Source organism: Trachypithecus francoisi, unplaced genomic scaffold, assembly GCF_009764315.1.
Source record: "Trachypithecus francoisi isolate TF-2019V2 unplaced genomic scaffold, Tfra_2.0 Lachesis_group11, whole genome shotgun sequence".
Classification (NCBI taxonomy): domain Eukaryota; kingdom Metazoa; phylum Chordata; class Mammalia; order Primates; family Cercopithecidae; genus Trachypithecus; species Trachypithecus francoisi.
In genome coordinates, this window is record NW_022681456.1 from 16,139,923 (window position 1) to 16,428,280 (window position 288,358).

At 46.5% G+C, this 288,358-nt stretch overlaps 4 protein-coding genes and 1 non-coding gene across 16 annotated transcripts in view; 2 read left to right on the forward strand and 3 right to left on the reverse strand.

Moving 5' to 3' along the window:
- The window catches only part of FBXW8 (F-box and WD repeat domain containing 8), a 123,664-nt gene extending 120,397 nt beyond the window's left edge, over nt 1-3,267 (reverse strand). For 4 of the 6 annotated variants that reach the window (XR_004439556.1, XM_033220457.1, XM_033220458.1 and 1 more), the window contains exon 1: nt 2,851-3,266. Coding sequence is in view for 5 of the 6 variants with exons in the window: in XM_033220457.1 (XP_033076348.1) it covers nt 2,851-3,168 (318 nt within the window). In the remaining variant the exon portion in view is untranslated. Of the gene's footprint in view, nt 1-2,850 lie in introns of all 6 variants that reach the window. The other 2 variants (XM_033220455.1, XM_033220456.1) reach the window with 2 other exon arrangements.
- A 33,667-nt stretch (nt 3,268-36,934) lies between these two features.
- HRK (harakiri, BCL2 interacting protein) lies at nt 36,935-62,466 on the forward strand. Of its 3 annotated transcripts, none has more exons than XM_033220462.1 (3): nt 36,935-37,399; nt 39,173-39,278; nt 57,257-62,466. In XM_033220462.1, exon 1 carries the CDS (start codon nt 37,068-37,070, stop codon nt 37,341-37,343), a length of 276 nt encoding a protein of 91 aa, XP_033076353.1. In that variant the 5' UTR covers nt 36,935-37,067; the 3' UTR covers nt 37,344-37,399; nt 39,173-39,278; nt 57,257-62,466. The 3 variants fall into 3 exon arrangements, 2 of the variants coding, with proteins under 2 accessions (XP_033076353.1, XP_033076352.1); XR_004439558.1 differs by lacking the exon at nt 36,935-37,399 and adding an exon at nt 38,142-38,479 and having other exon boundaries at nt 39,173-39,282; XM_033220461.1 differs by lacking the exon at nt 39,173-39,278.
- A 7,194-nt stretch (nt 62,467-69,660) lies between these two features.
- RNFT2 (ring finger protein, transmembrane 2) lies at nt 69,661-179,398 on the reverse strand. The gene is made up of 11 exons (XM_033220463.1): nt 179,149-179,398; nt 176,967-177,146; nt 175,441-175,499; nt 165,990-166,456; nt 162,474-162,550; nt 150,668-150,768; nt 137,058-137,211; nt 86,954-87,103; nt 84,950-85,015; nt 84,692-84,793; nt 69,661-70,219 (listed from the first exon to the last, which is right to left on the reverse strand). Exons 2-11 carry the CDS (start codon nt 176,988-176,990, stop codon nt 70,085-70,087), a joined length of 1,335 nt encoding a protein of 444 aa, XP_033076354.1. The 5' UTR covers nt 176,991-177,146; nt 179,149-179,398; the 3' UTR covers nt 69,661-70,084.
- On the reverse strand, nt 133,825-133,929 carry LOC117091193. Its single transcript, XR_004440304.1, has one exon. It is a non-coding gene; the product is annotated as a U6 spliceosomal RNA (small nuclear RNA).
- A 25-nt stretch (nt 179,399-179,423) lies between the features above and the next one.
- CUNH12orf49 (chromosome unknown C12orf49 homolog) lies at nt 179,424-205,110 on the forward strand. 5 transcript variants are annotated; one of them, XM_033220465.1, is made up of 5 exons: nt 179,424-179,736; nt 194,105-194,261; nt 197,998-198,149; nt 198,568-198,681; nt 200,534-205,110. In XM_033220465.1, exons 1-5 carry the CDS (start codon nt 179,626-179,628, stop codon nt 200,615-200,617), a joined length of 618 nt encoding a protein of 205 aa, XP_033076356.1. In that variant the 5' UTR covers nt 179,424-179,625; the 3' UTR covers nt 200,618-205,110. The 5 variants fall into 5 exon arrangements, with proteins under 5 accessions (XP_033076356.1, XP_033076355.1, XP_033076357.1 ...); XM_033220464.1 differs by having other exon boundaries at nt 179,443-179,672; XM_033220466.1 differs by lacking the exon at nt 194,105-194,261 and having other exon boundaries at nt 179,443-179,736.
- The last annotated feature ends 83,248 nt before the right edge of the window (nt 205,111-288,358 follow it).

The window sequence follows — 288,358 nt, forward strand, 5'->3', positions numbered from 1 at the left end:
GGGCCCCTACTGTACTAGTACGGCAGGTGGAGGTAGAATAGTAAGGCAACAGATCCTGCCCCACAGGGATTCACAAGAGGCGGAAGTTAAGGGCTCATGGGTGAAAAGTTTCAGCAAAGAGGAAGTAAAATAGCATAGCAAACTCTGAGTACTAATGAAAATGGCACCAGCTTACATTTTTTGGGCCCTTACGGTACTCCAGGTTTGGTGCTAAGTTCCAGGCCTATTTCATGACCTCTTCACGAGATAGGTACTAAAAGGCATCTTTAAAATTAGAGGTGCCCCAAAGGTTGTATGCTACTCATAGAGAACCTAGTAGTACCTAATGTGGTGATTCTGAAGGGATCGGAAGAGACCAGGGAAGTGAATTCCAGGAAGACAGGGAAGGCCTTTTCCAACAACATGAAACAGATTCGGATGTGCCCTCCAGATCCGCCAGTATGTAGGTCCCGTCTATTTTTAGAATACAACAAACCCTTGAATAACACGGGTTTGAACTGCTTGGGTCCACTTGTATGCAGGTTTTTTCCATAAACTTTGCATCGAATGTGCCTGCCTCTCCTTGTACCTCTGCCACCAAGACAGCAAGACCAATCCCTCCATCGCAGCAGCAGCCTACCCAGCGTGAAGGCAATGAGAATGATGGCCTTTTGATGAGCCACTTCCACTTAATGAATAAACACATTTTCTCTTCTAATTTTATTAATGACACTTTCTCCTCTAGCTTACTTTATTGTAAGGCTACAGTATGTAACACACATAAAATACAAAATATGCATTATCTGACTGCTATCTCTAAGGCTTCTGGTCAACAGTAGGCTATTCGTAGTTCAGTTTTGGGAGAGTCAAAAGTTACACGCAGATTTTTTACTGCAAGGGGGTCAGTTTCCCTAACCCCCCAGTTGTTCAAAGGTCAACTGTGCTTGATTTACTTCTTTACTATTTTTGGCATCAATGCCTATACCTCTAAGGTGCTACAAATGGAAAGCCTTGAGAAGCAGGACCTTAAAGCAAAGGAGGCTATACAGTAGAGTATAATGTCTGAAACTTGCCTGTTCATGCCAGTCATCCGATTTCAGGACCCCTCCCCTGGTGAGGGAGTTGGCAGGTCTGGGGAGGGTCCAGAACCTTATTATAACAAAGCCTGAAGGGATTCTTAGGCCAACTCAAGTGCACGTGGTGAAACTTTGAATTGAAAAGACCTGGATCCAAATTCAATCCCCAGAATCTATCAGCTGGGGTAACGCTGGGCAAGTTACAGAGAATCTGAGTTTCTTCATTTGTAAAAGAAGAGTTAAAATCTGCCTCACAGGATTGTTACATTCGAATTAGGGCAGAGCACAGGACTAAACACTTGGTAAAAACTCAAATAGGAGCTATTAATGCTATTTGAGTAAACTACATATTACATGAAAGAGGCCGTTATTTCTTGAAACAGTTTGCCACTTAAAGAATTATTCTCGGCTGGGCACCGCGGCTCACATCTGTAATCCCAGCACTTTGGGAGGCCAAGGCAGGCGGATCACAAGGTCAAGTGATCGAGACCATCCTGGCTAACACAGTGAAACCCCGTCTCTACTAAAAATACAAAAAGAAATTAGCCGGGCGTGGTGGTGGGCGCCTGTAGTCCCAGCTACTGGGGAGGCTGAGGCAGGAGAACCTGGAAGACGGAGCTTGCAGTAAGCCAAGATCGCGCCACTGCACTCCAGCCTGGGCGACAGAGCGAGACTCAGTCTCAAAAAAAAAAAAAAAAAGAATTATTATTCTCAATTGGGAGGATCACTTGAGCCCAGGAGTTTGAGACCAGACTGGGCAATACAGGGAGACCTTGTCTCTACCAAAAAATTTAAAAAATTAGCTGAGTGTGGTGGTGCATGCGTGTAGTCCCAGCTAGGCGGGATGCTGAGGGAAGAGGATGGCTTGAGCCAGGCAGTTGGAGGCTGCAGTGGGCCGGGAGGGCAACACTACACTGTAGCCTGGGCAACAGGTCAAGACCCTGTCTCAAAAAAAAAAAAAAACAAAAAAAAAAAACAACAAAAAAAAGTGGGTTCCCAAATGGAAAGCTGTAGGGACTTCCTTTGGGCCTAATTTAAATCAAACCATTAGAACCTGGTACCTTGTCCTCTTAATCTGTGAGCCACGGATGCATTTCAGCTGTTCTTGATTTTCCCAACTTTTTGAAGGGGGTTATTTTTAACGGACAGAGGGTCCCCAGCTTCCTCCAGATTCTCCAAGGGATCCATGTCCCACAAAAAGATAAACTCTATCCTAATTAAAGTGCCCAAGAGATTCTTCCTCCTCTTCTTCCTTTTTTTCTGAGTTAATTTTTTTGAATACGTGCACGGTTACAAAAATTAAATAGTACAAACAGTATACAAAGAAAAGGTAAAATTCCTTCCTATCCATTACCCGGGTCCTCCTTTTCAAAGGCAACCTTTGTTCCAAGTTTAGGTAGCCTTCAAGAGCAGGTTTCTCAACCCCACACTTACTGACATTTTGGCTTGGATAATTTTCTGTGCGTGCTGTCCTGTTCACTGTAGGATGTTCACGAGCATCTCTGGCCTCTAACCACTAGATGCCCAGTAACATGCACACAAACACATCCCGATGAGGCACCCAAAAATGTCTGCAGACACTGCCACATATGGGGGAACAAAATCGCCCTGGTTGAGAAGCGCTGCTTCCAGAAAGATCCTATGCACGCACAAACATCGGTGTTGGTGCGTCTACTCATTTTCTCGGACAACTAATGGCACAGAGTTACTCTCCAAATCACTGCAGGGTTTGTCCTGGGGGCGGGGGCCGGCGCAGGCATCCGGGGGCGGGGTGGGGGAGGCGACGGCCACTCACCAGGTCGCGGATGAGCTGGTCCACCAGCTGCTCCCTGCCCCCGGCACCCTCGCGGGCCAGAGGGGAACGGGAGCGGCTCGCCACGTCCTGCCCCTCGGTCCGAGTCGCCCGCGCTGCCGGGGGTCTCCCCGCGCCCTCCAGGAGACCCTGGGCCAGCGCCGGGTCCCCCGAGGCCTGTTCGCCGCGCCCGGGGACCACCTCCAGCCGCCGAGCCCGCCTCTCGGCAGCCTCGGGCCGTCGCCGCTTCCTCGGCGCCTGGGCCTGCGCCAGCTCCTCCTGCCAGCGCCGACGGAACTCATCCAGGCTGCAGTCGTCCATATTCGCTGCTCCCGGCGCTCCACGTTCTCCTCGGTTCCACCGGGTGCCACGGGACAGTCCCTCCCAGGGAAGTGTCCGCCGCGGCCGGAAGCCGCCGTAGCCGCAGCTCTAGGGTTCCGGGTGGGCGGCTACGCCCCCGCCACGCCCCCCGCGCTGCCCCTGTGCGCAAGTGGTGGTCTGGCTTGTGGCGCCCAGGCGGAGGTCTACGCAGCTCCTCCTCAGCCGGTCAGCTCTCCTGCCTATCACTTTTGCTAAGCTCTGACTTTTGGCCCAGCATTGTTCCTTCATTCAACAAACATGCATTGAGCGACTACTATATGCCAGGCACCGAGAATTCAGCATTTAAATCTGCAAAACAAAACAAAAAACCCTGACGTCTGGGAGCATGCGTTTAAGTGGGAAGGGAGACTTTAAACAAAGAAATATGAACATTTGAATCAGTGATAGGTATTAGGAAGAAAACAAAATAAGGTAAGGTAAGGGGGTTAAGGATTGATAGTGAAAGTCTCTTTAAGATGTTATTTAAATTAAAAGAGAATCAATGGGTGGATAAAGAAACTGGTATATACATATGGTGGAATACTACTCAGCCATAAAAAGGAATGAATTCACAGCATTCGTAGCAACCTGGATGGGGTTGGATACTATTATTCTAAGTGAAGTAACTCAAGAATGGAAAACCAAACGTCGTATGTTCTCACTCATAAGTGGGAGCTAAGCTGTGAGGATGCAAAGGCATAAGAATGACACAGTGGACTTTGGAAACGGGGGAGAGGGGAGAGTGGGAAGGTGGGGAGGGATAAAAGACCATAACTTGGGTTCAGTGTCTACTGCTTGGGTGATGGGTGCACCAAAATCTCACAAATCACCACTAAAGAACTTACTCATGTAACCAAATACCACCTCTTACCAAAAAACCTATAGAAAAAAAAAAGTTAAAAAAAAAATCTGAAAGAGAAACCAGCCAAGGGAAGGTCAGATCTTAGGAGAGAGATTTCCAGAAGGAAATCCAAGGGCTTTAAGATGGGAAAGAAAGTGACATACGATGGCATTCCACTTAAAAATGTTTTCTTTGCACCTGAATTCCCTCAGCAGGGAAGTTTCCCCCCCACCTTGACCTGGTTAACTCCTACACATCTTTCATATCTCAACTCACATTTCACTTAATCTTCCAACCTCCACTCAAGAAACATCAGATATCCCTGTTATTCATTCTCACAGCATCCTGTACTTCTCATCATAATACATAACACAATTTGTAATTTTATTTTTATGTGTGTATATATATACATAAAAATATATGTCCCTTCCCTTCTAGAATGGCAACTCTTAGCTTTGAGGCTGGTGATTAATACATGCTCAATAAATGTTTTGTTTTGTTTTGTTTTTGAGATGGAGTCTCACTCTGTCGCCCAGGCTGGAGTGCAGTGGCACGATCTCAGCTCACTGCAAGCTCCGCCTCCCGAGTTCACGCCATTCTCCTGCCTCAGCCTCCCAAGTAGCTGGGACTACAGGCACCCGCCACCACGCCCAGCTGATTTTTTGTATTTTTAGTAGAGACGTGATTTCACTGTGTTAGCCAGGATGGTCTCGATCTCCTGACCTCGTGATCCGCCTGCCTCGGCCTCCCAAAGTGCTGGGATTACAGGCGTGAGTCGTGGTAAATGTTTACTGAATGAGTAACAACGCTTTAAGATGAGAACTATTCTTGTCCCCCACTTTACAAATGAGGAAACTGAGGCATAAAAATTTGGCAAACTTGTCCAAAATCACACAGCTGGTAATTTGCAGATCCAGGACTCTTTTTTTTTTAAAACTCTAGACATGACCTGTTAATCATTAAATTATACAGCCCACATGCCTAGGCCTAGGCCAGCTAAGAATCGCATGGCTGCCTCTAGTTACCATGATTTTTTTTTTCAATGTAGTAATAGTAATGGCATGACCTGGGCTCTACAGTCAAACAGACAGATTCAGGTGGGAATCCCGGCACCCCCATTTCTTCATATCTCATTTCTTCTAGCAATGCCACTTCTAGGAATTTACCCTAAGGGAAGAAAATTGAGCATGAGTCCAAAGAATACTTAGGTGAATATTTACTGAAACATTGTTTATAGAACTGAAAATCAGAAGCAATCTAATTGCCGACAATAGACAAGACATTGATTAAATAAACTGTGCTCCGTTAGAATGTAAGAAAGATCCTGGCTGGGTATGGTGGCTCACGTCTGTAATCCCAGCACTTTGGGAGGCCGAGGCTGGTGGATCACCTGAGATCAGGAGTTCAAGACCAACCTGGCCAACATGGTGAAACTCTGTACTAAAAATACAAAAATTAGCTGGGCGTGGTGGCACATACCTGTAAACTCAGCTACTCAGGAGGCTAAGGCAAGAGAATCGCTTGAACCCTGGAGGCGTAGGTTATAGTGAGCCAAGATCGTGCCACCGCACTCCAGCCTGGGTGACAGAGCAAGACTCCATCTCAAAAAAAAAAAAAAAAGGGAAAAGAAGGAAGGAAGGAAGGAAGAAAAGAAATGCCAGCTCCCTAAGAGTAGAGGGCTGATCTATTTTGTTATTTTGTTAACTACTGTGTTTTCACCACCCAAAACAGTGCCTGGAATATAGTAGCTGCTCAATAAATAATGAATGAATAAATGAACTACTGTGCAGCTATTAAATGTTACATTGGAGAAGAAAATTTTATCACATGAAAAGAATTTCACAATATAGCAAGTGAAAAAAGTCAGGCTATATAATCATATATACAGTATAACCTGTGTTGCATCTTTTTTTTTAAGTGTGTATGTGCATTCTAAAAGGAAGAATATACACCCAAACATGCATGGAAGAAATTTCTAGAGAAGGTAAGATTATGGGTGATTATCATGTTCTTTTTCTTTATCTCTATGTTCTAATTTTATTTTCCTTTTTTTTTCTCTCTTCCTTTCTTTTGAGACAGGATCTCGCTCTGTCACCCAGGCTGGAGTGCAGTAGTGCAACCTCAGCTTACTGCAACCTCCACCTTCCAGGCTCAATCAATCCTCCTGCCTCAGCCTCCCGAGTAGCTGGGACTACAGGCATGCACTAACATGCCCAACTAATTGTTGTTGTTTGTAGAGAGGGTTTTGCCATGTTGTCCAGGCTAGTCTCGAACTCCTGGGCTCAAACAATCTGCCTACCCCGGCCTCCTAAAATGCTCGGATTACAGGTGTGAACCAACATGCACAACCGTATAGTCTAATTATCTACAGTGAATGTTGTCCAAGCCTGGGTTCTCACAGTAAGCAAGTCTGAGCCCTGGGTTTGTAGGGAGCTAGCTTATTTAGAGAAGTGATTCTAGAGCAGAGGCCTGGGAGACTAAGAAGAGTGAGACAAGGAAGAAGGGACAGTTAATTGAAAGAGCATCTTTGAGCCGGGAGTGGTGGCTCATGCCTGTAATCCCGGCACTTTGGGAGGCTGAGGTGGGCAGATTGCTTGAGATCAGGAGTTTGAGACTAGTCTGACCAACATGGTGAAATCCTGTCTCTACTAAAAATACAAAAATTAGTGGGACATGGTGGCGGGCGCCTGTAATCCCAGCTAGTCGGGGGGCTGAGGTAGGAGAATTGCTTGAACCTGGGAGGTGGAGGCTGCAGTTAGCTGAGATCGCACCACTGCACTCCAGCCTGGGCAACAGTGTGAGACTGTCTCAAAAAAACAGCAACAAAAGAAAGAGCATCTTTGAGTTGTCCTACCATGGCAATTTAGGCTCATTCCACTAGCACCTTCTAAGGAGCCTTAGAACACAGCTCAGAATTGTCTTCCCAAGAGATAAGAACCAGAAGAGGGAAGCATTTGTCCAGTGACTCTCATCCCCTGCTAGAGAAAGGCTAAGCCAGGAGCTTTAACAACCTCCCACTTCTAGATTGTGTATAAGTGAATGGATTATCATGGATGTTCCATACCAAGGCAGCAGAGATGCTCTGGGGCAAAAAGCAGGAGGTGCTCTGCGCAGCTAACAGGAACGACCGTCAGGTTACACGTGTGCAAAGCCAGCTGCTACAGCAATGACTAAGGTAAAAGATGAGTCAAGTGATGCAAGATGGAACGTAAGCATCCCATGCAAATAAGCATTCTGTCCCTTTTTTTTTCTGTAAAGGTTTTATTATACACAGAAAGGGAAGAAGACTCAGTTTTTCTTGGCAGCCATTCACTTCCTGGAGGTCAAGACATTGCCCAGCTCCTCTCGCTTCTGATGGTGCAGATGTGTGTCCCCGCTCTCTTCTTAATGAACTTGAGAGTCCACTTTTTCTTGGAGACCTTGAACAGTTCCAAGGTGCATCACTTATATGGAACAAAGCCACACACCTCTCACTTATATGGAACAAAGCCACACACCTCTCACTTATATGGAACAAAGCCACACACACCTCTCACCTCATGTCCCTCACGAACTTTCTGTGCTGCGGTGGGGTGCCGTGCTTGCTCACATTCTTGGTCCTCACCTTGTGGCCCGCATTGAGACCCACAGACATGGGAGACCACAGAACCATGGCTGCTGCTCATCAATGGCTGCTGACAATAAGTATTATTTGTAATAAAAATTAAAATGAGGCCGGGCGCAGTGGCTCACGCCTATAATCCCAGCACTTTGGGAGGCCGAGGCGGGCGGATCACGAGGTCAGGAGATCGAGACCATCCTGGCTAACACGGTGAAACCCCGTCTCTACTAAAAATACAAAAAATTAGCCGGGCATAGTGGCGGGCGCCTGTAGTCGCAGCTACTCAGGAGGCTGAGGCGGGAGAATGGCGTGAACCCGGGAGGCGGAGCTTGCAGTGAGCCGAGATCGCGCCACTGCACTCCAGCGTGGGCAGCAAAGCAAGACTCCGTCTCAAAAAATAAAAATAAATAAAAATAAAAATGAGCTAATTTTTCCCCATTCTGCTAGCATTCCATTCATCCCATATACCTTCCATGTGAAATTCATGGGTCAAACTTGCTTTGAGTATCTACTTGCAAGTCAAAAGCTAAATATCACTTTTCTGGTATCTCTAGATGTTATGGACCATCTAACACTTAAAACAGAAAGCAAACTGGAATTTTTTTTTAAAAAATGGGGTCTCGCTCTGTCACCCAGGCTGGAGTGCAGTGGCATGATCATAGCTTACCGCAGCCTCGAACTCCTGGGCTCAAGTGATCCTCCTGCCTCAGCCTCCCAAGTAGCTGTAACTACAAGAGCATGCCACTATCTCAGACTAATTTTTAAGTTTTTAGTAGAGACGAAGTTGGTTATCTATTTGGTCTTGAACTCCTAGCCTCAAGCAATCCTCATGCCTCAGAGGATTACAGGCATAAGCCCCCAAGCCCAGCCTCAAACTGGAAAATTTTAAACACTAAATTATGCTGGTCAAGATCAATGTTTCCTGTTGCCCCTTTAAAAGAATTTTTACAGGGACAGTGCCGGCAGGCTAATGGGACCATTAGTCACCCAGAGAAAATGAAAGAGAGAGAGAGAGAAGCATGCTAAGAGGAAGGAAAATATTGTCTTTTTTTTAGTATTGCCCACCATTCACTGACTATATTTATGTTGATTTTATATCTTTCCAGTAGTAAACTCCTGGACCTCCATTTCCTCAAATGAAAAATAAAGACAGAAATATTTTTCTTTCAGAATAACTGTAAGGCTGATAAAATGCCTATAAAACTCTTAGCATCCATAAAACATAATGTAGGCATTCGATAAATGATGTCTATGATCCATATTAATACGGCAGATAGAGATTGCATCTAACCTGTGCTCTGTAAGTCTTCTATTCCACGGGACTCCACCTTTTACCACATTGAGGGTATACTTTGCAAGCTCAATCTGTTAAAGTTCTTTGTTTGCAAGGAACAGATACCAAGTCTTGCTACCTTAAGAAAAAAGGAATTAAACTCAGAGGATGGTTCACCAAGTTAAACGAAAAGAGGAATAACCAGACCCTTGGAATGCCAAGAACCAGATCAGATTCAGGGATTTCATCATGGGAACTGTGAACCATCCTGTAGGATGGGATTGCTGCCTGTCTTCCATATCCTAGGATTCGAATTCCCAGAGCAGAGGTTCTCAGAGTGTGGCCCCTGAACCAGCAATACCTGGGAGCTTGTTTGGAATGCAAATTCTCAGCCCAGACCACTAAATTGGAAAGGCTAGGGGTCCAACTCCAGCAATTTGTGTTTTTAACAATCTGTCCCTGTGATTCTGATGTATAACCCAGTTTGAGAACCACTCTCCTGGAGAACCATCTGATTGGCCTAAGGGAGTCATATTCCCAGCCCTTGGGAGAGCAGGGAGGGGTTTACAATGTCCTGGATTTCCAGGATTTCCATGCCACCATGCCTTGCTAATTTTTAAAATTTTTTTTGTAGAGACAGTGTCTTGCTATGTTGTCCAGGCTGGTCTTGGACTCCTGGCCTCAAGCAATCTTCTCACCTCAGCCTGCTGAGTTGCTGGGATTTCAGGCATAAGCCACCATGCCCAGCCTGCCTCCCTCTTAGAAGGATACTTATGATTACAAAGGGCCCACCTGGCAATCCAGGATAACCTCTTCATCTCAAGATCCTTAATTTAGTGACATTGGCAAAAAACTTTTTTTTTTTTTAATTGAGACAGTCTCCCTCTGGAGTACAGTGGCATGATCCCAGCTCACTGCAATCTCTGCCACCCGGGTTCAAGCAATTCTCATGCCTCACCCTCCGGAGTAGATGGGATTACAGGTGCCCACCACCATGCCCAGCTAATTTTTTGTATTTTTACTAGAGACAGGGTTTTGCCATGTTGGCCAGGCTGGTCTTGAACTCTTGACCTCAAGTGACCCGCCTGCCTCAGTCTCTCAAATTGCTGGGATTACAGACGTGAGCCACCACACCTGGCCAACATTTGCAAAAATCTTTTGCCATTTAAGGTAACATTCACAGGTTCCACGGATTAGTACTTGGATATTTTTGAGAGGCCATTATTCAGCCTACAGCAGATGGACTTCAGTAACCACAGACTGATATGCCTACAGATGACCCCAGGAAACAAAAGTGGCTCAAATGGGCCAGGTGTGGACTGTAACAAGCTGGAGAATGGATGCCCATGCACAGTGCAAAGCCAATTTTTTGTTTGTTTGTTTGTTTGAGATGGAGTTTCGCTCCTGTTGCCCAGGCTGGAGTACAAAGGCACGATCTCAGCTCACTGCAACCTCCACCTCCCGGGTTCAAGAGATTCTCCTGCTTCAACCTCCCTAGTAGCTGGAATTACAGGCATTTGCCACTACCCCCAGCTAATTTTTTGTATTGTTAGTAGAGACGGGGTTTCACCATGTTGGTCAGGCTGGTCTCGAACTCCTGACCTCAGGTGATCCACCCACCTCGGCCTCCCAAAGTGCTGGAATTACAGGTGTGAGCCACCAAGCCCAGCCACACAAAGCCAATATTACTCTCCTCTACTCAATTGTTGCATCTTAGCCCACATCTTCCAAAATTCAATGTCTTGATTCTTAATTATGAAAAATTATTATTGTTAGCAACTAATTTCATTTTTTAAACAAAGATGTTTATTTAAAAGTGTACATTGCATTCAGTGGCCTTCAAAGCAACCAGTAGCTGGGTACAGTGGCTCATACCTATAATCCCAATGCCTTGGGAGACTGAGGCAGGAGAATGGCTTGAGGCCAGGAGTTCAAGACCAGCCTGGGCAACATAGTGAGGCCCCCATCTTTATAAAATATTAAAAATTACAATTAACCAGGCATGGTGGTACATGCCTATAGTCCTAGCTACTCGGGAGATTGAGGCAAGAGGATCCCTAGAGCCCAGGAGTCTGAGGTTGCCGTGAGCTGTGATCATTCCATTGCACTCCAACAGAACAAGACCCTCTCTCTTAAAAAAAAAAAGAAAAAAAGAAAAAGCGGCCAGGCACGGTGGCTCATGCCTGTAATCCCAGAACTTTGGGAGGCTGAGGTGAGTGGATCACCTGAGGTCAGGAGTTCGAGACCAACCTGGCCAACTTGGTGAAACCCCATCTCTACTAAAACTACAAAAAATCAGCTAGGCATGGTGGTGCGTGCCTGTAATCCCAGCTACTCAGGAGGCTGAGGCAGGAGAATCGCTTAAACCCGGGAGGCGGAGGTTACAGTGAGCTGAGATTGCACCACTGCACTCCAGCCTGGGTGACAGAGCGAGACTCCATCTCAAAAAAAGAAAAAAAAGCAAACAAGCAAAGAGTAGTTTATTCTTGAACAAGCCATGAGTTGAGTCAAAACTCCCTTCAACTTACATTGCTACTTCCTCCCCTCTTGTAAGTAGAGACTGAAGAATCACACCTCATTTGGGATCACTAATGTGTGAACATCAGGAAATTAATATGAAAATGAAAATGAAGAAATGGTGATGATTTCTAAGTGCGTTGTTTAGAAACATGAACAAAACATCACAATGATGTGAGTGGCCATTCTGAATGTCAGCCTTACCTGGATGCATCCCTTGCTGTAGACATGATTGCTCTGTTGCTGTTTTATGCTTTCATATTAGCAAAATACAAAATTCTGCAAAAAACATTTTTTTAAACTGGGCTTGAAATAAAAGAAAAACGATCTGTAGCAAAAAAAAAAAAAAAAATTCCTTGTTCTTGAGAACTTTCCCATCAATAATTCCGTTTTTTAAAAATGCTGCACAGACGGGATTCAGCGTCAGCTGCCACTTACAGACTTAGTCATTCAAAAGAGGCTTGTCCCATATGGACCCAACTCCCTTCCCACCTCTCTTTCTCTCTCCTCAACCCCCTCTTGCTTTTATTAAAGCCCCTTCCCTTTTCATCTCTCCAGTCTGGTTCCAAAGTCTCTCCCTCTGAAAGTGTTACCCTCCCCCAGAGGAAAAAAAAACGGGTTCCATCATCCTTGGGTCTCCTCTCTCTCTCTCTCTCACCTCTCCCCTCGTTTTATTTGTCTTGAGAATTCAATTCCAGCCTGATGCTCATGAGAGACACTTTGCTCAGTTACTGCTGGCGCCGAAGGAGGAGACAATGGCGTGGGTCCCCAGGATAAGTGCCCAGACTCCAGCTCAGACCCTGGGACAGCAAGAGCCAGTCTCCTTGCCTGTCTACTTCAGAAGCAAGGCACCAGGACAAACTTGTGTAGCCATCCAAGTCTGGGCTCACATGAAGCAAAGATACTCTTGTCATTAGCATGACTTTAACTCTCATTCCTGTGAAACAAAGAACATCAAAAATTTTTATTGATTATTTATTTATTTATTTATTTAGAGACAGCGTCTCACTCTGTCACCCAGGCTGGAGTGCAGTGGCGTCATCTTGGCTTACTGCAACCTCCGCCTCCCAGGTTCAAGCAATTGTCCTGTCTCAGCCTCCTGAGTAGCTGGGACTACAGTTGCCCACCACCCTGCCTGGCTCATTTTTGTATTTTTAGTAGAGACGGGGTTTCACCATATTGGTCAGGCTGGTCTCCAACTCCTGACCTTAGGTGACCTACCCCCCTCGGCCTCCCAAAGTGCTAGGATTACAGGCATGAATCACCCCGCCCGGCCTCAAAATTATTTTCTTTATTCCAAGTCATCGCTCCTAATTTATTAAATTCCAAATTATTCCTCTTATCTTATTTCTTTGCAACCCAACTAAGTTTTTCCCATCTCAGCACACGATGCTGCTACATTGATGCTTCAGCCAAGAACTTGAGTTCTTACTCTCCCTCACCTCTCACATCAAGGCCTGAGAATTTTTTTTTTTTTTTTTTTTTTTTTTTTTAGATGGAGTCTTGCTCTGTCACCCAGGCTGGAGTGCAGTGGCAGAATCTCTGCTTTCTGCAACCTCCACCTTCTGGCTTAAAGCCACTCTTTTACCTCAGCCTCCTGAGTAGCTAGGATTACAGGCACCCACCACCAGGCCTGGCTAATTTTTGTATTTTAGTAGAGACTGGGTTTCACCATGTTGGCCAGACTGGTCTCGAACTCCTGGTCTCAGGTGATCTGCCCACCTTGGCCTCCCAAAGTGCTGGGATTACAGGCATGAGCCACCATGACTGGCTCAAGTCCTGATAATTCTACTTTGAAAATATATCTTGAGGCCAGGCAAGGTGGCTCACACTTATAATCCCAGCAATTTGGGAGGCTGAGGCAGGAAGATCGCACGGGCCTTAGGAGTTTGAGAACATCCTGGGCAACGTAGGGCAACCTTGTCTTTAAAAATAATAATTAAAAAAAATTAGCCGGGCATAGCGGTGGATGCCAGTAGCCCCAGCTACTAGGGAGGCTGAAGCCAGAGGACTGATGGAGCCCAGGAGGTCGAGGCTGCAGTGAGCTGAGATTGCACCACCGCACTCCAGCCTGGAAGACAGAGCAAGACTGTCAAAAAAAAAAAAAAAAAATTGTAAAAAGAAAAGAAAACAAAAGAAAGAAAAACTGTATCTTCAATCTGTTCACTTCTGTTCTCTCTATCTCCCTCACCATCATCCTAGTCCAAGGAGGGTCACCAGGTAAAATGCAAGACACAGTTAAAGTGGAATTTCAGATAGACAATGAATTATTTTAGTGTAAGTATACCCATGCAAAATTTAAATTTTAGATAAAGAGTAATTTTGTCCTATGCGATATTTGGGATATATTATACTAAAAATATTCTTGGCTTATCTGAAAGTCAAATTTAACTGGGCATCCTGTATTTCTCTTTGCTAAATCTGACAACCCTAAATCCAAGGCACCATCATGGAGCCTAGCCCGCTGCAGAATCTCCCCACTGCTCTCCCCTTCTCAACTGTTGCTTCTGCCAATGAATCACAGAGCTGCCAGAGAGCTTTTGGAAAAGTGAATCAGGTCAGGACATTTTCTGTTCAAAATACCTAAAGGTACCTCCACTGTTCTTGAAATAATAAACGAGATCATATTTACAACAGCTTTATTGAAATATAATACACTTACTGCACCATCCATCCATTTAAAGCATACAATTCAATGTATTTTAGAGTATGCACAGATATATGTCACCATTGCCACAATTTTATAATACTCTCATCACCCCCCAAAAGAAACCCTACTCACTTTAACCATCACCTCCAGTCCTCCCTCGGCAATCTTCATTATGCTTTCTGTCTCTGTAGATTTCTCTATTCCAGACATTTCATATAGATGGAATCATACAATATGTGACCTTTTGTGTCTAGTCTCTTTCATTTAGTATAATCTTTTCCAGGCTCATCCCATTCCAGCATGTATCAATACTTCATTCCTTTTCATTGCTGAATAATATTCTATTGTGTGGATAGACTAAAATTTGTTTTTCAATCCATCTGTTTAAAAATGATCCCTATTTTACAGACATTGATGGGCACTTGAGTTGCTTCCATCTTTTGGCTATTAAGAATAATGCTTCTGGCCGGGCGTGGTGGCTCAAGCCTGTAATCCCAGCACTTTGGGAGGCCCAGGCGGGCGGATCACGAGGTCAGGAGATCGAGACCATCCTTGCCAACACGGTGAAACCCCATCTCTACTAAAAAATACGAAAAAACTAGCCGGGCGAGGTGGCGGGCGCCTGTAGTCCCAGCTACTCGGGAGGCTGAGGCAGGAGAATTTGCATAATTCCGGGAGGCAGAGCTTGCAGTGAGCCGAGATCTGGCCACTGCACTCCAGCCTGGGCGACAGAGCGAGACTCCATCTCAAAAAAAAAAAAAAAAAAAAAGAATAATGCTTCTGACCAGGTGCTGTGGCTCACGCCTGTAATCCTAGCACTTCGGGTGGTTGGATTGCTTGAGCTCAGGAGTTCAAGACCAGCCTGGGCAACATGTCCAAATCCTATCTTTACAAAAAAAATACAAAAATTAGCCAGGTGTGGTGGTGCACACCTGTAGTCCCAGCTACTTGGGGGACTGAAGTGGGAGGCTAACTTGAGCTTGGGAGGTCGAGGCTGCAGTGAGCCATGTTTGTACCACTGCACTCCAGCCTGGGCAACAAAGTGAGACCCTGTCTTTTAAAAAAAAAAAAATTGTTAAACAAAAAAGAAATACGCATCTACGAAGATTCCTGTACAGGTTTTTGTGTAGGCATAGTTTCTTATTTCTCCTGGGTAAATCGTTAGGAGCAGAATTGCTGGGTTAAATACTTTAAAAATCATGTTTAATCACTTGAGGACCTGCCATGTATCACTTTACATCCCCACCAGCACTGTGTGAGGGTTCCAGTGTGTATTTTATATCTTCTCATTCAAACTTCTCTGTAGTCTGAAAAAAGCTAACTTCTTTTCCACCTTGGGGGCTTTTGAACCTACTTCCCTCTTCCTAAAACACTCTTCCTGCATCACTCTTCAGTGAGGTTCCCTCTTCATCCTTCAGCTCTCAGTTCAAACGTGACCCCCCTGACCATCGATCTAAGTAATGCATTCACACACAATTATCCCTATCACTGAAACAGAGCTGTACCTCAATAGATAAGTGGTTTTATTTATTATCTGTTTGTTTTGTCTGTCTCCCCCATCAGGATGTGGGCTCCCTGAGGCTGGGGGCCATGCCTATCTTGTTCATCAGGGCATCCTCATTCCCTTTCATACAGCCTGGTTCCTAGAGTGTCCTAGAGAGTAAATCTTGCTTGGTGGAATGAATGAATCAATGAATGAATGAATGATGGAGCTCAGAGAGAGCAGAAGGTGTTTCTGAGATTTGTGTCCACACACAGCAGATGCTCAATAAATATTTGTGCTGCTAAGCCTGGCGCAGTGGCTCACACCTGTAATCTCAGCACTTTGGGAGGCCGTGGCAGGAGGATCACTTGAGCCCAGGAGTTCAAGACCAGCTTGGGCAACATAGCAAGACCTCGTCTCTACAAAAAGAAAAAAATAGCCAGCCATGATAGCGCATGCCTGTATTCCCAGCCACTCGGAAGGCTGAGGTGGGAGAATTGTTTGAGCTCAGGAGATGAAGGGTTGCAGTGAGCCATGATCATGTCCCTGCATTCCAGCCTGGGTGACAGAGTGAGACCCTATCTCAAAAAAAGCAAAAAACAACAACAACAAAAAACACAAAAGTATTTGTGCTGCTGATGAGCCTGCAAGTAATAAAAGTAGAGATAACCATACACACATTCATACACGCACAGAGTAGGAGAGAGAAAGATAAATTCAGTCCTTTAAGAAAAAACTGAGAGGTGTCATTATAAGTCTCATCAATCTCAACACAATTGCCCGTGCAGGCGATGGAAAGAGTTGCCTGTTCCACTTTGCAATCTGCAGAAACGATGAGTCCTCTCTCCTTTCTGTTTTAATAGAAAAATCACCCTGAGCACTTTGGTACACTGAGCACTTTGGAACTCTAATTACAGGTGACACGCAAATGGAAAGAAAAATAGGAAATCAAACATTTGAGCCAATAAGTTGGGATTTATATGTGCACTTAATAGCAGCAAAGTACCCTAAGCCACTCAGAATGTTCTCAAAGCACTTTGCAGATGGACATCACTGGGGCCATCCTGAGGATGAAGTCAGGAATGTCTGGAATGCACTTGAGTTCTTTGAGGACCTGTCCATCTGCTTTGTAAATCTTAATGTCCACTTTCATGAGATTTCTCTAAGGCGGATGCCATGTAAAACCTTCTGAGGTCTCTACCCCACATCTATCTGTAGCCTGACCTCTCAACACTCTCCTTAGTCTCCAATCTAATCTAATCATCGCAACCTCTTTTAGCTTTCACTTTGTCATGCTCTCTTGTCCCTGGAACTCGCCTCCTTTCCCACTGGCACCTGCCCAACTCTTACCAGCTTTCATGTTAGAAGTCACCTCCTTCATGAAGCCCTCCCTACCTTCATTCTCCAGACCGGGTTAGGTTCTGTATCACCTAAGATCCATAGGTTGAAAAAAAAAGAAACTCAATTGAAAATGACTTTAGCTAAAAAAGAGAATTAATTTTGCTCTGGGAAGTCCAAGGGTAAAAGAGACACTCAGGCCGGGCGTGGTGGCTCATGCCTGTAATCCCAGCACTTTGGGAGGCCAAGGCAGGCCAATCACTTGAGGACAGGAATTCAAGATCACCATGGCCAACATGACGAAATCCCATCTCTACTAAAATTACAAAAATTAGCCGGGCATGGTGGAGCACACCAGTAGTCCCAGCTACTCGGGATGCTGAGGCAGAAGACTAGCTTGAACCCAGGAGGCAGAGGTTGCAGTGAGCTGATACGGCACCACTGCACTCCATCCTGGGTGACAGAGCAAGACTCTGTCTCAAAAAATAAAAAAAAAAACTAAAATTAAAAAAAAAGGAAACTCAGGCTCTGAAACCAGCCTTCAGGCTTCTCTTTCTGATTTGTCTCTCCCCTTCTCTCCCTCTTTTTCTCTGTTGGTCTCACTTTCTTTTATTGCACTTAGGGAAAAAGCATTGCTGTACACAGCTCCAAGCTTCTATTATTCCAGTTTAGTGGCACCAGAGAAAAGAAGATACTTCTCACTCCCAGCATCCATAGATAAATATCTCAGGGAAGGACTCCGATTGGTTCATCTTGGGTCACATGCTCACAGTGAGATTCAGGGAAGGTGATACTATGATTGGCTGGGACTGATCACATGTGTGCCCTGTATACACATAGTACCTGTATGTCCTATGATTGCTAGTCCCTTCAGAACCATATGCAATGATAGATGGTTATTTCTCTAGAGTAATGGGGATGATGTTACCAATAGATATCACGTCTGTATTCTCAGCACTCTGGGAGGTTGAGGCAGGCAGATCACCTGAGGTCAGGAGCTCGAGACCAGGCTGGCCAACATGGTGAAACCCCCAATATGGTTTTTACAAAAAATACCCCGTCTTTACAAAAAATACAAAAGTTAGCCGGGCGTGGTGGTGGGTACCTGTAATCCCAGCTACTAGGGAGGCTGAGGCAGGAGAATGGCTTGAACCCTGGAGGTGGAGGTTGCAGTGAGCCGAGACCACACCACTGCACTCCAGCCTGGGCAATAAGAGTGAAACTCCATCTCAGGAGGAAAAAAAAGCAATTTAGAGCTGGAGGAATGGGCCAGACACCCAGAGAGTTGAATCTGGAATCTTGATCTAAGCAGTTAGTGACCAGAAACATACCAAGTAGAGAGAAAGCTAGGTTCTCTTCCTGGAGCTCATCTATTCCTAAACAAATGATGAAGAATAAGTGGATCAAGTTCGAACTGAAAACCACCAGGAGCCAAGACAGATCTAAGGACAGGAATATCAGCTGGCACCACCTTGTTTGCTTCCTTCTCTCTTTGCTGCCAACTGGCAAATCCTCTCTAATACACGGACTCCCACTTGACAGGGAGCAAGTCTGATAGCTTTACTCCCTGAGCTGTCTCTGATCAGGCGCTCCCCTCTGGTCCATTCAGTGGCCTCACCTGTGTCGCCCTTTGACTTCCGTGTCAGTGGACAGAGGTGGAAGATCTAACATGGTTATTGTCACAGGTTGGGTTTCCCAGCAAGTGGAATCTGAGACGGAGATTAGCATGCAGACAGCTTTTTTAGGGACAGCTTTGGGATCACTACCTATGAAAAGGAAGAAAAGGAAGGAGGATTTGGCACAGGGAATCACAAGAATGTAGCTAGGTGATGTGGTTCCTGCAACAAGAAGTGCTGTACGTTACAGTTGTCTCCCATTGTAGCAAAAGAACCTGGCCTTTGTAACCCACCATTGGTTGGTCAACAGATGTGGACTGCCCCTGGAAGGAAATATGATCTTGGATGAGGCAGTTTCTTCAACTGAGGCAATTCCCATAGGGGGCTGAGAGCTGAGGGCAGTCTTCCTGTAACACTCATAGCACCTGGAGGAATATACCTTTCCTTCGTGAAGGACAGTGCATGTCAAACTTGGCTGCACATTGGAATCACCTGGGATCTGTAACAACACTGCTGTCTGGCTCCCTCTCCAGACATTCTGATTTTATTGGTTTGGGTATCAGGATATCCTGGATATCAGGATTATTTTTAAAGCTCCCAGATGATCCTAACCTGCAGCAAAAATTGAGAATCACTGCTGAAGTGGGTTCTGAGTAGCACATCACAGTGTACGCCGGAGTTATTCAATTGCATTTGATCAGTTATTCTTTTCTGGGCATTTTTCCACCCCACAGAGTCACTTATTGTTTTACTTCTTGAGAGGGGCTGTGGGAACATACCCCCTATAAGGCCCCAGATTTTATCTTTTTTTTTTTTTTTGAGACAGAGTCTTGCTCTGTTGCCCAGGCTGGAGTGCAGTAGCACCATCTCAGCTCACTGCAGCCTCCTCCTGGGTTGAAGTGATTCTTGTGCCTCAGCCTCCATAGTAGCTGGGATTACAGGAGTGAACCACCACGCCCGGCTAATTTTTGCATTTTTAGTAGAGACGGGATTTCACCATGTTGGCCAGACTGGTCTTGAACTCCTGACCTCAAGTGATCCTCCCGCTTTGGCCTCCCAAAGTGCTGGAATTATTGGTGGGAGCCACCACGCCCAGCCTATTTTGCTTATCTATTGAATATCAGTTAGAGTTCAGCTGTACAGGAGCGAATTCCTCGTAAGCAGAAAGGGAAGAGCAGTGGGTTAACTTGCTCACAAGCTTGTTGAGAGGTCTGAACAAATAAATCCTGGGCTGAGCGATCAGGATTAATCCCAAAGGCCACATCTCAGAAGGGTGCTGGCTTCTGCAGCAAGCGGGAAGCTAGCCACATGTCCATCCCCGAGCAAGTACTGAGGCCAGGAAGACGTAAGGGCCCAGTGTGGCTCAGCTACCCACCTCTGTGGCCAAGGAAGTGCAGAAGCTCCAAAGGCTGGCAGCCTCTATCAGAATTACAGGGTTGAAACGGGATACAGCTAAAGGGTACTCCCTAAAGGCAGGGAGTGAGTGCTGAGCAGGTGTCAATGATGTGTCTGCTACCCGCTCAGGACACCCTAATAACTAGGGAAGCCGGTGAATTCTGTGATCCCCTTATTTGTGTACTTTTAGTAAAGTGGGAAACAGTAAAACGATGACATATAAAGGTATGGGACTGACCTTCACTATTGAAAACCTTGTCATCAAATTCCTGAAATTGAGGGCCGGGTGCACTGGCTCATGCCTGTAATTCCAGCACTTTGGGAGGCCGAGGTGGGTGGATCACCTGAGGTCAGGAGTTCGAGATCAGCCTGACCAACATGGTGAAACCCTGTCTCTACTAAAAATACAAAAATTAACTGGACGTGGTGGCGGGCACCTGTAATCCCAGCTACTTGGGAGGCTGAGGCAGGAGAATCGCTAGAACCTGGGAGGCGGAGGTGGCAGTGAGCCAAGATCGTGCCATTGCACTGCAGCATGGGGGACAGAGCAAGGTTCTGTCTCAAAAAAAAAAAAAAAATCCTGAAATTGAAATATGTGGAAAATGCACTTAAACTTCTTTAATTATTAGTTTTGTTTTTGTTTTGCTTTTGTTTTCAGACGGGGTCTTGTTACAGTGCCCAAGTGGGTCCTGAACTCCTGGGCTCAAGTGATCTTCCTGCCTCAGCCTCATCAATAGCTGGGAAAATAGGCGTGTGCCGCTGCACCTGGCTTAAACTCTTAACCAGTGCATGTATATCTTTCCAAAGTCCCCTTTATAAATTACCCCTGTGCTATGTCTACCCTTCCACTCCCAGGGGCAAAAGCAAAACCACCATCGTAAATTTCATGTGTATCCTTCCAGCCTATTTTAAAGAAATATGTGTGTGTTCATGAATAATTGATAGTATTGTTTCCTGTGTGTTTCAGATTTACATAAACGGTATCAAACTGTACAAATAATTGCCTCATTTTACAAATGCCTTATTTTGCTCAACATTGTTTTTGAAATACATCTATCTATAAATCTAGCTCATCTCTTGTGATTTGTTACACTGTTCCATAGTATGAATATACCATATTTGTTTACCCAGTCTTCTTTTGGTGGCTATTTTTGTTGCTTCCAAATGTTGGTTATTTCAAACAATGCTGCAGTGAACATCTTTGAGCACCACTGGATGTCTAATACAGCAAAAACGTCGTTTCTTCTCTTCTTCCTTGCCAATAAAACCCTGATTGTGTTTGGACAGCCTTGTGCCCAGCCTCCTCAAGGAATAAATCATGATTTGTCTGAGGCAGTGATTGGCAACATTTTTCTATAAAGGGCAAGGATGGTAAATATTTTAGGCTTGCAGGCCATGTAGTCTCTGTCCTAACTCTGCTGTTGTAGTGTAAATGCAGACAGCAATGATATATAAACGAACAGATGTGTGTTCCAATAAAACTTTATTTACAAAAATAGATGGAGTCACTCAAGAGGATATACAGATAGCAAATATGCACTTGAAAAGACAGTCAACATCATTAGCTACTTATTAGGGAAAAGCAAACCAAAACCACAATGAGGCCAGGCTCGGTGGTTCACACCTGTAATCCCAGCATTTTGGGGGTCCAAGGTGTGTGGATCACCTGAGGTCAGGAGTTTGAGACCAGCCTGGCCAACAAGGTGAAACCCCATCTCTACTAAAAGTACAAAAAATTAGCCGGGCATGGTGGTGGGCCCCTGTAATCCCACTTACTTGGGAAGCTGAGGCAGGAGAATCTCTTGAACCTGGGAGGCGAAGGTTGCAGTGAGCCGAGATTGTGCCATTGCACCCCAGCCTGGACAACAGAGTGAGACTCTGTCTCAAAAAAACAAAACAAACAAAAAATCCACAATGAGATATCACTATATACCTATCAGAATGGCTAAAATAAAAAATAGTAACAACATCAAATGCTGGAGAGGATGTGGAGAAACAGGATCATACACATACATTGCTGGTGGGAATGCACAATGGTGTAGCTACTCTGGAAAACGGTTTGGCAGTTTCTTAGAAAACTAAACATGCAACTATCATATAACCCAACAATTGCATTCCTGGGCATTTATCCCAGAAAAAGAAAAACTTATGTTCACACAAAAACCTGTAGGCAAATGTTCACAGCAGTTTTATTTCTCATAGCCAAAAACTGTAAATGATTCAGACATTCTACAATGGGTGAATGGTTGAACAAACTATGATACATCCATACCATGGAAGCAGTATCTTTACTGTGGGAGTGGATACATGAATCTATGTAGGCAATAAAAGGGTATGGAACTGAACATACACACACACATGTATGTGAAAGTGGGAAATCTGCATAAGATCAGTGGAGCAATATCCTGGTTATGATATTATACTACAGTTTTGTAAAATATTACCACTGGGAAAACTGGGCAATGTGTAGAAGGAGTCTCTCCATATTACTTCTAAAATTGCACATAAATCTATAATTATAGTAGTCCCCCCTTTACCCACGGTTTCACTTTCCAAGATTTCAGTTATCCACCATCAACTGACTTCTGGAAATATTAAATGGAAAATTCCAGAAATAAAAAATTAATGGCCAGGAACAGTGGGTCACACCTGTAATCCTAGCACTTTGGGAGGCCAAAGCAGGTGAATCACTTGAGGTCAGGAGTTTGAGACCAGCCTGGCCAACATGGTGAAACTCCGTCTCTACTGAAAATACAAAAATTAGCCCAGCATGGTGGCGAGCACCTGAAATCCCAGCTACTTGGGAGGCTGAGGCAGGAGAATCACTTGAACTTGGGAGGTGGAGGTTGCAGTGAGCCGAGAACGCGCCACTGCACTCCAGTCTAGACGACAAGAACGAAACTTCATCTCAAAAAAAAAACAAATTATAAGTTTTAAATTGTGCAGTATTCTGAATAGTGATGAAATCTCTCGTCATCCTGCTCCGTTGCTCCATCCTACCTAGGTTGTGAGTCATCCCTCTTTCCAGCACATCCATGCCATAGACACTACCAGTCCATTAGTCACTTAGCCACCATCTTGGTTATCAGGTTGACTGTTGAGGTATTGCAGTGCTTGTGTTCAAGTAATCCTTATTTTCCTTAATAATGGCCCCAAAGCACAAAAGCGGTGATGCGGCATATTGCCTTAATTGTTCTATTTTATTATTGTCATTAATCTTTTACTGTGACCCATTTATAAATTAAACTTTATCATGGTGTAAACCAAAACGTATCTGAGACATGTCTCAATCCATTTAGAAGTGTATTTTGCCAAGGTTAAGGACATCCCAGGAAGCAATAAACACGGAATCACAGAAACAGTCTGTGGTCTGTGCCTTTCTCCAAAGATGACTTTGAAGGCTTTGATACTGAACGGGGAGAAGTGGGCTGGAAGGGAAAGAGGGAGGATAAGATCATCCACAGGTTATAAGACAAAAGGAGCAGGTGGGGGATAGTCCATTATGTGATGTCTTGTGCTTAGTAAATCGGCACTTTACATAGATGAGGTGAACATAGAGTACCGACTGGGAGGATATTGAACCTTTTATCTGTAGCTCTCTGCTTAGGAACTAACAGAAAGGCAGCTTCTTGCATGACTCCGCTTCCAGCTTTTTTTTTTTTTTCTTTTGGCATAGTGACTTGGGGTCCCAAGTTTTTATTTTCCTTTCACAATAGGCATGTATGTATAGGAAAAACATAGTATAGATATATATAGGGCTTGGTACTATCCTCAGTTTCTGCACCCACTGGGGTCTTGGCACATATCTCCCTTGGATTGGGGGGGACTATGTATCTCAATAAAAATTCCAATTAAAAACAAACAAACAGATGGAAGTATGAATTTGGCCATAGCCCACAGTTTGTCAATCTCTGATTTAAGGCTATGATGGTGAAGCAGAGACCTTCTGTTCTTCCCTTCCCTTTTAGTAACAGACCTCCTGTATATATTAGGTAGGCACATTGACGTCTCACCAAAAGACTACATTTCCCAGCAGTCCGTGCAGCTAGGCGTGGCCCCATGACTAAGTTCTGACATATGAAGTCTACATCAAAGTGTTAAATGATAATTCTGGGAAGGTAAAAGTGTGGCAGGCATTCAAGCAGCCAACTCAGATCAGGAGACAGTGTGGAATGCTGGAGGAAGAACAAGATCGAAGGACCCTGTTTCCCTGACATCTAAGTAGCTACACTACCTTCCTCACTCTTTGTATATATGAGAGGGAAAAACATCCTATCTCGTTTAAGCCACTGTGGTTTTGGGGTAGGAGGCAAGACTGAAGTCCCAGAGGCAGGGCTCGGACACTAGACCAAATTGAGGACTAGCCAACACAGGGATGGGGTGGAAGCCGCTTTCCATAAGAAACACCACCAGCGTGCCATGTCAGTTACCATTGCCATGGCAACACCCAGGCGTTACTGCCCTTTCCATGGCAATGACCCAAAGACTCAAAAGCTGCCACCCTTTTCTTAGACATTACTGCATAAACTGCCCCTTAGTCCACATGTAATTAAAAGCAGGTATAAATCTGATTGCAGAGCTGCCCTGATCTGCTGCTGTCAGCACACTGCCTATGGGGTGGCCCTGCTCTGCAGGAGCAGTCACGGAGCTGTAACCCTGCCAGGGCGGTAACAGTGCTGCTTCAATAAAGCTGTTTTCTTCTACCCTGCAACTAGCTTGCCCTTGAATTCCTTCCTGAGTGAAGCCAAGAACCCTTGCAGGCTAAGCCCCACTTTGGGACTTGCCTGGCCTGCATCAGTTTGAGTGGTTTGGGCTATTCATAGCCTAATTCTTCTTCTTTTGTTTTGCTTTCGAGGCACAGTTTCACTTGGTCGCCCAGGCTGGAGTGCAGTGGTGTGATCTTCTGGCTCAATGCAACCTATGCCTCCTGGGTTCAAGTGATTCTTGTGCCTCAGCCTCTAGAGTAGCTGGGATTACAGGCACACACCACCACATCTAGCTAATTTTTGTATAGTAGAGACAGGGTTTCACCATGTCAGCTAGGCTGGTCTTGAACTCCTGAGCTCAAGTGATCTGCCTGCCTCAACCTCCCAAAGTGCTGGGTTACAGGTGTGAGCCACTGTGCCCGGCCAGCCTAACTAATTCTAACTAGATTTTTTTTTTCTCCAGATTTCACAACCTCAATGCAAAAGTAGAGAAAAGGAAAATGAAAAGATTTCCTGGTGTAGGTCTCTTGTCCAGAGGAAAAATCCTTTCTTAGAAGCCTCTCAGCAGATTTTTCTTAATCTCATTGACTAGCAGTAGGTCACATGCTCACCTCCAGATCAATGGCTAATTTTTGCCATTACTTTTAATGGTAAAAGCCGCGATTACTTTTGCACCAGCCTAATACATATGGTATATTCACGTTCAAGGCTGCTGTAACAAATTACCAACAACTGGGTGGCTTAAAACAACAGAAACAGTGTATATCTGTGTCCAAATTCCCCTCTTCTTATAAGGACACTAGTCACTGCATAAGACCCATACTAATCCAGCATGACCTCATATTAACTTGATTACACCTGCAAAGACCCGATTTCCAAATAAGGTCACACTCACAGGTTGCAGGTGGAGAAGAACTTTTGGAGGAGACACTATTCGATCTAGTACACCTGCCAAGTACATTACCTTTTGCCAGCCATTGGTCTGGAAGTGAGCATGAGATTCACTGCTGGTCAATGAGATTAAGAAAAATCTGCTGGGAGGTTTCTAAGAAAGGTTTATCCCCTGAACAAGAGACCTACACAAGGAGATCTTTTCCTCTTCCTTCTCTCTCCTTTTGCATTGAGGATGCGATAGCTGGAGCTGTGGCAGCCATCTTGCTGCCATGAGGAAATAAGCCTGAAGACTAAAACCGACATATTAAGGGTGACGGAGTGGAAGCACAGGCACAGCCTGATCTATGATGAGATATTTGCACCACAAACCCAAACTTGAAAGGCCATGCCTTCCCCTGGAGCAGGGATCAGCACAGGTTTTCTGTAAAGGGCCAGATAGTAAATATTTTAGGCTTTGCAGGCCATATAATCTCTATTGAAACTATTCAACTCCACTGTTGTAGCAGAAAAGCATCCAAAAATAATATGTAAATGAAAAAGCATAACTGTGTTTCAACACAACCATTACAACTGGGTGCAGTGGCTCACGTCTGTAATCCCAACACTTTGGGAGGTTTACGTGGAAGGATCGCTTGAGCCCAGAAGTTTGAGACCAGCTTGGGTAACATAGAAAGAACCTATGTCTACAAAAAATAAAAATCAATTAGTCTGGTGTTGTGGTGCACGCCTCTGGTCCCAGCTACTCAGAAGGTCAAGGGGGGAGGATCGTTTGAACCCAGGAGGTTGAGGCTGCAGTGAACCGTGATTGCACCACTACACTCCAGCCTGAGTGACAGAACGAGACCCCATCAATCAATCAATAATCGATCTATCTATTACAAAAGCAGGCAGCAGACCAGATTGGCCCATAGGCTACAGTTTGCCAACCCCTGTTCTGGACTTATCAAGTAAACAATAAAAATTGTTATAATGTAAGGCTCTACCAGTTGCATTGTCTGTTACTTTCGCCAAATGCAACTAGCTAATATATCTGAGGCAGGGTTTCTCACACTCAGCACTTTTTTTTTTTTTTAATGGAGTTTCACTCTTGTTGCCCAGGCTGGAGTGCAATAGCGAGATCTCAGCCCATAGCAACTTCTGCCTCCCGGGTTCAAGTGATTCTCCCGCCTCAGCCTCCTGAGTAGCTGGGATTACAGGCATGCACCACCATGCCTGGTTAATTTTATATTTTTAGTAGAAACGGGTTTTCTCCATGTTAGTCAGGCTGGTATTGAACTCTTGACCTCAGGTGATCTACCTTCCTCGGCCTCCCAAAGTGTTGGGATTACAAACCTGAGTCACTGCACTTGACCTCACACTCGGCACTATTGACACTGTCAATGTAAATAACAAACAGAGAGAGGCTCTCTAGAAGAAAAGATGTTTTCTGGGAGCAATGCATTGCAATGAAAATATGCATGGCATAGTAAAGTATGTGTGCATGCAGAGAGGTAAAAGAAGACAAGTGTTCTTCAAGGAAAAAAACATGAGGAGGATTACATAATTGCTTAGAAATAATTATCCTTGGCTACAAAGATCAATAACAAGAGTGACGCCAGTCCAAAGTTGTACAGGCAGTTGCTGGGCAGATGTCTCTGCAGGATCTTTTTTGTGTAAGGTTGTGATGGTCTTACACAAAAGGCCTTGTGCAAGGCTGTGGTTTTTGCAGGCTTCTGTGATCATTTTTGTTATCAGGCATACAAGCACAAGAACCTTCTCTGCATGGCCTTTCCTGGCTCTGTCAAGGTTTTCTTTTTTTTAACTTTTATTTTAGGTTCAGGGGTACACGTGCAGTTTTGTTATACAGGTAAACTCGTGTCACGGGGGTTTGTTGTACAGACTATTCCATCACCCAGGTACTAAGCCTAGTACCTAATAGTTATTTTTTCGGATCATCTCCCTCCTCCCAACCTCCACCCTCAAGTAACCCTGTAAGGGTTTTCTTATCTTTCCCTTTCTTTTTTCTTTTCTCTTCTCTTCTCTTCTCTTTTCTTTCTTTCTTTCTTTCTTTCTTTCTTTTTCTCTTTCTTTTCTTTATTTTTCTCTCTCTCTTTCTCTCTCTTTCCTTCCTTCCTTCCTTCCTTCTTTTTTTTTTGACAGAATCTCACTTTGTCACCCAGGCTTGAGTGTCGTGGCATGACCTTGGCTCACTGCAACCTCCGCCTCCTGGATTCAAGCGATTCTCCTGTCTCAGCCTCCCCAGTAGCCGGGATTACAGGCGTGCACCACCATGTCCTGCTAATTTTTGTATTTTTAGTAGAGATGGGTTTCACTATGTTGGCAAGGCTGGTCTTGAACTCCTGATCTCAAGTGATCCACCCACTTTGGCCTCTCAAAGTGCTGGGATTACAGGCGTGAGCCATCGCACCTGGCCCTGTCAGGGTTTTCTTAACATTAGCAACTCCATTTTGATTTTGGGCCAGGTAATTTTTGGTTATCTGTGCCCTGTAAGATTTTAGCAGCATCCCTGGCTTCTACCCACTAGATGTCAACATCCCTCAGTTTTGACAATCAAAAATGTCTCTAGAGATTGCCAAATGTCTCCTGAGGAGCAAAGTTGTCCCCAGTCGAGAACCACTGATCTAGAGTAAATAGCTGGAAGTGGAATCACCAGGTCATAGGGCATGTGCGTTTTCAGTTTTTCCAGCTCTGCCAAAATGTTCTCCAGCATTTATCCTCATTTACACTCTCATTAGTATAATTTCAAGTCTAGTGACTCGCGTGTTTAAACTGAGCTCAGCTGCCTTCAATAAAGTGATTATTGCCTGAGCGAAGGACAGTATGACTGGATTTTCACAGCAGGGGTGCAGGTTTAATCAACCCTATCTCTTGTGACTCTGGTAATCAAGGAATTAGGTTTTATTTAAGTGAGGTTTACCCTTTACACTTAAAGTATTGATGAGACTATAATTATGGGCTGGTTAATTTTTTCTCCCCTGCTGTGGACATTCATCTGCTCTTTTCCATTCACTTACAACAACAAGATCCTTAAGGGAGAGGTATCAAATGAATTATGAGGAGGTCCCCGGAGAAGAGATTGCCCCATTTTTTTTTTCAGGTAGGGAGGGTTAAATAGGGTAAATGTGAGAAATTAGTGCTGTTCTGATCTGGGTCTATTGGATGGACGGAAACTTTCCTGGGAATAGCTATGATGTAATTGAATAAGGTACTCACTGAAATCTGAATCCTCTTGTTTTCCCAGTGGGCTTGGGTCAGGGTACCTGTTCTATTTCTTAAGTGGCTGCTTAATAATCCTGAGATATCAACAAAGACCATAACTAATATTTATAGAGTACCAACTACTTAGCTAAACACTTGACAGACATTCTTTCTTTCTAATCCTCCTCACAACACAATGAGGAAGGTACTAAGATTATTAGTCCCATTTTGCAGATGGGAAAGTGGAGGCTCAGAGAGGTGGAAAATATGCCCCAGGTACCCAACTATTGCATAGTGGGACTAGGGTTCAAACCCAGGTCTCTCTGGCCCCAAGTGTCAAACCACTCTGCTGTATCTCTGACTTCAATTCAAGAACTCTGTTGTTCACTAAGCAGGCTCCTGGCATTGAGTCAGTCCCTGGCTTTAATACATGGCTTCAGGAAACACAGCTGTTTGGAGGAAGCAACAGCTGTTCATTCATTTACCACTCCACCAAGCCACACAAATTAAAACACCATAAGGTAAGGCTCACTCAGTCTCAAACACCAGGATAGGTAATTATTGTTTTAATTAAAGAAAGGAAATACCCAACCCCTTCCTGTTCAATACACTTGAGTACTGATTTCTGTAGGAGTTAAGATAATAATTTGGGGAAAGAATCCACACACATGCACACACACACTTGATCATAACATTGTACATATATCACTGCACATGTTTGAAAGAGAGAAAGACAGGTCAGGCGTGGTGGCTCATGCCTGTAATCCCAGCACTTTGGGAGGCCGAGGCAGGTGGATCACTTGAGTTTGAGACCAGCCTGGGCAACATGGTGAAACCCCATCTCTACTAAAATAGCTGGATAGCTGGGCATGGTGGAGCACACCTGTAATGCTAGCTACTCGGGAGGCTTAGGCAGGAGGATCACTTGAGCCTGGGAGACAGAGTTTGCAGGGAGCTGAGATCATGCCACTGCACTTGAGCCTGGGCAACAGAGTGAGACTCCATCTCAAAAAAAAAAAAAAAAAGGAAGACAGAAAGACAAATCAGGATGCTTACTATTGTTCATTCATTCGTTGAGTCTTTATTTCTTTTTAAAAAAATTTTTTTGGAGACACAGTCTTACTCTATTCCAGGCTAGAGTGAAGTGGTGCAATCTCGGCTCACTGCAACCTCAGCCTCCCAGGTTTAAGCAATCCTTGTGCCTCTGCCTCAGCCTCCTGGGTAGCTGGTACTACAAGCGCATACCACCATGCTTGGCTACTTTTTTGTATTTTTAGTAGAGATAGGGTTTTGCCATGTTGCCCAGGCTGGTCTCCAACTCCTGAGCTCAGGCAATCTGCCCACCTCAGCCTCCCAAAATGCTAGGATTACAGGTGTAAGTCACTGAGTCTGGCCTGAGTCTTCATTTCAAAAAAAGTTTGAGTGCCTGCTGTGTGCCCAGTTTTAAGCCGGGAGACCACAGGAAACATTCACGGACTAGAAAGCCTTTCCCATTTCTTTACTTCATGAGAGAGAAATTGCATTTTTTGCAACTGGTAGAAAAGTTTTCCCTGTATGATCAACTGGATTTCCACAAACTGTTTTCCAAAATAATCTCCTAAAACTCTTCCTCCCCTAAAGATCTCCAACAGGACACCAATGAGGAAGAAGAGGAACAGGCAGGGGCCAGGCGTGGCGGCTGACGCCTGTAATCCCAGCACTTTGGGAGGCCGAGGTGGGTGGATCACAAGGTCAGGAGTTTGAGACCAGCCTGGCCAAGATGGTGAAACCCCGTGTCTACTAAAAATACAAAAATTGGCCGGGCGCGGTGGCTCAAGCCTTTAATCCCAGCACTTTGGAGGCCGAGACGGGCGGATCATGAGGTCAGGAGATCGAGACCATCCTGGCTAACACAGTGAAACCCCGTCTCTACTAAAAAATACAAAAAAAACTAGCCGGGCGAGGTGGCGGGCACCTGTAGTCCCAGCTACTCGGAGGCTTAGGCAGGAGGATCACTTGAGCCTGGGAGACAGAGTTTGCAGGGAGCTGAGATCATGCCACTGCACTTGAGCCTGGGCAACAGAGTGAGACTCCATCTCAAAAAAAAAAAAAAAAAAGGAAGACAGAAAGACAAATCAGGATGCTTACTATTGTTCATTCATTCGTTGAGTCTTTATTTCTTTTTAAAAAAATTTTTTTGGAGACACAGTCTTACTCTATTCCCAGGCTAGAGTGAAGTGGTGCAATCTCGGCTCACTGCAACCTCAGCCTCCCAGGTTTAAGCAATCCTTGTGCCTCTGCCTCAGCCTCCTGGGTAGCTGGTACTACAAGCGCATACCACCATGCTTGGCTACTTTTTTGTATTTTTAGTAGAGATAGGGTTTTGCCATGTTGCCCAGGCTGGTCTCCAACTCCTGAGCTCAGGCAATCTGCCCACCTCAGCCTCCCAAAATGCTAGGATTACAGGTGTAAGTCACTGAGTCTGGCCTGAGTCTTCATTTCAAAAAAAGTTTGAGTGCCTGCTGTGTGCCCAGTTTTAAGCCGGGAGACCACAGGAAACATTCACGGACTAGAAAGCCTTTCCCATTTCTTTACTTCATGAGAGAGAAATTGCATTTTTTGCAACTGGTAGAAAAGTTTTCCCTGTATGATCAACTGGATTTCCACAAACTGTTTTCCAAAATAATCTCCTAAAACTCTTCCTCCCCTAAAGATCTCCAACAGGACACCAATGAGGAAGAAGAGGAACAGGCAGGGGCCAGGCGTGGCGGCTGACGCCTGTAATCCCAGCACTTTGGGAGGCCGAGGTGGGTGGATCACAAGGTCAGGAGTTTGAGACCAGCCTGGCCAAGATGGTGAAACCCCGTGTCTACTAAAAATACAAAAATTGGCCGGGCGCGGTGGCTCAAGCCTTTAATCCCAGCACTTTGGGAGGCCGAGACGGGCGGATCATGAGGTCAGGAGATCGAGACCATCCTGGCTAACACAGTGAAACCCCGTCTCTACTAAAAAAATACAAAAAAAACTAGCCGGGCGAGGTGGCGGGCACCTGTAGTCCCAGCTACTCGGGAGGCTGAGGCAGGAGAATGGCGTAAACCCAGGAGGCGGAGCTTGCAGTGAGCCGAGATCCCGCCACTGCACTCCAGCCTGGGCGACAGAGCGAGACTCCGTCTCAAAAAAAAAAAAAAAAAACAAAAATTAGCCAGGCGTGATGGTGGGCACCTGTAATCCCAGATACTTGGGAGGCTGAGGCAGGAGAATCGCTTCACCCCAGGAGGTGGAGGTTGCAATGAGCTGAGATCACATCACTGCTCTCCAGCCTGGGAGACAGAGCAAGACTCTGTCTCAAAAAAAAAAAAAAAAAAAAAAAAAAAGGAACAGGCAACAGTTCTAGAACCCACCCTTCCCAAGAACACAGAAAAATGTCCACGCACGTGCCCCACAGTAAAAGCAGCCACAGTCGGGTGAAATATCTGCTTCTAGCTTCCCGTTTAGGACATTGTTCCTCTCTGTATTTGTTTGCTAGGGGTGCCATAGCAACATGCCACAGTCTCGGGGCCTTAAACAACAAAAATTTATTTTCTCACAGTTCTAGAGGCTGGAAGTTCAAGATCAGTGAGTTCACAGGGTTGGTTCCTTTTTTTTTTTTTTTTTTTTGAGACACGGCCTCGCTCTGTCACCCAGGTTGGAACACAGTGGTGGCATGATCTCGGCTCACTGCAGCCTTGGCTTCCTGGGCTCAAGCAATCCTTCCACCTCAGCCGCCTGAGTAGCTGGGACCACAGGTGCACACCACCATGCCAGCTATTTTTTTTTTTTTTTTAAAGATAGGGTTTCACCATGTTGCCCAGGCTAGTCTTGAACTCCTGTGCTCAAGCAATCTACTTGCCTGTGTCTCCCAAAGTGCTGGGATTACAGGTGTGAGCCACCAGGCCCGGCCAGGGTTAGTTCCTTCTGAGGGCTGTGAAGGAAACACCTGTTCTAGACTCTCTCCTTGGCTGGTAGATGCCTTCTTCCCCTGTCTTCACATAGTCTTCCTTCTGTGTGTCTGGGTCTGTGTCCTAATTTCCTCTTCTTATGAGGACACCAGTCATAATGGATTCAGCTCCATCCTAATGACCTCATTTTAACTTAATTATTTAAAGATGCTATCTCCAAACATAGCCACATTTTGAAGTTCCAGGGGTTATCAATTTGGGGTGGAGCGGCAGGGACAGAATTCACCCCACAACAGCCTCCCTCCCTCTTCCCAAGTCCCCAGTCACCATATGTCACCCTAATTCTAAAGGGCTCAAACTCTGGGGCATGGCAGGTGTGTGACTTTGGATAAGTTAGTTAACCCCTCTGCCTTGGTTTGCGCATGCATAACACTGGGCTAACAATAGTAGCTCTCTCATAGGGTTATTAGGGGAATTAAAGGAGTTATAGGTCTAGAGAACTTAGAACAGCACCTGGCACAGACCAAGCACTAGATAAGTGTCTATTAAATTAAACATTGAAATCAACGGCCGGGCGCGGTGGCTCAAGCCTGTAATCCCAGCACTTTGGGAGGCCGAGTCGGGTGGATCACGAGGTCAGGAGATCGAGACCATCCTGGCTAACACGGTGAAACCCCGTCTCTACTAAAAAATACAAAAAACTAGCCGGGCGAGGTGGTGGGCGCCTGTAGTCCCAGCTGCTCGGGAGGCTGAGGCAGGAGAATGGCGTGAACCCGGGAGGCGGAGCTTGCAGTGAGCCGAGATCCGGCCACAGCACTCCAGCCTGGGCGACAGAGCGAGACTCTGTCTCAAAAAAAAAAAAAAAAAGAAATCAACAACTCATTTTTACTAAACTGTTAGGAGAAGCTTGGCATGGTGGTGCACCCTCTAATTCTAGCCACTCGAGAGGCTGTGGTGGGAGGATTACTTGAGCCCAGGAGTTCAAGACCGGCCTAGGCAACATAGCAAGACCCAAAAAATCTCTAAAATTTTTAAAAAATTAGCCGGGTGTGGTGGTGTGTGTCTGTGGTCCCAGCTACTACTCCAGAGGCTGAGATGGGAGGATTCCTTGAGCCCAGGAGTTGGAGGCTGCAGTGAGTTATGATCTCATCACTGCACTCCAACCTGGGCCACAGAGAGAGACACCATCTTTAAAAAACTGTTTTTAGGCCGGGCACGGTGGCTCAAGCCTGTAATCCCAGCACTTTGGGAGGCCGAGACAGGCGGATCACAAGGTCAGGAGATCGAGACCATCCTTGCTAACACAGTGAAACCCCGTCTCTAAAAAAAATACAAAAAACTAGCCGGGCAAGGTTGCGGGTGCCTGTAGTCCCAGCTACTTGGGAGGCTGAGGCAGGAGAATGGCGGGAACCCAGGAGGCGGAGCTTGCAGTGAGCTGAGATCCGGCCACTGCACTCCAGCCTGGGCGACAGAGCGAGACTCCGTCTCAACAAAAAAAACAAAACAACAAAAAAAAATGTTTTTAAATAAAAATTAAGACAATTTAAAAAGTGCTAGGAGACTGTTACGTTACCCTCCCAAAGAATTCGCTTTCTCTGGGCAATGCTTAATATCAGAAATGGAATCACCAATTCACAATAGGGGAACCATATATATTTGAGGGTGAGGATCCCCAACATTCTTCAAAGTACTATTTGACAACTACATGATCCACTCTGAAATATTAACAGTAGTCAACATTTATTAAATGCTAATGATGGGGCTGGGCATGGTGGCTCACGCCTGTAATCCCAGCACTTTGGGAAGCCAAAGTGGAAGGATCACTGAAGGTTGGGAGTTTGAGACCAGCCTGGCCAACATGGTGCAACCCCATTTCCACTAACAATACAAAAATAAGCTGGGCATAGTGGAGGGTGCCTGTAGTCTCAGTTACTAGGGAGGCCAAGGCGGAGGATGGGTTGAACCCTGAGACGGAGGTTGCAGTGAGCCATGATCATGCCACTGCACTCCAGCCTAGCGACAGAGCAACATTCTGTCTCAAAAACAAAAACAAAACAAAAAAAAACCAATGATGGGCCAGGCACTGTGCTAAGTAAGGGCTTTCCTGGTATTTAGGCTGTGAGGTGGGTACTATTATTATTCCCACTTTATAATTGAGAGAATGGAGGCTCCAAAAAGCCACGTCTCAAGGCCATGCTCCCCAGTTAGTAAGTGGTCCAATAGTTTGTGCAAATTAAGGACTGCCAGACTTAGAGTGTCAGGGAGAGAGAGGTTTTTCCTTCTCTCCCACTTTTTCACCATCCCCTTCTCTTCCCCCTCTGCTGAACGTTGCATCCCCACGGCCAAGACTGCACCCCCTCTTCTACAGACAACATCCAAGCTGCTGGGACCCGACCCAGCGCCACCTTGCGAGCCCAGCATTTCGAGGGGCAGGCTTCCAAACAGGGTAATAATCGTCCCATTAAAATTAATGTCCATGAAGTGAGCCGTTAAAAGCGTGCAGATTAAAAAGGGGGGGAGGGAATTGTTCAATTTAAATCCAAAGGGCTTTTTAAATAGACACTGTGTCTTCATTCTTGGAACGCTACACCCGGGCAATGGATCAGGTCCCCTTTGCAAAGACTAAGGGGGATTAAGGAGGTGAGTCCCAGGAGAATGGGAAGTGGTTCTGGCCAGAAGCAAAGGGAACTAAGGTCTATCCAGGGCCCACTGCGTGCCAGGTGCTTGGCACACACTTCTCTCATTTAATCTCTGCCCCAATCCTGGGATGGAGGTATTATTATTCCCAGATTACAGGGGGCAGTATAAAACCGTGGTTAAGAGCTTAGAGCCTGCGGCATACTGCCCTAATTCAGATGCCGGTTTCATTCTTAGCTACTCTGTGAGCTAGGGCAAGAGGCCTTATCTACCTGTGCCTCAGCTTCCTCATCTTTGAAATATTATAGTAATTGCATGTAGAATAGTTGGGAGATTTACCTTTAGGCAGCAGAGGCAAGAGCGCCCAAAGCCTACAGGTGCCAGACATAGAAGGTGCGCAGTAAGTCTTGGCCATTATGAAGCCTAGGATAATTGGAGCTGGGTGAGGGAAAAGGCCACCAGAATCACATAGCGTTGTGAGCTCTGACCCCTGACTTTGTTGTCATTTCACCACGCTGCAGGCCAAAAGGGACATTTCTCCTCCTGATCAATTCAGACCAAAACTAAGTTCACAGACTTGAAGAATCTTGGTTATACTCTGAGGTGGGAAGGAAAGAATGGAAGCTTCCTCAGCAGGTTCCAGACTCCCAACTTGGAGTCACTTCTGGACTCACCCCGATCGTCTGAATCCTAAAGCTGCCTGAATCCCAGTCGATTTAAGATCGCAGGTTTCATTCTCCCCCCCACAGAATCCTGAGAGCCGCCCAGCCCATCTGAACCTTCACTGGCTATGACAACTCCAGACGCTCCAGTCTGGAGGTGCACAGGAGTGGCTGTCGGGTTGGAAAAGGAGGAATTAAAGTCCCCCGCGCCCCTCCTCTCGCCGACCCCTTAGGGTATTCGCTGCGCATTAAATTGGGATCATCGCAGAAAACTGTAACCCCATCAGGAAAATAATATTCACAAAGAAAGCAGACAAGAAGTTTCCCTTTAGAAAGCCCCTTGTGACGGTCTTTTGGGTGTGGGTGCTAGGAAGCGAGAATGCCTCCATCCACGCCCCTAGCGAGCTCAGGACCGACCCATTCAGCCCCCTATCACGCCTACGTCAGGATTTCTAGCCAGGCGCTGGGGCCGCGTTAGGGTCAGCCTAAATGCCTACAGGTGCCAAGTCAGACCTGAAACGAGGCAAGTTAGGTGTAATCTGGCTCTTCCGTAAGATTTTGAATCCACCCACCTCCCCCAAACAAAACAACAGCCTCGGAATATTTTTGAATAATGCAGCCGAATTCAGTATCAGCTTCATCCAAAACGGCAAACAAGCCTTCTTCCCTCGCCAAATCGGAACTCGAGCTGAAATCAGGAAAAGGGGAAGGAGAACAACCTTCCCTCGCGCTCCTCGCCTCCGCGGGGGTCCCCTGAGAACCCCAAAGCCCGGGACCTCCGCTGTGGGGCGCCTTCTCGCGTCGCCCCGCGCCGCGCTCCGGGTCTCCCAAACCTCGCGTCCCCTCGCTGCCGGCGCCGCTAGGGTTAAAAGTTACCTCTCGGTTTCTTCTGCCTGCAGCCCCCCCCACCCCCGGGGGCCGGATGATGTAACCCCCCTCCCCGCCCCCCTCCACCATGTGACACTTTAATTAATAATAGCGCCGTCAGCACAACAAACGCACAACACAAGGAGAAACTTGGTGTCCAGGGGAGGCCCCCGGCGGCTGGAGCGCGGCGGCAGCGGGCGCAGAGGCCGGAGGGAGAGGACGCGAGGGGCGGCCCGAGCGCGGGGCGGGAGCGAGGCCAGCGGTCATGTGCCCGTGCCCCCTGCACCGCGGCCGCGGCCCCCCGGCCGTGTGCGCCTGCAGCGCGGGTCGCTTGGGGCTGCGCTCGTCCGCAGCGCAGCTCACCGCCGCCCGGCTCAAGGCGCTCGGCGACGAGCTGCACCAGCGCACCATGTGGCGGCGCCGCGCGCGGAGCCGGAGGGCGCCGGCGCCCGGCGCGCTCCCCACCTACTGGCCCTGGCTGTGCGCGGCCGCGCAGGTGGCGGCGCTGGCGGCCTGGCTGCTCGGCAGGCGGAACTTGTAGGAACGCGGGGCTTCTTGGTGGGGCCGGAGCCGAGACCCAGCCGGAGCAAGCAACAGGTACGCGAGCGAGCGACCGAGAGCCAGGGCGCGGCAGCTGGGCACTGCCCCGGGAGCGGGAGAGTGGCAAGTTTGGCTTTTTTCTCTTCCCTTCTCCTTCTTCCTCCATTCTCTTCTCTTGCAAGCATCTCCGGCCCCCCTCTCCTACCCAGTCCCCAGTCTTTCCTTCCAAGTGTCAGGTCCACCATTTCTGCCCCTATGTCTCCGAGTCCTTAAGCGCATCTTGCTACTCACTTATAGCTCGGTGGCTTGAGGAGGACTTCAACCTCCATAATCCCCACCAGCCCCACAAATATACACACAATGCAAATAAAAAGTATGCCTGCAATGAGAATATAGTTGTAAGCCACTCCAAATACTTAAAGTCTATCGCAGTGCCAGGAAAGGTCCTCGGTCCCCTTCCAAGCCTCTTGCTGTTCTTGAGTCGCCACCGTCTCCATCACCTTTGCTCCCAACCTCTTCTCCCTAAGTGTCACTTCTCCAATCTCTGATCCCCATTCTCTGGCACCCCAAGCGCATCTCGAGACTTCCTCCCCTTCCAGGTTTCTGGCTGGCCCAATCTTTCTTCCCAAGCTCCGCGCATTTGCAGTTTTCTTCTGCCCTGCCAACGTCGCTCCTTCTCCAGTGAGGTGTCCTGTTTAAGGAGTTTGGCTTCCTTCTCTCCAGACGGTTGTAGCCGCGATGGGAAGGAGACGCCTTCGGAGTGGGCTGGAATAGAAGGCTTTCAGGCAAACTCCAATGGGAAGCCTTAAGGAAGGAACATTTATTGAGCTCCTTCGGGGTGCTGGGCACAGTTTAGGGGGGTAATGCTTTGAGAACTTAGGACGGGAAGTGGGTATTGAGCGCCTAGTGTGGTTGGTGTCAGTGGGAGGAAGGTACTAGGTTCTTGGGGTGGGGATATTATTGTGACTTAGCTGTGCGCCTGGCACTGTGCTAGGCGCTTTGAGGAAGCGCACAGTGTAAGCGTCGTCTTACTACTATGGATCCTGGAGTAGCGAGGAGCGCTGCAGAGAATGAGGGAGAGAGAATCAGGCTGAGCCCACCATAGATGAGTCTAGGCCCGGAAGGTGAATATCAAAGGTAACATAGCCAGCCGCCCTTGGGTCCCCGCCGCCGAGCCCCGCCGCGCGCCGCAGACACCCTGGGAAGTTGGAGCGGCGCCTGAAGGCGAGGCCCGAGCGTCTGCGCCCGCGGGGAAAGGCGGCAGCCGGAGCGTGGGGGGTGGCAGCGCCCAGGGAGCTGCGGGGGTGCGCGGGGTGTGAGCCGGGACCGCAGGCGACAGATGTCGCGTGGGCCCGCGCAGCCCGGGCGCTGGCAAAGAGAAGTGCGCACTTCGGGGCGCTCTCCGCTCGGTTCCCGGGCGCCGGGGGTCCCATCCACTTCTCCCCGCCTTCTCCCTCTCCTGTTGGAGAGGCTGGGGGCTCCCGCGACTGAAAGGGGTCAGGCTGAGGCTGCCCAGTCCCTGGGACGGGAAAAACATTTTAGATGTATCGCGGGGAACAGAAAAAGGAAGTTGAGCGACAGACGCGAAGTCCAAAGCGTGGAATTTGGGAAGAGGCAGGAAAAAAAGTGGGTTAAGAGGGAGAGAAAAAACAGGCGACGAGATGGGGAGGGACAAGAAGTTTGGGGAGGATAGAGAAAAAGAGAAACTGCCTGGAAAACAAGTTGCAAGACAATTGAAAAGTGAATGAGAAGGAAATAGAGGAAGGGAGTAAAATCAAATAGCACTGTGGAGAGGGCTGGGACACGTCTTTCTCTGGTTCTGTCGTCCAGGAGACTGGATAAGCGCTCCCCTCCTGGGACCAGGCGTGCGGGATGTCGGGTGCACCCTCCCGGGAGGCGGAGGACTCCGGGCAGGAGCCTGTGTTCCCGTTTACCGGTGTGTGAGTGTCAGGAGTGGGAACGCTCCCGGGGCCTGGAAGGGAAGGCTGCGGGAGGGGCGGGCAGAGTGCGCCGCTCTGCGCCGGAGCGCAGGGGAGGAGTTGGGTAACTGGGGCCTGCGCTGCAGGGGAGGGCGGCGGCCAGGAGTTTCGCTATTTTGCGTCGGTGTTGGGAGGGCGGCAGCAGGTTGTTGTCTCTGTGGAGTTTATTTCCGCCCCCCGCTCCCGGCTTCTACCCCACAGTTACTCCCGTGCTGCTCCCTGACTCTGAGACACCCTCTTCCCACACCTCTGGGTTCTCCTACCTGCCTTGTCCCGCCCGGGCGTCCCCTCCAGGGTTCTGCAGCCTCTGGCGCCCTGACCTCAGGATGCCCCGCCCGGCTTCCCTCCAGCGCCGCCCCTCATACCCTCGGGACACCCGGAGAATTGCTCACCACCTGCCTTCCTGCGCTCCCAGGGCGGGTTCCCCCGTGCTCCCTGCACTGGCCCGGATAAAGTTCTCTCTCTGCAGCCTACATCTGACCTCAGAATACCAGCAGCTCCGGCCTTTATTTGTGCTTTTGGTTTAATTTGGGGAAAACCGTTTTTTCCCAGCTCTGGTAAGTTAAGTAGAAGGGAAAGAAAATTCACTGGAGGAAAATAGTTTGTTGTGTTCTATGCTGGATATGGGGTGCTCTCCACTTTCCCTACCCTAATAGAGAAAGGGGAATGTTCACAGCTGTACCTTAGGTGTTTGAGGGAGGCCTGTGCCAGCCATATAGGGTAGGAACTACCACTTTCAATTCCCGTAGGTTTTAAGGGTGTGCTCAGCTATATGCAGAATCAATATTTTCTACATAAAGGCCAGGCAGGGTGGCTCACCCCTGTAATCCCAGCACTTTGGCAGGCCGAGGCAGGCGGATCACCTGAGGTCAGGAGTTTGAGACCAGCATGGTGAATGTGGTGAAACCCCAACTCTACTAAAAATACAAAAATTGGCTGGGCATGGTTGTGCACACCTGTAATCCCAGCTACTCAGGAGGCTGAGGCAGGAGAATCGCTTGAACCCAGGAGGCGGAGGTTGCAGTCAGCCAAGAAGTCAGCCAAGAAGAGCCGAGATCACACCACTGCACTCTAGCCTGGGCGACAGAGCGAGACTCCATCTCAATAATAATTTAAAACACGTGTGTGTGTGTGTGTGTGTGTGTGTGTGTATCCAGTATGCTTGTTCTGAGTCTCTATTGCGAGCCAGCAATACTTTTCTCAGAAGTCATCCTTTAAAAAAAATAACAAACAGAAACAAAAACCCAAGACTCAGTTTTCCCATATGTAAAATGGGGACAATAATGGTACTTAATGTGTAGGCACATTATTGAGAGGGTTAAATGAATTCAAACATGGAAAGTTCTAGAACAGTGGATATACATGTGAGCTATCATGATTATTATAGTGCATTTACTATCATTCTTTCCCAAGGTAGTCAACATTGTACCATTATTATTGCTGGCCATTTCACACCACTCCTACCTGCCCTCCTGGGAAATCAGTGCCAGAAGGGTCAGGAGAGAATAATGGTTGAGAGACTCTTAAGTGCCCAGCCACTTGCTGACAGCATGACCTTGAGAAAGAACCATTACCTCTGCACCTTTATCTGTAAACTGGAGCTGTATCCTTCCAGGGTTATTGGGAGAATTATAAGAGAATATTCATTGAAAGTGTCCAGTGCAGGCTGGGCCAGTGGTTCCATCCTGTAATTCCAGCACTTTGGGAGGCTGAGGTGGGCGGATCGCTTGAGTCCAGGAGTTGAAGACCAGCCTGGGCAACATGGTGAAACCTTGTCTGTACAAAAAAAAAAAAATAATAATAATAATATAATAATAATAATAATAGCATGGTGGTGTGCACCTGTAGTCTCAGCTACTTGGGAGGCTGAGGTGGGAGGATCACTTGAGTCCCAAAGGCAGAGGTTGCAGCAAGCTGAGATCACACCACTGCACTCCAGCCTAGGTGACAGAGTGAGACTGTGTCTCAAAAAAAAAAAAAAATCAGTGCAGTGGCTGTCTGTTAACTTCAGTCAACAGAGAATGTCATGAAATGGTCAGTGCCATTCCTTTTATTTCAAAGGGGAAGCCGAGGCAGAGAGCATCCACCTAAGTGATCCCCAGTGGAATTGGAGCTTCTGTCTTTGAAGTCACACAGCGCCCCCCACCCCATGACTTGCAGGGGAAGAGGAGATGGGGCAGTAAGCAGACGGGGTTGGGGCACAGTGAATTCCTGCACAAGTGCAATTCCCTTTCTTCCAGAGCCCCAGGGGAGGCTCCTCTGAGGCTGGGGAGGCCGGGAGGAGGATGGGTGTGATTTAACCAGTCAATACTCAAAGATACAGGAGAGAGGGAACAAAAGACGCTTTATGGTGAGCGCTGGCTGGCGGAGGCGTGGGAGGGAGGGAGGGAGAAGCCTGCCTGAGGAGGGGGCAGGGAGGGAGAGAGAATGGAGCCGAGGAATCTGCCTGGGAGTCGAGGCCAGGGCTGGGTAGAATCCTGCCTTGGGAGCAGGGGAAGGGGAGAGAGGGGGACTCTGCAGGCCCATAAGGCGACGTGGTCAGTGGCAAGGAAGATAATGGGCCAGCGGGAGCCTGCTTTAATGAATTAATGACGGACTGGCCCGCCAACCAGACTTGCTAACTGGTTCTTGGCAGGTACTTTGGGGATTAAGTGGTTAAACCCGGAGGAGCATCCCGCAGGCCTCCCTCCCAGCCCGCAGCACCCCTGCCAGAATTACTTTTAGAGCTTGAAAGCTTGGCCTTCTGCTTGGCGAGGGAGCCCGAGGAGGACAGCTGTTGGGGAGGAACCCCCCGGGAAGGGGCCAGATGTGCAGAACCAGGCAGCCTTCCTGCCACATGGTCCCTGTCTGGAGTCATCCGCTCGCCTAGTGAGAGGCCAGAGTACAAGTGACTGAGCTGTGGATGGAAAAGAGCCACACCTGGGAATAATTAAATATACCCCCAGATGTGGGCTGGCTGGATTTGGCAATCATAACTCTAGAGTTTTTGAAAAGTCAGCCTTTTAGACAAGCAGATAACGAGAGGTGGGGAGGGGCCTTCTGTTTCTTTGGTGGTCCTCACTAGTGTCCCTGTGGTAGGATTTCACAGGACAGAAAGCTAACCCACAGTGTCCCTAGTCCCTGGCAACTTGCTTGTCACATAGTAGGTGTACAATAACTATGTGCTTTGTTAAATGAATCAGAAACTATGCAACATCAGCCGGGTATGCTGGCTTACATCTGTAATCCCAGCACTTTGAGAGGCTGAGGCGGGTGGATCACTTGAGGTCAGCAGTTCGAGACCTGCCTGGCCAATGTAGTGAAACCCTGTCTCCACTAAAAATACAAAAATTAGCCAGGCATGATGGTGTGTGCCTGTATTTAGCTACTCGGGAGGCTGAGGCAGGAAAATTGCATGAACCCAGGAGGCGGAGGATGCAGTGAGCCATGATCGTGCCACTGTACTCCAGCCTGGGCAACAGAATGAGTGAGACTCGGTCACAAAAAAAAAAATTAAAAAAAGAAACTATGCAACATAGTCACTATTGTTTCCCAAATTCAGGTTCTTCCACTTACACAACTGCTAATTATTGAGTATCTTCTGTGTATAGGGTACTGTGGCTACAGGAAGGACCAAGGCGTAGAGTTCCCTGCTTTCATGGAGCCCACATTTTAGTGGGAAGAGACAGACAATAAGTAAATATTGTTCTTGTTACTACTTCTGTGTAACAAATTACTCCAAAACTACTAAGTTTTGCTTCAAACAACTAGAGCCATCCCTCTGTCTCTGGGGGGAAGTGGTTCCAGGATCCCATCTTGGATCCCAAAATCCGAGGATGCCGAGTCCTTGATATAAAATGGTGTAGTGTTTGCATGTAACCCACACACTGTGTGCTTTAAATCATCTCCAGATTACTTGTAATACCCAATACAATGTAAATGCTATGTAAATAATTATACCGTATTGTTTTTATGTGTTTTTTAAAATTCTTATTTTTTAATTTTATTTTTTTCCAATAGTTTTGATCTGAGGCTGGTTGATTCCTTGGATGTGGAACTCACCTATATGGGAGGCTGACATATTTGACCATGCTCACACATTCTGTGGGTGAGGAATTTGGTCAGGGCATAGTGGGGGTGACTTGTCTCTGCTCCAGGATGGCTGAGGACTGGAGTCATGGGTGGGGAAGCAACCTTATTTACATGTCTGGCTGTTAATACTGGGAGTCAGCTGGGGCTGTTAATGGGAGCAGCTATACTCAGCCTCTTCGTGTGGCTTGGGCTTCCCCACAGCATGGCAGCTGGATTCTGACACAGTGACTGGGAGCTCCAAAAGCAAGCATCCTGGGGAACTAGGTGGAAGCTGCTTTGCTTTTTCTGACCCAGCTTCCAAAGTCACTTTGGTTATAAGTCAGAAGCTGATGCAGATTCAAGGTGGGGCGGAATTAGACTCCACCTCATGGGGGGTGGTGAGGTTCTGGAATAGCATGGGGAATGGGAGATACTAGAGTGGCCACCTTTGGATTATGCAGTCTAACACAGAGATAATTTCAGAAAGTGCTCAGGGCCCCGAAGGTAATATACAAAGGTAACACAATAGAGAGTGCCCCAGGGACTCCTCACCTGTGGTGATGAGGGAGGGAAGGCCACTTTGAAGAGGAACCAGGGGAATAGCAGATTTGAATGACACAAAGGAGCCAGCCATATGAAGACATTCAAGAAAGGTGTTTTGGGAAGACAGAGAGTAAGTCCAGTGGCCTGGAGGTGAGACTGCATAGTACATTTCAGGAAAGAAAAACAAGCAGTGTAGCTTGGTGCCAGGGCTGGATGCCCAGGGGCAGGGATGCAGAAATGAACGAGTCCCAACCGCAGCCCTCAGGTGACCCCAGACTCTTGCAGAGACAGGAGACTGAGGCTCTGCCCCTGCCCTCGCCTCTTAGTAGAAGTAAACCAGTTCACCTCCTGCCAAGGTCTGAGAGGTCGTGATCCCTGAACCAACTCACTCACACCCACCCCCTCAGTGCCAGGGAAACACTGTGGGCATCGATTGGGTCTCCATCACCCTTAGAACTCTCACCATCCAACTCAGCACTGGCTCCCCTGTTCCTTTCCTGCCCTAAACTGGTGCCCCTGCTGTTGGGTGGGGGATTTCTGATTTAGCCCGCATCAGTAAGATGCACCCTTTTATGACTCTGGTTGTCCAGGCAAGGAGAAAGCTCCTTCCTCTTCCTGTGGGGAGGCAACTGGCTTATCCAAGATGGCTGCTTCCCGCAGAGCTTTCCCACACTGAACCTTTGCTCCATGGGCCAGAGACTTGGGCAGGGTGGAATTTAATTGCTCTGGGAAACTTGATATAATATTCCTTTTTTAAAAAGTAGCTGGATGTGGTGGCTCATGCCTGTAATGCCAGCACTTGGGGATGCTGAGGTGGGAAGATTGCTTGAGCCCAGGAACTTGAGACTAGCCTGGGCAACATAGTGAGATCCCCATATCTACATAAAATAAGAAATTAGTGAGGTATGGTAGTCCACACCTGTGTTACCAACTACTCGGGAGGCTGAGATGGGAGGATTGCTGAACCCAGGAGGTTGAGGCTGTAGTGAGCTGCAGTCGTACCACTGCATTCAGGCTGGGCAACAGAATGAGACCCTGTCTCAGAAAAATAAATAACGTTTTCTTGATGACAAAAAATATTACAAGTTCATTGGCAACTATTTGGAAAATGCTGAATAAAAGAAAATTGTAGCCAGGCATGGTGGCATGCGCCTGTAGTCCCAGCTACTGGGGAGGCTGAGGTGGATGATTGCTTGAGCCCAGGAGTTTGTCGCTGCAGTGAACTGTGATTGTGCCACTGCACTCCATCCTGGGTGACACAATGAGTCCCTGTCTCAAAAAAAGAAGAAAGAAAGAAGAAGGAAGGAAGGAAGAAGGAAGGAAGGAAGGAAGAAGGAAGGAAGGAAGGAAGGAAGGAAGGAAGGAAGAAAGAAAGAAAGAAAGAAAATTAGAGTCTTGCCTCTGGAGATAGGAGGTTCAGCTTTGAGCAGAAGGTCTGAGTAGCAGTAAAGACCAGACAGCTTCTAAGCCTTTCTACCTTTCCATTGCATTAGATTTGACCCTTTCGTAATGTGATTTTCTTTCTTTCTTTCCTTCTTCTCTTTCCTTCCTTCCTCTCTTCCTTTCTTTCTCTTTTTTTATTTCCCTCCCTCCCTCCCTCCCTCCCTCCCTCCCTCCCTCCTTCCTTCCTTCCTTCCTTCCTTCCTTCCTTCCTCCCTCCCTCCCTCCTGTCTCTCTCTTCCTCTCTGTCTCTCTCTTTTTTTCTCTCTCTCTGTTGTTTTGAGATAGGGTCTTACTCTGTCACCCAGGCTGGAGTACAGTGGCAGGATCACAGCTCACTGCAGCCTCAGCCTCCTGGGCTCAAGTGACTCTCCCATCCTAGCCTTCCAAGTAGCTGAGACTACAGGTGCATGCCAGCACACCTGGCTAATTTTTGTATTTTTTGTAGAGACAGCGTTTTGCTATGTTGCCCAGGCTGGTCTTGAACATCTGAGCTCAAGACCTCCTGCCTTGGCTTCCCAAAGTGTTGGGATTATAGGTGTGCACTACCATGCCTGGCTGGATGGGTACTTTAACACATGGAATCACTCTAAATATATTATCTGTAACCTGACCTTTTCCATATATCACAGGCATTTGTTCAACCTTTTAGTATTTTTCCATGAGACATTTCTTTCTTTCTTTTTTTTTTTTTTGAGATGGAGTCCCACACCGTTGCCTAGGCTGGAGTGCAGTGGTGCGATTCTGGCTCACTGCAACCTCTACCTCCTGGGTTCAAGAGATTCTCCTGCCTCAGCCTCCCAAGTAGCTGGGATTACAGGTGCCTGCCACCACACTTGGCCTAATTTTTGTATTTTTAGTAGAGGCGGGGTTTCACTACATTGGGCATCCTGGTCTCGAACTCCTGACCTTGTGATCTGCCCACCTTGGCCTCCCAAAGTGCTGGGATTACAGGCGTGAGCCACTACACTTAGAAGTTGGTTAGTATTGCTTTATTTGGTTAGTCCATCATTTACATTCCCCATCCATCATGGTGAAGGAACAGTGAAGGATCACTTGAGCCCAGGAGTTCAAAGCTACAGTTAGCTACAATTACACACACCACTGTACTCCAACCTGGGCAGACAGCAGAGTGAGACCTTCATCTCAAAGAAAAAAAGAAAAAAAACTAATTAAAAAATTGTTTTAATGCTCACAGGTGAGAGGATTGCTTGAAGCCAGGAGTTTGATACTAGCCTGGGCAACAAAGTGAGCCCCAATCTAAAAAAAGAAAAAGGAAAAATTAGCTAAGCGTGGTGGTGTGCCCCTGTAGTCCTGCTACTCGGGAGGCTGAGATGGGAGGATCGCTTGAGCCTAGGGAGGTTGAGGCTGCAGTGAGCTGTGATCATGCCACCACACTCCAACCTGGGCAACACAGTAAGACCCTGTCTCAAAAAAAATAAAAAGTAATTTTTTTTTTTTTTTTGGCCAGGCACGGTGGCTCACACCTGTAATCCCAGCACTTTGGGAGGCTGAGGTGGGTGGACAATTTGAGGTCAGGAGTTTGAGACTAGCCTGACCAACATGGTGAAACCCCATCTCTACTAAAAATAGAAACAAATTAGCCTGGTGTAGTGGCACATGCCTGTAGTTCCAGCTACTGGGGAGGCTGAGGCAAGAGAATCACTTGAGTCTGGGAGGTGGAGGTTGCAGTGAGCTGAGATTGTGCCACTGCACTTCAGCCTGGGTGACAGAGAGAAACTCCGTCTAAAAAAAAAAAAAAAGTTTTTAATGCTCTCAAATGGAACTTTGATATCAAAACATATGTAGCATTCTTTTGGCTGGGCGTGGTGGCTCACTCCTGTAATCCCAGCACTTTAGGGGACCAAGGTGGGTAGAGATTCTGAGGTCAGGAGTTTAAGACCAGCCTGGCCAACATGATGAAAGCCCGCCTCTACAAAACAAAACAAAACAAAACAAAACCAAAAATTAGCTGGGTGTGGTGGCACATGCCTGTAATCCCAGCTACTTGGGAGGCTGAGGCATGAGAATCGCTTGAACCTAGGAGGCAGAGATTGCAGTGAGCCGAGATCACGCCATTGCACTCCAGCCTGAGTGACAGAGCGAGACTCTGTCTCAAATACAAACAAACAAAAAACATAGTGAGCATTCTTGTATTATAAAGGCCGTCTAGAGCATAAAATCATGTGGTCAAGATCTGCAAACACTGCCGTTGGCTCCTATGTCTCATTCATGTCATTGGCCTTTCTTTATTTGAGACAGGGTCTCTCTGTTGCCCAGGCTGGGGTACAGTGGTGCAATCAGGGCTCAGTGCACTCTCTACCTGGGCTCAAGTGATCCTCCCACCTTTGCCTCTCCAGTAGCTGAGACTACTGGTGTATGTCACTAATTTTTTATTTTATTTTTTTAGAGATGGGGTCTCGCTATGTTGCCCAGTCTGGTCTGGAACTCCTGGGCTCAAGCAGTATTTCTTTCTGCCTTGGCCTTCCAAAGTGCTGAGATTCCGGCCGGGCGCGGTGGCTCAAGCCTGTAATCCCAGCACTTTGGGAGGCCGAGACGGGCGGATCACGAGGTTAGGAGATCGAGACCATCCTGGCTAACACGGTAAAACCCCATCTCTACTAAAAAAAAAAAAAATACAAAAAACTAGCCGGGCGTGGTGGTGGGCGCCTGTAGTCCCAGCTACTCGGGAGGCTGAGGCCGGAGAATGGCGTAAACCCGGGAGGCAGAGCTTGCAGTGAGCTGAGATCCGGCCACTGCACTCCAGCCTGGGCAACCGAGCGAGACTCCGCCTCAAAAAAAAAACAAACAAACAAACAAACAAAAAAAAACAAAGTGCTGAGATTCCAAGTGTGAGCCACTGGGCCCAGCCCATGTCACTGGCCTTTATATGTCAAGTGTCTGTCGGCTCTTGAGCTGGCTGTGACTGGCCTCAGATGAATCTCTGTTGCCTTGCTGTGGACTTTTCTTCACGGACCACACCTTTAGCCAGTGTGGGAGTGTGGATGGCGCCTAGCATGCCTGTCCCCACTTCAGGGAAAGGTTCCCAGTCTCAACAATGTCACTAATCTGGAAAGCTTCTCTGTCTGCCTGGCTGTACCTGTCATCCTGGGGGCAGGAATCATGTTCATCTAATAATCTTGGAGCTAGCACATGGTACTTAATAAACCCTGTAAAATGCTAACATACTGATGCTGGAGGAACTAAGACAAAGTGGCTTGCATGGGTGGAGAGGGAGGTCTTCTAGGAGTGGGGATGTGTCAGAGTTACTGGAATGGATTCAAGAAGATGTATCATTTTCCAATTTTGTTTTTTTTTAGACAGAGTCTCACTCTGTTGCCCAGGCTGGAGCACAGTGGCACGATCTTGGCTCATTGCAACCCCTGCTCCCAGGTTCAAACGATTCTTCTGCCTCAGCCTCCCTAGTAGGTGGGATTACATGGTGCCCACCACCACGCCCAGCTAATTTTTGTATTTTTAGTAGAGAAGGGGTTTCACCATGTTGGCCAGGTTGGTGCTCGAACTCCTGACCTCAAGGGATCCAGATATGCCTGCCTTGGCCTCCTATAGTGCTGGGATTACAGGTGTGAGCCACCACGCCTGGCCAAGGTACCATTTTTCAAAGATGGCTCAGACTTCGAATATTTGAGACTGTTGGCAGAGCAAACAGCCTAAGGCTTGATTCAGAAAATTTAACCCCGGTAACTTTATCTTCCTCACCAATACTTTATGCTGAGGCAGGGAAGCTTCATGGAAAGGGACATGAATTTTGGAGTCAGGCCGACTTTCAGATAACGTTCTCCATCTCCCATTTGCCAGTTGTGTGACCTTAGGCCGATCCCATTGCCTTCTGAGCCTTGGTTTCCTCATCTGTAAACTGGGAAGAATAATAGCATCTGCACTGGAGGAGCACTAGATATCAAGCGACTGGCACAGATTCAGCCCCCTCTATGTGTGAGTGGCTGGGAGAACCAATGCTGTTTTATCTCCGTAATGAGCTCCTAGCATGAAGGAAGCATGCCATAATCGACTCCAGCGCAGTACAAGGCATGTCACTGGTGTTCCGAAAATGGTGAATGACAGCCTATGATATATGTTGTTCGTATTTGGTGTAAAATGGAGTCCATAGTCTGGGTGCGGTGGCTCACACCTGTAATCCCAGGACTTTGGGGGACCGAGGTGGGTAGAGTACTTGAGGTCAGGAGTTCAAGACCAGCCTGGCCAACATGGCGAAATCCCACCTCTATTTAAAAACAAACAAACAACAACAACAAAAAAATTAGCCAGGCATTGTGGCACACACCTGTAGTCCCAGCTACTCGGGAGGCTGAGGTGGGAGGATTGCTTGAGCCCAGGAGGTCAAGTCTGCAGTGAGCTATGATTGTGCCACTGCACTCCAGCCTGGGCAACAGAGCAAGACCCTGTCTTTGGGAAAAAAAAAGAAGAAGTTTAGTCCATGGGCCCATCTTTGTGGTATGGGTGGGAGGTCTCAGAACTTTCTGAGCCTTTTGCTTAAGGCAGTTGCTATTTGCTTTAATCCTGCCTTCCCCAGTCTGGGACTCACCAAGGGCCTACTTCGGCCACTCTGACAGGGCTGGGAGAACCACTAGACCAGGGCTTTCCAGCCCAGGCAACACTGGCCTTCAGGTCCCAGAAAGATGCAAACCGCCATGCTTATTTTGCCCATTACTGTATCCCAGCACCCGGGCATGGCGGCATTCACTAACTGGTGAATGAATGAATGCATGAATGAATGAATGTAGGAGAGCCCTCAGGAAATTTGTGAACACCCGGTAATTAAGCTAATAACACTGGCTGATTTCATCCTCCTCTTCTACTTCCTCCTACTTGGGACAGAAAACATAGTTTGGATCCAGTTCTCAGAAGATCTGTGAGCCAAAAGGGTCTGTGTTCTGGAAACATAGCCAGAGCCAGACAGGACATTAGAGACATATAACCCATCTCCCTCATTGTACAGTGGAGAACCTGGGGCCCAGAGATAGCTACTGAGGGTTAAGATGAGGCGAACTTAAATGCCAGGTGATAGTAGGAGTGTCTGAGTATCTCAGGGAGGGGTGAAAATGGGTGGTCTCCTAGCTGAATTTGGCTTGCAGTTGAGTTCTGTTTGACCTGCGTGGGTTTTCCCCCAACACTTAAAAGTCAGGCATTTTAGGCAGGCATGGTGGCATGTGCCTGTAGTGCCCATTGCTCAGGAAGCTGGGGCAGAAGGATCACTTGAGCCCAGCAGTTCGAGACCAGCCTGGGCAACAAAGTGAGACCCCATCAAAAAAAAAAAAAATCAGGCATTTTCAGGTAGGAGCCTGTATTTCCAATTTTTCTTGAAAAATTAAAAGATCTAACAATGTATTCTAACACATGTATTCCCATGTGGCAGAAACAGGCTGGAGATGAGTGTCAGAAACCCCTTTAGAAAGGACAAACACACTCCAGTGTCCCCAGACCCTCCTGGGTACCTTTACTGGGTCCAGTGCATTTCAGTTCGTGACCCCTGATTTCAGGGAGCCCCCATGCTCTTCCCTTGATGCATATACACCCACACACGCATCCTATTTTAAATACATGAGCTCATACTGTTCATGCTGTTTTGTAACCTGCTTTTTCCTCACTAAAAATAGGTGGTTGAGATCTTCCCATGTCAACACACAAAGGTTTTCCTCATCCTTTTTAATGGCTGCATGATGTTCTGTTGCTTGGATGAACCAGAATTTCCTTATATGGTCACTTCCTTGGGAACATTTGCATTGCTTCCTGTTTTCTGGTAGGGTAAACAAGGTTGTTAGGAACTTTTTTTGTTGTTTTAGAAACAGGGTCTTTCTGTGTCACCCAGGCTGACATGCAGTGGCATGATCATAGCCCACTGTAACTTCAAACTCCTGAGCTTATGTGATCTTCCTACCTCAGCTTCCTGAGTAGCTAGGACTATAGACGTGCACCACCACACTTGGCTAATTAAAATTTTTTTGTGGCCAGGTGCAGTGGCTCATGCCTGTAATCCCAGCACTTTGGGAGGCCAAGGCGGGTGGATCACCTGAGGTCAGGAGTTCGAGACCAGCTTGGCCAACCTGGTGAAATTCCATCTCTACTAAAAATACAAAAAAATTAGCCGGGCGTGGTGGTGCATGCCTGTAATCCCAGCTACTGGGGAGGCTGAGGCAGGAGAATAGCTTGAACCAGGGTGGCGGAGGTTGCAGTGAGCCAAGATTGCGCCGTTGCACTCCAGCCTGGGCAATAATTGTGAAATTCTATCTCAAAAAAGAAAAAAATTTGTGTGTGTGCAGATGGAGTCTCATTATGTGGCTCAGGCTGGTCTGGAACTCCTGGGCTCAAGTGATCCTCCCATTTTGGCCTCCCAAAGTGCTGGGATTACAGGTGTGAGCCACCATGCATGGCAGGGGACATTCATATTTGGACACCTTTGCAAAGAAAAAGTGAAATTCCTGAAGGTGAAATTGTTAGGTCAAAGAATGTGCATAGTATAACATGTGGGCCATGGGCCATGGGCAACGTTGTCTTGTAGGCCACAGTTTGCTTTAAGAAGAATCTGTATTTTTTGTTTGTTTGTTTGTTTGTTTTGGTGTTGATTCTGTGCTGAGCTGAGCTACTTCCCAACTCTCACTGCTTACCCTTCTGAAAGTCAAGTGAACTGGACTTCCAAGGCCCACCTGCCATAACTTCCTAGCGGGTAGGAGTTCAGGTCTCTCTTCATAGACTTTAGATCATCAGTATCTAGTAGCTGATGGCATTGATAACTGTTCACTGATAGAAGAAGGCTCGGCCAAGGAGAGCAAATATTTCTTCCAGAGGCTGCCACATGACCTCTTCCTTCCTCACACATCACAACCTAGCCATCTTTTCAGCTTCCTTTCCACAGCCTCCTGTGCGCCCAGCTTCCTACTTGGCCGACATGAACTCTACAGATGGAGATTTAAGGGATAACATGGACCGGAGCAATCTTCTTTGCAAGAGGATTCTGCATGGAGAGCTTCTCCTCCAAGTTTTTTTTTTTTTTTGAGACAGGGTCTTGCTATATTGCCCAGGCTGGTCTCGAACTCCTGGGCTCAAGCAATCCTCCTGCCTCAGCCACCTGAGTAGCAGAGATTAGGGGCACATGCCACCATGCCCAGCCCTTCCTTCAAGTCTTAGGGACTAGGACTATTGGTACCATTGAAACTCCTTGCTCAGAATCAACCAAAGATGGAGGATCCGAGAAACTGCTTTTTTTTTTTTTTTTTTTTTTTTGAGATGGAGTCTTGCTCTGTCTCCAAGGCTGGAGTGCAGTGGTGCCACCTCAGTTCACTGCATCCCTCTGCCTCCTGGGTTTAAGAGAGTCTCCTGTCTCAGCCTCCTGACTAGCTGGGATTACAGGTGTGTGCTACTGCACCTGGCTAATTTTTGTATTTTTAGTAGAGATGGGGTTTCATCATGTTGGCCAGGCTGGTCTCAAACTCCTGACCTCAAGTGATCCACCTGTCTCGGCCACCCAAAGTGCTGGGATTACAGTCGTGAGCCACTATACCCAGCCTGTCATCTTTATTCGTTTGTCACTTATTTACCCTCACTCAATAGATAATGAATTGGACACCTACTATATGCTGGGCATTGTGCTGGGCTCTGGGAACATAATGGTAGGAAAAGAATAAAAAAGAGACATGGCGTCCTACAAATGCACAGAAAATACTCTGGGAGGCTACACAACCAGCTGGTGATACCGGCTACCTCTGGGTAAGGGAGTGGGGCTTAAGGGTTGGGTTTAAGGGGCTTTCATTTTATTTTTATATTATTCTACTGTTTGAATTTGTAACTTATTTGTGCAAAAGGGCAAAAAAGGTATTTTTAAAATTTTATTGAGACAGGGTCTGGCTCTGTTGCCCAGGATGGAGTGCAGTGGCATGATCTTAGCTCACTGCAATCGCCACTTCCTGGGTTCAAGAGATTCTCATGCCTCAGCCTCCTGAGTAGCTGGGATTACAGGTGTGCACCACCACACCTGGCTATTTTTTGTATGTTTAGTAGAGATGAGGTTTTGCCATGTTGCCCAGGCTAGTCTCAAACTTCTGGCCTCCTTGGCCTCCCAAAGTGCTGGAATTATAGGCAAGAGCCACCATGCCTGGCCAAGGTATTTTTTTTAAATTAAAAATTGGGGCCTCTTAGGAGGGAATCCAAGAGTCCTAATTCTTTGCTGACATCAGAGAAAGGGAATAAGCCTCTTGCCCTCTCTAATGCTGCAGTGGGGTTCACTGTTCTCAGCTTTCACCTTCCGTGCCCAAAGCGGCACATCACCGCAGCCCAGGGAGGCAGGACCTTGCGGGTTCAAGTTCTCCCTCTCTGCCCGCCTCCCCCCTCCATGTGGTGGATGAAAAATGGAAACAGGGACATTTCTTCAAAGGTATTTCATGAATCACTTCAGCCGCGAGTTTTGACTGTGAATTAGCATCTGAGAAAATTCTTTACGAGCCAAGTTTAAGGTAACACATCCCAAGGGTGGGGCATTGGCTCGCAGGGGTTGATGGACTTGATGTTTTAAAAATAGTTTTAAATAGCACAATTACTACTTGCTGCTCAGAAAAAAGAAAAAAAGAAACCCTATATATGTATATAAAATATAGCCCATGGCAGCCTCAAACTCCTGGGCTTATGCAATCCTCTCTCAGCCTCCTGAGGTGCTGGGATTACAGGCGTGAGCCATAGCACCTGGCCTCAATTCCTACAACTTTCTGATACAGTTCCCTGCTCATCATGCTTCCCTGTTTGCGCCATGCTTTTTACTGTCCTTGGTCTTGCCTAGCCCCTTTCCCCATCTAAGCCATGCTTCCTTTTTCCAAATATGGAAAAAATATGTGTGTGTGTGTGTGTGTGTGTGTGTGTGTGTGTGTGTTCAAGTCCCCAATCAAATCCTAGGTCCACTCTGAAGCTTCCCTAGTGATTGTAACCCCATCCTGACTTCTAGGCTGTTGGTTCACCTCCAGATATTGGTCATTTACAGTACTGTCCTCCGGCATGGCATATCTTTCCGGTAAGCCTAGAGGCAAATTTCAAGCAGGCACCTGGCCTTATCTGGTGCAGATAACCATGCTTAGCACGAAGTCCACACACTCAATAGCATAGTAGGTACTTAATAAGTGTTCCTAGCTCTCCTTCTGTCCCACCTGTGCTTAAAGCAGCATAATTATTTTAGGCTAATACTGCAGGTTTACACTGACTTGCATTCTGTAGATTTATGAGTAGACACCAATGGAGATGTTTAGGGATTACAAAAGCTGGTTTCATTAAATTGAGTGTATTTATCAATTGAGTTGATTGAGGACTCTAATTCCATATTCTATGAAAATGTATGGTGGCTGCATAACAAAGCAGAGCTCCTACTGTGTTTGTGCCCTCATGAGATAGAAGGGGAATTGGCCTGGCGTGGTGGCTCACACCTGTAATCCTAGCACTTTGGGAGGCCAAGGCGGGAGGATTACTTGAGGCCAGCCTGGGCAACATAGCAAGACCCTGTCTCTACAAGAAAAAATAAAAATAATAAATTAGCCAGATGTGGTGGTGCATGCCTGTAGTCCCAGCTAGAGGCTGAGGTGGGAGGATCGCTTGAGCTCAGAAGGTCGAGGGTGCAGTGAGCTATGATGGCACTACTGCCCTCCTGCCTGGGTGGCAGAGCGAGACCCAGTTTCTTTAAAAAAAAAAAAAAGCAAAAGGTTTGAAGTCACTGATTTGGATCCTTGTGACTGTCAGCTGACGTAGACTGTGGGGTCCATGTGTTTATGACTCATCTCTTTCATGCAGTCAGATGTATCCACTAGGGCCCAAGTAAGAGCAGATAGTGTTTCCAAACTCAGTAATCAGAGGAGAATTTAGGAAAGGTTCAATGGCAAAGGCGTGGACAGGGTTTGGGAAACCAGCGAGAGTGCATGCAGTACCCCAGGTTTGGCCACAGAGGGGAGCTGTTCCCACCCTGGCCTGAAGGTTCCAGGGAAAGGAATGGGACCTGGAGTCCCCAGGAGGATGTCACTGTACCATGAGTCCAGGCAGCGGCTGTGGCCAACCTCTGACCAGCGGGCGGGGAACTGGGGAACAAACATCTGCTTTTATTTTCCCATGAGTGCCTCCTTTCCTGTTGGTCAAACCCAGAAGGGAGCCAGAAGTTAAGGGTACCAGCTGGTACATACAAGTCAACATCTCAGACTTTCTCAAACCCAGAAGTCATAAAGTGATCTCCCTCCTCCTATACCACTCCTGCACTACTTGGTGTGTATTACCCACATGCTCGTTCTTATGCCACCTGCTTCAGAGTAACGTGTGGCACGTTCTTATCTCCCCTGCTAACTTATAGCCCTCAAATCTATCCTTTTAAGTCCGGGCACAGTGGCTCATGCCTGTAATCACAGCATTTTGGGAGGCCAAGGTGGGTGGATCACTTGAAGTCAGGAGTTCAAGACCAGTCTGGCCAACATGGCAAAACTCAGTCTCTACTGAAAATACAAAAATTAGATGGGTATGGTGGTGTGCACCTATAGTCCCAGCTATTTGGGAGGCTGAAGCAGGACAGTTGCTTGAACCCAGGAGGCAGAGGTTGCAGTGAGCTGAGATCGCACCACTGCACTCCAGCCTGGGCAACAGAACGAGACCTTGTCTCAAAAACAAACAAACAAATAAACAACCCTACCTGTTTAAGGTGTACAAGTCAATGATGAGGAGTATATATAGAATTTTGCAGCCATCTTCACAGTCAACTTTGGAATATTTTCGTTTCCCTGAAAGAAACCCTGTGCCCATGAGCACCACTCCCCAATTCCTCCCACCCGCCCTGGCCCTAGGCAACCACTGTTCTCCTTTCTGTCACAGAAGATCTGCCTGTTGTGGACATTTCATATAAATGGAATCACACAATATGTGTCCCTTTGTGTCTGGCTTCTTTGACTTAGCATGATGTCTTCAAGGTTCATCCATCTTCAAGTCTCAACACTTCATTCCTTTTTGATGGCTGACTAATAGTCCATTGTATGGAGAGACCACATTTTGTTTATTCATCAGTTGATCGACATTTTGAGTTGTTTCCACATTGTGCTATTATGGATAATTCTGCTGTGAGCATTTGTGCACACATTTTGCGCATTCTGTTGTGGATGCTCTTGGGTATGGGCTGTTTTTTCTGCCCTGCCTAGGATGCCTCATTTTCTTATCCTGGTTCGTTTCCTGGCACTCTTCAATAGTCAACAGGGGCCTGCCACTCTCTCTGAGGAGTCTCCTTTGTCTCCCTTATGAGCTGCCTCCCCTGGGCTCCCACAGACCACGTTTCCCCAGATTGCATATGCTCTTTACATGTGACTGTCATTATCCATTTCTTCCCATCTCCCTGTTGGCTCTGAGCCCCTCAAGGGCAAGAATTATGTCATTGAATCTGTAGCCCCTAGGATGGCACTTGGCATATTTGGGAAGAAATGAATGGATGAATGAACGGAGAGACAAACAGAAGAGAACAGAGACTATCCCACAACGCTCTCCTGAATCTGGATCTATGAAATGAATCGAGGAAGGTCCTGTTCTGAATTTGGAGAAGCAAAAAGTTCGTGTGTCTCTAGATTCTTCTTTTTTAAAAAATATCTGAAGATGACTACGTAAATATCTAGGTCTAAAAGCAGAGAGGGGAGTGTGTGTGCGCTCACAAATGTCTATTTGGGGATGGCTGCCACATAGACAGAGACTCTGGTAAGGGGAAGAGTGCCAAGGCTAGCTTTTGAGGCATCCTTCCTCCAAAACCAGAGCTTTGCATCCAGTAGCTCTCCCCTCCCCCTCCCGACATCCGGGGCTGAGTGTGCAGAGGCCCACTGCACTGACGTCACCCCAGCAGCTGCACTGATCAAAATACCAATCTTTATTTCTGCAGGTTGGTGAAAACCCTGTGTCCTTGGAGAAAGCTGGTTCCCGTTTTCCAGAGGGGGAGCCCAGAGCTTGAAAGGCCACGGCTGGCACTTCGAGAAGGAAGTGGAGAGTAAAGACAGCGCCTGGAGCGATCGTAGAAACACAGAATGGGACTGGGGAAGCCCTTTGGAAATCCAGCTGCAGAAACAGACACCCCAATGCTATTTACATACAGCTCTCTATATATATATAAAATATGAATATTACGTATCAGTGCATGCCTTGTCGAGGACGTGGTTGCCTTCCTTTTCTGCACCTTGCGATGTGAACTTTGATATTCTGTAATGTCTGGGGCGCCAGAAGAGAGATGCCTGCTGTGTACTTAGAAACTGTTTGCAAAGACTGGTGGGAATTAGCCCTAGCATCGGCCAACTGCCTGGGGATAGATGCTGGTGGAATAAGAGGTAACAGTGCAAAAGGCATGATAGGAAAGAAAAAAAGAGGTGAGGACTTGGGACCAATTGTGTAGGGGCAGTCTGGGGTGCCTCCATTTCTTGACTCGTCCTAGCCTCTCCCCCTGTACTTACTTAGGTCGATCGCTAGATCCCACTGTCACGTTGAGAGAAATGGGATTTTTGTGTCTCTGGTGCTTCACTTAAAATTTTGCTGGTGCTAAGTGCGTTCCCGCTGGTGCTGCTGTGGTATTCTTTTGACAAGACTTGTTGGAAGGCCAGGGGACAAGAGAGATTTCTATTTTGCTGTTTCAGATTCTTTTTTTTTTTTTAAGGGACAAGTTGCAAAAGTGCCACTTGAGAGTCTCTTCTCTTTCTCTACGTGGGGACAAATATCCAGAGGTGGTTTGGAGCAAACCTTGGGGTCTAGGAGGGAGGATGGCATTGAGAGGCTTGCTGGTGATGAGGCAGAAAGCTGACCTCATGCATGACTTGGTTGCTATCTCCTCCACCCCCACAGAAGTGTCCTCGGAGTTCAGCCCACAGCCTCCTCCACTCCCCAAGGGGATTTCAGGGTTTAGGTTTTATGGATTAAAGAGGCAAGAAACGGCTACATTCTGGTCAAAGATGATTTATAACCAGGGGACGTTGGGGGAGGGAGTGGGCCATTTAAATGAAAGGCACCAGCATCTCACTGATTGACAGAGGTCTGATTTTTTCCCCCCAAGGATAAGCTACTATTTTCAGAAGTTTCTAGAAGGGCTAAAAAAAGATGTGTGCTGGACGGAGACTTGGCTGCAAAGACTCTTCAGGGAGCAGTGATTATTTTTTGCTTTCATTTTCGAAAAATCCAACATAAGCACGTATTCTTCCTCTGTGCAGGATACCACACACTGCCATTTTCAAAGCCGAGGTGGCGAGGTATCAGGCTGCAGATTCGGACAGTCATTCTCCAAGGCTCGATTTGCAAGTCACCACCTGGTACCTATAGACAGAGGGTCCAGCAGGCTGGTTAGCAGACACCGCTCCAGTTCTAAGAAGCCAGCAGTGGGATCCATGTTTGTTAAGGTGGATGCGGCTGAAATGGGAATTATCCCCCCATAGGCTTTGCTGTAAATGACCAGGTCCTTTAGAATGTACAACCTCTCAGTGCTGCTGCAAGCTGGGAGCTGGATTTCTTTCTGTCTTCTTTTTAAAATCCATTCCTTGTGTTTTCCTAAATAGCCCTTTAAAGAGAAATGTAACCCCAGGGCTGCTGAATGTGAGGGAAGTCTCCCCCACCCCGCAGCTTTGAATTCAGCAAGGCAAAAAAAAAAAAACAACGCTTATTTTGGGGGAACCTGCTTCTCCTCATTACTCATGCCCTCCCCCTAGTTGATGTTTGCAGGGGACCCTCGCTTAGCTGGGGGTTGCAGAGAGCAGCCGGCGATATTCCCACCAAGCCACGAACTTGGAGAAGGCAAATTCATCAGAATGATGTGAAATACAGTCTCTGCTTCTATTTAATCACTTTCTTAGTCACAGACTAGGGTCTTTCCAGCTCACCCCGTTTTCTGGGGAGAGGCTTCCATTACTACACAGTTGTACCCAATCACAGTTCTCTGCTTCTTTAAGGCTGTACCTTCAAGGTCGTAGTGGGGGCATGCTGACCACATAGACACAGGAGAAGATGAAAGGTGAGAGGATCCCTTTTTCAACCCCGACTTGCCTGCCGGCTTTTGATGTTTCCCCTGGAGGATCCAAACTCCAAACGCTGGGGTTGGCATCTTGGGTGATTTTGATTTCAATGAAGCCACTTTGCTGAGAGAACTGGGGCACCCATGACCTCCTGGTAGAGCTTCCCAGCCAAGTCCCTTGTAGATATTCTCCTGTTTTATTAGAGACCATGTATTTATCAAATCCTGGCCTTTTCTTGCACATCATTCATTGTAGTGCACTTCTCGACTGCCTCGATTTTTGACAAGGGGTTGTTTTTAATGCTTGTTTTTATATGAGATTTGACTTCCTGATGGACATTTGTATTCGGAAATTGAAGCATGATATATATGTATATATTGTCTCCATCATCTCTCCTGTTGTATTGGTTGGATTGCATGAGATAGTGGGGTGGTTCTTGTTTTTTAAAAAATATTTCCACAGTGTGCAAAGTGCTGGCAACATCCCTCCCTCTTCTCCACCCCCCCACTTTTCTCTGGCTGCCAAGGAGTCATTGATTTTGATTAGCTTCACTGCAGAGCGTCTGTGAAGAGAGAGAGAGAAAGGGAGGGAGGCTTTGAAATGAATTTTAAAAAAGACCTCATATCGGGTTTCAGCAGACAGCAGTGTGTGTGTGTGTGTGTGTGTGTGTGTGACCGTACAAGCAGAGGGAGGCCTCTGAGATCATCGTTTAGGTAACTTGCTGCATAATGAGATGAAGAGACTTTGCCTCTTCATTTCTGATGGTGCTGCTTGCTCTCAGAGAGTGGGGAGCCAGGAACCTCAGGGACTGGAGCCCCCGGGACTTCAACACTCCGAATGAGATCCAGTCCTTTCTGGAAGCTTCTCACCCCTACGTGATACCCCACAAACAAATACAATCTCTTCAAATTTGGGGGTCCGTTTCCTATTGTCTTTGTTATTGGTGTAGCTTGAGTAGGAAGTTTCTCTGGGGAGCCCATTAGCCCCACTGGCTGCTGTCCTTGGTCCTAGGCCGTGCGCATCTCCTAGAGCCCAGTTCCTGTTTTTTGTTTGTTTTGTTTTGTTTGTGGTTTTATTTTGGCCGTGCACATCTCTTAGAGCCTAGTTCCTGTTTTTTGTTTGTTTGTTTGTTTTTATGTTTTTAGCCGCCTTCATTTGGGTACTGGGGACTTCTTTTCCACTTCTTCTTTATTTTGAGACAGAGTCTCGCTCTGTCGCCCAGGCTGGAGTGCAGTGGTGCGAGCTCGGCTCACTGCAACCTCCACCTCCCAGGTTCAAGCGATTCTCCTGCCTCAGCCTCGCGAGCAGCTGGGATTACAGGCACACGCCACCATGCTCAGCTAATTTTTGTATTTTTAATAGAGACGGGGTTTTACCATGTTGGCCAGACTGGTTTTGAACTCCTGGCCTCAAGTGATCCACCCGCCTTGGCCTCCCAAAGTGCTGGGATTACAGGTGTGAGGCACCGTGCTCAGCCTCCACTTCTTATTTTGATTCTTTTCTGTTTTGATGATGAGAGGAAAGGGTGATTTAAACAATACCGTCACAGAAAAATGAAACTGTGACTGGTTTTCACAATGTATGTAGCTGATCTCATGTTCTCCTATTATTATGTTTCTGACAGTGATAAAATACCACTCTCCTTCCGTGGGGCATTAGGGGAGTCCTCACCCACCCACCTCCTACACAAGTATCTTTTAGGGACACCGGTTCACCATTGTGGACTTTTTGAGTGTCCACCTGATATTACAAGTTGCATTGACCAGAACACAGATTTTGTTCTTCTGTGTCAATACCCGTTTCTTTTCTGAAGATCAGAAGTTGGTTAAGGGTTTGGGGGACCGGCTAGACACTCTTCTTATCCCATGGAGCTGACTGGAAGTTCCATGAGGGGAGGAAATTGATGTCCAAGTGTCATTTTAAAGCTTAAGCTGAAAGTTTATTTTTAAAATTTTCATTCATTCATTTAGCATATATTTATTGAGCATCTACAATGTGCCAGGTTGTAGAATTCCATCTCAGAAGAGACTTGACTTATGGATGGTGGAGGGGACAGTCCTGCTCGGAAGCAGATGATGTGAAATGTCCCTTTCCAGTCTGGTTCACGACATTTAACAGATTTTTCAAGTCACCACTGTGACCCCAAGCCTTGCTGGCAGATTGTTATATAGTATTGACTGAGAGCCCCGCTATCTGGTAAAGGCAGTTAAAAAGCCTGCAATCTCGACTCATTTCCAGCATGAACAGACTGGTCCTTGCTGCTTTACACAATAGTCAAAGCTACCTTTTATGGCGTGCTCGCCACTCCCAAGCCCTGGGCGAAGTGCTTTACCATCTTCCCCTCCGCGATGCCTCATGCCCACTTTAGCAGATAGTACTGTTACCATTCCCATTTTACAGTGGAGGAAGCTGAGGCTCAGAGAGGTTGAGCAACTTAGCTGAAGTCCACACCACCAGCGAAGTGCCTGAGCCATGATTTAGACTGGAGTCCATGGGACCCCCACGCTCACGAGCTGACTGCTCTGCTCCACTAGTTCCCTTCATGAGGTCACCCACAGCACTGCTAGTTCCAGGGCGAGTGCCAGCACATGGCCCCGCTGGGAGCCGGGGGCCTGACTTAGGTCCACTGGAAAAAGTGTCACCTTTCGGGACACTCAAGGACAGGCTGGTTGGATTCGTTGTGGATTTTATATACTCATGCCCTCCCCCTGTGTTCCTGGTTTCTATAAGGTCCCAGGGAAGGTGCATGGAATTTGAAAATAGGGCCTGTATGACTTATTTCCTAGGACACAGGAAGCTTTTCTTACCTCCTTCCTACCCTCTTCTCCAACCTGAACTCCCAAGTTCCTTCTCCCGAAGGTCTTTTGCACTATAAGCGCCAAGGAAGCTGTGCGCGTGGCAGGGACGGCTGGGAGGGTATCTGGAGAACCTTAGTGAGGCCTCTGGCCTAGCCAGAGAGGCAATAAGCTTGGGGATGTTCCGTTCTGGGTTCTGACGTTGTTGGTTCTGACGTCGTTGTGCTCTTTTGTAAGAGGAATTTCATACCTTGGAGACGCTTTGTACATATTTGTAATGACTTTATTAAAAAATTGGTTGTGCACTTCTAGCCAAAGACATTTGTGTTTTCATTTCCTTTTGGAAGGCTGGCCCTCATAGACTCTGGGAGTACCCAGCCGCATAACAGGGACAGGATCCCTGCCCCTGGCTCCTGCATGCCCCAGCGCTCCCTCTAGCAGAAGGCCAGCCACTTCCTTCCCTCCTCTAATTCCTAAGATCCACCACCCCACCGACCCCCGAAGGGAAGGACTGGCCTCAAGAATGCCCTTGGGTTGGGCAACAGGTTTGGGAAACTTGCCCAACAGTTCAAGGTCAGTGCACACAACCATAATTTATGCATTGTATCCTGTGGACAAGCCAATGAGCCTGCAGATTAATGTCTCCAACTGTGGACAACTCAGGTTCTAGTCTCATCCTAAGAATGGGAGGGTGAGTACAGATACCATTTTTTTGGAGACAGAGTTTTGCTCTTATTGCCCAGGCTGGAGTGCAGTGGCGTGATACTGGTTCACCGTAACCTCTGCTTCCTGGGTTCAAGCTATTCTCCTGCCTCGGCCTCCCGAATAGCGGGGATTACGGGCATGTGTCACTATGCCCAGCTAATTTTTGTATTTTTAGTAGAGATGGGGTTTCACCATGTTGCCCAGACTGGTCTCAAACTCCTGACCTCAGGTGATCCACCTGCCTCGACCTCCCAAAGTGCTGGGATTGCAGGCATGAGCCACCGTGCCTGGCCCAGGTTGTTTTTTTAGATACCACACCTTCTCTTTTCCTTTGAACACCCACCCCTGCCCCGCTTTCAGTCTATGTGACTTAGAGGGGCTGACTCTTTCCTCTCACTACCTCAAGAGTTCAACAGCTGACCCAGGCCTGGCCAGTGCGCCACATCTCACCAGCTAAAGTAATTGGTTTGGGACAAACAAATGAGAGTCAGCCTTAGGACTTTTGGTGGAGCTTTCGGGATGCAGGGGTTGTTAAGCTGCTAGAACATAAGCACAGAACTGCTGCGGGCTGTCTTACCACCACATGGGTCTAGCTGCCTGAAAATCAAACTGTTTCAAAGGAAACCAGAATTGAGGGATGGCCGAGACACAATTCTTTTTTTTTTTTTCCAGAGATAGGGTCTCAGGCTGGAATGCAGTGGCGCAATCTCGGCTCACTGCAACCTCCACCTCCCAGGTTTAAGTGATTCCCATGCTTCAGCCTCCTGAGTAGCTGGGATTACAGGTATGGGCCACCATGCCTGGATAGTTTTTTTTTTTTTTTTTTTTTTTAGTAGAGAGGGGCTCAGGCTGGTCTCCAACTCCTGAGCTCAAGTGATCCGCCTGCCTCAGCCTCCCAAAGTGCTGGGATTACAGGCATGAACCACTGTGCCTGACTGAGAGACACAATTCTGTATCAACACTGGGAGTCTCTGAATCCAACTGTATCTGAAGCCCATACAGTTATGTAAACCAAATAAAGTCTTTCTTTTACTTAAGCCGTATTTGAATTGGTTTTCTTTTCTTGTCTTTTTTTTTTTTCTTTTTTGAGATAGGGTCTAGCTCTGTCGCCCAGGCTGGAGTGCAGTGGCACGATCATGGCTCACTGCAGCCTCCATCTCCTGGGCTCAGGCGATCCTCCCACCTCAGAGTAGCTGGGACCACAGGAGCCTATCACCACGCCTGGCCAATTTTTTAAGTTTTTGTAGAGATGGGGGTCTCACAATGTTGCCCAGGCTGGTCTCAAACTCCTGGCTCAAGCGATCCTCCCACTTTGGCCTTCCAAAATGCTGCGATTACAGGCGTGAGCCACCACGCCCAGCCTTGATGGCAACCCAAAAATTTGGCCTGATGATGTTTTCATGCCTGGTGTCATAATGTTGTCCTAAGAGGCATGTACCGTCACCTTGTGCTATTTTTTTTTTTTTTGAGACGGAATCTCGCTCTGTCACCCAGGCTGGAGTGCAGTGGCGCGATCTCAGCTCACTGCAAAGGCCCGCCTCCCGGGTTTACGCCATTCTCCTGCCTCAGCCTCCCAAGTAGCTGGGACTACAGGCTCCCGCCACCACGCCCGGCTCAGTTTTTGTATTTTTAGCGGAGACGGGGTTTCACCGTGTTAGCCAGGATGGTCTCGATCTCCTGACCTCGTGATCCACCTGCCTTGGCCTCCCAAAGTGCTGGGATTACAGGCGTGAGCCACCGTGCCTGGCCCTCTTGTGCTATTAATCTACATTTAAATATCGATCATAATCTGGAGCCCTGGAGAACCCTTCTTGAACCAGCCTATACATTTTTGGCCTACACAACCTCTAGCTAGCCCCTGTAGCGAGCACTGTAAGTGCCCCACGGAGGCCCTTTCTGATCCCTTTTGCCAGGTTCCTATCCTGCAGTTTCACGTGCTTTGCTGGTCTCTGGGGCCTTCAGAGGCTTACCCTTGGACACTGGGGCCTCCTTAGGGGAGAGTCTGAAGTGCAGGAAGTCCCCCCATTAGCCCAGAGCCAAGAATGAGCTGATGTGTATTTTGTGGGACGGGACAAACTCTGAGATGAAACTTAGGCTCCCAAGCTCCCTGGGGGATCCAGCTAAGCCTGGGACTTTGCCAGAGCCTGGCTTCCTTCCCTTCCCTGTTCTGTTTCACTCATGATTCCCTTACTGGTTTCTCATAGGAGCACTTCTGTAATAAATCACATGCACCTGAACACGATCTGCTTTAGGGGAAACCAACATAAGACAACCACCCACTCCGCGAAGGGCTTCTTCTCCTTTGATCTAAAACGGTTGCACTTTGCTTCAAGAGGTGAAAGGAAAATCAAGACTACAAACACGCTGCACCAACAGATGGTATTTTTTGGCCGAAGGGTACTGCGGGAGATGTCAAAAACACCAAAGGCAGCTGTTTGTCCTGTAGCAAAAGTCCTAAAAGATTCCAGGACCCACTTTATTTACCTCTCCTTCTTCTAATCCCGAGTCTCAGCAGCCCAGATGTCTTCCTAACACTCTGAACATCACTCTTCCCTTTCGAAGCTGAGGCACCTATCATACCTCGTCCAAAGCTTGTCTTTCTTATTCCCTCACGTTTATTATTCTCAAGATATTTACATGAAGAGGACCATTTCTAAGGACTTCGTGAAACTTGAGTCAGTGAATCATAAAATATTAAGGGCAGAATACTGTGAACCTGACACTCGATTAATGCTACTTACAACAAATGAGTTGCAGAACCAAGATACATAAAAGAGAGTGGCATTGTTCTTTCCCAACGGGGACTCCTGGCTGCTTTCGCACTGGTATTGGGGAATTCATGCAGCCTGTGTTGGAAACACTCCTCATCAGACACTGTTTTCCCTAGGACGTGAGTTAAATCCCCCCACCCAGAAGAAAACCTCAGATGGGCCGTTCCCCCAGAGGGTAGGGCACGCACTAATAAAATCCTAAACTAAACCATCCCACCTGCCCCTGTGTGTCCCCCACGTTACATTCTTTACAGTATTAACAGGCATGGCTCATTCTTTGCGGTGTTAGAGAATTTTATTTTATTGTTTTGGTGGCATGGGCATAATTGGAGAAACCACTGGGGTATTCACTAGTAACCTACATTGTTAGTTTCCTTGGTTCCAGCAGGTAATACACTGGGTTCCGTCACCCTGGAGATGGCTATAGGGAGGCCGAGTGGCTTCCCAAAGTAATAAAGAGTTTGGAATCAGAATCCCAGGTCTGACTCCCAGAAGACTGTGCTATCCGTTTCCTTACATACCTGCACTTCTGTCAATCTTCTCCAGCTCCAATTTCTTGTGCCCCTTTGACGTCATCCGCAGGCAGGATGATCTTTCCGATAAAAACCAGTTGCAGAAGTTCCTGTTGCTTCCGTTTGGTTCTTCCTCAGGGTAGGGAGAACAGAGCAGCTGCATTCACGTGGCCCCATTTCCCTCTGCTTCCCCTTCCCACTTGATTATTCAGGCAAGTGGGATTGTAACATCGTGGCCATTGCCATAGTAACAGAGCTTGAAAGATGCTACACTGCCCTGGAACAGACGTCTTGCTGGGTACCAGGAGAAAGCCAGGGATGCCAAGCCAAGGGGAAAGTCCTGGCTTCGTGGCACACAGGGGTGAATGTTCTGAATCTATGGCAGGGGTGGGGGCAGGGGACATGTTAATACTGGCTGACAGCGAGGTGGCTGCAAAGCTCCTCCATTCCTCCTGGGGCTTGCATGCTAATCTGCCCACTGGCCACACAGATTGCTTTCTCTGCAATGCCATTGGTGCCAGCCTGTTGTGCTGAGGTTCACAATAAGAGAACAGAGTTGGGAGAGGAATAGGGCAGGCAAGATTCCAGTGGCTTCTGCATGGTCACCTGTGCCATCTCATCCCAGATTTCAGAGCAGGGAGCATTTCAGAGGTGGAGAAGTGGCTCTGTCATAGAGATCACAGAAGCACAGATGGCTACGGTGCTCCAGGCCGCCACCCTGGTTGGTGGCGATATCCATAACATGGGTTGTCCTGTTTGCTACCAGAGGGGATGGCAATGTCCACAGGAGCCGCTGACAGGCCTGAGACTTAAGTGAGGGAGATGACAGAATAGAAAGAGGAGAAAGACATAAAGACAGGAGACCAAGGGGTAACCACATCGGGGCCAAAACTGACCTTTCTTTCTTTCTTCTTTTTTTTTGTTTTTTAAGACAGAGTCTTGGTCACTCTGTCACCCAGGTTGGAGTGCAGTGGTGCAATCTCGGCTCACTGCAACCTCTGCCTCCCGGGTTCAAGTGATTCTCCTGCCTCAGCCTCCAGAGTAGTTGGGATTACAGGCACCCACCACCACACCCAGCTAATTTTTATATTTTTAGTAGACCGGTCTCGAACTCCTGATCTCAAGTGATCCACCCACCCTGGCCTCCTAAAGTGCTGAGATTACAGGCAGGAGCCCCCATTCCTGGCGAAAATGGCAATTAATTTAAGGGCTATGTTTTTCTGTGGACCCAGCCACAAGTAGATTTCAGGATCTAGCATGCATTGTTCTTAACATAGTTCATATCTAACAGGCTATGTGCCTGAGCCACTCATTCTTAACCAGGATGAGCATTAAAATCACCTTGTGTGCATTTATTTATTTATTTATGAGATGGAGTCTCACTCTGTTGTCCAGGCTGGGGTGCAGCTGCTCACTGCAACTTTTGTCTCCCGGGTCCAAGCAATTATCCCTGCCTCAGCCTCCTGAGTAGCTGGGATTACAGGCACCCGCCACCATGCCCAGCTGATTTTTGTATTTTTTAGTAGAGAGGGGGTTTTGCCATGTTGGCCAGGCTAGTCTTGAACTCCTGACCTCAGGCGATCTGCTTGGTTCAGCCTCCCAAAGTGTTGGCACTACAGGCATGGGCCACTGCATCCGGCCTCTCGTTTGCTTTTAGAAAACCATGTCTGCGGCCGGGCGCGGTGGCTCAAGCCTGTAATCCCAGCACTTTGGGAGGCCGAGACGGGTGGATCACGAAGTCAGGAGATCTAGACCACCCTGGCTAACACGGTGAAACCTCGTCTCTACTAAAAATACAAAAAACTAGCCGGGCGAGGTGGCGGGCGCCTGTAGTCCCAGCTACTCAGGAGGCTGAGGCAGGAGAATGGCCTAAACCCAGGAGGCGGAGCTTGCAGTGAGCTGAGATCCGGCCACTGCACTCCAGCCTGCCCCACGCCTGGAATGTCTGAGGGGCAGATCAGTCTGGCGGTTAAGAGTGCAGGCTCTGCTGGGGATAGTGGAGTGTGCCTGTAGTTGCAGCTACTTGGGAGGCTGAGGAGGGAGGATCACTTGAGTCCAGGAGTTTGAATCCAGCCTGGACAACCTGGATTTTTATTAGAGACCTCATCTCTAATTAAAAAAAAAATTTTTTTTTTAAAAATGTGGGTTCTAAAGCTGTCCCAGGCGTCTGTTGGAAACTCAGCCCGCCCGTGCTGGCTGGGTGACCCTGGGAAAGTTACCGCACCAAGCTCTGTGCCCAAGTTTCCTCATCTATAAAACAGGGGACCCCACAGTACCTCCCCCATCACAGGGCTGTTGTGAGGGTGACAGCACGGAATCCAAGCAGGATGGATGCTGTGCCTGCCGAGGACGAAGTATTTGGGATATTAAGTTATTACAGGTATATGGTGGGACCTAACAGCTATATTTTGAAAATACTTTGGGCCGGGTGTGGTGGCTCACGCCTGTCATCCCAGTACTCTGGGAAGCTGAGGCAGGTGGATCACTTGAGGTCAGGAGTTTGAGGCCAGCCTGGACAACGTGGTGAAACCCCATCTCTACAAAAAATTAAAAAAAAATTAGCTGGGCATAGTGGCACACACCTGTTGTCCCAGCTACTTGGGAGGCTGAGGCAGGAGAATCACTTGAACATGGGAGGTGGAGGTTGCAGTGAGCCAAGATCGTGCCACTGCACTCCAGCCTGGGCGACAGAGCGAGACTCCGTCTCACAGCAACAACAACAAAAAAAAAAAAAAAGAAAAAGAAAAAGAAAATACTTTACAGGACTCACAGGGATTCTAATCTGCAGGCCTGGGCTATCTGGGAGGCAGTGATTTCTAGGCTCCTCCCCAGCCTGTAGCATCAAGTACAAGGTACTAGGTACTAAGTTAAAATAACCAGCAGGTGGGCTGGGCACAGTGGCTCATACCTGTAATAGCACTCAGAACTTTGCGAGGGCAGGGCAGGAGGATTGCTTGAGCCCAGGAGTTTGAGACCACCCTGGATAACATAATGAGTCCTCACCTCTCCTAAAAATAGTAATAATAATAATAAAAATTAGCCAGCCTGGTGGTGCATGCTGGTAGTCCCAGCTACTTGGGAGGCTGAGGTGGGGGGATGGCTTGGGCCCAGGAGTTCAAGGTTGCAGTGCGCTGTGATTGTGCCAGCTGCACTCCAGCCTGGGTGAAGACCCAGACCTTGTCTCAAAAAAAAAAAAAAAGGAATGAGGCTGGGCGTCGTGGCTCACGCCTGTAATCCCAACACTTTGTGAGCCAAGGCGAGCTGATCATTTGAGGTCAGGAGTTGGAGACCAGTCTGGCCAACATGGCAAAATCCTGTCTCTACTAAAAAATACAAAAATTAGCCAAGCATGTTGGTGGGTAATCCCAGCTACTTGGGAGACTGAGGCAGGAGAATCACTTGAACCCAGGAGGTGGAGGTTGCAGTGAGCCAAGATTGTGCCACTGCACTCCAGCCTGGGTGACAGAGTGAGACCCTGTCAAAAAAAAAAAAAAGAAGGAAGGAAGGAAGGAGGGAGGGAGGGAGGGAGGGAAGGGGGGAAGAGAGGGAGGGAAGGAGGGAGGGAGGGAGGGAGGGAGGAAGGGAAAGAAAGAAAATAACCAACAAGTGGGAACTTCATGTATTGCCAGGTCCTTGACTTGGAGCGGAGAAGGAAGACGCATCTAGAAGGGCATCAAGTCTGAGTTAGGAAGACGTCCCCTTTTGCAGGAGAAGGAGGCACGCACTACACCACAGAAAGAGAGAGGAAGGTGAAGGTCAGAAGGACAAGACGGGGGGGGGGGGGGGGGGGGGGGGTGGGTTTGGGGTCAGAGGTGGTGGAGGGCAAGAGGCAGGATGTAAGTGCTTGAGGCCTGTTTTTCAGGAAGCCCCCGCAGGGCTGGGTCCGGGCATGCTGACCCTCGGCGTCCTTCCGGGTGTCCTCAGTGTTCGGTTGTTCGGTCCTAGTACACCTGGAAGTGTGCGGACGTGGCGCCGTCCTTCCAGCAGCGCAGGGTGTCCACGGCGACAGAGCGGCAGAGCGGGCAGGTGCGCTCGCGGTCCAGCCACAGGCAGAGGCACTCCTCACAGAACACGTGCTGCGGGGACAGCAATCAGCAGGCACCAGGACTCTTTACTGCGCGTCCGCCTCCGTCCCGGGAGCAGGAGACGCGGCAGCGGATTAGACAGACAACCCCTGCCTTGGGGGCGCCTGCACTCGTGTTGGGGAGACAATGCGACTCTAAAATACCGAGTTATCAATAGGAAGCACCAAGATGAAACAGCAGGGGAGGGGCCGGGTGTGGTGGCTCCCGACTGTAATCCCAGCACTTTGGGAGGCCGAGGCAGGCGGATCACCTGAGGCAGGAGTTTGAGACCACCCTGGCCAACATGGTGAAACCCTGTCTCTCCTAAAAGATACAAAAATTAGCCGGGCATGGTGGTGGGCGCATGTAGCCCCAGCTACTCGGGAGGCTGAGGCAGGAGAATCGTTTGAACCCGGAGGCAGAGGTTGCACTGAGCTGAGTTTGTGCCACTGTACTCCAGCCTAGGTGACAGAGCAAGACTCCGTCTAAAAAAAAAAAAAAAACCCCAAAAAAACAAAGCAGGAGGGAGAAGGAACAGAGAGGGCTTGGGTGGGTTGTGACATTAAGGAAAACTTCATGGAGATACTGACATTTGGGTAAAACTTGCAGGTGAGTGAGGAGTGAGCCCTGATGAGATCGCAGGGAAAAGTGCTCCTGGCAGCAGGACAGCATATGCAGAGGCCCTGAGGCTGGACTGTGTTTGATGCGTGGGAGGAAAAGGAAGGAGAGGGTAGCTAGGCTGGGGTTGGTGGGGGGGTGGATGGGAGAGGGAGATGAGGTCACAGAAGTGATGGAGGGTGAGGGATGCAGATGGTATAGGTCCTTGTGGGCCACTGTGAGGTCTTTGGCTCTTACTCTGAGAGAAGGGGCCATGGCAGGGCTTGGAGCGGAGGAGTGACCTGATATGATTTGCAGTTTAAAGTGATCCGTCTGCCTTCTGGGTTGAGAATAGAACACAAGAGTCAAGAGGAAAGGCAGGTGACTAGTGCTGCAATAAACAGATACATGCACGCATATGTTCACTGCAGCACTCTTCACAACAGCAAAGACATGGAATCAACACAAATGCTCATCAGTGATAGACTGGATAGAGAAAATGTGGTTCATAAACACCATGGAATACTATGCAGCCATGAAAAGGAATGAGATCATGTCCTTTACAGGGACATGGATGGAGCTGGAAGCCATTATTCTCAGCAAACTAACACAGGAGCAGAAAACCAAACACTGCATGTTCTCACTTATAAGTCAGAGCTGGACAATGAGAACACATGGACACAGGGAGGGGAACAACACACACTGGGGCCTGTTGGGGGGCTGGGAGAGGGAGAGGATCAGGATAAATAGCTAATGCATGTGGGGCTTTATACCTAGGTGATGGGTCGATAGGTGCAGCAAACCACCATGGCACATGTTTACCTATGTAACAAACCTGCACATCCTGCACATGCATCCTGGAACTTTAAATTAAATTTTAAAAAAAAGAGAGAGAGAGGGCCAGGTGCGGTGGCTCATGCCTGTAATCCCAGCAGTTTGGGAGGCTGAGGCGGGTGGATCACCTGAGGTCAGGAGTTTGAGATCAGCCTGACCAACATGGAGAAACCCCGTCTCTACTAAAAATACAAAATTAGCTGGGTGTTGTGGTGCATGCCTGTAATCCCAGCTACTCGGGAAGCTGAGGCAGGAGAATCACTTGAACCCAGGAGGCAGAGGTTGCAGTGAGCTGAGATCGTGCCATTGCACTCCAGCCTGGGCAATAAGAGTGAAACTCTTTCAAAAAAAAAAAAAAAAAAACAGAGAGAGAGAGAGAGAAAGGCAGGGAGACTGGAAAGTCCAATGGGTTCCACCATTCTCTGGCTGTATAACTTGGACAAGTAATGCAACTGCTCTGTGCCTCAGTTTCCCCATCTGTAAAATGGGGATGGAACTCCCTCACTGGAAGATTAATTAACATGTTAAAAGTACTTAGATGTGACAACCAAATGTAGCACGAGTCTTGATTGGTCCCAGGTGGGGCAAAAAAATCCCAGCTATAAAGGGCGCTTTGAAGGCAACTGGAGAAATCTGAATATGTACCATATATTAAATAATATTTTATGTTATTTAAAAATTTCCTGGGTGGCTAGGCATGGTGGCTTACATCTGTAATCCTAGCACTTTGGGAAGCTGAGGCGGGGAGATCACCTGAGGTAAGGAGTTTGAGACCAGCCTGGCCAACATGGTGAAATCCCGTCTCTACTAAAAATACAAAAATTAGCCAGGCATGGTGGCACACGCCTGTAGTCCCAGCTACTTGGAAGGCTGAGGCAGGAGAATCGCTTGAACCCAGGAGGAACAGGTTGCAGTGAGCCGAGATCACGCCACTGCACTACAGCCTGGGCGACAGAGTGAGCTAGACTCCGTCTCAAAAAAAAAAAAAAAAAAAAAAAGTATGTCCTTGTTCCTGGGAGATGCACACTGAAGTATTTAGGGATGAAGAATCTAAATGTCTACCACTTACTCTTAACTGGTTTAGGGAAAAAAAAATTGATGTCAAAAAAAGGGCAAATGTAAAAACTTAATGATCAGTAAATCTGGGTGAAAAATAGAAGAGTTTCATGCAACTTTTCTGGTATGTCCTTGTTCCTGGGAGATGCACACTGAAGTATTTAGGGATGAAGAATCTAAATGTCTACCACTTACTCTTAACTGGTTTAGGGAAAAAAAAAATTGATGTCAAAAAAAGGGCAAATGTAAAAACTTAATGATCAGTAAATCTGGGTGAAAAATAGAAGAGTTTCATGCAACTTTTCTGCAGGTTTGAAATTTTTCAAAATGAAACGTTTGAGGAAAATGATAATATAAAAATCTAAACAAGGCCGGGCGCGGTGGCTCAAGCCTGTAATCCCAGCACTTTGGGAGGCCGAGACGGGCGGATCACGAGGTCAGGAGATCGAGACCATCCTGGCTAACATGGTGAAACCCCGTCTCTACTAAAAAAAAAAAATACGAAAAACTAGCCGGGCGAGGTGGCGGGCGCCTGTAGTCCCAGCTACTTGGGAGGCTGAGGCAGGAGAATGGCGTGAACCCGGGAGGCGGAGCTTGCAGTGAGCCGAGATTGCGCCACTGCACTCCAGCCTGGGCGACAGAGCGAGACTCCGCCTCAAAAAAAAAAAAAAAAAAAAATCTAAACAAAAAGTTTTTTTTAAAAGCAAAACCATAAAAAAGAAGCTGGGCATAGTGGCTCATGCCTATAACCCCAGCACTTTGGGAGGCCAAGGCAGGAGGATGACTCGAGGCCAGAGACCAGCCTGGGCAACATGGTGAGGCTTCCTCCACCCCCATGCCCCATGTCTCTACAAAAAGAACAAATTAGCTGGGCATAGTGGCATGTGCCATCCCAGCTACTCGGGAGGCTGAAGTGGTGGGAGGATCACTTGAGCCCAGGAGGTTGAGGCTGTAGTGAGCTATGATCATGTCACTGCACTCCAGCCTGGGAGACAGAGTGAGACCTTGTCTAAAAAAATAAAAAATAATATAAAAAAAGAAGGCACTTGGAATAATGGCTGGTAAACAGTAAGTGCTCTATAAGTGTTAGCTATTATTATAGTAATAATGATTATCTTATGTGTTTATGGTTTATTATCTGTCTCTCCATGCCAGTCTGTAAGCTTCTTGTAAACCCATTCATTCCGAGCATGGTGTACAGTGGGTGCCTAATTGTAGACAGTGCTCTGAAGGAGATTTCCATGGTATTATGGAGATGTGTGACAGAGGGACCAGTTTGATCCAAGGGGTAGTCAAGGAAGGCTTCCTGGAGGTGGGGACACTTGAGTTGAAGCCTGAAGAACATTTAGCAGTTAACTGGGCAGAAGAGAGGGGATGGAGATAGAACATTCCAGGCTGAAGGAAGCCTCCTGTGCAAAGCTCCTGAGATAGGAAGCTGAGGCACTTGAAGACAGCTGATGTGGCTGTAGTTGGGGGTGCAGGAGAGAGAGGGAGTGGGGAAAGAAGAGAAGTCCACACAGAGCCGTGAAGACTGTTGTGAATTCTCATCATGGTCTGGAGGGCAGGAACCAGGGGTCAGCAAGCCCCGCAGCTTATACAGATTCCCACTATGGCACCCAATACCCTCTATGATGGCCCTTCTCCCATCCAGCCCCATCCTTGTACCCTGGAGTAACTGATGTCATTGACATGCCACATGACCTTCAACCCAAGGCTTATTCACAGCCTTCCAACAAACTTTAGTATCACCCTGGGATGCCCTTTCTCCATCTTGACCAGATGTGTGCATGCCCAGTTCTTTTGGAAGATTCACCAAGCAATCACATCTCCCCTGTTTTACGACGTTGCCCCAATTCCATCCTGTTACTGTCTCCTGCAAATGTAAGTACCGATTGCGTCTTCTCTCCTATGCTGTTCTTCCTGGTGAAAACCCCTCTCAAAGCATTGCATGACACTTCTGGAATTATTTGCAAATTCATCTGATTGTTCACTAGATTAAGAGCTTTCTCTCTCTCTCTCTCTCTCTCTCTATATATATATATATACACACACGCATATATACATATATACACACACACATATATATATATATATATTTTTTTTTTGAGACAGGGTCTTGCTCTGTTGTCTAGGCTTGAGTGTAGTGGTGCGATCACAGCTCACAGCAGCCTTGATCTCCTGGGCTTGAGTGACCCTCCTGCTTCCACCTCCCAAGTAGCTACGACTATAGGCATGTGCCACCATGCCTGGCTAATTTTTAATTTTTTTTTTGTGGAAACAGAGTCTCACTCTGTTGCCCAGGCTGGTCTCAAACTCCTGGCTTCATGTGATCCTCCCACCTTGGCCTCTCAAAGTGCTGGGATCATAGGTGTGAGCCACTGTGCCCAGCCACTGGATTGAGAGCTTTCTGAGGGCAGAACCTGGTTTTATGCTGAGTACGGTTCTTGCTCAGATGCTCAGTAAATACCTGTTGACGAACCGAATGGGATTTAACTATGCCACCCTGGACAAAAGAGGTACTTACACATGAGAATGCAACACAACCCCTGTTCACATAAACTTGAGTTAGGTGAATGGGAAATAGTCATGAAATTTAGCAGTTTTTTCACTCATTCATTCAACACATTCATTGAGGCTCTCACACTTCTAATTTAATAGTTCTCAGATGTTCTGGTACCAAGACCCCTTTATATTTTTAAAAAACACTGAAAACCTCAAAGAACTTCTGTCTATGTGGTTTAAATTTGTCTGTATTTACCAATCTAGAAATATTAGAAATACTTCGAAATAGAAATGGAGACATATTTAAAACATAATGGCCAGGCATGGTGGCTCATGCCTGTAATCCCAGCACTTTGGGAGGCCAAAGCGGGCGGATCACAAGGTCAGGAGTTCAAGAACACCCTGGCCAACATGGCGAAAGTCCATCTCCTATAAAAATACACAAATTAGCTGGGCATGGTGGCATGTGCCAGTAATCTCAGCTACTCGGGAGGCTGAGGCAGGAGAATTGCTTGAACCGTGACCCGGGAGGTGGAGGTTGCAGTGAGCTGAGATCATGCCACTGCACTCCAGCCTGGGCTACAGCGTGAGACTCCATCTCAAAACCAAAACCAAAACAAAACAAAAAAACCCCATAATACACAAGCACATATTCATGAGCCACCAGAGTGATGACCTCCTCACAGGCGATACAGTCTCTGGAAAACTCCACTGTACACTTATGAAAGAACTAGAGCAAAAAGGCCAATAATGTCTTAGTATTATTATATAAATGGTTTTGACCTCACAGACTCCCTGAAAGGAACCCCCAGGGGTACCCTGGCCACACTTTGGGAACCACTGTTCTAACTGCTTAGTCAACATCTGCCCTGCCCTCTAGGTGGTAAACATCATGAGGGCAGCCATGTTGTTATCGTACTCCTACTGTCCAGCCCTGAGCTGGCATAGAGTAGGGGCTCTGTCAATGGAGAGGACAAATGAATGGGAATGCAGAGGACAAATGGCCAAACAGGAAAGTCTAGTGATACTAGGGTGATGAAGGCCCGGTCCCTGCCCTCCGGGAGCTCACAATCCCTTCCTCAGAGAAATGGGAGGACAGAATCTGGTGTCAAATGAAAAGGTTCAAAAAACCAGGTCTACCCAGGGCCCAGCTGAGGAGTTCATGGCTATGAATTGCCTCCAGCATGTGGAGAAAGGGATGAACGTCTACAGAAGAAGAGGGAGGAAGAAGGAGCCTTTCTCAGCTGGGAAGGATAGGATCCGGTGGATTGATGGGCAGTGGGGAAGGCAGGTGGCCCTGGATTGTTTTTTTGTTTGTTTCTTGGGTTTTCTTTGTTTGTTTGTTTGTTTTTGAGACAGGGTCACACTCTGTCACCTGGGCTGGAGTGCAGTGGTGTGATTATGGCTCACTGCAGCCTCGACCTTCCGGGGCTCTAGCGATCCTCCCACCTCAGCCTCCTGAGTAGCTGGGACTACAAGCATGCACCACTGCACCCAGCTAATTTTTGTATTTTTTGTAGAGTTGGGGTCTTGCTATGTTGGCCAGGCTGGTCTCAAACTCCTGGGCTCAAGCGATCCACTCACCTCAGCCTCCCAAAATGCTGGGATTACAGGTGCAAGCCACTGTGCCCAGCTGGCCTTGGATTGTTAACCGCCCCCTGGTTGTGCCTCCCAGAGCACAGAGTTGGGGTTAAACCAAACACCTCATCCTCACGCCAAATTCTATCCACACGCTCCAGGTCTTGCCCAAAGATCCAGAGCAGGCAGGTGGGGGCTTGGGACAAGAGCCTGCAATCATAGGAGCCAGTCCCAATGTGAAAGAAGAGGCTTTGAGTGGGAGAGGCACATTTCTTGACCTAGCACTTTGTGTTCACCGTGAGCTGAGAAAGAAGGAAGCAGCCAGGACTGGGTCCAGGGGGATGGATGCAGGTGAGGAAGAGAACAGGCAGTCATGAGCCACTACCCCTTATAAAGCATAAACACGCCAGGCACGGTGGCTCATGCCTGTAATTCCAAAACTTTGGGAAGCCAAGGTGGGTAGATCACTTGAGGCCAGGAGTTCATGACTAGCCTGGCTACCATGGCAAAACTCTGTCTCTACTAAAAATGCAAAAATTAGCTGGGCATGGTGGTGGGTGCCTGTAATCCCAGCTATTCGGGAGGCTGAGGCAGGAGAATCGCTTGAACCTGGGAGGCAGAGGTTGCAGTGAGCCAAGACCATGCCGCTGCACTCCAGGCTGGGTGACACAGAGAGACTCAGTTTCAAACAAACAAACAAACAAATAAAGTAGGAACACGATACCAGGCCCTGCCAATGTTCTTTTTGTGCATAATTGCACCCCAGTCTCATAACAGCAAACAGACAGGTCAGTGAGACTCAGAGATGAGCACCTTGGGTGCACAGCTAAGTTGCAAACAGTTGCTAAGTGGCAGGGTGGGAATCCAGCTTCGGGCATGTGAGAGGCAGATTTCCATTACGGCCCCCAGTATCCCCTTCTCCTGGTGTTCATAGCCTCGTGCATCCCCTTCCCTTAAGTAAGAGTGGTGCCTAGTGACCTGCTTCCAACCAGCAGGATACAGTGAAGGTGATGGGATGTCCCTTCTGGGATTAGGTTACAAAAGACTGTGACTTCCAGAACTCAGGGTATCTACTGGCCACAAGAGCCAGTGAGAAACTGAGGCCTCCAGTCCCACAGCCCATGAGGAACTGAATCCTACCAGCAACCACACGGTGGAGTTTGGATGCAGCTCCTTCCTGAGTTGAGCCAGGAGATGACCACAGCCCTGGCAATACCTTGACTGCAGCCTGGGAGAGGCGCTTGGCAGAGGACACAGCTAAGTTGTACCTGGATCCCTTTTTTTTTTTTTTTTTTTGAGACAGTCTTGCTCTGTTGCCCAGGCTAGAGTACAGTGGCATGATCTTGACTCACTGCAACCTCTGCCTCCTGGGTTCAAGGGACTCTCCTGAGTAGCTGGGACTACAGGTGTGCACCATCATGCCTAGCTAACTTTTGTATTTTTAGTAGAGATGGGGCTTCACCATGTTGGCCAGGCTGGTCTCGAACTCCTGACCTCAGGTGATCCACCTGCCTCGGCCTCCCAAAGTGCTGGGATTACAGGTGTGAGCCACCACACCCAGCCTTTTAATTTTTTTGAGACATGGTCTCCCTCTGTCACCCAGGCTATGGTACAGTGACGCAATCTTGGCTCACTGCAGCCTCTGCCTCTTGGGCTCAGGCAATCCTCTCACCTCAGCCTCCTGAGTAGCGGGGACCACAGTCGTGTACCACCACACTCGGCTAATTTTTGTATTTTTTGTAGAGATGGGGTCTCGCTATGTTGTTCAGGCTGGTCCTGAACTTCTGGTCTCAAGCAATCTGCTTATCTTGGCCTCCCAAAGTGCTGGGATTTCAGGCATGAGCTACCATGCCCAGCTTGTGCCTGGATTTTTGACCCGCAAAAACTGTGAGATAATAAACATTTGTTGCTTTAAGCCACTGAGTTTTGGGGTAACTTGTTACACAGCAATCGATAACTGATACAAAAAGCATCTGACTTTGTAGTGAAAACTCTTACTCATTATAGAGAATCTGGGAAAGGATGTTTGAAGCATTTAATTATGAAAAAATGACATAACTGAAAATGTGGCTACTACCAGAAAGGACACACACACACACACACACACAGACACAGACACAGACACATACCCCTAACCTCAGATCCTCTTCAATCACACAAACCAGGCCAACTACGTCCAGATTTAGAATTACATACTAATACTGAATATTGGTATAACACACTATGATTTTCAAAACCCATACACAGCCCTATACATCATCTCATATGACTCTTAAAAAATCCTACAAGTTGCCCAGCAGCTTGTCCATCTTGGGTGACAGATGACATGGAGGGTCAGGGTCACAATGAAATGCACTGCTCAGGGTTACAGAGTTAGTGCCTAGGATATTGCTGGTGCTCAATAAGCCCTCAAAGCATAGATGACTGGATGGAGGAGTCAGAGGCAGGTGTCAAGAACTCTGATCCCAGCTCGGCCATTCATTCATTCCGAGGAGGCAATGTGCACAGGCCTGGGTGGACACAGCAGGGACTATTCCCAGGAATTTCTGGAAAAAGTGCTCTGATCTTTTAATACAGCCCTGGGGACATCTCAAAGCCTGAGGCCACGCCTTGTGGAATGGGCACGGCCAATGGCATCAGAGGCTCTGGATTTGAATCCTGGTGTGACTGAAGAACAACAGGACCTCAGGCAAGTCCATCCCTTTGTTTTTCTAAGCCTGAGTCTTTGTCTCTATTAAATAGGGTTATTATTTCCCTCCCAAAGTGTCTGTGAGGATGGGGACAGATAAGGCCTATAAAGTATCAAGTATGAAGAACTTGTAAGCACGAAATCAACAGGAGTCACCATTCTCTTGCCCTCTTTCCTTCATATCATAAAACATGCAAAAAAAACCAAACTCACAGTGACCAAGAATTGGAGGACAGTTCATTCTCTAAATGCACTCTCACTCTTCGATTCGGCAAAGGATTCTTTTAAATAAACCAAGCTTCTCACTTGGTGTTCAAACTGCCCCTTTCCCTAGCTCCCAGTAGCCTGTCAGAGGGCACACCATAAATACTTGCAGAGTGCCTAACTGGGCAAGTGCGCTCTCTGAGCAGAGAGTTCTTACCTCAGGACATGCTCAGTGTCTGCCTGACTAGCTTCGATTAACAATCTGCTTCCTGAGCCCTAGCTCAGGGGGTGGTGGAAGGAGTGGGAGTGACATATTGAGCTTCATTTGATGAATCTTTAAAGGGGCGACAAGGTGTGGCTTTAGTCTAGTGGGCCCCTCCCTTCCTTCCTTCCTCCCTCCCTTCCTCCCTTCCTTCCTTCCTTCTACATATCCATTCACCCTCCCACCCACCTATATACCCACCCATCTGTCCATTCATTTGCTCACCCACACTGTCACTCACCCACTTATACCTCTATCTACCCACCTTTAACTCACCCGCCCACTCCTCCACTTGGACATCATTCCATTCATCTGTCCATTTGTCCATCCATCCTATTTACCCACTCATCTGTCCATCCATCTGCCCATCCATACAGTCACTCACCCACTTATACCTCTATCCACCTACCTTTCACTCACCCACCATCTTCTCTACTTGGCCACCATCCAATCCATCCATCCATCCATCCATCCATCCATCCATCCATCCATCCAATTTACTCACCCTTCTGTCCATCCATTTGCCCATCCATCCAGTCATTCACCCACTTATACCTCTATCCACCTACCTTTCACTCACCCACCAGCTTCTCTACCTGGCCACCATCCAATTCTATCCATCCACCCATTCATCCATGCATGCATGCATGTATCCATCCATCCATCCACCCATCCATCCATCCACCCACCCACCCATCCAATTTACTTACCCATCGGTCCATCCATTTGCCCATCCACACAGTCACTCACCTACTGATATCTCTATCCACATACCTTTGCATTCACCCACCCATTCCTCCACCTGGCCACCATCCTATCCATTCATCTATCCACCCATCCCATCCGTCTACCCATCCATCCCTCCACCCATCTTATCCATCCATCTCCATAGTATTCATCTACACATTCCATCCAACCATCCCATCCATCCATCCATCCATCCTATCTGTGCATCTGTGCATCCATGTATCCATCCATTCATCCACACATCCATCCATCCATCCATGCGTCCATTCATGCATCCATGCATCCAGTCCATCCATCCATCCATCCATCCATCCATCCATCCATCCATCCTATTTACCCACACATCTGTCCATCTATTTGTCCACCCACACAGTCATTCACCTATTTATATCTCTATCTACCCACCTTTGCACTCACCCACCCATTCCTCCACCTGGCTGTCATCCTATCTATCCATCTATCCACCCATCCCATCTTCCACCCATCCATCCATCCACCCCTCTCATCCATCCATCCATCCATCTCCATCCTACTTATCTACACATTCCATCCAACCATCCCATCCATCCATCCATCCACCCATCCATCCATCCCATCTGTTCATCCACGCATCCATGTATCCATCCATCCATCCATCCATCCATCCATCCATCCATCCCTCCATCCTATTTACCCATACATCTGTCCATCCATTTGCCCATCCACACAGTCATTCACCTATTTATATCTCTATCTACCCACCTTTGTACTCACTGACCCATTCCTCCACCTGGCCACCATCCTATCCATCCATCTATCTACCCATCCCATCCATCCATCCATCCTCCATCCATCCATCCATCCATCTACCCATCCATCCATCCATCCATCCATCCATCCACCCACCCACCCATCCATCCATCCATCCATCCACCCACCCACCCATTCATCCTATTAATCTAAACATTCCATCCAACCATCCCATCCATCCGTCCATCCATCCATCCATCCATCCATCTACCCATCCATCCAATATTTACTGAGACAATACTGTGGCTCTGCTGCTAAACAAGACAGACATGGCATCTGCTCTCATGTTGATTGTGATTTGGCAGAAGGGAGACAGACCTTGCCCATCTAACTACCCAATGAACTATCTAGTTAACAATTGGAATAAGTGCTAAGAAGGAAAAACACAGGCATCTATGAGACCATATAGCTGGGGACGCGACTAGTCTGGGGGAAGCAGAGTCAGGAAAGGCTTTATGGAGGAAGCAACATTGAAGCTGAGTCATTCATTCGTTCATTCAATGCTTTTAGGAATCAGCATGGCCATTTACCTGTGTGAATCATCTCTGCCTTTCCAGGCCTAGCTCACAGCAGCAAAGCAAGACTAAAATGTGTGCCTGGCCTGGTCATATGTACAGTCTTCAACCAGCATTGGGTGTGGCTGTTACTCCTAGATCTGGGACAATGGGTGTCTTCTCTGACCCCTTCAAGAATTTCTAATCCAGCTGTGGGAAGACATAGTGGTATCAGGAGAAGAATGGAGGAGAGACAAACAGACTGAGGCTTAGAGAGCTTGTCAGACTTTCACCTTGACATCATGTTCAAATCGTCCCTGCTACCAAGAAGGAACTACAGATGGCTCTGAAGCATGTGAAAAGATGCACAACCACGCTCATAATTAGGGAAATGCAAATTAAAACTGCACTGAGATACCGTTTGTCACCTGTCAGATTGGCAAAGCTCAAAAGAGGCTTGGTAACGCTGTGTGTTGGTAAGGGAGGGAGCAAGAGGCTGTGTCATACTGTACACTAGGAGCATAAGTGGATACACTCTTTACAGAGGGCAGTTTAGCAATAACTGTCAAAACTGTGTACCCTCTGACCCAGTAATTCTGCTGCTAGGAATTTATCCTACCAAGAGCTCATGTGTGTGTGAAATGGGATGTATGCCCAAAAGGGCTAATATTTATTGAACCCTAACTATGCGCCAGAAGCAGTTCTAAATGCTTCCCTTGAATTAACCTTTAATTAACACGATGGGCCCAGGTTGGTGCAATTGATCTCCCCATTCTGGATCACGCATGACAGTCTTATTTGTAACAACAAAAGATTATCAGCTACTAACTGCCTATCAATAGAAGAATGGTTAAACAAACTGTGCTCTATCCATAAAACGGCACGTTATGCAGCTATAAAATAGGATAAGGAGCAATCTCTAAGACAGAATTTTAAGTTAAAAAGGAAGGTGCAGAAAACAATAGGTAGAATGTACTATAACTTATGTTTTTTAAAAAAAGATATGTTTGTGTGTATAAATACATACACACATATACATACATATGGTGATGGGCCTCCTTTTTATATCTTTCAAAGATTTTTTAAAAATAAACTTTTTATTTTGGAATAATTTAAGGTTTCCAGAAAAGTTGCAAAGATAGAACAGAAAATCCCAGTACACCCCTCACTGGGTTTCAGTTTCCCCTAATGTTATCATCTTGCATTACCGTGGTACATTTGTCAAAGCTAAGAAACCCACGTTGATATGTTACTATCAACTCAACTCCAGACTCTATTTGGATTTCATCAAACCCATTTTCTACTAATGTCCCTTCTCTGTTCTGGGATCCAACCCAGGTCCCAGAATGTGTTTAGTCATCATGTCTCTTTAGTCTTCCTTTTGAATGTTGATTCATGCAAATATATTATCCATTTAAAAAGAAATACAATTGAACATGAAAAACAACCTTCCCTTTCCAAATCTCCAAACAGCAATAACAACAACAACAAAAATGCTTGCTGATGTTAAAAAGGAACCCACCTTCTACTGCCGACCCCTAAGCCTTTCCATGCCTTTTGGTCTCCAGGCTATGCCTCCTCCAAAAACCCTTCCCAACCTGGAGCTCATCACTGTCTGCCCTGGTCCCCCGAGACACTGCATGAATCTCTCTTACACAGCGCTTATCACTGCCTGCCTCGCTTCACAGTTATTTATGTAAGTGTCTGTCTCCCAGCGGAGACTGTGAGCTTCCAGAGGAGGGGACGGGATCTGCGTGCCCGCTGCCTCTCCTTTCTGGTGTCAGATAGGATGCTTTGACCCCAATACACATTTGCTGAATTGACACCTAGTCCCTGATGTCAGAAGGAGGAGGAGGGACGCATTTAGGGAGTTAAAAGGAACTGGCCAGCACTTACGACTGTGGGCTGGTGACCCGCGCCTAATGAAAACAAATGGTAATAATAATTACACGGATAACAAGCATAATTCTATCAACTTCTATGGTTAAATAATTGAAATTTAGCTCTTTCCATGGATGATCTACTTTAATCATAATAATAGCTCTATGAAGTAGCTGTTATTTATTATGTCCTTTTTTTCTTTGAGATGTAGTCTTGCTCTGTTGTCCAGGCTGGAGTGCAGTGGCATGACCTCAGCTCACTGCAACCTCCACCTCCCAGGATCAAGCAATTCTCCTGCCTCAGCCTCCAGAGTAGCTGGGACTACAGGTGTGTGCCACCATGCCTGGCTAATTTTTGTTTGTTTTTTTTTTAGTAGAGACAGGGTTTCACCATGTTGGCCTGGCTGGTCTCGAACTCCTGACCTCAGGTGATCTGCCTGCCTTGGCCTTCCAAAATGCTGGGATTACAGGCGTGAGCCACTGCCCCTGGCTACTATTATATCCATTTTAGACATGAGAAACACCAAGGCTCAGAGAGAGAGTGACTGACCCACGGGGGGTCAAGAATGCTGCTGAAATTCACATGCAGGATATTGCGATGTTACACTATACTGAATTTGGCATGTCTACATTTTGCTAAGGAAACCAAGACTCAGAGAGGTGAAATAATGTGCCCAAGTCCACCCAGCTACTAAGAGGCAGAGATGAGATTGGAACCCAGGTCTGGCTGACTCTGGTCTTAACCGGATTACCCCCTAGAGACCCATGCCAGAGACCCAAGGACTGCCCATGGGGAAGGGTCCTGCTCTCCTCAGCCTCAGTCTCCAATGGTCCCGCCTGAGCTCTGCTCACCTGGCACAGGAGAATCAGAGGCTCTCGGAACTCGGCCTGACAGATGGCACAGATGTCACCGGCTTCTGTGCACTGCTGCCCAGTGGCTCGGACTCCATAGTTCTGTTTGAGGGAGGGGAGAGGCAAATACAGCTATGGACGCTCCTGGGAGCCATGCCCTCAGGAGCATTGTGATATCTGTGGGCTGAGGAAGGAGCCACTGCTGTTCCAGCTCCTAATTCCCCGTACCTCAGTGGGGACCACCTGAAGCCAACTCACCTGAGAGGTGCAGAGAAGCTTCAGGGCTTTCCTAACTCCGCCCACGCGTCCACAGATGTCGAAGGACTGAAAGGAGAGCAGGGTGGTGGCTGAAAAGTACCCAAGGATCTCTCGTGACCCCTGCATCATCACTTCACCCCATCCCCTCACCCTCCATCCATTTTTGATTCAGAACATTTTTAGGGCTCCTCTTCCCATTTGCACTTCTTCCTTCCCAACAGTGTTGCATGGCTTTTGTCTTGCTGCCTAAGATCAACAGTTTCCCCTACTACCCAGGCCAGAATAGCAAATATATGGCACATATAGTGCCTATTTCCCCTCCCAAGCCCAGGGCAGGCATTGCTAATCGATCACAGCACTCTTACTCTGAGCACAGCCCACCCTGATAACCCTTCTGATACTGCGTGGATTGCCTGGCCAGTCCTGCTGGAAGGAAGGAGAGAGAAGAACTCATGCATCCTCCCAGGATTCTCTAAAGCTAGAAATGGAGAGCCAAAGAGAAAAAGAAGGATGTATGGATTTTTAGGGGGTAAAAAATCCTCTGATTTGTACTAATGATGAAAAGAAAAGCACTGCATACTAATTTGAGGAGTTGAGGGTGTGCAATTTAGCATGGATACTATTTTTGAGGTAAGAGAGAGAGAAAACATTCAGTAGAAGTGTGGTTGGGAGCTTTTGGCTTTAGAGGCTGCCTGCCTGGCTTCAATGCTTGTTCTGTTGTCTTTACCTGAGTGATCTTGGGCAAGTAAGATCGATTTCTAACCTCCCTGAACCTCAGTTCCTGTAAAATGGGAATAATGGGGGCCAGGTGGGGTGGCTCATGCCTGTAATCCCAGCACTTTGGGAGGCTGAGGCGTGTGGATCACTTGAGGTCAGGATTTTGAGACCAGCCTGGCCAACATGGTGAAACCCCATCTCTACTAAAAATACAAAAATTAGCCAGGTATAGTGGTGAATGCCTATAATCACAGCTACCAGAGAGGCTGAGGCATGAGAATCGCTTGAACCCAGGAGGCGGAGGTTGCAATGAGCTGAGATTTTGCCACTGCACTCCAGCCTGGGCAACAGAGCGAGACTCGGTCTAAAAAAAAAAAAAAGGGAGTAATAATAGTATGTACCTTGAAGGGTTTGTGAAGATGACTATTGGAAAGAATATCATATGGTGAGCTTCATAGGTGAGAAATTAGGGTGGATTAAACCAGAAAAAATACTGATACATGTTACAATGTGGATGAACCTCAAAAATACAATGTTAAATGAAAATGCCAGACACAAAAGGGCACCTATTACATGATTCTGTTTATATGAAACATTCATAATAAGTATATTGACAGAGACAGAAAAAGAAGATTTGTGGTTGCCAGGGTCTGTGGGAAGGGGAGGTTGGAAGAATGGGGAGTGACTGCTTAATGGGTACAAGGTTTCTTTTCAGGGTGATGAAAATGTCTTGGAACTAGACAGAGGTGGTGGTGGTTGCGTGACATTGTGAATCCGCTCAATGTCATTTAATTGTACACTTTAAAATAGTTACTGGAGGCTGGGCGAGGTGGCTCACGCCTGTAATCCCAGCACTTTGGGAGGCCGAGGTAGGCAGATCACTTGAGGTCAGGAGTTCAAAACCAGCCTAGCCAACATGGTGAAACCCCGTCTCTACTAAATATACAAAAAATTAGCTGGGCGTAGTGGTGGACACCTGTAGTTCCAGTTATTTGGGAGGCTGAGGCAAGAGAATCACTTGAACCCAGGAGCAGAGATTGCAGTGAGCCAAGACTGCGCCACTGAACTCCAGCCTGGGCAACAGAGTGAGACTCTATCTCAAAAGTTAATAAATAAAATAAAAATAAAACAGTTCATGGTTAATTTCATGTCGTGTGGATTTTCCCTCAATTAAAATAAATAAAGAAATAAATCAGCATGGGTGCTCTAGGCTCCCCCGGAGTCCCCTGAGGCCTTACTGAATGGGGCCCTCCTTAGGCTGGCCCTCCAGCCTTGGGGCCACCTCACCTTGCAGAGGCTGTAGAGAACGATCAGGACCCCTCCCAGGAAGTAGCTGTTGGAGGAGTCGTCACCCATGATGTATTTGTACCACAGCTGGATGGGGACAAGGGATCGGAACAGCTGGCTCAGCTCCTCGATGACCAGATAGAACTTTCCCTGCAACCACACAGAGAACATCAATTATTATTAGCAGTAAAGACCCAAAGGACCCGGCTGGGGGCCCCCTGCCCCGGGTAGTGATGACATCCCAGGTCACAGGCAGGCCATTAATCAGCTCTGGAAAGCACTCAGGCCAGCTCCTAATGGGGCTGCGATATGGCCAGGGAGACGCAGCCCCTGCCCGCTGCCCTCACCCGCCACCCAGCAGCCCAGAAGATCAAAGTGCCCAGGATTGAGGATCGAGTTTCAGGGTAGGAGAAACTCTACACCTTCGGGCAGAGGGCTGGAGAGTGGGTCACCCTCTGGGTCTCGCTGCAGCTTGGAGGGCTCAAAGCCCAAGGTGGGGGCACAGTCCCTGCCCTCCGCATCCAGGCCATTCTCATCTTTAGAGGGCTAACTTGAGCATCACAGCGACTGCTGTCAGGGGCCCGGGCAGGATGGGCACAGAATGCAGGTAAGGCCAGGCCATAAGGCCCAAAGCAGGGAGATACATGTCCTTCTTAGCTCCACCACCTGCTCTCTTCCAAGGAGGCAGGATGAGTATCTAGTTGTGTTGAGAAAAAACAGTGGCCGGGCGCGGCGGCTCACGCCTGCAATCCCAGCACTGTGGGAGGCTGAGGCAGGTGGATCACTTAAGGTCAGGAGTTCGAGACCAGCCTGGCCAACATGGCGAAACCCCAACTCTACTAAAAATACAAAAATTAGTAGCTGGGCGTGGTGGCGCACCTGTAATCCCAGCTACTCAGGAGGCTGAGGCAGGAGAATCACTTGAAGTAGGAGGCGGAGGTTGCAGTGAGCCAAGATCACACCACTGTATTTCAGCCTGGGCAACAGAGTGAGACTCCATCTCAAAAAAAAAAAAAGAGAACACGACTTGGGTACTCACACTGGGCTGGGATTGAACCTGACCTTGCTGGATGTTCATGACCCTTAGTTTCCCCATCTACAGAGTGGGAATCAGAACTCCCACCTTACGGGGTTGCTTTGAGGATTAAAGGAGATGAACAGGATAAGCACCTAGCATTATTCCTGGAGAAAAAATCCTATTTATCTTCCTTCCCTTGACCTTGGACAAGTCCCTCAAGCTTTCTGTGGCCTGTGTTGTGAAATGGAGATGAAAATAAGCCCACTCTGTAATGTCGAATAAAGTTGAATACCTACCTCCTTCATGACCCAGCAACTCCACTCTGAGCTATTTACCCGAGAGAAATGAAACATATGTCCACATGTATGCCAATGCCCTTAGTGGCTTCATTCATAAAATCCCCAAACTGGAAGCAGCCCACACGCCCATCATGGAAGAATAGATAAACAAACGATGGTGTATTTATACAACAGGATATTGTCCAGCAAATAAGAATCCATGAATGCCTAACGTTTGCGATGACATGGGTGAATGTCACAAACATTATGTTGAATCAAAGAAGACAGTCATGGAAGAGTATTTATTGCATAATTCTGGTTTATACTAAGTCCTAGAATAGGTAACACTAATCTGAGATAATAGAAATCAGATCCCTGGTTGTCTGGGGTAAGGGGTGGGGAGAACTGACTGCAAAGAGGTGTCAGGAAATTTTGGAAAGGGATAGAACGATATATATATATATATTTTTGAGACAAGGTCTTGCTATGTTGTCCAGGCTGGAGTGCAGTTATGCAACTATGGCTCACTGCAGCCTCAACCTCCCAGGTTCAAGTGATTCTTCCACCTCAGACTCCCAAGTAAATGGGACCACGGTACATGCCACCACATCTGGCTAATTTTTTTGTATTTTTAGTAAAGACAGGATTTCACAATGTTGCCCAGGCTGGTCTCAAACTCCTGAGCTCAAGCAATCTGCCCCTCGTCAGCCTCCCAAAGTGTTGGAATTATTGGTATGAGCTGCTGCACCTGGCCTAGAAATATGAAATATTTTATATCTTGATTGGGATGGGGGACACATGGGTGTGCACATTTGCCAAAACTAATTGAAATATACACTCCTAATATACGCAATTTATTGCATTTAAATCCTGCTTCTATAAAGCTGATTAAATCAAACAAACAACCCTGCCCCAAGCATTCATATCTGTAAAAATATGAATAATCTTTACACCAACAATTCTATGTCTGGCAGTTTACCCTAACAAAATAATCAGAGATATGTGCAAAGATGTGCCTATAAGAATGGTCACTATAGCATTCTTTGTAATACTAAAGAAAAAAAAGAGTAACAAACATGATGTACAAAAAAGAGGGTCTGATTATGTTAGAGATCTATAATGGAAAGCCATACAGCCATTAAAAATGTATCCTGAAGAAATAGCAACTTTATGGTGAAGAAAGCAAACATACATCATATTAATCAGGTGATAAAGGCTAACATCCCCAGTGAGAAGTCATTTTGACATCCTGAACCCTCTGACATCATGTCCTGAAAAGACACAGTATCACTTCTGTGGTATTGTCGCCAAAACTCATCAACAAATTCTAATCTAATCATGAGAAAACAAGAGACAAATCCAAGTTGAAGGATATTCTCTCTCTCTCCTTTTTTTTTTTTTTTGGTTTTGTAGAGAGACGAGGTCATGCTGTGTTGTCCAGGCTGGTCTCAAACTCCTGGGCTCAAGGGATCCTCCCACCTCAGGCTCCCAAAGTGCTGGGATTATAGGCATGAGCCATTGCACCTGGCCCCAAGTTGAAGGGGCCCAATACTCTTGAAAAATGTCAAGATCACGAGAGACAAAGAGAAGACCAAGGAATGTGAGGTTGGAGAGAATTAAGGAGACATGACAAGTAATGTAACATGGGATCTTGGATTCAATCCTATTCTCTCTCGCTCTCTCTTTTTTGTTTTTTTAGACAGAGTCTTGCTCTTTCACCCAGGAAGGCTGGAGTGCAGTGGCACAATCTTAGCTCACTGCAACCTCCGCCTCTCGGGTCAAGCAATTCTTCTGCCTCAGGCTCCCAAGTAGCTGGGATTACAGGCGCACACCACCACGCCTGGCTAATTTTTGTATTTTTAGTAGAGACGGGGTTTCATCATGTTGGCCAGGCTGGTCTTGAACTCCTGACCCCAGGTGATCCACCTACTTTGGCCTCCCAAAGTGCTAAGATTACAGGCATGAGCCACCGCGCCCAGCCCTGATTCAATCCTATACTGTAAAAAATGTCAATAGGCCAGGTGCAATGGCTGACGCCTGTAATCCCAGCACGGTGGGAGGATCCCTTGAGCCCAGGAGTTCAAGACCAGCCTGGGCAATATAGAACGACCTTGTGTCTACAAAAAATCAAAAGATTATCTGGGAGTGGTGGTGAGTTCCTGTGGTCCCAGCTACTTGAGAGGCTGAGGAAGGAGGATGACTTGAGCCCAGAAGTTCGAGGCTACGGTGAGCTATAATTGTGCCACTGCACTCCAGCCTGGGTGACAGAGTAAGACCCTGTCTCAAAAACAAAAAACAACAATAAAAATTGAAAAACAAAATAATGTCAATGGGGCAACTGGCAAAATGTGAATAAGGTCGTTAGTTTAGTTAATAGTAACAGTATTGATGATCATTTCCTGCCCTTGCTAATCGGACTCTGGTATATCAGATATCAACATTAGGGGAAGAGGAGTGAAGGGTATATGGGAACTCTCAGTATTACTTTTGCAACTTTTCTTTAAGTCTAAAATTATCTCAAAATTAAAAGTTAAAAAAGAAATCATCCTGATGAAAGATATCATTTGACCCAAGCAAATGCTCATATTATTGTTCCAAATGGAAATAATAGAGAATGCAAAAAAAAAATACTTATTCTCTTTGTGTTTTTCTGCTCTCTCCAGATTTTTTATACTGAGCATGTGATATGTTTAAATTAGAGGGGAAATGAGTCTGGATGTGGTGGCTCACAGCTGTAATCCCAGCACTTTGGAAGGCTGAGGTGGACAGATCTCTTGAGGCCAGGAGTTCAACACCAGCCTGGCCAACATGGTGAAATGCTGTCTCTACCAAAAATACAAAAAATAGCCGGGTTTGGTGGCATGTGCCTATAATCCCAGCTACGTGGGTGGCTGAGGCATGAGAATCACTTGAACCCAGGAGGTAGAGGTTGAAGTGAGCCAAGATCATATCATATGCCTGGCATGTGGACAGAGACTTTATAGCCACCTTTTATATTCCATCTTGATGGGCTGCGCACAGGTCACTCAGAAGAGGATTCCTTGGAGCACATATACCCACATCTACCAAGGACCAAGAAAGGGCGTTCAGTCATCACTAACCACCTGCCTGATTTTTGTGACTAGTTGGCCACCTCCAGTTGTGAGGTTATTGTTTCTCAAAGGGCCCTCCTTTCCCCTCCTGACTCCCATCAGTCCCTGAGTCCCAGAAACATCCCCTGGAGGGAAATGCTGGTTTCCCCCTGGAACCTTTGGGAAGATGGGAGTGATTGGAGAACAGAGATGTAGGGGGTGGCCACCATGGTTGTTTTACATGGACAAGGGCATGATGGATGCTGGACAAATGGACAGCAACTCAATGGATGGCCAGGGCTAATCAAGCCAGTCCATATCCTGCTGCAGACCCCAGGATCTGCAGAATACCCATGATTTGAACTCTGATTTCCTGAACCACCCACCCTCAGCTGCCCCATGCCTTCCTCACGTCTCCCAAATCGCTCTCACCCAGGGTCTTTCAACTCTTGCATGTTCCATCTTACCCGGGACCAAATTGTCCAACCTCTCTCAACTGCCAGTCTTGACCTGCTGTTTTTTTTTTTTTTTTTCCACTTAAAACATTGTGTTTTTTAGAGATGGGGTCTATGTATGTTGCCCAGGCTGGTCTCCATCTCTTGGGCTCAAGTGATCCTCCTGCCACCTTGGCTTCCTGAGTCCCCTGTAGGGACTACAGATGTGAGCCACCATGCCTGGCTTTAACCTACTTTTGTCACTGTTCCCTATATTCAGTGTATCCCTATATAACTCTTCTTTCCTTCCTTCCTTACCTTTCTTTCTTCTACCCATCTGTGTTTCCTTTCTTGCTTCCCTCCCTTCCTGCCTCTTATCCATTGATGCTGTCTTCCTTCCCTTTCCTCTGCCCCTCCCTCCCTTGTCTGCTCCCTCTCTTCTTCCCTCCCTTCCTTGCTTTCATTTCTGGACACCTACTATGTACCAGACAGTGCCAGGCTCTGGTGAAACTAAGATAACTAAGACCTCATCCCTGTCATCAGGAAGCTTGCTACCCAATGAGGAAGACCATCACTAAGCAAACTACTATAATACAGTGTGGTAGAACTCTGCTAAAGGTAAATGGGAGGGAGCCCCAGAATTGAGGCATGGGATGTGGAGTGGGAAACTGATCAAGAAAGTCTAAGAGAAGTTATCTTTCCAGCCACCCAAAGTGTGATCCATGAACCAGCACCATCGGCATCGACTGGGAGCTGGTTAGAAATGTAGGCTCTTAGGCCTCACCCCAGACCTCCTGAAATAGAATGTACAATTTAATAAGGTCCCCAGGTGACCCGAGTGCACATCCAAGTTTGAGAAGCACTGCTTTAATGGATGTCTAAGAGCCAAACTGGTGAAGACATGAGGGCAGGCAAGGGAGGAAGGGTGTTCCAGAGCCAAGAGGTGAAGGAAAAGATGGTTAATGGTCTGGGTGCCATCTTGGTAGGCAGCCTCCTGCTTGGTCTGCCTGGTCTCATGACAGGTAAGGACACGGCTACCCCATGAAAGGTCCCTGTGTCTCTGGGAGCCCCTGCCTGCTGGCGTCTGGCTGACTCTGGTCCCCTCTCTGTCCTTCCTTGTAGGCCAGTCTCAACAACCAGTCTGGCTTGGTGGTAAAGAGCACAGCCCCAGGAGCCAAAGAGGCTGGGATCAGACCCAGGATTGTCACCTGCCACCTTATGTTTAGTTTTGGTCACTGTCTTTGGATCTTCCAATTCTCAGGCCCCTTAGCTGCAGGCTGGTTTCTGGGCCAAATCCCAAACTTCCCACTTGCTACTGGGCGGCTCTGGAACAAGTGTTGGCAAACTTTTTCTACAAAGAACCAGGTAGTGAATACTTAGGCTTTGCAGGCCATAAGGTCTCTGGCGCTACTACTCACCTCTGTCACTGTAGTAGGAAAATAGCCTCGGACAACAGGTAAGTGAATGGGTGTGGCTGTGTTCCAATAAAACTTTATTTATAAAAACAAGTAGCAGGACGTATTTGGCCTGTAGCCTGTAGTTTTCTGACCTGTGGTCTGTTCTATCAGAATCTAGATAAGTCATGACGGGGATTCTAACACATCCCCAGGATTTCCCAGAAGGCTCTGATACCAGCTTCTTTGTCTATCTTTCAGTTGCTTAATGACACTAAGCTCTTCCTTTGCAGATGGAATAGTGGTCCCTCTACTTTTGCTGAGCTAACATCTATTCATCTTTTGGGTATCAGCTAACTGTCACCGCCTACGAAAAGCCTTCCCTGACTCCTCTTTAACTGAATTAGGTGCTCCTGTTGTGTACACCCTTGAAGACTCCCCTAAATAACTCCTTTTTTTTTTTTCAGATGGTGTCTCACCCTGTTGTCCAGGCTGGAGTGCAGTGGCATGATCTCGGCTCACTGCAGCCTCTGCCTCCTGGGTTCAAATGATTTTCCTGCCTCAGTCTCCTGAGTAGGTGGGATTACAGGTACCCACTGCCAGACCCAGTTAATTTTTTGTATTTTAGTAGAGACGGGGTTTCACCCTGTTGCCCAGGCTGGTCTTGAACTCCTGACATCGGGTGCTCCACCTGCCTCAGCCTCCCAAAGTGCTGGTTACAGGTGTGAGTCACCATACCCAGACCCTAAATTACTCCTTCAAAGCATTTTTCACAATATTAAAAAAATTATTTTACTGTCCATCCCTCCCACCGGACTGTGAGCCCCTTATGGGAGAAAATAATTTGGTTCTGGGTGTATTCCCAGCATCCAGCAGGTGCTCATGTAACAGAGGAGACCTCTTGAAGCTGAAGATTCCATCCTCATTACTCAAGTCAACTTCCTAGAGTTTGCTGATGGAGGAGAGTTGAAATGCTGAAGAGAGAATATCTCTTTATAAGCAAGCACTGATGTCACAGCAAATAAAATTAAGAGAATGACAGCTTATGTGGTATCCCGTTAAAGGTAGCAATTAGCTGCCATGGGGGTGGGCCACTTTGAAAAGGAGATCAAACCACCAAGGAAAACTGGGCATATCCCAGCAAAACCATCTCTCTCTAATTAAGCAGTTTTATAATTCCAGGTTTCTGAAGCATGTTATTTCTGACGACCACCAAATGGGATGTGTGGTTTCTCTGGGGCGTTAGAGAACAAGGAATCAGATTATGAGCTGTCTCGCCTCCCTGCTACCATGAAGTGGAAATGGTAGCAATTGTTGCAGGACGTGCTTGGGCACGGATGGTTCTTTGCTTGGATTCAGATAAAGGGGGCGGGAGTGTCAAGTTGGGAAGGCAGACACTATTCCGACTTCCTCACTGCCAAGATGAGGGGTGGGACAAGAAGAGAAATGCGAAACATCGAAACAACAGAGGGCTGGCTCCAGAAGCGGGTGGGAAATGAAGGAGAGTAGGATGCTGAGAAGCAGAAGAAATGAACAGAGAGGAGAATTTTTTAGAAGAACGCACCGACGTGGGAAAGATGATTTGAAGACTTATGGGAGTGGGGAGGAAGGGAGGAGAGACGTAATCAGGTATCTGTCAGCAGCTTCAATTATGAAAAATGCACAGACAGAGGTGAAACCTTTTTTTTTTCTGTATCAAGATGAATAATGACTATTTATACAGCTTTGCCTGTTTACAAATCTCTTTCATACAAATTTTTTCATCTGTGGAGGCAGGACAGCCTAGTGGTTTAAAGGCATAGGATTTGGGATTCTAAGGTCAGATCTACCACCTACTAAATTGGTTGATTTGGCACAATAATTTAACTTCTACGACCCTCGGTTTCTTCATCTGTAAATGGGGTTGAATACACACACACATTCATACATATATACACACATACATATAGATATGCATGCAGTGGTATGCTGGCAAACTAGGTCTCTGGGGGAAAGAAAAGGCCCTAATTTGTGTTGGCCAGTTTCTGTGGTGTAAGTGTTCTCACAAGGCCAACTTCAAGCTACCAATGATTTAACAACTGTTTGCAAATTTCCTGAAAATTTAACCATTGGCTCTCACATGTCAGTAAAACCTGTATTCAACACACTGAGGTGATCTTATGATTAAATAAGCCAATAAATCTAAAACACAGTTACATGAAAAGGGCCCAGTACATGATACAGCTATTACTAGCCCTCATGATAATCCAGAAATGTGGCTATTATGTTATTGCTGCTCTATTTTAGAGATGAGAAAACGCAGGTTCAAAATAACTAAGGTGAACTAGAATTAAGGCAGAAGGGATATCTGGGACTTCCAAGCCTAGGCCTTAAGAGATCAGGAAGCTTTCACTTCTTTCCTTTTGCTTGTTCTCCCTCCTCCAGCCGCCATGTTTGTGGGAAGCCCAAGCTCTAAGGAGAGACCCAGTGAAGAGGACACATGGAAGAGGAGCAGCTCTGCGACTAACTGGAGGAGCAACATGGAAACCAGCCAATGGTGAGAACTGAGGCTCCAGATATAGGACCTTAAGAAGGCCACTCCTGCCATTGCAGCTGATGCATCAGACCTGGGAGTGAAGATGCCATGTTGGATAGTCCAGCCCCAGCAGATATCATAGGGAGGAGGGACAAGCTGTACCCAGTGTGTCCTGACTGAACTCCTGACCCGCAAAATTGTGAGAATTACATGGTTCTTTCAACAACAACAACAAAAACTAAGGTACCCATCTAAGGCTACTCAGCTGGTGCTATAGACTGAACTGTGCCCACCTCAAGTTCCTTTGTTGAAGCCCTAATCCCTAATGCCATGGTGTTTAAAGATAAGGCCTCTGAAAGGTAATTAGGTCATGAGAGTAGAGCTCTCATGATGGGATTAATTCCTTTATAGGAAGAGACATGAGAGATCTCTCTGCCACTTGAGGACACAGTGAGAAGATAGCCTTCTGCAAGTCAGGAAGAGGGTCTTCACCATTAACACAATTATAAGTGTCATGTAGCAACTTCAGAGCTTTCACCTTATTCTTCCCCACTCTCTCTATCCTACTGTCTGGAACTTGGATGTGATGGCTGGTGCTCTTGCCACCATCTTAGACCATGAGGCGGAATCCTACACCCTAGGGTTGGTGAAACAGTGGGCTGGAAGGTGTCATATTCCCAGGGTTGAACTGCTTATCTTTGGCCTTTACATGAGAAAGAGATACATTTTTTAAGTTTTATTATTTTGGATTCTTTGCTGTTACTATTTGATTCCAATCTTAACTAATAGAAAGGGTGTGGGACTCAGCAGGTAATCAAGAAGTATTTGCTGAATGAGCAAGGGATAAATGAGGGGGCAAACTAATGGCCTTGTGCTTCGAAACACCTGGGTTTCCCACAGGCATGGCTCATAGAGAGCTCTGATGATGAAGATACTAGGAATGGGAGTCTATACATAACAAATATTCTAGAAAAGGATGAGGTGGCCAGGAATGGTGGCTCACGCCTGTAATCCCAGCACTTTGGGAGGCCGAGGCGGGCAGATCACAAGGTCAGGAGATCGAGACCATCCTGGCTAACACGGTGAAACCCCGTCTACTAAAAATACAAAAAAATTAGCCGGGTGTGGTGGCGGGCGCCTGTAGTCCCAGCTACTCGGGAGGTTGAGGCAGGAGGATGACCTGAGCCCAGGGAAGTCAAGGCTGCAGTGAGCATGATCGTGCTTCTAAACTCCCGCCTGGGTGACACAGTAAGACTATCTTTAAAAACAAACATCTCCCTCAAAAACAAAAGAAACAGGGAATTTCAAAGTCTTAGAAAAACAAAAGGTAAAACATCTCATTAAAATTTTTATGTTGATTACATGTTGAAATAATATTTTGGACACATTAGGCTAAATAAAATAGAGTATTAAAATTAAAGTCACCTGTTCCTTTCTAGTTATTTAATGTGACTACTAGAACATTTAAAATCATCTGTGTGACTCCCCTTATATTTCTGTTGGACAGCTCTGTTGATACTTTGAGTGATCACATATGTTTGTAAAAATCCACTGAGCTTTATAATTAGGGGTCTCCACAGTATATAAGTCATGCGTCAATACAAAAGAAAAAGGAAAAAAGGCAAGAAAAGGGCGAGCCAGGATGGAAAGAAGCGCAGCAGGTAGGGGGCGGGGCCAGCGGGGGCGGGGCCGGCGGCCGCGCGTTCCCTGGCAACGGGTGCTGCCGGTGACGTCACCACCCGCCGGCAGCCATTAATCTCCCTCCCGGCGGCGCGGGCTGGCCCGGCCGCCTGCCTCCTCCTCCCCCGGGCCCGGATGAGATCACCGCGTCGGGCGGCCGGCTGTCCCCGCGCTCCCAACAAATCGACTCCTCGGCGAGCGCCGGCATCTCATGATCTCATGGCCCCGCGGGACGGCGCCGGCCGATGAGGTCACAGCCCCGCGCCCCGGGCCGCCCCGCTCTGCGTGCCGCCGGCTCCGGGTCGGGCCTCCGGGAGTCCCGCGCTGGTACCAGGCCCCCCAGCATGAAGCTCTTAGCTCACAAAGGAGGTCGCAGTTTGCGAAGGGCAAAGCTGCCTTTTCCATCCTTTTGACGCATCTTTGCGCGTCCACTCCCCGCTGTCTTATTTGAACATTTCACCCCGAAGACCCCGTGTCCAGCAGGGAGTGACCTCATCAGCTCCCCTAAACTTGAAGTCAGGGGCCAGGCGACGCGACTTGCCTGCAGGCTTTCACAGCCGCTGGGTGAAGGAAGTCCTGGAGCTGTGTCTTACAGACGAAGAAAGGGGATCAGAGGGATAAAGGAATCTGCCCAAGGTTACCCACCTAGGGAAGGGTAGCGCAGGAACCCGGACCTCCATGATGTAAATGAGCCCTTTGACTGCCTTTTTCTTCCCCTTACCTGTACCCCAAACCTCTGCACCTTTGCCCCAGTGCATCTTTGCTCTGGTGGAAATAGTGGTAACGGTCCTACTTGCGGCGTGCCCCCGTTATGCTGGGCACTGTTCCACATGACAGACCACTGGAGAGGAATTACACGGACCATGTTACACATGAGAACACAAGGCTAGGAGAGGTCAAGTTACTTGCTGCAGAACTGGGACTTGTACCCAGGTCACTTGACTCTACAGCAGAGCCTTTCAATTACTTGATACCACCTTCCCCAGAAAAAGAGGAAGGCTTCCTGTTGACAGTGATACACCCTCCTTTCTCTCTCCTGTCTCCAACAGGGTCGCCATCAAACCCAGTTGAAGAGGATCCAGTGAGCTTGTTAGAGGCTTCACAGCTCACTTGCCAGCAGCAGATTTCTCCCATCACTTAGAGACTACTCACTCACACCACTCCTTTGCAGATCTCCAGCAGCATATACAGCCAGGAACGACAGGAGGAAGGGACATGACATTTACTGAATGGCAGTGCTGAACCAGGCACTGAGCCAGGGCCTGTTACTAAGGGCAAAGCTGGGATATCACCAGCCCTGGTTTGCAGATGAAAAAGCGGAATTTATTTATTTTTTTTTTTTGAGACAGGGCCTTGCTCTGTCACCCAGGCTGGAGTGCAGTGGTGTGATCACAGCTCACTGCAACCTTGACTTCCTGGGCTCAAGCAATCCTCCCCCCTCAGCCTCCCGAGTAGCTGGGACCACAGTGTGCCACCATGCCCCAGATAATTTTTAAAGGACTTTTTTGTAGAGATGAGGTCTCCCTGTGTTGCCTAGGCTGGTAAATTTTTTTGTTAAACCAAAGTCAGATGTCAAGGAAGTACAAGTTTCAGCTCAAATGTCCATCCCACAGGGAAAGCCCTTTCCCATTTCCTAAACGAATTCTCCATGAATTGTTTTTATTTTTTTCTAGTGCTTGTTGAAACTTGAAGTTCTATATTTGTGTGTTGATGTAGTTTAATGGTGATTTCCCCAATGAAATGAGAGCAGGGACTCTGTTTTGGTCTGTTTCTTTCATTTATCATCTTATCCCCACACTTGCAGTGCCTGTCATAATATGACACTGAAATATTTTTTGAGTAAATGCAAAGAATTGGTGGCTTAGGATGGTGAGCAGTGCTGATGTTCAAAACTCAGGTTTGTTTGAGTGTAAAGTGTGGGCTTACTCCATACTTTCTAGGAAGTTCAAGCCCTTTGCTACATATACTTTACTTACAGTAAAGTCCCTGTGGTGCTTTTCAGAGCCTATTAATTCTTAAGTGTACTACAGTAGTGACAAGTTTGGCATTCTGATTTCCCTATCAGTAGTGTCCTCTGTTGGTAGCTGAGAGGAGAGGGAAATCAGAGGAACTTAGTAGGAAATTAGGCGTGGAAGGGACAAGGTTATACATGCTTATGCTCTGACCTTTAATAATAGCAAGGAATAAGACATAAAACTACAAAAATCAGGCTGGTGCAGTGGCTCATGCCTGTAACCCCAGAACTTTGGGAGGTTGAGGCATGAGGATTGCTAGAGGCCAGGAGTTCAAGACTAGCCTGAAAGACATCATGAGACCTCCTGTCTCTATTTAAAAAACAAAAACAGTCCAGGTGCGGTGGCTCACACCTGTAATCCCAGTACTTTGGGAGGCTGAGGCAGGCAAATCACTTGAGGTCAGGAGTTCGAGACCAGCCAGGCCAACATGGTGAAACCCCGTCTCTACTAAAACTACAAAAATTAGCTGGGCATGGTGGCACATGCCTGTAGTTGTAGCTGTTTGGGAAGTTGATGCATGAGAATTGCTTGAACCCAGAAGGTGGAGGTTGCAGTGAGCTGAGATTGCACCACTGTATTCTAGCCTGGGCGACAGAGCGAGATTCTGTCTCAAAAAACAAAACAAAACAAAAACAAAAAAACTACAAAGGCCAGACACAAGGAAAACAAACAAATGGTAGTCACGAAACTGTTTTCTTATGGGCAAAGGGAGGGAGGAAGATGGATGGAACCCAGGAGGTATACACAAGGGGTTTCTAAGAAACTAGTAGTTCTCTACTTTTTAAGCTGGGTGCACGAGTATTTGTTATTTTTTGTTTTTATACCTCATACATGTTATTTTTTTAAGGCCACAAGCTGAAATTTGCTTACCCACTTTAAAAATAGACTATAACAACCCAATGAGGGGGGAAATGGTTACTTCCACTTTGCAGATGAGAGAAACTGAGGCTCCGTTTCAGAGAAGTTCACCATTTTGCCTAAGCTTACAGAGCTCAGATGTAGCAGAGGTGGGATTTGAATCCAGTCTCTGATGTCTGTACGGATGCTCTTACCCACAACATCTGCCACTAGATAACTGGACACTCATTATTAAAAACTAGAGCTGATGAAAATGTGTCATTTTCTTGCTCTCACCCCCAATTTCCTATAAAGATCCTCTCTCTGCAATTCTGGCGAGGAGGGGGAGGAGGAGGAGGAGGAGGCCGCGATCGCCTCTGGTGCTATGGCCCCAGGGGCCAGCTGGCAGAGTCCTTGGGGCCAGGCTGAGGCCCCATAGGAGTTGCTAGGCTGTGAGTAAAAATCTTCCTGTTAACAGCAGCAGTGGGGCACCCAATTTCATTAGCCATGGTTCCCTTGATCTAAGAGCGTTGGCCCCATGAACAGGAAGGGCCCAGCCCATGTGCCCCAGCAACTGCATCAGCAGCTTCCCTACACACAGGGCCCTGCTCCCCAGTACCCAGGAGAGGCATCATTATAAGATGTTGATGATAATGCCCATAATGGCCTGGGACCCTGTTAGCTGCAAAAAGGCGGTCTCTTCCCTCTGTCCTGGTCCCAGGTGGATGGATGAGCTTATCTGTCCCTGTGTCAGCTACAGTCTTTAGCACAAATGCTCTGGGCTAAACTGCCCAAGCCTGGCTGTTTCCCAAAACACTAGGGAATGGAGGGAGGGGTGCAAGGGTAGGAGGGAGACAGAAAGAGATGGGTGGAGGGTATCTCCTTTCCTGGTAGTCTAGAGCCCATGACTTCAAACTTGACAGACAAGGTCCTCAAGTGTGGATCTGTCCTGCTGGGAGGGTGACTTTGCCCAAGTCATATCACTTCTCTGGGCCTCAGTTTCCTCATTAGCAAAGTAGGGGATGTGGGAGGCTGCATAATGCCCCCCCCCACCAAAGATGTCCATATCCCACTCCCCAGAACCTATGAATTTGTTACCTTACAGGGTGAAAGGAATTTTGTGTACATGCAGATGTGATGAAATTAAGGCTCCTGATATGGGGAGATTATTCTAGGTGACCTGGACAGGCCTAATGTCATCACAAGGATCCTTATCAGAAGAAGGCAAGAGGGTCAGGGTAAAGGAAGACAATGAGGCAACAGACACAGAGGTTGGAGAGATGCACTTTGAAGATGGAGAAGGGGACCAGAGGCAAGGAGGGCAGGGAGCTTCTAGAAGCTAGAGAAGACAAGAAAATGGATTGTCCCCCAGAGCCTCCTAAAGCACTGGCACCTTGACTTTAGCCCAGTGACATGGATTTTGGATATTTGACCTCCAGCGATGTAAGATAATATGGTTGTGTTGTTTTAAGCCACAAGGTTTGTGGTTATTTGTACCCACAGGAAACTAACACAGAGAAGAAATAGTTAGACTGTCATCAGGGTAGCGTCAGGATGGTGTGGCTGGAGCATCTCTGGTGGGCTGGCTTCCATGGCAAGATGGGAGGAGGCCAGAGCACACCCAGGCCTGGGAGTGGCCTCTGAGCTATGGTCCCTACCACCTCTTTGACTATATCTACTACTACGGGGACTGGCTACATCATTTATGATACCCCGTGTAAAATTAAAATGCAGGACCCCTTGTTAACATACTAAGAATCTTGGTTGGGCGCAGTGGCTCACACCTGTAATCCCAGCACTTTGGGAGGTGGATGCAGGCGGATCACCTGAGGTCAGGAGTTCATGACCAGCCTGTCTAACATGGTGAAACCCCGTTTCTACTAAAAATACAAAAAATTAGCTGGGTATGGTGGTACGCAGGTGAAACCCTGCCTCTACTAAAAATACAAAACTTAGCTGGGCGCGGTGGTGCATGCCTGTAATCCCAGCTGCTCGGGAGGCTGAAGCATGAGAATCACTTGAACACAGGAGGTGGAGGTTGCAGTGAGCCGAGGTTGCACTACTGCACACTCCAGCAGCCTGGGTAACAGTCCATAATCTCATACGGCAACAGTGGAGCATTAAGCCAAGTGTTTGGGCCTTCTGCACAGGGTGCTTGCCCATGAAGTTGCCCTGCCCCTTCTTCTGCTCCAGCCACACTGGCTCATTGCTCCTTAACCTTGCCAAGCATGTTTCCACCTCAGGGCCTTTACATATGCTGTTTCCTCAGCCTGGAATCCTCTTCCTCACGTATCCGCATGGCACACTCCCTTGCTTCCTTCAAGGCTTTGCATGAATGTTACCTTCTCCCTGGCCCCCCCCACTGTCTAAAAGAGCAGCGCCCTCCCCGCCCTGCCCTGCAACCATGACACTCCCTGTTTTGTCTCCATCTGACATATTGCCTATTGATCTCAGCATCTTGTTTATCTAAGTCCCTTGAAAGTGCATACTCTGCTTCTTTGCTGCTGTATTCCCAGGACCTAGTCCTAGGCCTGGCACAGAATAGGTGGTCAAAAAATACTGGTTCAATGGATGAAGAAATGGATGAATGGAAAGTGCCCAGGACAGTGGCTGTCTTGTAGTATGTGCATGGTGACTGGCTTCTGCCATGTTGCCATGACAATGACTGTCATCATCTACTCCTGGGGAGTGACAGGGGGAGGGCTGAGGTCATGTTTTCCAAGGCCCCCTTTCCTCTGCTTACCTTGTTGTTTCACTGAATAATAAATCGAGGCTAGTACTTATAAGCTGCAGTGATCAAAAGGCTTCATTCATATTAAAGGTATGGTCCTGTTCAATCTTCACATCATGAATACTATCCCCATGATATAGGGGTGAACACTGAGGCTTAGAGAAGGCTACTGACTCATCCAAGGTCCATGACTTATGAGTGAAAGAGCTGAGAATAGAACCTGCTTAACTCCAAGTCTAGTAGACCCTTGCAACTGAATTCACACTGTCTGCTTCAGGGAAAATATACTGAAGGGAGAAATATTTGCAACACTTTCATGAATTAATGACCTTCGGCATACGTGTTTTGAGCACCGGCTATGTGCCATGCACTGTGCTGGGAATAAAATGAAATATACAGGAGACTTGATCTCTGTTCTCACCAAGTTTTAAGTCCTAATGGGAGTGATAAACCAGCAATCACAACATCACATGATGCATTCAAAACAGAAGTGGCCTCGGGGCTGTGGGAGCACACAGGTGAGTCACCCAACCACAAGTTCAGACTTCCAAGTGGATGTGATATCTAAACACCTGAGGGTGATGGGGTGATGAGAGGTCAGCCAGATGGGGCTGGGGAGACAGTGTTCCTAGTACAGGGAACAGCCACTGCAAAGGCCTGGAGGAGGTGAGAGAACAACAGCATGATTCGGCCCTAAGAGGAGTTCAAAACACCGGGCAAGCGATGGCTGAGGTGTCGGGCTGGGAAGAGAGGCGGCCAGGCAGACATTCAAAAGGACTCCCTTGGCCGGGCACAGGGGCTCACACCTCTAATCCCAGCACTTTGGGAGGCAAAGGTGGGTGGATTGCTTGAGCCCAGGAGTTCAAGACCAACCTGGGTAACATGGCAAAACCCTGTCTCTACAAAAAATACAAAAAAATTAGCCAGGCATAGTGGCATGCGCCTGTAGTCCCAGTTACCGGGGAGGCTGAGGCAGGAAGATGGCTTGAGGCTGGGAGGTCATGGTTGCAATGAATCCTGATCATGCCACAGCACTCCAGCCTGGGTGACAGAGTGAGACCCTATTTCAAAAGAAAAAACAAAAACAAAAACAAAAGACCAAACAAAACAAAAAACAAAAGAACTCCTTTGCCTCTGACTGGCGTGGGATTATGGACAAGGGACTGAAACTCTTGGAATGATGGTTTCCTCCTCCTAAAATAGGAATAGCCCTAGCCGGACATAGTGGCTCACACCTGTAATCCCAGCACTTTGGGAGGCCAAGGCAGGTGGATCACTTGAGGTCATGATTTAGAGACCAGCCTGACCAACATGGTGAAACCCTGTCTCTACTAAAAATATAAAAATTAGCCAGGTGTGGTGGTGCATGCTGTAATCCCAGCTACTCAGAAGGCTGAGGCAGGAGAATCGCTTAAACCCAGGAGGCGGAGGTTGCAGCAAGCCAAGATCGCGCCACTGAACTCCAGCCTGGGTGACAAAGTGAGACCCTGTCTCACGGGGAAAGAAAAAAAAAAGAAAGACAGACGGGAACAGACTTAGACACAGAAGGCTGGCTGCAGGGATCTACCTGCCACCTCCCAACCTCACCTAGTGTAGTGGCAAGTCTGCTTTCAGTAATGCCACGCCCGGGGACCTGTGGTAATCTGGTCAAGCCCATGAGGGAACAGAGAGCTGCCCCTCCTCTCCTCCCTCCGCCATCCCCGCCCTCTGCATGCATCTCTGCGCTGTCACTCAGTGTGTATTTATGTCGGGCTGCTATGGCTGTTACTCAGTGTGTATTTATGTTGGGCTGCTATGTGCTAGGCACCCTGGATAAGGCCGCAGCCGGGAATAAGTCTGTGTTCCAGGTGCCATCTCCCTCTGTCTTGTTCTTGTTCTTTTGTGTGTCTCTGCCCCACCTCTCCATCAGCCACTTGAAGTCAGGGTCAGGTCTTACCCCAACAGCTAAGACTGAGCAGGCACTGAAAACTCTGTTCTAAACCTCATGACCTCATTTGCTCCTCACCGGGCTCCTCCTGGAGCCAGGTAGTATCATCAGTCATGTACACAGAAGAGGCATCAGAGTTTGACCCGGTGAAGTCACTCACCCGAGGGTATACAGCTAGTGGCAAAGGCAGGATTCAAACCAGGCAGCCCCAGGACCCAGTCCAGGGCTGGCACCTATCAGTAACTAGTAAGAATAACATTTCCTTCCTTCTTTTCCTTCCTTCCATTCAGGGTTCTGATCTTAGCACTTCTGGGCACCGAGGAGAAGAGCCAGAGGCTGGCAAAGCCTTGGTGGGCTGCCAAGCCCCCAGCAACAGGGCCTGGATTTCCACATGAGGGTCATGAGGGAGGATGCGCACGCGCACACACACGCGCGCACACACACACACACACAAACAAAAAAAACAGGCCAGGCACGTTGGCTCACGCCTGTAATCTCAGCACTTTGGGAGGCCAAGGCGGGCAGATTATTTGAGGTTAGGAGTTTAAGACCAGTTGGCCAACATGGCGAAAACTTGTCTCTACTAAAAATACAAAAATTAGCCAGGTCTGGTGGCAGGCGCCTGTAATCCCAGCTGCTCAGGAGACTGAGACACAAGGATTGCTTGAACCTGGGAAACAGAGGTTGCAGTGAGCCGAGATGGCCCTGCTGCACTCCATCCTGGGCAACAGAACGAGACTCTGTCTCCAAAAAAGGGGGAAAAACACACCCATTGAGCATTTAGATGTGCCAGGGATTGCTAAAAGCACCTCTACCTGCATTGCTTCAATTTAGTTTTTAAATCACCTCCTGTCTCCACCCCATCCCCAGAGGTAAATAGGAGTATTTCTTTCTTTCTTTTTTTTTTTTTTTTTTAAATGGGGGTCTTTCTGTGTTGCCCAGCCTGGACTTGAACTCTTGGGCTCAAGCCATCCTCCCACCTCTGCCTTCCTAGTAGCTGGAAAGACAATCTTCCGAGTAGCGTGAGCTATTATGCCTGGCGGATAACTTCCTTTTTTACAGATGAGGAAACTGAGGCATGGAGAAGGGAGGTGACTGGCTGGAAGTGATACTGATGGAAATGGTGGAACCACAATTCCAGCTCAGATCCACCTGACTCCAGAGCCCAAGCTCTTTCCAATCCACTCGGAACCTTTCTGGACAAGCTAAAAGTTGAGACATGTTATCAGTGGGCTCCCTCAGGTCAAATCTCAGCTCTGCTACCTTTTCTTCTCTCCAGGGAAGGAGACACATCGGGGGAAATATGGAAGCAAGGTAGTCCTCACCTACCCCAATGGAAGCAAAAAGCAGGAAACCAACACAGCAGCCTCCCTCTTCCCCGCCCAGGAGCAGGGAGCCAAAGTGGACACCTCCAAGGCCCCCTCAGGGAGTCTGGCTGCCTTGCTTAATCATTTAGCTGAAGAAGAGCAAAATGATCCGCACTTAGCTTGCTAATTAATTCCCCCAGCACCCCAGAGCAGGGGTTGCCACCACATACCCATGATGTAGTTTGGAAAGGTGGGTCAGGGTGGGTCTGGGAGCCAAGAACGTGAGCCTCTCTGCTTTGCCCTGTGTGCAAATTCATACCAACCACTGCCGTTCACTTATCACTTTATTAGAGAGTCACTCACTCACCTACGCTGAGCCACTGGGCAGATTCTTAAATGCCCCCATGGAGCTGAGAGTCTGGTTGGGTCGGGATGCTCAGGAGTTATCTGGAAAAACGCACACCCCAAACTGTTTTTCACTTCTGCACTGTGGCTGCGGCTGTCCCCTCTTCCTGCTGTACCCTTGTGGCTTTGCAGTGTCTGGGTAACTCCCAGCCCTGCTTTAAAACTCAGCTCTGATGTCACCTTCTGTAGGAAGACTCTGCTGGGGGCTGGTTTAGGTGTTCCTTCTCTGTTTTCCCAGAGGGCCCTGGAGTGACCGCTTCCTTGCCCGCAACACCCTCACCCGACTGTGAGCTTTGAGCGTGAAACTCCTGGTCTGCAGAACCCCATGCCTAGTGTTAGGGCTCGGCACTCTGTGGTGTCCAATAAATATCTGCAGAATGAATACATGAGAAGATAAATCATGTGACCCAGAAGTGGTCACTTTGGGGACTTGGTTTCCCCAAATCAGCAGAATAAGAACGTCTTTCTGGGCTGAGCGCAGTGGCTCATGCCTGGAATCCCAGCACTCTGGGAGGCCGAGGTGGGTGGATCACCTGAGGTCAGGAGTTCATGACCAGCCTGGCCAACATGGTGAAACCTCGTCTTTACTAAAAAATACAAAAAATTAGCTGAGTGTGGTGGTGGGTGTCTGTAATCCCAGTGACTCAGGAGGCTGAGGCAGGAGAATCTCTTGAACCCGGGAGGTAGAGGTTGCAGTGAGCTGAGATGGTGCCATTGCGCTCCAACCTGGGCAACAAGAGCAAGACTCCATCTCAAAAAAAAAAAAAAAAAAAAGAAGAAGAAGAAAAAGGTCTTTCTGGGTCTACCGGTCTGTGAAAAAGAGAACAAGGGTGAAGCCCAGCCTTTGAGGAACCAGAGAGGCCTCCGGGATGTCCAAATTGGGCACTGACCATCTTGGCATGGCTCCCAGCGAAGCCATGAGCAGACCAAAGCCTCTCCCAAAGGGGCTGGATGCATATCAAAATGCTCTTTACCTGTGAGAACTGGAGCTGACTCTGGCCCATACCAGCAAAAAAGAGGGGACTTTGGAAAGATTATGGATCTTCTCGGACTTCAAAGAAGCGCGGGACCCCCCAGGCCACATGAAGGAGTTGCCGAAACCTCAGAACGAAGTGGAAGGACCTCTCCTCTCATCAGCACTTCTCAACTCCCGTCAGCACCTGAACCACCGGGAATCTAGTTCAAACGCAACCACTGATGGAGGAGGACTGGGATGCAGCCACGACTCTGCTCCCAGGTGATGAATGAATGAGTGAATGAACAAACTCAGCTCTAACTGTGCCTAGCCTCTGTGTTCCTCAGTTCCTGGGGGAGGGCACTGGATGACTCTGGCAAGGGCTAGGTGCCTGCTCAGGATTACCAGCGATAGGCAGGGGAGAGGGGCACCAAAAAAGCCATGGCTCTGGCCCTGTGCATCCAGTTATAACCAGAGAAGGGTGGGCCTTGGGATGGGGCGGCCATCCTAAAAGGGGTTGATGGTAGCTGGGGCGGAGCCAGGCCAGCTCGCCAGACAGTGACCATCTGAACTGGTGAAAGGTATCATCTTTCAACCTGGAGATCGATTTCCAAAGGCCCAGTGCTGGGGGTGGGAGTAGGGGAGCCAGGGGGAGGACAGGAGGGAGCAAGAATTTCAATAGCAGCTGTGTTCCTAATTTCCCCAGGAGGAGGCCTGGCCGCCCCTCCTCCGCGCTGAGTGTTTGCCATTAAAAACAAACAGTATCATTTGGTTCAATAGAAAATGAATTAAGGGAAATTAAACTGCGGGGGCCATGTGGCAAGCCTCGTCTTCCATTGTCTGAGGTTGTTTCTCATCTTCTCTAGTGGGGGAACAACAGCTTGCGGGGTGTGGAGCCAGGCGGGACTAGATAAATAAATAAATAACCCAAAACCTCCGCACCATCTTCATCCAGTAGAGGGTGGGGTGTGGGAAATCCCAGGCGCCCGCTGGGGCCCTGTGCCTGCTGAGTCCCTTGGTGGCAGAATGTAGCCTTTGGGAGTCTCCCAGGGAACAGAGTGAAGGGAAAAACAAAACAAAACACAAGGACAGCAACAAAAAATGAAGGCTGGATGCAGTGGCTCACACCTGTAATTCCAGCACATGGGGAGGCCAAGGCAGGAGGATCACTTGAGGCCAGGAGTTCAACACCAGCCTGGGCAATGTGGCAAGACCCCATTGCTATAAAAAATTTAAAAATTAGGCCAGATGTGATGGCTCACGAACACTTTGGGAGGCCAAGGCAGGTGGATCACCTGAGGTCAGGAGTTCGAGACCAGCCTGGCCAACGTGGTGAAACCCCATCTCTATGACAAATACAAAAATGAGCTGGGCATGCTGGCAGGCGTCTGTAATCCCAGCTATTTGGGAGGCTAAGGCAGGAGAATCACTTGAATCTGGGAGGTGGAGGTTGTAGCGAGATCGTGTCATTGCACTCCAGCCTGGGTGACAAGAGCAAAACTGTCTCAAAAAAAAAAAAAAAAAAAATTAAAAAATTAGCTGAGTGTGGTGTGCACCTGTAGTCCCAGCTAATTTTTGTATTTTGGTAGAGATGGACTTTCACCATGTTGGCCAGGCTGGTCTCGAACTCCTGCCTCAAGTGATTTGCCTGCCTCAGCCTCCCAAAGTGCCAGAATTACAGGCATGAGCCTCAGCGCCCAGCCAAGATGGATGCTTTGTTAACTTGATAAAACATCAGTGCCAGCTCCAAAGCTGGCCTCTTGTTTAATGGGGGACTGTATGTTTAGTTTTATGTCTCGATTCAGCTAGCCAGGCTGTAGTATTTAGTTATGCAATTAAACGCTGATCTGGGTTGCTGCGAGGGCATTTTGTAGATGTGATTAGCATCTACAATCAGTTGACTTAAGCAATGAAGATTTTCCTTGATATCCTGGGTGAACCTCATCCAATCAGCTGAAGGCTATAAGGACAAAACTGAGGTTTCCCCGAGGAAGAATAAATTCTGCCTCAAGACTGCAGCATCAGAGCTGGGCACTGTGGCACACGCCTATAATCCCAGCATTTTGGGAAGCCAAGACAGGTAGATCACTTGAGGTCAGGAGATCGAGACCAGCCTGGTCAACATGGCAAAACCCTGTCTCTACTAAAAATACAAAAATTAGCTGGTGTGGTGGCTCACGCTTGTGGTCCCAGCTACTCGGAGGGCTGAGGCACGAGACTTGCTTGAACCTGGGAGGCGAAGGTGTAGTGAGCCGAGATTGCGTCATTGCACTCCAGCCTGGACGACAGGGAGAGACCCTGTGTCAAAAAAAAAAAAAAAAAAGAAAAAGAAAAAGAAAAGAGACTGCAGCATCAGTTCCTCCCAAGAGCTTTCAGCGTGCTAGCCTGTTCTGCAGATTTCAGACTTTCCAGCCCCTGCAGTCCTCCAAGGCAATTCCTTAAAATAAATCTCTCTATGTACATATATTCTACTGGTTCTGTTTCTCTGGCGAACCTTGTCTGTTATAGGGATCCTAGAGGCACTCCCATCAAGATCAGGAAGAAGACAGAACTGCCCACTATTACCTCTGTTAGGCAAAGAAAAATCAAACATCAAGAAGTAACCCACCAAGCAGTGGGCGACAGAGGAAGTGATGGAGCCAGGTTCTGTATCCATGTTTAAATCTAAAACTTCTTAAAAAAAAAAAAAAAAAGACAATTTCTTAACCCTTTCTTGATAATGTGCCTCTAGTACACCTTGAAGATAAGGGATTTCAAAGTAATGCTAAAAAGTTAAAGGAAAACAAGAAAAAACAACTTGTATTCAGCATTGGAAGAAGTGTAATAGCCTCTTTTTTTTTTTTTTTTTTGACAGGGTTTCACTTCATCACCCAGGATGGAGTGCAGTGGTGTAATCGTGACTCACTGCAGCCTCTACTTCCCAGGCTCAAGCAATCCTCCCACTTTGGCTTCCTGAATAGCTGGAACTACAGGCGTGTGCTGCCATGCCTGGCTAATTTTTGTATGTTTTCTAGAGACAATGTTTTGCCATGTTGCCCAGGCTGGTCTCGAACTCCTGGGGGTCATCTGCCCACCTTGGCCTCTCCAAATGCTGAGATTACAGGCGTGAGCCACCGCACCCAGCCTGCCTTGAGAAAGAACTATCTGGGGATTCTGGATAAAGCTAAAGCTACTCAATCCTAAAATTCAACAATTTCATTTCTAGATGGCTGTGCTAGAGAAACTTTTGTGCATATGTAGTGAGATGATCATTACTGTACTATACATAATGGTAAAAAAAAAAAAAGAAACAATCTAATTGTTCATGAGTTAGGGGAATGGATGAATAAACCAAGGAGTATTATATATTGCTGAAAAATGAATAAACTGAGAACTAGAGCTACACATATCAATAAAGATCTGTGGTTATCAAACTTCAGTGTGCATTCAAATTATCTGGAGGATTTGGAAAGGTACAGATTGCTGGCCCCACCCCACCTCACAGTTTCTGAATCAGTGGGTCTGGGTTGGGGTCTGAGGCTTTACATTTCTAACAAGCTGCCAGGTGCTCATCTGCTGGTCCAGGGACCGCACTTTGAGAAGCAAGAATGCACACAAACTTCAAAAACACAATACTGTGTAACAGCACAAGTTGCAAAAGGATGTATGTAGAATATAAGCTATGTTAATTTGATATGCACCGAAACCAACATCATAGTTTGTTTATGGACATAAACATGGGTAGTAAAAGTAAGGAACTAGTGGTAACCTCCAGGGAAGGCGAGAGAAGGAATATACATTTCAGAGGATGTGGCAGAGATACTGCCATGGGTTCCCCAAGTCCCACTTTATCTTCCCCCAGGCTTTTAGCAAGACAACTGTTTCCCAGATTCTCTGCTGTTAGGTGAGGCCTTCTGACTGGGTCCTAGCCAAGGGAAGAATGTGGGTGGAAGTGATCTGTGCCGCCACCTTGGGCCAAAAACCTTTCATGTAATTCTCCAGTTTCCTTTCCCTCATTGGCCCCCTGATGTTGAGGTTCCAGTGCAGACTGAGGTCTCATCTCCCCGCTACTCAAGGCTCTCCAGATGACTTTTATGTACATCTCAAGTTGAGAAACTGTCCTAGGAGAACATCCTGAGGGATGGTGATTTCACTCCATGGAAGAAGCCACAGTCCCTAAATGACTGCCTGGAGCAGAGCACCTTGGCCAACCTCCACTGGACTCTGATGAGCTGAAAAGAATGTTGGGTGACACCTTTGAGACTTTGGTGGTGTTGACAGCAGCACCTGGGATACCCTAATTAATACAGACAGGAAACAATTCAGTAGATGTAAGCGGGGGCAGTGGAGTGGCTTTTATTTCTCTAAAAGGAAAGAGGAAGATCTGAAGCAAGCATGGAAAAGGTTCACATCTTTTGAATCTCAATGGTAGGTGTGGAGATCTCTATATTATTTTCTGTAGAGTTGAAATATTTTATAATTTAAAATATTCAAAAATAACCTAAATATGAAAAATATCAGATGTATACAGGCAACTAATGACAACTGGAATGAGAGGAGGGAGAGTGTAAAACATCACCCCCATGGCAGGTGGTGTCGGCTGCACCCGGAGGACTTTATAACCTCCACTGCTGGTATAAGCATAACAAAACCAGGTGTTTCCTCTGCTGTTGTGAATGTCGCTCATGAGATGGACCAGCTTCCTTCTCTGACAAATACAAGTGGCATAAACACCTGTGTATTAGTTTTTGATTTTTTTTTTTTTGAGACAGAGTCTTGCTTTGTTGCCCAGGCTGGGGTGCAGTGGCATGATCTCGGCTTACCGCAACCTCTGCCTCCCAGGTTCAAGAGATTCTCCCACCTCAGCCTCCTGAATAGCTGGGTCTACATGCATGTGCTACCGTGCTAGGCTATTTTTTTTTTTTTTTAGTAGAGACAGAGTTTTGCCGTGCCACCCGGGCTGGGTTCAAATTCCTGGATTCAAGTGATTCTCCTGGCTTGGCCTCCCAAAGTGCTAGGATTACAGGCATGAGCCACTGCGCCGGCCCACCTGTTCATTAGTTTCTTGTGGCTCCTGTAGGAAACTGCCACACGCTGAGTGGCTTGAAACAACGGAAACTTATTCTCTCCCAGATCTGGAGGCCAGAAGTCCAAAATTAGTTTCCCTGGGCCCAAATCAAAGTGTTGGCTGGGAGACTGGCGAAAAGAAAGTCATTCTTTGCCTCTCCCGGTTCCTGGTGGCATTGTTTGTCTTGTGGCCACATAATTCCCAATGTCTGCCCCCATCTTTACACTAACTTCAGGGTTAGCAGACTTTTTTTTAAAGGACCAGACAGTAAATATTTTAGGATCTGTGGGCCACAGAGTCTCTGTCATTACTTCTCAACTCTGCCACAGTACAGTGAAAGTCACAGACAATGCATACATAAATGGACATGGCTGGTTTCCAACAGAACTTTATGTACAAAAACAAGCAGTGGGCCCACCTGTAGTTTGCCGACTCCTGAACTAGAGTCTGCAAGATGCTGTGCTCCTCAATAAAACGGTCCCATGCTTAATAAGTTGGGAATGTGTCAGAGAAAACAAAGTGAAATGAATTTCTTTACTGTGGGACTTCTCAGAGCCTTTACTATGTGAGTGTGTGAGTAGGGGATAATGTACACAGCATTTCCCAAAGTTATGTAACTATAGAACACCTTTTTATAAAATGCTTATTAGGCCGGGTGCGGTGGCTCACGCCTTTAAGCCACCACTTTGGGAAGCCAAGGTAGGTGGATCACTCGAGGTGCCTTGGATCACTCGAGGTCAGGAGTTCGAAACCAGCTTGGCCAACATGGAGAAACTCCATCTCTGCTACAAATACAAAAATTAACCAGGCATGGTGGCAGGTGCCTGTAATCCCAGCTGCTCAGGAGGCTGAGGCAGGAGAAACGCTTGAACCTGGGAGGCGGAGGTTGTAGTGAGCCAAGATCACACCATTGCACTCCAGCCTGGGCGACAGAGTAAGACTCTGTCTCAAAAAAAAAGAAAAAAACCAGAAAACAAACAAACCAACCAATAAAATGCCTATTAACATCTCCATAAGGGCCCAGAAACATAGTTTGAAAAATAGTATTTTATTCGATCCTGACTTTGGCTAGATTCTAACTTTCTTACTCACTTTAAATTATAAACAGATGGCTGCTAATGCTCTCTTATCTTCCTCAGAATGACAATAATTAACTAACCAGCCAGCACTTGACTTGTATTATTTCATTTAATTCTCACAACAGTGTTATGAGTTAGTCCTGCTATTCCCATTTTAAAGACAGAGACATTGGGGCTCAATGAGGTTAATCAAGGTCTCAGAGGCAGAAGGAGCTAGAATTTGAATCTAGGTTTAATTTTAGGGTATAGTATATGCTCTTTCGACGATTCCACAGGGCTGCAGAGAAAGATAATTAGTTGCTTCTCTTGCTACATGCTCTAGAATCTTCCTGGCAACAGAAAGGGAGATACATTTTGTAAAAGCATAAAGCCCACTAAATAACATTGCTAATGATTAGTATCTCACTGGCTTTCTCTTCTGTTCCAGTAAAACCTGATGATGAGAAAAGGGACATCTTCAATAACAGCTGCAGGCAGACAGGGCACCCCCTGGCTTTCCTGCTCACTGCTGTGTGGCATTCCCTTGCTGGCCCTCAGTTTCCTCATCTGTGGAATGGGAACAGTAACAGCACCTACCTTCTTAGAGCGTTGCTGAGAAGACCAAATGAAATCATGCAAATAAAGCACTTCGCACAGTGGATAACTACACAAACAAGAAGAGAAACCTAGACGTATCAGCTGTTATTCTTATTGTCACCCTGTCAGGCTGAGTTGAGTCCTACTTTGTCACCTTCCAGCACAGTGACCCTTCACAAACTGGTTAGCCTCCCTGAGCCTCTGTTTTATCTGTCAAATGGTATTTCATTTTATTTTATTTTTTGAGATGGAGTCTTGCTCTGTCGCCCGGGCTGGAATGCAGTGGCACAATCTCAGCTCACTGCAACCTCCACCTCCCGGGCTCAAGCAATTCTCTTGCCTCAGCCCCCTGAGTAGCTGGGATTACAGGCATGCACTACGGTGCCAGCTAATTTTTTGCATTTTTAAACCTTTTTTTTTTTTTTTTGAGACAGAGTCTTGCTGTGTCACCCAAGCTGGAGGGCAGTGGCACTATCTCGGCTCACTGCAACCTCCCACCTCCCGGGTTCAAGTGATTCTCCTGCCTCAGCCGCCTGACTAGCTGGGACTACAGGCACCCACCACCATGCCCGGCTGATTTTTGTATTTATAGTAGAGACAAGGTTTCATCATGCTGGCCAGGCTGGACTTGAACCCATGACCTCAGGTGATCTGCCCGCCTCAGCCTTCCAAAGTGCTGGGATTACAGGCGTGAGCCACTGTGCCCGGTCAATTTTTTGTATTTTTAGTAGAGACAGAGCTTCACCATGTTGGTCAGGCTGGTCTCGAACTCCTGACCTCAAATGATCTGCCTGCCCTGGCCTCCCAATGTGCTGGGATTACAGGCGTGAGCCATCATGCCCGGCCGAGACTAGGTGATTTGTAAAGAAAAGAGGTTTATTTTGGCTCATGGTTCTGCAGACTGTAGGGGAAGCATGGCATCTGCATTTGCTCAGCCTCTGGTGAAGCTTCAGGAAGCTTTTACTCATGGCAGAAGGTAAAGGAGGAGCAGGCATGTCACATGTTGAGAGAGCAAGCAAAAGAGATGCCAGGCTCTTTTAAACAGTCAGATTGTGCATGAACTAATAGAGCAAGAACTCACTTACTACCTTGGGGAGGGTACCCTGCCATTCACATGAGATTCATCCCCGTGACCCAAACACCTCCTACTAGGCGCCACCTCCAACATTGGGGAATCACATTTTAACATGAGATTTGGAGGGGACAAACATCCAAACAGTATCACCACACTACCCCTAATTATCCAGGCCACCATTTTCATCACTGGACTGTAAGTTCCAAGGGACAGGTACATATTTTTAGTAGAGACGAGGTGACCTCAGGTGATCTGCCCACATCGGCCTCCCATGGTGAAACCCCGTCTCTACCAAAAAAGGGCATTACAGGCATGAGCCATCGTGCCCAGCTAAGGAATCCCTTTAAAAAATCCTTGCTCTTAAAAACACACAGCTGGCCGGGCGCGGTGGCTCAAGCCTGTAATCCCAGCACTTTGGGAGGCCGAGACGGGCGGATCACGAGGTCAGGAGATCGAGACCATCCTGGCTAATACGGCGAAACCCCGTCTCTACTAAAAAATACAAAAAACTAGCCGGGCGACGAGGTGGGCGCCTGTAGTCCCAGCTACTCGGGAGGCTGAGACAGGAGAATGGCGTGAACCCGGGAGGCGGAGCTTGCAGTGAGCTGAGAGCCGGCCACTGCACTCCAGCCTGGGCGGCAGAGCAAGACTCCGTCTCAAAAAAAAAAAAAAAAAAAAAAAAACACAGCTAACTTGTAAATATTGCATACTAGGAGATGTGCAATTGCATTTTCACAACAACCCTCTGAGGTAATGTGGTGGGCACCCAGCAAAATTCCCATCTTAACGCCCAGGACTATGAAGGTAATGAAACATCATATCTAGATCATATTATAGGCTACACGATAAAAGGGATTTTGGAGATATAATTGAGGTTACTAATCAGTTACCCGTTAATTGGTTAGCAGGCTGTCCCAGTGAGTCTAATTTAATCACCTAAGCCCTTTAAAAGCAGAGTTTTCTTGGGCTGGGGAAAAGGAAGTCAGAGAAATGTCAAACACAAGAACTGTACTCTGCTTTTGGCTTGAAGATGGTGGCAACTGTGTACAAGGCTTAGAGCGTGGCTTCTAGGAGCCGAGAGTGACCTGGTTGGCAGCCGGCAAGGATGGGGGACCTCAAGTCCTACAACCACACAGAACTGATTCTGCCAACAACCTTAATAAGCCTGGAAGTTGACTTGTCTCCAGAAACTCCAGATAAGAGCCCAGCCTGGCCAACACCTTGGTTTCGGCCTTGTGAGACCCTTTGTAGAAAACTCAATCAAGCCGACCTGGGCTGCTGACCTACAGAACTGTAAACTAATAAATGAGTGTTTTCTAAGCTGCTGAGTCAGTGGTCATTTGTTAGGCAGTAAATGAAAACTAATACACGTAGGTACTATTATGATTGGACTGGGCACAGTGGCTCATGTCTGTAATCCGTACTCAGAGGCTGAGGCATGTAGATTGCTTGAGCTTGGGAGTTCGAGCCCAGCCTGGGCAACATGGTGAAACCCCATCTCTACCAAAAAAAGAAATATATGAAAAATTAGCTGTGCATGGTGGCACACATCTGTGGTCCCAGATTCAGGAGGCTGAGGCGGGAGAATCACTTCAGCCTGGGAGGCTGAGGTTGCAGTGAGCTGAGATCACGCCACTGCACTCCAACCTGGGTGACAGAGACTCTGTCTCAAAAAAAAAAAAAAAAAACCTAATGTAGATAGGTACTATTATGATCCCATTTTACAGATGAGAAAATGAATGCAAGAGATGCAAACTACCTTACTAAGGTCCCAAAGCTGGTAAATGGCAAAGGTTTCTCAAACAGATTTGAACACAGGCAATTTGGCTCCAGGGTCCATGCATTTAACCAGTGCTGTGTTTTCTCTATGTATTTATCCAGAACAATCTCTAAGACAGATGGATAATAAAAGCAAGGTGGGAGCTGTATATAGAATGTTATCTTACTATTTGAATATATAAAGGTGAGTAAAAAAAAACATACACATGTATTTGCTGCTGCTGCTTCTTCTTTTTTTTTTTTTGAGACAGAGTCTCATTCTGTTTCCCAGGCCTCTCTCTCCTTGGCTTGTAAGTAGTCATTTTCTCTGTGTCCTCACATGATCTTTCCTCTGTGCCTGCTGGTGTCCCAATCTCCTCTTCTTACAAGGACACCAGTCCTATTGGACCAGGGCCCATCGTAGTGAGGTAGGAGGCGGGACTTGACTCCAGAGGTGGGGCTCAGATACGGGGCCAAATTGAGAGCTAGCTAGAACAGGGACAGGGTGGAAGCAGCTTGCCATAGCCATGCCCACCAGTATGCCACGTTAGTTTACCATTGCCATGGCAACACCCAGGAGTTACCACCGTTTTCCATGACCATCACCCAATGACCCAGAAGTGACTAGCCCTTCCCTGGAAATTTCTGCATAAACTGCTCCTTAATCTACATGTAATTAAAAGTAGGTACAAATATGGCTGCAAAACTGTCCTGAGGTGCTGCTCTCTGCCTATGGGGCAGCCCTGCTCTGCAGGAGCAGTCACGGTGCTGCAACACTGCCTGAGCTGTAACGCCTCTTCAATAAAGCTACCTTCTTCTACCCTACCACTGGCTCACCCTTGAATTCTTTCTTGTGCAAAGCCAAGAACCCTCACAGTCTAAGCCCCTCTTTGGGGCTTGCCTGCCCTGCATTACTAGTGACCTCATTCTAACTTAATGACTTCTTTTTTTTTTTTTGGAGACAGACAGGCTGGAGTGCTGTGGCATCATCTTAGCTGCAACCTCCACCACCGAGGTTCAAGTGATTCTCCTGCCTCAGCCTCCCAAGTACTGGGATTACAGGCACATGCCACCAAGCCTGGCTAATTTTTACATTTTTAGTAGAGACAGGGTTTCACCATGTTGGCCAGGGCTGGTCTCGAACTTCCGACCTCAAGTGATCCACCTGCCTCGGCCTCCCAAAGTGCTGGGATTACAGGAGTGACCCACAGAGCCTGGCTGTCTTTATAAACCCTATTTCCAAATACAGCCAAATTCTGAGGTCCTGGGGTTTGGACTCTGACACATGCATTTCGGGGGGCACAGTTCAGTCCATAACATTTGGGGAGCTGACCCAGGGCCACAAGGCACACATTTAACCCAGAGTTTCTCAACTTCAGCACTACTGACATTTAGGGCTGGATCATTCTGGGTTGTAGTAGGGGACTGTCCTGTGCACTGTAGAATATTCAGCAGCACCCCTGGTCTCTGTCTACTAAATACTAATAGCACACCCCCTCCAATGGTGGCAACCAAAAATGACTCCAGAAATTACCACATCCCCCTAGTTGGAAATCACTGCTTAAACTTCTTCCAGCCCCCATGTGTGGGTGGTTGGAACAAGTGTGGCTGGCTCTTCTAGAAGTTCTTATTCCAGGATGGGGCACTGTGTCTTTACACACAGAATGTTATGCAGCCAAAACCACAGCTGAGGTCTAGAATATTCAGAACTGCCCCAGCATAGACAGATGTCTGCTTGGGAGAAGGGAAGGAGGGGAGAGGGGAAGGTGTGACTTCCAGGAGTGAAGATGCCTCTATCAATGGGAAACCACTTTGAGAGCAAAAATGTTGGGTTCAGGGCCCGGAAAACGTAGGGATTTTAATGGCACCGAAAGCCCCATGAATCATCTTGGCTCTCATGTCAGAGAAAACCACCTTTTTTATTTTTGTCCACCTTCCCTCCCCTTCCCCTGTGCTTAGAGAAAAACCAATAGCATTGAGAGCTCATGGAATCTCACCCTACTGGAACCTCTTGTCCAGGGATTTGGCTGAGCCTACTGAGCTAGAACTTAGTTAAGATGATTTAGGATATGGAAGGGCTTCCTTCTCCCTATCCTTATGGAAAAGATGGCAAGTTGGTAAAATGCTGTGTTATTCAGAGAAATCAATTCAGCTAAGCCTTTCTTTGTTTCTGATATAACCAGTCCTAGTAACCACCCAGCAACGAGGTACCTGACCTTGCACCTTATGATAACCTTAAAGAGACAGAAATGACCACTAGAGAGGCTGGGCATGGTGGCTCACACCTTTAATCCCAGCACTTTGGGAGGCTGAGGCGGGTGGATCACTTGAGGTCAGGAGTTCAAGACCAGCCTGGCCAACACAGTGAAAACCCTACTCTATTAAAAATACAAAAATTAGTTGGGTGTGGTGGCAGGTGCCTGTAATATCAGCTACTTAGGAGGCTGCGGCAGGAGAATCACTCGAACCTGGGAGGCAGAGGTTTCAGTGAGCCGGAATTGCGCCACTGCACTCCAGCCTGGGAGAGAAAGTGAGACTCTGTCTCAAAAAGAAAAAGAAATGACCACTGGAGAGATGAAGAAGCTGGGAGCTTCAAAAGAGTGGTCAAGGTTACCTGGGGAATAAGTCAGGAAGTCAGGATTTGAACTGTTTTGTTAACTCCAGCTGTGTTCTTTCTACTCTGCAGTGCTGTCTCCCTGCACAGGGGACTTGTAGAGAGTTCTTAGGGAAGGGCCTGCTTTTGTGTTTCTCCATCTGCTACCTGTACTTTTGGGAAGCTGAATTAAACTCTGTCCTAAGAACATTCTAGAACAATGCTTTCTGCATGGATGGAAATATTCTACCTCTGCATTATCCACCCTAGTAGCCATGAACCATTTCTGCATTTGAGCCCTTGAAATGTGGTTGGTGCGACTGAGGAACTCAATTTTAAACGTAATTAATTTAAAGTTAGAGAGCCACATGTGGCCTGTAACTACTATATTAGACAACATAGCTCTGGGATCGTGGGCTAAGGAGAATTCATTTTCTTTTTTCTTTCTTCTTCTTTTTTTTTTTGGAGACGGAGTCTCACTCTGTCGCCCAGGCTGGAGTGCAGTGGCGCAACCTCGGCTCACTGTGACCTCTGCCTCCCGGGTTCAAGCGATTTTCCTGCCTCAGCCTCTGGAGTAGCTGCGATTACAGGCACATGCCACCATGCCTGGCTAATTTTTGTATTTTTTTGGTAGAGATGGGGTTTCGCCACGTTGGCCAGGCTGGTGTCAAACTCCTGACCTCAGGTGATCCGCCTGCCTCGGCCTCCCAAAATGCTGGGATTACAGGCGTGAGCCACCATGCCTGGCCTTCATTTTCATAAAATGTGAACACGTCAAATGTTTAATAATTAGTATTAGTATTATAGAAGTAGGAGTATATGATATGTTTCTATGTATGTTTCTGGGACAGAGGATTTACCTTCTTACCTAGATTTGGGCTAGGTTAGTATAAAACCAAGTTTCATTCACAGAGAATCAAGTAAGTGGACAAAGGTTATGATGATGTCTTAGTCATTTTTATATTCTTGGGATCTAGCATTGCCCCTGTAAGCAAATAGGCCCTGAATAACGTCAGTGGAATTGGTGAGACAGGGGCAGTGGCTGAGGAGAACGCTATGTGGTGGGAAATAAGCAGGCATGGTTTTGTTTTTTTTAGCTACTATATTAGACAGCATAGCTCTGGGATCTTGGGCTAAGGGGAATTCATTTTCTTTTTTTTTTTGTTTTTTGAGACAAAGTCTTGCTCTGTCACCCAGGCTGGAGTACGGTGGCACAATCTCGACTGACTGTAGACTCCGCCTCCGCCCCCCAGGTTCAAGCGATCCTCCCACCTCAGCCTCCCAAGTAGCTGGGATTGCAGGTGTGCACCACCACACCCAAGTAATATTTGTATTTTTAGTAGAGACAGGATTTTGCCATGTTGGCTAGGCTAGTCTCGAACTCCTGACCTCAAGGATCTGCCTGCCTCGGCCTCCCAAAGTGCTGGGATTACAAGTATGAACCACTATGCCCCACCCTGGTCTGGTTTTAAACTGTCTAATAGATCATTATTATGAGGCTTTTTTTTTTTTTTTTTAGGCTTTTTTTTTTTTTTTTTTGAGACAGGATCTCATTCTGTTGCTCAGGCTGGAGTGCAGTGGCACAGTCACGGCTCACTGCAGCCTCAAACTGCTTGGTTCAAGCAGTCTTCCCACCTCAGCCTCCTGAGTAGCTGGGACTACAGGTGCATGATACCATGCTTGGATAAGTTTTTAGTTTTTTGTAGAGACAGGGTCTCACTATGTTGCCAGGCTGGTCTTGAACTCCTAGGCTCAAGTGATCCTCCCACCTCAGGCTGCCAAAGTGCTGGGATTACAGGCGTGAGCCACAGCGCCCAGCAAAGCTCTGAATTCAGCCCACAGTGGTATACTCCCTGAGAGTCAAGAGCAAGCTAGGGGTCTTTGCTCGCATGAGTTCACATTCTAGTGGGGAAAGGACAGAAAATAAATAAAGACAAACAATCTGATTATTTCAGATACTGGTACACACTAGGAAAGATATAAAATGATGGTGGAATACCATCTCTCAGCAGGGCGGTTAGGAAGGACTTTCCAAGGCCGGGCGTGGTGCCTCAAGCCTGTAATCCCAGCACTTTGGGAGGCCGAGACGGGCGGATCACGAGGTCAGGAGATCGAGACCATCCTGGCTAACCCGGTGAAACCCCGTCTCTACTAAAAAATACAAAAAATTAGCCGGGCGAGGTGGCGGGCGCCTGTAGTCCCAGCGACTCGGGAGGCTGAGGCAGGAGAATGGCGTAAACCCGGGAGGCGGAGCTTGCAGTGAGCTGAGATCTGGCCACTGCACTCCAGCCTGGGCGACAGAGCGAGACTCCGTCTCAAAAAAAAAAAAAAAAAAGAAAAAAAAGAAGGACTTTCCAGAGGTGGTATCATCAGAGTCAAGATCCAAGTGATGGGAAGGAGACAGCCATGGGAACATCCAGGAAAAAACTGCTTCCAGCAGAGGGAACAGCAAGAGCAAAAGCCTGAGAAGGAAGGTGCTGGGTGCTTTGGAGGCACCAAGGAGTCACCAGCATGGCTGGTCCTGAGTGAGCAAGAGACAGAGTCCTGGGTGATGATGTCAGAGAGGTGGAGTAGGAGCCAGGCCAGGCAAGTGCAACACATATGAGTTATATAGAAGTTTTCTGGACCAGGCACAGTGACTCATGCCTGTAATCCCAGCACTCTGGGAGGCTGAGGTGGGAGGAGCACTTGAGCCCAGGTGTTCGAGACCAGCCCAGGGCAAGATAGTGAGACCCTGTCTCTACAAAAAATTTAAAATTAGCTGGGCATGGTGGCATGTGGGGCGCTGAGGTGGGAGGGTCACTGGAGTCCAGGAGGTCAAAGCTGCAGTAAGCTGAGATCATGCCACTGCACTCCAGCCTGGACAACAGCAACGAGACCCTGCCTCAAAAAAAAAAAAAAAAAAAAAGCCGGGCGCGGTGGCTCAAGCCTGTAATCCCAGCACTTTGGGAGGCCGAGACGGGCGGATCACGAGGTCAGGAGATCGAGACCATCCTGGCTAACACGGTGAAACCCCGTCTCTACTAAAAATACAAAAAACTAGCCGGGCAAGGTGGCGGGCGCCTGTAGTCCCAGCTACGCCGGAGGCTGAGGCAGGAGAATGGCGTGAACCGGGAGGCGGAGCTTGCAGTGAGCTGAGATCCGGCCACTGCACTCTAGCCAGGGCAACAGAGCAAGACTCCGTCTCAAAAAAAAAAAAAAAAAAAAACCTATCTGGATGTGTAGCAACAAGCGGCAGCTCAAGACACCCGGCCAGCGTGATGGTTTTGGGGCTGAGGTTGAAGACCAGTCGATGCCATCTTTAACCCGTCTTGGCTGGCTGGGAAGGCCCAGGTGTGAGGATTCCTGACAGACCCTCCAGCGTTGCAAGGCACGTGGGAATTGGCATTGGCATTGGCAGCAGGATGATTAAGAAAAGGCAGAAAATGGAGAGATTCCCAAAGTCCCCAGACAAGGTGGCTCACCCAGCCTTACACGTCAGGGCCATCAATCGACCCAAATACCAAAAGCACTTTCAATATAATAATTATAATATTAAAACCAACCCACCCTCTCAGTGGATGGTGTAGAGGCCCGGGAAAGAGCATCTGTGCCGTGAGCCATTGGGGTCTCTGACAAATGTGTCTTTCCCCCCGCATCCCCACCCCAGCTGCAGATGAAGACCCATCCTTTTCTTCTCCCCAGACAAGGATTGATGAGGATTCGGGAGAGCACTCAGACAGGCAAGGGAAGGCTGTGAACCTTTTCCAAGCCTGCAATTTATCTTGGGGAAGACCATTCACATCACTTTGTACAGGCTAGATTACGCGCTGACCTGGCACATTAATCTCGCCGAATAAAATAATCATCATCAGAAAAAGGGAGCTGGACAGTTGCCAGGGAGGCATTAATAACTGTCACCCACAACTCGGAGGTGCAAGAAAGGGGTGCTGGGTCCATCCCCGCCTCCTCGGCCCCAGCAGTGTCCGTTTCAAGGAGAAGGAAGTAAGGAAGTGAGGTAGCTCTGGCCTGGACTTGGGGGACTTTTATATGAATGGTTTAGGAGGACTTTTCTCCAAAATTAATTCTCAGAAATTTTCTAGGCTGGGTGCGGTGGCTCACGCCCGTAATCCCAGCATTTTGGGAGGCCGAGATGGGCGGATCACCTGAGGTCAGGAGTTCAAGACCAGCCTGGCCAACATGGAGAAACCCCATCTCTACTAAAAATACAAAAATTAGCCGCACGTGGTGGTGCACGGCTGTAATCCCAGCTACTCAGGAGGCTGAGTCAGGAGAATTGCTTGAACCCAGGAGGTGGAGGTTGCTGTGAGTCGAAATTGTGCCACTGAACTCCAGCTTGAGTGACAGAGACTCTGTCTCAAAAAACAAAAAAGAAAATTTTCCAAATGAATTCAGGGAACATACATGGGAAGGACTGAGGTCTGATAATTCAGGGTAGCAGTTCCGGAGCAGGAGGACTGCCTGAGTTCAAATCTCCACGTAGCCACTTGTGAGCTATGTGGCTTTGGGCTACTTCCTTAGCCTCTCGGTGTTTTCATTTTCTTCCACTGGGCACGTGAAATGGTACAGGCACTGTGGGAAAGTTTGACAGTTCCTCAAAGAGTTCAACAGAGGATTACAGCACAACCCACAATTCCACGCCTAGGTATTTAACGCAAGAACTGTGTTCAAACAGATACTCGTCTACAAAAGCGCATAGCAGCACTATTCACAACAGCCAAAAAGCGAAAACACCCTAGATGTCCATTGACAGAGGAACGGCTAAACAAATAGTAGTCTATCCACACAATAAGAAAGAATGAAAGCAGGGCACGGTGGCTCACGTCTATAATCCCAGCACTGTGGGAGGCCGAGGTGGGCGGATCACCTGAGGTCAGGAGTTTGAGACCAGGCTGGCCAACATGGCAAAACCCCATCTCTCTAAAATACAAACATTAGCCAGGCCTGGTGGCACATGCCTGTAATCCCAGCTACTCCGGGGGGCTGAGGCAGGAGAATTGCTTGAACCCAGGAGGCAGGGTTGCAGTAAGCCAAGATCATGACAGTTCACTAAAGCCTGGGCAACACAGTGAGACTCTGTCTCAAAAAAGAAAAAGAAGAAATGAAGTGCTGATACATGCTACAACATGGATGAACCTCGAAAACATAGCATGGCATGAGAGAAGCCAGACACAAAAGGCCACACAGTGTATTATTCCACTTATACAAAATGTCCAGCATAGGCAAATCCATACAGATGAAAAGCAGATTGGCGGTTGCCAGGAGCTTGCGGGAAGCAGGAAAGGAATGTGACTGCTTAGCGGAGACAAAGTTTCCTTCTGGGGTGGTGAGAATGTCTTGGAACTAGACAGAGGTGGTGGTTGTACAACACTGTGAATGTACTAAACGCCACTGAATGGCGTACTCTAAAATGATTAATGGTTTATTTTTATTATTTTATTTTATTTTTTTGAGACAGGGTCTCCCTCTGTTGCCTAGACTGGAGTGCAGTGCTGTGATCAGGACTCACTGCAGCAGAATTAACCTTATAGGCTTAAGTGATGGTCCCACTTCAGCCTCCCGAGTAGCTGGGACTACAGGTGAGTGCCACCATGCTCGGCTAAATCTTTGTATTTTGGTAGAGACAGGGTTTTGCCATGTTGCCCACGCTGGTGTTGAACTCCTGGGCTCAACAGATCTGCCCAACTTGGCCTCCCAAAGTGCTGGGGCTACAGGCATGAGCCACTGCACCCAGTCTGATGGTTAATTTTGTTATGTGAATTGTATCTCAATAAGAAAACAAAAAATCAAGACAATAGAATTTCCCTCATGAGGCTGACGTCAGATGGGAATGAATTAGAGCCCTGCCTGCCCACGGGAAAGGCTGGCCCCACACTGGCTGTTCCCGCTGCTATCCGCGTTGTTACTGCAAGGCTTGTGCTCCTTTGCAAGTTATTTAACTCGGTTTCCTCTCTGTGAAAAGAGATATCAAAAGCATCTACCCTCCTGGGACTGTTAAGATCAACTGAGACAATGTCTTTAGGAGGATATAAACTCCAGGAACATAGGGGTTTCTATTTACGGGTTCACTGATGTATCCTCAGAGTTTAGAACAGAGTGGGGCATGTAGCTGGCATTCAGTAAATATTTCTTGAACAAATGGCATTGCTTAACACACTGCCTCATAATAAATGCTCGGCAATATTTAGCCATGTTTATTATTATAAGTGTGGCTGCCAGATTTCTTTCAAAGGCCCTACATGGTCTTTTCTAGCACAGGGAAGTGAGTACTACTTTGCTTATAGGTTTTTGTGTCTTCGTGAAAGAAGTGTTTTGACACCTACCAAATGTAAGAGGTTTGAACTGAGCTGAAAATGAAATCCAAGCTCTTGCTGTTGCTGTAAGAGGAGGTAGTGAGTTATTACAACAGATTAGACTATCTATCCATCCACCCTACTCACATTTATCCACCCATCCATCCATCCATCCATCATCCATCCACTCTCCTCCCATTCATCCATCCACCATCCATCCACCCATCACTCTCCTATCATTTACCCATCCACCCATCTATCCATCCACTCACTCTCCTCTCATTTACCCATCCACCCATCCACTCTCCTTCCATTTACCATCCACTCTCCTCCCATTTACCCATCCACCCATCCATTCATCCATCCACTCTCCTCTCATCCATCCATCCACCCATCCATCCACTCTCTTCCCATCCATCCATCCACCATCCATCCACCTATCACTCTCCTACCATTTACCCATCCACCCATCTGTCTATCTACTCACTCTCCTCCCATTTACCCATCCACCCATCCACTCTCCTTCCATTTACCCATCCATCCACTCTCCTCCCATTTACCCATCCATCCACCCATCCATCCACCATCCATCCATCCATCCATCCACTCTCCTCCCATCCATCCATCCACCATCCATCCACCTATCACTCTCCTACCATTTACCCATCCACCCATCTGTCCATCTACTCACTCTCCTCCCGTTTACCCATCCACTCTCCTTCCATTTACCCATCCATCCACCCACTCTCCTCCCATTTACTCATTTATCCATCCATCTACTCTCCTCCCATTTACCCATTCACCCATCTACTCTCCTCCCATTTATCCATCCATCCATCCATACATCACTCTCCTCACATTTACCCATCCACCCACCCGTTCATCCATCCACTCTCCTCCCATCCATCCATCCATCTATCCATCCAGCCACCAAACTTTCCAGATGGTCATCTAATTCATCTATCTACCTACCTATATATCCATTCACCTGTCCATCTACCCACTCAAACACACATGTATACATACTTACATACATACAATGAACGCTTCCGAATACACAGCAGATACTGGTGATCCATCAACAAACAAACTGGATGCATTCATTTCCTGCTGTCACAGAGGTTAAAATTAAGCAGAGAAGGCAGACATTTAAATGAACAATTACAGTCAGAGTGGTGGGTGCTAGAATAGGGGAAGTATAGGTCGCTGTAGGAGTCCTCGTGGGAGCACCATCCCTAGCCTGAAGAGGCAGGGAAGGTTTCTAAGAGGCAGTGATCTGCAGAGAGAACAGGAGTTATCAAGACATGAGAAGGAGGGAAGGCTCTTTGAGGCAGATGAATCAGTAGGTGCAGGTGAGAGTCAGGGGAAAAAGCAGCCCACTCTAGAAGACTGTAGGTTAGTTTCTCAATGTCTCAGTGCCTCAGTTTTCTCTTCTGGAAAATGGGATAAGAACAGCATCTACCACATAGGGATGCTGCAGAATGGGGTGAGTTAATGAGCATAAAGAAGCAACAGAGGCCGGGCGCAGTGGCTCATGCCTGTGATCCCAGAACTTTGGGAGGCCAAGGCAGGCAGATCACCTGAGGTCAGGAGTTCGAGACCAGCCTGGCCAACATAGAGAAACACCGTCTCTACTAAAAATACAAAATTAGCCAGGTGTGGTGGCACATGCCTGTAATCCCAGCTTCTCTGGAGGCTGAGACAGGAGAATCGCTTGAACTTGGGAGGCGGAGGTTGTGGTGAGCCGAGATTGTGCCATTGCACTCCAGCCTGGGCAAGAAGAGTGAAACTCCATCTCAAAAAAAAAAAAAAAAAAAGAGAGAAGCAAAAGAGGTAGGGTCTGTTTGGAGCACAAAAAACAGTAAGGGAGTGAAAGAGGGAGAGGGATGAGTAAGTATGCCAGACAGGGGGTGGGACCCGTGATGGTCCACAAAGCCTCACCTGCTTCCTCTCTAGGTGATAACTCTTCATACACACATTATATCTTTTTTCTTTTTTGTTTTGTTTGTTTGTTTGTTGTTGTTTTTAAAGAGACAACATCTCCCTCTATTGCCCAGGCTGAGTGTAGTGACGTGATCATGGCTCATTGCAACCTTAACTCTTGGGCTCAAGTGATCCTCCCACTTCAGCTTCTCAAGTGGCTGGGATTACAGGCGCATGCCACCATGCCCATCTAATTGATTTTTATTTTTATTTTTGTTATAAAGATGGCATCTTGCTGTGTTGCCGAGGCTACTCTCAAACTCCTGACCTCAAGCAACTCTCTCACTTTGGCCTCCCAAAGCGGGGATTACAGGTGTGAGCCACTGTGCCCTGCCAAGTCTTTTTACCTTTGCAATATCTAAAGAACGCTACTGTTAACATCTCAATCTTCTGCAGGAGGAAAATGCTCACATTAAGTGACTTGCTCAAGGTACTATGGCTGTAAAATTGCAGGTTAGGAATGGCCCAGGCAGGCCCTCCAGCACCTGGCCGATCTGGCAGATGGTGTCCTGGTTCTCAGAAGTACCCATGGGCTTATGAGTTGGAAGACTTGGGTTTTCATTTTGATTCTATAACTGAGCAACCGGGTGTTTTTTGGACAAATTATCTCACCTCTCTTTCAGCCTCAGTGTAGTAAAGGAAATAATGGCCACTCAAGGATACCTGGAAGCTGTGAATGTGACATTATTTAGAAAATAATCACGTCTTTGCAGATGTGATTAAGGATATAGGCACGGGGAGGTTACCCTGCCTTATCCAGCTGGGCCCAAAATACCGTTACATGTATCCTTATAAGAGAGAGGCAGAGACAGGCATCATTCACAGAAGAGGAGAAGACCATGTGGCCATGGGGGCAGAGACTGGAGTGACACAGCCACAAGCCAAGGACACCAGGAGCCACCAGAAGCCTGAAGAGGCAAGGATCAGATTCTCCCCTTGAGCCTCTGGAGGGAATGCAGCCCTGCTGACACCTTGATTTTGGCTCAGTGACACTGATTTTGGATTTCTGGCTTCCAGAACTGTGAGAGAACAACGCTATCCCTTATTTGAAGCCACCAATGTTCTGGTATTTTATTACTGCAACCACAGGAAACTAATAGTTTTTCATCCAGAAAGAGGTGACAGTGTGTTGTATCTCATAGGCATATTGAGAGCCTTGGAAGAGCTGGACTATGAGAAAGAATCTAGACAGAACTCAGAAGGCACCAGGTGATGAGTCAGCCTCAAATGCCTTCCTTATCTTGTCCCAAACCCACTCCTTTGAGGTAGAGCACTAGGGTGGTGAGGTAGAGCTGGAGTCTTGAAGTTGTAAAGACCTGCACTATCATCCTGACCCCACCACCGAGCAGCTGTGTGACTATAAGAACTACCTGATCTGGGCTGGGCGTGGTGGTGGCTCATGGCTGTAACCCCAGCACTTTGGGAGGCTGAGGTGAGTGGATCACCTGAGGTCAGGAGTTCAAGACCAGCCTGGCCAACATGGTGAAACTAAAAATACAAAAATTACCCGGGTGTGGTGGCACGTGTCTATAATCCCAGCTACTTGGGAGGCTGAGGCAGGAGAATCCCTTGAACCTGGGAAGCAGAGGTTGCAGTGAGCAGAGGTTGCGCCATTGCACTCCAGCCTGGGGGACAAGAGTGAAACTCTGTCTCAACAACAACAACAAAAAGAACTACCTGATCTCGTAACCCTCATTTCCTCATCCATTGATAAGAATAACTAGCACCTACGTCAGAAGAATACTGAGAGGCTGGCTCTGTCGCCCAGGCTGGAGTGCAGTGGCAAAATCTCAGCTCACTGCACCCTCTGCCTCCTGGGCTCAAGCGATCCTCTCACCTCAGCCTCCTGAGTAGCTGGGACCACAGTCATGTACACCACACTCGGCCAATTTTTTTGTATTTTTTGTAGAGACGGGGTTTCACCGTGCTGCCCAGGTTTGTCTTGAACTTGTGAGCTCAAGCAATCCACCCATCTTGGCTTCCCAAAGTGCTGGGATTACGGGTGTGAGCCCCAATGCCTGGCTTTCCTGTTTTATTTTCATCTGCTGAAAATAAACCAGAAGGCACAGGGCAGGATGGAGCTAACTTCAGTTTCTCTGCCAGTTCACTTACTCACCATTTACAGAGCTCTGCCCAGTGCCCAATGCTGGGCTGGGTCTTACAGATACACTGGTGGGCCAAACAGACTTTTCAAATAGGGAGGAGGCAGGAACGAATGTAATAATCACGCAAGTACTTTGGGAGGCTGAAGCAGGAAAATCACTTGAGCCCAGGAGTTCAAGACTAGCCTGGGCAACAAAGTGAGACTCCATCCCCAAGAAGAACAAAAAAATTGGCCAGGTGTGGTGGTGCACTGAGCAGTCCCAGCTACTCAGGAGGCTGAGCTGGGAGGATCGCTTGAGCCCGGGAGGTTGAGGCTGTAGTGAACTGTGATTGCGCCTCTGCACTCCAGCCTGGGAAACAGAGCAAGACCTTGTCTCAAACGAAACAAAACAAAACAAACAACCCCCCCACCACACACACACACAAGTAGGTAATCAGAAATGCTATGAAAGAACTGTACTTAGGGGGATATAGAAGAGACTTTTGAACTGAAGCCTCAAGGATCCATTGGAGAAGGAGCATCTCTGGGGGTCTGAAGGGCATGCGAAAGAGGCCGAGACAGGAGGGAGGAGGGCAGAGGGAAGAAACAGGGGGGGAGCCAAGGAGTGGCAGGGCGTGATGCTGGTGGCGGGGGCACAGGCAGGCTGGGTAGGCTTTGTAGCCGCGCCTGTGGAGCTTGGTCTTTGTCCTGAGCACAAGGGCAGTCCCTGGAGGGTTTAAGTTGGGCGGAGGTGAGGGCAAGTGATAGGAGAGGATAATCAGATTAATTTTCTTTTAGAATCCTGCTCTGCTGGCAGGGAAAAGAATGAAGTGGAGGGGGTTGGAGTGGACACACAGAGGGAGACTACTTTGGTCTCATGGTGGTGAGCACGAGGGTGGTGATGGTGGAGACACAGAAGGAGGATGGGTTCCCACGTCATTGAGGAGGCAAAATGAACAGATCTTGGTTGCTGACTGGAAGAAGCAAGGAAGAAAGAGGAAGAGTCAGAGGTCCTTTCCAGGTTATTGATGTAAACAATGTGGGGTGGAGGGAAGTGCTATACTCTGAGATCTAGAACAATAAGAAGAGGCCCAGGCTTTGGGGAAGATCCTGAGTTCCTTCTTGAAAATGGGTCTACTTTGACTCATTGCTTTACCTGGCTCAACCCAGGCCCCATCTGAAAGGCAGCTATGTTTTTTCATACCAGCTGACACTGCCTCCCCCTTGGCAACAGCTGATTGGACAAGGGGTAGGCACATGACCATGTGCACCCATTCATTGGCCAGCTGCTGACCTATGAAATAGCTGGCACACAAAATGACCTGGGCCAATCAGACCTTCTCCCAGGAGTTGAACTGGGGAATTGTAAGAGGACAGGACACGTGCGGTGGATGCTGCAGACCACAGATCGTGAGCTGCAGTGACAGCCAGGGAGAACGTAGGAAGCCTTGGTGTAGCTTTGCACTCTCAGCTCTGAGTCTACTTATAGAAGTGAATCTGTACAATATCCCACTCTTTGCAGTAACTGGACAGCACCTCTGTTCTGACCACAGCAAGGAGACTAAAAGCTCAGACTCGGGGGCCTGACCGCCTGGTGGTCTGACTTTACTCTTCAACTTCTAGCTGTGTGGCCTTGGGCAAGTCACTGAACCTCTCTCTGCTGTAGTTTCTTTCTCTTTCTTTTCTTTTCTTTTCTCCCTCCCCTCCTTTCCCATCCCCTCCCCCCCCCTCCCCTCTCCTCTCCTTTCTTTTCCTTCTTTTTTGAGTTTCGCTCTGTCACCCAGGCTGGAGTGCAGGGGTGCAATGTCATCTCACTGCAAGCTCCGCCTCCCTGATTCAAGCGATTCTCCTGCCTCAGCCTCCCAAGTAGCTGGGACTACAGGTGCCCGCCACCACGCCCGGCTAATTTTTTTGTATTTTTTTAGTAGAGACGGGGTTTCACCGTGTGTTAGCCAGATGGACTCGATCTCCTGACCTCGTGATCCGCCCGCCTCGGCCTCCCAAAGTGCTGGGATTACAGGTGTGAGCCACCATGCCCCGCCTGTAGTTTCTACATCTGTGAAAATGGGATGGCAGTAATAACAGGATCCTGTTCACAGGGATGTGGTCATGACTCAGTGAGTTTGTACATGTAAAGTACTTGGGACAGTGGCCAGTACGCAGTTAAGCGGCCTCTAAGAGTTTGCTATTACAGTTGTTATTCCTGGTCCTAATTAGACCAGGCAGAAAAATGATCCATTGGTGACAATCTTCTCCAGTGTCACTTAGCACATGCCACTCTGTGGGCTCTGCCTGTACTGTCCCTCTGTCTGACTTGGCTGGCTGTGGAGAGCCAACACGTTCCCAGCAGCTGACAGGTGCTAAGGAAAGGTGGAAGACATTGCCACTTCTCAACACTGGCTTCAGTCCAGACTCCTCCCCATCCTGGGTTCCTGGGGTCAGAGCTTGGCTGTAGCTGGGCGCAGGGAGGGGTGTTACTACTCAAGTGAGGATGATGTGCCTTGTGCCTGCAGGTGGCTGCAACCTATGCCCCTTGCAGGAGCTGGTCCACCTGGATGAGGCAGCTGATGGCTGCAGCCTATTCCTGGTCAATGTATGTGGTACCCAGGAAGCTGGCAGTGTAGCTCTCAGACCTTCACTGGCTAGACCTGTCATTATCTAACAAGGGAGTGAGGCTGGAGCAGATGTTTCAAGGAGGGGGCCAACCAGAAGCTTCCCCCTGGGGTTCCCAGCCCAAGAACACGAAGCCAGTGTAGGGGCACACAAAGCCTATGGAAACAATCCTGGCTAGGATTCTCAGAGGTCAGACAGCTGGGAGAGACCCTTGGGTTTGACATAAGGCAGACCTGAGTTCAAATCCTGGTTCTGACAAGTGTCTATCGGGGGATTTCTGGGCCTCAATGTCTTTGTCTGTAAAATGGGAATAAGTGTGTCTATCTTGAAGGGTAGGGTGGTAGTAGCAGTAGTAGGAGGAAAGAGGGGCATAGCAGTGATTTAAAAGCATCATCCTGGCAGCCAACATGTATCGAACACTTATGATGAGCCAGGCCAGCCCTGAATATTCATAAACTCCATTGACGCCATGAGGGAAGTGTCATGGTAGAGTGAGTAGGGTCCTGGCATACTAAAATCAGGTAACTGAAGAGTTTCATACCTGTGCTATTTACAAAGGTGTGGGCAGGGTTTGTGGACACCAACAAGAGGTGGTCTAGTCCAGAAAGGTACGGGGAGGGCACAGTCACCAGACCTGGATAGAAAGCTGTCTGGAGGAGCTGCCTGCGATAGGAACTGTGTGTTCAGACTTATTTTCGACACGTGAGAAAGCGGGTGGTAGGAATAACAGTGCCCGCTTCCCAGGGATGTTGTAGAGATTCCGTGGGTTACTGAGTGTGAAGTACGAGGAATAGCACTGACCCATGGTAACCCGGGAGGGAGGAAACCAGGTGTGGCAGGGAGCGGAATGCTGCGCCCATCCAAAAATGTCCACATCTTTTAGAAAATTATTTTATTTTTATTTACATTTTTTAATTTTAATTTTTTTTTTTTTTTTTAGAGACAGAATCTCACTCTGTTGCCCAGGCTGGAGTGCAGTGGCATGATCATGGTTCACTGCAGTCTGGAACTCCTGGCCTCAAGCGATCCTCCCACCTTGGGCTCCCAAATAGCTGGGACCGCAGGCATGTGTCACCACACTCAGCTAATTTTTTAAATTTTTAGTAGAGACAGGGTCTCACCAGCAGGCTGGTCTTGCCCAGGCTGGTCTCAAGTGATCTTCCTGCCTCAGCCTCCCAAAGTGCTGGGATTATAGGTGTAAGCCATTGAGCCACCACACTCGGCCCAATTTGTGTGTCATCCTTGCATAGGGGCCATGCTAATCTCTGTGTCATTCCAATTTTAGCATATGTGCTGCTGAAGTGGGCATGATGTCCACATCTTGTTTTTTTTTTTTTTTTTCTTTGGAGATGGAGTCTCACTCTGTTGCTCAGGCTAGAGTGCAGTGGTGTGATCTCGGCTCACTGCAACCTTTGCCTCCTGGGTTTAAGCAATTCTCCTGCCTCAGCCTCCTGAATAACTAGGACTACAGGTGCATGCTGCCACACTCAGCTAATTTTTTTGTATTTTTAGTAGAGACTGGGTTTCGCCATGTTGCCCAGGCTGGTTTTGAACCCTTGAGCTCAGGCAATCCGCTCACCTCTTCCTCCCAAAGTGCTAGGATTACAGGCGTGAGTCAACGCGCCCAGCTGATGACCACACTTTAATCCCTGGAACCTGTGAATGTTACCTTATGTGGCAAAAGAGACTTTGCTGATGTGATTAAGGATGGGAGATGAGCCTAGATTATTCGGGTGAGCCAGTATCATCATAGCGTCCTTCTAAGAGGAAGGCAGGAGGGCGAGAATCAGGAGATGCAACAATGAAGGCAGAGGTGTGGCAGGGAGGGAGAGAGGAGAGAGGAGAGAGGAGAGAACGCTCAACCTGACATCACTGATTTGGAAGATGGAGGAAGAACATAGCTCTACCAACACCTTCATTTTTGCCCCAGTAAAACCCATTTTGGACTCCTAACCTCCAGAACGATAATAAATTAATGTTGCTTTAAACCACTAAGTTTGTAGCAATTTGTCACAGCAGCCACAGGAGACTAACATGCTGGGGGAATAAATACCTCTGCCTCTCTCTCCATTGGCTGAACCCAACTGGAAGCTGATGGGCACAGGAACCCATAGTTCATACAGGTCAGCCCCCTGGGCAGACAGCAGGGTGAGAAAGATGGAGAGTGTAGCTGAAACGATCAGAGGAAGTCATTTAGCTGAAAAACTATTACCCCATTTTACAGATGAGGGCACTGAGGCTAAGTCATTCATCCAAGATTGCACAGCTAATCAGTGCAGAGCTGGCAGTCATGAAGATTAGACAACACAGGGATTGTGAATCACTCATTGAGCAATTACCATGTGCAGAGTGTGGAGCAAAGCACTCTGTATTTCCCACAACCAATAGTTCTTACAAAGGGAGTACTTTGGAGGAAGGTGCTATTGTTATTCTCAGTTGACAGAAGAGGAAACTAGGTTTTTGTCACCTGCCCAAAGTCACACAGCTGGAGGTGCATGGCTGGGATCTGAACACAGATGTGTCTGATGCCAGAGTCCATGGGCATAGCCATCAGGCCCTGCTGTTTTCCAGTGTCAAGTGCGTGGTGCCGACATGGAACCCCGCACGAGCTCAATGGGCAAAAGGTCCTGGTCATCATGGTCTTGGGGAGGGTAAACGGGAGGCATCTGAGGACTTTCCTAGGCCTGTTGTTTCCCCTCTGGCTTTTCTTCTCCACATCTCTTCTTTTTTTTTTTTTTTTTTTGTCTTTATGCCATTTGCATTTCCTGGCACTGCCTTTTGGGTACCAGAGTTGTGGCTTCATCTAAGAAAACCTCAGCAGCCTAGGATTTTGGCTCAACTAGATAAATCAGGGCTCCCCAATCCTGGGGCTGAAGACTAGTACTAGACTGTGGCCTGTTAGGAAACAGGCGCACAGCAGGAGGTGAGCAGTGGGTGATCAAGCATTACCACCTGAGCTCCACCTCCCATCAGATCAGCTGCGGCAGTCGATTCTCCTGGGAGTGCAAACCCTATCGTGAACTGCACATGCGAGGGGTGATCTAGGTTGCACGCTCCTTATGAGAATCCAGGGCCTGATGAACTGAGGTGGAACAGTTTCATCCTGAAACCATCCCCACCCTGATCCGTGGAAAAACTGTCTTCCGTGAAACCGGTTCCTGGTGCCAAAAAGGTTGGGGACCACCGTGTTAAATCACACAGTGGAGGAAGGGAGTGGACATGAAAGGTGGGAGGACCAAAACGGGCCCAAAGATTGGGGTCATGGGTTGGGTTAGTTGCCACTCAAGATCGATGGTCGGCCGGGCGCGGTGGCTCAAGCCTGTAATCCCAGCACTTTGGGAGGCCGAGACGGGCGGATCACGAGGTCAGGAGATCGAGACCATCCTGGCTAACACGGTGAAACCCCGTCTCTACTAAAAAATACAAAAAACTAGCCGGGCGAGGTAGCGGGCGCCTGTAGTCCCAGCTACTCGGGAGGCTGAGGCAGGAGAATGGCGTAAACCCGGGAGGCGGAGCTTCCAGTGAGCTGAGCTCCGGCCACTGCACTCCAGCCCGGGCGACAGAGCGAGACTCCGTCTCAAAAAAAAAAAACAAACAAAAACAAAACAAAACAAAACAAAACAAAACAAAACAAAAAAAAAAAAAAAAGATCGATGGTCACTTCCAAGCTGCTCTGCTGCCAAGCAACGCCTGGGACATGTCTCAGCTTTCTGAACTTGAAAGATGGCTGTTTTTACATAATGGAAAGCAGGAGACTTTAAACATTCTTTAGTCCATCTGCTTCAGTCCACATTCCCTTTGGGTCACCTTACAGAGCCACTGGCAATCGCTATGTTCTATAGGTGATACCTTGTCTGAGCCCTGCTCAGTCCTCTGAACTCCAATGTCTATTCCCCAAGGCCTCTTCATTCCAACACCTGCCTGGAGGCCTTTCTCTATGATACACTGCAAAGCATCATTATCCTCACTACCCACTCCAGGGTCTGTGGCAGACATCACTAATCAATCATGGAGCTCTTTCCTTCCAAGCCTCAGTCCCCTCTATAAAATTAGCTCCTGGAAGCCACAAAGAGTCAAAACCTATTAGGGCTCTCCTTCCCTGGGAAAAGCAGGACCCAGAGCATGCTAACATGCTTTTTTTTTTCTCTCTCAGGTGAAATGTGGATGAAAAATTGCATCAAGGGTAGCTGTGAACAACCTAACTTAGGAAATGCACTTGGAAAGTAGAGGTATGACAAGGTGGTGATGACAAAGAACCATGCTCAGCTTCATGGAATTAGAAGAGGTGGGTGACAGGAGCTACGAGCTCAGGCTCTGTTTATTTTATATGCTGACATCAGTCCACCCTCATCCATTCTTTCCTCCTCAGAAGGCACCATGATTCCTCTGTGTGATCCATGTGACTGGGGTTACCTGATGGTCACAGCCAGTGCCTACCTTGGACTTGACGGCCAGGATGATCTTGGGCAGGGCCACGATGAGGCACTTGAGGGCGATGGTGATGTACTTTAGAACAAAGTCTGCGATCCCCACGATCCATAGCAGGTCAAAGAAGTCCAGTGTCTCCAGGTTGGGCTTCAGGAATATGAGGCTGGGGGAAGGATTCAGAGGGTCAGAAGGTTCCCTTAGGGCCAGGCCTCAGCAGCTCCTTCTACTCACTCGGGAGCCTTCTAAGTATCACCCGTAGAAAAAGCACTGAACTGGGAGTCAGACGTCTGTGTCCTTTTCCTAAAGTATCACTTATAGAAAGAGCACTGAACTGGGAGTCAGATGTCTGTGTTCTTTTCCTGAATCTGCTACTCACCTGCTGTGTGACCTCACGTGGATCTTTTAACCTCTCTGAGTCTTAGTTCCCCTGAGAGTTAAATGACCATATTGGCCTGGAGTTTCATTAAGGTCCCTGTTTTAGTCCTTTTTTGTGTGTTGCTATAACAGAATACCTTAGGCTGGGTAATTTGTAGAGGAAAGAGGTGGTTTTGTTTGTTTGTTTGTTTGTTTTTGAGATGGAGTCTTGCTCTGTCTCCCAGGCTGGATGGAGTGCAGTGGTGTGATCTTGGCTCACTGCAACCTCCATCTCCCGGGTTCAAGTGATTCTCCTGCCTCAGCCTCCCAAGTAGCTGGGACTACAGGCATCTGCCAACTCAGCTGGCTAATTTTTTATATTTTTAGTAGAGACGGGTTTTCGCCGTGTTGGCCAGGCTGGTCTCAAACTCCTGACTTCAAGTGATCCGCCCACCTCAGCCTTCCAAAGTGCTGGGATACAGGCATGAGCCACTGCTCTCAGCCAGAGGAAAGAGTTTTATTTAGCCCAGGGTTCTACAGGCTGGGAAGTTCAAGGGCACGACACTAGCTTCTGGTGAGGGTTATTTTTCTGGTGCATCATAACATGAAGGAGAAGGCCAAAGGGGAAGCAGACAAACCCCAGGGGCGTCCTGGCTTTATAAGAACCCACCCTCACAGGAACTAATCCATTCCCATGAGACTAACCCAGTTTCACCAGAGCAAGAACTCACTCACTATCATGAAAATGGCACCAAACCACTCATGGAGGATCCATACCCGTGACCCAAACACCTTCCGCTAGGCCCCATCTCCCAACACCATTGGGGATCAAATTTCAACATGAGTTTTGGTGGGGACAAACCCAACCGTAACAGTGCCCCCTAGTTTTGTGGGTCCACAACAGGCTTTATAAGAGGAGGCAAAAGGAAGGAAGGAAGGAAGGAGGGAAGAAAAGAAAGGAGGAGGAAGAGAGGGAGGGAAGGCAGGGAGAGGAAATTAGGAAGGCAGGCCAATACTATGAAGGAGGGAGGGAAACTGATGTGTCAGGAACTGTGCTAAGCTCTTTGCTCACTGATCCTCACAACTGTCCTGTGCAGTGAGTGTTGCTTATCTCCAGTTTCTAAATAAGGCACTGAGGCTTGGAGAGGTGAAGTCAGCTGATACTTTTATCTACCCCATTTTGCAGATGAGGAAACTGAGGCACAGAAAGGTAAAGTGATATGTGGAAGGTCCTGAAAATATTAAGGGACAGAGGTGGCCTGGAACCCAGACATCCTGGATGCAGTTAAAGTTCTCCATCCATACTCTACAGCTGAGTAGTGTAAACCTGTCCATGACCAGATAAGAGAAACCTCATGTGCAGTTTCTGTACTTAATGCGGAGACAGACAACAAGCAGTTCTCAAACTGGCACTGGTGAACAGACCACACTTTGAGTGGCACTGCTCTCCAACACTCCCCAAGAGGGGAATGTTCTTTGTAATAGTGGCTAAAATATCCTGGCTTTAGATGTCATGCAGCCCTGCTCTGTGTATTTTACATGTCTTAACTCATGTTGTCTTCCCAAAGACTCTATGAAGTAGGTACTGTGAATATCCCATTTTGAGGCTGGGCGCGGTGGCTCACGACTGTAATCCCAGCAGTTTGGGAGGCAGAGGCAGGCGGATCACTTGTCAGGAGTTTGAGACTGGCCAACATGGTGAAACCTTGTCTCTAGTAAAAAAATAAAAATTAGCTGAGCATGGTGGTGCATGCCTGTAGTCTCAGCAACTCAGAAGGCTGAGGCAGAGGTTGCAGTGAGCCGAGATCATGCCACTGCACTCCAGCGTGGGTGATAGAGACTCCTTCTCAAAAAAAAACAAAAAACAAACACACACACACACACACACACACACACACATATATATATATATATCCCATTTTGAACTGAGGACACCGGGGCACTAAGAGGTGGAGTCACCTTCCTGCAGCATCTCGGGTTGAATATGGAGCTTAGATTGGAACCAATACTCAACCCACGCTGGTCCCTCTCCTTTCTTCCCACCGGATTACAGGCTCTGGGAAAGGGCCAGACTAAATCCCATCAGCCCCCTCCAAAGCAGGGAGAAGTGCACTCAGCACAGAATGGATGCTTTCTATATGCTTTGGAAATACTCAGCTGGGCTGGCGGAAAAGGGTGCAAAATGAGGCCCCTATTCTAGCATCCTAAGAATGGGTTGGTCTGGGTTATTTTGAGTAGCGCAAAACTACGGACAAGTCACTCACAACACCTTCAGTGACCCTCCCACATCCCTGCCCTGTCTCCATGGGATTCCTCGCCTGCAAGTTGGAGTAGTCATCCAGGTCATAATACAGGGAGAGGTTTGTGGCCCTGAGCTCCTGTCTTTAGCTCCGCTCTTGCCCTTCCCAGGATATCCCAGGCTGGTTGGTGGATTTCCACTCTGCCAAATCTCCAGTGCTTCCATGATCATGATCAAATGAAGATCTGCCTCATCCTTTCCATTTTATCTTAAAGATCTGCCTTATCCTTTCCATTTTATCTTGGACACCAGTTGGTGTTCAATCTATCTATCTGGGTTTTATTCCATCATCTTAGTGAGTTTTTTTGTTTTTGCTTTTTTGGGGGGGGTGGGTGCAAAAGTGTTTTTCTATGGATTCATCATCAAGTCTACTCATTTCTTTTTTTTTTTTTTTGAGGCGGAGTCTCGCTCTGTCGCCCAGACTGGAGTGCAGTGGCGCAATCTCGGCTCACTGCAAGCTCCGCCTCCCGGGTTCACGCCATTCTCCTGCCTCAGCCTCCCAAGTAGCTGGGACTACAGGCGCCCGCCACCTCGCCCGGCTAGTTTTTTGTATTTTTAGTAGAGACGGGGTTTCACCATGTTAGCCAGGATGGTCTCGATCTCCTGACCTCGTGATCCGCCCGTCTCGGCCTCCCAAAGTGCTGGGATTACAGGCTTGAGCCACCGCGCCCGGCTAGTCTACTCATTTCTAAAGTACCCTACAAACTTTAATGGACGGATATATTTTATTGTCAGTTTTGCTCCTCCTTAGGCACCTCCACCAATAATTATGGTGATTTTTTTTTTGAGCTGGAGTCTCGCTCTGTCACCCAGGCTGGAGTGCAGTGTCACAACCTGGCCTCACTGCAACCTCTGTCTCCTGGCTTCAAGCGATTCTTCTGCCTCAGCCTCCCAAGTAGCTGGGATTACAGATGCCTACCACCACACCAGGCTAATTTTTATATTTTTAATAGAGACAGGATTTGGCCGTGTTGGCCAGGCTGGTCTCAGACTCCTGACCTCAAGTGACCCACCCACTTTGGCCTCCCAAAGTGTTGAGATTACAGGCGTGAACCACTGTGCCCAGCCTAATTATGATAATTAATCATAAAATAATCATATTAATTATATGCCCAATTTTTATTGTTTACCCAGCACTTTCATGAGTCTTATGACATGTGGCCTTTCCTAACTAGCCTGCAGGCAGATAAGGGAAGAATGTGAACTTGGTTCCAATTTTGCAAATGAGGAAACTAGGGAAGGCTCAGAGAGGTGACATGACTTGCCCAAGGGCACAAAGCTGGGAAGAGGTACAATTAAGACTTTGATATTGGTCATCAGACATCAAATCCTGAGACTATTCAAGCTCACTGGTAAGGGGCGCCTCCAAGGCTAAGACTCCTTAGCAAGGGCTTCATGAAGTCTCAGTTTCTTCACCTGTGAAATGGGTCCCCAAGAGGCCAAAATAAGACAATGGTTGTTGGCATCACACACAAGCACACTCTAGACTGGTAGACTGGTGACTTCAGTAAGGACAAGGACTCAGCTATGTTGCTCTTCTCTTTTTTTTTTTTGGAGACGGAGTTTCGCTCTTGTTGCCCAGGCTGGAGTGCAATGGTGCAATCTTGGCTCACTGCAACCTCCACCTCCCCGGTTCAAGCGATTTTCCTGCCTCAGCCTCCCAAGTAGCTGGGATTACACGTGTGGGACACCACACCTGGCTAATTTTGTATTTTTAGTAGGGATGGGGTTTTACCATTTTGGCCAGGCTGGTTCGAACTCCTGACCTCAGGTGATCCGCCCACCTCAGCCTCCCAAAGTTCTGGGATTACAGGCGTGAGCCACCGCGCCCAGCCTGTTGCTCCTCTCTTAAGCTTCTCTCTCTCTCTCTTCCTGTGCGCCAGTTTGACTCAGTCTGCTTTGATGGGGGCACAGAGGTCTGAGCCTGGGAATATGATCATACCCAGAAAATGGCATGAGCTGGAAATTCATCCAAGGTTCTGGGAAACTCCACCTCCTCCACCCTCCACCAGGACCTTGACATTCTAGACCAAGCACTGAATGCAGGGTATGAGATCTGTGTTGACGCCTCGGAACTGCTCCTCAAATTGTTTTTATGGGTGGCCTCAGAAAGTGGTGAAACCACACAATCCTCAAAGTTCAATTTCTAAACAGATGGATGTGATCTGAAAGCCTGATTTGAGTTTCAACCCTGTCCTAGAGGTCCTCTGGCCAACCCTACCCCCAACCATCCACAAAAGAATCTTCCCTCAATTCTGACAGCTCTGATAGCTTCCACAAACAGCAGTCACGTTCTGATAACATTCACTTATGCAGTGATCTCCAAATACTTTTTAAAAAATGAAGCCAAATGTATTCCGATTACAGGATTATTTTTCTTTCCTAATTAATTCTTTGGTGTTAAAATAACCATTCTTTTATGAAATGATGTCAGTGGTAGATGATCTTTTTTCCTAATTGTGGTAAAACACATGGAACATTAAATGTACCGTCTTAACCATTTTTACATGCACAGTTCAATGATGCTAAGTACATTCACACTGTTGCATAATCATCACCACCATCTAACCACAGACCTCTTTTCATCTTGCAAAACTGAGACTCTGTACCCATTAGCAGTAACTCCACATTCCCTTCTCCCCACAGTCCCTGGCAACCATCATTCTCCTTTCTGTCTATAAATTTGACTACTTTAGGTACTTCATGTAAGTGCAATCATACACCTAATGTCCTTTTGTATCTGGCTTATTTCAATTCACAAAATGTCCTCAAGGCTCATCCATGTTGCAGCATATGTCAGAATTTCCTTTCTATTTCAGGCTGAATAATATTCCACTGTATGCACATACCACAGGGTGTTTATCTATTCATCTGTCAATAGACACTGGGTCACTGGCTTGCTTCCACCTTTTGGCTATTACATGATGATCATTTTTAAAATATGTTTTTAGTTGCAAAAAGCAAGCTGATATCTACATGGTAACCCCCTGGACTTTGATGTGGGTCGCTTTACTGGTTTGTGAAATCTCTAAGTCTGGGACTTACACAATTTTGTGTCTGATGTAGAGATGTGATTTCCAGCACCCTTACAGCCTCTACAGATTCTTCCAAGTAGTTGCATTTAGGGCATCTGCTGAGCCTGTGACTCTATTCTGAGAGGTGCTCACCACTGCCATCCTCAGGGAAAGCATCCACATCCCCACTGGACTCTGCGACCCAGCCCCCATGGCCCATGAAAAGCCAATCAGAGGTGCGCTCTCTTTAATTTTAAAGGAGAAACAGAGACTGCCAGTGAACGGCTAAGTCATGCCAAGAACTGAACATCAAATTCCAGGAAGTCCCTGGTCCCTGCCCTTTCTCGGGCCTTGTTGTTTGGTTTTCCTAGGATTGTTTGAGTCCCTGCATGGAGCAATGCCTGGAAGAATTCCCTGTTTGTTTAAGCTGGTAACCCAAAGGGCCCTTAGTTGATGTTTTCTTAATACAGTCTTAGGCACATACACAGGAAGTGTCAATAGATGCTACTTGCAGCTGGTCATGGTGGCTCATGCTTGTAATCTCAACACTTTGAGAGGCCAAGGCAGGCAGATCACCTGAGGTCAGGAGTTGGAGACCAGCCTGACCAACATGGTGAAACCCTGTCTCTATTAAAATTATAAAAAATCGGCCGGGTGCGGTGGCTCACACCTGTAATCCTAGCACTTTGGGAGGCCAAGGCGGGTGGATCACAAGGTCAAGAGATCGAGACCATCCTGGCCAACTTGGTAGAAACCCTGTCTCTACTAAAAATACAAAAATTAGCTGGGTGTGGTGGCATGTGTCTGTAGTCCTAGCTACCTGGGAGGCTGAGGCAGGAGAATCGCTTGAACCCAGAAGGGAGAAGTTGCAGTGAGCCAAGATCGTGCCACTGCACTCCAGCCTGGCGACAGAGCAAGATTCTGTCTCAAGAAAAAAAAAAAAAAATCAGTCAAGTGTAGTGACGTTTGCCTGTAATCCCAGCTACTCAGGAGGCTGAGGCAGGAAAATCACTTGAATCCAGGAGATGGAAGTTACAGTGAGCTAAGATTGTGCCACTGCACTCCAGCCTGGGCGACAGAGCAAGACTCCGTCTCAAAATAAATAAAGAAATGCTCCTTGCATTTATTGACATTTCTTGTGCATTAAAGTGATATGCTGGTAAATGAAAGAGTTGTACAATGGCATGTTCTGCATGCTACAATTTCCGCAACAAATAGGTATAAATATGTAGAGAAAAATGTTAGCAGAGTTGCTGTTAGGTGACAGAATTGGAGGTGGTTTTGGTCCTCTTGAAATGGGTTTTCCAATTTTCACAATTAAAAATAAATTACTTTTGAAATTAGAAATATAAGTAACTTTAAAAATTGTGACCAGGTGTGGTGGCCTGTGCCAGTATTCCCGACACTTTGGGAGGCTGAGGTGGGAGGATTGCTTGAGCCCAGGAGTTCAAGGCTGCAGTGAGCCATGATGGCACCACTACATTCCAGCTAGGGCAACAGAGAAAGACTGTGTCTCCAAAAAAAAAACAAACAAACAAACAAACAAAAAAAACTGAGCTATTCATTTATTTGACAAATATTGATAGGGCAGCAACTATGGACAGCAATGTATAGGCACCAGGGGAAACAAACTCACTAAAAAAAATTGGAGGCTGACAAGCAGCCCTGAAGGAACTCAGGAGAGAAACTGTTGACCATTCGAGATGTCCATGGGAGTGAGTGAGATTCTGCCTGCTTCATTTACGCTGGCAGATTTGTGGAGGAAGCGTCTCATTTCAAAAGAATTTTCAGCCGGGCCTGGTGGCTCACACCTGTAATCCCAGCACTTTGGGAGGCCGAGGCGGGTGGATCACAAGGTCAGGAGATCAAGATCATCCTGGCTAACACGGTGAAACTCCGTCTCTACTAAAAGTAGAAAAATCAGCAGGGTGTGGTGGCGGGCGCCTGTAGTCCCAGCTACTTGGGAGGCTGAGGCAGAAGAATGGCGTGAACCTGGAGGCGGAGCTTGCAATGAGCCAAGATCGCACCACTGTACTCCAGCCTGGGTGACAGAGCCAGACTCCGTCTCAAAAAAAAAAAAAAAAAAAAAAAAAAGAATTTCCAGGTGCATAGCTATCAGGGTGACAGGGATATTTTAAGGAAGCTGATGAAAAGTCGGGGCTAAGTAATCCATTCAATTTCCTGTGCTCTGCCTCTCCACTTGCCCCACCACATTGCATAGAACCCTGAGTCAATGTCACAGAAGAGGGTGCCCACTTCATGGGACATGTATTTGGGGTGTAGGAGCAAGGAGCCCTGTTACCTTGTCTCTGCACAGCTCAACCCAGATGGGGTAGACATTTTTATCACTTAACATTATTTAAAAAGCACTGCTATTACTATGTAAAAAAAAGTGTCCTTTAAAAAAATTTTTTAAATACAGATAATTCTAAAGAAAAAAAAAAAATTGCTCACACACGTACTTTTTTTTTTTTTTTTAAACGATAGGCTCTCACTCTGTCACCCAGGTTGGAGTGCAGTGGTGTGATTATTGCTCACTGTAGCCTTGACCTCCTGGGCTCATGGGATCCTCCCACCCTCGTCTCCAGGGTAACTGGGATTATAGGTGCACGCCACCATGCCTGGCTAATATTTGCATTTGTTGTAGAGATGGGGTTTCACCATGTTGCCCCGGCTGGTCTCAAACTCCTGGGTTCAAGGGATCTGCCCATCTCGGCCTCCCAAAGTGCTGGGATTACAGGCGTGAGCCAACGCACCTGGCCTATCCACATATTTAACATCTAGAGGACCACTGTTAATATTTTAGGTCAGGAGTCAGCAAGCTTTTCCTTTAAAAACAGACAGTAAATAGTTTCGGCTTTGTAAGCTATATGGTCTCTGCCATAACTGTCCAACTCTGTCGGAACACAGATGAACTCAAACGATACGTAAATGGATGGGTGCAGCTGTGTTTCAGCAACATGTTACTAATCAAAACGGGTGAACGGCTGTAGTCTGCCAACCTCTGTTTTAATGAGTATCTTTAAGGACTTAAAAAAAGTACAGGCATAAATGAATCAATTAATGAATGAATGAAAAAAGAAAAAGCTGGTCACAAAGGCTCACACCTGTGAACCATTTGGAAGGCTGAGATGGGTGGATCACTTGAGGTAAGGAGTTCAAGACCAGCCTGGGCAACATGGAGAAACCCCATCTCTACTAAAAGTAAACAAAATTAGCTGAGCATGGTATCGTGCGCCTTAAGTCCCAGCTACTTGGGAGTCTGAGGTGGGAAGATTGCTTGAGGCTGGGAGGTCGAGGTTTCAGTAAGTGTGATCCACCCACTGCACTCCAGCCTGGGTGACAGAGCAAGACCTTGTCTCAAAAAAAAAAAAAAAAAAAAAGGAAAAAACAAAGAAAAAGGACATACATACATTAAAATCACCTTTAAAAGCTCTTACATTCATCAGATGGGGGAAAAAATAAAATACAGTCATACATCGTTAAGTGACTGGGACATTTTTCTGAGAAACACATCCTTAGGTGATTTGGTCCTTGTGTGAACACCATAGAGTTGACTTACACAAAACTAGATAGCATAGCCTACTTATAGCCTGTTACTCTTAGGTTACAAACCTATGTAACATGTTACTGTACTGAATACTATAGGGAATTATAACACAATGGTATTTGTATATCTAAACAGAAAGGGCACAGTAAAAATACCATATAAAGGATGAAAAAAGGTACACCCATATAGGACATTTATTATCACTGGAGCTTGCGGGACTGGGAGTTGCTCTGGGTGAGTCAATGAGAGAGTAGTGAATGAATGTGAAGGCCTAAAGACATGACTATACACTGCTGTAGAATTTACAGACACTGTACATGTAGGCTACACTACATTCATTTTATTTTATTTTATTTTGAGATAGAGTCTCATTCTATCACCCAGACTGGATGCAGTGGCGTGATCTTGGCTTACCGTAGCCTCCACCTTCTGGGTTCAAATGATTCTCCTGCCTCAGCCTCCCAAGTAGCTGGGATTACAGGCTCCTGCCACCACACCTGGCTAATTTTGGTATTTTTTTAAGTAGAGACGGGGTTTCACCATGTTGGCCAGGCTGGTCTCAAACTCCTGACCTCAAGTGATCTACCCGCCTTGGCCTCCCGAAGTGCTGGGATTACAGGCGTGAGCCACCATGCCCGGCCGTTACATTTATTTTAGAATGTTTATTTCTTCAATCATAAATTGACCTTAGCTTACTGTAACATTTTTACTTTGTACACTGTTTTTATTTTTTGACTATTTTATAATAACATTTAGCTTAAAACAGATTGTACAGCTGTACAGAAATATTTTCTTTCTTTATATCCTTATTCTATAAGGTTTTCCCAATTTTTAAAATTTTTTGTTAAAACTTAAGACACAAACATACACCTTAGCCTCACCCTAAATGGGGTCGGAATCATCAATATCACTGTCTTCCACCTCCACATCTTGTCCCACTGGAAGATCTTCAGGGGCAGTAACACCCATGGCACTGTCATTTCCTATAACGGCAATGTCTTCTTCTGAAAGGCACTGCCTAAGGCTGCCTTACAGTTAACTCTGAGACACAGTCTTGCTCTGTCTGGAGTGCAGTGGCACAATCACGGCTCACTGTAACCTCTGCCTCCCGGGTCCAAGCAATTCTCTGGCTCAGCTTCCTGAGTAGCTGGGATTACAGGCGCCCACCGCCACGCCCGGCTAAGTTTTGTATTTTTAGTACAGACGGGGGTTTCACCATCTTGGCCAGGCTGGTCTTGAACTCCTGACCTCATGATCTGCCCACCTTGGCCTCTCAAAGTGCTGAGATTGCAGGCGTGAGCCACAGTGCCCAGCCAACTTTCACTTTTTTTTTTTTTTTTTTTGAGACGGAGTCTCGCTCTGTCGCCCGGACTGGAGTGCAGTGGCCGGATCTCAGCTCACTGCAAGCTCCGCCTCCCGGGTTTACGCCATTCTCCTGCCTCAGCCTCCCGAGTAGCTGGGACTACAGGCGCCCGCCACCTCGCCCGGCTAGTTTTTTTGGTATTTTTTTTTAGTAGAGACGGGGTTTCACCGTGTTCGCCAGGATGGTCTCGATCTCCTGACCTCGTGATCCGCCCGTCTCGGCCTCCCAAAGTGCTGGGATTACAGGCTTGAGCCACCGCGCCCGGCCACTTTCACTTTTTATAAGTAGAAAAAGTACACTCTGGGCCGGGCGCGGTGGCTCAAGCCTGTAATCCCAGCACTTTGGGAGGCCGAGATGGGCGGATCACGAGGTCAGGAGATCGAGACCATCCTGACTAACACGGTGAAACCCAGTCTCTACTAAAAAAAATACAAAAAACTAGCTGGGCGAGGTGGCGGGTGCCTGTAGTCCCAGCTACTCGGGAGGCTGAGGCAGGAGAATGGCGTAAACCCGGGAGGCAGAGCTTGCAGTGAGCTGAGATCCGGCCACTGCACTCCAGCCCGGGAGACAGAGCGAGACTCCGTCTCAAAAAAAAAAAAAAAAAAAAGTACACTCTGAAATGACAATGGGCTGGGCACTGTGGCTCACGCCTGCAATCTCAGCACTATTGGGAGGTTGAGGCAGGTAGATCACCTGAGATCAGGAGCTTGAGACCAGCCTGGCCAACATGGCGAAACCCTGTCTCTACTAAAAATACAAAAATTAACCAGGCATGGTGGTGAGTGCCTGTAATCCCAGCTATTTGGGAGGCTGAGGCAGGAGAATCACTTGAACCTGGGAGACGGAGGTTGCAATGAGCCGAGATCGTGCCACTGCACTCCAGCCTGGGCGACAAGAGCAAAACTCGGTTTCAAAAAAAAAAAAAAAAGAGAAAAAGAAAAGAAAATGACAATGAAAAGTATAGTAAACATATAAACCAGTAATATAGTCTTTTATTATCATTATCAAGCATTAAGTACTGTACATAAATTGTATGCACTCCTCTTTTATATGACTGGCAGGACAATAGGTTTACCCCAGCATCAACACAAATACGTAAGGCACTGTGCTACAGCATTATGATGGCTGCAGTATCACTAAGCAATAGAATTTTCCAGCTCCATTATAACCTTATGGGACCACTGCTGTCTATATGGTCCATCGTTGATGGAAACATCATAACGTGACACATGACTGTAATATAAAAGGCCAAACTGGGCCAGGCACGGTGGCTCAGGCCTGTAATCCCAGCACTTTGGGAAGCCAAGGTCGACAGATCACCTCAGGTCAGGAGTTCGAGACCAGCCTGGCCAACATGGTGAAACCCCATCACTAAGAAAAATACAAAAATTAGCTGGGTGTGGTGGCGGACACCTGTAATCCTGGCTACTCAAGAGGCTGAGACAGGAGAATCACTTGAAGCTGGGAGGCAGAGGTTGCAGTGAGCCAGGATTGCGCCACTGCACCCCAGCCTGGGCAACAAAGAGTGAAACTCCATCTCAAAAAAAAAAAAAAAAAGGCCAAACTGTGCAAAGTAGGTTTCTGATCTCCAGTGCCCACCAAGAGGCAATTATTATTTCCAGTTTCTTGGTTGTCCTTCCAGAAATATTCCAGACCTGCACTATTCATACAGTGTTCACTAACCATTTTGAATACTTGAAATCTGGTTGATTGGAACTGACATAAGCTGTATGTGTAAGATACCAGATTACAAAGACTTAATGTGAAAAAAGAATGTAGGCCGGGCGCGGTGGCTCAAGCCCGTAATCCCAGCACTTTGGGAGGCCGAGACGGGCGGATCACGAGGTCAGGAGATCGAGACCATCCTGGCTAATACGGTGAAACCCCGTCTCTACTAAAAAAAATACAAAAAATTAGCCGGGCGAGGTGGCGGGCGCCTGTAGTCCCAGCTACTCGGGAGGCTGAGACAGGAGAATGGCGGGAACCCGGGAGGCGGAGCTTGCAGTGAGCTGAGAGCCGGCCACTGCACTCCAGCCTGGGCGGCAGAGCAAGACTCCGTCTCAAAAAAAAAAAAAAAAAAAAAAAGAATGTAAAACCAGGCGCAGTGGCTCATGCCTGTAATCCCAGCACTTTGGGAGGCCAAGGCGGGCGGATCACGAGGTCAGGAGTTTGAGACCAGCTTGACCAATATGGTGAAACCCTGTCTCTACTAAAAATACAACAATTCACTGGGCGTGGTGGCACGTGCCTGTGATCCCAGCTACTCAGGAGGCTGACGCAGGAGAACTGCTTGAACCCGAGATTGCAGTGAGCTAAGATCGTGCCACTGCACTCCAGCCTAGGCAACAGAGTGAGACTGTCTCAAAAAAAAAAAAAAAAAAAAAACGTAAAATATCTCATTTATAATTTTTATATCGATTGCATGTTGAAATGACAGTCTTTTGGGGCCAGGTGCGGTGGCCCACGCCTGTAATGATCCCAGCACTTTGGGAGGCCGAGGCAGGTGGATTGCCTGAGCTCAGAGGTCCGAGACCAGCCTGGGCAACAAAGGGAAATTCTGTCTCTACAAAAACTATAAAAATTAGCCAGGTGTGGTGGCATGCACCTGTAGTACCAGTTATTTGGGAGGCTGAGGTGGGAGGATCACCTGAGCCCAGGGAGGTCGAGGCTCCAGTGAGCTGTGATCACACTACTGCCAGTCTGGGTGATGCAGTGAGATCCTGTCTCAAAATGAACAAACAAACAAACAAAACCCAAATATTTTTGATATACTGGGTTAAATAAATTATTATAATTGATTCCACCTGTTTCTGTTTAGTTTTCAGTAACTAGAAGATGTTAATTTACCTATATGGCTTCTCTTGAATTTCTACTATTGAGTGCTGGTATAGATATGCATGAGGAGTAATAGCAGGGTGGAATTTGGAATTTATAACATGACACAGAGCTTGTGCCTCATTCTCAAGTGAAAGGGTACATGCCCCAAGCCCAGCCAAGTGCCCCACTCTCCCACCGTGGGGGTTGGATTCCCATGCTCACCTGTTGTACAGCTGCTGGGAGCTGAATGTATAAAGCACATAGAGGGTGTTCCCCGCCAGAAAGGCCAAGATCCACAAGATGACCAGTACCGACCTCTTCTCCTGAAGACAAAGCAAGAGATCTGTGATATCAAAGGTGGATGTGGCAGAACCTTCCAGAATGTACCCTGATGACTGGCAGCTTTTCACTTTGTCAACGCTTTGAAGGAAGTGGTGCTGAAGGTGAAGGGAAGGGCATTGGAACCTTTCCATTCCACTGAGACCCAAGTGGTGGTCACGGAGAAGGTGGCAGAATGGTGGACATCTGCTTGAAAAACTATCTAGAAAGGCAAGAGAGCAACGTGGTTCGCAGCAGACTCGAGCTGGATGGCACACATTCAAATCTCTGGTCAAATCCTGTGTGGGAGCTGTCCAACTCCAGGCAAGTTATTTAAACTCTTTCAGTTTCCCTTTCCTCATCTGTAAAATGGGTATATCTTAGTATCTACCTTATAGAGTTGTAAGAATCAAAGTACATAAAATGCTGTTAAGAACTAAAGCACAGAGAGGTTAAGAAACCTCAAGGGTATGTGTCTTCATTTGAAAATGGAGTTGTTGTTAAAGATTAAATCAAATTTTTAATTTTATTTATTTTTTCTGTTGCCTAGGCTGGAGTACAGTAGGGTGATCATAGCTCACTGTAACCTTGAACTCCTGGGCTCAAGTGATCCTCCTGCCTCAGCCTCCTGAGTAGCTAGCACCACAGGCAGGTGTCACTATACCTGGTTAATTGAAAAAAAAATTTTTTTTTGTAGAGACAGAATCTTGCTATTTGGCTCAGGCTAGTCCTGAACTCCTCGCCTCAAGTGATCCTCCTGCCTTGGGCTCCCAAAACACTGGAATTACAGGCAAAAGTCACATTTTTAAATGCAAACATTCAGTCTGGTACAGATTCATATTTGAAGCTTGCTAAGCAATAGGACTGATTATTAAGAGTTTATAACCCAGCAGAAGATTCGGATCTAGAAGTTGAAAATTTCTGCTTTCACTTTTTCTAGGACAGACCTCTAGCCCACTGCCCTGGACTGACCGTTCCATGGAGCATCACAGCGTAGAATTAAATTCAAGCTTATACACCTAATTCTCAAAGCCCTTCACAATCCAGCCCCATTTCTCCTTCTTCAGCCTCTTTCCTGTCTAGTCCCCAGGAAGACAAATTGGAAATCCTCAGTTTGCTGTTTCCCAGCAGTTTCACAGCCTTAGAGCAATCCTAGGAAATATCTAAAGGAGATGCAAAGAGGGGCATGTTCCTGCCTATGTACCCTGGGACACACAGGCAGACCCCTCTGCTGTTGATTCTCAACAGCTCATGTCTTTTCTTGGACTGGAGTGGCTACATTGCTGGAATAAGATGAGGTCATAACTTTCCCAGTGCAACCTTCCCTGTGGTTTTGGTAAATGCTCATACACACTGTCTCCAGACACAGCTCAGTGCCCCACGCGCTGTTATGATGCACATTTCCAGAGAGTGGACGAAACAAATGCATCTCCATCCACCCATTATTCCAGGAGCGGTCAAGGTTAATGACGCTAGAAACCACCTCCAACCAACCAACTGCTCTTATCAATGTGATTAATCCACCCGGTAGCTCTTTTTACTCCAATAAATAGATTCCAGTTTAATTCTCTATGAATCCAAACCAAAGGTGGAATAGGAAGAGGGAATTAGCAATGTTCTGGGAAGATAGAATCTGAAGGACAAAGGAGGTAGTTTCCTCCTAATAAGCTGAGATGCCTACGCTTACTAAGGGCCATGTAGACCTGCTCTTATGGAAGATATGCACACACAGGCAAAGTGTCACCTGTGTCTTCATGAGGATCAAGGACCCCTGGAGGCCCGTCCATGGATACAGAGATCCTCTTAGCTCCTAAAATTTAAGTAAAGGTGCCATTTGGATGTTACTGAATTTGAGAGAAACCTAGCCCCCAAAGCTATTTTTGCTTGTTTGTTTTTGAGACGGAGTTTCACTCTTGTTGCCCAGGCTGGAGTGCAATGGTGCAATCTCAGCTCATTGCAATCTCTGCCTCCTGGGTTCAAGTGGTTTTCCTGCCTCAGCCTCCCAAGTGGCTGAGATTACAGGCGCCCGCCACCATGCCCAGCTAATTTTTGTATTTTTAGTAGAGACGGGGTTTCACCATGTTGGCCAGGTTGGTCTCGAACTCCTGAACTCAGGTGATCTACCTGCCTCAGCCTCCCAAAGTGCTGGGATTATAGGCGTAAGCCACTGTACCTGGCCCCTCCTACTGTTTTAACAGTAGCAGAAAGGAGTTTGCATAAAGAAGATGAGACTAAGGGTCAGGAAGGACCTCTGACTCTGTCCCCAACTCTGAACCTCAATGTGCTCACGTGCAAATGGAGACCGGGTTGTCCTCCATCCTGCATGGAGGCCCAAGTGTTTTTGAGAAAGCAGATGATGTTACAGAAGGGTCAGTGAAGCTGGTGATTATTATGGGATCACCTGTGCAGGAGAAAGCACAGACTTAAAAAAAAAAAAAATTAGTTCCATAGGTTTTTGGTGAACAGGTGGTATTACATGAATAAGTTCTTCAGTGGTGATCTGCGAGATTTTCACACACCCATCACCTGGGCAGTATATGCTGAACCCAATTTGCAGTCTTTTATCCCTCACCCCCTTCCCACCCTTTCCCCCAGAGTCCCCAAAGTCCACTGTATCATTCTTATGCCTTTGCATCCTCACAGCTTAGCTACCACTTATCAGTGAGAACATACAAGGTTTATTTTTTTCATTCCTGAGTTACTTTACTTAGAATAATAATCTCCAATCTCATCCAGGTTGCTGCGAATTCCATTAATTCATTCCTTTTTATGGCTGAGTAGTATTCCTTCATATACATATACCACAGTTTCTTTACTTACACATTGATTGATGGGCATTTGGGCTGGTTCTACATTTATGAAATTGTGAACTGTGCTGCTATAAACATGCGTGAGCAAGTATTTTTTTCGTATAATGACTTCTTTTCCTCTGGGTAGATGCCCAGTAGTAGGATTGCTGGATCAAATGGTACTTCTACTTTCAGTTCTTTAAGGAATCTCCACACTGTTTTCCATAGTGGTTGTATTAGTTTATGTCCCCACCAGCACTGTAAAAGTGTTCCTGCATCCATACCGACATTTATTATTTTTTGATTTTTTTGATGATGGTCATTCTTGCAGGAGTGAGGTGGTATCGCATTGTGTTTTGATTTGCATTTCCCTGATCATTAGTGATGTTGAGTATTTTTTCATAAGTTTGTTGGCCATTTATATATCTTCTTTTGAGAATTGCCTATTCACATCCTTAGGCCCCTTTTTGATGAGATTTTTTTTTTTTCTGAAAGCACAGACTTTTGAAAACTAGCTCAATTAAATGTTTCCTATATGCCAGGCACCATGCTAAACAGCACCTTCTTTTTTTTTTTTTTAAACAGAGAAGATCTTGCTCTGTTGCCCAGGCTGGAGTGCAGTAGTGCAATCATAGCTCACTGCAGCCTCAAACTCCTGGGATCAAGCAATCCTCCTGCTTCAGCCTCCTGAGGAGCTAGGAGGAGAGGCACATGCCACCACACCTGGCTAACTTTTAAAAAAAATTTTGCAAGCCGGGTGCAATGGCTCACGCCTGTAATCCCAGCACTTTGGGAGGCTGAGGTGGGTGGATCACCTGAGGTCAGGTGTTCAAGACCAGCCTGGCCAACGTGGCAAAACCCCATCTCTACTAAAAATACAAAAATGAGCCGGGCGTGGTGGCATGCGCCTGTAATCTCACCTACTCAGGAAGCTGAGGCAGGAGAATCGCTTGGTAATCTTGGTGGTACACACCTGTAATCTCACTACTTGGGAGGCGGAGGTTGCAGCGAGTGGAGATTGCACCACTGCACTCCAGCCTGGGTGACAGACTGAGACTTCATCTCAAAAAAAAAAAAAAAAATTGTAGAGAAGAGGGGGGTCTTGCTATGTTGCCCAGGCTGGTCTCAAACTCCTGGGTTCAAGGGATCCTCCTGCCTCAGCCTCCTGAGTTGCTGGGATTAGAGGCATAGGCCACCATGCCCAGTACTTGTGCTTAACACCTTGTATGTACTCCTTCTTTTCCTTCCTTCTTTCCCTCCCTCCCTCCTTCTTTCCTTCCTTTCTTTTCTCTCTTTTCTTTCTTTTTTTTTTCTGATGGAGTTTCATTCTTATTGCCCAGGCTGGTGTGCAATGACGTGATCTTGGCTCACTTCAACTTCCACCTCCTGGGTTCAAGCAATTCTCCTGCCTCAGCTTCCCAAGTACCTGGGATTACAGGTGTGAGCCACCACACCTGGCTAATTTTGTATTTTTTTTAGTAGAGATGGGATTTCACCACATTGTTCAGGCTGGTCTTGAACTCCTGACCTCAAGTGACCCACCCACCTTGGCCTCCCAAAGTGCTGGGATTACAGGCATGAGCCACCGCGCCTGGCTCTTTTCTTTTTTTCTTCTTTTTTGAGACAGAGTCTCACTCTGTCACCCAGGTTGGAGTGTGGTGGTGTGATCTTGGCTCACTGCAACCTCTACCTCCCAGATTCAAATGATTCTCATGCCTCAGCCTCCTGAGTAGTTGGGATTACAGGTGAGTAGTTGGGATTACAGGCATGAGCCACCACAACCTGCCTAGATGCACTATTTAATCCTTTCAATGGGTTTGTGAACTGGTGCCAACAGGCTCTTTTCCAGAGGCGGCACCTGAGGCTGAGATCACCAAAGTAACCTAATTGAGGGTCTGCAGGTGGGTGGAGAAGAAGGGATTTGAATCTGGAATGAGCATGGGCTCAACTATCCGGGTGCAAATCATGATGCCACCACTTGCACTGGCTGTGTGACCTCAGGTAAGGAACTTAGTGTCTCTGAGCCACTCTTTCCTCGGTGGGAAAATGACAGAATGATTTTGCTTCCCTCGCTGGTTGCTGGGATGAACCTGCTGAGATAAGCAATGGGCTCAGCACTGTGCCAGGCACACGGTGTTCAGCAGACACAGAGGACATGCAGGAGGATGGTGGTGAAGCTCTGTGTCCACCCAGCAGCATAAGAGGTATGGCCATAAGTATGAAGGTGGAAGGAAAGTAACCTAATGGGGCCAGGTGTGGTGGCTCACGCCTGTAATCCCAGCACTTCTGGAGACCGAGGCGTGCAGATTACCTGAGGTCAGGAGTTTGAGACCAGCCTGGCCAACATGGCGAAACCCCATCTCTACTAAAAATACAAAATTAGCTGGGCATGGTGGTGTGTGTCTGTAGTCCCAGCTACTGGGAAGACTGAGGCAGGGGAATTGCTTGAACCTGGGAGGCAGAGGTTGCAGTGCGCGGAGATCATGCCACTGCACTCCAGCCTGGGCAACAGAGCAAGACTCCGTCTCAAAAAGAAACAAACAAAAAATGAAAGTGAGCTAATGAGCTGAATGTCTGTGGTGTAAAGGGACTGGGCCAGGGGTATGTGAAGGAGATGCTGCTGTTGGAGGGGAGAAGGAAGGAACACTCAGGGATCTACCCAGGGGTGACAGGCAGAAGCATGGTCTCCCTAGGAGGCTGAGGTCGGAGGATCGCTTGAGCCTGGGAGTTGGAAGCTGCAATAAGCTATGGTCATGCCACTGCACTCCAGCCTGGGTTGACAGGGCAAGACTCTGTCTCTAAAAATTATAAAAAATAAAAGAAGAGGTTTTGGTGAGATCATGGCGGATGGGAGGCAGGACTAGATTGCAGCTCTAGATGCAGCAGCCGTGGCAGCTCGCATTGTGAATTTTAGCACCAGATTGACTGCAAGGACAAACCAGCAATCCTGAGAGGACCCACAGACTCTCTGAAGGAAGCGGACCGCTCCTGCAGTACCCAGGAGAGCCCGGCAAAACTGTGAGTGCCCCAACTGCGGAAATGGGAAAGGGAGACCCTCCTCTCCCAAACACTCACCCTCACCAGGGAAGCTGAAGGTCTGTTTGCAGGAGAAGTCTCCGACTTTATCTGGCGCTGAGTCAGTTTGGAGAGCTGAGCAAAATACAGGGGTAAAGGAAGCAACAGCAAGGCCCTGGGAGCTCGCTGGGTCCCCGAGCAGTCCTTTCCTGCCTGGCACCACGGAGATCCAATGGGTAGGAGCAGGGGCTAAAACTCCACAGGGAGAAGCAAATCTCTAGCTGAACTCTGTAATAATTTGAACAGGGTAAGAAGCCTCCTGGCCAGAACTCAGGGGAGGGTGCAAATCCAGCGTGCAGACTCCACAGCAGGGGGAAGAACTCAAGCCTCTTCCTTGGCAGCCGGGAAGTGGATAGCCTGGGGCGGGTTTTCAAGCCTCTCTCGCTCTCCACCTGGAAACGGTCTGGGGGCTGTTGCGGTGAGCACGGTGGGAGTGAGACCGGCCCTCCATTTTGCATGGGAGCTGGGTGAGGCCTGTGACTGCCAGCTTTCCCCCACTTCCCTGACAACCTGCATGACTCAGCAGAAGCAGCCATAATCCTCCTTGGTGCACAACTCCAGTGAGCTGGGTATGTCACCTACTTCCCCCATAGCAAGACCCGCCCAAGGAAGAGTCTGAGGTCAGACACGTCTAGCCTCACCCTCACCAGGTCCTTTCCTATGTAGGTCTTCCCTGGTAGCGGAAGACAATGGGCAAATAAACTTGGGAGTTCTAGGGCCCTGCTGGTTCCTCTCTACATTACCGCAGCTGATGACCTCTGGAAAGCGCCACCTCCTGGCAGGAGGCCAACCAGCACAAAAATAGCACATTAAACCACCAAAGCTAAGAACCCTCATGGAGTCCATTGTACCCTCCACCACCTCCACGGGAACAGGCACTGGTATCCACGGCTGAGAGGCCCATAGACAGTTCACATCACAGGACTCTGTGCAGACAACCCCCGGTACCAGCCTGGAGCCAGGTAGACTCACTGGGTGGCTAGACCCAGAAGACAGACAACAATCACTGCAGTTTGGCTCACAGGAAGCCACATCCATAGGAAAAGGGGGAGAATACAACAAGGGAACACCCCGTGGGACAAAAGAATCTGAACAACAGCCTTCAGCCCTAGACCTTCCGTCTGACAGAGCCTACCCAAATGAGAAGGAACCAGAAAACCAACCCTGGTAATATGACAAAACAAGGCTCTTCACACCCCCCAAAAATCATGCTAGTTCACCAGCAATGGATCTAAACCAAGAAGAAATCCCTGATTTACCTGAAAAAGAATTCAGGAGGTTAGTTATTAAGCTAATCAGGGAGGGACCAGAGAAAGGCAAAGCCCAATGCAATGAAATCCAAAATATGATATAAGAAGTGAAGGGAGAAATACTCAAGGAAATAGATAGCTTAAAGAAAAAACAATAAAAAATTCAGGAAACTTTGGATACACTTTTAGAAATGTGAAATGCTCTGGAAACTCTTAGCAATAGACTTGAACAAGTAGAATTCGAAGACAAAGTCTTTGAATTAACCCAATCTAACAAAGACAAAGAAAAAAGAATAAGAAAATATGAACAAAGCCTCCAAGAAGTCTGGGATTCTGTTAAATGACCAAACTTAAGAATAATCAGTGTTCCTGAAGAAGAAAAGAATTCTGAAAACTTGGAAAACATATTTGGGGGAATAAAACATTTTGGGGGAATAATCAAGGAAAACTTCCCAGGCCTTGCTAGAGACCTAGACATCCAAATACAAGAAGCACAAAGAACACCTCGGAAATTCATTGCAAAAAGGTCTTTGCCTAGGCACACTGTCATCAGGTTATTCAAAGTTAAAATGAAGGAAAGAGTCTTAACAGCTGTGAGACAGAAGCACCAGCTAACCTATAAAGGAAAACCTATCAGATTAACAGCAGATTTCTCAGCAGAAACCCTACAAGCCAGAAGGGATTGGGGCCCTATCTTCAGCCTCCTCAAACAAAACAAAACAAAACAGAACCTCTTTAAAGCATAAATCACACAGGACCATAAAACAAAAATACAAGTTAAAAAGCGAAAACAAAAAATGAAAAAAACCAAAGTACACAGGCAACAAAGAGCATGATGAATGCAATGGTACCTCACATTTCAATACTAACATTGAATGTAAGTGGCCTAAATGCTCCACTTAAAAGACACAGAACCACAGAATAGATACGAACTCACCAAACAATCATCTGCTGCCTTCAGGAGACTCATCTAACACATAAGGACTCACATAAACTTAAAGGGGTGGAAAGAGACATTTCATGCAAATGGACACCAAAAGCAAGCAGGGGTAGCTATTCTTATATCAGACAAAACAAACTTTAAAGCAACAGTGGTTAAAAGAGACAAAGAGGGACATTATATAATGGTAAAAGACCTTGTCCAACAGGAAAATATCATATTTCTAAATATATATGCACCTAACACTGGAGCTCCCAAATTTAGAAAACAATTGCTAATAGACCTAAGAAATGAGATAGACAGCAACACAATAATAGTGGGGGACTTCAGGACTCTACTGGCAGCACTAGACAGATCATCAAGACAGAAAGTCAACAAAGAAACAATGGATTTAAACTATACCTTGGAACAAATGGATTTAAGATATATACAGAACATTTCATCTGACAACTGCAGAACACACATTCTATTCAACAGCGCATGGAACTTTCTCCAAGATAGACTACATGATAGGTCACAAAATGAGCCTCAATAAATTTAAGAAAATTGAAATTATATCAAGTACTCTCTCAGACCACAGCGGAATAAAACTGGAAATCAACTCCAAAAGGAACCTTCAAAACCATGCAAATACACGGAAATTAAATAACCTGCTCCTGAATGATAATTGGGTCAAAAACGAAATCAAGATGGAGATTTAAAAATTCTTCAAACTGAATGACAATAATGACACAACCTATCAAAACCTCTGGGATAGAGCAAAGGCAGTGCTAAGAGGAAAGTTCATAGCCCTAAATGCCTACATCGAAAAGACTGAAAGAGCACAAACTGACACTCTAAGGTCACACCTCAAGGAACTAGAGAAACAAGAAGAAACCAGACCCAAACCCAGCAGAATAAAGGAAATAACCAAGATCAGAGCAGAACTAAATGAAATTGAAACAAACAAAAAATTCAAAAGATAAATGAAACAAAAAGCTGGTTCTTTGAAAAGATAAATCAAACTGATAGACCATTGACAAGATTAACCAAGAAAAGAAGAGAGAAAATCCAATAACCTCACTAAGGAATGAAACAGAAGATATTTCAACTGACACCACTGAAATATAAAAGGTCAATCAAGGCTACTATGTACACCTTTATGCACATAAACTAGAAAACCTAGAAGAGACGGATAAATTCCTGGAAAAATACAACCCTTCTAGCTTAAATCAGGAAGAATTAGATACCCTAAACAGACCAATAACAAGCAGTGAGATTGAAATGGTATTTAAAAAATTACCAACAAAAAAATGTCCAGGACCAGACAGATTCACAGCAGAATTCTACTAGACATTCAAAGAAGAATTAGTACCAATCTTTTTAACATTATTCCACAAGATAGAGAAAGAAGGAACCCTCCCTAACTCATTCTATGAGGCCAGCATCACCCTAATACCAAAACCAGGAAAGGACATAACCAAAAAAGAAAACTACAGATGGATATCCTTGATGAACATAGATGCTCAAATCCTTAACAAAATACTTCCTAACTGAATCCAACAAATTACCAAAAAGATAATCCACCATGATCAAATGGGTTTCATACCAGGGATGCAGGGATGGTTTAATATGCGCAAGTCAATAAATGTGATACACCACATAAACAGAATTTAAAACAAAAATCACCTGATCATTTCAATAGATGCAGAAAAAGCATTCGACAAAATCTAGCATCGCTTTACGATTAAAACTCTCAGCAAAATTGGCATACAAGAGACATACCTTAGTGTAATAAAAGCCATCTGTGATGAATCAGACAATATAAAACAAAATTTCCAGGTACGAGATTAATGTACACAGATCAGTAGCTCTTTTACATACACCAACAGCAACCAAGTGGAGAATCAAATCAAGAACTCAACCCCTTATACAATAGCTGCAAAAAACAACACAAAACTTAGGAATATTCCTAGCCAAGGGGTCAAAAAACATCTACAAGGACAACTACAAAACATTGCTGAAAGAAATCATAGATGACACGAACAAATGGAAACATCCCATGCTCATGAATTGGTAGAGTCAATATTGTGAAAATGACCATACTGCCAAAAGCAACCTACAAATTCAATGCACTCCTCATCAAAATACCACCATCATGCTTCACCGAATTAGAAAAAAACAATTCTAAAATGCATGTGGAACCAAAAAAGAGCCCACATAACTGAAGCAAGACTAAGCAAAAAGAACAAATCTGGAGGCATCACATTCCCTAATTTCAAACTATACTATAAGGCCGTAGTCACCAAAACAGCATGGTACTGGTACAAAAATAGGGACATAGATGAATGGAACAGAATAGAGAATCCGGAAATAAACCCAAATAGAGCTAACTGAACATAACAGAAACATAAAGTGGGGAAAAGACACCCTTTTCGACAAATGGTGCTGGGATCATTGGCTAGCCACATGAGGAGAATGAAACTGGATCCTCATCTCTCACCTTATACAAAAATCAACTCAAGATGGATTAAGGATTTAAATCTAGGACCTGAAACTATAAAAATTCTAGAAGATAACACTGGAAAAACCCTTCTAGACATTGGCTTAGGCAAGGATTTCATGACCAAGAACCCAAAAGGAAATGCAATAAAGACAAAGATAAATAGCTGGGACCTAATTAAACTAAAGAGCTTTTGCACGGCAAAAGGAACAGTCAGCAGAGTAAACAGACGACCCACAGAGTGGGAGAAAAATCTTCACAATCTGTACATCTGACAAGGGACTATTATCCAGAATCTACAATGAACTCAGACAAATCGGTAAGAAAAAAACAGACAATCCCATCAAAAAGTGGGCCAAGGACATGAACAGACAATTCTCAAAAGACGATACACAAATGGCCAACAAAAATGTGAAAAAATGCTCAACATCACTCATGATCAGGGAAATGCAAATCAAAACCACAATGTGATACCACCTCACTCCTGCAAGAATGGCCGTAATCAAGAAATCAAAAAACAATAAATGCTAGTGTAAATGCAGTGGACAGGGAACACTTGTACACTGCCGGTGGAAATGTAAACTAGTACAACCACTATGGAAAACAGTGTGGAGATTCTTTAAAGAACTAAAAGTAGAGCTACCATTTGATCCAGCAATCCTGCTGTTAGGCATCTACCCAGAGGAAAAGAAATCATTATTCAAAAAAGATACTTGCACACGCATGTTTATAGCAGCACAATTCACAATAGCAAAATCTTGGAACCAACCCAAATGCCCATCAATCAACAAGTACATAAATTGTGGTGTGTGTGTGTGTGTGTGTGTATACCATCATATATGTGTGTGTATGTATATATACACACACATATATACGTATACACACACACATATATACACATATGTGATGGAATACTACACAGCCATAAAAAGGAATGAATTAACAGCATTTGCAGTGACCTGGATGAGACTGGAAACTATTATTCCAAGTGAAGTAACTCAGGAATGGAAAATCAAACATCTTATGTTCTCACTGATATGTGGGAGCTAAGCTATGAGGATGCAAAGGCATAAGAATGATAAAATGGACTTTGGAGACTTAGCGGGAAGATTGCGCCTGGCTTGTGGCTATTTGTTGCAGCAGCCACGGGAGACTAGGTTGGCAAGTGACTCACCTTCAGAGAGACCTGTTCTCGGAGCGTGGAGTTGGCATAGGCGAAGGTGCTAGCCATCCCAATGCACACAGCGATGCCTGTGGGACAGAGAAGGGCCTGACGTCACCCACTTAGACTCATCAGGCCTGGCCCGGGTGCTGAGCAACATGAGGGAGAAGACACATCCCTGGGCCCCTTGGAGTTGACAGAAGAGAGAGTAAAATTAAAAAAAAAAAAATCCCACTTCTGGGAGATTTGGGCTGCCATCTAAATCTCTGGGAATTCTGAGTCATTCTGACTTAGGGACAGGATTTAGGCCCCTGTGGGGATACTTTATAGCACTGGCTAAGGGGATGGGCTGTGCAGTCTGGTAAGGGCCGGGTTCAATTCCCAGCTCTGCCACTTCCTCTCTGTGTGAGCTTGGGCAAGTCACTGCACCTCTCTGAGCCCCAGTTTCCTCATCTGTAAAATAGACACAGCAATAACATTACTTACACCTCATGGAGGGATAAAGCTTCTAGATCATAATCCCTAGCAGTTAGTAAATGATGCCTCTTATTATTTCTACTTTCAAAAAGAATCTGATAGAATCAGATAGAATTTGTGATAAAAGCATACATTGAAAAAACTCACAGCTGGACGCAGTGGCTCACGCCTGTAATCCCAGCACTTTGGGAGGCCGAGGTAGGCAGATCACTTGAGGCCAGGAGTTTGAGATCAGCCTGGCCAACATGGTGAAATCACATCTCTACTAAAAATACAAAAATTAGCTGGACTTGCCGGGCACGCCTGTAGTCACAGCTACTCAGGAGGCTGAGGCACAAGAATTGCTTGAACCCAGGATGAGGAGGCTGCAGTGAGTCGAGATCACACCACTGTACTCCAGCCTGGGCAACAGAGCAAGACTCTGTCTTAAAAAAAAAAAAAAAAAAATGAAAGAAAGAAAGAACTCACAGCACCATAAGGAATTCAAGTTTAATGTTCAATGAGAAAAAAAAAAAAATCCCAGCTAACAGACAAACATGACCCAGGCAGATGGCATAACGGAATTGAATTTTCTTCCACCAGTCATGTAATTGCCACTGTTTGCCAAGCTACAATCTTGGAATTCTCTTGGAATAATGATTTTTGAGTCTGCTTTTTGTTATTTGCAGACAGGATTCCTCTTTCACCTGATGCTTGCCCTATCTATCTATCTATCTATCTGACACTGTCACACTCTGTTGTCCAGGCTGGAGTGCAGTGGTGTGATCGCAGCTCACTGCAGGCTCCACCTCCCGGTTTCAAGTGATTCTTGTGCCTCAGCCTCCCGAGTAGCTGGGATTACAGGTGCCTGCCACCACGCCCAGCTAATTTTTGTATTTTTAGTAGAGATGGGGTTTCACCATGTTGGCCAGGCTGGGCTCAAACTCCTGACCTCAAGCGATCTGCCCACTTCAGCCTCCCAATGTGCTGGGATTACAGGCGTGAGCCACTGTGCCCGGCCTCACTTACTTTTTTAATAGGTATGTGCACTCCAGCTATTTTTCCAGACCTACTTTGTAGAAGCTGTATTTCTTCACTATAAGCACATAAAACAAGAATGAGTAGCCCCATAATCCTTTTTGGTGCTCTTCTCTGTGATTAAAAAACAACAACCAAAAAAAAAACCTGCCAAGTGAAAAAGAAAATGACCATACTCACAAAACAAAACTTAGCTGTGATGCCCGAATTCAGGGTAATGGGAACATGCCAGCTTTCACCTCTAGGAATAGAAAGGGTGGGGCTGATAGGACAGCACCCCAGCAAGGAAGGTGGAGGAATCCCAGAGAGAAGAAAACAAGAAATAAAGAATGGTCTCATCTCCTCTCGAGGCTTTCTCTCTCTCTTTTTCTTTTTTTTTTTTTTTTTAGTAGAGATAGGGTCTTCCTATGTTTCCCAGGCTGGTCTTGAACTCCTGGCCTCAAGCAATCCTCCCGCCTTGGCCTCGCAAAATGTTGGGATTATAGGTATGAGCCACCGCACCTGACTGATATTTTCTCATGGAAAACAGTAGGCCACAAGATAATTCTTACCATCACTCCTACTGCAGTACTAAAACAACAGCCTGCCAGGGCACAGCAACACCATGATCTAATAAGTAAGCCAGGTGTGGTGGTTCACGCCCGTAATCCCAGCACTTTGGGAGGCCAAGGCAGGTGGATCGCTTGAGGTTAGGGCTGAGAATCGCTTGAACTCAGAGGGCGGAGGTTTGCAGTGAGCCAAGATCACGCCACTGTACTCCAGCCTGGTGACAGAGTGAGACTCCATCTCAAAAACAAAAACAAACAAACAAAAAACAGTAAGTAACATTAATAATAACAATAATGGTATACTAGGCCCGGGCACAGCGGCTCACGCCTATAATCCCAGCACTTTGGGAGGCTGAGGTGGACAGAACACCTGAGGTCAGGAGTTCGAGACTTGGCCAACATGGTGAAACCCTGTCTCTACTAAGAAATACAAAAATTAGCTGGGCGTGGTGGCTGTTGCCTGTAATCCCAGCCACTTGGGAGGCTGAGACAGGAGAATTGCTTGAACCTGGGAGGCAGAGGTTGCAGTGAGTAGAGGTTGCACCATTGCACTCCAGCCTAGGCAACAAGAGCAAAATTCCATGTCAAAACAAACAAACAAAAAACAGTATACTAGAGGCCAATTACTGACTGTTGACTATGTGTTAGATAGGAGGCTGAGCACTTTATGAATCATTATATTATTTCCTAATAATAACAGTAGGTAGTATTTATTCATCATTTGCTGTGTGCCAGCCTCTATGTTAAATATTTCAAAGTGTGTGAATAATAAATATAGAAGGCTGGGGCAGTGGCTCGTACCTGTAATCCCAGCACTTTGGGAGGCTGATATAGTGAGACTTTGACTCTACAAAAAATTTTACATTTAGCCAGGCATGGTAGCACATGCCTGTAGTCCCAGCTACTCAGGAGGCTGAGGTGGGAGGATCTCTTGAACTTGGGAGGCAAAAGTTGCAGTGAGCGAAGGCTGCAGTGAGCTGAGACCTGCACCACTGCACTCTAGCCTATATATATAATAATGTGTTTTATACACATTAACTCAAATTTAACATCACTGCAATCCCACGAAGAATATAAAATCATACCCCCACTTTACAGATGATGAAACTGAGGCACAGAGAGGTTAAATAATGCACCTAGCATCACACAGCTAGAAGAGGACAGAGCTAGGGTGCAGACTCCAGCAGTTTGAGTTATTACACAGGACTCCTTCACACCAGCCAACCAGCGAGGAAGTTTCTATCATAACTCCCACTAGACAGATGAGGAAACTGAGGCTCAGAGAAGCCAAGTGACTTGCCCAAAGTCACACAGCTAGTCAGCCAGGATTTGAACCCAGGTCTGACTCAGAATCCTACACTCTGAAGCCCATGTTGGTCTCTACTGTCTCTCCCTGGGCTTCAGAGGAGGAGCCCCCAGCCCACAGGCTGCAGGCAGCCTGCCTGTTGAAGCCCATGGCTAGGACACCCATGCCCCCAGAACTCACCGAGCTTATGCTGGAAGCACAGTTTGGCCAGGAGGATCAGGATGAAGGGGAGTCCTTTCTGGAGCCAGCAGATCACAGCCTTCAGCTCGGACAGGGCAGGGGCGGGCGTCCCAGGCTGCTCGTCACCTCCCTCCTCCGAGTGCCCCCGGTGCTCCCCACCCACGTGCTGCAGCAGGGAGCCCCCACGGTGGCCGCCGTGGTGGAAGTGGTGGTGGGGCTGGCGGTGGTGGTAGGCACCCCCCTCGCCCCGGCCCCCTCCTTCCTCCCTGGACGCGGGCATCTGGATGAACACGTCCCCACCGCCAGCGGAAGAGCCCAGCACCAGGCTGGAGGGGAATGAGCTGGTGGGGAGGCTTCCTGATAAGCCTGAGAAGAGTGCTGGTGGGGAGGCCGCCTCTGCCTTCAGACTCTCAAAGACGCCGCCTTCATCCACACTCGCCTCAGAGCTGAGCGCCTGGCTGCGGTTTCTGGGTGACAAGGGGAGAAAAACCCCAGGAAGTCAGGCAGATGGAAAAGACCTTACTCCAGAGAAGGATGGGAACCAATAATATCAATTATGTTATGGGTTGAGCTGTGTCCCTCCTCAAATTCACATAAAGTCCTTCCTCCCAGGACCTCAGAATGTGACCCTGTTTAAAGATAGGGTCTATACGAGGCAATGAAGTTAAAACGAAGTCATTGGAGTGGGTCCCAATCCAGTGTGACTGCTGTCCCTATAAGAAGAGGTTAGGGCTGATGCAGTGGCTCATGCCTGTAATCCCTGCACTTTGGTAGTCAGAGGTGGGAAGATCACTTGAGCCCAGTTGTTCAAAACCAGCCTGGGCAACATAGGGAGACCCCATCTTTACAAGAAATAGAGATAAATTAGCCAGGCATGGTGGTGCACACCTGTAGTCCCAGCTACTCAGGAGGCTGAGGTGGGAGGATCACTTGAGCCCAGGAGGTTGAGGCTGCAGTGAGTCAAGATCTCACCACTGCACTCCAGCCTGGGTGACAGAGAGACTGTCTCAAAAGGGAAAAAAAAAAGAGGAAGAGATTAGGACACAGACAGGTACAGACAGTAGACCATGTAAAGACCCAGGGAGAAGACGGCCGTACACAAGCCAAGGAGAGAGGCCTCAGAAGGAACCAACCCTGCTGATACCCTGATCTCAGCCTTCCAGCCTCCAGAATTTGTTAAAAGAAATTTCTGTTGTTTAAGCCCCTCCCCCCAGGGTACGGTACTTTGTTACGGCAGTCCTAGGAACTAATACAAATAATATTAATAACAATAGGTCATAACCTTTATTGAAACCTACTATGTGTCAGATAGTCTTCTGAGTGTTTTGCATTGATTAACTTACTAAATCCTCCCATCAACCCTGGAATTAGGTCCTACTGATATTCCCGCTTTACAGATAAAGAAATGGAGGCTCAGAGAGAGAAAGTAACTTGTCCAGAGTCACAGAGCTGGTAAGGGATGGAGTAGGGGAGATTCGAACCCAGGCCGACTCTCTCTAGAGCCCATTTTAGTAACCAGCACATTTCATTGAAAAGGGAGCACAGAATTCTATGATTCTAGAATTACCTCGGGATCCCAAGGACCCCTGGCTCTGCAGTCTTCAAGTTCAATGTCCTCCAGTTCCCCAGAGGGGCCAGCCTTGGTCACAGATGACATTGGGTGGGCAGCAGAGAGTAATGCGAAGAAGACTTAGCTGGGAGACCCACATTCAGACGCCAGCTCCACCTGTTCTAGGGGCCTTACACCTCTGCACTCAACTTTCTTACCTGAACAATGGGCCTTTATTCCTGAATAGAATTCCTGGGGGTGGGGGTGTTAAATTTAAAATGCGTTTTGCAATAATAGGTTCTCAATACGTGGCAACTGTTATCTCTAGTTCCTATGGAAGACCTGCAAGGCCAAATTGCTTTCTCTAGCTCCAAGCAAGGGCCTCTTGGGTTGGAATCAGGCAAAGGATTCTGTGGCTCCTGCAGAGCCACTGCTGGCGGAGCAGAGAGCCCGGAGTTAGGCCTGCAGGAATGGAGAGCCCAGAATTGGATGCTGTTTCCCATGAACATCAAGTTCTGGATACCATCTTTCTATTCTTAGGTTCATCCTCTTTTCTTTCTTTTTTCCTTTTGAGACAGAGTCTTGCTCTGCCACCCAGGCTGGAGTGCAGTGGTGCGATCTTGGCTCACTGCAACCTCTGCCTCCCAGGTTCAAGCGATTCTCCTGCCTTAGCTGCCCAAGTAGCTAGGACTACAGGCACCCACCATCATGCCTGGGTAATTTTTGTATTTTTAGTAGAGATAGGGTTTTACCATGTTGGCCAGGCTGGTATTGAACTCCTGACCTCAGGTGATCTGCCCGCCTCGGTCTCCCAAAGTGCTGGGATTACAGGCAGGAGCCACCGTGCCCAGTCGAGGGTTCATCCTCTTTTTTTTTTTTTTTTGAGATGGAGTCTCGCTCTGTCGCCCGGGCTGGAGTGCAGTGGCCGGATCTCAGCTCACTGAAAGCTCCGCCTCCCGGGTTTACGCCATTCTCCTGCCTCAGCCTCCCAAGTAGCTGGGACTACAGGCGCCAGCCACCTCGCCCGGCTAGCTTTTTTTGTATTTTTAGTAGAGACAGGGTTTCACCGTGTTAGCCAGGATGGTCTTGAACTCCTGACCTCGTGATCCGCCGTCTCGGCCTCCCAAAGTGCTGGGATTACAGGCTTGAGCCACCGCGCCCGGCCGGGTTCATCCTCTTTTTAAGTGGAATCACTGCGTTGCAAACTCAGTCCACACCATAGATGCAAGCAGAGCTGATGTGCTCGACGTGCATGTGTTGGGGAGTGGGGAGGACAAAGAGCCACTCCCTCCTTCTCTCACCCTGCAGGCACCTCCATAGACCACTAAGAGACTCCAGATATACCATGAGCTTACTGAAAATGGGCTAGACTTCATTCATTCTCTGGACCCCACAACCCAGGGCACACAGTAGGTGCTTAATAAACGTATGTCAGATGTCACTTAGTCCAAAATGGCAGCAGGAGGGAGGCTCTGGTGGAAATTTTCCACTGTTTTCACACTTGATCTCATATCATCTATTATACGAGACCATTATACACAGACAGAGACAGGAGTCTCACTCTGTTGCCCAGGCTGGAGTAGTGCGATCATAGTTCACTACAGCCTCAAACTGCTGGGCTCAAGTGATCCTCCCACCTCAGCCTCCTGAGTAGCTGGGATTATAGGCGTGTGCCATTGCAATTGGCTCCAGGAAATATGTTTTAAAATATATAAAAGACCAGCCATGGTGGCTCACGCCTATAATCCCAGCACTTTGAGAGGCCAAGGTGGGCAGATCCCTTGAGCCCAGGAGTTCAAGACCAGCCTGGGCAACATAGCAAGAACCTGTCCCTACAAAAAATTAAAAAATTAGCCAGGCATGGTGGCATGCACCCATAGTCCCAGCTAGTGGGGAGGCTGAGGTGGGAGGACGGCTTGAGCCCAGGAGGTAGAGGTTGCAGTGAGTTAAGATCACGCCACTGCACCCCAGCCTGGGTGACAGAGCGAGATGCTTTCTCAATAAATAAGTAAGTAAATAAATAATAATAGAACACGTACAGTCCGGCATCCATATTTAAGGATTCAACCAACCTTGGGTGTGGACCAAAACCCACAGATACAAAGGGCTGACTGTCCTAGCCATTTTATACAAGGCACTTGAGCAGCTGCATATTCTCGTATCCATGGGGTCTTGGAACCAACCCCCCCATGAATATGGAGGGCTGACTGTATTTGATTATTTCACAATCCCACTAAAAACCCTCCCAGGGCTTCCCATTCTGTGTTCCTTCCCATGGTCTCAGAGGAACCCTCTAGATGTATAAATATCATTCCCAAATATCATGTTCTTTACTGACAAAGAAACTGAGGCTCAGAGAGATGAAGTCGCCAGGCACCCTGGATTATTTGGCCCCAAACTCCAATCTTGTCATGTGCCCCTTTCTCGCTGTTCAAAGGCTTTCTAATACAGGCTGTCACCTACACCGGGATGTCTCCCTGACCCACACCCCATCCCAACTAGGTAACGCATGCTCATCTGTCAGATTTCAGCTAAAATCTCCCTTCCTGGATTGAGGCTTCCCTCCCCCCCAAGACAGTGACAGTCCCCTGCTCCTTGTCCTCACTGCACCCTCACGTCACCTACACAGGATTGATCACAGCTGTCATTTTATCCCTCATCTTTCCCTCGAGACTTGTGGCTCTCAACCCTGGCCATGTATTATAATCACTTGAGGGAACTTTTGAAAAAGACAGGTGCCCCAACCCCACTGGAGACCAACTGAATCAAAATCTTTGTGGGTGGCTCCCAGCATCTGAAGTTACTCAGAGTCCCCTCAGGGATTCTTGTTTTTTTTTTTGAGCAGGGTCTCCCTCTGTCACCCAGGCTGGAGTGCAGTGGCGCGATCTCCGCTCACTGCAACCTCTGCCTCCTGGGCTCAAGTGATTCTCATGCCTCAGCCTCCCGAGTAGCTGGGATCACAGGTGTGTGCCACCATGCTCGACTAATTTTTGTATTTTTTTGTAGAGACGAGTTTTCACCATTTCGGCCAGGCTGGTCTCAAACTCCTATGCTCAAGTGATCCACCCGCCTTGGCCTCCCAAAGTGCTGGGATTACAAGCATGAGCCACCATTCTCCACCGCCTCCCGTTACAGTGATTCTAATGTGAGATCAGTGCTGTGAACCATAGCTTTGGACAGAGCTCCACTGCACAGGGTCAAAGACCATAACCTTGCTCCCCACTGCATCTTTACCAGCCTGCACAATGCACCTGGCACTCGGAACATGATCAATAAAAAGCGTTTGAAGGAATGCATGAACAGGCATACTAAAGGCTCTGAGACGGCCTGAAAGTGAAAAGATGGACTTTGCTTAAGCCCAGTGTTCCCCAAACTTATTTGAATTCTTTTTACCCATGAAAAGCCATTTAACATCTTGTAGAACACCTGTGACACACAGCAGGGGGACACGGTAGTTTCCCTGGTTGCACAATCTGGGCCTACAGGTATGTTACTAAAAACCTGGTGAGGACAGGTGCGGTGGCTCATGCCTATAAACCCAGCACTTTGGGAGGCCAAAGTGGGCAGATCACTTGAGGTCAGGAGTTTGAAGCAGGCTGGGTGTGGTGGCTCACACCTGTAATCCCAGCACTTCGGGAGGCTGAGGTGGGTGAATCACTTGAGGCCAGGAGTTTGAGACCAGCCCGGCCAATATGGCAAAAACCCCTCTCTACTAAAAATACAAAAATTAGCTGGGCATGGGGTGTGCACCTATAATCCCAGTTACTCAGGAGGCTACAGCAGGAGAATCGCTTGAACCTGGGAGGCAGAGGTTGCAGTGAGCTGAGATTGTGCCACTGCACTCCAGCCTGGGCAACACAGTGAGACTCTATCTCAAAAAAAGAAAAAAAAAAATCTGGTGCAATGGAGGGAACTCATGATTGGATTCCCTCCTCCACCAAGCCCCATCCCTGCTGGCTCCAAAAGCCCAGGAAATATGCGCTCCTCCTCCATGGGGCTCTGGATAGTAATAATGATAATATTAATAATGACAACAACAGCAAACACCATGGCTATGATCCTCAAGGGGACTTGAGCTTTTTCTGCACTTCAAAGAGCTCAGCTCAGAAAGCAAGAGTCCTGGCAGGTATCCACGCTGGCTCATGAGGAGGCCACTCTCTCTCCGTGGCCACCCAAGGGGCCCTAGAAAGCCATCCCGTCCCCCTTGAGCTTGCCAGCACTCTGAGTTCACTGGGCTCAGGGGCCTCCAGTACAACCAGGGAAGACTCAACCCACCACGGGGCTTTTTCTAGCTGGCCTCCCTTCCCTGGGCCTCTCCCCTGCATCCAGCTGAGATTTCAGCCTAACTGGAAAAGAGTATTCCTTAGGGGGACAGAGGCTGCGCTTCCAACTTAACCACTTAAGCGCCAGAGCTTGAGGCAACCCAGGAGGGGAAGTGGTTCTGCTCAGACAGTAGGCAGCCAAAATGTGCTATCTCAAAGCACAGGTGCTGGGGGACACATGGATGGGGGCCCAGATCTCAGCCCTGCTACTTCCTGGCTGTGTGACTTTAGGTAATTTCCTTCCCCTCTCTGAGCCTCAGCTTCTGCATCTGTAAAATGGATGCTCTCACTGGGGTAATGTTGCGGTTGGCACAGCATAAGCACTCAATACACGGTTTGAGTTTCTTGCTGTGGTCTCTGCCCCCAAGAGATCTCACGGTTCACTTGAGAGCAGATGGCAATGTTGTCTTTAGAGGCGGAAAAGGTTCCAACACGTGGGCTTATTACAAGCCGGATGCTGTTTCTGCATCTTCACACTCACTCCTTCATCCATAACCAACTCTTTTTTTTTTTTTTTTTGAGATGGAATCTCGCTCTGTCACCCAGGCTGGAGTGCAGTGGCGTGATCTCTGCTCACTGCAGCCTCCACCTCCAGGGTTCAAGTGGTTCTCCTTCCTCAGCCTCCTGAGTAGCTGGGACTACAGGCATCTGCCACCATACCTGGTTAATTTTTGTATTTTTAGTAGGGATGGGGTTTTACCACATTGGCCACGCTGGTCTCGAACTCCTGATCTCAGGTGATCCGCCTGCCTCAACCTCCCAAAGTGCTGGGATTACAGGCATGAGCCACTGCTCCCGGCCCATAAACAACTCTTGAGTTCTGTCACCTGCCATTTTTGGATGGAGAAGCTAGACCTAGGGGTGAAGTCACGTACCAAAGTCACCACAGGTGAGAAGTGGCTGAGCTGGGGTTTGGCTGAGCCCTGTGTTCTTCCCTGCAGAAAAGGTAGGTACCATACAAAACTCAGTCCCAGCGCTGGGATGTGAGGAAGGGAAGGCTTGGCTGCCTGCCTCTTGGATGTATGTGCTAGCATGGGGCTTTTGAGGCTGGAGGCTGTCTCAACCTGAGAACAGGCTCCCAGGTGTGTTCGCTCTTGGGTTTCAATAGATATAAATTCTAGGCTGGGTGCAGTGGCTCATGCCTGTAATCCCAGCCCTTTGGGAAGTGGAGGTGGGTGGATTGCCCAAGCTCAGGAGTTTGAGACCAGCCTGGCCAACATGGTGAAACGCTATCTCTACTAAAATACAAAAAAATTAGCCAAACATGGTGGCGCGCACCTGTAGTCCTAACTACTCGGGAGGCAGAGGCATGAGAGTAGCTTGAATACGGGAGGTGGAGGTTGCAATGAGCTGAGATCATGCTACTGCATTCCAGCCTGGGTGACAGAGCGAGACTTCATCTCAAAAAAAAAAAAAAAAAAAAATTCTAGCTCATGAGCATTTTAACTGTTTTGTTTTGTTTTGTTTTTTGTTTTTTTTTTTTAGGTTCTATCTGGTCCTATCTATTAATCACAAGGCCAAACGAATGGCCAAAGTTATGTACATGTCCTTGCAATCCAGAGCCCATAACCCCAACCACTGCTTCATTTAACTTTTTTTTTTTTTTGAGACAGGGTTTCATGTTGCCCATGCTGGAATGCAGTGGTGCAATCATAGCTCACTGCAACCTCCGCCACCTAGGCTCAAGCAATCCTCCCACCTCTGCCTCCTGAGTAACTAGGGCCACAGATGCATGGCACCATATTGGGTTAGTTTTTATTTTTTGTAGAGATGGGGTCTCCCTATTTTGCGCAGGCTGGTCTCAAACTTCTGGGCTCAAGTGATCCTCCCACCTTGGCTTCCCAAAGTGCTGAGATTATAGACATGCACCACCATGCCTGGCTAGTTTAAAATTTTTTTTTGTAGAGACAGGATCTCCCCACGTCACCTAGGCTGGTCTCTAACTCCTGGACTCAGGATATCCTCCCACCTTGGTCTCCCAAAGTGTTGAGACTACAGGCGTGAGTCACTGCATGGCCCTTCCTTCATCTAAGTTTTACAAACGCATCCTGTCCTAAATCATCCAGGGCCAGATACCAAACTAAAGAGCACCTTGAGGCTGGGCATGGTGGCTTGTGCTTATAATCCCAGAGAGCGGAAACTTGGGCGGCCAAGGTGGGCAGGTCGCTTGAGACCAGCGTGGGAAACATAACAAAACCCTGTCTCTACAAATACAAAAATTAGCCGGGCATGGTGGTGCATGCCTTCAGTCCCAGCTACTCGGAAGGCTGAGGTAGGAGGATCACTTGAGCCTGAGAGGTCGAGGCTGCAGTGAGCTGAGATCATGCCACTGCACTGTAGCCTGGGCAACAGAGGAAGATCCTATCTCAAAAAAAAAAAAAAAAAAAAAAAAGAGAGACCACCTTGATACCCCAGAGCCCACCAACATGATTCAAACTAGCCAGTCCTAAACTATTTCCCCTGACTTGTCTTTCTTTCTCCCAGAAAACACAGTAAAGGCTGTGACCTATGCTTTTTCCTTGGTCCTTTCTGCCCCCTGACTGATGCTGGTGCTTCCCCAGGTGGCCCTGCATGCAGCAGTATGCCCCTCCTCTTGAGAAATGGAAGAAATAAAAATCTCATCTTTCAATGTCATTAGCCTCTCCGTGTTGTTTCTCAGAGCTATGATCTCAATGTTTGTGTCCTCTGCAGATTCCTTTGTGGAAAGCTAACCCACGCCAGCCATAGTGGTTCACACCTATAATCCCAGGGCTTTGAGAGGTCAAGGTAGGAAGATCGTTTGAGCCCAGGAGTTTGAGGCCAGTCTGGACAACTTAGTGAGACCCCATCTCTACCAAAAGAAATTTAAAAATTAGCTAGGTATGGTGGCACATGCCTGTAGTCCCAGCTACTCAGGAGGCTGAGGCAGGAGGATTGCTTGAGCCTAGGATTTGGAGGCTATAATGAGCCATGATCACCACTGCATTCCAGCAGTGCAGTAACAGATAACAGAGCAAGACCCTCTCTCAAAAAAGATACCTAACCTGCAATGTGATCATACTAGAAGGTGGGCCTTTGCAAATGATTAGGTGATGAGATGGGCTCTTCATGAATGGGATTAGTGCCCTTAAAAAGGAGACCCAGACGGATCCCCTTCCCTTCACCACATTAGGACATAGCAAGAGAATGGCCACCAGTGAACCAGAAAGTGGGCCTTTCGCAGACACTGAACATGCTGGAGCTTTCACCTTGGACTTCCTAGCCTCCAGCACTGTGAGAGAGAAACATTTGTTGTTGAAACCACCCATTCTATGACATTTTTGTGATAGCAGCCTGTATGGACAAAGACATCTCCATAAATTAAAATCCACAGGTACATTCATTGATACAATGAGTCAAGTGGCTCACCTGTCACACAAGGCTTTGAAATTTAGCATAAAAGAAAGAGCAAGCTATTATGCATTGAATGTTTAGTATGAGGCCATCTCTGCAACTCTAACAACTAACACTGAGTGGGAGGCATTGTTCAATCCAGTTTCGGGTTGCCCCTCACCACCCGAAGCCCAGAGCCCTCAGATGGAACAGAACCAGGGATGCCTACCTTTCAGGTGGAATGTTATCCGTGTTGCTGCTGTGGCGTCTCTGCATCTTCCTTGACACCTAAAACCCAACACATGGGTGAGCCAGAGTCTCCCGACACTCCCACTGCCTGTCAGATTGCCAAGGTAATTGTAAACTGCAAACCCACACTAGTCATATCTTAGACCCCTAGTGCTCTCTGGCATTTTCCAATGTGTACTTCAATCTTTCATGCCATTCCATCCTCAATGTGACATTCTATCCCATGAGGAAAGCTATCACCGCATTTCACAGAGGAGGACGATGAGACTCGGAGGAGGAGGAAGTCCTCATGTGAGGGGATAATGCAGTGAACTGTGCAGCCAAGAGGTGCCGGATGAAGTGAAGTGGGTAGCGGACTGGCAGGAGACACGGATTCTGGGTGGATGCTGCCGCTAACATGCGATCCTAGCCAAATCAGTAACCTCTCTGTGTGACCCTAGACACATCAGTAACCTCTCTGTGCGACCCTAGCCAAATCAGTAACCTCTCTGTGCGACCATAGACACATCAGTAACCTCTCTGTGCGACCCTAGACACATCAGTAACCTCTCTGTGACCCTAGACACATCAGTAACCTCTCTGTGTGACCCTAGACACATCAGTAACCTCTCTGTGACCCTAGACACATCAGTAACCTCTCTGTGTGACCCTAGACACATCAGTAACCTCTCTGTGACCCTAGACACATCAGTAACCTCTCTGTGTGACCCTAGACACATCAGTAACCTCTCTGTGACCCTAGACACATCAGTAACCTCTCTGTGACCCTAGACACATCAGTAACCTCTATGTGACCATAGACACATCAGTAACCTCTCTGTGCGACCCTAGACACATCAGTAACCTGTGTGACCTTAGACACATCGGTAACCTCTCTGTGACCCTAGACACATTGGTAACCTCTCTGTGACCCTAGACACATCAGTAACCTCTATGTGACCCTAGACACATCAGTAACCTCTCTGTGCGACCCTAGACACATCAGTAACCTGTGTGACCCTAGACATATCGGTAACCTCTCTGTGCGACCCTAGACACATCGGTAACCTCTCTGTGCGACCCTAGACACATCAGTAACATGTGTGACCCTAGACACATCAGTAACCTCTCTGTGCAACCCTAGACACATCGGTAACCTCTCTGTGCGACCCTAGACACATCGGTAACCTCTCTTTGCGACCCTAGACACATCGGTAACCTCTCTGTGTGACCCTAGACACATCGGTAACCTCTCTGTGCGACCCTAGACACATCGGTAACCTCTCTGTGACCCTAGACACATCGGTAACCTCTCTGTGCGACCCTAGACACATCGGTAACCTCTCTGTGCGACCCTAGACACATCAGTAACCTGTGTGACCCTAGACACATCAGTAACCTCTCTGTGGCTTCAGATTCCCCATGTGTTACATGGGAGGGGTGGAGTGGTCAAACCAAAGCTTCCTTCCAGCTCTCACATTTAATCAAGAAGTAGTAAAGATGCAAATTCTCTTGGAGACATATCACCTGATTCACTGTGAAGAGCCACATGGACTTCAGAACTCCATGTTGACGACACTGGAGGTAGGCATTTGGGACTCCTGAGGGGGACGTGACCACTGGATCCCAGAGAGGACAGGCCGCCTCCCCCTCCTCTTCGTCTCCAGAGGGATGCAGAGTCAGGGGAGCTTGTCAGAGACTCCAAACCTGGATGGAACAGAACACTTGGATGAATAGTCCCTGTGATACCTTGAATCTGCTAAGAAGCCTTAGGACATTGTTGGTAGCTATAAGCAGATAATTCCATCTGCTCAGTGTCTCTGGGTAGCCTCTCAGTGATCCCTCTTTGAAACTCCTTCTTTTTTTTCTTTTTTTTAAGACGGTGTCTTGCTCTGTCACCCAGGCTGGAATGCAGTGGTGCGATCTTGGCTCACTGCAAACTCTGCCTCCCAGGTTCAAGTGCTTCTCCTGCCTCAGCCTACAGAGTGGCTAAAATTACAGGTTTACAGGCATGTGACACCATGCCTGCCTAATTTTTGTATTTTCAGTAGAGATGGGGTTTCACCACATTGACCAGGCTGGTCTCAAACTTCTGACCTCAAGGGATCCGCCTGCCTTGGCCTCCCAAAGTGCTGGGATTACAGGCATGAGCTACCTTGCCCAGCCCTCTTTGAAACTCTTCATGTATTTCATCCTATTGCCAAACTAAGAGTCCTGATTGGGGAAGCCAGAAAATATGTTTTAAACCCTCCAATGGCTGTCCAGTGCAATCAGAATCAAACCCAAGCTCTGTCCACAGCCTACAGGTTCTTCCTGATGTAGCATCATCTGTTTCCAACTGCGTTTCCTCCCATTCTCCCTTTTCCCACTCCTGTCCACCCACAGTGGCTCTTCTGTTCCTCTAATGTGTCAGCATGTCCCTGCCTCAGGGCCTTTGCACTTGCTGTGCCCTCCTCTTGGAATACTTTCTCCTCTAAATGTGGCAGGGCTTGGTCCTGCAAGGCAAATGTCACCTCTTTCCAGAGGCCTTCTCTTCTCATTCTCCCGACCCCCCATAATGTTGACCTGTTTTATATTCTTCATAGCACTTATTTGTTCATGTTTACTTATTTATTTATGATTTGTCCCCCCAGTAGAATATAAATGCCATTCATGAAAGCAGGGATCCTGTCTACTTGGTTCACCCCTCTGCCTCAGCATCTAGGACACTGTCTGGCACAGAGTAGCACTCAACAAATACTTACTCAATGAATAAAACATCTGTGGGTCTCCCCAATCCCCTTTTCTAGATCCCTTGCTCCCTGTCCCACCTTTCACCCTAGCAAGGCAACAAGGGCCACCTACTTCCCATGAATAGGTTTAGCCTCTGTGAATATCTTCTTGTCTCTGCAGGCAGAGCCAATACTGTAGATATAGGGTGTCTCTATCAGTCAGATGGTGTCTGACTATCAGTTCAGGGCACTATTATTGGCTGTTGAATGACTTCCTAATCCTGACCAGGCTTCTTGAGGGGGCAGCAATGGTGTCACTAGGGCCACTGATTAGAAACGACTCGCCAGTAAAGCCCCCTTTCTCTTTTGAAAAATTAGGTAACAAACCGGTCGGCAGCAGCATCTTTGTATATAAAGAAAAGGTCATTATATAAATATTTTTCAAGAATTTACAATCTCAACTTAATCTCCCTCTCGCCCCTCCCCCCATTATCCCACATTGCAAATCCTTGGGGGAAAATAAAATTCAGTATTCCAAAGTTTTCATCCACACATTTAACACCGCCTCCTAAATCGAATGCTCGAGCCTCTACTTTCGGATGCTTGTATTGGAAGAGGCTTCGGATTCTCTGTTGGAAGCAGGCCGTACATAATTCTGGAATACATTTTGCACGCGGGATGCATCTGAATGAATGAAAGGCCTTTTAACCCTCTGCTCCGTATGTCCCTTTGAAGGACTGCACCTAGACTTTTCGATGCTTGCGATGGTTCAAGTTGAGCCCCCGGGGCCCGTTACAGGACTGCATCGAAATGCACTCAGCGGAGCATCGCCTGCATCACTTGGACTGGAAGCCGGCAGGTGCACTTCGGGCACAACGTCGCGAGCGCTTTTCATCCCTGCAACCAACACACAGCGCAAAACGCTCTGGGACTGCAAGGGCAGGAGACTACACAGACCATGCTGGGAGAAAAGAAAAAAAAATGCGTTCTCTTTTTACCTGCCCAGACAATTCAGCAATCACAGCCGCCTCATTCAGGTCCAGCCAAGCCAATCACCCGCGCAGCCCGGGCAGCACGTGACTTCCGACGCTTCCGGCCTCCTATTCGGTGGTTTCTCGCCATGGCCGGGTCCGGCGCTAGGACCCGTGCACGGCTACGCTCGTTGCACTCACGCGATTGCCAGCCCCCTTTTCCGACACTTAACCAATAGGAAGCCGCCGCTCCGTAGGGACCAATGATGAGGAGATCTTGCGCGACTAGCCCATGTCGCTGCGGAGCGGAGGCGGGGGCGTAGGGCGGGGTCACGTGGGGCTGCGCGAAGAGCTGCTGGGAGTCGACTGGGCCGCGGGCCGCGGGGCCGGCGCCCTCCTGGAGGGATGGGGCTGCCGGGCGCGTAGGGGTAGGGGCCATGCCGCCCGGGCCCCGGGCCTGCCGCGTTCCGCGCCCCGGCCGCCGCGCCCCAAGTCCGCGCCGGGATGGTGAACCTGGCGGCCATGGTGTGGCGCCGGCTTCTGCGGAAGAGGTGGGTGCTCGCCCTGGTCTTCGGGCTGTCGCTCGTCTACTTCCTCAGCAGCACCTTCAAGCAGGTCAGTGGCCGCCCTTCCCCTCCTCCCCTTCCCTTCTTCCTTCCTTCCTCCCCTTTCCTTTACTTTCTCCTTCCTTCCTTCTCTTCTACCTGCCTCCCTTCCTTCGTTACCTTCCTCCTTTTTTCCTTCCTCCCTGTCTTCCCACCCCTTAACTTACCCCTTCCCTTCATTTCTTTCCCCTTCCTGTCCTTCCTTCTTCCTTCCCTTCTTCCTGCCTCCCCTCCTTTCTTACCTTCCTCCTTCCTTCCTTCCCTTCTTCCTGCCTCCCCTCCTTACCTTCCTCTTTCCCTTCCTGCCTCCCTTCCTTCCTTACCTTTCTCCTACTTCCTCCCCTTTTCCTTCCTTCCCCTTCCCTTTCTTCCTCCCCCTTCCCTTTCTTCCTTCCTCCCCTTCTTCCTCCCCCTTCCCTTCCGTCTTTCTTCCTTCCCTTCCTCCTTCCGTCCTCCTCCTTTCTGTCCCTCTCTCCCTTCTTCCTTTCCTCTCTCCTTTCTTCCTTGATATCCTCTTTCCTCACCTCGTTCTTCCTTCTCTTCCTTCCCTTTCTTCCCTGATTCCCTCCTTTCTCCCCTTCTAACGTTCCTTTCCTTTTTCCTCCCTTTTCTCCTTCCTTCCTTCCTCTCCTTCCTCCTTCTATCCTCCTTTCTTTTGCCCCTCTTTCTCCCTTCCTTCCTTCTTCCTCTTTCCTCACTTCGTTCTTCCTCCTTCCTTCCCTTTCTCCATTCCTTCCTCCTTCCTTCCCTTCCTCCTCCTTTTCCTTACTCCTCGCGTTTGTCGACCTCCCGGCTTCTGCAGCGGCGCCGCCGGGGCGTCCGAGGGTGGGGAGAGGTGCGCATTCCTGTCCCGGTCTCAGCACGGATGAGGGACCTGCCCACCGCGTTGGTCCCTGAAGCGGGAAGGGGTTGCTAGGCCAGGACAGAGCTGGGACTAGAACCCCGAGTTGAGGACCCTTCAGCGGTGGTGACTGCTTCTATGAACACCTCCATGCTTTTCACCTACCCGGTCCAGAGCTAAGAGAGGGCGTACATATGCTCGCTTCATCCTCGCGGCAGGCCTGGGAGAGGTGGGGTTCCCAGTATTACAGTGGGGGAAACCAAGACACAGGTGGCAAGGGTCGGCCAGCGCTGGCATGGGTGCCCTTCGTTTAATTTGGGGGTTCTGTGTCCTCCTGGGTGACTCAAAAGGACCCCCAGTTCCTTTTATGCTTTTTGTACATACATAACTTGATTGGTGGAATTCCACCCCTCCAACACACTGCACCCTTTCATTTTTCTTCCACGGGAGAAACAGCAAGGAGCTCGGGTGGGGAAGTCTTACCTAAAGCATTAATAAGTTTGTCTAGAAGTCCAGGTTGAGTGCTTAGTTGTGTAGAAGGGGTGGTTACGCTCCAGAGTGCACCCAGGATAACCCTGGGTTATGCTGTTGTCCTGACATGGTTATAAAAAGCTCTTCTTTTTACTCTCAAAGCTCAAGTGTGTAAATAAAATATATAAAAGAATAGAACATTAATAAAACTATGTGATCACTCTACGTTTAGTGGATTGAAGAATAGGGAATTGTACCTGACCTCCCAGTTTACCTTAGGCAAACAGAGAGACTGAGTGTTGTAAGTCTCTTTTATTGGCCGGGATGTCTGGACGATCATGTGAATTACCAGACTTCTGTGACTTGTGTTTTCTGCCACCTCAGACACCTCCTCACGGTGGCATGTTGTCCCTTGTCTGTCTTGTGGACCCCTGAGTGGTGGTGTGCGCCAGGACTCTGTCCTCTGCCTTCCTCTCTATCTGACTCAGGAGATCTCTGGGCCATTGTTTAAATACTCAGGTGATCTCTGGAGGTATGCTGTTGATGCCCGTTGTTGATAACAGCCTAGATCTGTCTAGAAATCCCCAAATTCTTATATCCGATTGCCTAGTTGATATCTTTTTTTTTCAAAGTGGTAAAATACGACATAAAATTTCCCATCTTTTTTTTTTTTTTTTTTCTTAAGACCGACTTTCGCTCTTGTTGCCCAGGCAACCTCCGACTGCCAGGTTCAAACAATTCTCCTGTTTCAGCCTTCCTGAGTAGCTGGGATTACAGGCATGCGCCACCACGTCTGGCTCATTTTGTATTTTTAGTAGAAATGGGATTTCTCTGTGTTGGTCATGGCTAGTCTTAAACTCCTGACCTCAGATGATCCACCCACCTCGGCCTCCCAAAGTGTTGGGATTACAGGTGTGAGCCACTGCGCCCAGCCAGAATTTCCCATCTTAACCTTTTTTAATACGGAGTCTCACTCTGTCACCCAGGCTGGACCGTAGTGGCATGATTTCAGCTCACTGCAATCTCCACCTCTCGAGTTCAAGCAATTCTCCTGCCTTAGCCTCCCGAGTAGCTGGGATTACAGGCGCCCGCCACACCCGGGTAATTTTTAGATTTTTAGTAGAGACGGTTTCGCTATGTTGGCCAGGCTGGTCTTGAACTCCGGACCTCAAGTGATCCACCTACCTCGGCCTCCCAAAGTGCCGGGATTACAGGCGTCAGCCACCATGCCCGGCCCCATCTTAACCATTTTTAAAGTGTGCAGTTCAGTGGTATTAAATACATCCTTAACGTTGTGCGACCATCACCACCATCCACTTCCGTAACTCTTCTAGAAACTGAAACTTTATATTCATTAAACAATTCGTTTCTCCCTTTCCCCAGCCTCTGGAAACTACCCTTCTACTTTCTAGTTGACGTTGAGTGTGTTCGTATTTGAACCAAACAGAACTCGTGATTCTCTGCCAGCACTTGTTCCTCCCCGAGTCTTCCGAGTCTCGCTCAGTGGCATTACTGTTTACCAGGTATTCAAGTCACTTCATTTGTTTTTTTCTCCTCTCACTCCCTATATCCACAATATTGGCTTTGTCTCCAGAGTGTATCCTGAATCTGCTCATTTCTTCGAAGTGTCACTGCTGTCACCCTAGGCCAAGCCACTGGCATCTCTCGTCTGGACCATTGCAGTAGCCCAGCAGCAAGTCTCTGCTTCCATTCTTGTCTTCTTCTCTTCCCAGCAGTAGGGGTAATAATCTTTAAAATTAAAAAAAAGGGATCATGGCACTTTCCCCAGGTAAAATTCTCAGAGAAAACTCTGGATTCTCTTCCAGGATCTCTGCATGGTTGAATCTTTTTTGTCATTTCAGGTCAGACTGTTACTATTTCAGACCATACCTGATAACACGGTGTAAATTACTTCAATTCCTTACTCATAAACCTGCTTTATTTTCTTTGTGGTAGGCGTCACAAACCGAACATTTCTTGTTCATTTACTTGTTTATCTGTCTTGCCTCACTTTCTCTTTTAGACTATGATATTCTTGACAACAGAGACCTTGTCTGTCTTGTTCATAGACTCTCCAGCCCTTAGGATACTGCCAGCCACTTCATGGGAATCCAAATATTGATTGAACAAACAAGTGAGCCTTTTTAACTGGGATGAATGTTTCTTTTCAGTCTGGCATACTTCTGCTAACCTTTCACCTCTTGGCTCAGGTGCTGTCCACTCTGTCACCTTCCCTACAACCACCTTTTCACTACCCTGACACATCCTCTTCATTTTAAAATTATAGTCATGCGTCACTCAAGATTTTGAAAAATGCATCTTTAGGTGATTGTGCTACACCCCTAGGCTATGTGGCATAGCCTATTGCCCCTAGGCGCTAAGTCTGTACAGCATGTGACTATACTGAATACTGTAGGCGATTGCAACGCAATGGGAGGTATTTGTGGATTTAAATATATCTAGCCGTAGAAAAGGTACAGTTAAAAATACTGTATACAAGATACAAAATGGGCTGGGTGCGGTGGCTCTTGCCTGTAATCCTATTAGTTTGGGAGTCTGAGGCAGGCAGATCACTTGAGGTCAGGAGTTCGAGACCAGCCTGGCCAACATGGCAAAACCCCATCTCTACTAAAAATATAAAAATTAGCCAGGTGTGGTGGCGCACACCTGTAATCCCAGCTATGTGGGAGGCTGAGGCAGGAGAGTCGCTTGAACCTGGGAGGTGGAGGTTGCAGTGAGCCGAGACCACACCACTGCACTCCAGCCTGGGCAACAGAGTGAGACTGTTTCAAAAAATCTAAGAGTAAAAATGGTACACCCGTAAAGAACACTTCCCGTGAGTGGAGCTTGCAGGACTGGAAGTTGTTCTGGATGAGTCAGTGAGTGAGTGGTGAGTGAACGTGAAGGCCCAGCAGGTTACTGTGTGCTACTGTCAGCTGTCCACACAGGCCACTCCACATTGATTTGAAGATTTTTCTTTAATAATAAGTTAACATTTGCTTACTGTAATGTTTTTACTTTATAAACTTTAATTTTTTAAAACTTTTTGGCTGTTGTATTAACACTTAGCTGAAAACACACACATTGTACAGCTGTACAAAAATATTTTTCTTATTTATATCCTTATTCTATATGCTTTTTCCCCTATTTTTCTGTTTTGTTTTATTACTTTTTAAACTTGTTTGTTAAAAACTAAGATGAAGCCAGGCGCAGTGGCTCATGCCTGTAATTGCCAGCACTTTGGGAGGCCGAGGCTGACAGATCATGAGGTCAGGAGATTGAGACCATCTTGGCTAACATGGTGAAATCCCATCTCTACTAAAAATACAAAAAAAATTAACCAGGCGTGGCAGGGGCCTGTAGTCCCAGCTACTCAGGAGGCTGAGGCAGGAGAATCGCTTGAACCCGGGAGGCGGAGGTTGCAGTGAGCCGAGATTGCGCCAGTGCACTCCAGAGTGAGCAACAGAGAGAGACTCTGTCTCAGAAAAAAACTAAGACAAGCACACACGTTAGCCTGGGCCTTCACAGGGTCGGGATCACCAATATCCCTGTCTCCTCCTCCACATCCTGCCGCCTTTTGTGTCCTTCAGTAACACCTAAAACACTTTCTTCAGATAAGTTTACAGATTTGTTCCCCATCATTATTACTGTGCTGTATTTTTCCCTGACTAGTGGTTGAAGATGAACATCTTACTGGTTTTGGTAATTTGACTGTTCTGCATCTTAAGTGGCCTTATCATGTCCTCTGACCATTTTATTACTGGATGTCTCTGTCACTTTGTAGGAATTCCTTGTGCTTAGGGCTATTATTTCTTTGTAACGGCTCGGGCTGGGACTCTGATTCAGGACCACCTGATTTTAAAGCCCACATTCTCAATTTGTGACCATCACGATAGAGATGAAGTGGGTTACATGCAACCTTGGTTTTGCTTGCATGGTTTTTATTGTTTTCTTGTTTTGTTTTGTTTGTTTTTTGAGACGGAGTCTCACTCTGTCACCCAGGCTGGAGTGCAGTGATGCACTACAACTTCCTCCTCCCAGGTTCAAGCAATTCTCCTGCCTCAGCCTCCCAAGTAGCGGGTATTGCAGGCACCCACCACCACACCTGGCTAATTTTGTATTTTTAGTAGAGATGGAGTTTTGCCACGTTGGCCAGGCTGGTCTTGAACTCCTGACCTCAGATGATCTGCCCGCCTCGGCCTCCCAAAGTGCTGGAATTACAGGCGTGAGCCACTGCGTACAGCCTTTTGTATTTTTAGTAGAGGTGGGGTTTCACTAGGTTGCTCAGGCTGGTATTGAACTCTTGAGTTTAAGCAATCCACCTGCCTCGGCCTCCCAGAGTGCTGGGATTACAGGTGTGAGCCACTGCCCGGCCGGTATGTTTAAAAATGGTATTAAAAATGTATGAGATTTTATATAAATCCTTTATTCTGGCTTCTCTTGAAATACCAGGATACTTATCAGCACTGGGTCTGTGTCTGGTCCAGCAGCAGTTGGGGAACTAACTGAGCCAAGCTGCAGTCCTTTAGATCTTGGGATCTGCTCTCCACTGGCACTCAGTGACTCATTATGTCCCGCCCTGATCTGCGGTAGTAGTTACCAGGGTTGTTCATAAGGAGTTGGTCATCCTCCTCTGGTCACATGGTGGGATTGGCTCCCACCCTCTTTGAAGGAGGGTGGCTGTGTGGCCTGCGTTAGCTTATACCATGTGAATTGTCACTTGCAGGCAGAAGCCGTGGTGACTATGGAGGCCATGTGCTGAGAGGGGGCCTCGTTCAGCCTGAGAGACTAGGATGAGCAGAACCCCTCGGCTTACCCATGTTAGACTTGTAGCATGAGCAAGAAACAATCTTCTGTGAAGCCACTGAGGCTTAGGATTTTTTAAAATTTGGTTTTGTTTATTTGTTTGTTTTTGATACAGGGTCTTGCTCTATCATCCAGGCTGGGGTGCAGTGGCACCATCATAGCTCTTTGCAACCTTGAACTCCTAGGCTCAAGGGATCCTCCCACTTCAACCTCCCGAGTAGCTGGAACTACAGGCATGCGCAATCACACCCAACTAATTAATTAATTAATTTTTTTGGTAGATATGGGCCCTCATTATTTTTTTCCAGGCTGGTGTCAAACTCCTGGGTTGAAGCAATGGACTGGCCTAGCCTCCCAGAGTGCTGGAATCACAGGCATGAGCTACTGCACCTAGCCTTTAGTTTTTTGTAATAACCTAACCCACTGGGTTCCAAAATGTGGTCTGTGGACCCCAGAGGGTCCCTGAGACTCTTTCAGGGGATCTGCAAGGCCAGAATTATTTTCAGAATAACAACAAAATATTGTTTGCTTTTTTCACCTTGTTGACACTTTGGTTTCTGCACTGATGGTGCAGAAGTCATGGAGGGGTCGAACTGGTACCTTAGCAAGGATCAAAGCAGCGGCAGCAGACTCTACTACTAGTTGTCGTATTCTTCACGGCCATACTTGTAGTTTTAAGAAAAGTACTAATTTTACTTAAGAATGAAGCAGTCAAACTTATTACTTTTGCTAAATTTTGATCCCCAAGTACATATCTTTTCTGTATAATGAAATGGGAAATATGCGTTAACAGTACGTTCTGCCTACAGAAATATGATGGGTGTCTTGAGGAGGAGCTTTGGCAATTGAGCTGCAAGCTTGAGTAGCCACTTTTTTCATGGAACACTATTTTTTCTTGAAAGAACAACTGATAACACTAGTTATTCAGATTTGGATATTTGGTAGACATTTTCTTGAAAAGGAAGTGAGCTTGTTACTTTACAGAAAACATCTGACATTATTTACCAATGATAATATTTAAGCTTTCAAGTGAAAATTAGAATTTTGGAAGATGTGTATCTGCTACCCTTAGCTTGTAACTTTCTAACACCTAAAGATTAAATCCCTGGTGATATTAACAAATGTGATTTTTTTAGTATTGTATAATGAAAATGTGTCAATTAGAAGATCTGCATAAGATCTGTTCAATGTGCAAGACAGACTCATGGATTTGAACAGTTCATGAAAAATTCATTGATACGGTTTCAGATGCCACATTTTGCTGAAGGAACTGGGTGTTTTGGTAAGTTTTATTGAGATATAATTCACATATCATACAGTTCACCCATTTAAAGTATATAATGCTGGTTTGTAGTATATTCACAGGCTGGACACGATGGCTCATGCATGTAATCACAGCACTTTGGGAGGCTGAGACAGGTGGATCACCTGAGGTCAGGAGTTTGAGACCAGCCTAGCCAACATGGTGAAACCCTGTCTCTACTAAAAATACAAAAATTAGCGGGGTGTGGTGGCGCATGCCTGTAATCCCAGCTACTCGGGGAGCCTGAGTGAGGAGAATCACTTGAACCCGGGAGGCGGAAGTTGCACTGAGCCAGGATCCACCACTGCACTCCAGCCTGAGTGACAGAGCAAGACTCTGTCTCAAAAAAAAAAAAAAAAAAAATTAAAAAAAAAAGTAGTATATTCACAAACCAGTAGTTTTAAAACATTTTCATCATCATCTTCCCCCTACCCCTCAGTCCTAAGCATTCAGTAATCTACTTTGTTTCTATACTTTTGCCTATTTTAGATATTTCATATAATTGGCATTCTATAATATGTGGTCTTTTTTGACTGGCGTTTGCATTTAGCATAATGTTTTCAAAGTTCATCCATGTCCTAGCATGTATTAGCACTTCATTTTTATGTCCGAATAATATTCCATCGCGTGCATCTGTCACATTTTCTTTATTCATTCTTTGTTGAGAGACATTTGGGTTGTTTCCACCTTTTAGTTATTATGAATAATGCTGTTACAGACCTTCATTTACATGTTTTCGTGTGGACATGTTTTCATTTCTCTTGGTATATTCCTAGGAGTGGCATTACTGGGTCAGATGGTAAATCTGTGTTGAACTTTTTGAGGAACTGCACAACTGTTCTCCAAACTGGCTGCACTGTGTGCAGTGAACTTTTAGTAACCTGCAGTTGTCAAATTCTGGTGTAGTATTTAGTGTCAAGTATGGTACAGTATTATCCATAATTTTCTGCGAAAGTTATTAAAGTAGTCCTCCCTTTTTCCAACTACACATCTGTGTGAAATAGTTTTTCTTCGTGTGCTCCAACGCAGACGATATATTGTGACAGATTGAATATAGAGGTCGCTTCGGAGATTCAGCTGTCTTCCCTTAAGGGAGACATTAAAAAGTTTGCAGAAATATAAAACATTTTAAGGATTTACGTTTTAATTTTCAATATGGTAAGCATCAATAGCCATAACTCACATAAACCCACGTATTGAGGTCCTCAGTAATTTTTAAGATTAGAAAGGGTTCCAGGACCAAAGACTTTGAGCCCCGCTGTCGTGGGTGCTCCGGCAGAGGCGCCTGCGTGCATCTGACTTGGCCGCCCCTGCTCAGCTGGCCTCAGTTTGAGGGGTCTTCCACTCCCTAGCTGTGGGCCTTGAGGGAGTTGGGGTTCTTCCTCTGTAAAATGGAGATGGTGAGATGGAATGTACGGGTCCAGGGTGTGTAGCATTGATTGAGAAGAGGCTATGAATGCTGTGAAGCTCCTCGTGCCCCTTAGCTCCACTGCAGTGAGACTGGAAACTCGTGGAGCAGATGCGACAGCTTTTGCCTGGAGAATAGTTGGTTATCCTCTCTGCTGCTTTGAATTCCTCTTTTCTTTGGTTTTCATGTTAATTAATGCTTAGGGGGATAACTTAAATTGTAGAGTTGGGAGGCAGGAGAAATCAGTGATGATGTTGGGGATGCCATTGAGGGAAGGGTTGGGAATGGTGAATGGTACCAGGTTTCTTGGGTGCATTTATTTAACAGATAACACCAACTGTGTGCCAGGCACTGTTCTGGTGGTTGGCGGAGACAGAGTGGGCAAAGCAGATGACGTCTCTCCCCTCCAAGAGCCTATATTGCGCTAGCGGGTAAGGAGGAGAGATAGTAAATAAGCAAAGTGATTTCAGATAATGATGTATGTCACGAAGGAAACGAAACAAGATGACATGATCTAGTGGCAGGGCGGGCCTAACTGTGAGGCATTTGACCTGAGATTAAACAAGTTCCGATCTTGGGAGTTGGAAGGGTCCTTAGGGTTCCTCTTGTGTAACCAGATGTTCTCATACGTGTTCAAATGAGACTTTCTGAAAGTCTCAGGGCTGTTTGCATAACTCCTTGAAAATACATGAACATGTTCAGCCTTAAAGGAGCTAAGTGTAAACTGGTGCCAAGTTAGATACTGTCTAAAGTGAAGTATATATCATATAGTATGAGAGTTGCTAATTTGGTGGGGATTTTTTTGTTTTTCACTGATTACTAAGATTATATATATTTCAGAGCGTTTGTCTCATGTTGCACAGGGTAGAGGAGGGGAACAGTTACCCGTAATCTCACTAACCAAAGGCATCCACTGTTCGTATTTGGGCATGTTTTCTTCCTGCCATTTTTCATATTTTTTGTTTGTATAGTTGAGGCATACCGTTTCTTCACTTAACATATAAGTATTTCCCTATCTTTAAAAGCTGTTTGGAAATATGATTTTTATAACTAAAAATTTCCATTATCAGGCTGCATTTAGCCATTTCCCAAATAGTAGACATTTGGAGTACCCTCTGGCCTTTCTCCACCTCCCCTCTTTTTTTGAGGTTCATAAGCAAGTCTCTCCTAATGACAAGAGTGCCTTATGTTTCTGTGCTTTACTGCTTACGTGGGACATTTATCTCACTTGACCTGTGATAACTCCTGAAAAGTACACAGCACAGTTAGGAATATACCCCTTCTGAAGTCAGACACAAAGCAACACATTTGTAATCACAGTGTGTTTCTATAGCTCTTTACAATTAGGAAGAAAGCCCTTGGGTACTTTTGGCTCCTGCTCTTCTCTTTGTAGCTAGTACACCCCACGTGGACATGTGTCACAGCATCTGCAGTACTTGATTTGGCACTGATGTATGGACGTACCCCTTTCTCAGCAGCCCTGAGGCTCTTCGAATACAGAACCAGACTGCCGTTCGTCTCTGCATCCTTAGCATTCTGTAAGAACTAGATACCTTTCAATGAATTTTGAATAAAAAAAAACAAATATGAGGAAAAGCTTAAAATTGAGACAGCCTAATAGGACAGGTGAAACAGTTCAGGAAAGGTAGAAAGCCCCTATCCTGTGAAGGAGTGCCCTCAGCACCCTTTGCAAGACTGGGCCTTCAAAAAAGCAAACACTGCTAAGTCATTTCTGCCACATGCCTTCACTATCCTTTTGGCAAGGTCTTTAGTATTCATGTTTGAAAACGCGTTGAAGTGCTGGGAGAATAGCTTTCCTGTTTACCAGGAATGTCATTATGTGGCAGGGGTCCTTCTGGGATGCACTTGACTGTGAACTCTTGTTTTCTTTCCAAAGAACAACAGGATAGCGTGGGAGTAATTTTTTTTTTTTTTTTTTTTTTTTTTTTGAGACGGAGTCTCGCTCTGCCGCCCAGGCTGGAGTGCTGTGGCCAGATCTCAGCTCACTGCAAGCTCCGCCTCCCGGGTTCACGCTATTCTCCTGCCTCAGCCTCCCGAGTAGCTGGGACTACAGGCGTCCGCCACCTCGCCCGGCTAATTTTTTTGTATTTTTTAGTAGAGACGGGGTTTCACTGTGTTAGCCAGGATGGTCTCGATCTCCTGACCTCATGATCCGCCCGTCTCGGCCTCCCAAAGTGCTGGGATTACAGGCTTGAGCCACCGCGCCCGGCCAGGGAGTAATGTTAAGAGCACTTTTAACCTTGTCGTAAAATCCAGTTTACTGTACTTTGACTAAGCTCTTAATAGTCTTTATGGCTATTAATTTATCTAGGGTAGCATTTGCAGCTCAGTTTAGTTTGCACATAGCTTGATGATGCAGTTAACTGATAGGGTCCCAGTAGAGCAGAAGAGTATGAATTTCAGGTAGTTAAGCAGCATGCACCTAAGTGATTTGTCCCATACTCCCAAGGCTGCTGCACTTAGCTCCTCTTCTCGCAGTGACTGAGGAATACAGATGTTGTTTTTGTATAACCCGCCCTGGTCCTGCTAGTACCAGTTCTTTCTTTGCAAAGAAACAAAAGGGAGGGGGCAGAATAGAAATTAAAGGCACCTTGAAAGACGGTAAATTAAAGAACAAAATCCGGTACCGGTGGAGTTGTGGTCAAATTGTAAACACTGTTATTTAAATGCTGGTACTATTACAGATGGTAGATGTAATGTGGGAAATCATTTGGCACTACATAGCGTTTTACTCCAAGTTATTCAAGAGAATTGTTTTAAAAACTCCACATTTTATTGCAGTATTATCTGTGCTAACAAAAACCTGGGCCTAATGTTGGTCTATAGAAGATGTGTTTACTAAATGATGGCACATCAACATGATGGATTATTAGATAGGCTTGAAAATGTGATTATCAGGATAATGTAGGGACTTGGAAATGTTTTACTATCCAATTAGTGTCAAGAAGAGCTGAATGCAAAACATCCTAATTTGTATAAATGTTGAGGTCAAAAGCTAGAAGCTGATATGCAAAAACAAATAGAATTTATTTAAGTTGATGGGATTATGGACAATTTTTGCCTTTAATGTTGGTAATCGTGTTTTTTAAACAATTTTTTGAATAATTGTAGATATACAGAAAAGTTCTAAGTATAATAGAAAGTTCCTACAGAATCTTTACTTAATTTCCTTCTGTTGTTAATAATCCTGTTTTTAATGTTGTTATCACTTTATTTTAAATTAAAAAGAATATTCCCAAGATGATTAAAGATAATTTTAATAACCACATATGTCCCTCCCATGTTAATAGTCTGTAGTGTAGTAGTTCCCCTTGTCTGTTCTGAGACCCTCAGTGGAAGCCTGAAACTACGGCTAGTACCAAACCCTCTCCATACTGTTTTCGACCTGGTAACTGAGTGACTACTGAGTGACTAACATGGATATGCTGGATGAAGGAATGATGCACAGCCCGGGTGAGACGGAATGGGATGGTGTGAGGTTACACCATGCTACTTAGAACGGTGGTCAATTTAAAACTTAGGAACTGTTTACTTCTGCAGTTTTTCATTTAATATTTTTGGACCACAGTTAACTGTGAGTAACTGTTAAACTTCAGAAAGTAAAACCATGGGTAAGGGAGACTACTGTATATCTTTCCATACCATTATCTGAGCTCTTGCAAACCTATATGTGCTTATTATCATAATTATTATCATAATATGTGTGATAGGCACATTATTCTGCAACTTGCTTTTTCCCTTAATAATACACTGTAGTCATGCCCTGGTCTGCAATCCTGTCTTTGTATTGAAATCATCTAGATACTTTAAAAATACTGATTCCCAGGTCTCCACAGATTTTTTCTGCCCATAGGTGGGCTTAGGAATCAGAATTTGTTTTTATGCTGCCTTCGTTAATCTAATGTGCAAAAGTCAGGTTGTAGAACTGCTACTCTAGTTAAATAGCTATCAGTCGTATCTAAGTTTGGTTGTAACAGTATTATACCAGTGTTTATTCAGTCATTTCTCTGTTATTGGGGTTTCAGGGGTTTTGTTTGTTTGTTTTTGAGACGAAGTTTTGCTCTTGTCGCCCAGGCTGGAGTGCAATGGTGTCATCTTGGCTCACTGCAGCCTTTACCTTCTGGGTTCATGCAATTCTCCTACTACCACGCCCGGCTAATTTTTGTATTTTTAGTAGAGATGGGGTTTCACCGTGTTGGCCAGGCTGGTCTCAAACTCCTGACCTTAGGTGATCCAACGGCCTTGGCCTCTCAAAGTGTTGGGATTACAGGCGTGAGCCACCACGCCTGGCAGGTTTCAGGTTTTTTATACCATTGCAATGATCATGTTGTAAACATCCCTGTATTTCCCTATACATTGGTGTTTTCCATAGGATAGACCTGAGTTTCCTGGGCCACAGTGTATGTAGATGTATATTTTTAAAATACTAATAGATCTTCCCAGATTACTTTCCTAGATAAATTTTAGTAACTATAAAGATATTTACCATTTTTTAAGTACATAAGCTTCTTCATCAAATTTTCAAGATTAGTCCCTTTGCTTAAAAAATGACACATAACAGGTTATTTTTAAAGGTAAAAGCCGCAGAACGCCGTTAGAATAGTGAATGTTTGAAGTACATTAAAGAGCCTTTGGGAGGGAGTCTTATCATTGCTTTGTTATCCAGGAATCCACTGAAGCATTCAGAAGAGGCTCTCTCAAGCTTGGCTTGTTTTCTAGCAGTTAGGCAGCTTCCTCCTTAGGTTTTTTTTTTTTTTTTTTAAACAGTATAGAAAATATTATAACAGTATAGAAAAGGTAGTTTTGAAAGCTGACTCCTACTGGACATAGCTTCTTCAAGGCCAGAAGAGGTGATCTTAAACTCTTGACTCCAGGGCAACTCTTCGAATTGCTTATATGGGTAGAGGGCTGGCTGACCCGGGCGTGTTCGGCAGAAGGTTACATACTCAGTGGTCCTTCACAGAAGAAATTCGCAAGTTGACATGCTTCATTTTGCTCCTAAAATCAAACTCCTAATTCACATTTTCCCAAATGTCTTCCACCAAAGTACCTGTAACTGCAAATGAAAGGGACTTTGTGCTCTAGATGTCTGAGATGAGAGTCACAAAAGTTTCTTCTGCTCTTTAAAAAGTGCGTTCACATTTTAAGTTCTGTTCCACAATGTATTTGTTTTAATATGAAAAATATTTTAAATTACTTGCCATCAGAAAGAAAAAGTCCAAAACTTTTCCTCTCCAATTTTTTCATAAAATTAACACTTTTATACACATTTATAATGTGCACGTCATCCAGAAGCCACGCATGTAAGTATGCCAGTTTTGAAGCATAGCGCTAGCTTATTACTTTTTCCTACAGGTTTATTTTATGTCTTTGGCTCAGGCTTTGCTTGTACCAGGAGAGTGCAGATTCCTGTAGTGTAAGCCTTTTATAGTATTTCTGTCCTCTTACTGTAGCTTCTATGAAAAATTGGTGAAATTGTAAGAAAGGATACTGGATACTTAACCTTCTCACTTATGGTTTCTTTGCAGGAGGAGAGGGCAGTGAGAGATAGGAATCTCCTCCAGGTTCATGACCATAATCAGCCCATCCCGTGGAAAGTGCAGTTTAACTTGGGCAATAGCAGTCGTCCGAGCAATCAGTGCCGCAACTCCATTCAAGGGAAGCACCTCATCACGGATGAACTCGGTGAGGCTGGCTTCCCTTCCTCTCCAGGCGATCAGGAGCGTAGACTGGTTGGGCCATTCATAGGGTTTTTGTTTTGCTAGGGATTCCTCTGCAACACATTTCCCCTCCTCGCTCATTTGCAAAATTCCCCAGGTTTTTATCTTCTATACCCTACTCATCATTCAAGGTTCCCTTCAACATCAGAGAAGCTTGTTTTGATAACTCTAACTCTAAAAGTTCCTTCTGCCTACAACTTACAGCATGAGCACTATGTCATGCATTAGTCCCCAGGCCACTTCTGACAATCTCTCCCCAGCCTCACTATTTCCCCATCTTGCCAATCTTTTTTTCTCATCTTGATGGTGAACTCGATAGGATAAGAGCTCAGTTTTCCTTTGTGGTGACCTGAGTAAAATTCACATTGTGTTGACACTCAAGAAGTGTACTTGTTCACTGACCAGATAATTTCAAAGTAATTATAAACACATTCAAAAAGTATGACTCTTAACAGTGAGAATGTAAATCTATTTGATAAGGTTTTCTCACTTCCTTGTAAGCTGTCAGAAGACTTGTGCCTGGGCGAGGTGGGGGACTAGACACCTGCTAAGCTCCTCCCACTTAGCAAACAGTGAGACTCCTGCTAGTGCTTAGCATGCACTCATGGAGCCTTCCTGTGTGCTGGGCACTGGGCTATTGCCTTTGATTTTCACAGCAGTCCTATGAGGTGGATACTGCTATCCTCGTATTATAGGCGAAGACATAGCACCAAAAGGTTAAGGAACTGGCCCAACATTGCCAAAGACTTTCATAAACCATAAACGTGATACCATTATCACATCAAAAAAAGTAACAATTTCTCCTAATGTCAAATATCCAACAGTATGTAAAGTTCCCTGATTGTTTTACAGGTTTTCTTTTCTATTGGTGGTTTGCAAATAACATGTTTTTTTTTCAAGAGCAAATTTTGCCCTGTTTCAAAAAGTCTCAGAACAAATGGATTATGAACGTGACAGTATAGAAATTGCTACAGGTTAGAATCTTCATATACATAATGAATCTGAACTAAATGAAGACACCTGCTGTCTTGAAAATGAAAGCCACAGGCCGGTGTGGTGGCTCACACCTGTAATCCCAGCACTTTGGGAGGCCAAGACAGGAGGAGCACTCAAGCCCAGGAGTTCAAGACCAGCCAGGGCAGCATAACAAAACTCTCTCTATAAAAAATAAAAAATTAGCTGGACGTGGTGGCACACTGCAAGTGGCACACCTCAGCCTCCCAAGTCCCAGCTACTCGGGTGGCTGAGGTGGGAAGATCATCTGAACCTGGGGAGGTCAAGGCTGCAGTGAGCTGTGATTATACCACGGCACTGCAGCCTGGGTGACAGAGTGAGGCCGTGTCTAAAAAAAAATTTAAGAAAAAAACGGTGCATTGTTGCTTAAAACGGGGATTGCATTCCTTTGCAAAATAAGAACACTTTAAAAAGATCTCAAAGTCTCCAAACCAGAGATGAGATTATTTGAAAATAAAGAAAGGAGCTGGAAGAAAACTGCCCACCTCAGGTTAGAGTGTTTTGTACCAGAATGCATTCCCAACTCAGCAGTGATGCCAGTGACAAGCTATGTTTTTAAGACACATTGAAAAAGCAAATCATACTGAAAATAATGTGGGTTTTGTTTTTTAATAAGCAGAGTGAAGTTAGCAAAAGGAAGTGACTTCCACAAGATGACATAGTCAATAGGCAGACATTGACTTGGAGTTCAGAGCTTCTTACAGGATGTGTGACATTCAGTGAGAACACACGAAATCTTACATACTCACTCTAATGTTTTAGCACTGGGTTGTGAGCACAGTTTGTCATCTTTTATCTTAGCTAGTGAAAGAATATTCTTTTGATTAATTTAGGTGAGACAGACTCTTGGACTCCTTGAGTCCAGAAATGAAGGAATCAATCAATCAATAAAAATCCAAGAGCTACAGGTTTTATTTTTCTCCATGAATATGGGTAAAGTAAGTAGTTTAGTAAAGAAAGCATGTAAGAACTTATGCCTCTTAGCAAACAGATGCTGCTGTGAATATTGCCAGGGTAACACATTATTAAATAAGATCATTTGCATTTACAAACTTTTCATAGGCTGGAAGTTAATTTTCAAGGCAATAGCAACACAGTATGAGGTTGTGATCTTACAGGACTCCTTGTTGGAGATAACATTTGAGTGAGTAGATGTCTGATGCAAGATGAGAATTTTTGATGAGCTTGCTTTCACCAAGCTAGAAAGAGCTGCATTTCAAGTCTGAATACTGTAAGTTGGCAGTGGGGGGAAAAAAGGATGCCTGAGATGCTGACACTTACAAGATGAAAAGTAAAGGGCAGAAAGAGAGTTTCAACAGGCAGAGTTTAAGTCACATTATATAGAGTTGCTGTATGTTTATTATTTTGAGTAGAATTTTGAGGAAAATGCTAACTAACTTATTTACATTTTGTGTTGGTTTCTAGTCCCTGTAAAGAAAATGAGTAGAATTAGGAAGAATCCCAAGAAACATTTACTATAGCATTAGAATCATCCTCTCTTAATTTAGAAGACAGAATAACATAAACAACAACTACAACAAAAGGCACCGATTCCCAAGTATCCGGAACCTGTTTCTCTATAGGCCTCATTTGCTCAAGCCTTAAGTGAGGGCCCTTTTAGTTTCTTCATTACCATTGTTCTACTGGTGCCTCCTGCTTTTGAACAGACTTTGTTTTCTAAAGTAGTTTCTGAAAACAACCTTATATGTACTTCGGCAAGTCTCCTTCTCTGAGGATGAGGAAGCTGGGCATTTGGAATGCAGCGATGTGAGGAGCAGCTGCTCTGCACCTGTGGGCCTGAATGTGCACCTGGGAGCTCATGTGTGCACCTGGGAGTTTCCTCAGGGCCATTGGTGGCCCTTATGGACTTATCCATACGTTTTTCTGTCCCATTCCCAAAAGGATGTAGAGAAATGTCTGTTTAGCAGCTCTGAACAATACCTTAGCTTTTGTAAGAAGATTTTTTTTCTCTAAAGTTGGGCATGAATGGGCTGGGTTGGAGGGGGCGTGTGTATATAGATGATGGGATTTATAAAAAGTTGCAGGGGGGGATTAGGAGGTTTTTTTCTTTCTTGAGTATTAGACAACTGCATTCCCGAAGGCGGAGGGGTGATTGAGTCCCTGGCGTGTACATGTACAAATCAGTTTATAAGAGTTAGGTGTGAATATTTCTATTTTTATAATCCTCCAAATTACTCAGTAAGCAGCGAGCGTCTGAAAGATATTTGTAAAGAGTGCTTTGTTTGTTCAATCTAGAAGGATCTCACTTTTAATGAATCGGTGCCTTGGTTTTTTTTCTGTTTTGAACTTTTTGTTCAGAAAAGAATGACATTTTTCTTCAGGCACAGATGAGATGTTGGCTTGCATAGGTTAGAACAGGAGAACGTAGCTATAGCTTGACCTGGTGATGAAATCAAACATGTGCCAGCAGACTAAACAGTAGGTGTAGGTAGGTTCCGACGTGTAGCCTGGCGATAACAGGGGACTGCCTGCTTCCTGTCAATGACTGCATGGGGGAAGCAAGTCTGACTCACATTATGTCCAGTTTCCAGCTCTTCGGTGCTTACGCTAATGCCCCAGACTCCAGCTTCTGTCTCTGTGTACTTTCACTGTTGCTTCATGGTCATCCCTGGTAGGGAGGTGGCAAGGCTGCTGGTTTTATGCTAAGGTTGGTCTCTGACTTTCAGGCTACGTTTGTGAGAGGAAGGATTTGCTGGTAAATGGCTGCTGTAACGTCAACGTCCCTAGCACGAAGCAGTACTGCTGTGATGGCTGCTGGCCCAACGGCTGCTGCAGCGCCTATGAGTACTGTGTCTCCTGCTGCCTGCAGCCCAACAAGGTATGGGGAGTCGCTCCTGTTCTGTGACTCCTTTTTTCTTTTGGCGTTTGTTTTATGATGAGCATTAGGCTCTTCATGTGAGGTTCTTCTGAAAATAAAACTTAGGAACTTTGTAGATGTCAGAAATTGCTGTACAATAGCTTTTATCTAATGTGAAAGGAGGTGGTTCCCAGTTGCTTGAATGGTTCTTTTGCAGAATGGACCATTGTATTGCTAATCACATATCTAATGAATAAGATACCCAGGGTGCTTTGGCATGCACGTGTATGCACGTGTGTGTCCCTTCCCCTCCCTTCTTTTCTCCTTTTCTTTCCCCCTAGTCCCTGTATCAGCATTCTCTTAGTTTAGGAGAGATAGCCAAGGTCACCTTCTGCTGGCTTAGGTAATTTATTACAGGCACTAACTTTTGTTTCCATAGCAACTTCTCCTGGAGCGCTTCCTCAACCGGGCAGCTGTGGCATTCCAGAACCTCTTCATGGCAGTCGAAGATCACTTTGAGTTGTGCCTGGCCAAATGCAGGACCTCATCCCAGGTCAGAAGCTGTGATGTCTCTAGCTGTGGGATGGCAGCTGATGGGTTAGAAGGAAACTAGAAAATGCATACTGAGATCCTTTTGGTGGGGTGGTAATGGAGAAGAGAAGAGACTCAAATGAAGCTATGTCACGCTTTGTTTGGTGTGATGATAGTATTTAAATGTCAATGTGAGATGTATACAAGTTAGGGGAGGTGAAGCATTTTTATTAAATCAAGGTCTAATTAACTTGCATCTCTTCTATGTGGTTGGTACATTTGCTCCTTAAGTGGAAGCTTAAAATTATTTTTAAGTCTGGTGGAGTCCTAATATTCCAGCTCCTAAGAGAAGGTCCTCCTCCCTGTCTTTGAAATATGGCTAAGGCTTTCCAGTAACCACTTGTTTAGAGTAAGTAGCAATTTGTTCTGGGATGGAGTCGTTGTTTATTTTAGGATTCAAGGGGATGAGGCAGGTGAATGTTTAAAAATACATGAATAAATCTGTAGGCTCTCAGGCTCTCAATACATATTAGCGTGCTGTCATTAAATGCTTCGCTCTTTGGGCATTAAATATTATTGCACCTGCTGCCGAAAGCGTCTGAAAGTCTTTTGCCTTTTCATCACTGTCTCCTCGGCTCTCAGCTATTGTGGTTGGGCAGTTGTCGTAGCTCTCTTTGTAAAATCACCAGACATGTTTATTATACAAGCACACTTCTTCTGGCTTCTATTCATGGTGTCTCTAAGATTTTACTGGCTTCGTCTGAGATAACGGACTCATTTGTCATTCTCCAAAGCTCTTGTACCCTTTGCCAGATTTCTGTAGTCCACCTTTTGATTTTATGCCCCTTCTCATGTCTCTGGTTTGTTCTGCGAGCATTCAGTATCATTGGGTAAATGTTTCAGGGATTATAATGAGCATTTGAAAACATTAAGAAATTCCTGATGGTCTTGTTTTGCTTGAAGAGCTTTCCACTTGAATGAGCTTTAAAGGAAATGAGGAGGAAGGCTGAACACATGACTCATTTTGATTCAGATTCTCTCTCATTCTGAGAAACGCTAGAAAAGGCGAAGTATTTTCTTTCCTTCACTGATAAAACCCAGGAATTATTTCCAGTCTTCATGGAAGCTACTATACTTTCGGACTTGGTCTTTTTACCATAAAAAGATTTCCCAATTGCCATTTGATTTGTTTTGATAAAAGTATCCCAAGAAAGAGAAGATTTGGCTATATGTCTGTTAAATTGGATGAATATTTACAAGTTTGTTGCTTAGCATTGGTCTTGGACTAATTAATGAATTCTAGACTAGCCAAAAACTCAAGTTGCTTGTATGAAAACAAATTGCTGAAAAATTAGCCATCAGGAATGATTGTCTGCTTTAAATCACACTTCCAATTTGCTTAGCCAAATGAGGCTTGCATGGTATTGTAGGAATTGGCTCATGCACCAAATTTTTAGGTACATAAACTTTATGAAAGCGATTTAAAGTGCGTCTCCGCAGCTTGCCTTACGGGGAACTGAATGCACAGGATCAGGTGCAGAACGCCCATCGGATCTTAGACTGTTCCGAGTAATTGGAGAAAAAGTAGTTGTCTTGAGTCACCAGGTCACGGTGAAGTTACTCACTGGTGTACACAAAAAGAAACAGTCCCACAGTGATGTTATGTCTGTGTTCATGCTCTGCATTGGCATTCTGGGTTGAGCATTCTTTGTTCCAGAAAGTGCCTTGGAGCCTTTAGTGACATTTGGAGATGGACTCGGCCAGCCTCCTGCAGGGAGAGTCTGACAGTCCCGATCCACTCTCACTCTTCCTAGAGGGAGGCGTGTGAAGCTGTGCTCACTCTCACCGCACTCTTATCTTCCTTTTGCCAACAGAGCGTGCAGCATGAGAACACCTACCGGGACCCCATAGCAAAGTATTGCTATGGAGAAAGCCCGCCTGAGCTCTTCCCCGCATGACGGGTGCAGCGGACTTGCTCCAGCGTGGGTGAGGAGGCCCTGCCGAAGAACTCGCCTCCTGGGGCCCAGCTTTAGCCATCGGGCCAGGCTGCGGGAAGAAGACAAAGGCAGCGTGAGGAAACCTTGGCTTTGCCCACTTCTCGTGTTGTCATCGTTGGCTTCGCTCACCACCCCGGCTTACCAGATGGAACTCTTCTGTAAAGCAGCTTGGACCCTCCAGCCAGTCCCATTCGGGAAAGATGAAACTGGAGGCCCGGCTCGCGGTTTTGCTGGAGTTCTTGGATGACTCAGCCCTGGGACCTGCACAGGAACCTGTGACTTGTGTTTGTCGGAGTCCGGTGTCACTTCCCGTTTTGATCCAGGCCCTCTCACTGTAAAATTATTTATTGGATTCCTTTAGAGTAATGGGAAAATTCTAATGTTTTATGCAGGAAAATGCCTTGCCATTCTAGTTGAATATGTTCAAGGAAATTATTTTTGTTGTTGTTCTGTGTTCTCGAGTTTCAGGAGTTAAATCATTCTTCCTCCCAGATAAAACATTTTCTCTTTTAGGACGTGGATATTCTCTCTAGGCAGTTATTTTTGTTTGTATTTCGACAGTATCGAGCATAGGCCCTGAACATGACCTGTTAGCCATATCCTGACGTGTAAAATGATCTGAAAACTCAGACGCTCTTCCATTCTAATTTAACTGCAAGATTTCTAGCAGTGGGCGCTGTGTGCCTGCCCTCAGGTTCTTTTCCAGTGGCAGTTGAATGTGCTCATATACCCTATGGAGAGCACTGTTTTAGCAGAAATCTAATTTCTCTTCCTGGAGGAATTTGTTCTCATTTCTTTTGCCACTTAAAATTAACTGTGGGCTACTCAGCCAGGGTTCAGTGGGAGCCTCAGGAAGGTCAGAGGCAACCTCCTCCCCTATTCTGTCAATAGAAACCCAATGTTTCTATTGAGGCAGTTCCTAAACGCACCTCGCAGCTTGCTGTATGTGTTTATTCTTTATTGACTTCAGCTTTGGGGATGTAACAGGTACAAATGTTTGGTTTCCCTATGATTTATAAAGAAGAAGAAGAAGCCCAACTTTCTCTCAGAGCACTGCAAGAGAAGGGTCTTACACCTGCCCTCAGTGGGAGATGAGAATGGTCATTATGACTTAGAGAATGCTACACATGTAGGTTGCTGGTGTGTCCTGAATCCACAGGCATGAAACACTCCCCATTTTTCCTACTGTAATGCAGACTCTCCGGCTCAAGGTCTAGAATATGTGATCCTAAGATGAAGATATGCCCTTTGAATAGTACTGCTCTTTGGTTTCAGGAGTCACATGAACACACAACTCTCCTATATTCCTTCACGAACCTCAGGATTGAGCAAGGTCTTTGTAATTTTTTTGGTTCATATTATTGACCTGGGAGCAAGGTGCTAATTCTATGGTCAGTAGTCAACGTTTTTTTCAGTGGAGCTTTTTCTTTGGCCCATGTTTGCCTTCCAATACATTCCTGCAGTATGTAGTGGTGATTTTCCTTAATTTCCTCCTGCTACCTCTTATACTCATCTCCCAGAGTTATTTGCCTCCCTTAAGTAAGTTTTCCTAGAGGGTAAGCTGGTCAGGCAATTTTAAAAATATTAGATCCCAAGAAATCTATTCCGTTGACATTGGACTTATCCGATTCCATGTGTTTGCAGCAGGACTACATCGAACTCTGATGTGACGGATCGTGGCATGTCTGCATGTCTCATCCATCTATTGTTTTTGGTAACTCAGTTTGGAATTTCAGTGTCGGTCTTCCCCCAGTTGACATTGGTGTCAGCCTCTCCTTTGAGCTTATTTTAACTCTTGAGCAACATAACGTAGATTTAATGTGAACAGTTTATACCAAAGGGCAGTCTGTTGCCTATTTACGGATCCTCTCTGACTTTGTACTTGAAGAGCGCATTTTACATTTCCAGTGCTTTCACAAACAGGAACTCCAACCTTACGATGGAGACTTAAGCTTGCTTGTATTTCCACTTTGTGGATGAGGAAATACGAGAGGTGGAGTGACTTCCTGGGTCCCCACTGAGATTTAGTGACAGCTGCCAAACAAGAACTTCATCTCTGACTCTAGATCTAGTCCTCATCTCAGTCTCTTGCCAGCTCCAGCCCTGACACGGTAGGCGTCTCCCCTGAGAGCAGATGCATTTCAATTGTCCAGGCCAAAAGAGGGGCGAGGCGGCCTAAACACCCAAATTAGGTGGAGGATCCAAAGGTCATTTTCATTTGGCTGTGGGATATGTATTTTGTACTTCAGTCAGCTAGGGGTGTGCTCACTGTTTTTGGAAATTCACAGTGCTTGAGCCTCCATAATGAAGCCAGGCTGCAGAGCACCTGGCACGTGCTCCAGGCTCCCAGCTCCCAGCCTAGGACCCCTGCCTGCCCTCCACTCTGGTTTGTTTGTGGTTCCCTCGACCTAGGGTTTCTAGAATCAGGGACTTTGTCTAAGTTTTGTTTGCCTAGAGCCCAACGAAGTGTGTGATACACGTTGGGAGTTTAGAAGATCACAGAAGGGATGAAAACACCTTCAGAAAAAATTTTATCAGGGGGGCGCGATGGCTCACGCCTGTAAATCTCAGCACTTTGGGAGGCCAAGGCAGGTGGATCACCTGAAAGCAGGAGTTCAGACCAGCCTGACTGATATGGTGAAATCCCGTCTCTACTAAAAATACAAAAATTAGCCGGGTGTGGGGGTATGCACCTGTAGTCATGAGACTGTGTCTCAAAAAAAAGAAAAAAATGTTATTAATAAGTGAGTGTTTTAGGCTCAAGGGAATTGAGTCATACAGCGCATCTCCCCCAGTTCTGCATCTTATTTGCTGCGCTTGCTGAAGTTGTAAAGATTGGTCCTAACAGGGAAAGAAACATACAAGAGACTCTGAAAAGGGCTCTGAGACAGGCAAGGACAAAGGAGGGAGGGAAACACCTTCCGCGGGGCCTGGGACCTGGCAGTGCTAGAGCTGGTTTTTTGGTTTGTTTGTTTTGAGATGGAGTCTCGCTCTGTCGCTCAGGCTGGAGTGCAATGGCACGATCTCGGCTCACTGCAACCTCCGCCTCCTGGGTTCAAGCAATTCTCCTGCCTCACCCTCCTGAGTAGCTGGGATTGCAGACATGCACCACCACACCCAGCTATGTTTTTGTATTTTTAGTAGACGGGGTTTCACCATGTTAGCCAGGCTGGTCACAGACTCCTGACTTCAGATGATCTGCCCGCCTCAGCCTCCCAAAGTGCTGGGATTACAGATGTGAGCCAGTGCGCCCGCCTGGATCTGCTATTGATGGGTGAGCTCCACAGCTTTTGCAGAAGCAGAAGATAGGACTTGAGAGCAGTGCTGTCACCTCTCAGCATGTCCCCAAGCCCAACTGGGGCCTCCTGGAGATGCCTCAGCCGGCGGTGGCCCCAAGGGAATCGTGGGGAACAGTTGCACAATTTGCAAGTTGCTGAGTGCAGCTTTTCCCATCCTTGGGATCTGCAGATAAATTGTAAACGTAGCGAGGTACTGCTTATTGGATGTACTTTTCACAGGTAGGACAGAATTCTTTAGGGACTCTGGAGTTGGGAGCTACCACTTCTTACTAGCGGCGTGGCCTGAGGCAGTCTTCCTCCTCTGTGTCTCAGGCCCTTCATCTGTGAAATGGGGTCATAGCATTTGTCTCTCAGGGTCGCTGTGAAGTGTCGATGTGAGCAAGGCCTGAGGCTTGGCAAGAAGTCAATGTCTGCAACTCAATGGGGAGCAATGGCAGGGGTCGGCTCGGATGGGGTGGGTGGGCTCCTGGGGTTAGGGTAGGAATTACAGCGCTCTTGTTACCATTGTTACTATTTTTGAAATAACTCATGCTAAAGATACGATATTTCAGATAATTCAGAAGCACGTAAGGATGAAACTTGGGATAACGTAAAATCCCACAACCTAGGGATACGCACCACCCATTTTTGTCTTCCCCCATTTTCTAGGCAAAAATGAAAGCACTTTGTCCTCTTGAAAAACAATTCTCAAATGAATATCCTATGTTACGTAGAGGCCTATGTGATGCATTTGCGTGGCCACATGGTGTCAATTTCATGGATATACAATAATATTAATTCCCTGCTGAGGACGTTAACTCGTTTCTAAGGCTGCTTGTTGTTTTTGCTACTACAAATAATGCATTGATGATAAATACTTTTACATACATGGTTGTGTGTTTATCTGAACTATTTTCACCAATATATTCACCTAGTGTGTATGGGAGTGTCCATTTTTGTCATACCCCTGATAACCCTGTGATAATAATTTTAAACATTTTGCTAATGGATCTCAATGTTCTTGTTTGAATGTATTTAATTTCTAGTAAAATGAGCCCCATTCCTTGTTTTGATTGGCCATTTACCATGTACGTATGGTGAAAAGCCTATTCGTGACTTAGCCAATGTTGTTTCTTTTTCTCACTGATTACAACAGTACATTTTTAAATGAAAGCAGCCTTTGTCCCCTTCTCTCGTTTTTCAGCCCTGTGTTAGAAACAAGTAAGCTCACATATTCACAAACCAACTTTTCCAGTTCACCTAGGGCAGTGGGACTCAACCGGGGGATATTTTGCTCCCCCGGGAACACTTGGCAATGTCTGGAGACATTTTTATCACAGCTGGGGAGGAGGGCAGTACTGTGGGCACTGGTGGAGGGAGGCCAGGGATGGTGCCCAACATCGTGCAGTGCCCGGGACAGCCCCCACGACACAGAATTACCTGGCTGGAAGTGTGAGCTGCCCTGCTGTGGGGTCACATCTCCCCCTTAGGTTGGACAGAGGAGCTCCTGGTAACTGAGTGCTGTCTTCATTATTTTCCTGCCCTTGCCTTCTGCTGTGCTGAAGTGCTGCTGATTAAATTACCCTGAAATCCTCACAGGACACGTTACTTCCTCACATGTCTCTACCAGCCCGGCGCTGCCCAAGGAATGGCATTATTACTTTGCCACTGTGTCCTCACCGCACTCTTGGACTCCACCAAATGCAGACACCCTCCTGTCTGCAGAAGGATCTGGAGGAGTAGGAACGCCTCCCCTCTACGACAGATTGGCTCTCCCCCCAGCACCTCGCCAGCAGTTCTTTGAATGGAGTGGCTTTGGAGGTGGGGGTTGGGGAAGAAATGTGGGCCTGTCATCACAGATTCTGTTTAGAAAACTAGGCATTCTACTAAAAAGGTATCACATAAGTAAATAGGAGCAATAAAAACTAAGAAGATAGTGGGACTCTGAGCTTTCCCCACCTCTGGCCGGTTAGTCTATTGTTGGTTGAGGAAGGCTCTTCCAGCGTGTGACCTTTTGCATGTTATCACAGCGTGAGTGCAGTTTTGTGTACAGGCAACCCTGCTTTCAGCATGTATCTGCGACATGCCTTATCTGGTCTACTGTCACAGAGCAAAGTGGAGCAAGCGGTCGCCGTCGGTCTGCACCTGAGCTGGGAGCCGAGTGGTGACGTGCATACGGGCTGACTGCGTCTCCGCAGAACCTCTTCAGTGACCTTCCTGTGTACGACTCAATTAGTCCCGGATGTTGGAGTTGAACCGCTCGACTGTGTGTAAAATGAAAGTGCAGCCTTTAATATTGTAGTAAAGAAAATGACTTGCCAGTTACACCCATGAGCAAAGCAGTTCATTATTCAAATATTTTACCACGAGTCCAGGTTTTTTTCTTCTCAGGACTATACATTCTATGAGACCAGAAGGACCAAGACATATCACTCTCAGAAATGTGGTGGTTATCGGCACTGCCAGAGTTTTTGGTAGGGTAGTTTATTCTTGGAATTTTTTAATTCATACTTTTTTTTAATGCAACGTGGGGTAGGTAAGCTTCTGATCACTGTACACCCAGTTTATCCCAAAATCGAAAGTGGTGTTGGCAGCTGAGTGTGGTGGCTCACACCTGTAATCCCAGCACTTTGGGAGGCCAAGGTGGGAGAATCGCTTGAGCCCAGAATTTGAGACCAGCCTGAGCAACATAGGGAGACCCTGTCTCTACAAATAAATAAATAAAGTAGCCAGTCACGGTAGTGCACGCCTGTAGTCCCAGCTACTCAGGAGGCTGAGGCGGGAGGATGGCTTGAGCCCAAGAGGTTGAGGCTGCAGTGAGCCGTGATTGTTTGTACCAGTGCACTCCAACCTGGGCCACGGAGTGAGATCCTGTCTGGGGAGGGGAAAAAAGTGTTGGCTAAATGAGAGATCACCATTATCAGTAATTTAAGATTCCAGGCTATGTTGGTCACATCTCACTATTCTTAAGGAAGAGAGAGCGAGAGCGAGAGTGTTGTCCTGTCCTATGGGGATTGGGGCATTGTATTAAGTTATACTGGGGGATGTCAAGATAGAAATGTTGAGTAAATTACTACCTGAATAAATATTTGACCAGTTGATGCTAATTTGAATAGTAAATGTGATGACATATATTCTCGGGGATGTTTCCATACATTGGCTCTGTGTGTGCGCACGTGTGTGCGTATGTGTGCAACAAAAGCAGTATGAAGTATGTGAGTAATACCCTAATTTTATTGACAAGAGCACTGACCTTAATGACCTTGAGTAAATTTCCCTCTCCAGCTTTGGTTTCCTCATTTGTCAATTAAGGGTGATTGCTAGCGCATCTTGCAGATCCAAACTCCAATTTTTGTGACAAGCCAAAAGTCCCCCTGGCTGTTAAAGCAAGACCAGAGCCCGTATCTCCTGGCGGCTGGGACCCAGGCTTTTGATTTTCACAGGGCACATGTAGCCCAGCCATCTGGAGCCCGTTTTTCTCCGAACCAGGGCTTCCTCCTTCTCTCTTGCAGATTTTTACTGGGGCTCACCATTTTCTGCCTCTTCCTCCTCCAGTTTTAAAGAGACACCATATCCTTCTCTGCTGGGACCAACTTCCCATGTACTGCTGCCCTGCACCTGTGAAAACAGCTGCTGTGTTTTCTGTCATAAAAATAGCTGCCTTTTGGCAGAGAAGCACACAACGGTACTACGTTTCTGAGCCTTAATGCAGTGCTAAATTATTTAGGTGTGCTTAACCTGAGATACACAGAGCATCTTGGAACTCCTAAGCAGGGCTTCTACAGGCATTGCTCAGTAAAAGGCTTTCCTTTCTCTGCTTTTGTGATTACCAGGCAGAAACCTTAAAAGGTACGAACTTAGAAAGAAATTAAATTGTCCCAAATTAGATTCCCAGCCCCTAGAGATAACCACTAATTAAAGTTCCGCTGGAGCGTTTTGCCTGTATTTTGTATATAAACGTGGATTTTGTATTTGTATGTAAATAAAGGTAGGACCCTGCTGTCCATGTTATTTTAAAATAATTAGCTCCTGTTTGATTGATTTAATCCAATGATAGCGAATTCATTTGCAGAGCAGGCAAGCGCGCTTTCCACTTCTATCATCCTGCCTGGAAGCCTGGAAGATGGAAGCCCAGTTAGAGGTTAAAACCCTCTCATAATTGCACAGGAGTTTAGCTTTGCCTGCTTTTTCCTTGTCTGATTTTATGCAGTGGGGGAAGAAGTCTTTTTGTTCTGCACAAATAAATTATACGCATTTGCCACGGCCAGAGTTGACCTGCATTAGGGATGCTGAAGAAACCTGTCGCGGCAGGGCATCTCTTGGCACGACTCCGACTTTCCTGAGAGAGCAGAGAGACAGATTGGGAAAACTGTGCTCCATATCTCCTGAGCCTGTCATTTATTTTAGTGAACTGCTAAATGCAGAAATGTGAAACATAAAAAGGCTGGGGAAGGGTCCATGGACCATCGTACTGGCTACCTGGTGGTGTAAGATTATTTGAGCTCGAGGTGGTCCACATTTCCCCCAGCGCCGGCTCCGCCCTGTCAAGCTGCTGGTCTACATGGTGGTTTTTGAGGGTACAAAGGACTTCAGTTTTTAAAGATGTTCCTAAATGCTCCGTGGCATCTGCAGCAGGATGTCTGGAGCTGGAATCCACTGTGCTCTCTTCCCCAGGCACGCGCTGGACTCAGTTTCTCCTGGGAGGTTTGCATCCGGGCAGCACTTCAGGGCGTGCTCCTCGAGCTCCGTCCGTGGCGTCCATACCTTCCTGGGCTGTGCCTGCAGCCTGCTAAATGCCAACCTGGTAGCCTGAGACAGATAGGCTTGGAGCAGCTTAGCAGCCGGCTGGGCTAATTTATTTGACACAAATCAGCTCATTGACCTGATTTAGCATGGGGAGGAACTACAGAGCCCAGTCAGATGTGATCATAAAGCCCTTTCTTCTCACTGCAGCCCTTTCAGACCTCGAAGGATGGCAGTGTAGTCAAATGACACTTACGGGTACAATTTCAAGGGAAGCAGCAGAAGATGGAGAGATGGAAAGTGGAGAGCAAGGCAGTGCGGGTGGCACAGACACCGACAATTGCTTTCTGTGCCACTTGGTGGCACCAATGCCATAGGTTTTCTGTCCTCAATGTGCTCCTTGTCTAGAGATGATGGGCCCGGTGCCTGCGTGGAGCTCTCTCTCCTGAAAACAATGAAGCTGTTGCTATAGATGAGAACCATCTGGTGGTGATGACAAATCAGGACTCTTTCCCGGGTCCTGGCAATTTTGTGAACAGGGACTCAGGAAAGTAGCCCTTGCAGAAGAGGGAACTGGGCATGCTTCTGGTGCAGAGAAGACCCAAGTCTTAAATACCCACAGCTACCCCCTTCTTCCTCCTGAACCCTCCGCCAACACAAAAAGTGGGACAGGCCTCTTAACCATTCATACCCAGACAAAGAAAAACATTTATGAAGCACTCGCCATGTGCCACTCTGCACGTGCAGCGTCCCATCCCTATCTTCTGAGACCGGCATTCTTCTTTGTGTGTGTGTGTGTGTGTGTGTGTGTGTGTGTGTGTGTGAGAGAGAGAGAGAGAGAGAGAGAGAGAGAGAGAGTCTCACTCTGTTACCCGGCCTGAGTGCAGTGGTGCCATCTTGGTTCACTGCAGCCTCAACCTCCCAGGCTCAAGTGATCCTCCCACCACAGCCTCCTGAGTAGCTGGGACTACAGGCACACATCATTACGCCCAGCTATTTTAAAAAAATTTTTAGTAGAGATGGGGGTCTCGATATGTTGCTAAGATGGGAGTCTCAAAATGTTGCTCAGGCTGATCTCGAACTCCTGAGCTCAAGTGATCTGCCTGCCTCAGCCTCCCAAAATGGTGGGATTATTATAGGCATGAGCCACTGCACCTGGCCAGGTGTTCCTTTTTTTTTTTTTTCCTCTTGGAATGGAGTCCTGTCACCCAGGCTGGAGTGCAGTGGCATGATCTCCGCTCACTGCAACCTCTGCCTTCCGGGTTCAAGCAATTCCCCTGTTTCGGCCTCCCAAGTAGCCGGGGCTACAGGTGCACGCCACTATGCCTGGCTAATTTTTGTATTTTTAGTAGAGATAGGGTTTCATCATGTTGGCCAGGCTGGTCTCGAAGTCCTGACCTCAGGTGATCCGCCCACCTTGGCCTCCCAAAGTGCTGGGATTACAGGGTGTGAACCCCTGTGCCCAGCCAGGAGTTCTTTTTCGTCATTTTATAGAGGAAGTCTCAGATGCTCAGGTTAATTTTAGCACAAGTTGGCACCATGACATGGAGGAGCCACCTGCAAACTCCCATCTGAGTGCAAGCAGGGCCGGGGCAGCGCGTTGCCTTGGCACGTTTTGATCACCCGTTATCGTTTGCTCTGGGCAGGGGCTGTGCCTCCGTGTGTCTCTTATTTCTGGGCCCCCGGCCTGTCTGTGAAAGGATGTAAACAGGATAAAGCATGGGGTCCTTCCAGTCCTGGTAGTCTAGGATTGTAGTTGGTGGCTTCCAGGACATGGAAGGTGTTGCTTGAAACCGGTGCTGTTTAACCAGTGGGAGATTTTACACCACCCACTTCAAGCAACATTTGAAGACATTTTGTTGTTGTTTTTGTTTCTTTCTTTGTTTTTTTCTTTCTTCGTTTCTTTTCTTTTTTATACAAAGTTTTGCTTTGTGGCCCAGGCTGGAGTGCAGTGGCACAATCGCTATTCACTGCAGCCTCTAACTCCTGGGCTCAAGTGATCCTCCCATGTTAGCCACCTGAGTAGCTGGGACTACAGGCATGAGCCACCATGCCTGACTAATATTTAATTTTTTTTTTTTTTGGAGATGGTGTCTTGCTATGTTGCCCAGGCTGGTCTCCAATCCCTGATCTCAGGTGATCCTTCTGCCTCCGCCTCCCAAGGAGCTGGGACTACAGGCCCGTGCCACCACACCTGGCAAAAATTCATGCTGTTTAACCAGAGGGAGATTTTGTCCCCAGGGATATTTGGCAATGTTTGAAGACGTTTTTGATTGTCAAAAAGTGTATGTGCAGGGGTGCTACTGGCATCTGGTGGGTACAGGCCAAGGATGTTGTTCAACATCCCACAGCACGCAGGACAGCCAGCCCACAACAAAGAACTCACTGGCCCAAGTGTCAGAAGTGCTAGGGCTGAGAAACCCTGGGTTAAACTTTGTGACCCCTTGCGTGGCAAGGATGCGGAATTCTGAGCCCTGAGCATTCATGCAGCATGTATTTAAAGGGTGCTTATTGTTCGCCCGGCTCCGTGTAGGTACTTGGGGAGTAGACAGTACTGGAAGATGCTTCATCCCTTCCGGAGTTTAAAATTGAGTTGCTCCAAGCCTCTGGTTCTGGACACATAGTGCCTGAGCACCCTTAGATGTTGATGCTCCCATCCCTCTTAGGATAAAATAGCACTTTGGACTTCCAAAGAAAATGTTTTATCCTCAACAGCATAGCCACCATTTATTTGTTCCTACCTCATGCATAGAGCTACATTGATTGTAGCTTGTTTCTTTTCAAAAAGAAGTTGAGGAAATGCCACACATTAGACTCAAGGAAGAAATTTAGAATCAGATGTGCAACTGTAAGCCAGCAACACAGCTGATGCAAGTAAGCTTCCTGGCAGCAAGGGCAAAAAGGGAAGTAATCTCGCATGATAATATAAAGTATTGAAGGGATTGTATTACTGTCTCCTCAAAGGGTACAAAGTCTTGAATAAAAATTTAATGTAGACTTCACACAGAAGATACTGCTTAGTATTTGGTAATGCGTACTGTGTTCACTGAGCATATCAAAGGCAGGCATTTCTGGGTTTTGGATGGAATGATAAATTAGGAATGATATCTGTCGTCAGATGTCTGTTGGAGGTGATAAGCAATTATGCCACTACCTGTTATATAGGGTTATAAATGTGAGGATAAAAGGAGTGTTACTATGTGAATGAGGCAGGCAGAGAAGCCTTACAGAATAAAACAATATGTTTTTATTTTTATCTTTTAATTTTTTTTTTTTTTTGAGACAGAGTCTTGCTCTGTCACCTAGGCTGGAGTGCACTGGTGTGATCATGGTTCGCTGCAGCCTCAACCTCCCAGGCTCAAGCAATCCTCCCAGCTCAGCCTCTGGAGTGTCTGGGACTACAGGTGCACATCACTATGCCTGGCTAATTTTTTGTATTTTTGTAGAGATGGGGTTTTACCATGTTGTTCAAACTGGTCTTGAACTCCTGGACTCAAGCAATCCGCCCACCTTGGCCTCCCAAAGTGTTGGGGTTACAGATACATTTTAAAATACACACATATATTTTTCTAATTGCAAATTAATACATTGCATTATAGAAAATTAAAGCAATACAAATATGAAGGAGAAAATAAAAGCTCCATAGCCTTTCTACCTGTAGACGACCACTGTTACCCTTTGATGTGTATCTGTTTTCATGCACACATGTGCTTATATATTAATATATTTAATAGAAACAAAAATTGGGATCCCATTATGTTTTACCATGTTGTAACCAAATATCTCTTAAATGGGGCTCTGAAGGATGAGTTGGAGAGAAAGTGAGTTGCACACCACTGTGGACTTGGACAGCCAGAGTCAATTTCCACCAAGCATGCATGGATCATGGAGGGGGTGAAATCCCACATTTCATTCTGCATCTCCAGGGGCCATCATTCACAGGGAGCTATGGAACCCAGCAGCCCCAGGGCTCCATTCTCTCTCTCTCTCTTTTTCACCTAACAATGTAGTGGGAATGGTTTTCCATGTTAAATAGTCTAGCATTTGATTTTTTTGTAACAGCTTTATTGAGATATAATTTATTTACTTTATAATTCACCCATTTGAAGTGTACGAGTCAATGACTATTCAGAGAGTTGTGCAACCGTTACCACTATCAATTTTATTGATTGATTGATTGAGATGGAGTTTCACTCTTGTCAGCCAGGCTGGATTGCAGTGGCACAATCTCGGCTCACTGCAACCTCCACCTCCTGGGTTTGGGGTGATTCTCCTGCCTCAGCCTCCCGAGTAGCTGGGACTACAAGCACATACCACCACGCCTGGCTAATTTTTGTATTTATAGTGGAGACAGGGTCTTTTTAGTAGAGTCTTTTGTGTCTGGCTCCCTTCACTTAAAATGATGTTTTCAAGGTTCAATCATGTTGTAGCATGGACCAGTACTCCATTCCTTTGTATGACTGAATAGTGTATTCCATTGTGTGGCTATACCACGTTTGTTAAAATATTCATCTGTTGATGGACATCTGGGTTGTTTCTGCTTTTGGCTCTCATGCACAATGAGTTTTTTCTTTTTCTTTTTCTTTTTCTTTTTTTTGAGACAGAGTCTTGCTCTGTTGCCCGGGCTGGAGTGCAGTGGCACGATCTTGGCTCACTGCAACCTCTGCCTCCTAGGTTCAAGTGATCTCTTGCCTCAGCCTTCCAAATAGCTGGGATTACAGGCATGTGCCACCATGCCTGGCTAATTTTTGTATTTTTTTAGTAAAGACAGGGTTTCGCCATGTTGGCCAGACTGGTCTTGAACTCCTGGCCTCAAGTGATCTGCCTGCCTTGGCCTTCTAAAGTGCTAGAATTACAAGCATGAGCCACTGCACCGACCAATAATGCTGCTTTAAAATTCATGTCCAAGTTTTTCGTGGACATATGTTTTCAGTTTTCTTGGGCGTGTAAAAGAGTGGAATTGCTGGGTCAAATTTGATCAGTGTTTCCCCTTTTGAGGAACTACTAGACTGTTTGCCAAAGCAGCTATACCATTTTGCATTTCCACCCACAGTGTACAAGGATTCCAATTCCTCATCACATCCTTGCCAGCACTTGTCATTGTCTGCTTTTAAAAATTATAGCCATCCTGGTGGATGTGAAGTGGGGTCTGTCGCAGGATGGTTTTGACTTGCACATCTCTGATGGCTGATGATGTTGAACATCTTTTCGTGTGCTTATTGGCCATTTGTGTATCTTCTCTGGAGAGAGATGTATCCAAATCCTTTACCCATTTTAAAATTAGCTTTTATGTCTTTTCGTTTTTGAGTTGTTAGAATCCTTTATATATTCTAGATCAGATTTGCAAATATTTTCTCCCTTTCTGTGGTTTGTTTTTTCACTTTTTTGATGGTGTTCTTGGAAGCACAGAAGTTTAATTTTGAAGTTCAATTTGTCTAATTTTTCTTTTTTTTTTTTTTTTTTTTTGAGACAGAGTCTCACTCTGTCACCCAGGCTGGAGTGCAGTGGTGTGGTCTCAGCTCACTGCAACCTCCGCCTCTCAGGTTCAAGAGATTCTCCTGCCTCAGCCTCCCAAGTAGCTGGGATTACAGGTGTGCACCACCATGCCCGGCTAATTTTTGTATTTTTAGTAAAGATGGGGTTTTGCCATGTTGGCCAGACTGGTCTTGAACTCCTGGTCTCAAGTGATCCACCTGCCTTGGCTTCTCAAAGTGCTGGGATTACAGGCGGGAGCCACCGAGCCCGGCCGAATTTGTCTAATTTCTCTTTTGTTGATTGTGCTTTTGGTGTCATATCTAATACCACTTGGGGTTTTTTGTTTGTTTGTTTTTGAGATGGAGTCTCACTTTTTCACTCAGGATGGAGTACAGTGTCGTGATCTCGGCTCACTGCAACCTCCGCCTCCCGGGTTCAAGCAAGTCTCCCTGCCTTAGCCTCCTGAGTAGCTGGGATTACAGGCGCATGCCAGCATGCCTGGCTAATTTTTGTATTTTTAGTAAAGATGGGGTTTTGCCTTGTTGACCAGGATGGTTTTGAACTGGCCTCAAGTGATCTGCCTGCCTCAGCCTCTCAGAGTACTGGGATTACAGGCATGAGCCACCGCGCCCAGACTACCACTTGTTTTTTTAATGACTGAAGATATTCCTTGGAATGGATGTGCCATAAGGGGATCATTGTTTAACCCTAATTTGCATCAAGTTCTTTGTTTTAACTCCCACCCCCATGTCTTTATTTGGGGGATTATCTGGAGTTCAAGCTCAAGCCAATTGCAAATTTCATCCGATCCTTATAGCTGTTTTAAAAACGTCATTGGTCGACCGACCTTCCTCTGTTCCTCCTTCACAAATGTGTTCAGTGGTGTTCGGACCTCTGCAAAGCAATAGATGAGGTTCACAAGTCTCCAAGTAGCCAGCTTCAGGTGCCCTGTCCCTGACCTTTCATTGCCCGGGGTTGCACTAATGCAACATTGCAGGATCATGTCGCCATCTGCTGGCAAATGTGGCAAATGCAATGCCAGGAACTCTACGATTTAACCATCTGTTGCTTCTCCAAGGCAGATTGGCAAGTCTATCATTCCTTCATTTATTTTTAATTTTTAATTTTTATTTTTTTGAGATGGAGTCTCGCTTTTGTCATCCCAGGCAGGAGTGCAATGGTGCGATCTCAGCTCACTGCAGCCTCGGCTTCCCAGCCATCGGCTGATTCTTTTCATTCTGGCCAACTCCTGTTGCTTCGTAAGGGGTCTTCCTAACCTTTGAAGGTAGTGTCGAAATATCAAACCACTTAAAAAATGGAATCTGTTTTCTACAAAGTAAGGAAGTTTATGTACTTCTTGTTCCATGGGCAACTCTTGGTGCCTGAAAAATGTCATCACTGAGTAGGAATCAATACGTTATTTCAGGTGAGGAAAGGACAATGGATACAAATAGTTTCTTGTATCATAATGTTCATATTGTCAGCATTATATTTGTTAAGTCTCTGATTCTCCCGAATCCAGAATTCTCTCTGGTGCATCATTATTCCTGCCTCTCCCAGGCCTCCGGGTCGACTCACTGTCCCTGCTTGCTGATGAGAAGAGTAAGGCCCTGAAAAGACAGATGATTGACCTTTGAATGTTTTCTAGAACAGCAGCAACTTTGTATTTTTCAAGAAATGATAGGCCGGGTGCAGTGGCTCATGCCTGTAATCCCAGCACTTTGGGAGGCCAAGGTGGGCAGATCACTTGAGGTCAGGAGTTGGAGACCAGCTTGGCCAACATGAGGAAACCTTGTCTCTACTAAAAATATAAAAGTTAGCCAGGCATGGTGGTGCATGCCTGTAATCCTAGCTACTCAGGAGGCTGAGACAGGAGAATCGTTTGAACCCGGGAGGTGGAGGTTGCAGTGAGCAGAGATCATGCCACTGCACTCCAGCCTGGGTGAAAAGAGTGAATCTCCATCTCAAAATAATAATAATAATAATAATAATAATAATAATGGAATGATAGACTAGCCAGGGAGTGAAATCATTAGTACCCAGGATACTATCTTATGCTCGGGAAATATTTTAGTAAGTATTTGGTGAATGAATCAAAAGATCAATCACTCTGTATGCTGACTTTTTTGGATTGCTTATTTTGAGACAGGGTCTCATTCCGTTGCCCGGGCTGGAGTGCAGTGGCACGATCACAGCTCACTACAGCCTCAACCTCACAAGGTTCAAGTGATCCTCCTGCCTCAGCCCCCCAAGTAGCTGGGACTACGGGCATGCACCACCATGCCCAGCTAATATTTGTATTTTTAGCAGAGACGGGATTTCGCCATGTTGGCCAGGCTGGTCTCAAACTCCTGGGCTTAAATAATCCCCCCTCCTCGGCCTCCCAAAGTGCTGTGATTACAGGCGTGAGCCACCGTGCCCAGCCTTGACTTTCGATTCACTTTTCTCTTCACCACACCCAGCTGCTTTACCCTGCCCTAAAGGCCTCAGTCGTTTCAATAAATATTTGTAACGCTGTTCAATGAGAGCATGTGTTTATAACTTTTCTTTCAGTCTTTAACAAAAGGCACAAAAACGTGATTTTCTAAAATGTACGGAAAAACGTGTACACAGATATTTACAACAGCACTATTCCAGTAGCCACAAGGTAGAAATAGCCCAAATGTTCATCAGTGGAGGAATATTTAAACAAAATGTGGTCTGCCCATGCAGTGGAATATTATTCAGCCATAAACAAAATGTGGTTTACCCATACAGTGGAATATTACTCAGCCACAAAAAGGAAGGAAGTGCTGATCCATGCTACCACATGGATGAACCTTGACAGCCTGATGCTAAATCCTAAACAAGAAGCTAGTCACAAAGGCCACATTGTCTATGATTCCACGCATGTGAAATGGCACATCAGAATATAGGCACATCTGTAGAGACAGAAAGTAGATTAGTGGTTGCCTGGGGCTGAAGGGACTGGGGGAAATGGAGAGTGATGGCTAATGGATATGGGATTTCTTTCAGGTAGGTAATGAAAATGTTCTAGAGTTGATGTGAGAATGGCTGTGCAACTCTGAATATAATAAGAAGTATACGAAGATGGCCAGGTGCAGTGGCTCATGCCTGTCATCCCAGCACTTTGGGAGGCTGAGGTGGGAGGATCACTTGAGCCCAGGAGTTTAAGACCAGCCTGGGCAGCATAATGAGACCCCAGCTCTTCAACAAAAAAAGAAAAGGAAAGAAATATACTAAGAATACACTTGTATGTGTGGCATGGGAGAATGGAACCGGCACAGAGAGCTCAGTAGGCTTGGCCAGAGAGACCTGGGCTTCCATCCAACTCTGCCCCTTACACGTGGCATAATTTTACACCAATTCTAAATACTTCTGAAGCGCGGTATTCTTATTTGTAAAATTGGCAAGATGCATCATAATACCCTCCCCACAGGTTTATTGGGGAGATTAAAAAGATAACATATGTAGGCTGGGTGTGGTGGCTCATATCTGTAATCCCAGCACTTTGGGAGGCCGAGGAGGGCAGATCACTTGAGGTCAGGTGTTTGAGACCAGCCTGGCCAACATGACAAAACCCTGTTTCTCCTAAAAATACAAAAAAAATTAGCTGGGAGTGTTGGTGCACGCCTGTAGTCTCCGCTACTCGGGAGGCTGAGGCACGAGAATTGCTTGAACCTGGGAGGCAGAGGTTGCAGTAAGCCGAGATCATGCCACTCCACTCCAGCCTGGGCAACAGAGCAAGACTCTGTCTTTAAGAAAAAGAAAAAAAAAAAAGATGATATATGTAAAGTTTTTTGCCCACACTGTGTACAACTTTGTTTCAGTTTCTCTTCTAACCCAAGAAACTATGATTTGGTAACCCTCAGACTAGCAAAAATGCTTTCTACTGAGTCCTTTTGCTCCCAGAATCTTGTAGTGGGCAGTGTGGCTGAGTGAGCTCGAAAATATAGTGCGGTTTGAACTAAGCTAAAATCCCTATTTAGATGTCCTCTGTAAGTTAGATTCCATGCAAGCCCAGTCTGTCCTGCACTGCAAGATCCTAATCCTACACATGCCATTCATGAGTCAGTGGGACACACACTAGCCTGGAACTAATTCCGGGATGGCTGTGGCTGCCGTGGCTGTAGGGAGGGTGTCTCTCTCCTCTCTATCTGGTTGTCCCCAACCCTGCCTTCACCAGCTCATTCTTGAAGGCCCCGATTTGTAGAGTGGCTTTATTGCGGGGGTGTCTCTGGGGGTATACCACCTGCAGGGTTTTTACTGCACCCTTTGAAAGGAATTTCTCCTGGATGAATGAGGATTCTTCAAGCTACTCCATATAAACAATGCATCAGATAAAGGTTTGCCTTAATATAAGGATATGCTAAGGAAGATGGGGGAGAAGGTAAGGGGTATCTAGAAATGTCTCTGCCAACCCTAAAGCGACAAGTCACATTGGTCTTGCCTTCAGACATCCCAGGACCCAGATTATATTAATTATATCCCGGCCCCTGACCCCTGGCCTCTCACTCCCCAGTCCTAGGCATCCAGGTGACCATGAGCTCCATCCATGGAGAAGTGAAGGCTCTTCCTTGAACCACCCGGAAGTCAGGGCTCAAAAAAGGGGAACGAATTCCCCAACATGGAATCTCCAAATGGGGTGGTGGCGGCTGGAGAAGGGGAAATGTTTTGGATGAACTGCAACAGAAGGCTGACCTTGTAATCCTTAGGAAAATGGAGTAAAATGGGAGAAAGATTCTACCGGGTTTTGTTTTGTTTTGAGATGGAGTCTCACTCTGTTGCCAGGCTGGAGTGCAGTGGTGTGATCTTGGCTCACTGTAACCTCTGACTCCCTGGTTCAAGTGATTTTCCTGCCTCTGCCTCCCAAGTAGCTGGGATTACAGATGCGTGCCACCACACCCAGCTAACTTTTGTATTTTTAGTAGAGACAGAGTTTCACCATGTTGGTCAGGCTGGTCTTGAACTCCTGACCTCAGGTGATCCACCTGTCTTGGCCTCCCAAAGCGCTGGGATTACAGGTGTGAGCCACTGCGCCTGGTCTGTATTGGGTTTTGACATTGTCAAATTATCTTTTATACTGAGAGATTAAATTCAAAGTCCCTTTCCTGGAATAACCTTTCTACTGGGCCGGGCATGGTGGCTCAAGCCTATGATCCTAACACTTTGGGAGGCCGAGATGGGAGGATTGCTTGAGGCCAGGAGTTCATGATAGGCCTGATTGACACAGAGAGGCCTCATCTCTATCTAAAGAAACAAAATCCTTTTTACTGACCAGAGATACTTCTTTGGAGACCTTTGTTTGGGACCTAGACCTAATAACAGTAATGACACCATGGGAGAAGAGCGGTCCAATCAGCAACTGGGAATGGGGTAGTTTGGCCTGCAGAGCGGGAAGATCATAGACAGATGCAAACAGACCGCTGAATGCAGAGGTCTGCAAACTGTTTTCGTAAAAAGCCAGACAGTGAAAATATTTCCAGCTTTCTAGGCCTTATACTTTCTCTTGCAGTCACTTAACCCTGCTGTTTTAGCTTGAGAATAGCCAGAAACAATATGTAAACCAATGAGCATAGCTGTATTCCAATAAAACTTTATTTACAAAGACAGGTCAAGGTCTGGATTCAGCCCTTGGGCCATAGTTTGCCAACCCCTGGCTTAGCAGACCAGCTTCAATTGCTCAAACTCCTTTCCCTGTGTTGTTGTTTATTTTAGAGTCTAAGTGCTAGAAAAGCTGGAATCTTCTTCTAAATGCTCCCAGGCAGGTTGCAGAAAAACCATGAAAGGCCACCTTCAGAGAAGGACCTTGACCAAGTAGAAGCAAAAGGAATTTGGATTTCTATCTGTACAACAGATGCTCAGAAATGACGATTGTACGCTCTTCCCATTGTCCCTCAATGGAAGGCTGGGTGTTTTAATTAGCTAATGTTGGCAAATTGCTTTGAAGAAAATTGTAAAATGTTTCATGCTACAAGTGCCAAGAGTCTTAATTAGCTTTCCTTAAAGATACCACCTGGAAATGTGATATTGTGTTGCTTGAGGTCCAAGTACGCAAGAATAACCTGCAGATGAAAAACCGGTTTTTAAGCAAACATCACCGAATAAATGGATCTCTGCATCGACGTCACATTTTCTTCCTCCCGCTGAATCTGATTCCCAGCAGCTGGGGTATTAAACCCCACAAATGGAGGTTGTGGTGGTGGTGGTGGTGGTTTTTTCTGTGAGAGCCTGGTGACGACAGGGGCATGAAACAAACTAACCCATCTATTTGTTGCCGCCACAGTTGCCTTTAGGATTTTTAGCCTGTGCACGGGAGGCCCGGCTCTGGCGTGTCAAGGTTACAGAGAAGAGGAGGCTGGCAGCCACTCAATCATACAGCAGGGCTGGCTCTCAGATACCCCGGTCAGGGAGACATGTGTGCATGCTCTGTCGCTCTTAACAGCTGGATAATGAATTTGCACTCCAACACTCTTGTTTCTTGTGGTGGCAGCCACGACAGCAGCAGCATCTGATCTGTGTCACTGTCAGAAGCAAGTGAGATGTAGTTAATATGGACCTTAGCCACTGAGATGCATTGATTTGGAATCTCCGGCCTCTGACAAAGTCCCCGCTAAGTTGGCGGGGCCAGGCCCCATGTGAGAGGAGGTGGCAGGGTTTAGGGGAGTCAGGGGTCAGGATTCCTCAGTCTTGGCACTAGTGACATTTGGGGCTGGGTGACTCTTTGTGGTGGGGGCTGTCCTGGGCACTGCAGGACATTCAGCAGCATCCCTGGTCTCTACCCCCTAGGTGCCGGTAGGAGCCAGCATCCCCAGGTGTGACAACCCCAAATGTCTCCAGACATGGTCCAGTCCCCAGTGTCCTCTGGGGGGCACAATCGCCACTAGTTGAGAGCCACCGGCTTAGGGTTAGAAGCAGGGCTCGGAGTTCCTTTTGTCAAGGACACACCTGGAGCAGGGACCTCATAGAAAGTTGGCTCCGAGGTGACTCTTGATTCCTCTCTGCCTCGCTCCCTCGACTAGTCCCTCAGCAAGTCCTGGAGGCTAGAGCCTGGGTGGCACGTCACACTCTTTTTCTTTTTCTTTTTTTGTTTTTTTGAGACAGAGTCTTGCTCTGTCATCCAGGCTGGAATGCAGTGGCATGATCTCGGCTCACTGCAACCTCTACCTCCCGGGTTCAAGTGATTCTCCTGCCTCAGCCTCCTGAGCAGCTGGGATCACAGGCATGTGCCACCATGCCCAGCTAATTTTTGTATTTTTAGTAGAGACAGGGTTTCACCATATTGGCCAGGCTGGTCTCGAACTCCTGACCTCAAGTGATCCGCCCTCCTTGGCTTCCCAAAGTGCTGGGATTACAGGCGTGAGCCACCGTGCCTGGCCCTGGATGGCACATTCTGATCCAGACCACACATTACCACCCTGGGGCTCCTCCTCCCCTTCCCGCCCCTACATTTCTTGCCTGGGTGACCCAGCATCCTCCCACCTGGTCCCCAGCTCCTCTTGGTTCCTCCTAGGCTGTTCTTGCAGCAGCCAAAGGAACCCTTTGGAAGCTTAAGTGAGAGCATCTCTGGCCCTGCTGGGATCCCCAGGCTCCGTCACACTTAGACTGAAACTCCCAGATCTCTCCCTCGAGGCGTGCACACTCCCACCCGCAGTGGGGCGCCTCCTCCAACCCGATCCCCTCTGCCTGAGACCCTCCACGCACAGGCTTCCTTCCCCTGCTCTGGGGCCTTGCTCAACTGTCCCTCACCGGAGGCCTTCCCTGACTCCTGCCTTGAGGAGCAGTCCTCTGTCTTCTCTAGCCCAGGGGTTATCAGCCTGGGCACCAGTGACATTTAGGACTGGATAATTCTTTGTTACGGGGGCTGCCCTGTGCATTGAAGGGTGTTTAGCAGCACCCCTGGCCCCTACATGCCAGCACCTCCCTCCCCAAATTATGACAACCAAAAGTATCTCTAGATATTTCAAGATGTTCCCTGGGGGGCAACATCGCCTGACTGAAAACCATTGCTCTATTCCTCCCGCTTTCGTTTCCCTCACAGCACTCTGATATTCTGATATCCTCCTGGTTTGCTTGCTTGCTTGTCTTGCTCCCTGGAATGCAAGCTTTGTGAAAGCAGGGACTTAGGTTTGATTATTGCTCTATCTCCAGGGCATGAACGAGAGCTTGGCACACTGTAGGTGCTCAATAAATGTGTTGTGTTGAAAGCATGAACTTCGTACTTTTGAACAACCAGGGGAGGCGATGGGGTCATGGAATTGGGGCAAGACTGGCCTGCAGAATGTGTTTTGCTGGTTATAGATGTCTGCTTTCTACGAGTTCTTATAAATACAGAGAAACCTTCAGGAAACTTTGTCCAGGAGCTGCTCTAAGAAATGCTTTGGGGCTGGGAACAGTGGCTTATGCCTGTAATCCCAGCACTTTGAGAGGCCGACGCGGGTAGATCACTTGAGGTCAGGGGTTCGAGACCAGCCTGGCCAACATGGGGAATCCCCGTTTCTACTAAAAATACAAAAAATTAGCCAGGCATGGTGGTGTTTGCCTGTAATCCCAGCTACTAGGGAGGCTGAGGCAGGAGAATCACTTGAACCCAGGAGGCGTAGGTTGCAGTGAACTGATATCAAACCACTACACTCCAGCCTCCAGCCTGGGCAACAGAGCGAGACTCTGTCCTCCCCCTCGCCAAAAAAAATGCTTTGGGAGCAGGTATGGGGCAGAGTCCAGGAAGCAGTGTTTTTAACAGGGGCCCGGATGTGTCTGCAGATCACACTTGGAGAAACACTAGCCTCTGTTAGGAGTTAACTGTCCCTCGGGTGCGAGCATTTGCAAACGGAAGGACAGGGTGGTCAGGAGAGTCAGAGAACATTCTAACTTTTGTTTGTGGATGCACTGATGATTTCCTCTGTGGCTAGAGATGGCACCTGGAATCTGGTTATGTAGCAATTCTTAGCCTTCCTTTCTTCACCTCTCTCAGCATGGCTAAGACATCCAAATGGTCAGCTGTGGTTCCGTGCTGACCCAGGCGCATGCATTAGTGTTCCAGGCGAGTTGGGCATGCACACCCGCGTCTTCCTCCTGCCAGCCCTGCTGTTTTAGCTCTTTGGCACTTGCCTGCTGTCCTCTGCTCTCTGTAGTGGGGGTGGAGTCCCGAAAAGTTTAGTGATTAGGAGAAACTTACTTCCAATTGAGGTTCTTCCAACAGCTCTGTGACGCTGGGCCAATTACTCAACATCTCTCAAACTCAGTTTGCCGATCTATACAATGGGGATAGCACCTTGCCCTCCCTTTTGCCAAGAGGATTAAATTAAACGAGCAGAGTCCCCCTCCCGGGCTATCCACTCCGAGCACTCACTGAGGAGATGCTAGGATTACTTCCTCCTTATCAGGGGCCCTCACTTAACCCACTCGGCCCTTGCCAAGGGTCACCTGCCTCCTCCTCCCTCTTCCTCTCCCGTCCTGCTCCCCCACCTCTTCTGTGTCATCCGTCCCCACCAGCGAGCAGCTCCCCGCTCCTGCCGATCCTCCCGTCGCCCTCCCCTCGCAGCGTGCGGATCTCATCACTGTGATTACACCGTGTTAGCCACAGTGATTGTTCTATGCCTTGGCACCTCATTACTGAAATAAAGTTAACATTAATGGGAGTCCTGCAGCTAATCCCTCCGCTCACCTCTCCTGAAAATGCATTCCGGTGATTAGCAGGAGAGACACATGCATATATTCATTTTAAAACTGTTCCCCTCCTCCCGCCCTCCCTTCGCTTCTACCCACAGACACTGGGAGATGGAGGCCAGGGGGCCTTTTAGCTGCCACCCGGCTGAGGACGGAGGCAGGGAAACCGTTCTGAATGAGGCCAGGCAGGGCTTGGGGAGCAGCCAACTTCCACCCCCCCACCCCCCAGAAAAGGAAACATATCTGTTTCCTTTGGGTGGGGTGCAAGTAAAAACAAAACCAACCAGCAAAACACATAGGCCCTGGAGTGGGGCGGATGAGTGTGTTGCGGGGAGGGGGGCGGTGTGGTCCTAGGCCTGCCACTTACGAGCTAGGAGACTTTGGTGAAATTGCTCTAACCTTGCTGATCTCCAGTTTCCACCTCCGATGAAGGGCGGTGCTAACTCACATCTTAAGTTCCAGTGCCCTGGAAGGAAGTGTCAGATTCAGATCGTGGAAGATCCCAGCCCCACGACTCCAGCCCTTGCACGGTTCGCTTCCCTCCCCTGGCCTGTGGAACTGGGGGTCAGCTGTGTCCATGGGGTCCCTCTCAGCCCTCCCCACTCCCAGTGCCAGGATGTCCCCTCTCCTTCTCCATTCCAGAGCAGGTGATGCTATCCCATGCACAACACGATGAAACTCATTGCTTGGTGGTGCATTCTCCTTTATAAGAACTACTGGGCCCCAGGGACTCTGCAAACCTGCCTGCTTGCCCATCTACAGACAAATAAATGATCCTCCCCCTAGTACTCAGGAGACGGGCTCCCGGGTCCGCTCAGGTAACCCGCGGCACTCCTTTGGTGCATTTTTTCCCGTCCTGATTAAAAGTAGGGGCAGGTGACCCCCGTGCAGCTCCCACTGGCGGCAGCCAAGAAACAGGAGCCAGAGAACAGCAGAGGGAGGCGTGGGACCCTGTGTAATGAGATTCGCAGATGCCGTTCCTCACCCTCCGTGTCAAGGAGACATTTTCAAAAAGGTTTGACACAGCATCCTCGAAGATCCCTTTGCCAAAACACGAGGTGGAGGCCCCTGGAGTACTTTAAGCCGGCTTCTGTTAACAGAGCAGTCCGTATGCATATTATAATCACGCCGCTCCAATGCCCCGTTAAGCAGCTGTTCCCACAAAGAGGGACAATAGCCCAACCCCACCCCTTTTAGAGCTGATTTCAGTCTTGTCTTTGCTGGTGCCAATTCTTTGATCAGTTTTCACTTAGGATCTGGAGGGCATGTTACAAAGTGCTTTGGGCTGTCTGCCAACAGGCACCTCAGTGGCACATGACAACAGCCCAGAAGTGTCAGTGCCAGCAGAGAGACAGAGCTCGCAGGATGCCTTTTAAAAAATAATTATATTTGAATTTTAAAAGCAATCTTCATATATGTAAGTAGTTTCATTTATATGGAAAACTATGCTGGTTCCTCTACCCTTTTAATATTTGATTTCACGTCAGCTTCCTTCACAGCTGGGATAAGCGGTCCGTGACTTCTTGGGGACTTTTTGGACTCCTGGGTTAAGAAAAAACAATGAGAGGGCTAGAGACTGTTATTTCTTTCCCATTTCTCCTCCATTCCCCTTCCTCCTGCACCTCAACAGGATGCTTTGTTGCTAGATCGATTGTAGAAGATCTGGAAGGGCAAGGTGGGAAATTGGGAGTTGAGAAGTAACTTTTGTGTGGTGGTAATAATATCATTTATTTTATTTTTTGATTGTGGTAAAATACACATAAGATTTGCAATTTTCTTCCTTCCTTTTCTCTCTTTCTTTCTTTCTTTCTTTCTTTCTTTCTTTCTTTTCCTTCCTTCCTTCTTCCTTCCTTTTCTCTCTTCTTTCTCTCTCTCTTTCTTTCTCTCTTTCTCTTTCTTTCTTTTTCTTTCTTTCTTTCTTTTCCTTCCTTCCTTCCTTCCTTCCTTCCTTCCTTCCTTCCTTTTCTTCTTTTCTGAGACAGGGTCTCACTCTGTCACCCAGGCTGGAGTGCAGTGGTGCAATCTCAGCTCACTGCAGCCTCAACTTCAAGGCTCAAGTGACCCTCATCTCAGCCTCCCGAGTAGCTGGGACTACAGGTGTGCAACACCATGCCCAGCTAATTTTTGTATTTTTTTTTTTTTTTTTAGAGATGGGGTCTCTCTATGTTGCCCAGGCTGCTCTCAAACTACTGAACTCAAGCAATCCTCATGCCTTGGCTTCCCAAAGTGCTAGGATTACAGGTTTGAGCCACTGCACCTGGCAAGATTTGCCATTTTCAGTGCCCAAGAAGATTATGTCAGATAATGTATACACCTAAAGTGGTGTACAGTTGAGTGACATCGTGTGCATAGACACTGTTGTGCACCCATCGCCACCATCTATCTCCAGAACTTCTGCATCACCCCAAACTGAAATTCTTTGTGTGTGTGTGTGTGTGTGTGTGTGTGTGTGTGTGTTAGAGTCAGAGTCTCACTCTATCACCCAGGCAGGAGTGCAGTGGTGCAATCTCGGCTCACTGCAACATTTGCCTCCTGGGTTCAAGCGATTCTCCTGTCTCAGCCTCCCAAGTAGCTGAGATTACAGGCATGTACCACCACACCCAGCTAATTTTTGTATTTTTAGTAGAGACAGGGTTTCACTATATTGGCCAGGCTGGTCTTGAATACATGGCCTCAAGTGATCCGCCAGGTTTGGCCTCCCAAAGTGCTGGGATTACGGGCTTGAGCCACCGTGCCCAGCCCCCACACTGAAATTCTATAGCACCCATTAAACACTAACCTCATCTCCCACTCCCTCCAGCTCCTGGCAGCCACCATTCTACTTTCTGTGTTTATGATTTTGACCACACAACGGGCCTCATCTAAATGGGACCATCCAGTATTTTGTGTCTGACTTCTTTCACTTGGTATCATGTCCTCAAAGGACATTCATCCACGTTGCAGCGTGTGTCAAAACTTCCTTCCTTTTTAAGGCTGAATAATATTCCATGTACATAGGGACCACATTTTGCTGATTCATTCATCCATCTTTGGACATGTGAGTTGTCTACCATTTATTAAGTCTTACAGGTTGCCAGCCAGCCATGTTAGATGTTTATCTACTTACAGACATCTAATTTAATTCTCACCAGTATCATTTTATGATTGAGAAAAAGAGATGATCCTTGCTTGAAGTAACCTGCTATTGATTGGCAGAGCTGAGATTTGCTTTTAGGGATGTCTGACCCTAAAAATGGTTCTCCAATGTCAGCGTGTTCCAGAATTGCCTAGAAGATTCTGTTAAAAAGAAAGGCTGTGTCTGACCTATTCTGATTCAGAAGACATGGAATGGGACCCAGGAATCAGTATTTATTTTTATCTGTATTTTTTATTTTTGTGGAGTCTGGGTCTTGCTATGTTGCCCAGGCTGGTCTCAGACTCCTGGCCTCAAGTGATCTTCCCACCTCTGCCTCTCAAAGTCCTGGGATTATAGGCGTGAGCCACTGTGCCCAGTCGGGATCTGTATAACAAGCTCCCTAATCCAATATAGGTTATCAGAGAACCAGACCTTGCTAAATATGCTCTAAAATTTAGGGATTTGACTGCTATGTTATATGACCTCATTCCTAAGGTTATTGGAGGCAACTCTTCAAAGAGCATTTCAAGATAAGATAAACAAAAATGTTCCAGGTAAAAGAAGAATTGGGAGAGACTTATACAGGGAATCCATAAAGAGCTCACACACGGGAGTGTGTATGAAGGCCTACAGTCTGGGCTGCACCTGCGACTGAACTTTTTTTTTTTTTGAGACGGAGTCTCACTCCGTCACCCAGGCTGGAGTGTAGTGGCGTGATCTCAGCTCACGGCAACCTCCGCCTCCCGGGTTCAAGCGATTCTTCTGCCTCAGCCTCTCAAGTAGCTGGGATTACAGGTGTGCACCACCACACCTGACTAATTTTTTTTGTATTTTTAGTAGAGACGGAGTTTCACCGTGTTGGCCAGGCTGGTCTCAAACTCCTGACCTCAGGTGAGCTGCCTGCCTTGACCTCCCAAAGTGCTGAGATTACAGGTGTGAGCCACTGTGCCCGGCTTCGACTGCACTTCTCAACGGCCCAAGCAAAGACTGAAATAGGATCAGTCACAAAATGTATGCCGTTCATGACATAAAACATACCAGCAGAGGCATAGCTAATCCGTGCGGTTTGATCCGAGGGCTCCTAATTGAGAAGACCCTGTGCTGTCATGGAAACAGTCACCAGCGCCCTTGAGCCAATTCCGCAGGACTCCCACAGGTCTATTTCTTCAGGGTAAGCCAAAGTTCGATGCCAAAGAACGGTTCAGTAAAGGCAGACCTGGGGGAAAACAGTGCTGAACCTATTTGAGCTCACTTTTCTGCAGGGCGTAATACAGTGCCGCGCCTCCTCTGGCTCAGTCTCTCTGCTTTGTCTAGTTTCTCTCCCTTACAGATCCCCCTGCCCCCAAGAGAGGAGCCCGGTGGGGTGCTTTGGCTTTAATGACTACGACGCTTGTCTTTAAAGTTTGCAAAGCCCCCAGTCTCCAACCACTGGCCAGTATGGCCCTTCTTCCTTTGCAAGAAAAGCCGCTGTCTGGTTGAGTGAGCTCTGCTATAAATCAAAGTGTCACCACTTAGCCAGGAGAAGTGATTTAATTAATCCGCTGTGCTGTCCCCTGAGCATCACTCCACCTGACTGCTAATCAACTTCCATCAGCAGGAGGAAAATACAGGCCCCCTTTTTCTGAACTGCATTGCATAAGATGAAGGAGGAGAGGGAGGGGGAGAAAAAGTTAATTGCAGTGAGGGAGCTCAAACTGTCACAAGAAGAAAGTCTCTTGTCTGGCATCTGCAGGCTGCCTCTTTATACACTGTCGTCCTCGTCTCGGGTGAACTGCAGGAGAGGACCACTTTTTAGTAATATTAATATAGACATTATCTATTGTCCATATCTATTTATCAGAAATAATGTCTTGCCTGGAAACCCATGACAGCTGGCATATTGCAAAAAAGGAACTGTTCTTTTATCATTTAGACCTTAAAAAAACCACACGAAACCTTCACTGATAATCAGATAAGACTTAGAGTTTGTATATCTATCTCTAGGGCACAGGAACATTTTTTGACAGATGACCACCCCAATTTCTGTCATATTCAGGCAAAAACAATGCACGCCATTTCCCTGCAATGTAGTTAGGCAGGTCTGGTTAACGCTAGAGTGCTTTGAAGGTGAAATTAGCTAGTGGTGATGAGGACTCTTAGTCTGGGGTACTTGAAAGCTTCTTTAACAGCCTTAAGTTTCCTTGAATCTTTTCACAAATGGTAGATAGCCTGGCTCCACTTTACAGATAGGAGAAACTGAGGCAAACAAAGACACGGGAAAATTTTCCAGGAAGTTGCAGAGCTGGAACAGGTGTTCTGAAACTGGGACTCATTCTTTGTTGTGGAGAAGCAGGAGTGCACAAGATTCTGATTTTTTTTGTCTTAGAGGTGGGGTCTTGCTTCGTCACCCAGGCTGGAGTACGGTGGCATGATCATAACTCACTGCAGCCTCGAACTCCTGGCCTCAAGTGATCCTCCTGACTCAGACTCCTAGAGTGCTGGGACTACAGATGCATGCCACAGTGTCTGGCTAATTTTTTAAATTATTTGTAGAGATAGGGTCTCACCATGTTGCCCAGGCTTGTCTTGAACTCCTGGCCTGAAGCAATCCTCCTGTCTTGACCTCCCAAAGTGCTGGAGTTACAGGTATGAGCCACTGTGCCTGGCTCCAAGATTCTGTTTTAGAGCAGGGGCTTATTCGGAATTGTGTTCTTTTCTGATTACTGAACACTTATACTGAAAAGTAAACTTGTAGAAATGCTCTTTAGTAGTATGAAGACCGGAAAATCTTTTATCTGACTCAAAATATGACATCTTGCATCGATTATACGCAAACTTTGTTTTCTTTTCCCCCACCAGGGGATTCCTGCCCCCCCCAAACCTCCCCCCACCTGCTTCTGTGGGTGAGCCACACCTCTTTAAAGATGTGGGAGCGGCCGGACACCGTGGCTCATGCCTGTAATTCCAGCACTTAGGGAGGCCGGGGTGGAAAGATCACCTGAGGTTGGGAGTTCGAGACTACCCTGACCAACATGGAGAAACCCCGTCTCTACTAAAAATACAAAATTAGCCAGGCGTGGTGGTGCATGCCTGTAATCCCAGCTGCTCGGGAGACTGAGGCAAGAGAATCACTTGAACCCGGGAGGCAGAGGTTTTGGTGAGCCACGATTGCGCCATTGCACTCCAGCCTGGACAACAAGAGCAAGACTCTGTCTCAAAAACAAAACAAAACAAAACAAACAAACACAACAAAAAAGATGTGGGAGCAGTGCAGAAACACTGTTTCAGCACACATATGCTTGGGATCAGAGAGCTTCTGCCCTACTGCAGTTGACAGCCATTCCTTTGAGAGGAAAAAGCTCTGGACCCTCATTCCGCGAACGTCCATACCCGCGCATGCCAAGCCCTGCCTCATTTTGTGCCTTATGACTGCTGGGCCACCCCTAGAATGCTGGTTGAGTACACAGTGAATGACATAGTTCTCCTCCATTGTGATGAGGTCGAAATCGGATCAAAATGGACACCTAGGGCAGCCTTGGAGAGAAAGAAGTGTCCTGAGAGAGGAGATAGCCCCTAAAGCTGCTGCCTGGGTCTGAGCTGAGGAGGTGTGTGTGGTCCGCCCAACACCAGGGGGCACTGCCACTTCCTCCCCTGCCTTTGCACGTGCTTTCCCTAGGAGCAGAGGCCACACAGGATGCAGCTGGCTTCCCCTGCACTGAGTCTCCCGGCACCGGAGGGAGGGCGCTTCTTCCCTGCAGAAGGGAAATCCTGCCCCTGTCTCTTGCTGCTCCAGGGAGTAGCCTAAAAAGGCTAAGATTGGAGCCACTTGGAGCCAGGTGGAATTCCAACTGTGCTACAGGCCACGTTTCTGTGTGTGTGGCCCTCCCTGGCCTCAGTTTCCTTATCTGCAAAATAGGAATGCCTATCTCCCAGAATGGACATCAGGATGACATGAGATGATGGATGTCAATGCTCCCAGCACAGTGCTAGGCATGTAGGAGCTGCTAAGTAAATGCAATTTCCTTCTTGCCATTCTCTCTCTTTTTTTGTTTTTGTTTTGTTTTTGAGACAAGGTCTTGTTCAGTCGCCCGGGCTGGGGTGCAGTGGCGCCATCACAGCTCACTGTAGCCTGCACCTCCCAGGCTCACGCCATCCTCCCACTTCATCCTTCCAAGGAGCTGGCACTACAGGAGCGTGCCACCATGCCCTACTAGTTTTCATATTTTTTTTTGTAGAGATGAGGGTCTCCACCATGTTGCTCAGGCTAGCCTCAAACTCCTGAGCTCAAATGATCCTCCTGCTTTAGCCTCCCAAAGTGCTGGGATTATAGGTGTGAGCCACCATGCCCGGCCTTTCTTACCCTTTCCTTCCTTCCTTTGCTGTCTTATTCTTTCATTTCTTTCCACAGCTCCATAACCCATACTATAAAATGCTCAATTAGACAGTGGGGACCTAGATTCCAGAGTCATGCAAAGATCCAAAGGCTGTCATGCCTCCCTCCCTCTGTCTGAGCCCAGGGTGCTGGGACCCCCCTCCATCCCCACACACCCAGCAGGCTGTTCCAGACATCATGGAACAGTTGTCTCCACGTGCACCTCCCATTTCAAGAGTTTCCACCACGGCCGTAAAACGTACTCCAGGCTGACGCTGGGCCTTCGGGGTCAGGGAGACGTTTGTGTGTTTGTTTGTTTGTTTCTAGCCACAATCTAGAAACATCTGTTTTGATGTTTTCCCAGTCGCAGACAGGAAGAGAACAAGGTTGATATTGCTCTGTGTTGGTGCTTTAGTGCATCTGTAATTGGAAAGTAAAATGGTACGCCTTGTCTCTCCATTTCGTCATAACCATTCCATTTGAAAGAGAAGGCAACGTTATTGTGCCCAGGGGTTACATTGTATGTAAACAGGTATGTATTAAATGAAAGTCTTGTACGTGAGAAATGGCAAAGTACTATGGAAACCAACAGCAAAGGTCTGTGTAACTTTCTTTTAGACAAAAGACCAGCCACTGGGAGTTGGCGGCAGCCCTTTTCTGCTTCCTTGGATTGGAAGCATATTTTATTTTTCTCAGTGAATCTCCTTCTCATGATGAAAATGATAAAGTTGGTGCCCAGAGGTTCACTGAGGATAGTTAGGCAAATGTATTTGTTCAAAAAACATTTGATGGCCGGGCATGGTGGCTCACGCCTGTAATCCCAGCACTTTGGAAGGTCGAGGCATCTGAATCACTTGAGGCCAGGAGTTTAAGACCAGCCTGGCTAACATGATAACATTTAGTAGAGCCTGGCTCTACTAAAAATACAAAAATTAGCAGAGTGTGGTGGCACATGCCTGTAGTTCCAGCTACTTGGGAAGCTGAGGTGGGAGGATCTCTTGAACTCGGGAGGTGGAGATTGCAGTGAGCTGAGCTTGTGCCACTGCACTCCAGCCTGGGCAACAGAGTGAGAATCTGTCTCTAAAAAAAAGAAAAAGAAAAAGAAAAAATCCAAAAAACATTTGTTGAGCATCTACTCTGCCTGGATCTGTACTACTTGATAAATAAGACATAGCCCTTGCAGACTTCCCAGTCCACAGGAAGCAGATTGACATTTAACATAACTAGAGTCAAAGTGATGAGTGTCACCATGAACAAATGAATTAATACTATGGGAATACAAAAGGGAGGGGTGTCAGGGAAGGTTTCATGAGAAGTTTTCTGATAGAAGAGGAAGAAGGAGGTTAGTAGAAGATAGAAGGAACAGCTTCTTTGAAGACCAGAAGTAAAAACAAGAAACGCAGAGCCATCCAGTAGCATCATTTGATTGTTATATGAAATACCTGCTAAGCAGTATGTTTCCTCCCTCCCTCCCTCCCTTCCTTCCCTTCTTCCTTCCTTCCTTCCTCTTCCTTCTTTCCTTTCTTTCTTCCTTCCTTCCCTCCCTCCCTCCCTTCTTCCCTTTCTCCTTCCTTCCTTCCTTCCTTCCTTCCTTCCTTCCTTCCTTCCTTCCTTAAATTGAGACAGAGTCTCACTCTGTTCCCCAGGCTGGAGTGCGGTAGCACGATCTCAGCTCATTGCAACCTTCGCCTCCCAGGTTCAAGCGATTCTCCTGCCTCTGCCTCCAGAGTAGCTGGGATTATAGGCCTGTGCCACCACGCCTGGCCAATTTTTGTGTTTTTTCAGTAGAGACAGGGTTTCACCATGTTGGCCAGGCTGACCTTAAACTCCTGGCCTCAGGTGATCCTCCTGCCTCGGCCTCCCAAAGTGCTGGGATTATAGGCATGAGCCACCATGCCTGGCCGATTTTTAATTTTATCTATTTTTGAACGGTTAGTACGTGCACATGGTTTAACATTCAAAAGGGTTTTACAGTGAAAAATATCTCTTCCCTGCTGACCCGGGCCACTCATTTCTCCTCCAGTCACACCATTTTCTTGTGTTTATGCAAAAAGAATTATACATATGCAAATGAATACTTGCAGGTATTATTTCTCTTTTTCCTGTAAGTACAAGAGCTATATAGCATGCTGTATACACCTCTCTGTCTCTCTTGTTCTTTTGCTTTGTGAAACAAATGTTTAAACTCCAATATTTAGATAGTTCCTACTAGATGTCCTAGTCCATTCTCTGTTGCTTATAAAAGAATACCTGAAACTGGGTAATTTATAAAGAAAACACATTTATTTCTTACACTTCCAGAGGCTGAGAAGTCCAAGGTCCAGGGCTGCAACAGGTGAGGGCCATTTTGGGGGGACTCTCCAGAGTCCACAGGCGGTGGAGGCCATCACCTAGTGAGGGTGCCGACTGTGCCAGCTCAGGTCTCTCTTCCTCTGTTTATAAAGCCACCAGCCCCAGTCTCATGACAACCCATGAATCCACTAACCCATGAATGGATTAATCCATTCTGATCAAGTCAGAGTCCTCATGACCCAATCGCCTCTTAAAGGCCTCACCTCCCAGTACTGCCACATTAAGGGATTTTATTTCAACCTGAGTTTTGGAGGGGACAGATATTCAAACTATATAGCACTAGGTATCGGAAGCTTTTAAAACTGCTTCCCATGCATTATCCCATTGAATCCTATGATACCAGGCACTATGGTTTCCCACTTCATGGGGAGGGAAACTGAGGCACACAGAGACCTTGAGTGACTTTCCCAAGTTTATTCAGTTGGTAAATTAGCCCTGACCTTGTGTTGGAACTGAAATAAGTCAGAGGAAGGGATGCTCAGTCCGGCAGAGCTTGCTAGGGTTCACCAAGTGCACACACATCCATTATTCTCTGTATTCTAGAAACTTCTTAAAACAGCTCCTAGAGGTAGGGATGATGATGGGGAAAGCGTGGCTCAGATGTGCTGAAGGTCCCAAAGCCACCTGTATCAAGTCAGTGACAGGGTTGGGAAGAATGAGTTTATTGCATACAATGAAACAAATTACCAAGCCACTACCACGTTTCTGGGTCTGCAAGAAGCACTGGGAATACGGAGAGAAATACAATGTACCTCTCTTCTTAGACGGACTAATCAGGACTAGTCTGTTTTGTTGCGTATCAGTATTTCTTGGAAATATTCCATATCAGTACATATAGGCTTCTTCTTTCTTTCTTTTTTTTTTTTTTTGGACAGACTCTCGCTCTGTCGCCAGGCTGGAGTGCAGTGGCACAATATCGGCTCATTGCAACCTCCACCTCCTGGGTTCAAGTGATTCTCATGCCTCAGCCTCCCGAGTAGCTGGGACTACAGGCGTGCACCACCGCGCCCAGCTAATTTTTGTATTTTTAGTAGAGACGGGGGTTCACCACGTTGGCCAGGATGGTCTCGATCTCCTGACCTCATGATTCCCCCACCTCGGCCTACCAAAGTGCTGGGATTGCAGGCATAAGCCACTGTGCCTGGCCCTTCATTCTTTCACATGGCAGAAATTCGATGTTAGTTACTTCATCATTTGCCTGCTGATGGATATTCAGGCTGTGTGTGCCCTCCTACAAATAGAGCTGCTGTCAAAACATCCTTGTATGTACGTCTTGGAGTGCTTGAGCAAACGTACCTGTAGAATGAATTCCTAGAAGCGGACTGGCTGGTCATGGGGTACACATACTTTGAATTTTGGTAGATATTGCTAAATTGCATTCCAAGCAACAGCACCAATTTACACTCCCCCAAGAGCGCATGAAAGTGTTCATCCCCAATTTTCCCCTCCCCGGGTCTTGTCAACCTGTTTCATCTTTGCCAACCTGACTGCTGAAAAATTAGCTCATTTAAATTCACATGCATTATGAGCACATTATTTCATGTGTTTATTGGCCATTTATATTTCTTTTATGAACTGCTTTTTTTGTGTCCTTTGTACATTTCATGTTTCAGCTTTGTCTTATTCACAGAGATATATAAGAGCTCTTTGAATACTAAAGAAATGCGTTACAAAGATTTTTCCCATTTACAGTTTGTCTTTGTAATTTTTTTCACCATATAGAGGACTTTCATTTTTATGTAGTTGGAAATATTAATTTTTTCTTTATGGCTTTTGGGTTTCATGTTTACCTTTGCCTCTCCACGATTATATATATTTTTAATGACCCATTTTTTTTTCTTCTCAGCCTTTTTATGGCTTTTATTTTTAAATTGAACTCTAAGCATTTGAAATTTATTTTGGCGAAAGGAGTGGTATAGGGGCCGGGCTTAATTTTTTGGCTTTGAGGGGAGCCTTTTTAGATTCCCTTGTACCTGGCTTCACCTGACTTGGGGGTCGGGGACGGGGGATCTCGAATGGAGGGCCAGTGTCACAGCAGGCTGGGGCTTCCACCTGCAGAAGCTACCAGAAGCCAGACAGCAAACCCTTCTGGGCTGGTTCTACTGGAGACATGGTGCGCAACAGGGCCAGTCCTTCCTAAGCCAAGCACAGAGACCCTCTAAGGACAGCATTATGTTTCGCTCTATCTTCCCAGTGCTTCTTGCAGAACCAGAAACATAGTTGCTTGATCATTGTTTCCTTGTATGCAATGAACTCATTCTTCCCAACCCTGCCACTGACTTGATACAGGTGGCTTTGGGACCTTCAGCACATCTAAGCCTCGCTTTCTCCATCATCATCCCTACCTGTGGGGACTGTTTTAAGAAGTTTCTAGAATACAGAGAATAATGGATGTGTTGGCGCTTGGTGAACCCCAGCAAGCTCTGCAGTTGGAAACTTTAAACGACTGGCTGCCCCTGTGCTCCTATGAACACATCTCAGTTGTGTGCAGCCATTAATGTTTTAGTGGCTTTAAAGCAGAACAAACTTCTTATGAAATATCTTCTGTTCAGTAAAGTAATTAAGTTGTAAGAATTACAATTTGTCTCCTTGTGGGACACAGAGGGGCTTTTTTTTTCTTTCTTTTTAAATTTTTAATGAGAAAAGAGTTTCTAAACACTTTTTTTTTCTGAATGAGTTCTTGTAAAAAGTAATATTATTCATCACTATCTCCAAATCCCTGGCACTGGAGAAGGTAAAGACGGGCTTGGAATGGGAAGGTCTGTTTCAAAGAGAATCAGGTGACCGGGTGTGGTGGCTCAAGCCTGTAACCCCAGCACTTTGGGAGGCCGAGACAGGCGGATCACAAGGTCAGGAGATCGAGACCATCCTGGCTAATATGGTGAAACCCCGTCTCTACTAAAAAAAAATACAAAAAAACTAGCCGGGCAAGGTGATGGGCGCCTGTAGTCCCAGCTACTCGGGAGGCTGAGGCAGGAGAATGGCGTAAGCCCGGGAGGTGAAGCTTGCAGTGAGCTGAGATCCGGCGACTGCACTCCAGTCTAGGTGACAGAGCGAGACTCTGTCTCAAAAAAAAAAACAAAAACAAAAACAAAAAAATGTAAAACAAAACAAAGAGGATGAGGTACCCACACAAAACAGAGCAGGGGCTTTGCTGGTGGTTTGTTCAGAACAAAGTCCTGGGTACCCAGAGTTAATTTGATACCGGATGAGACTTGGGTCTCTTTCGTGCCTCAGTTTCTCCCACTAGGGTCAAGAAAGAACTCACACCAAACAAAAATCAGTTTAGGATAGCCATCTTGACTAGTGCTTGAGAGAGTGGATTCCAGAATCTGATCACCCAACTACAAATCCCAGTTTCACCATGTACTGTGTGACTTTGGGAAACCCACATACCTGGTTTGTGTCTCCCAGGGATGATATTGTGTCCACTTTGGGGGGCAGGTGAGATGATATAACCAAGGAGCTTATAACAGAGCTGGGCACACAGCAAGTGTTTAATAGATGCACCCCATAGCATCTTGAAAGATTTCATTGGATGTATGAGAGCCTGTTTATGTGCTGAGGCATGTTTGAGCAACAGCGCCATAGCACACTGGTCCCCAGCATTTTTGGCACCCAGGAGCAGTTTTGCAGAAGACAGTTTCTCCACGGACCACAGAGGTAAGGTGAGATGGTTTCAGGATGGTTCAAGTGCATTACATTTATTGTGCACTTTATTTCTGTTATTATTACATTGTAATATGTAATGAAATAATTATACACCTCACCATAATATAGAATCAGTGGGAACCCGGAGCTTGTTCTCCTGCAACTAGATGGTTCCATCTGGGGGTGATGGGAGACAGTGACAGATCATCAGATATTAGATTCTCATAATGAGGGCACAGCCTAGATCCCTCTCATGCTGCACAATTCACAATAGGGTCATGCTCCTTTCTATGAGAATCTAATGCCACAACTGATCTGACAGGAGGTGGAGCTCAGGCGGTAATGTGAGTGATGGGGAGTGGCTGTAAATACAGATGACGCTTCACTCACTTGTCCAACACTCTCCTCCTGCTGTGTGGCCCAGCTCCTAACAGGCCACAGACTAGTACCAGTCCATGGTCCAGGGATCGGGGACCTCTACCATGGCTGGTGCTGTAGGACACCACGGGTGGTGGATACTACCGAAAATCAGTGGGATGGGATGGTCCTCAAAGAACATATGCTTTAATAGGAGAGATGCTGTAAACATAGGTGAAAAACTGCAGGCCACTGGTGGCTGACTGACACCTACAGGGGACAGACAGGCAGCTCATGGGAGAGATGGGCACTGCAATTGGCCCTCTGAATCCGTGGGCTCTCTGACCTCGATTCGACCAACCACACTTAGGAGGAAAAAATACAACAATAAAAAGTAATAGAAAAATTTAAAGTATACTGTAACAACTGTTTACATACTATTTCCATTGTATTAGGTACTATATGTAATCTAGAGACAAAGTGTACAGAAGATACATGTAGGTTATAATGCGAACACTATGCCATTTTACATGAGATACTTGAGCATCCAAGGATTCTGGTATCTACGGGTTCCTGTAACCAGTGCCCCATGACAGTGAGGGATGACCATGTATACATATGTTTGTACATATCAATAATATAGAAATATTTCTTTTCTTTTTTTTTTTCCGAGATGGAGTCTCACTCTATTGCCCAGGCTGGAGTGCAGTGGTGCCATCTCAGCTCACTGCAAGCTCCGCCTCCCAGGTTCACAGTATTCTCCTGCCTCATCCTCCTGAGTAGCTGGTACTACAGGCGCCCGCCACCACAACCAGCTAAGTTTTTTACTTTTAATAGAGACGGGGTTTCACCATGTTAGCCAGGATGATCTCGATCTCCTGACTTCGTGATCTACCTGCCTCGGACTCCCAAAGTGCTGGGATTACAGGCGTGAACCACCACGCCCAGCCGAAATATTCCTTTTCTTTACAACAAATATACCTTTTGCATTTGTCTTGAGGCTTGCTCAACTAGATGTTCTCACATTTGGTGGAGGCCTAGCTGCAGAAACATGTTCTCCACCATTAAAAAAGCAATGTGAATGGTGAATGACAGCTGAACCTGGCTTCAGACCCAGGGAGTGGTGGGGTCATGGCGACTGGGAGAGAGTGGTTGCCCCGTCTCAAGGGGCAACTACTCATGGAGCTAGAGCTCCTACACTTGCAAGAGAAAGAAGAAATCAAGACTTTTGTTTATAATTTTTAAATGTCAGATAATTTTAAAACAATATATTGGCCCAACACAGCATGCCTATGGGGGCGAATTGGGCTCCAGAGCCCCTAGTTTGCAATCTCTGCATATGGCCCATCTTATAAAAGGTCATGCAGACTGGGGGTGGTGGCTCACACCTGTAATTCCAGCACTTTGGGAAGCCAAGGCAGGCGGATCACCTGAGGTCAGGAGTTGGAGACCAGTCTGGCCAACATGGCGAAACCTCGTCTCTACTAAAAATACAAAAATTAGCTGGGTGTGGTGGCATGCATCTGTAATCCCAGCTACTCGGGAGGCTGAGGCAGAAGAATTGCTTGAACCAGGGAGGCAGAGAATGCAGTGAGCTGAGATTGCGCCACTGCACTCCAGCCTGGGCAGAGTGAGACTCTGTCTCAAAAATAAATAAATAAATAAATAAATGACATACATGCAAATTAACATGCATTGCAAAGTTATCACATCAAATCAAAATTGCCTAGCTAAGCAATTTTACTTTTTCAAATAATTAAAGTATTGCATCATCACAAATTCCACCATTCCAACTCACAGGCCTCTGTGATCTCTCCATGCAAAGCTGCCTTTTAGGAAAAGATAATGCAGAAAGTGTAGAGCATAAATTGTATCATATACTGTTAAGATCTGCAGAGTTTGCAGTCTAGAAGCTATTAAATTATGTCAATTGATTTTTTTTTTTTTTTTTTTTTTTGAGACAGGATCTCCCTCTGCCACACAGGCTGGAGTACAGTGGCACAATCATGGCTCACAGCAGCCTCAAACTCCCAGACTCAAGCAATCTTCCCAGCTCAGGCTCCCAAGTAGCTGAAATTACAGGTGTATGCCACCATGCTTGGCTAATTTAAAAAATTTTTTTTGTAGAGATGGGGTCTCACTATGTTGTCCAGGCTGGTCTTGAACTCCTGGACTCAAATGATCCTCCTGCCTTGGCCTCCCAAAGTGCTGAGATTACAGGCATGAGCCACTGAATCCTGCTTGTCCATTTATTTTTTAAAAAACACTTTATTGAGGTATGGCTGGCATATAAAAAATGTATATATTTAATGTATACAACCTGATGAGTTTGGAAGTAAGTGTATACCTGTGAAACCACCACCACAGTCAGTGCTATAAACATATCTGTCATCTCCAAAAGCTTCCTCCAGCCCTCTCTAATATCATTATTATTTGGTGTAAGAACACTAAACATAAGATCTGCCCTCTTACAAATGTTTGAGTATACAATATAATATTATAAACTGTAGGCACCACGCTGTTCAGTAGGTCTCTAGGACTTACTCATCTTGCATAACTGAAACTCTGTACCTTTGGACCATCATCTCCCCATTCTCCTTCCTCCCTCTAGCTCCTGGCAACCATTATCAAAATGAGTTTGACTATTTTAGGTTCCTCGTATAGGGGAGATCACGTAGTACTTGGCCTTCTGTGCCTGGCTCATTTCATTTAGTATTACGTCCTCTGTGCTCATCCATCTTGTTGCAAATGGCAGGATTCCCCCCTTTTTCAAGGCAGAATAACAATCCATTGTATGTCTATACATTATCTTTACCCGCCCATCCATGGATGGACACTTATGTTGCTTCTACGTCTTGGCCATTGCGAATAAGACTGCAGCATACATGGGAGTGCAGATATCTCTTCCGTGTCCTGATTTCAATTCCTTTGGATGTATACCCAGAAGTGGAATATCATTTCACACCTGTTAGAATGGCTATTACTAAAATAAATAAATAAATAAATAAATAAATAAATAAATAAGAATTGATGAGGATGTGGAGAAAAGGGAACTCTTGTACACTGTTGGTGGAAATATAAATTGCTGTGGCCACTACGGAAAACACTATGGAGGTTCCTCCAAACGTTAAAACTAGAACTACCATATGATGTTAATTGCTTTGTGTTTTTTTTTTTTTTTGAGACGGAGTCTCGCTCTGTCGCCCAGGCTGGAGTGCAGTGGCCGGATCTCAGCTCACTGCAAGCTCCGCCTCCCGGGTTTACGCCATTCTCCTGCCTCAGCCTCCCGAGTAGCTGGGACTACAGGTGCCCGCCACTTCGCCCGGCTAGTTTTTTTGTATTTTTTAGTAGAGACGGGGTTTCACCGTGTTAGCCAGGATGGTCTCAATCTCCTGACCTCATGATCCGCCCGTCTCGGCCTCCCAAAGTGCTGGGATTACAGGCTTGAGCCACCGTGCCCAGCCAGTTGCTTTGTTTAATAAGTCTGGGAAGACAATCCAATGGGGGAAAATAGTGTTTTCAACAAATGGTACTGGGACAACTGGATAGCCACATGTAAAGAATGAATTTGGACTCCTACCTCAGACCATATACAGAAACAAATAAAATAGCTAAATGTAAGAACTAAAACTGTAAAAATTAAAAAAAACACTTAGAGGAAAACAGGAGGCTGGGGGCGGTGGCTCATGTCTGTAATCCCAGTGCTTTGGGAGGGTGCGGCGGGAGGATCACTTGAGGCTAGGAGTTTGAGACTAGCCTGGGCAACATAGCTGACTCTGTCTCTACAGAGAAACAAAGTTTTTAAATTAGTGGGCAAGGTGGTGTGTGTCTGTAGTTCTGGCTACTTGGGAGGTTGAGGCAGGAGGATCACTTGAGCCCAGGAACTTGAGGCTGCAGTGAGCTATGAACCAGACTGTCTCTAAAAAAATAAAGTAACAAAAGACAACATAGGAGTAAATCTTCATGACCTTGAATTAGGCAAAGAATTCTTAGATACAACACCACAAACACAAGTCACATAATAAAACATACACTGGATGACTTAAAAATAAAAAACCCTTGTGTTGCAAATGACACCATCAAGAAAGTGAAAGATAACTCATAGAATGGGAGAAAATGTTTGTGAATCAGCTGGGTGTGGTGTCTCATGCTTGTAATCCCAGCACTTTGGGAGGCCAAGGCAGGTGGATTGCCTGAGCTCAGGAGTTCAAGACCAGCCTGGGCAACATAGTGAAACCTCATCTCTACAAAAAATACAAAAAAATTAGCTGGGTGTGGTGGCACACACCTGTAGTCCCAGCTCCTTGAGAGGCAGAGGTGGGAGGACCACTTCAGCCCAGGAGTTGAGGTTGCAGTGAGCCGAGCCAAGATTGTGCCACTGCACTTCCAGCCTGGGTGACAGAGTGAGAACCTGTCTCAAAAAATAAAATAAAATAAAATAAAAAAGAAAGAAAGAAAATCGTGAGTCATATATCTGATCCAGGAATTGTATACGGAATATATAAAGAATGTGTACAACTCAATAACTGAAAGCCCAATTACAAAATTAGTAAAATATTTGAATAGACATGTCTCCAAAGAAGATCTACAAAAGGCAATAAGCACAGGAAGATATGTTCATCATTAGCCATTAGGGAAATGCAAACGAAATCCACAGTGAGACCACTTCACACACACTGGGATGGCTATAATAGAAAAGATAGACTAGAACAAGTGTTGGAGAGGATGTGGAGAAACTGAACCCTTCAACATTGCTGGTGAGCATGTGTATCCCCTTTGGTAAACAATCTGGCATTTCTTTAGAAAGTTAAAGTAAGAAGAAGGGGAATTAAGAGAGGTTGGTTAATGAGTACAAAGATATACTTAGAAGAAATAAGATCTGGCGTTCAATAGAGTAGTAGGGTGACTATAGTCAACATCAATTAATTGCACATTTCAAAATCGTGAGAAGAGAATAATTCAAAGATTCCTAGTATAAAGAAAAGATAAATAGACTGGGTGCAGTGGTTCATGCCTGTAATCCCAGCACTTTGGGAGGCCAAGGCAGGCAGATCACTTCAGCTCAGGAGTTTGAGACCAGCCTGGCTAACATGGTGAAACCCCCATCTCTACTAAAAATACAAAAATGAGTCAGGTCTGATGGTGGATACCTGTAATCCCAGCTACTCAGAAGGCTGAGGCACAAGAATTGCTTGAATCCGGGAGGGGGAGGTTGCAGTGAACCGAGATTGTGCCACTGCACTCTAGCCTGGGTGACAGAGTAAGATTCTGTCTTGAAAATAATAATAATTACAAAAAGGATAATTATTTAAGGTGATGGACATTGCAATTACCCTGATTTGATTATATGGTTCTATCAGATTATCACAAGTACCCCCAAAATATGTACATCTAATATGTATCAATGAAAGAAAGAGAAAAAGCAAGCAAGAAAGAAATTTAAGCCAGTGAATGGATAAACAAAGCATGGCATATCCATACAATGGAATAATAGCTGGCAATATAAAAAGCAGCAATAGCAAAGACACGGAATCAACCCAGGTGCCCATCAATGGTGGTCTGAATACAGAAAATGTGGTACATACACACCATGGAACACTACACAGCCATAAAAGGAAAAAAGTCATGTCTTTTACAGCAACATGGATACAGCTAGAAACCATTCTTCTAAGCAAACTAACAGAAATAGAAAATCAAATACTGTATGTTCTCATTGTAAGTGGGAGCTAAGCTTTGTATACACATAGTCATAAAAATGGGAATGACAGACACTGGGGAATACAAGAGGAGGGAGGATGGGAAAGGAGTAAGGTTGAAAAAAACCTACCTGTTGGATACTATGCTCACTACTGGGGGTGAGGGATCCATTCATACTTCAAACCTCAGTATCATGTCATATACCGTTGTAACAAACCTGCACATGTACCCCTGATTCTAAAATAAAAGTCAAAAAGAGAAAAAAAAAATAAAGAAAATGAAGAAAGTGTATGGTGCTGATTGATGCTATAACATGGATGAGCCCTGAAAACATTACGCTACGCGAAAGAAGCCATTGCCAAAGACCATATATTGCATGACTATTTACATGAAATACACAGACTAGGCAAAGGCACAGAGGCAGAAAATGGTTACCAGGGGATGGAAGAAAGGGGAACTTGGGACTAACTGCTATTGGTATGGGGTTTCTGGGTTTTTTTGGGGGGGTTGGAGGGGTTCTTTTAGAGGAGAAAAAACTGCTCTAAAATTAGATAGTGGTGATGGTTGCACAACCCTGTGAATATACCAAAAACCCTTGAATAGCATGCATTGCATGGTATATGGATGATATCTCAAAATGCTGTTTAAAGAGAAAGATCACACGGTTCTCCTGCTTTAGTGATCTTTGCCACATACAGAGACAGTATTTGTCGGCGTCATCCTTGAACACGAAGGACAGTGATGTAAGTGCTAATAACTATGACCTATTAAATGCATAAGCAATTAGTAGTCACAGTCAGTTCAGATTTCCAATATTGGATTACTATATCTTTATTGTATCATTTACTACTGTAATATGACATTCCACATCCACAGCCAGCACTATAAACAGTCACGTTAATTTTAGATCTGTGAGGGCAGGGGAATTTTAAGAGTGCCAGAGCCTCTTCCCATAATCTGCCTAGTTCCGACAAAGGGAAGTGCTGGCTACTGTCCCTCTAAGCTGAAGTCAAATGTGAACCCAAAGGACTTTGGCATGCAGCCACCTGTCCATCCTGTTTGCTACCAGTTCAGGGTTTTGTGTGTGTGTCATTAAGTTTTCTCTCTGGCTGTCAGTCAGGCCCCTTCTGTTTTTTTTTTTTTTCTTTCTTTTCTTTTTTTTTTTTTGAGATGGGGTCATGCTCTGTTGCCCGACTGGTCTGAAACTCCTGACCTCAGATGATCCACCTGCCTCAGGCTCCCAAAATGTTGGGATTACAGGCATGAGCCACCGCGCCTGGCCAAAATTCCGTCAATTTTTTTTTTTTCTTTTGAGTCAGGTCTCGCTCTGTTGCCTAGGCTGGAATGCAGTGGTGTAATTATGACTCACTGCAGCCTCGAACTGGTAGCCTCAAGTGATCCTTCTGTCTCAGCCTCCTGAAAAGCTGGGACTATAGGCATGAACCTTTTTTGGGGGGGAGGGCGGTGGACGGGGTCTTGCTCTGTTGCCCAGGCTGGAGTGCAGTGGCATAATCTTGGCTCACTGCAACCTCTGCCTCTCGGGTTCCAGCAATTATCTTGCCTCAGCCTCCCGAGTAGCTGGGATTACAGCCGCTGTGTCCAGCTAATTTTTGTATTTTTAGTAGAGACGGGGTTTCACAGTGTTGACCGGCTGGTCTTGAACTCCTGACCTCAAGTGATCTGCCCACCTCAGCTTTCCAAAGTGCTGGGATTACAGGCATGAGCCACTGCGTCCAGCCCTCAGGCCTCTTCTTCATAATCTTTACCCTGCAACCCCATCCCTTCCAGGGTGGTGCTGGAACTCCAGCCATGAGGATGATTTGAAAAATCCCCACCGCCTTGACTGAGTGAAATCGAAGGAGGGCAGTTAGTTGGCAAGAACCAATTTCCACCTCTGGCAACAGCCTCCTTTGCTTTCTCTTAATGGTCTCCTGTTATCCTCTCTCAAAGTTGACACATGTGCCATCCATGGAGAGTACAAGTGGTGGCTTGGAATGTCCTATGTACAAAGGTGCCACTCCATCACTTGCCAGCGTCCGTCCCGAGAGCATGAAGACCAAGGTCAATGTCATCCCCTTTTCCCCAGAGTACCTTGCCTGGGGCTTCAGGCTCAGCCCGTTTCCCCAGGTTCACGTATTCATTTTGTTCCCCTGCTTATCTTCTGAACTCTGAGGTCAGCTCTCCTTCCTATTGCTTTTTGCTGGCTTCGTTGTTTCACACCGGACGGTCACTTAGCTTCCTGCCTGGATAGGAAAAGACCTTCTAATGAAAGTCCCCTGCACTCCAGAGGCCCTGGAGCAGGACTGGCCTCTATAGGCAGATATTGTCTGATTTCTGGGAGCTCTAAAGAGCTTGACCTGTGTATAATTACAAAATGACCTACCAGACAAGGAAATGTTTGTTTACGCTAAATCTCTGCTGCCACCCTTCTCCCCTGGCCTGACTCTCCCATCAGGGAGAAAGGTTGAGTACCACCAATTCTCCCATGTCCATTGTGAGCCTTTCCTCCTGGTTTCCGTCTTGTCCCCTCCCCTCCAGCCTACAGAAGAGGCAGGGAGTTAGAAGTAGATGGAGTGTGGGCCGGGTGCAGTGGCTCATGCCTGTAATCCCAAGGCCTTGGGAGGCTGAGGCAGGAGGACTGCTTGAAACCAAGGAGTTTGAGATCAGCCTGGGAAACATAGCAAGACCTCATCTCTAGAAAAAAAATTAAAAATTTGCTGGGTGTAGTGGTGTGCACCCGTAGTCCCAGCTACTTGGGAGGCTGAGGCAGGAGGATTGTGTAATCCAAGGAGGTCAAGGCTGCAGTGAACTATGATGGTACCACTGCACTCCACCCTGGGCAACAGAATAAGACCCTGTCTCTAAAAAATACACAAAATTAATAGATGGAAGGAGTGTTCTTGTGGGATGATCATGAAGTCTGATCATTTTTGCTTAGTCATGCTTGCAGCAAATATTTATTGAGCATATAATAAGAGCCAAGTGCTGTGTAGACTCAGTGTTGCACAGAGAATAAGTCTGACATGGTCCCCGCCTTCATCCAGCTAGTGGTTTAGGGGGCAAATGTCAAGTTACAACCATGGTACCTGCTTAGACAGAAGAGTTCAAGGCACAATGAAAGCATCTTACTTAGAGAAGACGTGACCTAGCAGTGCTGGTGGGTTAGGGGGAGTTCAGAAAGGGTCTGAGGGACTTTTGCCCTGAGTAGGGTGGGCAGGGGCTTTTTCTCATTAAAAAAAATTACATTTTGCAACTTTGTTGGTATAAATCCAGGTTGGACTCATCATAATACAGTCATTATTATAGTCACTGTCTCCATCTTCTGATTTTAAAAGAAATTAAGCCTTTTTTGGGGGGCCCCTAAATGTATCATAGACCCTAGACACTATGCAGCTGTGCCTCTGGGAAATGTCGCCCGAAGGAAAAGACAATGGAATTGATATCTGAAGAATAAACAAGAGTCAATTCAGTGAACGAGAGGTGGGGTCGTTGGGGTGTGGGCACCAGAAACAGCATATACAAAGGCCCTGTGGTGGAGGAAGCGAACAACTGACGAGCTTCAGATGTAGCTCAGGGAGCAGCATGGATAAGGTGAGGGCACAGAGAAAGCCAGGCCATATGCAGCCTTTCCCCAGAGCAGTGGGAAGTCACTGATACATTTCAAGGCAGGATGTGAATAACTTTGGAAGGCGTCAATAGGAAAAGCTGGCCAGAAAACCAGAATGCCCCCCAATTCTCCCTACTAAATCTAATCAACAGAATGAGAACCCATCTGGAACAGAACAGGCATTGATGTTACCCAGGTTAAGAAGAAGTTGAGATGTACGGGCCTACTGGTCTGTGGTTACTAGAGAAGATAAGACAATATTTTTCCCCAAACTTTGTTATGCCTCCTTGCCTAGGTAGGGCCCTTGGGAAATAGATTCTGAGGCAGAGATTTGGGTGCAGGTTTTGGGAGTGTGTTCTTGGAAACAACATCCATAAGGACGTAAGGGCAATATTTGCAGATACAACAGAGATCTCAGGTGATCCCAGAGCTCCCTAGAACGAGTGAGGTCAGAGACGGGACTCAACTCCAGAGGTGGGGTTTGGACACCGGACCACATTGAGGACTAGCTAAAACAGGGATGGGGCAGGAGTACCTCTCCATAAGACATGCCCACCTGTGAGCAATGACAGTTTACCATCGCCATGGCAACACTGGGCGTTACTGCTCCTTTCCACGGCAAAGAGCCGACGACTCAAAGGCTAGCACCCTTTCCTTGAAATTTCTGCATAAACTGCCCCTTAATCTACATGTAATTAAAAGTAGGTATAAATATTTTTGTTTGGTTTTTTGGAGGCTGCAGTGAGCTGACGTCATGCCATTGTACTCCAGCCTGGGTGACAAAGTGAGACTGTCTCAAAAAAAAAAAAAGAAAGAAAGAAACTACAGGCACTTGTTGTGCTATGCATTGGGTATACAGCAAGTTTGAAACAGGCATGCAGGCATGGCCGTGGGCTCCTGGTCCTCACAGCCTGGCAGGAAAGGCAGGCCCTCGGACACTGAAGGGAGGGGAAGTAAAGTTACTGGAGATGAGAACAAGGGACCCAACTGTCATGTAAGACAGGATGTGGCATACGTTACAGTAAGAGCACAAGTTCACTAAAAAAGCTTCTGCACAGCAAAAGCAATAATCAAGAGAGTGAACAGACAAGCTGCATGCAGAATGGGAGAAAATATTTGCAAACTATGTATCTGACAAAGGACTAATATCCAGAATCTAGAAAGAACTCGAACAACTCAACAACAACAAAGGGGAAATAACCCCATTAAAAGGTGGACAAAGGACATGAACAGACATCTTGTTAAAGGAGACACACAAATGACCAAGAAACATGTGAAAAATGCTGAACATCGCTAATCATCAGAGAAATGCAAACTGAAACCACAGTGAGATACCATCTCACTCCAGTCAGATGACTATCATTAAATAGGCAAAAATTCCCAGATGTTGGCAAGGATGTGGAGAAAAGGGAACACTTTTCTACACTACTGGTGGAAGGTAAATTAGTACAACCTCTATGGAAAACAGTAGGGAGATTTCTCAGAGAACTAAAAATAGTCCTACTAGTCGATCCAGCAACCCCACAACTGGTGTATATACCAGAAGGAAAAGAAATCATTATATCAAAAAGATACCTGCACCCATATCGCAGCACTATTCACAATAGCAAAGATAAAGAGGCTAAGTATCCAAAACAGATGAATGGATAAAGAAAATATTACGTGCGTGCGCGCGCGCACACACACACACACACACACGCACACACACACACTACTCAGCCATGTAAAAGAATGAAATCATGTCCTTTGCAGCAACGTGAATGGAACTAGAGGCAGTTATCCTTAAGTGAAATAACAGACACAGAAAGTCAAATACTGCATGTTCTCACTTATAAGTGGGAGCTAAATAATATGAACACATGCACATAGAGAGTGGAATAATAGACACTGGAGACTCAGAAGGGTGGGGAGGGGGAGAGAGAGGGATGAGAAGTTACTTAATGGGTACAATGTACACTATTTGGGTGATGGCTACACTAAACCCCAGACTTCACCAGTATGCAATATATCCATATAAAAAAACTGCACCTGTACTCCCTAAATCTCTCTCTCTATCTGTCTATCTATCTATCATCTCAGTCTATTTATCTTATCTTTCATCTATCAATCATCTATCTTATCACCTATCAATCATCTATCTTATCATCTATCTTATCTATCATCTTTCAATCTATCGTCTATCCATCTTATCTATCAATCTATCTTCTATCAATCTATCATCTATCTTATCAATCTATCATCTATCTTATCATCTATTATCTATTTATCTATCTGTCTGTCTGTCTACCTACCTACCTACCTACCTATCTATCCACCCATCCAATCTGTCTCTCTCTTTCTACCTCTCTAAAGCACAAGCTTGGCTGGGCGCAGTGGCTCATGCCTGTAATCCCAGCACTTTGGGAGGCGGGGCAGGCAAATCATTTGAGGTCAGGAGTTCAATGAGACCAGCCTGGCCAACATGGTGAAACCCTGTATCTACTAAAAATACAAAAAAAATTAGCTGGGCATGGTTGGTGGCATGCATCAGTAATCCCGGGTACTCAGGAGGCTGAGGCACGAGAATCGCTTGAACCCAGGAGGCAGAGGTTGCAGTGAGCCGAGATCATGCCACTGCACTCCAGCCTGGGTGACAGAGCGAGACCCTCAATGCCCCTGCCAAAAAAAAGCTCAAGCTCAGTAAGTTGGGAACACACATGGGGAGACGCGTGGTCTGGGATGTGGGATTGGGGGTAGAAACCCCCAGCCTGCATCCTCTGAGTGGAGCCTGGAGAGACGGCACTATTGAGAGATGAAGGGATGAGGAGGAGCACATGGGCAGAGGGAACCACAGCAGCAAAAGCAGCAACAAGCCACTGCACCCGGGAGGATGCTAATAACCAGGGAAACAAATGGAAAATAACAAGTGTTGACGATGGTGTGGAGAAATTGGAATCCTCATGCATTGCTGGTGTGAACAAAAATACAGTGCAGCCATTATGGAAAAAAATACAGTGCATCATTGTGCCATTTTTGGCAGTTCCTCAAAAAGTTAAACATAAAATTATCATGTGATATAGCATATCCACCCCTAGCTATGTACCCAAAATAACTGAAAACAGAGATATTTAAAGAGATACTTGAACACAAATATTCATAGCAGCACTACTCACAATAGCCAAAAGGTGAAAACAGCCTGAATGTCCATTGATGGAGGAATGGAGAAACCAACTGTGGGCTATTCATACAATGGAATATTATATGGCTATCAAAAGGAACAAAGTGCTGACCCATGCTACAGCATGGATGAACTTTGAAAACGTTATACTAAGTGAAAGAAGTCAGGCATAAAAGATGACCTGCTGTATGACAGCATTAGAGGAAATGTCTAGAATAGGCAAATTTGTAGAGACAAAAAGTAGATTTGTGGTTGCCAGGGCCTGGGTACAGGGGGAGTAAGTGGAGAAACTGCTTAATAGGTTGAGAGATTTTACTTTGGAGTCATTGAGATGTTTTAGAACTATGTAGAAGTGGTGTTTGAACAACATTGTGAATATACTAAAACCCACTGAATTCTACCCTTTAATACGATTAATTTTTTATTACGTGAATTTCACCTAAATATATATATACACGCACATATATACACACATACATATATATACACACACACACACATATATATATATATACATAATTTTTTTTTTTTTTTGAGACAGAGTCTCACTCTGTCACCTGGGTTGGAGTGCAGTGGTGCAATCCCAGCTCACTATGACTTCTGCCTCCTGGGTTCAAGCGATTCTCCTGCCTCAGCTTTCTGAGTAGCTGGGATTACACGCATGCACCATTATGCCTGGCTAATTTTTGTATTTTTAGTAGAGACAGGGTTTTGCCATGTTGACCAGGCTGGTCCTGAGCTTCAGCCCGCCTTGGCCTCCCAAAGTGCTGGGATTAGAGACGTGAGCCACTGCACCTGGCCCCACCTAAATAATTTTTTTTAAAGCACAGGGAAGTGCAGTCTGTAGGGGAAGAACTGATGTTAGAATAGGGAGCTAGGCAGACATGAGCAGGGCAGAAAAGGGGCCCCACCCCCACCCCAGGAATGTCAGGTGACCATCAGGTGATGGTCAGGTGGTTGTTAAACTGTCTCCCTCAAATACTAATTGACCAGGCGCAGTGGCTCACACTTGTAATCCCAGCACTTTGGGAGGTGGAGGCAGGTGGATCACTTGAGGTCAGGAGTTCGAGACCAGCCTGGCCAACATGGTGAACCCTCATCTCCACTAAAAATACAAAAATCAGTGGGGCATGGTGGCGGGCACCTGTAATCCCAGCTACTCAGGAGGCTGAGGCAGGAGAATCGCTGGAACCTGGGAGGCGGAGGTTGCAGTGAGCCGAGATAATGCACCACTGTACTCTAGCCTGGGTGACTTAGTGAGACTCCTTGCCTCAATACATAAATAAATAAAATAAAAATTGGTCACAGCTGGTGATGGAAAGGCAGGCTCCCAATAGATAGAAAACACCTGAGGCTGGTGATAACCGCTTCTAGATCAGATCTCAGCAGCTGGGCGAGTGGGCTCAAGCATGTGCACTAAGAGGCCAAATGGCCGGGGTTTAACTGATCTGTGACCTTCCTCTAGCATAGCTAGACTGGGAAGGGAAGAACGCCTCAAATGAGCATGCGCACAACTTCAGTAAACACACCGTGCATGTGGCCCCTCCTAAGTGCACAGGTCCCCGCTCATACGGAGAGCCCACCCCAAGAAAGAGTTGGGAAGAAGAAATGCATTCCCCGGAACCATGCCAATGTATAAAAGCCCAGGTCAAGGGTTGGACAGCACACTTGGGTCTCTCAAGTCACCCACTTGGTCCTCTTCCAAGTGTACTTCCTTTTGTTCCTGCTCTCAAATGTTTTAATAAACTTTTACTCCTGCTCTAAGACGTGCCTTGGACTTTCACTCTGCCTTATGCCCTTGGCCGAATTCTTTCCTCCGAGGAGGTAAGAATCAAGTTGCTGTAGACCTGTATGGATTTGCTGCTGCTCACACTGATGGTAGATGGATTTTTGAGATTGACTTTAGTATGAGGTGAGTGAGAAGTAGGGCATAACCTTGAAAATGAGGGTCGAGGCTATTTGTAGATTTCTTAAGTGCAGTGTTAAAGACTTTCAACTTATTTGGTAGCCAAGGGGATCCCTTTGCTTTCTCTGTACTCAGTGGCCTAGAGCAAGGGTTGACACACTTTTCCTAGAAAGGAGAAAATAGTAAATATTTCCAGCTTTTCAGGACACACGATCTCTGTTGGAAGTATAGTCAGCCCTCTCTATCCTCAGGTTCCGAATCAAAGGATTCCACCAATTGCAGATATAATATATCAAAAACAACAATAAAAATAATAACAATTAAAATAATACAAATTAAATAACAATACTGTATTACAACTGTTTACACTGCATTTACATTGTATTGGGAATTATAAGTAATCTAGAGATGATTTAAAGTATGCAGGGGAATGTGCATAGCTTACATGCAAGTACTACATCATTTTATATCAGGGACTTGAGCATCTGTGGATTTTAGTAATCTGGGAGGTCCTGGAACCAATACCCCACAGGTACTGAGGGACAACTGTACTCAACCCTGCCACTAAGGCACAAAATGAGCCATAGACAATCTGTAAACAAGTAGGCATGGCCATTGGCCAATACAACTTTATTCATAGACACTTTACTTTTGATTTCATATTATTATTATTATTTAGAGACAAGATTGTCTTGCTCTTGATAAAATAAAAACTTCAGCTGGACTAAATTTAAAGGAGTTTAATTGAGCAATGAACAATTCAGAAACTGGGCAGCCTCCTGTGTCAAGGTACCCTCAGAGACCCCAGTGGAGCCACGTGGTGAATGATTTATGGACAGAAAAAGGAAAGCGAGGTACAGAAAATGGATGTGAGGTACAGAAACAGCCGGATTGGTTATAGCTTGGAGTTTGCCTTATGTGAACACAGTTCAAACAGTTGGCTACATTTATTGGCTAAAACTTGGTGACTGGCACAAGTGTAGGCTATGGTCAGTTTTCACCTTCACTTTTTTGTTGTTGTTGAGACAGAGTCTCACTCTGTCGCCCAGGCGGGAGTGCAATGGCGTGATCTTGGCTCACTGCAACCTCCACTTCTCGGGTTCAAGTGGCTCTCCTGCCTTAGCCTCCTGAGTAGAGTAGCTGGGATTACAGGTGCCCACTACCACTCCTGGCTAATTTTTGCATTTTTAGTAGAGACGGGGTTTCACCATATTGGCGAGGCTGGTCTCAAACTCCTAACCTCAAGTGATCCGCCCACCTTGGCCTCCCAAAGTGCTGGGATTACAGGTGTGAGCCACTGTGCCCAGCCTCCTCCACTTGTTATAGCCCATGATGTACAGAGAAATCTTTAGGCTGAACTTAAAATATGTAAGGGGGGAGCTTTAGGCTAAACTTTATTTAACACTCTGTCACCCAGACTGGAGTGCAGTGGCGCAATCATAGCTCAATGCAGCCTCAAATTCCTGAGCTCAAGCCATCTTCTTGCCTCAGCCTCCCGAGTACCTGGGACTATAGGCATGTGTCACTGCATCTGGCTAATTTTTTAATTTTTTGAGAGACAAGGTCTCACTGTTGCCCAGGCTGGTCTCGAATCCCTGGGCTCAAGCGATCCTCTCGCCTCAGCTTCCTGGGATTACAGGTGTGGGCCACCAAGCCTGGCCCATGTAATTTTTATGTGTCATCAAATATTCTTTTTTGACTCCTCTCCCACTCCAACTATTTTATTGATTGATTGATTGATTGATTGATTGAGACACAGTCTTGCTCTGTCTCCCAGGCTGGAGTGCAGTGGCATGGTCTCGGCTCACTGCAGACTCCACCTCCCAGGTTCAGCTGATTCTTGTACCTCAGCCTCTCTAGTAGCTGGGATTACAGGCACCCACCACCATGCTCAGCTAATTTTTGTATTTTTAGAAGAGACAGGGTTTTGCCACATCGGCCAGGCTGGCCTCAAACTCCTGACCTCAGGTGATCCTCCTGCCTTGGCCTTCCAAAGTGCTGGGATGACAGGTGTAAACCACCACACCGGGCCCCCTCCAACCATTTTAAAATGTAAAAACCATTCTTAGCTTGCAGGCAGTGGGCCTGCAGACAACAGTTTGACAACTCCTGGCCTAGAGGGATACAGGAAATATGAAAGTTGAAATTTGGGGTGTTAAAGTTGTCAGCTGTTTCCTGGCTGACTACAGACACTTTCCTTCTACCTTCAGCTCACCTGTCAGTAAAATGGGAATAATTCTAAAAACAAAGCTCCGGAGATGAGGGCTCAGTGGGGTTGGGGGGGCAAGTTCTGTTGGAATAGTCATGAATCACACTTCAGAATATCAAGTATCATGGACGCATTTCACCATTAGCACCATCCCTCAGAGCAGAGTGTGCATGGGTCTAAAGATGAATGTGTCCAGCCAGGCGTGGTGTAATCCCAGCATTTTGGGAGGCCAAGGCGGGTGGATCACTTGAGCCCAGGAGTTCGAGACTGGCCTGGTCAACATAGCGAAATCCCATCTCTACTAAAAATACAGAAATTAGCTGGGCGTGGAGACACTTGCCTGTAATCCCAACTACTCAGGAGGCTGAGGCAGGAGAATCGCTTGAACCCGGGAGGTGGAGGTTACAATGAGCCAAGATTGCGCCACTGAACTATAGCCTGGGTGACAGAGTGAGACTCTGTCTGACAAAAACAAAACCAAACAAAAAAAACAAAAACACCAGATGTATCTGATAGGGAACCTGGCGACATCCTGAAAAACTCAGGAGGGAGAAATGGAGTCACGGTTGGTTCGGGATCTTTGGGAATGTTTTTCCAGCGTGAAACTCACTTGAAAGTAAAATCAAAACCAAACTATTTTCTCTCCTGTCTTTCCTTACGGAGGAATCAGCAATCCCCATTCGGGCCCTTGAGCCCCCACCTCTGCGTCTCCCTGTGTCATGTGCACACGTGTGTGTGCGCGCGCGTGTGCGTGTGTGGGGGTGTGTGTGCGCGTGTGTGTGCGTGCGTGTGTGTGTGCATGCATGTGTATGCGTGTGTGTGCGCGCATGTGTGTGTGCATGTGTGTGTGTATTAAGTGGCCCCTGTGGATCGCTGCCTGGCCGTGTGTTCTCACAGCACTTTGTATTCCACAGGCCGGGTTTCCCCTGCCACAGCTGCCTGGAAGACCCTTATAATGCTTGCACTTGAAAAGACATCCTTTTCCCTCCCCACACAAACGCAAATGATAATTACACAGCCAGGAATGCTCAAAGGAAACATTTGGTTTGGGGTTGCAACTTGAAGACCCACAAATTCCAGGAAGAAACTAATAAAATATCAACCTCGAATCTCACCATTGACTCAGACCTCTTTCCTCAGCAAGCCTGTGGGTCCGTGACCCGTGCTCACGGCTCCGATTGTCCTCAGCGGCTGTTGAATTTGAGGGAGTACAGAAGGCCATTTTAGGGAGCCACAGCTCCCAAAGCACATTCAGGAAGTCATTTATCCTTCCGGAATCTCTGCAAACAGGCGCATCATGCTCCTCGTGCTGGTTTTTTTTTCCCCTCCTGGCATGGTGCGGCTTGGGCCTGTATCCTGCATTTTATAATTTGTTGTTCTGTTTAGCCTTCGCTCCCACCCCATCCTTGTTCTTGTTTTGTTTGATTTCCTTCCTCTCCTAGGCTGGAATTATTCCAGTAATCGTGAGAGAAACAAGGTGCACTGTTTCAATCCGTCACTCCGTGGTTGCCCGTCCCACCAAAGGCAGTAGATCTTGTGACAGCCAGGACGGAGAGGAGCTGGCTGATTTTTCCTGTGTCCTTTCTGAGTTCTGTAAGAACCCTGGCTCTGAGTGGCATTTTCATTTTTGTCCCTTCAATCCTGGGATGTATTTGCTTCTGACAAAGTTGATTAGCCTTGTTGAGAAGACGTTTGTGAGTGGATCCACTAGACATAAACTCCTCCAGGGTCCAAACCATATCTTGTATTTATTTCTCCCATCACCCCACAATGCCTGAAATAAGATAGCATTCTAAGGTCACGTACCGGCTGAATGGACAAATCCAGTTATTTCACAGGTTACGCTGTTCACCCCGGACCCTCATTGTCTGTTTCTTGGGCCTTTATCATAATTTCATATTTTGCCTTCTCATTCATTCTATGGTCTTCTCAGATGTTTCTGTCCATAACTTCCACATTCTGGCTTGTCAGTTTGATGGGGCTTCTAACATTTGCAGCAGGGAGGCCTGATAGGCTGATTTTTCTGGACTGTGCGAGGTTGAGGTGGCATCGCATTTCTTCATGCTCATATTCTTCAGTGTCATTCACAAGATCTGGCTCTGAGTAGGAACTCAATGTGTGTTGGGTAAATGAATGAATGAAAAAGGAGAAACTTTTTTTTTTTTGAGACAGAATCTCCCACTGTCACCTAGGCTGAAGTGCAGGGTCAAGATCTTGGCTCACTGCAACCTCCATCTCCTGGGTTCAAGCAATTCTCCTGCCTCAGCCTCCTGAGTAGCTGGGACTACAGGTGTGCACCACCACACCTGGCTAATTTTCATATTTTTAGTAGAGATGGGGTTTCATCATCTTGGTTAGGCTGGTCTCGAACTCCTGACCTCAAGTGATCAGCCTGCCTCGGCCTCCCAAAGTGCTGGGATTAGAGGTGTGAGCCACCGCACCTAGCCAAAAGTTTTTTAACCCTACCTGCCTCTAGCTCTCTAATCCCAGCCAAGATGAATTCTTCTTACTTCAAGCAAAATTGTCATGGTTCAGCATTTACCTACATTTACTGCAAAATCCTCCCCAAAAGAGAGGTCCAGAAGGGTCCCAAAGTCAAATGAGTTTGGGAAATGCTGTATATTCTGGCCAGGTGCAGGAAAAAAAAAAAAAAAAGCCCCAAAAAAAGCTGTATATTCTTTCCATATTCAGAGAGTCACTGCACACTTTGGCATTTAAAGTTTCTGAGACATTCCACATTTAGAGACCTACTTCATTTTCTTTCATCCTGAATTTCCAAAACTCATTTGACCACGGAATATTTGCTTCTCAGAACATCTTCCAGAACTAGTTTTCCAAGATTTGAGAGCTTAATATACATGCCTTGTATCCTCTTGTATCCTTATTTATAACATATAACAACATTGCAGGATGCCTCAGTAGAATTATCTTAGCCGGCAGGGTTGAATGTATATTTAGGTCATCTCTAAGAATGAATGCTCGATCCATAAAAACATGCATTAGCAATGCAGACATGCACAGAAGTGGACATATTAAAATGACACAGATGTACGCATCAGTGCATTCTCACAGATCCCTGCAATGCAACAGCCACCAGTAGATCTGTCCATGTGCTCATTCATTCATTCAACAAACACCATTCTGGGCACTGGGGATATAGCAGTGAGCAAAGCAGACATAGTACCTGAGCAGAAGGGGGCTTACCTTTTCCATGCGGATGCAAAGAAATAAACTGGCTGGGTGCGGTGGCTCACACCTGTAATCCAAGCACTTTGGGAGGCCGAGGCAGGTGGATCACTTGAGGTCAGGAGTTCGAGACCATCCTGGCTAACACAGTGAAACCCTGTCTCTACTAAAAATATAAAAAATTAGCTGGGCGTGGTGGAGGGCACCTGTAGTCCCAGCTACTCAGGAGGCTGAGGCAGGAGAATGGTGTGAACCTGGGAGGCAGAGCTTGCGGTGAGCCGAGATCACACCAATGCACTCCAGCCTGGGCGACAGAGCAAGACTTCATCTCAAAAAAGAAAAAAAAAAAAAAAAAAAGAAATTGGCCAGGCATGATGACGTACGCGCTTGTAGTCCCAGCTACTTGGGAGGCTGAGGTGGGAGAATCGCTTGAATATGGGAGGTGAAGGTTGCAGTAAGCAAAGATTACATCACTGCACTCCAGCTTTGGTGACAGAGCAAGATTCCATCTCAATAAATAAATAAGTAAATAAACCGATAGAATTTGGAATCCCAACATATATTAGGAGAAGTGGGTCAATTCTCAGTGTCCTCATGCTTAAATTAAAGGAGACTGTTAGGATCTATAAAGGTCCCTTCCTGCTTGCAAATAGATTGCTCTATGAAATAAAATTGTTTCTGTGGGTGCAGGGGCTTGCCATAGATATGCTTATTTTATAGAAACAATGTGTTCTGGGCCTAATCTGTATACATTTAAAAAATTTAAATATACAGCACTCCTATTATCTAATAAATGTACCTATTCTTCTCTTGGGTGTGGAAATTCCATTTCTAACTGATCTTTAATTCAGAGTGAGACAGAACAGTTCAGCTTTAAAGCCTCTCCTCCACTGTAGGTAATTACTGACTTTTAAATCAAAGCTGAAATGTGCAAGGGTAGCAGAGCAGGGAGAGGTGTGGGGTGGTGATCTATCAGCATCACTGGGTGCTAGGAACCTCTTTCAACAAACTCTTCTCCCCAAACCTATTTTGTGTGGGAGAGGAAAACATGGGGACTGGCCAGGTGAATGTTGAAAACCTCCCAGGTGATTCAATTAACATCCCCTTTTCTGGTTAAGAACTTAGAACCCACAGAGGGAAGAAATCATTGAATCGCTCAGGACGATCTCTGTGCAATGCAGAGAGAGACATACATTGCACACAGGTGTCCACTTTGCAAACAGGATTTTGTTCCTATTGAATTTTCTTAAAGCAGGGCACCTGCGAGCGAGCCAGGGCCTTGCAGACACAGCTGCCTAGGTACCAAAGACGCAGTGCCTGCTGTCTCCTGCCTGGACAAGCCTGGGAGCTTCTTGACATCTGCCCTCAGCCTGCACGCCCATCTGAATAGCCTTGGCGGAGGAGGGGGAGGAGGAAGGACGGACAGCTCGTCTGCGTGGAAGGCAGCAAGCGCAGATGTTTTCAGCAGCAGATGGCAGACTCCAGCAGAGCCCTCCACAGCCCTCCTGGCCCCCGCCAGGCGAGGAGAAAGGAGAGGGCGGGGGAGGCTGGCCCGGCTCCTCTGAGCTGGGCCTCCAGCAGCATGCTCTGCCTGTGCCCACATCGCGTGCACATCTGTTCTCTCCCTCCCAAGTATTGATCCCGGGCCCAGAGTCTACAGGCATCTCGGAGGGCTCAGGCTGGCTGTGGGCTTCCCAGCGCTCCTGAACCATTGCTGCCCGGGGGCGTGCTGCTGCGTTTCTGAACAGCCACAGAGCCACAGAGCAGGAGACTTGAGTTCCGTGTGGCCACCAAGTAGGGGAGGGAGCAACTGTTCACAGGCCTCTGGGCCCTTAAGAACCCCAAACTGAGGCCCCTTCAGATCACGAAGAGGAAAAGAGAGGCCCAGAAACAAAACCTGGGTGACCTGGGCACAGCAGAGATCCTATCCTTACTCTCAATGAAGGGTGTCATTTCCAGGCAGGTGAAACAATGGCGGGGTCGGGGGTGAGTGAGCGGGTGGAGGGAACCCGAGGTGGTAGAGAGAAGAAGGACAGGTAGAGGGGATGGCAGGCAACACCCAACCCTCTCCTGTGCTCACAGCGCGGCACCCCTTACCCCTCAGCCTCTCTCTCTCAGCGAGCTCTGCTGCACCCAGAATCCGCCTTAACCCAGCTCTTCAGGAAGCCACCGCTGGTGAGCTGGGGTCCGCGCTGAAGAGGGAGAGCTGCTGGGATGTTGGTCCTGGCTCTGACTCAGTGGCCTCTGTACCCCGGAGGGTCCCTTTCTCCTCTCGGGGCCTTAGTTGTCCCAGCTGGGAGAAACAGAGACGCCACTACCTCCTGAGTATTCATTAGGTCTCTCTTCCTCTTGGGCTGAACTTTGAAGAAGCCAGGAAGAAGCCGCAGGGTGTCCTGTAAGAGGCAGAAACAGAATCGGGAATTCACCGCTCCCGAGTTCGTTCCCAGCCTTAGTGCTGGGAGACTGGGAAACGTTGGAAACTGTCAACACTGAACTGAAAGTGAAGGTGGGGGATGGGGGTGCTCAGCGTCCTAAGTGGGGAAATGATAGAGGCAATGATAAAAGTGCACCTGCAGCACTGGTGCTGATCAGCCTGCTCTGAGCACTTAGCACGCGCTCGTTCATGCACCGATCCTCACGACCACCCTGGAACATAACCTCTGCCATCATTCCTGGTCCAGACACTGCGAAACTGACTTTCAGCCAGGTTCACTTGTCCACACAGCTGCTCCTCCTCCGGCTACTCCAGGGCCAGGATGAGACCCCAGGCAACCCGGATTCAAATTCCATACTCCTAACTACTGTACTATGCTGCAAAAGACATACAAAAAAAGACAACAAAAAAACATTTTTCATCCACCAGACAGACAATAAATGATAGGTTTGATCTTATCAAGCTCTGGTGAGGCTGTGGTGTGGCATCTGCAGCTAATTACCTCTGGGAAGGACCAGAGGGCTAGGATTGGGCTAGAGATCAGAGGCACTTTCATCTTATCTGTGTTCGTTTTGTGATGTAGAAAATAGTCATGCATTACTTGGGTTAATAACTCATTGAGAGAGGGAGAGAGAAGCGGTCAGAAAAAGAGAACCAGGCTGGGTGCTGTGGCTCATACCTGTAATCCCAAGGAGGTCAAAGCAGGAGGATTGCTTGAGGCCAGGAGTTTGAGACCAGCCAGGACCACAGAGCAAGACCTCATTTCCACAAAATATAAAAAAAATTTTAGCCAGGCATGGTGATGCATGCCTGTCGTCCCCTCTACTCAGGAGGCTGAGGACTGAGGATCACTTGAGCCCAGGAATTTGAGGCTACAGTGAGCTATGATCATGCCACTGCGCTCAAGCCTGGGTGACATAGCGAGACCCTGTCCCTAAAAAAAAAATAATAAAAGTAAATTAAAATGTTAAAACATAAAGAAAAAGAGAACCAAACAGAAATGGAGAGGGTTCTCAGAATCTAGAACTCTGACAATTCCCTTTGGACGTGACCTCTTGGTTGCAGAAACTCTGAGGGCCTCATCTTGGGGAATTTCATTCTTTTTTTTTTTTTTTTGAGATAGAGTCTCACTCTGTCACCCAGGCTGGAGTGAAATGGCGCAATCTCGGCTCACTGCAACCTCCGCCTCCCGGGTTCAAGCAATTCTCTGCCTCAGCCTCCCAAGTAGCTGGGATTACAGGAGCCCGCCACCAGGCCCGGCTAATTTTTTTATTTTTAGTAGAGACAAGGTCTCACCATCTTGGCCAGGCTGGTCTTGAACCCCTGACCTTGTGATCCACCTGCCTCGGCCTCCCAAAGTGCTGGGATTACAGACGTGAGCCACCACGCCCGGCTTCATTCTTTTATTCAGCTCACGCATGTTTCCTGAGGATCCCTCCGTTTCAGGTTCTGTGCTGGGCTCTTTGTTCTCTCCAAGTGAAAGGGTGTCTCCACTTTTGTCCCCAGTCTGGGTGCCTTTGTGGCAATAAGGTCACAGCAACAGGGAGGAGCCGGTTCACCCCCAGCTCGGATTTGCAATGGGCTGTTCCCCCAGGGCAGCTGCTGCAACAACATTTACTTTGTACAGCGGCCAAGAGAGAGAGTGAGAGAGAAAGAGAGAGAGAGTGTGTGTGAGCCTACCCCATTTCAAAATGTTTCTGACAAAATCTGGCACTCCTGGTTCTAATCAAAATACTGAACTTTGGAACAAATTAACATTCCACAGCCCTCGCAGGGAAGGAGAATTCAGCTGAGGCGACTTCAGTTCACAACCACAACAAAAATAGCTTCTCCCGGGGAAGACACATTCTGCTAACGAGGTCACTTTTGTTTTGCTTCCCCTGCCATCTGGTTGAGCGGCACCAGGGGCTGGCTTTGGTACCAGCTTATTCCACGGAGAGTGGATGAGAGCCGGGTGGCGCTGCAGAAGGCTTCTCAGCTTCCTGGCAAGGGGCGCCAGCACAAAGTTACCTTCAGACATCCCCAGAAAGCACGCAGGCAGATGGAGCCCCGGTTTCACCCAGCCCGACTCTCATGCGCTCCTCGCCTGCAGAAGGTGAGACACCAGCAGAAAGCAACAAGCAGGTGGGCGTCAGAGGAGAGCAAGAACGCGACAGAATGGGAAAGCTATCTTCGTCTTGCAAAACATTCCAGAACTCCGCCTAACTCACTCCAAAGAGCTGGGAGTCTGAGTTCCAGAAGGACGACAAAGAAGCATGATTTTGTTTCTTGTTTTTATTTTTCTTCTTCTTCTTTTAATTCCCCTCCTTTCTTTCTACCTTCAAGGTTCAGCTTCTTTCAGTCATTGATCCTGTGACCTCGGGGACATTCAATCACCTACCTTAGCCTCAGTGTTCTCATCTGTAGAATGGGAATCACTTGCACAGACCTTATGCAGTGATAAGAGCAAATGTGATTGTCTAGGGACCCCTGGCTGCAGTTCTTGAGAGATAACATACTGGAATTCCGTGCTTTGTAGCCTACGAGGGCTTTCAGGCAGACAGTTTAGTAAGATCTGAGCTTTCACATGACTTAAATGGTCTGCCCATGGTTACTTCAATCGACAGGTGTAGAGCTGGGATTTGAACAGACATTTTCCTTAAAAAGTCAGTGTTGCTTCTACTATGCCAGTGATTTTCAATCTTTCAAAATAGGATAGAAAGCCATGAATAGACACACAAAAAACAGATACAGTTTTAAGGGGTTCACGACTTCCTAAAGCTATGCCCCTTCTAGGAGGAGTTCGGGGGTTCCAGAGGTCTCAGAATATTTGCTGGCAGCTGGAGAGGGGTGAACACAAAACTTTTAGTAAAATAAAGGAGGAATCCTTAAAATGACCCATCCTTAAAATGACTTAGGAGCACCTCTGTACTCCTAAGTCAAAGAGAATAAGCTCATTAGAACGTCTCTTTAAGGATTTTAGTATTCCTCAAAAAGACAAATGAGGAAACTGATTTTAAGGTGAGTTGAACCTGGTTTACGAGGAGTCAGAGGAGGGGTGAGGGAGGAGACAGGCCTCTGCAGTTGGGGTGAGCAGTGGAATCCCAGGGCTGCACAGTGGCAGGTGGTCTCTAAATCAGAGCCGAGCGATGACCTCCGGCCTAGGATTTCAAAGGTCTGGAAGAGCCCTGGGGCCATTTGCACGTGTTCATTAGTGTTCACCCTCAGCTGGGAACATTGCAGGGTGGTCTCTGTTCATCTTCGTTCACCGCTCACTTTTCTTAGTGTTCCTCTTGCTACCTGCCGTGGAGACCTCCCACATCTCAGACTGACTTTATTTATTTGAAGGTCATCCAGAAACTGACTGCTTTTTCATGTTCACGTGACAAATATTTATTAAGCCTTATTTATATTCCAGGCAATGTGCTCAGTTCTTTGTATACAGCAGAGGAGAAAAGAGCTCTTGCCCTCAAACAGCTTTCAGTCTAGTAGGGAGCTAAACACTTGACACGAATCACTCCAAGAATGGAGTGGGGGTACATTTGGTGCAGAGGCTGACGTTGTAGGAAGAAAAATACAGGCCACCGGAACCTTTTGATATAGGAAAGAATGCTGGTAGCTCCAGAATGTTCTGTATCAGTGATACAGAAAATGGATTATTTGTCTTGAAGTTAAGTTTAAAACAGCACTTTATGTGCTTTATTGTCTACATCAAAGAATGGAGGTAAGGGCTGTTAGAGGCGGGGACTGATGTCTAAAGGCTGTACCTGGCCCTTTCTGGGCTCTGCAACAGGAGACGGTTGCACCAGGGGAGAGCAAGCAGCACCAGATGACAGAAGAGGCATTAGAGGTCAAATCTGGAGGACAGAATTTCCAAAATAAGTTTCACGGGTGGCCTGCATCAGGATTCCCGCAGGGGGTTGTTGCAATTGCAGATGCTTGGGTCCGTCTCAGCCTTGCTGAATCAGCATCTTGGGGCAGGAGCTTGGAATCTGCTTGATGAGCAAGCATCCTAGGGGATTATTTTATGCAGGGGGCTTCGGAGTCTGGATTTTATCCTAAATGCACATCAAGGCCAGTGAAGAGTTTGGAAGAGAGGAATGGATACAGTGCATTTTTCCAGATGTTTTACATCTTGCATAGGAATTGAGAGGCATGGGATAATGGGGGAGGTGGACAGACCACTTAGATGGCCAGGGCAGAAGTCTCCATGACCTTGGCCAGGTGCAGTGGTTCATGCCCATAATACCAGCATTTAGGGAGGCTGAGGAGAGTGGATCACTTGAGGTCAGGAGTTCAAGACCAGCCTGGCGAAATCCCGTCTCTACTAAAAATAAAAAAATTAGCTGGGCGTGGTGGCACATGTCTGTGATCCCAGCTACTGGGGAGGCTGAGGCATGAGAATCTCTTGAACCTGGGAGGCAGAGGTTGCAGTGAGCTGAGATCGCGCCCCTGCACTCCAGCCTGGGTGACAGAGGGAGACTCTGTCTCAAAAAAAAAAAAAAAAAAAAAGTCTCCATGGTCTTTCTCATCCCTTTTCTTCCCTGAGTCAACTTGCCCCTTATTTCATTCACCAGTACCAGGGTAGCAGGGTCATCTGCACCTTCATGCAGTCGCTTCCTGGGCCTCCTGCAGCATTAACACTGACTGCAGATGGCCCACATCTCTGGCTTTAGATTAGCCATTGCTCCTTTGACACCTCGGGCAGTTGCTCACTGTCAACCCGGCAGCTGGTTACCCAAGGAGTCCTCCTCCCCTATCATCTCCACCTGCCTCATGCAGATGGAGATGGTTCCGATCACATGAGAGGAGGGATGAAGCTCTCTGTGGCTTGCAAGTTTCCTTCTGGACCTATGAGCTGAGCTTAGGTGGCTGGGAATCCATCAGGTTCCCCGCCCTGGGTCCAGGCAAACCCATTAGAACTTCCCCCCGTTTGAAGATAGGCAAGGAAGAGTCCTGTGTCTCAACCCTCCCCAATCAAAGACTTTGCTAAGGGGCTGTTGGTTCAGGCTGGCGCTTACCAAAACCAGCCTCCCTCTTTCAGGCCAATGACAAATGTTTCAGTCTGTCTGCATTTTGAAAGAAAGGCCGACAGAGAGAGACTGTCTCGAATCACAATCAGGGTTTCCTGCCGCAGAGCGCACAAGATGAGAATTGATCTCAAACCTTTTAGTGCCATCATTTACTGAGTGCTGGGATGACATACACATAAGTCAGCAAAGGAAAACTTGGAATCCTGTTCCCTAGCTGCATGTCAACAGAACACCTGGATAACATGAACTGCTCAAATGGAGAGAGACTCAAGCCACCACCCAGCCAAACCTCCAATAATATAAAAAACTTTGCCCCTTGCCTTCATTATTCTTCTAGTCAGCTTTGAGATACAATTTACGTGGAATAAGCTGCATCCATTTTAAGTGTATGATTTGATATTTTGACAAATGTATACATTCAAGGAACCATCACTGCAATTAAGGTATAGAATATTTATTTCTTTTATTTCTTTTTTTTTTTTTTTGAGATGAAGTCTTGCTCTGTCACCCAGGCTGGAGTGCAGCGGCATGATCTTGGCTCACTGTTGCCTCCGCCTCCCAGGTTCAAGCAATTCTCCTGCTTCAGCCTCCTGAGTAGCTGGGATTACAGGCATGCACCACCACGCCCGGCTAATTTTTGTATTTTTAGTAGAGATGGGGGTTTCACCATGTTGGCCAGGCCGGTCTCGAACTCCTGACCTCAGGTGATCCACCCGACTCAGCCTCCCAAAGTGCTGGGATTACAGGCATGAACCACCGTGCCCGGCCAGGTATAGAATTCTTCTATTACCCCGCAGAATTCCTTCAAGTTCCTTTAAAGTCAATCTCCCTTCCACTCCCAACCTCAGGCCACCACTGATCTGTGATCTGTCACTCTAGTTTTGTATTTTCTAAAATGTCATAGAGTGGAATCATACAATACATATTCCTGTGTCTGGCTTCTCTCACTGGTTTTTAAGGTTCATCTGCGTTGTTTCGTATGTCAGTAGTTTGTTGGCTTTTACTGTTGAGTAGTATTCTACAATTTGTTTATCCATTCACTTACTGATGGACATTTGGGTTGTTTCCAGGTTTTGAATATCATGACTAAAGCTGTTATAAACATTTGTGTATAAGTCTTTGTGTGAACATATGTTTTCATTTTTCTTGGGTAAATATCTAAGAGTAACTGGATTGTATGGTAGGTGTATATTTCCTTTATAAGAAACTGCCAGGCCAGGCACAGTGGCCCATGCCTGTAATCCCAGCACTTTGGGAGGTTGAGGTGGGAGGATTGCTTGAGCCTAGGAATTTAAGACTAGCCTGGGCAACATAGTGAGATCCTGTCTCTATAAAAAAATACAAAAATTAGCCCAGAGTGGTGGCGTGTGCCTGTAGTACCAGCTACTTGGGAGGCTGAGGCAGGAGGATTGCTTGAGCCCAGGAGGTTGAGGGTGCAGTGAGCTATGATCATGTCACTGCACTCCAGCCTAGGCAACAGAGACCCAGTATCAAAAAAAAAAAAAAAAAAAAAGAAGAAGAAAGAAAGAAACTGCCAGATCTTTTTTCCAAAGTGGATGTATCATTTTTACATTTCCACTAACAATGTAGGAGAGTTCTAGTTGCTTCACATCCTAGGTGATACATGTTAGTCTTTTTAATTTTAGCCATTCTAATGGCTATGTGGTGGTATCTCATTGTGGTTATTATTTGCATTTCCTCAGTGACAATTGTTGAACACTTTTTAATGTGCTTATGGCCATTCATATGTCTTCTTTTGGGATTGTCTTTTCCAAGCTTTTATCCATAAAAAAAAAAAAGATAGGGTTGTGGTATGGTTTAGCTGTGTCCCCACCCAAGTTGCATCTTGAATTCCCACATGTCGTGGGAGGGACCTGGTGGGAAGTAACTGGATCTTGGGGGTAGGTCTTTCCCATGGTGTTTTCATGGTGGTGGGTGGGTCTCATGAGATCTGATGGTATTATAGGGGGGAGTTTCCCTGCACAAGCTCTTTTTTCTTTGCTTGCTGCCATCCATGCAAGACATGACTTGCTCCTCCTTGCCTTCTGCCATGATTGTGAAGCCTCCCCAGCCACATGGAACTGTAAGTCCATTAAACTTCTTTCTTTTGTAAATTGCCCTGTCTCGGGTATGTCTTTATCAGCAGCATGAAAACAGACTAATACAGGTTGTTTGTCATATGGTTAAGTTGCAAAGGGTTCTTGTTTTTACGTTCTGGCGATAAGCTCCACGTTGGATCTTCTCTGAGACTGGGGCTTGCTTTTTTATTTTCTTTTACAAAACCTAGTTTAAAATTCTGTTTTTTTATGTCTCATCTTAGAAATCTTTGCCTACTCTAAGATCACAAAGATTTCGTCTTACGTTTTATTCTAGAAGTTTTATAGTTCTAGCTTTTATACTTAAGTCTAGAATCTTCTAGTTAATTTTTGTGTATGGCATGTCATAGGGTTTGATGTTTATTTTTTTTCCATGTAGATATTCAGCTGTCCCATCACCATTTACTGCAAAACATTTCTTTCTTCAATGAGTTATCTTCATGCATTTGTCAAAAATAAATTGGCCATGCACTTGTAGGTATATTTCTGAATTCTTCATTCTATTTCATTGATCTGTATTTTTTTACTTTTTTCTCTTTAGGGTTTTTTTTTTTTTTTGGTTTTTTAAACCAATACTACAGTGCTAGGTAAGTTAACCAATTTTGTCCTTCGTTTTAAAAAATTGGTATGTTTCACTAAGTATTTGAATTTCCACATACATTTTAGGATCAGCTTGTTGATTTGTACAAAACACCCTGCAAGAATTTTGGGGTCTTGTAGAATCTTTTGATCTATTTGGAGTGACTCAACATCTTAACAATTTGATTCTACCCATCCACGAACATGGTATATCATTCCATCTCTCATAGTCTTTTAACATTTTTTTCAGCAATATTTATAAAGCTTTTGTGTATACTCTGTTAAATTCCTTCTTTTTTTTTTGGTATTGTAAGTGAAATTGTATGTTTGTTTGTTGCATTCTCCTCCTCCTCTTTCTCCTTCTTTTCAGGGTTCTCTTTCTTTCTGGCTGTGAACTGATGTTAAATATGCCTTCCATCCTTCACACTGCTCATATCTAAGGTTTGAATAGATCCCAGCTGATAGTTTAGTAAAGGTTTGGCATTGATGCTACCCTCCAACTTGTCTCTTGTCTTAGAATTTGCAGCTATTCTTGGCATGATTCTCAGTTCAACAAACCATCTCTCTTCTATCACTTTCCTCCTTTTTCACAGTTCCCACAATCACACCTCCTCCATGAAGTCGTGAAGGGATGTGACAGGTTCTCCAGTATCTTTTCAATATTGACTTTTCCTTTGCCCACCACCACACTGATTACCATTATCCAATTGTTTGTTCAAACACAAGAAATTTTATGTTGCTTAACTCCCTTATGCCCATATGAGTTTCCGAGGGATGCCATGAGAAACTCCACAAACTGGGTGGCTTAAAACACCAGAAATAAATTCTCCCATAGTGCTGGAGGCTAGAAATCTGAAATCAAGGTGTTGGCAGGGCCATGCTCTTTCTGACACCTGGAGGGGAGAATCCTTCCTCGCCTCTTCCAACTTCTGGTGACTCCTGGCAAATCTTGGCATTCTTTTTTTTTTTTTTTTGAGACAGAGTTTTACTCTGTTGCCAAGGCTGGAGTGCAGTGGCATGATCTTGGCTCACTATAGCCTCTGCCTCCCAGGTTCAAGCGATTCTCCTGCCTCAGCCTCCTGGGTACCTGGGACTACAGGCATACACCACCATGCCTGGCTAATTTTTATATTTTTAGTAGAGATGAGGCTTCACCATGTTGGCCAAGCTGGTCTCAAACTCCTGACCTCGAGTGATCTTCCTGACCTGAAATGATCCTCCCACTTTGCTTCCCAAACTGCTGGGATTACAGGTGTGAGCCACCACACCTGGCCCAAACCTTGGCATCCTTGGTGTGTAGCTGCAGCTCTGCCATTCTTGACTCCCTCTGTACATGGCGTCCTTCCTGCATGCCTCTGGGTTCTCTTTTTATGAAGACACCAGCCATATTGGATTAAGGGCCCACCTACTCCAGTATGACCTCGTCTTTGCTAATTACATCTGCCTGAACCTATTTCCAAATAAGATCATCGTTTCAGGTACTGGGGATAAGGATTTTAACTTATCTTTTGGGGGATACAATTCAACCCATAACAATGCCTTAGTTCTTTCTTTGTCTGAAATTTTCTTCCCCACTTTGGTCTCTTGAAGAATTTCTAGAAGGTTCAGTTCAAAGTTCACCTTCTTATTTTTCCTGAATACCACAGGAGAAATGAATCACCTCCTTGTCTATTTCTTTTTGTTGTTGTTGTTGTTTTTTGAGACAGGGTCTCACTCTGTCACCCAGGCTGGAGTGTAGATATGTGATCTCAGCTCACTGCAGCCTCTGCCTCACAGGCTCAAGTGATCCTCTCAGCTCTGCCTCCCGAGTAGCTAGGACTATGGGTGTGCTCCACTATGCCTGGTTAATTTTGCTCTTTTTGTAGAGATGAGGTCTCACTATATTGCCCAGGCTGGTCTTGAACTCCTGGGCTCAAGTGATCCTCCCAATTTGGCCTCCCCAAATGCTGGGATTACAGGCATTAGCCACTGTGCCCAACCATCTTTGTCTATCTTTATAGCATTTTGGCATTACTATTAGACAATTTATCACATTGTGTGCAACCTGAGGACTGAAACCACCTTATTCACCCAGGAATAGAGCTTAGAGTCCCAGAATTCCAGTTAGACCTCCTGTACAGAGCTGCCATCCCCTCTGTGGGCATTTCAGGCACACACTCTAAAAGCTCCTAGTTTGTAGATTTGTAGATTCATGAAAAAGATGAGGAAGCTTTGGGGACTCTGTGTTATTTAATTTTCTATTTTAGGAATTGTATCATTAGGAACTACTATGAATAAACATTTGGGGTCCTATCTAAATGACTTTAAATGTAAAAATCCTCTTTTTTGATTGAATACAATATGTTCAAAATACAAAATAAAACTAGTCTTTTAATATAAACACAGTATAACTGGGTTTCTCAACCATGGCACTATTAATATTCTGAGCTGGACTACTCTTTGTTGCAGGGGTCTGCCATATACGTTGCAGGATACTAAGCAGCATTGCACCCTCTGTCTCACAGATGCCAGCAGCACCCTCATTCCCAATTGTGAAAATGAACATGTCCCCAGACATTGCCAAGTGTCCCCTGGGGCAGCAAAATCACCCCAATTGAGAACCACTGTGGACTATCCTAAGGGAGTTGGGACTCTTAAAGTAAAAGTTGTAAACTTCATCCAAATTTTTATTGATTTTGTTTTCTTTCTCTTTCTTTCTTTCTTTCCTTTTCTTTTTTCTTTTGCTTTTTCTTTCTTTCTTTTCTTTTCTTTTCCCTTCCTTCCTCTTTCTTTCTTTCCTTTCTCCTTCCTTCCCTCCCTCTCTCCTTCCTTCCTTCCTTTCTTTCTTTCTTTCTTTCTTTCTTTCTTTCTTTCTTTCTTCTTTTTTCTTTCTTTCTTTTTTCTTTTGCTTTTTCTTTCTCTCTTTCTTCTCTTTCTTTTCTTTCCCCTTCCTTCCTTTCTCTTTCTTTCCTTTCTCCTTCCCTCCCTCCCTCCTCTCTCTCTCTCTCTTTCTTTCTTGCTTTCTTGCTTTCTTTCTTTCCCCTCTTTATTTGTTTTTGAGACAGAGTCTCACTCTGTCACCCAGGCTGGAGTGCAATGGCACAATCTTGCCTCACTGCAACCTCCACTTCCTGGGTTCAAGTGATTCTCCTGCCTCAGCCACCCGAGTAGCTAGGATTACAGAGGCACGCCACCATGTCTGGCTAATTTTTTTATTTTTATTTTTAGTAGAGATGGGGTTTCACCATGTTGGCTGGCCAGGATGGCCTCAAACTCCTGACCTCAAGTGATCCAGTCTCCTTGGCCTCCCAAAGTGTTGGGATTACAGGCTTGTTTTCTTTTTAATACTTCCCTCGTCTCATAAGGCTGCTCTGCACTGAGTCCACTGGCACTATGAATAGATTGTGTGACCTGGCTTTTCCCTGCTCTTGCCTGGGCACATCTGGGATCGTGGGTGGCTTCATTGATGCAAAGGGAAAAAATTCATGCCCCTGCTTATGATGAAGACTCAAGCACTTGGGGAGTGCAAAGAACCAAAACACTGCTCCGTCCTGCACAGCCACCCCAAGGGTTAACCTCACCCTTGATGTCTGCAAAGCTTCTAAAGCCGTTGCTGAATTCCCCCATGCCCCTCCCCACAATTTCTTCAGCTAGAAGAAATAAGATTGTGGTTTTAGAAGAAAGGTCAAAAACCAGGTGTATTCGTCTGTTCTCATGCTGCTAATAAAGACATACCCGAGGCTGGGTAATTTATACAGAAAAGAGTTTTAAAGGACTCACAGTTCCTCATGGCTGGGGAGGCCTCACAATCATGGCGGAAGAGCAAGCAACGTCTTACATGGCAGCAGGCAAGAAGAATTCGCGCAGGGGAACTGCTCTTTATAAAACCATCAGATCTCGTGAGACTTACTCGCTATCACAAGAACAGCACGGGAAAGACCTGCCCCCATGATTCAATTACCTCCCATTGGGTCCCTCCCACGACATGTGGAAATTGTGGGAGCTACAATTCAAGATGAGATTTGGGTGGGGACACAGCCAAACCTTATCACCAAGGGTGGCAGTCATCTGGAGGAAATTTAAAAACAGTATGTGGAAGGGAAGACTGGGGAAAGGATTCAGGCAATTACCCTCAAGCTCTCCTGAACAAGATGTACTTCCTCCTGGTACTTCCAAACCATGGAAGCAGTCAGTTAGAGGGGAAGCTACCTGCATTCACAGGCAGATCAAATGATGACTTTTGTATTTTTATTTTTGAGATGAGGTCTCACTCTGTCACCCAGGCTGGTGCGATCTTGGCTCACTGTAACCTCTACCTCTTGGGCTAAAGCAATCCTCCCGCCTCAGCCGCCAGAGGAGCTGGGACCACAGGTGCACACCAGTATGTCCAGATAATGTTTTTATTTTTTATCATAGAGACCAGGTCTTTCTATCTTGCCCAGGCTGGTCTTGAACTCCTAGGCTCAAGTGATCCTCCTGAAGTGCTGGGATTACAGGCATGAACTACTGCATCCAGCCTAGACTGACATTTTTAAGTGTGAGTTCTGTTTTGTAGCTGCAACAAGAGGAAGGCAGAGATTACTGTTTGGAAATGGCCTGGACTCTGTCCACTTTCCATAGCTCTCATCTTTGGTTTCACTTTGAAAGCTGTGGTGTTGTCAGCTGGAGTTTGAAGCTCCCCCAACCCTTTTGACAGCTAAGGAATTGGGAGAACGTTGCATCTGAAAGAAAAAACTACTTTGGGTTTTGAGGTCTGCTCTGTGACATAGATCCCTCAAATTATGCAATAGATGTTTACTAAACCAAGAAACTATTCCTCTCACACTGTTTAAAAACTTGAGGCAAGATTCATATAACAAAAAACTAACCATCTTAACATATACAATTCAGTGACATTTAGTACATTTGCAGTGTTGTACAACCATCACCTTATCTAGTTCCAAAACACTTTCATTTTCGTACTCCAAAAATACCGTACCCATTGAGCAGTCATCCTCATTCCCCTGCCCCCACCCCCTGGCAGCCCCCAGTCTGGTCTCTGTCTCTATTGATTTGCCTGTTCTGGGCATTTTGTATAAATGGAGTTATACAATATGTGATCTTTTGTGTCTGTGTTCTTACACTTAGCATGTTTTGGAGGCTCATCCATGTTGTGGCATGCATCAGAACTTTATTCTTTTTAAGGCTGAATAATATTCTGTTGTATGGATAGACCACATTCTGTTTATCCATTTGTATCAGTTCATTCTTCCATTGCTATAAAGAACTACCTAAAACTGGGTAATTTATAAAGAAAAGAGGCCTAATTGGCTTACGGTTCTGCAGGCTGTAGAAGTAACATGGCTGGGAGGACTCAGGAAACTTACAATCATGGTGGAAGGTGAAGGGGAAGCAGGCACGTCTTACATGGCCAGAGAAGGAGCAAGAGAGCAAAGAGGGAGGTGCTACACACTTTTGAACAACCAGTGAGAACTCATTCACTATGGTGAGAACAGCAAGAGGGAAATCCACCCCCGTAATCCAATCACCACCCCCCAGGCCCCTCCTCCAACACTGGGGATTACAATTCAACATAAGATTTGGGTGGGGACACAGATCCAAACAATATCACCATTCATCTGTTGATAGGTATTTGGGTTGTTTACATCTTTTGGCTATTGTGAATAATGATGCTATGAACATTTCTATATCTCATACGCTTATTTATTTTAGAGATGAGGTTGTCCTTTGTCCTCAGGCTGGAGTGCAATGGTGTGATCATAACTCACTGCAGCCTTGAACTCCTGCCCTCAAGCCATCCTCCCACTTCTGCCTTCCAAAGTGCTGGGATTACAGGCCTGAGCCACCACACCTGGCCCTCTCATAAGCTTTTGAAGAGCTTCTGTAGCCCTCAGCATAATGTCCTAACTTCTCAGCCTGGCTCTCATGGTAAGACCCTTTCCCCTCCCCACACTTAAACTCCTTAGGACCTGACTTCACAGAACTACTTATAGTTCCTGGAATTTGGTTAAATATGCTTCCAGTTTCTGAGTCTTTGCATAGGTGTGTCCTTGGCTTGGAATGCTTTCTTTGTCTCTCTTTCACCTGGTTACCTCTTGCTTGTCCTTAGAGACTGTCATGAAGTGTCACCTTTGTTAGGGAGACTTCCACAGCACAGCTTGTCTCATGTTTCCAACCCATCTCCAGGCTGGCTTGCAGAGAGAATGATGTAGGGGCAGAGGTTCACAGGACACAGGGGTTGGGATCAACCCAGGGCCCAGGCAATGGGAGAGCCCAGGAACCTCAACAATAGGTTGATGGGCATATGCGGGGAGGTGAGGTGGCCTTGTGAATGGGATTGGGGCGTCAGGGACAAGAGTGACTTTCTGGCTTCAGTGGGATAAGCTGGTAAATGTATTCAGGCCTACTGGCTCCCATTGTGTTCCTAAAACTCGTTCTGCCTGTCTCCAACACAGCTTTTTTTGTTGTTGTTTTGTTGTTAGAGTTGGGGTCTCTGTCACCCAGGCTGGAGTGCAGTGGTGCAATCATAGCTCACTGCAGCCTAGAGCTCCTGGACTCAAGTGATTATCCTGTCTCAGCCTCCTGGGTAGCTGGGATTACAGGCACACACCACCAGGCCTGGCTAATTTTTTAATATTTTTGTGGAGATAGGGTCTTGCTATGTTGCCCAGACTGTTCTCAAACTCCTAACCTCAAGGGATCCTCCTACCTTGGCCTCCCAAAGTGGTGGAATTACAGGCATGAGCTAATGCTCTACTTTTTAGATTGACTCTTAAGCAGCCTCAGCCTTAGACACCCACCACCCCATCAACTCCTGCTTAGATGTTAAGTTTGAACATCTGTGTTAGTGAGAAGATTTTTTTCCAGACAAAGGATGAAGGAGGAAGGGGTGGGGGAGACAGGAAGGGAGGGACAGCCTCCATGGGTCAGAGAGGCAGCAGATATGAATGTAACTGGGACTGTCTGCCCTAGAAGATTCTAAGAAGAAAAGAAAGTAGAAGATGCAGAGAGATAAACAGGGAGAAAGGGAGAAATAAAAAAGGTATTCCTTTGGGAAGTTTGCAGGGCTTGTTTCTATCGAAAGAAACAATAATGTCACAGAAGTCACATGGAGTAGGAAACATTATTGGGATCCATAGTCCCATGGGTTACATGAGTTGCTGACAAGCAGCAGCAGAAATGTAGCCAGGTGATTGGTCTCCAATTCTACCCCGACACTTTCAAAGAAAGTGATAAACATCATCTGCGGTCCTCATTATGTCCTCTGTTTTCGTGTGTATGAACGCAGTGATCTGCCTGTTGGATTTTAAATCTCTTAACTTAATAGGGTCCTGGACAGGTCAAAATGTCTGGTGGGTGCAAATGTCTCATTTAAATGTGGGTTCCCCTCTTTGTCCAGTATGTTCAATTAAAAGAAGGAAGGGAAGGGAAGAGAGAAGGGAAGGGAAGTGGGAAGGAAAGAGAAAAGGGAAGAGGGAAGGGAAGGAAAGGGAAGGGGGAAGGGAAGGAGGAAGGAAGGGAAGGGAAAAAAGAAGGGAAGTGAAGGAAGAGGGAAGGAAGGGGGAAAGGAAGGGGATGGAAGGAAGAGGGAAGGGAAGGAAGCAGAAGGAAGAGGGAAGGGAAGGAAACTCATCCCTTGTTTAGCATATCATCAAGAAATAACCATAAAAATGGGCAACCAGCAGCCCTGGGGGCTGCTCCATCTATTCTTTTTTATTCCTTTACTTTCCTAATAAACTTGATTTCATTTTACTCTATGGACTTGTCCTGAATTCCTTCTTGTATGAGCTCCATGAACCCTCTGGATTGGAATCCCTTTCCTGTAAGAGCGGGATGAACTTCTAGGCAGCTCCTGAAGGTAATACGTGAAGCACACACACACACACACACACACACACACGCAGGGATAGGCTGTTGCCCAGGCTGCAGTGCAGTGTGCGATCACAGTTCACTGCAGCCTCAATATCCTGGGCTCAAGGGATCCTCCTGCCTCAGCCTCTGGAGTAGCTGGAACTACAGGTGCGTGCCCCTGAGCCCAGCTCTGAAGGTAATATTACATCAGTGCTCTCCTGGAGTACCTGCCATTTGATAGATGCTCAATTATTGTTAAACAAGTGGCTTATGTGTGTCTGGTGCATATGTATATGTGTTGTGTGTGCATGTGTGTGTGTGGGATGTCCGTGTAGTGTGCACATGGTGTGTGGTGTGCGTGTTGTGTGTGTGTGTGCACATGTATGTGTGGTGGCAGGGGAGGTTAGGGAGGAGACCCAGACCTAGCATCAGTTTCCACTGTGTTCTCCCCTGTTGTCTCGACATCTCCCTGCCTTAGCCGGATGGAAGGAACCAGTGTTCTCCAAACACATCTTGCAGGTTCTCACTGTGTTCCACTCACCCCTCTTTCCAATTCCTTCTTCTCTCCTCCCCCACCACAGCCTTTCCCTTCCCCCTCTAATTAACGGATCCCTCCTCTCTGTCCTCATGGTGCCTCCCGCCTCCCTGTTGCTGCTGCCTGAAGCATTTCTCTCTGATTAGATTGCGAGTCCTATCCCCAGCTCCGGCATCAGCAAGGGTTTTGACACCAATATTTGTTGAAATCTTGAAATGAGCACCTTGTTTGAACAGTGGTTTCTGCCACTGGCTGTCTGCATAGTGTAGTTGCTGAAAACAGCTGGAGGTCAATATGCATCCCCCTACCTACTGGGATCATATATTGACGTCACTCTGTGACCCGGTTAGAACAAGTCCCCTACAAAGACTCGGTTTTCTCATCTGTAAGTTGGAACTCATAGATAGCATTTATTTCAAATTAAGCATTAGATGAAGAATCTAAGTTAAGCGCATGCCACCAGTGGGTGTGTTCATTTTCCTCCCCTTCTGTCCTAACTTAGAAAAAAAAAATGAGCAGGGCGTGGTGGCTTACGTCTATAATCCCAGCACTTTGGGAGGCCCAGGCAGGTGGATCGCTTGAACCCAAGAGTTGAAAACCAGCCTGGGCCACATAGTGAAACCTTGCCCCTATTTTTTTTTTTTTAAATGAAGTTCATTGATCTTTCCTTATAAATGAGAAAAGATTTGGTCTTATTTCTTAAGGATTTGGTAGTTAAATCATTGAATAGGACAGGTACATAGAAAAGCCTAGATGGTATGGTTTTCTGATTATCTAGTGCCATGTAACAAACAGTTCCAAAACTTAATGACTTAAAGCAATTTATTATTTGAGAATTTTTTTATGGTTCTGTGGGTTGACTGGAGCAGCCGGAAGTAGAGTCATCTAAAAGCTCAAGGATGGTTTATTCACTCAAACGTCTGCTGTCTCAGTTGGGATGATTGGAACAGCCAGAGCTGGCTGGCATCTCTCTCCACACGGACTCTTCCTAGTCTATCTTGGGCTTCCTCACAGCATGGCCGTCTCAGGGCAGCTAGACTCTCACGTGGCAATGGACTTCTTCCACAAGCATTCTGAGAGAGCAAGGCTTCTTATGAACTAGCTCAGAGGTTGTGCAGTATCCCTTCTACAGTAGGCTGTTGGTGACATAGGCCAAGCCCAAATTAACAAGCAAGAGGAGCACACAGAGTGTGGGCACTTACCAGGAAGTGTGGTTCCCCAGGGCCATCTTTGAAGGTTAGCTAACACCACACAAAGATCATATGCAAAGACATGAGAAATGACATTCACTGTTGGATGCATCTGTTGTAAGGTGGGCAAATGTTCTCTTTATAGGGCCAGATACTAAATACTTTAGAGTTGCAGGTCATATGGTCTTCGCCATGACTACTAAACTCTGCTGCTGAAGTGTAAAAGCAACCACAAGCAATATGCAAATGAATGGGCATGGCTGTGTTTCAATAAAACTTTATTTACAAAGCAGGTTTTCTATGGCTGCTATAAAAAATTACCACAAACCTGGTGGCTTCAAACAATAAAAATGTATTCTTTCATAATTCTAGAGGCCAAAATCAATCAGTTTCACTGGCCTGAAATCAAGGTGCTGCCCAGGCCACACTCCCTCCAGAAACTCCAGGGGAGAATCCATTCCTTGCTTCTTCTGGCTTCTGGTGACTGCTAGAGTTCCTCGGCTTGTGGCCACATCACTCTGATCTCTGCCTTCATCTTCACAAAGCCTTCTTTACTCTGTATGTCTGAGTGTCCAATCTCTCTGTTCTTTTCTCTTGTAAAGGTATATGTGATTGTATTTAGGAGCCTGCCTGGATAATCCAAGATGATGTTCTCATCTTAAGATCCTTAATCAAGCTGGGTGCGGGAGCTCATGCCTGTAATCCCAACACTCTGGCAGGCCAAGGTGGGCAGATCACTTGAGGCCAGAAGTTCAAGACCAGCTTGGCCAACATGGCGAAACTCTGTCTCTACTAAAAGTGCAAAAATTAGCCAGGCATGGTGGCATATGCCTGTAATCCCAGCTATTCAGGAGGCTGAGGTGGGGGAATCATTTTAATCCGGGAGGCGGAGGTTGCAGTGAGCCAAGATCATCGTGGCACTGCACTCCGGCCTGGGCAACAGAGTGAGACTCAGTCTAAAAAAAAAAAAAAAAAAAAAAAAAAGATCCTAATCACGTCTTTCCCACAGAAGGTAATATTCACAGGTTCTGGGAATTGGAAGTAGATAGATCTTTGGAGAGCTATTTTTCAGCCTACTGCAAGAGGTAGGTACTTTGCATACCTTTTTCTCTCATATTAAGGCTATGCGGTAGCTATGACTTTTACTGTTTTACAGATGAGGAAAGTGAGGCTCAGAGAGGTTTACTAACTAGCTTGCCTGTATTTCTTATGCAGCTGGTAAGAAGGCCCAAGCTCTCCTTTACCCTTAGAGAATATTTCTGGGAGAAATACTGGGCCATGGAATGCTATTCCATTCTATGTGATTTCAGGGCATTCACTTTAGTTTTCAGACACTTGGTGTTTTCATCTGTAAAATGGGAATCATCATATATCTTTCGTAACCTAGGTCAGATTAAATAGACAGTTTTTGCAAAAATCATTTGAAACATATTATGTGTTATATAGATGCAATGGGTTATGATTACCTACAGTGGGTTCATCAGAAAGTTTTTATATGAGACAAGAGATGACTTGGCTGAGAGTCACGAATGAAATGCCAAAATATTTCTAGAAATCATTGCTGGCCTAGAGTGCTGAATCTTCACTTAACATAGTGATTGAAGTTGTGATATGGATACATTTAAAAATATTCCCTATTTGAGGAATTATACCTGGAAGCCACCCCTCAAAGAAAGCCAGCGGGAAATGCTGAATTATTTCAAGTTGAAAGGGGGAGGGAAGGTGAGTTTTAGTCTTTATGAGGTTTCTTCTCTCAATTTTAGGCATTATACCCAATGTGTCAGAGTTTGATTGCAATGGTACCATGAGCTGTTTTTCTGTCTTTTAACTTTCTGTGGCTTCTGTCATCTTGGTAATAAAAAAAAGGATGGTGGGAGAAGAGTGGGTGGGAGGTTGCCTAAGTGAGCAGCAAAATGATGCCAGGAAGAAAAAGTCAGGCATGATAAAGAGCATATAGGAGGAACCTAGACATCTTTATCAAAATTGATTTTGGACTAGACAGGCCTCTTCTCTGCATTCACGCTGTATTTATAAATCTAGATCAGATGTGGAAAACATGGCCTCTCAGAATAGAGCACATCCTGTACCGTGGCAGACATTACTAATCAATCAGAGCAACCCAGCACTCCAGGCAGCCACTCCCAGTCAATGAACACTATCGCCTCTGTGCTTGATGATAAGCCTAAAACATAAAATTTACTGCATTAATTAACTTCCCTAATTCAAAAGACTTTTTGTCCTGCTGCTTATATCCAAGCTGAAGCTGTTTGTTTACTATTTTGGTAACACCTGGTTTATTTGCAACTCAACAACAGCAGCTATGATTCACTCACTGTGCACAAAGCTCTCTATACTGAAGTCTTACTACTGTTAGTTTTTCTAGGTAACTGAAGCTCATCTGAATGCTATGCCAGTCAAAGGAAGAATTCTGCTGCTTACAAACTGTTTGAAGACTGCTGCTCTAGTAAGTAGTGTTTCCGGAGATGAGTGAAGCATTTCATTTTTCTTTATCGGGGGTTATTGCTGTTTTTAACGCAATGTTTATTGTTAGATAATTTCAGGAATGCAAAATAAAAACTAAAAAAAATATATTCATGGTGTGGGCAAGACGAACAAACATGATTCACTCAAGAAAAAAAAAACAAACCCAAACTTCCTGCGTATGGGCGGGCATTGGCAGAAAATGAGAGAGCATTCAAGCAAATGTTGCAAAATATTAACAACTGTCCAATGTGGGTAGGAGGTATTCAGGGATTTATTTCTTCAACCTTACACTATATGTTTGAAACTTTTCGCAGTAAAAACCTGGAGGGTGGAATAAAACATGGAGAATAGATGTATTGTTAAAAAATCCCTTCATCCATGAGATCTTTGCTACTTCTGTTTTAATTTTTAAATTTTTTATTGAAAAATAATTTATATAACATAAAATTCACCCTGTTAAAGTGTACATTTCAGTGGGTTTTAATATATTCTCTATGTTCTGCAAACCTTACTGCTCTCTAATTCTAGACCACATCCATTGTCCCCAAATAGAACCCAATACATATTAGCAATTTGTCTCAACCTCCCCCTCCTTTGGCAACCACTCATCTGTCTCTATGGCTTTATCTATTGTGGACACTTCATATAAATGGAGGCATATACTATGCGGTCTTTCATGACTGCTATCTTTCACTTAGCATAATATGTTCAAGGTTCTTCTCCATTGCAGCATGTATCAGTACTTCATTCTTTTTCGTAGCTGAATAATATTCCATTGTATAAATAAACCACATTTTATTTACTCCTTCTTCTGCCGATGGACATTTGGGTTGTTCTTCCTTTCGGCTGTGATGAATAGGCTGCTATGAACGTTCACGTTCAAGTTTTTATGTGAGCGTTTGTTTTCAGTTCTCGTGGGTATATACCTAGGAGTGGAATTGCTGGGTCATTTGGTAACTTTGTTTAATCTTTTGAGGTCCTGCCAGGCTGTTTTCCAAGGTATGCCATTCTACATTCCTACCAGCAATGTATGAGAGTTCCAGTTTCTCTCCATCCTTGCCAACATTTATTACTGTCCTTTTGCAATTTTTTAATATATCCATCCTGATGGCGTGGATCTCCATTAGGAGATCTCATTCTAGTGGGTGAGATCTCATTGCAATTTTAACTTGCATTTCTGCCACTTCTGTTTTCTACTTCAATGCTGATGAACTTAGGAGAAATTGTCAGCTGGGATACTGAACATGCAAAAGCAGTAGGGGATCTTCAAAATCATTGCATTCTGCAATTGCATCGATTTTTCCTGAAGAATCATCTTGTGCTCCCAGACGATCCCTGAGTTGTTGCTTGAGGCTTGTACATGTTTTCATTAGATCAGAGTTCTGCAGGTTAGCGGTTGGGCATGCTGTAGTTGGGTTCTCTGCCTGGGGTATCACCAGGCTGAAATCAAGGTGGCATCTGGACTGAGTTCTTGTCTGGAGCCTCCAGGGAAAATTCCCAGATCATTCCTGTGGGTGGTGGGATTCAGTTTCTTGTAACTATAGAACCTAGGTCCCTGCTTCCTTGCTGGCTGTTATCCGGGGCCAACCTCAGTGCCTAGAGGCTGCCCACATTCCTTGCTACGTGGAACCTTTCATCTTCAAGCCAGCAACAGCATGTTGTATCCTTCTTGTTCTTTGAAGCTCTGACTTTTCTGTCTCTCACTCCCAGACCCAGCTTTAAGAGGCTCATGGGATTAGGTCAGGCCTGCTCAGATCATCTCTGTATCTTAAGGTCAGATGATTTGGAACCTTAATGACATCTGCAGAATCCCTTCACAGCAATGCCTAGATTAACGCCTGAGTAACTGGGAGAGGTATGTGTACAGTATGGACTGGGAATCTTGCTAGCCACGCTAGAATTCTGCTTTTCAAAGGCTTTTGACATAAACACTAAAATGTGTCTTTTGCTGACCACAGCATCAAAATGTTTTCATGCGCCATGAAAGCAGTTCCAGCTTTATGAGTGACACTGGATAACAGCTATTTCGAGTAGGACAGTACTCTGCAAATCCATTGGTATTGTCTATACTGACCCTTGCTGTTGATTATTGAATCAATGGCTCCTGTTGGCTTCAGGGGATCTTAGTGTGTTGACTGGGACCTGGTTGAGTCATGACAAAGTGATAAATTGCATGCTTATTTCCTCTTGTGATTCTGTGGCTGTTTGGAAAGGACTAACCTTCTGGTGTGCCCAATAAAATCCTCTTTGATGTGCCAAATATGGACCTTTGAACTTTTAAGGAATTTTAAGTGGAGAAAATTAGTATCTGCCCGTATTGAAGCAAGTACAGCCTTTGTATTTTTTCCTCATGGTGGACATTAGTGACAGGAAATGCTCTTGATTCTTGGCCATATCATTTCTCTCCCCCGTCTAATCATTTAGCTCTCACATTCTGAAACGGGCATAAATTGCCCCTTGTTTAAGTACAATAAACTAAAGTGTGAATGCATGTGAGACATAACATGACTTTGAAAGAGAAAGCCAATAGGAACCAGTTTCCATTGCCAAGGTCAAGTCAGAAGTTGCTAGACATTTCTTTCTTTCTTTTAATACTGTTGGAATGCAGTAGATCTCAATGGGTCTGAAGACAGCATTTTCCAGTGTGTGATCCTGGGACACCAGTTTCATAAGATGAATAATAGGCATTAAGTGGAAAGGGTTCTGTGGTCATGTAGGGTTTGCCATTAAAGTGAATTATAAATCTCAGGGGAGATATTCTGTTGGGATTTCCTAACTTACTTAGAGGTTGAACACTTGTTCGGGTTTTCCATTTAGGAAGGGCTGTGTTGAAAGAATTCTTTGACTTGAGAAAGTAGGCATATGTCTGTTGGCACATTTGTGGTACCAGTCCACAAAGGGACACATCTCCACATTTGAGTCACAAGTACACATCCTTGGGTCAGTCAGGCGCGGTGGCTCACGTCTGTAATCCCAACGCTTTGGAGGCTGAGGCGAGCAAATCACCTGAGGTCAGGAGTTCGAGACCAGCCTGGCCAACATGGTGAAACCCCGTCTCTACTAAAAATACAAAAATTAGCCAGGTGTGGTAGTGCATGTCTGTAATCCCAGCTACTTGGGAGACTGAGGCAGGAGAATTGGTTGAACCCGGGAGGTGGAGGTTGCTGTGAGCTGAGATTGTGCCACTGCACTCCGGCCTGGGTAGCAGAGTGAGACCCTGTCTCAAAAACAAAAAAACAAAACAAAACAAATAAGTGGGATTATTTTCTAATCCCTTTATAGTCTATCAATACTGTTCTCAATCTGAAGCCCTAACAGTGGCCTCAGACACTTCAGTAACAAGTTTATATCTAGTAAATGGATAAAAGGAGGAAACTGATATTTCTTAATTATCCCCCATGGGGTGGGTGCACGGTGTATTGTATCGTATTTAAACTTCACAATAACCCTGCCGAAGTCAGTGTTATTACCTTCAGTTTATAAACAAGGACACTGCAGCTCAGAAAGGCTAAGCAGTTTGCCTAAGGTCACACAGCTTGTATATGTTCTTGAATCCAGCATCATCTGACTCCAAAACCCCTCCTCCTTCTCATATACCATGCTGTCTCTCCTCCTTTCTTGCTAATATATTTTAGTTTATGCTATGAATGAGTATACTAAAAGCTGGGTGTAGAGCAAACATTTTAAATTAAGTTGTATTTTCCCATTTTTCAGCATTATGATTTCAGAGATGCTTCATCCTTATTCCAAAATCATCTTTAACTGGACGGATGCGGTGGTTCATGCCAGTAATCCCAGCACTTTGGGAGGCCAAAGTGGGTGGATCACTTGAGGTCAGGAGTTTGAGACCAGCCTGGCCAACATGGTGAAACCCTGTCTCTACTAAAAATACAAAAATCAGCCGGGCATGGTGACAAGTGCCTGTAATTCCAGCTCCTCGGGAAGCTGAGGAAGGAGAATTGCTTGAATCTGGGAGGTAGAGGTTGCAGTCAACTGAGATGGCGCCACTGCACTCCAGACTGGGAGAAAGAGCGAGACTCCGTATTTTAAAAAAAAGACAAAAAATAGTCATCCTCAACTGACAGTGGTTTTGGATGCTTGAGTTCTCCATTGCCCCACCTCTTCCCTATTCTCTATGAATAATCTGAAAGCAAAATTTTGCAATGCACTGGGAAAAACGAACTCTGATTTCATTTATTTTCCAATTTCTACGCTTCCTCAAAGGAAGCGTGTCTTTTCATTTATCTGCATAATTCTGGAGAGCTTTAGAGCCAGACAGGCTCTGGCTCAAATCACTTGACCTTTGGCTAGTGATTTCATTTCTGTTTCCTTGGCCTGTAAAATGGGAATGACAGTACTCTGGGAGGCCAGTTAAGGACCATTAATTTAAATCACTTGCATAGGAGTACTCTGTAACTGTTAACTTCTGTTCGAGCTTAGTATTAGGGATTAAATAATATTGGCCATTAAAATAAAAAACAAAAACAAGAATTGTCAGGGACACCATTTAAGGGCTCTGAAAAGAGTTACAAAGAAACTAGCCAGGCAAGGTGGTTCACACCTGTAATCTCAGCACTTTGTGAGGCCGAGGTGGGAGGATCACTTGAGCCCAGGAGTTTGAGACCAGCCTGGGCAACATGGTGAAACCCCATCTCTACAAAAAATAAAAAATTAGCCAAGCATGATGGCACGTGCCTATAGTCTCAGCTACTCCGGAGGTTGAGGTGGGAGGATTGCTTGAGCCTGGGAGTTTGAGGCTGCAGTGAGCCGTGATCACACCATTGCACTGCAGCCTGAGCAACAGAGTGAGACCCTGTCTCAAAAAAAAAAAAAAAAGGAAGAAGAAGGAAACTAGAAACTAGCACCTGTCTTCTCATTGTTCTTATCAGTTTTGCTACTAGTTTCTTTATGGCTAGTCAGTACCAATTCAGAGTACACTTGAAAATTCAAGTAAACACGAATATACATTAATATTAACTGAAGAACAAATATTTGTGGAACTCCCTTGGCCCTTCATGTTTACCTTTGCTCTGAGAAACATAGTTAGCAGATGTAACATCAAACAAAAAAGACTATTCCCGTCATCTAAGGAACATTATACCCCCAGCTTGCCACATAGGCCCTCAGCTACTCGCTATCCTGAATTAAGCAAGTAGACACTGGCATTTAACCACAAGGTATTTTTACCTAAACATGTGTCATTTCAAAATGCTCTTCTCTTGGTACTCCCAGATCTAACTAGTGCAGCGCCTTACCCATAGTAAGGCCATTTTGTTGAATTAATGAATATTTACAGAAACATGCTCAGTTCCAGTTCCCTCCACATTTAACTCCAAACGAGATGAGCAGGTTTTGTTTTATGTCCGAAAATAGTTCAGCTCCTAGAAAATATTTTCCCAAGGAGCATGGTGGAAGATGAAGTAGCTTGACTTTGCTCAGAATAAAGCTATGCCCATAGATGTTACCCACACTCACCACCTCTGACCTTCAGCTGCTTGAGACGGCGTTAATGGCTCAGTGGATAGGGCGGCAGGGCGTCTAGCTTTTGCTGAAATCTTAAATTGATTCTAGACCCTTACACACACACTCACACACACCAATAGTTCTCTCCTTCAGAATCATCCGTTAACCCAGGTCACTCATGTCTCCTAATATAGGTAAATAAAGAACATTTTTGATTGGGCACAGTGGCTCACGCCTATGATCCCAGCACTTTAAGAGGCTAAGGTGGGAGGATCACTTGCGTCCAGGAATTTGAGACCAGCCTGGGCAACATGGAGAGACTCCGTCTCTACAAAAAAATGTAAAAAAGATCTAGATAAGATGGTACACACCTGTGGCCCCAGCTAGCTACTTGGGAGGCTGAGGTGGGAGGATCACTTGAACCTGGGAGGTCCAGGCTGCACTGAGATGTGATCGCTCCACTGCACTCCAGCCCGGGTGACAGAGCAAGACCCTGTTTCGAAACAAACAAAAACAAGGGGTGCTTTCCATTCTGTTCATGAGTCCAGTACCCATTGTGTACACACTTCACAACCCACGACACTTGGCTCCTCAAAGTTGCTTCCCTGTGTCTCCCAGTCATTGACCAAGCCCGACTTCACTTTGTTCACACCGAAGCCGCAAGCTTCTCTAATCTTGCATTCTCTTGCTTTTATGAGTTCTCTGGCATGCATCCCTGGATTGTATAGATTAACCTCATTTATGGCAAACTCCGCTCAGAGCCCTGGTGAGGTGAGGCCTGGCCACTGAACTGCACAGCCTTGGAGGGAGTGCTTTGCATAAAGCCCATTAAGAAGGTGACAGCTGAGCCTCCCTCTAATAACTCACAGTGGCAGATCGGAACAAATTGTTCTTGTTTTTTCGTATTTGGAGGAGTCAGGGGGTTGGGCTGGGCAGAGCAGGGAGGTTGTGGTGGAAGACGCAGTTTCCCTTTTTGCTAATAGGGGATTTAAAAATAGTGTCTCAAGAAAATCGTTGGAAGCAAGAGACCGCAGGGATACTACACAGAGACACACAAAGAGGATGTTGCTATTTCTGTTAGCGGCTCGGGTTAGTTCAGAGAATGGTTTTAAAAAAATAGGGATGGGGAGGCAGGGCGGTAAAAATCTGTAGGCTTTGAGAAATTGAGAATGCTATTTTCTAAGGTTCTTGCTGATAACTTGTGTTTCTTGAGCCCAGGACAGGTTAACTTCTCTCGCAGGAGAGACACTGGCACTTAACCACAAAGTATTTTTACCTAAACGTGTCATTTCACGTGTAGTAGACCCTGTACTCCGCTCCTTCTGTGCTGGGTAGGAACACATAATAAGACAAGAATCCAGATACCGTGTAACTGGCATTTCCCTGTTGGACACAGCCCTAGCTCACTTTCCTTTGGAATCATCATTCATGACTATGTTTTTTACTGTGGTAAAATGCACATACATGAAATTTGCCATTTTAACAATTTTAAGTGTGTAGTTCTGTGGCATTCAGTGCATTCACATTGTTGTGTGCCATCATTGTCATCTCTTCAAGAACTCTTTTATTTTTTCTTTTTGAGATAGGGGCTCACTCTATTGCACAGGCGGAAGGGCACCATCTCGGCTCACTGCACCCTCCACCTTCCGGGTTCAAGCAATTCTTCTCCCTCAGCCTCCCAGGTAGCCGGGATTACATGTGCCCACCACCACGCCCAGCTAATTTTTGTATTTTGTTTTTGGTAGATGTGCATTTCACCACGTTGGCCAGGCTGGTCTCGAACTCCTGACCTCAAGTGATCCTCCCGCCTTGGCCTCCCAGACTACTGGGATTACAGGCATGAGCCATCTGTGCCCAGGTGCAAGAACTCTTTTCAGCTTGCAAAATTGAAACCGTGTGCCCATTAAACACTATCTCTCCCCTTTCCCCATTCCCTCCAGCTCCTGGTCACCATCATTTTACTTTCTGTATCCAAGAATTTAGCCAAATTCATAAAGGTACTTACTCTAAGTACCTCATATGAGAAGAATCATACAGGATTTGTGCTTTTGTGACTAGCTTATTTCACTTAACATAATATTTCAAGGTTCATCTGTATTGCAACACGTGTCAGAATGTCATTGCTTTTCATGTCTGAATAATACCGTATTCCACGGTGCGTGTACACCACATTCTGTTTATCCATTCACCCATCAGTGAACATTTGGGTTGCTTCCAGCTTTTGGCGATTGTGAATAGTGGTGCTACGAACGTGGATGTATTCTAGTTCCTTTTAAAAAATTCGAGAGCAGGCCAGGCGCGGTGGCTCAAGCCTGTAATCCCAGCACTTTGGGAGGCCGAGACGGGCGGATCACGAGGTCAGGAGATCGAGACCATCCTGGCTAACATGGTGAAACGCCGTCTCTACTGAAAAATACAAAGAACTAGCCGGGCGAGGTGGCGGGCGCCTATAGTCCCAGCTACTCAGGAGGCTGAGGCAGGAGAATGGCGTAAACCCGGGAGGCGGAGCTTGCAGTGAGCTGAGATCCGGCCACTGCGCTCCAGCCTGGGCGACAGAGCGAGGCTCCGTCTCAAAAAAAAAAAAAACAAAACAAAAAACAAAACAAAACAAAAAATTTGAGAGCTGGCTGGGTGCGATGTCTCACACCTATAATCCCAGCACTTTGGGAGACTGAAGTGGGTGGATTGCTTGAGGTCAGGAGTTCAAGACCAGCCTAGGCAACATCGCAAAAACCCTTCTGTACAAAAATGTAAAACATAAGTTGGGTGTGGTGGCACAGGCCTGTGGTCCCAGCTACTCAGGAGGCTGAGGTGGGAGGATCATTTGAGTCCAGGAGGTGAAGGCTACAGTGAGCCGAGATCACACCACTGCACTCCAGCCTGGGTGACAGAGTGAGACTCTGCCTTAAAACAAACACACGGCCGGGCGCGGTGGCTCAAGCCTGTAATCCCAGCACTTTGGGAGGCCGAGACGGGCGGATCACGAGGTCAGGAGATCGAGACCATCCTGGCTAACACGGTGAAACTCTGTCTCTACTAAAAATACAAAAAAAAAAAAAAAAAAACTAGCCGGGCGAGGTGGCGGGCGCCTGTAGTCCCAGCTACTTGGGAGGCTGAGGCAGGAGAATGGCGTAAACCCGGGAGGTGGAGCTTGCAGTGAGCTGAGATCTGGCCACTGCACTCCAGTCCAGGCGACAAAGCGAGACTCCGCCTAAAAAAAAAAAAAACAAAAAACAAAAAACAAACAAACACACACACAAAATCAAGTTTTTGCTTGTCTATTTCTTTTTCTTTCTTTCTTTCTTTTTTCTTCTGAGACAGAGTCT

Coding starts and splice junctions, on each gene's coding strand:
- CUNH12orf49 (XM_033220464.1), top strand. CDS start 179,559: ATGCCGCCCGGGCCCCGGGCCTGCCGCGTTCCGCGCCCCGGCCGCCGC. Junction 179,673..194,104: donor CGCCGGCTTCTGCGGAAGAG/GTGGGTGCTCGC, acceptor GTTTCTTTGCAG/GAGGAGAGGGCAGTGAGAGA. Junction 194,262..197,997: donor CCTCATCACGGATGAACTCG/GTGAGGCTGGCT, acceptor TCTGACTTTCAG/GCTACGTTTGTGAGAGGAAG.
- RNFT2 (XM_033220463.1), bottom strand. CDS start 176,990: ATGTGGCTCTTCACAGTGAATCAG. Junction 150,769..162,473: donor GAGAACAGGTCTCTCTGAAG/GTGAGTCACTTG, acceptor CTTTGTCTTCAG/GAGAAGAGGTCGGTACTGGT. Junction 70,220..84,691: donor CTCTGATTCTCCTGTGCCAG/GTGAGCAGAGCT, acceptor CTGTCCCCGCAG/CACGTGTTCTGTGAGGAGTG.
- HRK (XM_033220462.1), top strand. CDS start 37,068: ATGTGCCCGTGCCCCCTGCACCGCGGCCGCGGCCCCCCGGCCGTGTGC.